At 47.7% G+C, this 288358-nt stretch overlaps 3 protein-coding genes across 3 annotated transcripts; 1 reads left to right on the top strand and 2 right to left on the bottom strand.

The window, feature by feature from the left end:
- Nucleotides 1-22595: 22595 nt before the first annotated feature.
- Nucleotides 22596-67935, bottom strand: LOC142571763 (endothelin-converting enzyme homolog). The gene is made up of 10 exons (XM_075680392.1): nt 67605-67935; nt 65614-65845; nt 55275-55367; nt 49516-49738; nt 43238-43453; nt 39326-39502; nt 31897-32202; nt 26922-27374; nt 24933-25166; nt 22596-22856 (listed from the first exon to the last, which is right to left on the bottom strand). The coding sequence occupies exons 1-10, from the start codon at nt 67933-67935 to the stop codon at nt 22596-22598; spliced, it is 2526 nt and encodes an 841-aa protein (XP_075536507.1).
- An 86747-nt stretch (nt 67936-154682) lies between these two features.
- On the top strand, nt 154683-269971 carry LOC142576462 (uncharacterized). The gene is made up of 6 exons (XM_075686606.1): nt 154683-155067; nt 246497-246715; nt 256789-257086; nt 263175-263526; nt 264346-264549; nt 265349-269971. The coding sequence occupies exons 2-6, from the start codon at nt 246551-246553 to the stop codon at nt 265887-265889; spliced, it is 1560 nt and encodes a 519-aa protein (XP_075542721.1). The 5' UTR covers nt 154683-155067; nt 246497-246550; the 3' UTR covers nt 265890-269971.
- On the bottom strand, nt 217070-222821 carry LOC142576455 (uncharacterized). Its single transcript, XM_075686596.1, has 4 exons — nt 222789-222821; nt 221757-221825; nt 220614-220694; nt 217070-218292 (listed from the first exon to the last, which is right to left on the bottom strand). Exon 4 carries the CDS (start codon nt 218189-218191, stop codon nt 217778-217780), a length of 414 nt encoding a protein of 137 aa, XP_075542711.1. The 5' UTR covers nt 218192-218292; nt 220614-220694; nt 221757-221825; nt 222789-222821; the 3' UTR covers nt 217070-217777.
- Nucleotides 269972-288358: the final 18387 nt, after the last annotated feature.

The following is a 288358-nucleotide window of genomic DNA, read 5'->3' as shown; positions in this document are numbered from 1 at the left end:
GGTTTTGATTCTTTCGCCAAAAGCTTTCAGTCCCTCCTTAGGGTCATTCAGTGCCGTCTGTATTTGGCCTACATTCATTGTTAACTGTGAGACACTGTCCATAAGCATCTGCATGTTCTTTTTGAAAGACGCCAGCGCTTGTTTGACTTCCTCCATCTGTGTTTCAGTGTTCTTGAGCTTACTTTCAACAGCCATGTCTCGGAGGTTTAAAACATCGTTCATGGCATTTATGCTATCTTGCAGATCGAGCTGTATGATATGAATACTTCAGATTGACAATGTGCACAGATCACCTGCATAAATACTTCAAGGAAGTAAGCAATGCACAGGGTAAGTAGAAATGGACTTAATGCATTTGTTCGAGCCATACAACGCGTTACCTCGGGCCCCTTATTTGCTCCTTCCTTCTGCGGCATTGAAATACTTACAGAATTCTGCGTCTTTATTCAGAGGCTGGTCAGAGATACCTAATTGAACAAGGCCGTGGAGCACATGCATGTGACTTGCTGTATCAAATGTTCGCCTAATATTCTGGGCCAGTATTCACACACAGATAAAAAAATGCCCCTGTAGGCTAGAATCGTTCATAAGAGGGAATGCCAGCCCCACATTATATGCTTATATATTACATATTATAAATATATTCTTACAAACGGTTACTGCAAGAAAATACGCATGAAGTGAGAGTGGAGAAAGAGGAGGATGAAGTTGCTCCTACGATTTCCACAGTTATTTCCACCTTGGTGATCATCATCATCATCATCATCATCATCATCATTAATGCAGCCCCTTAACCCTCTCCGGAGACCGTAACAGATTGGTGGAAGGTGCGGGGTAAGACGAAGATGAACCCAACGACAGAAGCTCTACTCCCTGGACTTCGCCGCAGCCGCCGTCTTGCCGGACATCCGCCTTCGCCGATCAAAATGATGTCACAAGTCCAGACCACTGATGTGGTGGGGTCAACTCCTACGGGTTCCTTGTCATACTATCGAATGCCGCCAAACTTCGGCGGGACCTCAGGAGAAGACGTCTATGAGTGGCTCAAGAACTACAAGCGGGTGAGCAGAAGCGACGGCTGGGACTCGGCAGCGCAGCTCAGTCATGTTGTGTTTTCGCTAACTGACACCACTCTCATGTGGTATGAAAACCACAAGGACATGTTCACAACTTAGGATCGTTTTGTTGAGGAAGTCCAGAAGTGTTTTGGCGATTCTAACGCGAAGAAAAAACGAGCGGAGCATACATTGGCTCAGAGTGCACAGCCTTCCAGGGTAGACATGTACAACATATATAGAATAAATCTTGAAGTTGTGCAAGATAGCGAATCCCAGGATGCCTGACGAGGACAAGGTTGTACACGTGCTTAAGAGGATAGCCGAAGACGTGTACAATTTCCTGATTGGCAAAGAGAACCTGAACACCGTGTCCGAAGTAATGCAGCACTGTCGCACATTTGAAACGCTGAAGATGCGACGGATAGCTCTGAAATTTGGCCGTCTGTCGAACGTCCCTACAGTGGCCAGTGTCGATACAATGCCGCCCACTGACCTCTTGTCGACAATACGGCAGATTGTAAGAGAAGAATTGCTTCGATGTCAGCAAATTTCTCACTGTCCCGATGGCTTTCAGGAAGGCTATGCAACAGAAACAGAACGCACGCGAAGGGCGGCCGCTCCGATCCCATGGCAGCCATCAGTTAATGCAGCAGATGTCCTCGATGAATACCAAGGAACACTGCGATCTGGGTACTCATATGAACCACCCTCCAATTACGAACGCCGTTTTCGCTCGTCGCGTTTCTCTCAGCGAACGTCGGCTGGCTATCGTCCCCATGAAGAGCGATACTGCTATTCAATTCCTTCTGAGAGGCCTGGTTACTCCGAGCTGCCGCAGCTGTCTCGACCCCTTCCGGTGTACTACAGCTTTGGCGTCCCGGGCCACATCTCGCGCTTTTGCAACTACCGACATTCAAACCAGCGAGAGCCCTTGCACATGTCTTCCCAGCCGTTCGACCGCCCGTTCTCTACGCCATGGCCACCACGCTCACCTCCCGGTTTACGCTACCCCTCGCCAGCCTCTGATAGAACCTTAACGCCGCCACGAGCTCCCCGTGCTCCATGATCCCCATCGCCGCGGCGACGTACGCAGTCACCGCCGCCGGAAAACTAGTCGGTGCGGCCAATGGGGGTGAGGCCGGAAGATACCACGCACTATGGACAGACATACCCCCGTCAGTGTTTATGCTCAAGAGCAAAGTTCATGTACTTGTTCATGACGAACTTGCCATGGCACTTGTGGATAGAGGCTCGACAATATGTGTGATGAGTGTCAATTTTAAGAGGCCTCTTGAACTGAAAGTGATGTTTTCTTTAAGCTGTGGTGCGACATTCCGCGCGAGTCTGTACTGCGGACGTGTCTTTGTAGGGCAAAGTGTTTCCCACAGAATTCGCGGTTATTTCACGATCCACACATGACATTATTTTGGGAATCCATTTTTTGCAGGGGTATGGGGCAATTGTTGACTGTGGAAGTGGGCACCTTTCCATCCGCGGTGGTTTCCCAGCTGCGCTCTTGGAGAATTCATCACGTGATGAATGCATCTTTGTCGTCTCCGAGGACACGGTCGTTCCTGTATTTTCTGCTATGTACGTTTCAGTAACCTCTTCTAGCAACGACCTTGCCATGTTCGAAGCCACGCTATAGGCGATTCAATTGGCTTGTGTGAAAAAAAAAATATTTTAGTTCCCCACTGCGTGGTGTCTATAGTCGAAGGACGCGCAAGTGTGTGGACCATTAACAGTGCAATGGAGCCTGTAGTGTTTCCTCGTAGCATGAAACTCGCTGTATTCAAACCCGGATCCTCTACAACGCTGGTTGCGCTCGTTGCTGCTACAGGTGAGAACAAACATCTAGATTCTCAAGGTCCAGAAGATAACAGCTTCTAGAAATGATCAGCATGTCATTTAGTCAAAGCGAGCGCCATATCCTCCTAGGCGTTCTCTCCAAGCACTCGAAAGTGTTCGAATTTTCGAAAAGCAGCAAAACGCCTCTAATTCCAACGTCTCGAATGCGTCATCGGATCAACACCACTTCGGCGCATCCCATACGGCAGAAACATTACAGAGTGGCACTGTCAGAGTACATCATCATCAACGAGCAAGTGGAAGAGATGCTAGTAAAGGGAGTAACTCAAAAATCGGCAAGTCCCTGGGCGACTCCCGTCTTTCTTGTGAAGAAGAAAGATGGAACGTGGATATTCTGCGTTTATTACCGCCGACTGAATGCTGTTACCAAGAAAGACGTCTGTCTGCTGCCCCGTATTGATGACGCCATTGACTGTCTGCACTCCGCTTCCTACTTTTCTTCCGTAGACCCGAGAGCAGGTTATTGACGAATTCCGATCCACCCAGCTTACAAGGAAAAGACGGCATTCGTTACGCCTGACGGATTGTACGAATTCAGCCTCATGCCGTTCGGATTGTGCAATGAGCCGGCGACATTCGAAAGATACGTGGTTACTATTCTGCGCGGTTTGAAATGATAGATTTGTATGTGCTACCTTGATGATGTCGTAATTTTTGGACGCACATTTGAGGAGCACAACACTAGTGTCGCTATTGTACTCGACTGTATCGAAAAGGCTGGTCTTGAGGTGAATTCCAGAAAATGCCATTTTAGTGAGCGCCAAACGGTGGTGTTAGGACATCTCGTCGATAAAGATGGCATTACGCCCGACCCACAGAAGACGGCAGCCGTTGAATCATTCGAGCAACCTAAATCTGTCAAACAGCTTCGTAGCTTCGTAGCGCTGCGCTCATATTTCCGGCGGTTCATACCCGGTTTCGGGGATGTCGCTCACCCTTTGACGAATTTTCTGCGTAAGAACACTCCGTTTCAGTGGACCCCTGAGTGTGAAGCCGCTTTTCGCCAGTTTAAATTTTTGCTAACTTCACAGCCAACACTTCGGCCCTTCGATCCTTCGTCACCAACATAGATTCACACAGACGCAAGTGGCGTCGGTATCGGTGCCGTCCTCGTGCAGTGCTCTAGGAACAACGAACATGTTGCGTATGCAAGCCATTCTTTAAGCAAGCCTGAACGGAACTACGCTGTGACGGAACAAGAATGCCTTGCAGTAGTATTTGCCGTGCAGCGGTTTCGCTCGTACGTCTATGGTCACCCATTCACCATCGTCACAGATCACCATTCTCTGTGCTGGCTAGTCAATCTTCATGAACCATCCGGTCGCCTCGCGCGATGGGCCCTTAGTCTACAGGAATGTGTGTTCACTATTTCGTACAAGAGTGGCCGTCGACACGCTGATGCGGATTGCCTTTCTAGGATGCCACTACGTACGACGGATTGTGAAGCCGACAGCTTAGACCACCTTACCGCTTCCGTTTCGCCCGACTTTCCCAGTGCCTTGACATTCGCCGCAGAGCAGCTGAAAGGCCGAAGCTTGAATGCTCTTTTGTTCTGCCACACAAGGGCCTATAACCACAGGTCGATATTGCGTCTGAGATGGTCTTCTTTACAAGAGGGACTTCTCAACGACGGGCGCCCGCTTTCTACTGGTCGTTCTGGAGTCTCTTTACACATCTGTTCTGCGCGTTACGCACGATGACCCGACCTCAGGTCACTTAGGGACCGTGCGAACATTTATTCGCACCAAAGAAAGACTCTACTGGCCTCAAATGCGCAAAACGATTGACACCTATGTGACCAATTGTATACAGTGTCAGAGCCACAAGCGACCTACCTCAGCTCCTGTCGGTAACCTGCAGCCAGTAAAACCTCCCGGTTCCCCTTTTGAAAAAGTCGGCATAGATCTGATCGGACCGTTTCCGCATTCTTCAAGAGGCAACTGGTGGAGCATTCTGTGTGCTGACTACCTGACGCGGTACTGTGAGATGGCAGCTCTATCCTCCGCCACTGCAGCCCAGGTTTCCCAGTTTTTGCTGCATTCGGTCATACTTTGACACGGGCCGCCTCGCGTGATAATAAGGGACCATGGTCGCCAATTAATTGCCGATATTGTGGAAGAATTACTGCGTTCGTGTGCCTCCACGTTCCGACACTCAACAGCTTATCATCCACAAACTAATGGGCCCACCGAGCGGACAAACAGAATATTGATAAACATGCTATCAATGTATACGTCGCTTCGGACCACAAGAACTGGAATGAAGTATTACCGTTCGTGGCGTATGCTTTCAACTCTGTGAAACGCGAAACAACCGGTTTCCGCCATTTCTTCCTTCTTTACGCGTGCCCGCCTCGTCATACGCTGGACACTATCTTTTCTTTTGTTCTCCATGACGATTTGTCTATCCCGGAGTCTTTGTGTCATGCAGAAGAGGCTCGTCGACTTGCTCGCTTGCGTACACTGGCCGCGCAAGGCCACTCTAAAACACCCTACGACAGTCACCTCCAACATGTTACCTATGTTCTCGGCGACCTCGTGTGGCTGTGGATTCGTTATCCCCGATCGTCTAAGCGAGGTGAATTACACGATTGCACTTCTCACTTCCAATTGGCGCTGTTCACGCAAGACTGAGGTGACGCATGCAGCCCGCCTGAAGCCGTTCACATCCACGAAGTAGGAGTGACTCGCCCGAGGGCTTCGTCTGGTAGAGGAGGAATGTTACAAATGGTCACAACGAGTAAAACACGTGGGAAGCGAGAGTGGAGAAAGAGGAGGACGACGTTGCTCCTACGATTTTCACGTTGTTTTGTGCATTGGTGATCATTAAAGCAGCCCCTTAAACCTCTCCGGAGACCGTATATAACAATACATTACAATTATATGCTTCACATATAATTAGAGAAGCCGGCCAGGCAAAGGCAAAAGCACTTACGAACGAAAAGGTTCGTAAAATCGGCCTTAAAAAACACAGCAACTGTAATTCTACATACGGGCCATGTTCATGAGTGCGGCTACTGTGCAACGACCTCTCTGGAACCCACCATGCCGTTGGCCAGCCTCAGAGTGTTTTCGACCCACCACTCAAGCCGGACATTGATCATTTTCATTCATTATTTTGCAGAGGAAGCTTGTAAAGCTACCAGGATGAAATGTATTCGCAGGAAATGGTGCCTTGTCGGTCTTCAACATGAAGTACTCTCGCTCTTTTGCAAATTGGCGGCAGGCGTTCTGATGTCCAGAGGTCGTTGAGTATGTCTCATGAAATATACTTTAAAATGGTCTGAACTTCAGCTTGTTGGTACGGCTTCATTAGGGGAAAATAGAGCGAAAAAAGAAACGATACACGGAAGAAAGACAGTACAGGCGCTGGACAGAGCTTGTCCTGTCTTTCTTCCTTGTCTCGTTTTTCTTTTTCGCGTGCTTTCTTCCCGCCATGAAATGCAGGAAATCACCCTCTTTCACCCCTTAAATATGACACCCCTATACGCGCTCACTGACAAATTCAAAGCTTCCCCCTAACATACGAAAATTAACACTTGATAATTTTGTTAAGGCAATCACTCGTTGATGCCCGTGATTTCTAGGATCATGTTTTATACACTATGTTTATATCCATATATGTATATATATATATATATATATATATATATATATATATATATATATATATATATATGGATATAAACATAGTGTATTGAGACCATTTTTTTCTTTTTCATCATATTTCTTACCCTAGTGCTTTGCTGTGTGCGTGGCACCTTTGGATTTGTGACCCACTCCTGCGATAGCCCTCTTAGGGTTGCAGTAAAAATAAATAAATAAATAAATAAATAAAATCCAAGGATCCAAGAAACCTTGGTGCCACAGTGATTCAGGTTTCCAATTTACTGTAGGCTATATCATCTATGGAGCGGTAATATCTACGCGCCTGGTAGTGTTTTGCCTACTAGGGCGCGACACGTTCCCAAACGCGGTACCGGACTCGCACACGCTCGTCGTTGCAACGCTGGAGAAGGTTTCTGAGGTCGAGAAAGAAACGCTCGTACCACGGCTGTGATTCTGCCTCGAGTAAAACCAACTCGTCAGCCGCACGCTTAGCAGCGCACCAGGCATCTAGGTGGCCGGTTTCGCATTGCGCGCGGCTGCATTGGGTAGCTTGAGCTATAGGCACCGCGCGAAGCGCCTGGCCGGGAGCTGCCTATGGAATTTTAGGCTAATCAAGTACAGTCGCTAAAGACGTTTCTTCCCCGATGTATTCCGGTGTCCCTCACTAAATGGGCGTTTCAGAAAACTGGTCCTGGTATCAGCTAAACTTTATCTAAGCACCGGCCATCAGCGTCCATTGTCGGTCTTTTTTCCTTTATTATACCTTTCGGGCGCTGTGTGCGCCATTGTGCACGTCGAAATGGTACATCAAAAGCAAAATCACCAATGAAAATACTGACATTTCAAACGTGTCGTAGACACTATAAAATATTTTTTTATTGCACCTGTGCTAGAAGTTTTAATGTTATGTACAACTTGTTATAGCAAAACCTGTTGGAATGTAGATGGCAGGGTTTTTGGGCCTCGGTGTCTGTATATCGTCATGTAGCGGGTTAACTTGTTTCATTGTTTTTCGCAATGGCATATTTCATCGTCGGGCATATTTTGCAAGTCATCCTATAGGGGCTCTCAGGTATGCTAGACATCGACCAAAGAGTTGATGCTCTAATTATCTGACGTTCCTTCGAATAGTTCTCGCACGGTGTCCACGCGGTATAAACTTTATAAAGCTTACAGAAGAATTCGAAATTCCTAATTCTGCAGCTGTACGTTTTTCGTGATTCTGAAGGTGAAAGAAATGTGGCGAAACTAAATTTTCAATGGACAGAATTTATTGGCCCGGCCTCAAGATGCTTACTGTCCACTGCATCGGGGTGTCTTGAGCACCGAGCAGAGCACAATAATACCAGTAACGAGAACGGAAACAAGAGGATGCACGCGGACGCCGTTCATCGTCCTCAAATCATTCTACTCTTCTTGGCGTCTTAGACGCCTCAAAGCTGTTGCACCAACCAGCGCAAATTTCAGTTCTTATCCAGTAAAAATGACGCTGGTCACATGGGCGAAAGAATAAAATTTTCGAGATTACATTACCGCCAGCGCGTCTCTGCATTGCCGAAGTGGTTAACGCGACAACTACAATGCATACGCCGATATCCGGCCTGCCGCATATAGCTATTTGTCATAGCTTTACAGCTGCATACTGCGCCAAACAGCAAGACAGTTTCTTATCTCTCGCATTGATGCGTCGTTATCGTGCACTACACTGCGCCACTACCCGCTTCCGGGCGGTACCGTTCTTCATGCACTTACAAGCCGCTTGAAACGGAACAGAGTTTCACAAAAATGGCGACCGAAACACCATGCTTCCGAGCCTGGGGCGCTTAATGTTGATCTAAATGAGATACATTTTCCCGTTTTCTTCACCTTTGTTTTGCGTTTTCCGATTCATTCGAAATAGTACAAATTGCTTCTAGCACTTTTTCGCGATTATGACATGAGTCCCTTTTGGGCATACCATTATGCATCCATGCAGCTGGCGAGTGGCGGCGGCGCGCATTGCTAGATATATGCGACAAAACCACGCACTTTCAAGGACTGTATGCACTTGGGATGTACACGTTGTATAGCCTAGCCAGAAAGTTTGGGCTACACTGCCTGTGCGTGGCGTGAGGTGTGCATTGCCACTGGGCGCACTCAAATCGCCGTTGCAATTTCCACGTTTCTCGAAGGTCTCGGGCTTCAGAAAAAGCCTACTTAGCTGTCCTGTGCTTCAGGATTGCTTGTGCAACGCGCACTACAATTTAGGCGACGGTTCCTGCCCCCATAGCGAAGTGGCTTCAAAACTTTTCAGGCAGAGTCGGTTCATAACGCCGGCGATTACACACACACACACACACACACACACACACACACACACACACACACACACACACACACACACACACACACACACACACACACACACACACACACACACACACACACACACACACACACACACACACACACACACACGCACGCACGCGCGCGCACACATACACACAAACGCACGCATGCGCGCACACAAACACACACACACACGCACACGCACACGCGCGCACGCACACACACACACACACACACACACACGCACGCACACACACACACAAACACACACGCACACACACGCACGCACGCACACACTCACACACACGCACGCACGCACGCACGCACACACACACAAAGAAATATAGCGCGAGAGATGCTGGCGGTTGGGCCAGGAGTGGCGTTATTGCAGATGTCAGAACCTTAAATCCGGCCCGTATGACGGCTTCCTACACTCATGCAGTTCCGCAGGAGGGCAGCGCGGGCAGGAAAGTCTGTCCTCGGCGCGACATGAGGGAATCACGCGACAGGAGCTTCGTCTCGCCATTGCTGCCAGCACTCGAGGGGCGCGGCAGCTAACATGTATTCATACCGCTGTCATCCGGGGATCAGCTGCTAATCCGGCTTTCCAAACCTCGGGATTACTTTACTCTCTTTCTTTTTCCCCACGCTCCCTCTCTTTCTCTCTCTCCAGGTTGCTCCCCGCCAGTTCTTCTTTTGATTCCCCGGGCCGTGGATTGTGGGATAATCCCTTGACGGGGATACTGGCCCCGCTTCCTTCTGGCGTTCCCTTTTTGCCGTTTCAATGTGGCGGCTCTCATGCCCATCGGGAAGCTTTTGCGCAATGCTTGCGCACTTAGCTGGAAGGCCACTCAACGCATGGGGTGAGGGGGGGGGGGGGGCTAGCTCTAATGAAAGACGCACCGTAGAGCGCGTGTAGGATGCACTGGCTCATGGCGAGTGTCGCTGCGCGTTGCCTTGTAAGGTGACAGAATACGTGTGCGCTTCGTTTGGTGGAATTGAGCAGCAGTAGATGACGATAATAATAATAATAATAATAATAATAATAATAATAATAATAATAATAATAATAATAATAATAATAATAATAATAATAATAATAATAATAATAATAATAATAATAATAATAATATTAACAACAATAATTATAATAATGATTACAGGGGATATGTCAAGGACTATAGTCGATAACAGTGAAATTACTATACAATGAAAAAAAGACAGCCATAGGTTTAGGCGCACATTCAAAAGCTTCATGACTTCAACGAGAGGGCAGAAAATTATACGTTTCTCGATTGCCTCTATAATGTTTTCTAACCACGGCTGGTCAATAATAAATTTAAAATTAAATGTGAAAAACGAAAAAAACACGAAATGCATTATTCATTACCAAAATATGTGTTGTTATTGTCACTGGCCCGTATTCACAAAAAAGAAAGGGGGAGGGGGGAGAAGTCGCACTTTTGTACTGTTCGTGAGAGCAGATTGCAGCCAGTTGTGATGTTGGAAATATTAGGTATTAGAGAAAGTGGCCAGCAAATAGCAAACTGCGCTTGCGAACGAAAACCTTTGTGAATTCGGTCCTGTGTCCTTCACGTAAACAAGCGTTGCACTAGTAGTCATGAAGATACCGAGCCGCAATTAACAGGTAATAAGCAATAATAATGGATGAAGGGAGGGTCTTCTCAACAGCATCGGCGAAACATCCTTCAGTGAATCACTTCACAAAGATTCGGGCGAGCATTGGTTATCACGGGAGGTGCGACAGCATCAAGTCGATGTCGGCACACGATCGGACTCTTACTGACTACGTAAAGAGAGACTGCGGTGAACCAAGCGATTGGCATCAGGTTACGTGAATCACGTCAAAGATTCATCACCTCGAACCTTCTGTTAAAGCTAAAAAGTGAACGAGCACGTTCTTCGTGGAATTTCAGCATTCAGCGTCAGCCATGCTCTCTGTGGCTCAGTCTTGGCACATTACCTTCCTTGGCGACAGAGTTTCGCCGAGGGAAGTGCCTTGGATCGGTAGACATCCGAAGAAGACTCTTTCCTCACACAGATCCGGACCAGCCTCCAAGTATGGGTTTTCGGTCCTAACCACGAGCCACTGCTCGCGTCCTCTCTTGCATACTAGGGCCTGGCCTAGATATCCCATTGTAGGAGCGGGAAGTTGGTCCTGGAGCCACTTTCGAGTGAAGATGTTCATATACAACGATCGAGTGATTGTGCGACAGGGGTTCGAAGCTGCGATCAGTGGAGTTCTCCAAAGCCCCAGTCCGAAGCTCCGAAATGGGACGGACACGACCCCAAAGCAGGGCCTGATGGTCGGTCTATCCGGTCTTTCCGTTACGCTGCCGTCGTCACCGTCGACTCCTTGTCAGGCCACCAACTCATCCTCGGCTTCTCACTCGTCGAGTGAGAGTGAAGTTTAATGACAATTCAATCAGATTCATTTTATTCTCCCGGGTACACAATGGTTAGTCATTGTGGGCTAAAGGCTACATAAGTAGCTTGATGTGTGTCCCAAAACACCGACGTGGCAGTAGCAGAGTAAACAGCGCATGTAGAAAGAAAAAAAAAACACTTTGCCCATCACTTGGAATAGAAGCCGTGCCCCTGCATATGGACGGAGTGTTCGAAGCCTGTCGTGCTAGAATCCTTGCGCTGTCGTGCAGCGACGAAGATTGGCGACTTGTGCGAGGTTTATAAGTGTGCTGCGTAGACTCTGAGAATGGCGGCGCCAGTGAATTTCACGATGCCCCTGCGAGGACGAGAAGAAATGCTCCAAACAATTTTTACCGTAGCGTGGCTAGTGAGAAGACACCAGTCAGTCATGTTAGCAAAACATGTTAATATAGGGTGATGGTCGGTAAATATGACAATGCGTACTTACAAACGAAATTCTTCTGGAATTCAGCTCCAGTTTCTTCTATAAACACCCGTCGTCGTCGAGCTTTCCTGCAGGTGCTCATTAGAGGAATTCGAAAAAGAAAACAAGAACAATAAAAAAAAGGAACGCATTAAGCGAGCATCGTTTGCTTCAGGTGGTGGTCACCCTCTCACCGCATTCAGTACATCTGTCGAGAAAGTCGCTGATGACAAGAGTCCACATTTAATTCTGGACAATTGGTAGCTTCTTAGACAAGTGCCCGCGCAATAGTGAGGCAAAGATGCCATTCCCGTCAGCCGAAACCTTTTAAAGAAACGTGTACACTCAAAAAATATAATGCCGTGGAAAGCAGCGACTCAGCTCATTAAGTGCCCTTACATGTCAGGAAGATGGGAGGCAGCTCGTCAACGAACGCATATTGGGGGCCGACTTATGCTCGCGCAGTCCCGGCATCGTCGCAACCTCTAGCTTATTTCGCCCTGAGTGGTTAGGTCCGACCCCCGTACGTAGCGCGCTGCAGTGAGTGAGTGATGGGGAGCGTCGTGTGCTTTATCTTTTCAAATTTAGTTTTTCCATCTTTAGAAACTTCAACTTCTGCTCCGCTCTAAGCAATTTTGCCGCGCCACGGACAATGAGGTCCGGGGGCTAATGCTGGCAGACAGACGTTGGAAATCCTCTCAGCTTCCGCACGGTCTCACCCTCGTGGCTCTGTCCAGGGGCCTTTACCGTACGTCCTTTGTTTTCAGCGCTTTCCACTCAACGGGCTCGCGAGCTTCGTGGCTCTGGTCTCTGCCACTCTCTCTCTCTCTCTCTCTCTCTCAGTCACGTTCCCTCGCTCACTCGCGCAACCTCTCCAGGCATGAAATCCACTTGGCGTCGTCGTCTCCCTTCTCCCCCTTCAGCGAAGAGTGGCCATCCCCTTCCCGTGTTCGCCGCTCCGTGAAATGGCGTCTCCGCACGGCCGCTCCCTTTCCTGTCGCCGAGGCGATGTCTCGCTTCTAGCGCGCTGTCCAGGCCACCCCCGTCCTCGATTCCCTCGACTGCTGCAACGACGCAGCGGGAGACGCTCCGGCTGAAAGAAAGCCTGGCGGGGATCGGGAGAGTTCGCCGCCATGGCGCCGTCGCCTGACTGCACATCCGCTCCGCGTCCACCGCGCGCTTCCTATACCGCTGGCCTGCTACCGCGTTTCCTTGGAGGAGGAGGGCACCCTATCACTGCTCAGAAAGCTGGGGCCACCGCGTGTTCCAAGTCGCGCTCCGCAAGAGCCTCGTGATGCACCCTTTAGCCTCGGCGAACAGAACTCCTCGGGCTCAAAGCCTGAAGCCGCGATGTGTTCGTAATCCCGCGCTTGGAGCATCTTGCGAGGCTTGCGTCGAGCGGCGACCCCAAACTCAGCGTGGTAACCTCGCTACGTATATATATATATATATATATATATATATATATATATATATATATATATATATATATATATATATATATATATAGGGTGATCATTTTAAACTTGTATGGCATATTTAAGAATCGCATGCGGTAGACAGCGTAATTCTTGTAATTCAGCTGGATTATTCGAAGAGGCAGATATTACTAGCACGAGAACTCGGAACGCATATTCGGCAAATTACCAAAATATTGCTAATTGAATTCTTAATTAATTGCGTTACGGCGCATATTGCAATTAACGAATAGTAGCCGGTGAGCTTGCATGACGCATCCACTTGAAGTTAACTTCCAGAATGACGCTAGTTTCGAGATATTATTTCCCAAAGTATGGAACAAAATAGATGGCCGTTCCAGTTACTTTTATGCTTCAATGCATAGTACAGCGTTTTGTTAAAAAAGTGTAAGTGGAACAACAGTGAATTTTTCCTGCAAGTTCGATAACGCATCTCTCCAAAGTGGTGTCATTCTGGTAATTCATTCCAAGTGGATACGCCTTGCAAACTCACCGGCTACTAGTGGCAAGCTGCAACATGTGCCGTAAAGTAAATAATTCAATGTATAATTACATAATTTTTCTTAATTAGTTGAATGTGTGTTTCCATTTCTCGTGCAGGTAATGTCCGCCTCTCTGAATAATTCAGCTCAAGGACAAGAATTGTGCTACGTGCAACAGGCTATCTTTAAATATTCCAGAAAACTTAAAATTGATCACCTGGAATATATATATATATATATATATATATATATATATATATATATATATATATAATCAGAAGCCAACAAACTCTGACATCAAGGACAGAGGACAACATAGGGGAACTTACTTGGCCTTAATAAATGAAATAAAGAAACGATAAACTATTGGAAATGAAAGTGGATGAAAAAACAACTTGCCGCAGGTGGGGAACGATCCCACAACCTTCGCATCATGCGAAGGTTGTGCCATTAATTTATCATTTTATTAATTCAATTAGTAAGTGAAAGTAATTTCACCTGTGCTTTCCTTGGTGTCTTTGTTTGTGGGGTCTCATAATATATATATATATATATATATATATATATATATATATATATATATATAACCAGTTTTTACCACGGTGGCTGCTCTGTGCTGTTCGCGTAAACAAGTTCACGCTGTACGCTGCTCATTTTCTATTGGCCCCAGAGAATTTCAGGACTTGGATTCACAAACTTCGCGCGAATTCTTCCAAAACGTCACAAATGTGTTCAACTATGTTTGCGATTGGTCCGTAAATTTCTGTAATATGTGCGCCAGGGTTGGCTGTAGCCCATGTGCTATAATTACGAAACTGCTTTGTGTATACATCGTTCTTGTTGTTGTTGTTGTTGACGTGGGGTAAATATGGGTTCCCCTCCTCTCCTATTCTCGTACTGCATGTCTTCTACGTAAAAGAAAACTTCCTCCAACAGAGGAGGCGTAGTTTGGCAGTTTCGCAGCAATCGACAATTTCTTCCGGTCACTCATCTACTTGAAAAAGTTGTTTGGCTAAACTTTATAATGTTTATTTATTTATTTATTTATTTATTTATTTATTTATTTATTTATTTATTTATTAGTTAGTATTTATTTCAGTTAGTTAGTTAGTATTACAAACTGCAGGGAGGCATTGAGTAAGATGGTTATTGTAAGTTTATATGAAAGTAAAACGAGCATCATTCAAGACACCGAAAAACAATCAATGCAACAAGAGAATTATTTGCATAACAAATCGAATCGATATTAAATTATTACTAGATATGAAAACACGCATATGCAATGAAAAGAGAGGGAAACAGGCTGGTTACTGCCATCGAAAGGGGCATTACGCCTGCGATCATATTAGGAAGGAAGGAATAAAAAAAACGAAGTTGCAGAGGGGAAAAAGAGAAGATGAAAGAACGCGATGGCAGGTCATAAAGACTAATGCAAATAGCAAAGGACATCAAAGCCGTAGGTACAAAAAATACAATTAAAAATAAATACCAAGGACAGGAAAAGATACTTGCGGGAAGATACTAGTAAATGTTGCACGAAGTTGATTGTACAGCACGATTGGTGTACACGCGTGACAACCGCCGCATCAATGGGTGAATCACCGCGAAACAAATAACAAAAAAAGAAAGACAGAGAAAGAAAAGCAGAACAGCCAACAATTAAACTCTGCTATATACGACAAGCTACAGATTCGCGACTGGTGAAAGCAGTGTAAGCCTGCGATATGTTTTTTTAGAAAAATAAACTAGCAAATATATCATAACGCAAGGACTAAATACTACAAACCAATGAAGGTGCTTGATAATGAAATGGAAAGGTACCGGAAACGCCAAAGGCACAAATGGACTAAGTGGTAAAGACGATAAATGTTCGACCAGTCAACTATGACATGCGTCATAGTTGGGCTGGGAAGCGAGGTTGTCCGGCACACTGTTCCAGAGGCGGATAGCACGAGCCAGAGCTAAACATTGGAAGTTGAAATTGACATAGGGACCTTAACATCCGTGAGGGCGGAACATAATCTTTAGAGGAACGCAATCAAGGTCATCATATATCGCCAATATCAGATAGGACTGGGCTTACCTCATTATTTTTCCTCTTCATTTATTTTCACTTCAAGTGTACATTTCTGCATCATCCCGACCTGTAAGTCTTGTTTTTTTTTTTTTTTTTGTACGTACTTGATACGAGATGCTTAATTCTCCCGCCCCTATAAGCACACATCTTTAAACCAGCATCCAGAAGTGCGCAGACGTCTGTAACGTGGCTCGTGCACTGTTTCTTAGCATTAAGCGTGTAAGCATTTGTTCCTTCTCAGAATGATATTTTTTTTATGCAATGTACCGCACAAAAGAGGCATGCAAGACGACAGGAAAGACAAAGGCACGGCGACGAAGGCATCACATAATGCGCAATATCGGCTGGCCGAACCAGTCTGTCTTTCACAATCCTTTGTTTCATTTGTTCAGGAATGGGGGAGGGGTAGAACGACGGTTTTCTACGTGCCGCAACTGACCATGGCTGTTGCAGAAGGCGCGGTGTAGGTTACACTCATCCCTCCTTCTTGCACCTGACTCCTCCGACGGTGTAACCAGCCTTGGACCCCTCCATACAAGCCACGTGGCGCGCGGATGGGGTTTCGCTTTCAGCTGCCGCCTTCCAGCCGCGCGTCCCATTCGGTGCCCACAACAACAGCCCGCAGGAGCCACAACGAAGCGGGGAATGGGAGGGGGGGGGGGGGGAAGGCTACAGTCGTCGCACCCACAGGTTTATGGAGAGCAAGGGACGCCAGCGGTGGCGCGCGGGACGACAAAGTTACCGCGCGCGACCGCTGACTCACTGCCCCGCTTGCTTCCCGCCCGCCCCATATGTTGCCGCTCGCTGCACCCCCCCTCCCCCCCTCCCGAACGTCGTGCGTGGCGAGCGCTCGTCTGCGTACTTTTAGCGCCCGCAGAGTCGGCGACTGTGCCTGCGCATTGCGCCTGCAAATTATAGGCACCGGAGCATACTCCGAGGTGCGCTGTAGCTTCGAACGCTTTAGGGTATCGGCGAGAGAGCTCCGGTTCTTTAGAACGGTTCCTTTTCAGATCAGCACAATTTGTAAATCCTGGAAACAACAACGGATACGCTAGTTCACGTGCTATGCGCAAGTATGGCACCTGAACATCTGCACCATGGCGCTTCTATTGGACAGTTCTACTGAGCGCACGGATGTAGCGATTCGGTACGGCGAGCAAAGCCTGGTGGGACGATGCGACAATACAATGTCATATCTTGGAGGCACGTGACCAGGGAAAAAAGTCGCGCAGCAGTGCTTACGCCACGACAAGATGCGTGTCAAGGAAAAGCCGGAGTGCCTTTTGGGGTCTGTTTCCCATTATTCACCGCGGGAAACACGCTGATGGCGGGAGGCCTTACCGCACGGTAATAGTTATGATGAGGCGCAACCTTCATATTAAAGAAACACCATATATCGCGAGCTATGGAAAGAAGAATGATGGGTGTAACGTTAAGGGATAAGAAAAGAGCAGATTGGGTGAGGGAACAAACACGAGTTAATGACATCTTAGTTGAAATCAAGAAAAAGAAATTGGGGGGGGCATGGGCAGGACATGTAATGAGGAGGGAAGATAACCGATGGTCATTAAGGATTACGGACTGGATTCCAAGGGAAGGGAAGCGTAGCAGGAGGCGGCAGAAAGTTAGCTGGGCGGATGAGATTAAGAAGTTTCCAGGGACGACATGGCCACAGTTAGTACATGACCGGGGTAGTTGGAGAAGTATGGGAGAGGCCTTTGCCCTGCAGTGGGCGTAACCAGGCTGATGATGATGATGATGATGATGATGATGGTGGTGGTGGTGGTGATGATATCTGGCGAGAGGTACAAAAATCTTGCGCGTTCACGAACAAGTTATGGTGATCGGATCATTATTTCGCAGGCACTAAACTTATGATATTATTTTGGAGGTGTTAAATATCGCAAATGCCATGTGTCAATGTACGAAAATTATGAAAAAATATTTTCTTGCGAGTGCACTGCAGATAGGTTGTAATACACCGTGGTAATACGCTGCTAGTATTAATAAACTATCTTCTCCTTTCGTTAGAGTGATTCAACGTTTGTCTTAACGTTTACGCTTTCTTTATGCAATATACAAGTTGGGTTTTTTTTTCTACGGTCTATAATTTTGATATTGTTTGATTGCTGTTAATAAAGCTATGTTTTTGGCTTATTTGTAAATATACATTAGAATTTTTCTTTGCATTTTTATGTGTGTGTTTTTCTTGCCTCTGCTCTACTGTGACGCTGTTTTAGGGGGGGGGGGGGGCATGACTTTTTCAGGCACAGCGTGCCATTTGCAATCTGACCCTCTTAAATAAAGAGGAAGATGAAGAAGATAAGAAAACAATCGCTGTAATTCGTTGACGATTGTGTTCACTAATGAGCTTGCTGTCACGTACTGTATACATTAAACAAAAGATCTCACTCTACTTCACCTCACAGCAACTACGCCGCGTCACACAAGCTGAATTCAGCGCCAGCTAATGAGGCACTGAATTAAAGTAAGCTGCTGGTGCTCAAACTCACGATTGGCTAGCTCCTTGGATAGATCCTATGCTTAACTCTCGCCCTTCACACTGAATGATCGCCACGAGAATCACGAAACATCGTTACTTGCAAACAACTCTGCGCACCCCTGCTGCCCTGTGCCAGCTGAGGTCGGTCTCTAGCTTTCGCAAAGCTGTGTGGTTTAGGCGACGGGAATGACGAGAAAGCGCCGTTTCGCGGTAAGCGCACGCGCTATCAGCGTAAAAAAAAAAACTTGAGCAAGAATGGGTAAAAGTCACCCATTTTTTTTTTTTCTTGTCAAAGTAGCGAGGCGCACTGAAAGTAGGAACGGAAATATTTAGCCTCCAACCATGACGTAAACAGGAAATTAGTATCTGTCTGTCAGAAGTTCCGCCTTACTTTTACATAACGCATTCTTTTTCTTTTTTTTCCCTATCTCTCTTCTTTTTCGCTCATTGTCACCCTTGCACCGATACACCGTGCATGAGCCTATATATGCATATAGCGATGCCCTGGAAACGATATCCCTCCTCGCGCGCTAAACACGTGGCGAGCGCAGTCTGGCTTCTCCGCATGACAATAACGCGACGCGGTCAGGTCCTCCCCTTCCCTAGCGGAGTTGCTCCCCTGCCCGGGATCCCCCTCCTCCTCCCCCGACTAGAAACCTCTGCTCATCAAGTGCCATGGACCTCGCGCTGAAAGGGAAGCAACTGGGGTCTCACTATACCAGATTGGAAGCGCCTGCAAGCTGGGCGTAGTAATCGACGAATATGAGGCCTATTGTTACCCGTGCAGGGGCCTTTCTTTTTTCTTTTTTCTCTCTGTCTGTTTTCTTTTCTTTTATTCGAACGTGAGAAGCACTCATAAACGTGGGGCCACGGAGACACAGTCGTTAAAATACTATTTCGGCATGCTGACTACCAAGAGACCCGACTTTTAATGGTTTTATAATGTCGCTGTTTTATCCTTTATTGTTTTGTTAATTATGTTTTGTGCGTCCCTGTTTCCATACTCAGGGGCCTGGCTACCAGCCGTGTAGTTCCCATTGCGACCTTAAAGGCCAAACGCACGAAAATGCTCGTTTCTGATAGCATAGATACCAAGTAGCCTATTTGCCAATTTTTATATGTTTGAAATGCGAGTGTGCACGCGAGATAAAAACGGTCCCAAGTGAAGGTCGCCGTTATTGTTACCGAAACTTCTCAAAACACCATCCTTACCGCTCGCCGGAAATGAGCCCCAACACTGTACGTTTGCGCACCAAGGCCCGCCCGCCTTCATTCTCAGGCGTGACAGCGAAGACAGCACGCCTGCGCAGTTCTGGGACCTGCGTCACGCCCACTTATCACGCACCAGCTGCGCGTGGTCTACTAAGGGGCTACTGAAAGAGAGTTCTATAAAAGAAAACGGGACGATTATCAACCCTGCGGCACTGCCAATATTGCTTCGATAGTATGTATATGCCAGTCATACAAAACTAATTTAATCTAAATGAAATTTTATTGCTGTTAGCCTTTAAAGGGACCCTGCAATAACTTTTTGTATCGCCACCATGTTCCCACTAGATATACTTGCTCTATGAGGAAGAAATAGGAGCAAAATAAATCACGATAATTACCCCATGCAAACGGAACTTATCGAAAACAAAAATCTCAAAAGACAGTAAAGGTAGGGTTACACGCCACTGAAATTTCTCATTCCCCTCTTCCAGTGACGTCACAGCGGGCGGCAGCGATCTCGACCGTTTTGTAGCAATACGTTAAAAAAAAACGCGTCAGTAATTATGTTGCTCCCGGTGAATTCTTCCAGTACAGCGCAGTTGTGACAGAAGGATGTCTTGTTCGTCCTCAGGAGGCCATCCTTAGTCACAAGAACCACTATGCAAATGAACACGACCCAACAATAAAAGGGCGTTACGAACGCGCGCTGTAGTAAATTAACCAATCCTAAATGACGGTTCGATCCGCACGTACGTAGTCGAAATGCGGTGTCCTTGCGCTGCTTGTACGTTTATACCATCGTTCGTCTCTCTTCGCGCTGTCGTTCTTGCGACTCGAGAACGGCAGTCCCTGATGCAAAGGTGAAATTTTATCGTGCGAACGCGTCATTTCTCACGCGTACGCCACCTTAGGAACAACTTAAACGTCAATGCGAAGCAAAGTAAAGCCAAACATTCGTGGTCTTGCGTACATGTTCGGAACTCGGCTGGCACGTTCGTGTCGGGACTCCGTATAGTGTGTGGCGCAACCTGTCCCCATCTTTCCACTGGGTCTAGGGAATATATGGGGACTTCATTTCCTTGCTTCTCTAACTGCGCTCTAGATTTTCTGGACCTTTCATAACACTTATTTTTCCAACATCTTTTCTAACTTTTATAACAATGATGTGAAAAGGAGTAGACGTCACTAGTGTAGGCGACTTAATCTTTCTTTTGTTTTCATTTCGATAAAAGCAAGACTAGGTGCGTATCTAACGAGCTACAAAATATATTGTATTGCTCTTACAGTCCTCGAGATCTGTCTTTTTCTTCTCTCCCCTCCCCACCCCACTCCTATTTTTTTTTTCTATTGGTTGTCACAAAATTGTGTTGCAACAGCCTTAAAAATATACGCATACGAGCCACAAGTCGTACGTTAATTTGATCAAACCATGTATGTGGCCTTCTTTTTTGTGGTCTTTCTATTTAAACTTCTTCAATAAAAGCAGTCATTCAAGGGCAAAGTGGAATATGCCGCATAAAAGCGAGCATCTCTTCACAGAAAAGTTGACGCGTGCAATGCATTTAATTGACCAACTATACAAAGCACAAAATTAATATGCGATGGCGATAATGCGAGTTTCTATTCTATACTGCGTGAACTTACTCGAAAAAAAATTTATCATCAATTTGTTTAAATATTATTAACAAATTGAAATATCAATGTTTGCGCACACGTGCCCTAATAATCATTGGCTAGTAGTGGGGCCGACAGGCTTATTAAATGAGAGTAGGTTTTCAAAACTTTATTGGCAATATTGGACGAACTAAAAGAGGAGTGTCGTTATATTATTCGGCCCTATTCTATATATATATATATATATATATATATATATATATATATATATATATATATATATATATATATATATATATATATATATGTTGTCGCGTATACCCTGCTGGGGTATACACGCTGAATGAAGATCCAGGCGGTTGCACTTTCAGAAAACGTAAGCGGCGACGCGCGATGCCGAGACGAACCTCGTTCTCCTCTTCTTCAGCCCCCTTGCTGTGCCACACCATGTGGCATTACCCCCTCTTCAAAAAAAAGAACAAGGAAAACATACATATAGGCTTGACGTGAGAGCGCCGAGATCGTCTAGGACGAACACATAGGCTATGTGTTATCGGCTATAGGCTATAGTGTATATCGCACACCACAATCACTGCGGTGTGCGATATAGTCACAAAGCACTGAGGGACGAGCAACAACAAAACCTAGCCGAAGCGGCTGAAAACGTCGAATATTAGGGGCTATAGTACGGTTTCAACCGCAGAACGTGCACAATCTCAGTTTGCGGTTGTCGACGTCGGGGCGGCTGGCTTCCGTCAGGAAGGGCTTCGTAATTCACGTCACTAATTCGCTGCAACACTCTGTAAGGTGCGAAGTAGCGACACACACAAACACACACACACACACACACACACACACACACACACACACACACACATATATATATATATATACATATATATATATATACATATATATATATATATATATATATATATGTGTGTGTGTGTGTGTGTGTGTGTGTGTGTGTGTGTGTGTGTGTGTGTGTGTGTAAAAGATTGGCTTCATTGTCTTGTAGATAATATGGAATGTTTATGCCCGTGCGAAATCGCAACAAACACTGAGCACTGATATATTTAGTGGCGAGTGTCAGTGTCGATTTCACCAGACTGGTTTCGGTTGAACTCTTGATTATTGTTATCTTTAACAATAACGCGCGACGTGAGTAGGTGACAAAGATGTCATTTCATTGTCGTTTTTAACCGCTTCATAAAGCGCCTTCGAAATGGCGCAATATAAAAAATTAATTACATATACACTTGAAGCATAGGCCCTTGCTGGCACGACGGTGCCTATAGCAACGTCAATCTGCAAGAAATGCACGGACAATGATCCAAAAGGCTGCACTCGCTCCGCACTAGCGTACAGAACAAGCTTCCGAAAGTCGGTTGCTGGCTGCGCGGTCAAGCGTCTTCCCCATCGCGAGCCACCCTACGCAAACGGTCAGCAACGTCGAGCTAAGAGAAGGCGCACGTATGCGTGGGTGGCGGCGACTCAGTCGAAGAAGGTGCACTTGTTCTCGGGGTTCATGCGCGCCCCGAGCGAGCAGTTGAACGCCTCGGCGAACGGGGCGAAGTTCTGGACGGCCTTGTTGCACTGTCCAGCGTGGAACTTGCCGTGCCAGTCGTGCGCGCACATGGCGTAGCAGGCGGTGATGAAGAAGAGCTGCGCCTCGCTCCACCGCCTGGACAGCCGAAGGTCTCGGGGCTCGCGCGAAGCGAGCCATGCCGCGTGGGCGACCTCGATGGCCGGAACCTGCGTCAAAGCACAAGAGGGGGGAGGGGGGTGCACGACGGAGGTTCGGGAGATGATAAAAAGACCATGCAATAAAGCTTCTCTTTCTTTTTTTTATTTTTTAGCGCTTGAAACATACCTCTACTTAGACGCAGACAATGCTGTCATGAACACATATAAGCTCATTGTTATTTATTACCGTGCACGCATAAGGGAACCCATAACTGCGCTCGAACCTGGCTGAATCCTTCAACTTTCCAAATTTTCAGCAACTTTAAGTCTATTTTTGTTACGCACTGTACGTGCATTCCAGTCCAGATTTCATTAGCTGTAGCGGCAAAGCAGTGCCTCCATATAATAGAGGTGACAGAGAGAGAAATCACGCGATGATGATCGCCATGCTCTTTGAATCAGAGTGGCGCCTCTGCGAGCTAATCACGTGCTCCTATACCGATCCTGGTTGTGACGTGGTCTCCATCATCGCACGCCCTCACGACGTGCCATCGCCAGCACCGAGTCGTACGAGGCCGCCAACGCGTAACAGGGGCAGCACTTTACTGCCGACGACTGCACTCATACAAGGCTCATTCAAAACTTCTTGCTGCAAAAAATGCCTTTTATTACTAAACCCATTGTGCGCGATCCAATAGGCGTTGATCTGAAAGGTTATGACGGTCTTAGGCGGCTTGAGTAGGCTGAATGTACGTTCAAGCCCAAATGCCCTTTTTTTATAACTTGGTGCAAGCGGAAGATTTGCTCCTCGTTCACGAGCATCGCGAACGCCCTCATGCGTACATGTGTTCTTATTGTTTAGCGCTAGAGGTGTGTGACGCAGCAATATCAGCAAGTAGTTGACAAATGTCAGGGGGACCATTAGGAAGAGCGAGTCCGTGCTAAACCAAGAAGTGTTCCAGTGGGGTTCTACCCTCTATAGCTATTTCATTTATTCAAAAAAAAATATAATCCTCTTGTCTGCATAATAACATATATTTGCACCGGTATGGGTATTACGCTGCATTTACTGGCAGGGCCGTTTAAGAGTTCCATACCAAACGCATGCAACTGCTTTTTTTTATTATAGCACGCGAAGAGTGTTCACGATTTAAAATGATACAAAATCGAATCGTTTATTTTTATTCTTTGTTTACAGCAAGAGGGAACAAAAAGAAAGCTGTCCCATTAGCTAGGCACGATAAAAAACGAGATTATGAAAGCATGTTAAAGCAGGTTTTCAAGATGGTCTGCATCAAGTGATGTCTTTACCTTGCGTAAAGATATGAATGCGCAGGGCTTGTCGTATTTCGCTATTATCTAAATACGGTCATTACCGAGTTCAGGAACTGGACTTGCAGTCATGTGCTGAGCCATGAAAAGCCCAGCCTGAAGACCAAAGCTGCAGTACTCGAAATGCCATAGAAATGCGAATGACTATTACCATAGGCACTAGTTTTGCTAACTAAACATTCCAGCTCCTCATGTATATAAGGCATCGAAGAAAACGCAAACGACTTTGACACTATAGGAAATCCTAAATACTGTATTTATTTATTTGTTTTTGCCGAGCTTTAGTGAGAGAGATAAAAAAAGACATCGCTGGGGTGCGAAACAGGCGTTTACAATACAATCTATTTTTTGTTTCGTTCGCAGGTGTTGCCATGTAAGATCAGAAAGGATAGACTAGTGACTTTTTCGTTTATCTATGAGCTGGCAACTCCATCAGCCTGGCTACCTCCGCACTTGTGACCTCCGTGACAACAGTGACAAAGAACTGCATTATCGCGAACAACTTGACCTGCGAGCAGCTGCTTGGAGGATGTGGTGCTTCGCCTATGATGCGATTGCTTAAATGTTGTGGCATTTAATAGTAAGCATGTCAGTTTTGATCGTAGTTGCCGGCTCATTGTGCAAGCAAAGAGCCTCGGATATCGTACACGCAAACATTGCCAATTGCGACGTTTTGGCCTTCTGCTCACAAAAGCAACCGAACGTTCGTTCTGTCTCGGTGTTCATAAGTGTCTTAAACACAAGGGTTTTACTTTCTCTCTTTGTCTTTTTTTCGCTCCATGCTTGAGTAGGTCCTAGTTGCTGCACACGCACCTCGGGAAATGGGCCGCTTTCCCTGTCGCTGAAAGTTCCATCGTTCTGGTCACGGCTGGCGACGTGTGCTCGGCATCGCACCCGCTCCTCGAACTCCCCGCTGGTCTCGGCCGAAAGCAAGGAGTGCACGCTGCTTCCGTTCACGTCCACCTTGATGCCGCTCGGATCCACCGCCTTGACCAGCTGGCGGGTGAACTGATATCCGAGGCCGCCGTAGAACATAGCCTTGGTACCCTTTGGAAGCACGGACACTTCTATACCATGTGTTCCAGCTAACGTGAACCAAACTGTCATAAGCAAAACAATTAACAAAAAGACATGGGGCAAGATACAGCTACAAAATCTACGGTGTTCGCCCGTCACAAGTCTGCTGACTGAACACCGTAGATATCAAAACCGGACGTTGCACGGTGTCTTTCTTTTCCTTCCTTCTTTACAGTGAAGCTGTATATGGCTAAGGTTCCGTGTAGCTTTCGTGAGCGTCAACAAGAACTATCATCATCAATGGCTTATACCTCCGTAAGCAAGCAAAAATGAAATGTCGCATAGCCTCGTAAGGCAGCGGCTACAAGCACTCAGCCAAGTGAAGTGAACAGTGCTGATATTCTTTATAATCACACATACAAAATAGAGAACAGGATGTCGAAAACTGTCATCAATAGCTCATACCCCTGGAAGCAATGACTCATGCCCCCGAAAGCAATGGTTCATGCCCCCCTTAAGCAAGCAAAAAATGCAATGGCTCATAGTCCCGAAGATTCATGGCTACAGAATTTATGTACATTTGTCCTCTTGACTAGCAATAGGACGATGCCAGTCTCTGTGGGGATGGATGTCTGTGCCGTACAAACGAAAGACAGAATTGTGATATCCACTGTACATATATTTCCAGGCGCATCCAAGTGTGATATCGAGAAGCTCATGACCACGCACATTGCATGGGTTATTCATGACGTGGACAATTCAAAACCACAGTTTCAATACCACAATTCTTAGACTTGAATGTGCACATTTCAAAACCAGACAAGAAATGTTGCACTCAGTTTGAGCTAGAAAAGTTTGGATCGAAGTGCCGCACCAATCCAAGCCCCTCAATTACTTAAAAACGGTCGTGTCTAGATTTAACTTTGACCAAGATTCTGCCTAACGTTGTAGCCGAACCAATTAGTGCATATCACAGTAATTACAAAGCTACCCTCACTGCCATTACCAAACGACGAATAAGTACATTCACCCTTGGCTAATCATGTGTGATGTGCTACAGCTTCACTGGGCATCCACCTTCACAGAGTGGAATGGCTCCTCAATTTTTTCGTATAACAGCTTGGCTAACGTTAGCAGGGACACACTATATAGTGACAACAAAGAACTTGCGGGACGTGGAACATTTGGGAAGTGCAAGACGGCTCTTGTATCATGACAGTTAAGTCCACTGGTCACTTCATTACGGTCACATTTGTGAAGTAAGTGCTCTGTATAGAAGTTGGTCGGTTCTACCTGGAGCTTCTGCTACCGCCACATCTTAGATGCAAAGAGATACAAAGGTCTTGCATACAGAAAGAAATTATTGCTTATGTTTTTTTAGAAAGACATAACCAGGCAAAGCTACTAATCGTACATTGCAAATAAACAGTTCTTCTTATGATTGAATATCATACAACGAGTTTTTCCTTTCCGCCCTTGAAGGGAACTCGACGCTAAACAGAATATATTAGCAAGAGTCAAACACCGAGTGTCCGTTCAATGAATTAATTAGGAGAATATTTCGTATCCCACGACCTTGCAAATGCGAACGTATGACTGCGAAACTGAATGCATGAAAAATTATGGGCCCTGCAAACGTCACCACAAAAATTGGCAGTAGTGCGCTCGTAAATTCCACCCCATTTGATCTTATCTGGGAGCACACATCTACACCGCAGCCATTTCTTTATGCTGATACGCGCGTTCAACGATCGGCTTGTCGTTCAATGTCACGGGAGTTCGCACCTTGGAGTAATAGAGGGGCTTCGCAAGCGCCGCCACAGAGACGAAGAGGGTGTTGAGCACGTGCTCGTAGCGCACGTGCGGCAGCACGTAGCCAACGGGCGTGGCGAAGTGGTCGTCGCCCTCGGGCGTGCCCAGCAAGCCCCACGCCGCACGGCGCGTCTGCACCCACAAGTCTACGAAGGAGTCCGCCCAGTCCGGGAAACGGGCGTACGCGCCGGCCAGGCCTTCGTCGGTGAGCAGCTCGGCGCGAGGCCACATCACCGTCTCGACGCTGTTCAGCTTGAGGGCAGCTGCGCGCCGGCTCTCCTCGTCGAACCAAGCGGTGGAGGAGGCCTTGTCGACGGCGACTCGCACGAGGCCACGCAGCCGCTCCGCGACGCTGTCTCGTTCGGCAGCCGAGAAACGCGACACGGCAAACATGGCGCTCACGAGGAGCCCGTAGACGGTCTCCACCTGGGAAGGTCGTCGACGGCGAGACACCTGACACTCAGTAATTTCTAAAAAAAAAAGTAAAAGAATAAAGTGCGGGTTTTCCAGCACTTGTCCTCATCCCTTCTTGTGTCCCCGTACTCGTCATCGATAGTGCAGTGCCAACATGCCAAAGTCGCCATTTTGTAGATTTAAGCTGCAGTTGGCAACCCGTGCTAAAGAATTAACGGCGCGAGCGAAAGACAATGGTGAGATAAAGCGCCGCTGCTGTCGCCTTTCACTGGCACCGTTGTTGATTTGTTGAAGGGATAGTCAAGGTAGCCCCGGTGACGAAAAAAAAAACAATTTGAAAAATACGCCATTGTGTTTAGTAGACGTTTCTTGGCAGCATCCGCTGCCAACTATTTCTCGTAACATGTACAGACGTCCGCAATTTCATCTCGCAATTCTGCACTAACGTGCCGTCATATTTACAGTAATTTCCCGTGAAAAATACATATGTCTGTGATTTCATTCCACAGCTCCGCAAAAAGACGCCATCACATTTACAGGAATCTACCGCAAAGAATACAGAAGTCTAATTTCATTCGATGGTACCGCAATAACAGGCTGTCATTTTTACAGCAATTCTAGCAGGTTTTCTCTAAATTACCGTGATTTTCAATAAAAAACAAACCTAACAAATTTATTATTCATCATTGCTAGGGTATCCTGTTTACTCGGAAAGTGTCCTTTATTAGCCTTGCGGCAGAGTCTCCCTGATTTACCAGGTACCAGTAAATTTACAGTTTACTACTTACACATTTCACCTGAAGCAAAACAAACTGAAAATACCCTGAAAAAGGTGGATGTCAATGAAACTAAAGCAACAGCTATCCCTGCAGCTTAAGAAAGAGGGGAAGCAGTGTAAACGAATAAACGAAGCAGATCGATCGAAAAAGAATCCAAAGAGACCTAAGCATTAATTATGAATTGTGAATACGAAAACATTAATGTCCAATTGAACACCGCCCTTCGAGGTATGCACTTCTCGCGGGCAAGTGAGTGCGTTGAGATGCTTGGCTAACACCTCCTAGACAGCACAAGGCCGGTACACTAGGCCGGCGACGCCATGCTACCTGGCCCGACTGACATAAAATCTAATGGGGACGCACCCGAGCAAGCCGCGGTTATTTTAACGCCACCGCTTTTGTCCCGCCAGGCTTGGCAATGTAAATTTCGGTCCAAGTAGCATGATGTCATACAGCAGAGTGCAAAGACCTAGAAGGCGCTGATTTAGCCCTGTGGTTATGACACTCGGCTTCTGAGCATGGGTCGTAGTTTCGAAGCGCACCGCCGTCAACGTTTTACAGCGCAGCTATCTATATATGGCTGGGATCCCGGCATTCCTTCGTGGCGTAACGTCGACAAACAACTATCATATACCCGCATGTGTCATACCCCCAAATACAATGGCTCATACCCCCGCTAGGCAGAGGCTATATATATATATAACTTATTAGAAAGGCAGATAGGTCGGCCTGAGCTACCATGCTCTGGCCTGCTACTCTGCACAGGGGAAAAAGGAAAGGGGACAAATAAGAGTGATAAAAGATTATGATGAGGACAGGAAGAAATGATGTATATACACACTAACACAGTAGTTTCGTTAAAGCTTTGCGTCTAGTCCGGTTGTCTTCAAATAGCTCAGAGTAGCCCTTGTAGCTATGGTTGCTACTGCACGGTCACACATTGCGAACAGAATAGTACTTTCAGACAATATTTGCCTTCCAATGTCTGCTAGAACTCGGCAAATCGAAGCGAACAGTGCATGCACTCTTTGTAATCACACATACAACACATATGTTTCGATAAAGATCAAGCTCAGAACAAGCACCCGAACCACATAATTGATGATAAGGCGCTCCTACGCCTACATGCAATGCGAAGCATGTAGTGTTCCCCGCATACGTTTCCCCGTAAAGATTACTGTTGCGCAAACCTTTACTGTAGGATACGAAGCAGGGAGTGGCGTAACTACACTTTCGTACGTAGAAGGAGAACCCACCTAGCAAATGATTTCTGTAGTGACAGTGCTATGGGAAGGACGCGTATAGTAAGGACTCCTGAAGAACAGTATGCATACCAGGCGTGTCGAATTTCTCTTCCATCTGGTCCACTCTTTGGAGGTGCACGAAGTAGCGGCGCAAGCGAAGTCGCAGACCGTCGAAACGTCTTGTGCTAATAATTAGGTAAAGTACATGTGAATGTCGTCCCGTGAATAATTTTAGCCTACGCCCCATTGGGCCCGGTACTTGTTCTAGTTGTCGTTTACAGCTTCGCTGTGTAACCACCAGCACAGCGTGGATTGGAGACCATTTTAAAGGGAAAGCTTCACTAACCGCCTGGAGCCGAGTTTCACCGTCGCCAATTCACCGCAGCTGAGCCGTAGCCTTGGCACGAGGGCAGACGCAAGGCCAGAGCAGCAGCCAACCTCAAACAGATCAAGCAACGAGACATTAGAGCAAGCTTCATCGACACCGCGGAGTACAGCGATGGGAAGACCTTTGCCATCGTTGTGGTCGACTCCAGCGGCAAGATTTCCAACTGCGCCTCCATTCGCACTTCAGACCCCGGTGTCGCCGAGCAAGCCGCCATCGCCATCGCCCTGCTCGACGGTCGTGGGTCCGAGATATATAGCGATTCCAAAACGGCAGTTAGGGCTTTTCAGAAGGGTTGCATCGCCAAGCAAGCTGCTCGTCTCCTTAGCAGCTCGAGTCGAGATGCTCTCACGCATCATTCAATCCACTGGTTTCCAGCTCACGTAGGGTCGGTCGAGGGTGCTCCCCCGAACCTCAATGAGTCTGCTCACGAGGCTGCGCGTGACCTCACCGACCGCGCTTCCTCTGCAAGAAGCACCGACTCCCCTCCTCCCTACGGACACAGGGACGCTCCCGCTGCTCACAAAGAGATTATTAAATTCTTCTACATGTCTAGAAGGGTCTTTCCACCCCCTCACCCCAAGTTGAATAGGGCGCAAGCCGTTTCGCTTAGGCTTCTGCAGACCAGTACGTATCCGTGTCTGTCCGTTCTCCACGAGGCTTACCCGGACGTGTATCGCGACGACGCCTGCCCCTCCTGCGGGCAGACATCCACTCCAGCGCACATGCTGTGGGAGTGTGGGTCGACATACCCCAAGTTCATCAAGGAGGAGTGGGACTCGCTTCTGCTTAGCCCCGCTCTAGAAAAGCAAATCCTGGCTGTCCGGCGTGCCCGCGACCGGGCCGGTGGGCTAGACCTGCCGGTCCCGACGTGGGACTAGCCGGGTGCGCGACGAGTTCGCGTCCTCGCCGGACCTACAATAAAAGTTTCTTCACTCACTCACTCATGACCGCGTGACTGACCGCGCCGAGCTCCGCCGCCGCCGCCGGTCTGGCGCATGCGCTCTCTGCAGCAGAGCGTTCCGCGGGAGCGCGGGAGCGGCGTCTGACCACCCCGCGGATATCGCTCGGCAAGCTGCTTCACTGGAGAGGGTCCCGAATGCAACAGGCGTCGCACCGTCGTGATCAATGTAGGGACCGCATTCGCGCCCTGTCCGTTTGTGCTTGGACGCTGCGCATGCTCGCGGCGTCTATTTGCATGTCTAGCACTTGCGCTTTCACTGTGGAACAACAGGCGTCGCACCGTCGAACGATGTGTGTCTACGCAAGTCTAATCACAGTCATGTCTAGCCACCGACCTAGGCACAGCCGTCATACCTGGTCTAACGATGATTGTATACCTGAGTATAATAATTACAGCTAAATCAAAGGCTAACCAAGTGAGACCAAGACTTGACCAGGCTAAACCAAGCTTTCACTTTGCATATCCAGTGTTAGCTGAGCTAAGCCGCAGCCAATTTTTTTCCTTTCGAATTTGTTGTTTTTATACATGAATTTATGTTTAACGTTTACTGAGGAGAAGTTAGAGCGCTGGCAAGAGCTTGCGCAGACAAGGGAGGCGCGGAGAACACAGGCTTGCGAGAGTGAGGGTTACTTGGCGTGGCGGCGATCATCTCTCCCCTCACGTAACACCTGACGCACCATCGCAGCCGCAGGTGTGCCATTTCGCCCGCTCTGCTACGTCGAGGCGCGCACGTGACATGGCGCGGTAGCCAATGATAAGTTAGGCGCCGTTTCCCTGCTACAGACGCCGACGTTTTCGCGCGATGGGCAATTTGGTGCTTTCGCATGAATAAGTTCAACTGTGCTACAGTGCACCAATAGATACCACTACCTCGGACTGGGAAACTATGTTCGAGTGTACATTTAGGACTCATTGTAACGGGCCTAGCAATACAGCGGAACCACGTAGTAAAATTTGTTTAGGCTTATCGCTCTTCCTTGGCCTTAATTTTACATTTCTTTTCTTTTTCCTGTCTTGTATTTTCTTTTCTTTTTTTTTGGCTGTGGTAGTGCAGCTCGTGAAGTGCTACAGGATGACAAAAAAAATAAAGATAAACGTTAGCGACCCGAACTTCAGTGCTGCGGCACTTGTTGAGCGAAAGAACGTCGATTTTAGAAAGCACCTCGGTAGCGCAGAAGCGCCCTCGTTCCGCGCTGCTGTCCCACTGGACCGAGTCGAGACGGCTACCGTTCGCGGTGGCCAGGAGGAGCTGCGGGTCAGCGACGGCAGCGTGCTCCAGCACGAACAGCCAGGCCAGGTGCGATAGCACGTCGAGCTCGCCATGGCGCTGCAGCACCGATCGCATGTCCTCCACGAAGGCAGAGTCGGTGAGCATGACGACGTCGTCGTCGGAAACGCCGGGGAACCCGCCGACGTACCTCTTGAGCTGCTCGGACAAAGGCTCGCCACCGATGATCGGTGAGCTTGCCTGCCCGGAAGTGATGGAGAGAGAGAGAGAGTAGAGTAGAACTGTGACAAAGGCTGCAGCCATCAAGACCACGATCTTGCTCTAATGCTAGCACCACCGAGTACCGGGGAAAAAAAATGAGGCTCTGCGAATCCGCGTAGCTCCGTCAATATGGAGCCCCGGCGAAAAGCCTGTCTCGGGTGGGAGAGCGCACACGCTCATTTTCTCCATATTGCGCAACTATGGCTGCCCAATATGCAGCAACAGTTGCAATAGCTGGCTTGCATTGACGTCATCCAGGCGCCTTATTGGAGAATCATCACGGTTAGAAGCTGCGTCCATGACGTCACGTGTAAGCTGTCTGTGCACACAATAGTTACAATATCCACAATACAGTTACAGTGCTCACAACGTACAGTACATATTGTACACGTTCTGGAATATGCACGAGCATTATGTACAGGTATTGTACACCCTTTGTTAGCAGAGGTGAAAAAAAAACTGAGGCAGGGCATGTAGATAAAATGGAGATGTTTTTGTTTTCGTCTAATCACTCTTCATAACGTGGGGGATGTCAGGGAATGTATAATACGGAAGAAATTGCGACACAAATTTTGTATATGCTTATTTTGTACGCGAAAGTAAGTTCGAAAAGTGCACCTGTGTTCCCCTGAAAATTTGCAGGAGATGTAAATGACAGCACTGATTGATTGAAAACATCCTTATTTGCTGAATATTCGTAGAACTCGTGGGTGGGGCTGCCTAGTCCGGTAGTACAGTGGTTATTGCTGCTGCGCTGGCCCTCCCCACCAGCCAGTGCTGACGGTCAGGACCATCGCTGAGCAGTATAGCCTCCCACTGCTCTTCTAAGGGATTTGAAACGGGGTCAACTATAGGATTAAATTGGCATGCCCACACCATGTGGTAGAGGTTAGCTATACCTCTCCACAGTGTGGGCATTGCGGAGAGTATAGTGTCGGGTACCACTGGTGTAACTTAGCTGGCGTTGGGTATGTATTGGTTTGTAGTCCCCTAAGGGTGTTCTCTTCTAACTTATTGAGGGATTTATGTGGTGTTGGGTACTCCTTCCTGGCTGTTCTGTATGGTGCGAGATTGTCAGCATACACTGCTAAAGCAGTTAGGTCGCAGCACCCTTCAAGGTCATCAGGGGGAGACGCCCGGTATAGAAGAGCTCGGGCATGCCTATGAGCGGCTTCGTTTCCTCCTGGTAGTTCCAGGTGACCGGGAAACCAGATGACTGAGGCTTGGGTGGGTGGATGCCTAATCAGCAATCGCAATCCTGACCTGTGAATTAATCCAGTATTGAAGTTGCGACAGGCGTTCTGCGAATCAGTGAGCACATCGGCGTTAGGGTTAGATGCTATAGCTAATGCAACAGCTGCTTCCTCTGCGTGAGTGAAGAACTAAGGCCGATTTCGCTGTCTTCTGTTCCCTGTGAACATTGCTTAACGAACCAGGGCAGAGCAGCATTGGGGCAAAACTAAAACTAGAATACGCCAATGAATATCCGCAGAAAGGAAGCGTGAGCTGAATTGGAAATGCCAGCTTAGATAGCTAGCCGCTTGTCACTTGACGGAACGCTCAAAAATAAACTTCAAGGCTCCTTGAAGGGTGCTATTTATTCTTCAGCGTGCAGTTGCATCACAAAAAAAAAAAAGAAGATGAATAATACTTTGCATTCACAAGCGTTGCAGCACAGGGTCGTATATGAGTACGGGCGATGAAAATAATTCAACGGTAGAGTTTTGAGCAGAATCGATATATAATAGGTTAGTATAAATCTCCACATGTCGAGAAAAGATTGTTCTAAACAGCTGAGCCCTCTTTCTTTTGTTCTGTTATATAAAACTTCAGGCACCGAGCAGGTTTTATGCCACAGCTCTTTGTGCTTAGATATCACCAGCGAATGTGCCAGGAAATATATAGAACATAGAAATAACAAAAAAAAAGGGGGGGGGAGGGGGTCAAGCGCCGCCTTTTTCCGTCGTCGCAGTTCTATTGCGACGCGTCGCAGCTGGTGCGCGCTGCTAATTGGCACAGGGCCGATGAAATCTAAACGACTATTTTATCGCTAATACCGCGTGTCCAAGGCTATATGAAATCCCCCCCCCCTCCGTGAAGGCCACCTACAAGACTCAGTTTTTGAGGCCATAACGAAAATTCTGAAAGTTCTAGCGAATCCATATTGAGACGAGCGGCTACCGCTTCTAAGGGCACAGAAGTGCTCGCGACCAGGAGTAAAATGAATAGTGTAGGCGGAATGCCACGTTTGAAAGCTTTAGGTCGCCGCACGCTTGAGGATCACTGCGATTTTACAAGGTGCTTGAGCAGGCTTTGGGTCGTTGCGCTCGAAAGGCTAGTGAATTGAACAAGTCTTATATTTTACCTCAATATTTCAAGTGAAACAAGATGCAAGCAAACTTTGGTCAGAAGTGGCTGGCGTAACTGGAGCGGACACTTCCACATGTGACGAATGGGCATAGACATTCTGCTGCCGCCACTAGTCGCATTCTCAGAGCGCTGCGTGAGAAGGACGCAGGATGTGAGGGAAGTTTGACCGATTGATAAGGAGCGGGGGAGACCCTATCAGCGGAGCAGAGAGGAACGTGTGAAGTGTCCGGGTCTTTCGTCTAGCGCTTTGCATCGGGCGCTTCCAACGCGCACACAGATCCCCCAAGCCGGAGCGGACGAAAACTGAGGGAACGACTCATCGAATGGAAATAACAACAGCTGACGGGCTCACTGCCGACGGTCGCTACGCGCCCTCACGTCTTGTCTCAGGTGGCAACACAGCAGACGGTCGCCAAACGTGCGACTGCTGAAATTCACTGGCCTCGACACCGATGCCGGAGAGTAAGCCAATCCAGCTCCTGTGTAGCAACGTGTAGCATGTCTCCGGAAGCCATGATGAGCGCGGAAACGATAAAGGATGACGCCACTGTACTGGCACCACCACGCGCGTCACGTACAACGTGGAGCTGGCGGATGAGAATCCTGGTGAAACGGCGGAATGCGAGACGCAGGTTCGCGCAGAAGTGAAGAGCGAGCTGCAACTCTTGCTCAACGGCTCCCGGCGGATTGCGAGCGCACTCCCGGCAAGCCATCGCCAGCGGCACGCCACAAGGGACAAGCTTCCGCTGACCTGCCGATTCGCATTCTCCGTGACATAGACGTTCCATGTTTGGTATAAGTCGCCGTGGGCAACATCTCATACGTGGAAGTGCTGAGCAATGATATCTTCCGGGAAAATATCGAGGACGGTACTTGACATTGTATTTTTTCAAATGTTTCTATTGGTGACGTACTGGATGCATCGTTTTCATTAAATACTGTTTTGACCCGCGAGATTTAGTAGAGGTTCAATCGCACGGCCATTATTCATGTCGCTGCTCGTTGGTTCGGAACCGCATTTCATCCTTGCCTTCGCGACCATGTGAATTGACTTTGGTGGGCCTGTGAGATTAATGTGTTACCTGGATGCAAGGAACGAATAAGGCTAAACCCCATGAGCGCGATTTTGTGCTCGACAGCGACGAGCGACGGATCGGGCCGTCGCTTGAACAGATCGCTCGGTCTTGTCGCGCGATCGCTCGGTTCTGCAAATCTAGAATTCGTCGCTCGTCGACCGGAAGTGCTATGAGCGACTAGTTAATAGTAGGCAGCCGGAACGGGATGTAAATTAGTGACGTACTACCGGTTTGCGCACGTGCGCACTTCTCAGTATACAAACGGAACGAGCGGAACGAGCAAACTACCAAATTTAGATATGTAAACAAAATAAACCCATTGCAAGACCTTCAGAAATACTTTATGCTGCTTTGTACAGCCAAACAAATCAACTTAAACAATTATAGAAAGTGCCACGCCAGGTTTGGCGCTAACTCGATCCCCTAATACCGGCAACACTGGAGAGCTGTCGCGCGAAGCGGTCGCTCGCTTGGAGTTTGACTTCTGGGCGACGAGCGAACGCGACAGCCATCTCCATCGCGTCGCTTGTCGCTGTCGCGCAAAAAATCGCTTGCATGGGGTTTATACTTAAAGGTTGTGAAAACGCAGAAGCAGGCGAAGTTACCGCTTGAGGCATGTGCTTGCTGTTTGGAAATTTGTGTCGAAATGCCGCTGGCGTATGAGTAACCGGAAGCGATGAACTGAGCAACTTTGTCTCGGTTGATTCGACGGTGTGAGGTAAACAAACTGAGTCTAGTTATATAGAGGACAAGCACTTTCAAGATGTACCGGCGCAACAAACAGACAAAGTCGAAAAAAAAGGGATAAACTCTGGTTTTTTTCCATCTGTGTCTGTTTGTAGCACTGACATATTATGAACATAATCCAAATCGCCGGGTTTTCTTCTCTTGTGAAGCGCTTTGTAGTTTAGATTTGACTGTGGTTGTGTGGGAATGCAGTTTTAAGTTGGACGGAGTTATCGTCACTTTACGTGGCGCAAGAAACCAACACTACGAGTGGGAGAATTTGTAAGGTTAATGAAATCTGGAGAGATGCAAACCCAAGTATTAGGACTGCATCGGCAATAACAGGTTCAGAGTTCTTATGACTGTAAATAGCTCTCCCATATTCAAGTTGATAGTGAAATGAAATAAGTACTGTTTTGGTATACTAAAGCACATATATCTATTTTTTTGCGCCACTTTTGTGTAAATTGACTGCGATGCTGAAGAATCTAAACATCACTGCAAGAATTGATAGATCAGTGAATTACACTGTCGCCTGCGAGAAGGCGGACAGTAAATGAGGGGAAGGTCATTAGCGTACATGACGAAAAGAAAGGCGTCTTGAACAATCTCTCGAGGTACTCCAGAACGAACGTAGGAGACGGCTGTCGAATGATAGTTAATTAGCATAATAATACCACTCCCGACTGTCCAAGAACCTATGAATGGGTTTTAGGATAGCGCGAAAGAGGTTGAGCCAGAAAACGTTATGCAGCAGACAAGCACGAGGTACGTTAGCAAAATGGCTTTCAAAATTTGGAAACAGGGCAGCTGCGAGAGGGTTACAGTAAAAGAATACATGCTAAACTTCAAGAGAATGAAAGCTATCTCTGTTGCGAAAAACCAGCACTGCGGAAACCGTGCAGGTCAGGTGAAATAAGCTATAATATGCCTCAAAACGAATCAGCGCTCTACAACCCCTCCCCCCGCTGACACGAATACTATTAAGAAATCGTGTAAATCTGTCACGATGTTTTGTATCCGCTGTCAAAGAGAACTGACTTGGTGCTTTCTTAGCCCATATATGCGGTGGGCGACTAGCGCCCACATCTCTTTAGACTGGGGACCGAATTCAAAAAAGGTTTTAATTCGCAAGAACTGTTTGCCATTCACACGCCGCCTTCGATATTATTAAGTTCAACATTACATTTTTCTAAGACGATGTTTACGCCTTGCACCGAAGCACACCAGACTACTAGCCTATACAACTTTTGTTCCCTCCATCTTAGAATAAGCTAACGTCATCTGGTTTCCGCACACATTAACTAACGCATCAAAACTAGAGAAGGTGCAAAGAAAAGCTGCGAGGTTCACCTTTAACAAATACAGGCCCTATGACTCCCCTACAAACCTCTTAGCTGATGCAGGTCTTAAAACACTATCTGTTAGGGCCAGACGAACCCGCTTAAAATTCATCTATCAACTAATGCACGGAAGTTATAAGATAGACCAAGCTTAGTACGTTACTTTGTCTACATCACGTCTATCGCGAAAAAAGCACCCATTTACGCTAAACCGGTACAGTGTTCGCAATGACACGTTCAAGTTTTCACTTTTCCCACGTGCGATCAAAGAATGGAATCTCCTCTACTCAGACATAGATTCCTCTCTGTCACTTTCATCGTTCATCAACCTATAGAAACATCAAACACAGAAAACGCCACTTAACACCCCCCCCCCCCACACACACACACATATATATATATATATCTTAACTGTAATACTTATTTCTGCGCTGTTATCTGTTAGCTGTATAACTTCTCTGATCTTACATGGGTCATTTATTTATTCGCTATCTTTATATAAATTCTAGTAATACTATATTTGTTACTGAGCGATATTGTTATATACCAACCAAAAGTATTGTATTTCACATCGTCATTGATGATTTCTGCAGCAGTCAAGGAAGCTTTTTCTCTTTTCTTTTTTGCTTTTACTGCATCATAAAACGTTACCTATTTGTTTCTTTTTGTAAAACTGTCTAATACAATGCCCACCTGCTTTGGTCTCACTGAGACTGGCAGTATCGCAAATAAAAGATAAAAAAATACGATTTGCTGGTACTTGTTCTTCCTAACTGTTCTGCCGTAAAAGATCTTTGTGAATACTGGCTCAGACATGGTTACTCTAGTAGACGCGCTGAGAGCAGCCGCACTTTATCTCAACCGCAGTCGCAATTTCTGTCGGCGCGCCCTTGCATGGACCACACGTTGCAAAAAAAAAAAAAGCTAAACAAAACAGAAAGTAACACTTATCAAACCTTGATGATAATTGGGCAGCTGACGACGAATTCGTGACGGCAGAACGCTGGCGACAAGCGTTCAAGAAAAACAGATGGAGCGCCTCTCTCGCACTACCTTTCCCCCAGTTTCCGGCGTCCCGACACCGCGGATCGTCGATAGGCAAAAGATGCCTGCCACTTGGAAGCGCTTCTAATTCCTGTCTACAAAAGCAAGGGTGTTTTACCGTGCAGTGATTGCCTGTGAAATTCAGAGTACGTGCAGACCTTGGCATTTTTCATACCGCTCCGTTGTTGACTGCTGAGTTACTGAGTTAGTTAATGAGCAGTTTGTGCCCGAACTACAAACATATGTAGTGTGTGTTAGCCTGACTGTGGGCTTTAGAAGAGTTTTTTTTTTTCAACCCTGGTGAGCTTTCTCCCATTTCGAGCGTGGCTGCAACAAGACTCGGTGGCACTGTACCTCGAGAAAGAAAAAAAAATCACCTAAAGTATGTTGGCGCGTGTGGTGCTGTTATGAAACTGCAGGTCGCTTTCTTATCAAGCCAGTTGGCTAATGCTCTGAAAGCGTTTCACTTGACGTGCGCCCAGGCTGACGACATAAAGTTCTCCGCTGCCAAGTTCGTAGCATGTGCATTGGCAGAAAAGGCACCTGCAGAATCGCCGGTGTCTTGTCCTTCTTGGTGGCATTGAACAGGGCGCCCAGGATTTCTCGATGCGTGGTGAAACTTTCCACGATGATCTTCTCGTTCAGCGACAGCGACACGTCGGATGCCAGCTGCTCGTAGAACTCTTTCCAGTAAGCCCGGTACTCCTCGTACGAGACGGCCTGCGCCATCGTCAGAGATATGAACTGCTACGAACTGCTACGGAATGCTTGATATTTTTTTCTCGTTTGGTTGTGAAAGTGTAATACATATGCCAACTAGAGTGACAGACATGTGCCATACTTTACTAGATGTGTGTTTTACAAGTTACAAAAAAGATGATGTGCAGGCAGGTGTACTAATAGCTAATATTAGTGACCACTTACCTATTTTTATGTTCTTTAAACCCTACCATACACCACAGAGTCTCTCCAAAACATGTGCACCCATTACATACAGAATCGTTAATGAAGCTAAGACCACAATATTTAGAAACTTAGTAGCAGAAACAAGCTGGGCAGATATTCTTCAACTATCTGACCCCGTCGCAGCATATGACGCCTTTATTAAAACAATTACTGAGCTGTACAATCAAGCCTTCCCTACCGTAGAAATGAAAAAGTGTAAAAAAGGCAGAAAGCCATGGATAAATGCCGACCTTCTAAAAAGAATTAGAGAACGTGACAGACTATTTGCCTCTTTTATCAGAACGAAAAATATGGACTGTTTGACTGAATACAAACAAATTCGTAATAAATTAAGCTCTGATATTAAAAAAGCCAGGACTAGTTATTACGAACATAAGTTTGCTGATATCTGCAACAACCCTAAACAAGTATGGAATACAGTAAACCAGCTAATGTCCAACAACAAAAGAGACGGCATCTCTGAACTCGTTATAAATGGAGTGCCTTACACAGGGGCGTCGCTTGCTGACAAACTTAATGAGCACTTTCTTATATCAGGGGCTTCAAGTAAACCTCAGGCAAGTAATTGTGATTTTACAACGTATATCACGTCCAACATCCAAAACTCAATCTTCATGTTTCCCACTACTGAATTAGAAATCTGTACAGTAATCAAAAACCTAAAAAATAACAGTGCATGTGGTGCTGATGATATTAAAGTTCAACCTATAAAATCCATCAGTCACATGATTAGTCAGCCACTTATGCATATATGCAACCTGATTCTGAGTACCGGAATATTTCCAGATAAATTAAAAATTGCAAAAATCTCTGTCATACACAAGGGAGGTGATAGAAATGACATAAATAATTATAGGCCAATTTCAGTCCTACCAATCCTCTCGAAAGTAGTTGAACAAGTTATAAACACCAGGCTACTAAACTTCTGCAAGCGAAACGATATCATCGCCGAGCAGCAATACGGATTCCAGAAAGAGAAATCTACTGAAATGGCGCTAGTAAAAATTAAGGATAAGATAATAGACAACATTGAGCAGAAAATATATACAATAGGTGTTTTCCTAGACTTTAAAAAGGCATTCGACTCCATTAAGCACCCTGTTTTACTGTACAAGTTATATAAATATGGCATTAGAGGAACGGCTCTCACATTAATAAAGAATTACCTCCTAAATCGTCACCAGTACACGAATATTACGAATGCAAAATCCAGCTTAGGTCAGATACATTATGGAGTTCCACAAGGATCAATTCTTGGGCCGCTGTTATTTCTGCTCTATATAAATGATATAATTAACGTGCCCTCTACACCAGAAATAATAATGTAAGCTGATGATACCAATGTATTCTTCTGCGGACAAGACCTAAAAGTCCTCCAAGTAGAAACCAATGTATGGCTGAAAAATTTGTCCACGTGGCTCTACGGTAATGAATTAGAGTTAAACACTAAAAAAACTAAGTACATTATATTCCGCGCTCGTAACAAGTGTATAAAACAAGAAATAGTTATCCAATTTCGAGATGAATTTATCGAACGTGTACCAACACATAAATTTCTTGGTGTCATCTTTCACGAGCATCTTGACTGGTCACCTCACATTGAAAAAGTTCGCACTGGTATATCTAGGTCCATTGGTATCATGCATAAAATAAAGAGCATTTTGCCTATCTGGCTAAAGAAACAACTATACTACACACTGGTACATTCGCGTTTCCACTATTGTCTTCTTGTCTGGGGCACAGCACCTAAAACAAGCATAGAAAACATATATTTATTACAAAAGAAATTTTTGCGCCTAATAGATAATGCACCATACCTTAGCCACACTGCCCCACTGTTTAGAAAACATCAACTGCTTACACTGTGGAATGTTATAAACAAAAAGATAGCGTTAGCTAGTTACCTACAAATGCATTCCGATCCTACGGCTTTTTTTCAACAATATCTAACGAAAGCACACACCTACAACACCCGGCACATATGTTACAATAAGGAAAAAATACGTACAAACTACGGCACCCAGAAACTTAGCTACAGAATTTCCAGTTTTTTAAACGATCACCATCCTGCTGTAAACATTATCCAAGAAAGTAAATCATTCAAAGCTTTAAAATATAGCATCACTATGTATCTATTGCCACTGCAGGCATAACCACTCCTTTTTGTTTTGTTTTTTTTTCTGTTGTCTCTTACAGCAATTTTCCCAATTGTACATACATATTCAATATGAAATAACTCTCGTCTCAATGTTACCAACCACTCTGTATTTCGATCTTGTTTAGTGTTTATTTTATGCGCTGAATGTCTTGTGCTCTCGAATGGGAGCAAGGGCACAGACTCCTTGTCAGGCAACCACTTGCCTTTTGGTCTGCGCCCTAGGCAACTGTACCACGTTGTCTGAATAAACTCTCTGAATTGAATTGAATAAGGGCGAGTGGTATATACGCTCTTAGCATGGTAACCTTTAAGTTAGCCCACAATGGAAAGTAACAGATAAAACATAGGTTCAGTAATTTATTTTGGCATTCTTGTTCATTGCCATTGCGCCTCGAGTTTGCAATGGCCGCATTACATTTAGCCAAACTTTAAAAATATGCGAATGCCACGTAGCTGGACAGAACCAAGGTACTGTTGTTTGCCATCGCTTGGAGATACTCAGATTATTTTTTGCATTCTACCTAATTACCCGCCGTGGTTGCTCAGTGGCTATGGTATTGGGCTGCTAAGCACGAGGTCGCGGGATCGAATCCCGGCGGCCGCATTTCGATGGGGGCGAAATGCGAAGACACCCGTGTACTTGGATTTAGGTGCACGTTAAAGTGCCTCACAATCAGAAAGTGGTTTTGGCATGTTAAACCCCATAATTTAACTTTTTTAAATTCTACCTATTTAAATAATTAGTCCTAATTAAGTATCTAACTTCTAGAATAGTATAATAAAATGAAAAGTGTCAGTGAGAAAATTATAGGGCAACATGAAAACTCGCGATGCAGCTTTCTGTTGCTCAATACGTGCTAGATAAAAGTGTTTTTCCGAGCGCGAAAGAAACCCGCCGATACATGCGAAGTGCCTCGAGCAGCCAGCGCGCTGCAATTCTGTGTGCATTCGCGCGCTTCTTTAATGCTCGGCAAAATACTGTTATGTAGCATCGGGAGTTTTTCATGTTGCTTTACAATTTTCTCATTGAACTATTTTCTCCTAAATACAATATTTGAGACGTTGATTATTTAATTAAGAGTCATTATGCAATTACGCGGTATGCAAACAATAATCTGAGTATCTCCAAGCGACGGCAAACAGCATTACCTTGGTTTTATCCAGCTACGTGCATTTTTGCATATTTTAAAATCTTGGTGCATGATAGCTGGGACACGCTGTATGTATAAGCACCGTAAATTTTGAATTTTTCTGGTTATTGGACGGGGAAGAAACCGTTGCTCGAATCGCGTGAATAATGTTCGAAAGGATGTGCACTTTCCCGGCCGTACCCGATTGTAGAGGGAGCCCCAGGTCGCCAGCCTGGAGTTGGGGCTGAACAGCAGGCTGCGCCGAGAGCGGCGTGAATTGTTGGGCAGCAGACGGACGGTGAACCAGAGGGGCGCCTGCCACTTTAGCGCCATTGCGACAAGCACGCCCACGACACTAGTCAGCACGGGCTTGTCCGGCCACCGCAGGCTCTGGTTCAGCATGAAGCTCCGCAGCACCTGGCCACGGAAGAACGAAGCATTGCGAGGGACGCACGTTTCAGTCAACCCAGCAACATCTACTGCTCAATGATCGGGCGCACTCGAACGAGCCAGCGTTTCAATTATATCTGCACGAGTTCTCGACGCGCTTCACCAGCTCCCCTAGAGGACTCTGAGTGATCAACTTATTACGTCGCCAGCCTTGGCTGATTTCTAATAAACGTGTGATATCAAACAGCTGTGGAGACATTATACGTATACACCTTCGGTAATGACGTCCTCGCTTTCTTCTTTTGTCTCTAAGAAGCCAAATCATAAAAAGATATAGCCCCGCCGGCCTCACCTTAACCATGCCTGCAACTGTATACGCTACGATACGTCTGCCGTCTTAAACAAAACGCCTGAAGATGCATAGCAGAGCGTGGCTTACTTCGTTCGCGTTCCACATATTTGTACTGCAGACAGCACGGTCATCTGCCATTTGCAGCGACGAACGCCCTGGTGAACCTGCGGACTGCATAACTGTCAACGTCATCCTCCTCGAACCTCCATGCCGCTATCACTGCGGGGGTCACGCTGCTTTGCAGCCAAGGTGGCCAATTGGGCTCGTTGGCTCGTTTATTCTTAAAGACAGGTATTGACCCTTTTCACGGAGCCGTTTGTTCTAGAGGAACGAGACGGCGCTTTCGGCGGCGCGCCGCGCGTCGCCTCAGCGCCAGCGCACGAACACGCAACCACTACCGCTTCCACCTTGCTTCTGTGCGATCAGCTGTCGGCAACGCAACTGAGTTTTCGCTAACGCACTGTGCTCCAATCATGCGGGATTGAATCGTTAGGATTGAAGACGTGTGCAGTAGTTGGCTGCTAAACTAGTGACTGGCATATCAAGGAATGCAATGATTCTGTGTGGGCAAGTTCGCGGACCGCTATTGCAACAGTCCGTACGCGTTCCCGGCACTTCCGAGATGCGCGGCTTTCCTCGAAGATGCAGAAATTTGCTCATCCGCCGACGTTGTATCGCTAACCTTCAAAAAATTTCTTCATCCCTGAAACGTCGGCAATAGTGAGCCCCGCTCGTTCAACCATGACAAAGGAAGTAGCGCCGCGCTTCCTGTCATAGTAAGCTTCGCGCACAGTATCAATACACATCTACCCCAACTGGCATACAAACTTACGCACGCTATATCGCCAGCGTGTCAATGAGTGAATGGGCGCACACTTGAATATATGTACACCATATACGCACAACAAATGACGGACTTCTTAATAGCGCACGAATGGTCGAAGGTGAATGTTTCGTGATGGTCCACAAGAGTAAGCGAGTTACTGTCTATGATACATCTTTGATATACAAGATATTGCAAGGTACAAAACAGCTACGTTTCAAGCCTTGCGCGCAGCAAGAACAAGTATATCGGAAGTAAGCACACCCGCGAGCGATTAGGCTAAAAATAATCAGATAGCGACCGCACCGAGGAAGTCAGAAACATGACAAGTCGCTGCTTCAATATATTTCCCAAATAAAGAACGAAGAGCAGAGCACACTAATCCTGATTCAATTCATGCGCGCAAAGGTTGATTAGCTTGGAATACATATTTGGTCCCGCTTATAGAACAAGCATAAACACGCTGCCCGCACCGTTTGTACATAGCTTAATCAGCTCCAAAAGCGCTTTTGCATGTTCTCTGAAGTTGTGGCTAAAGCTTCGTGTCGTCCACCCAGTCACCGTGTACGATATCACCCGAAACAGACGTTTGCTAAGCTGTATGCACCGGCGTCATACAAACCCATTCTAAACACGGAGGCAACGGAGGCAGTTGAGGCAAGCAATGGACGCGTCACCATGTGATCAAACATGGCAGCGTCCACGGCATCGCCGCGAAAAGGGTCAATATCAGCGCTAACAATAACGGACGAAGAAGACGACAGGCTGAGACAGACACCTGTCTTTAAAAGTGAATCACGGTGTTTTGTCTGCTGCAGCTGTAGCCATCCCCATATAGCACACCTAGGAGGTTATTCTGTAAGTGTCCACTTAATGGGCTGTTCACTTCGGCTGCTACTGAGGGTCTGATTGGCTGGGCTGGCGAACGGAGAGAACGAGACAGGTGCCACTAGCCCGTCTCCTTGTCGCGCGTACTGCTCCAGCCAATCAGCGGCGGCCCGCAATGGACGGTCCAATAGGTGGACACTTACGGTATCACCCGCTCCCTCCCTTCCCATCCTGTTGTTGTGAAGGGGAGATAGGAAGCAGAAGGCGGTGGGATTTGCGCGGTGGGAAGCAGGCGAGATTTGCGCTCGCATTAAATGTCAATCGTAACAAAGGTTTTCCTGTTTACGTCCCATACTGTTTCTATTCTAATCCCTTATCCTACATATCAATTCAGGGAGTGCTTAAACTTGATCCTCCTAAATTGGGAGCATTCTTCAGGACTTTTGCGCAGACGACTCAAAGAAAAAACAAATGTTGGAAGCCCAGCACAGACGCTTTTATGTTCACATGGTAGCCGCCTAATAAGACCTGCGTTTAATCCGTCATTTCTAAGTGGAGAATTTTCACGCATTGGACTTTGTATGATCTCGTGGCTCCTGCTGAAGGGACGTTTGATGCAGGAAACGAAGAAAACCATGTCTGCACACATTGTTAGCCTGCAAGGAGCTTAATGTGGTGCGCAACGCTAGTGTACAATAAGGTTCATTTGGCGAAAAAAAAAAAGAAAAGAGAAAAGCAGTTGGTGATGTGCTTTCAATAAATTGCTCGTCCCTTTTCATCGCCTGTGAAAAGCGTTACGCCCAAATAAAAACGCAACAAAGCGAGCGATTTCCACACCCGAACGCTAGCGTTTCATGAGTGAAATGTTTGCTGCTGTTCAAGTAATGCACGAAGAGATGTAATCAGCCGTACACCTAATGCGCTGTGTTATCGTGCTTACTGTCAGTTTCAGAACAACGCTCATGCACTGCGTCTACAGCCTCACAAAAATGGCAATAGAAATTTTGCGGGGTTTCTATTGAGATTATGTTTTCCTCTGTAAACTTTTTCTTTAGATACAACTAAATGTAACGTATAATTCATGTAAGGAAAACACAGCCAGCAGCTATTTTTGTAAAATTTTCCTGGGTGCAGTAATACTTATGTATGTCGTAAATCTCGTAGCGACAAAGGTTTTAAGCAGAATATTATCGATGTCTTCAGGACGAGGAGAGCCGTTCAATGTTTCCGGCATTGAATGGCGTAACTGCCGCAATAGCAGCGATATACATTTCACATGTAGGGGGAAAATGAAACTATGGTCATATTCTTCGCAAGAGTGCACTCACTTGTCACATCTCTTTCTTTTTTTTTTCATTGCTCTTGATGAAGAAGCTGGATGCCCAAATAAAAGCAACAAGAACACGATGCATTTTTTGAATAGCTGCTCGCGTCGCGCACAGCACATTCATGACATACCACAGCTTCGAACTCAGAGACAGTGCAGACAAAAGCACGGGAAAACATTGATAGCTGCCTGTTTTGCCACGCGACCGCTTTCTCTTTCATTCTCGAAGTTTCTTCTTTCCAGTACGAGCTGCGATCCCCATAACAATCGAGGTCCACTCCTGGATACCGTGTTGGCTAGTTAGACCATCGAAGCCGAGCAAAAGAACCCGGTGCTACGTCCCATTCACCATGTCAAAAAAGCGGAACTTATTCCCCAATTGATCTGATTTCTAGTCTGAACACAAAATTTTTCAACCCTCGTGACTTCACAGATGCTCGCTCGGTCTCCGCAAAACACCGCTATATCGTCAGCATACGCCAGTACTTTCATCATACCTTGCTGGTGAAGCAGCGCACTGACACGGACACAGTGAAGACACACAAGAAAAGACGACACTCGCTGCTAGTAACACAGTGTCTTCACTGTGTCCGTGTCAGTGCGCTGCTTCACCAGCAAGGTATGATGATTACTCACCAACTAGCCCAACTTTCCACTTTACAGCCAGTACTTTCCCACGGTATGACTGCAGCCTGGAAACTGAAATATGCTCAGAATTGATAATTGCCAGACAGAGCGGCTCTAAATAGAGAGAGAAAAGCAAGGGAGAAAGCGGGCATCCTTGTCTTACTCAAGAACGTACAGTGAGTCTGTCAGTGAGATCGTCATTAACTATAATGCGGGTGGTACAGTTCTTGTAGGCCCATCTTTACGCCCTCTACTATAACATACCCGCCATGGTTCCTCAGTGGCTATGGTGTTGGGCTGGTGAGCACGAGGTCGCGGGATCAAATCCCGGCCACGGCGGCCGCATTTCGATGGGGGCGAAAACACCCGTGTACTTAGATTTAGGTGCACGTTAAAGAACCCCAGGTGGTCGAAATTTCCGGAGTCCTCCACTACGGCGTGCCTCATAATCAGAAAGTGGTTTTGGCACGTAGAACCCCATAGTCTTTTTATACTGTAACCGAACCAAGGATAGAATGTTCCGGAATGGAAAAAAAGAATTTCGTGCGAGACACGGTGAAAGGTCTTCGCGAAGTCGAGCTGTATCATTGCTATCTGACCGCCAAGTGCATCAACACACTCTTAACGCTACGGGCGACATGCATATCTGTGGGAATGCTTCGGCCTTTAATGCCGCACGTCTGGTGTGACCCTACCAATTTCGTGGTTACAGACTGCAGTCTTTTTGCTGAAACCTTCATAAATATTTTGTAATCGATGTAGGGGAGGCTGATCGGTCGGTATCACCCCACCAACAGTCGTTCTCCCGGATGGTCAGTCTTGGGAATTAGAACGTGGGAGGTAAAGAAATACAGTGCAACCTGTTTGCGTTCATAAGCCTCAGAAAGCAGCATTCGCCCATCAGACTCAGGGGTTTTCCCAGATGGTAAGTCGTCTATTGCTTTATCTCCTGCAAAGTTATAGGCAGTTCAACACTTTCTTTAATTTCGTCATCTAGTGTTGGCGTCAGTCTTAAAAAGTCTACATGAAAGCAGTCAATGGTCTCGAGCTTATTGTTAAAAAGTTCTGCAACATGTTCGGCTGTAACGCTCTGAATATATTTAGCATGTTCCGTATTCCGGTCGTCATATCGAATGCTCCTAATTTCTTCCTGGCAAGCGTATCTTTTCTCTTTTGGTAGTGCTCGCTTTTTAGGCATTTCGCGGGCCAACAATTTTTCAGGCCTTGAGGGTATGACGGTGGCTCTGTACCCGTCTGCGTCGATTCTTTCGAGCTGACATTTCAAGTCCCGTATTTCTTTAGTGAAATTTCCCGGCTCGCTACTTTCCATGCTCAGCATCCATTCAAGTTGCCCATTCAGTTCTCTTTCCTTTTCTTTCTCTTTATGATGAGCCACGCTGCTTTTTTCTATTGCTTTTAGTTTGACCCACTCTTTCAGTCCTTCCGTCCTTCAGTCCTTTTGAGCCACTCTTTCAGATTAACAGATACATAAATCCCCTCAGGTCCAGCATGGCTCTCCCGCTGAAAGTGCGTGTATTCTGTGTGCGTGTATTTAGTGCGTCACTAAAATCCGCAGTGCGTCTCTTGTAATGCGCGTTTTTTTATTTCGCTTACAAAGTCATCAATCCAAGGTTAGTTCTGCTGGGATTTCGGTGTTGGCTGGCATCGTGAAGACTAACATTACAGTGTACCAACATGATGCTGGTGGTGATGCTCCCTCAACGGCAAAGTTTGTCCATGTCGTATTATAATGCCATAGCCCCGAAATGGCTACCAAAGCCTGAAAGCCGGCCCACGCCGCGTGACGCCAGCCGGCGCCGACACCCAAAATCCGTCGGAAGCTTGTTCCTTGCGGTTCGGGCTTATTGGCTTATGACGCTGGGATGAAGAGAAAGTGATTTAATTGAAGACTACCTATTTTTAAAGCATTTTCTGTATTTCTTCAGCATCAGCGTATGGTCACGTTCCAACGTTAGTCTACACAGGACAGCGCGGCATACTCCTAACGTGTTACCGATGTTTTGTTAGAGTTCGCTACAAAAGGGCTAAGCAAGCAAATGATGGGTGGTCAGAGCGTACGCGGGACGTGTCGATATTTTCCTGAACCATGCACAGCGGAAAACCTGACAAACCTTCAAGTGGGGCTGTGTCTGCATCAGGCAGCTGCGGAACATAGCGGCAGCCTTGCGTCCCACAGGAAGGTATAGCATGCCACGACTGATGAGCTTGCGCATGTCACTGAGCCAGGCGAGCAGCATGTCTGTCAGCGTGGACCGAGACGCGTTCATGAATTGTGGGTCGGGTCGCCAGCGATTGCACACGAAGGCCGAGAAGTCTTCACAGGGGTCCACGTTCCTGCGCGATGTTCATATACGCGTATTTTGAGCTTACTTTTGCAGCAGAAGCATTTCAGTTTGGTCTAGTTCGTGTTTACTGCATATCATATTGACCGCAATTAAAGACGGGGACAGCCAAATAGAACATGCGCAGAACGCAGCAACCAAGAACACTCATCAGCCTAGCGGGGCAAGCAATTATAAAAAAAAATCTTATCTCCGATGGAAACAACCTAATGGAAGTGTCATTAACACAGCCTTGGCCTTTCTTTTTGATGTGATATGCCGCCATCAGTTCGCGTGCAGTCTGGTCCTGGCTTTCCCCCCGAATCTTTATCTCCTTAAAACGTGGTGCACAGGCGCAGACATTGCAGTGCGCCAGGCAAGTGCGCCAATTCATATTTCGTTAACTTTTGGTCATGTTCCCGGGCTCTATCATTCTGGCACCGTCCTGTCTGCCCTATGTAGGACTTAATAAAACGAGAAGGAAGGGGATTAACCGAGGGACCCGATTTTTCTTTTTTCTTTTCTTTTTGGCTTCTTATACTGTGTAGGACTTGCCACAAATGATTTTGTGTATTGTTAGATATTCACCTCCTTGAGCCTCATTTTTTACGTCGCAAGTTTATTGTATGCAGTAATAAGGCTAGTTTAGCGCCTAATTGCTACCATTCGACAGATTTAGGACAAGAATACACAGGCAAATATAAATATAGATATTATTGGTGAGTGTTGCCGAATATCGTCTAGATTCTGCGACACTCATCCACAAAAGTGTCGTGATTTAATTTTACTCCGCGTAAGAAGCGATGAAGGTGATTAGTTGACAACGTAATAACATTAACCCGTCTGCACAAACGTTACAAGGCCATCCCAAAGCTCCTGTAAACCACAGAGGAAATGCATTCTGAACTAATACTTGCTTAATCAATTAAAGATCCGTATACTAAACAAGGGTTTCACAGGGCCGGAACTATTTTAACACCTGGTTTCTCTCTGGTAATCTAATTACAAAACTCAGTGTCTAATGTAATAGCAATCCGTGAATGATAATTATTAATGTATGTTTCACATAACTTGAACCAAGCTTTACAAAAAAATGTAGGACATATTAGGAAATTGAGATAAACGGCACTTACTCGTAATTTCCGGGAGTTGCTAAAAGTACTTTTTAAGCTCAATTAATTTGTTAATTGGCTCAGTTAAATTATGGAAAATTTTACGTGTTTGTTTTAGGGCATAAGTGTGATGTAAATGCTGTAGAGCGTCTTTGGAAACACCCAACGTTGTCAGCGCCGTGACATTACTTTTGCGTCGTTCTTTTTTCCAGGTTGTGAAGACAGCCTGCGATTTATTAAACAAAATCCGTTAACTGCACGCTTCGAGTGCCCTGCATGAAGCGTCCTTTACCGTGTTTACGCAGAACAAAGCCCACTTGCTTGTCGCGAAAGCATCCTACTAGTGTGCTTCGATCCATAGAGATTCCTACAATGACTACTAGAGGGAAATCTGGCGCTGCAATCGTTCAGCCACCATGGGAATGATTGGAAGTACATGGATTTCTCTCATCTTAGTGCTTGTGGATTCAGGCGCTCTTGTGGATTCGTTTGTTACGCTTTGTATGCCTTCATTGTCGTAAACTTTAGGGCAATTTATACTTTTCGATGTGCTGAAGGTGCTGCGAACACGCACAATTGCTACTAATTGCAAACAGTTCAGCTCGTCTGGGTGGCCAAATCGCTTGCGTGCATCGGACGCATGCATCGCTTGCCGATTCATGCGTCCGTGGTGTAATTTGTTTCAATATCAAGCTTCTGTCCTGTGTTCCTGTGTTCCAATCCTGCCGTCGGACAATTTTAATAATATTTGTTCAGTTGTTTACTACGCAGTACTTTCTTAAAAATGGCGTGTTTACGAAGTCGCTAAGCCGCCTGTCCCAGAAGAGCGAAGTTTAGGCAAATCAATGTACTACCCATGCTGGCAGAGCCACCCCCATTGCAGCTCCCGTACGTACGTAGACACCAGCGCCAGAGTTCCCTCTTGTGATTATTGTATGAAACTCTATGCTTCGATCCAATTGCAGCGTCGGAATATTGCGCAGCATTTTGGACCGCGCTGCCATGGCTACCTGGATGCTGGGACCTATCACTTCTTTTCAGGAGGGAGCTTGAAGCTTCCGTTCTTCGGAAGCATAAGTGAGAATGGTGAAAACAAGATTGGCAAACGCGCAGTGATGCATTTCTCTTTTTTCAATATTTCGCGGGCTTTCTTCAAAGCCTGGAACAAGAACGCGCAAAAGAAAACGTAGTAGGAACAACTCCATTGGATGCTACTAAACACGCTCTACTACTTTCACTTACATACTTATGCTCTAAAATTACGAGTTGAACATCTACATAAATGAACTTAGTTAATCGGGTAAGTAATAGCAAGATTAAAGATACGTTGAGTAACTCAAGATGACTATGAACAATATAATATTGGCCTCAATATCCTAACAGGCGCCACGTTAAAAAAAAACTTGGTTTAGGTTACTTGAAACACCCGCTACGTTCAAGGCAAGTTCTTAAAATCAATACTAAGAGTCTTTTAAATCAACGTAATTCTAATAAAAATACCTGCTCATGAAGTTCTGTTAACGCAACATTTATTCCCATGTCATATTATGAAGGCGGACGCGAATCGATGGAGCCATGATGTAACTGGTACAGTCTCTATATATGTATGTGTCACATCAGGTCCACAGCATTAAAGTTTTGCCTCCATTCGCCAGCTTACTGGGTATAGTGTGGAGCTAGCTCATGGCGAAATTGTTGATATTCCTACAAGCTAACCCCATAACATTGGGGAAATACTCCTTCTCATAAACGACGTCTTGCTGCTGAAACATCTCTTTTCCTACACTTGCGCTTGCTGGTAAAGACAGCGGTAGGAAGGAAAACCGAGATATTCGTATTTATACCACTTACAGCAGAACCGAAGAACCCCGTCGTATCTTATCTCCTTATCACTACTGACCCTGTCTAGTTACTACATTTTGTTGACTTGAACCAAAACACCCGAATAAGAAGCGCCACACAGAATAAGTCTAGGACGGCAGCGGCCAAACCCTCAGCCGAAACACCGGCTCCGGAATTTGAACTTCAATCAATGACGTTTCACGCCCTCTCCCTCTTCCTCCCTCGCCGGATGTCTCGTGACGACGTAAATACATCGAACCTACGCAGATGAATGCACGAACGAAGAGCCCTTTGAAACGAAGTTTCCTTCATGTATTGTCATATCACAGCTCTAAACTTCAGTGACGAATAAATTCGTGGGGTTTACCTACGAAAAAAAAAAAAAAGTCGCAGTTTCGCCCGAAAGGCTTCCGCGTATATATACGTATGTGTGTGTATATATATGTATAGACATACCGCGTATATATGTACGCATATTCGTTTTCGCGGGTTTCCGTTTGGACTCCTGTAGATCACGCGCATGTATTCGCAACAGCAAAATTGCATGTATTGCAAGTGCGGCGGCAAAGGAGACGTCAATAGGTTTCCCGCGCGAAGTGTACAATCTATGCCTAACTGATCGCAGACGATTACGCTGTAGCTTAAAGGAGGCGTCGTATAAGCTCTTTCCAACCATAGAGCATGGCCGCTTCCAATGTCGCCTATTTTACGTGCGGCTCAGAACTATTATTTGGCGGCCCCTCTCGCAGCTGAGGATTTGCCTGTGAGCGAAGGTCTCTGTGAATGCACCCTCCTCACATCCGACGTCATCAGCCTTGGGCGGCGCATCCTACGTGCCTGAAAACTTCTTACAAATGGAAACCCGCGAAAACGAATGTAAGTGCAAATGTAGAAGTAAATGGACGCAAACTACTACCTTTTCTTTTTTTTTCTTTTTTTTTTACTTGATGTTGATGAAAATCTGTATTTGAACTTTGCAGCGCTGTTATCCTCACGTTATTTTTCATTATTGTTCGCGTGATATTGCAAACCTTCTCATCACTTCTTTCTCTTCCTTCAGCGCTACAATCTTTTTTCTTGGGGGGAGGTGGGGGGTGGCCCTCACTAGAAAGTCAGCGCGAGGCATGTCGGTAGAGTAAGCTTAAGTCAATTTAGTATATCTCAAATGCCTGAAAAAATGCTTAAATTATTCGCGGTACACGGGTTTCGCTGATCGCAGCAGGTGGCATGGCATAGTATTTCTCAATGGTTCTAACGTCGTGGTTTCGGAGTCTCCCGTACCCAAGCGGCCGTGAACGCGGCTAGATGCACGATATATTTTCAGCGAATTTTAATAGCACTTCAAAGTACTGTGGAAAAAAAAGACAGTAGGAAAATGAAAAAAAAAAACTATCAGCGCTTACCGTGAATTCACTAGTCGCGTATGGAGGGAGGTACACCAAACAGTTCACGGTCTCGGCTGCCCTTCTCATGAATCGGAGAAGTCTTTCCGAACGAGACGGAACTGGCACTATCTGAATATCGGTAACTGGTACTATCTAAATCCATGTAAAAGGAGAATTCGTTTTTCTCGGCAACCACTACACCAAACTGGACGAGGTTTGTGGCACTTAAAAGAAAAACATAAATTCTAGTGACTGTTGCTTTCGAATTTTTTATTTAGGTCGTCAATTTGTTGCTAAAAATTGTCAAAGTCACAAATTTTCAGAAAACGAAACTATCAATTTAACAACTCCGTTACTCATCAAAAATTATATCACAATTGCGATAATTGCGGCTCATAGCACATCTAAAGCGGACCAAATTGATATGTTACACATGAATCTAAAGAAAATTACTAACGTGTAAATACAGCTTTCGCAAAACCCTTGTACCCAACGGAACAAATGCACGTAACATATAAATTGACATATAAAATTTGTCCACGGCGGCCGCATTTCGATGGGGGCGAAATGCGAAGACACCTGTGTGCTTAGATTTAGGTGCACGTTAAAGAACCCCAGGTGGTCAAAATTTCCGGAGTCCTCCACTACGGCGTGCCTCATAATCAGAAAGTGGTTTTGGCACGTAAAACCCCAAATATTATTATTATTATTATATAAAATTTGTCCGCTTTGAATGATCTAATGGGTGCAGTTTACAGAACCGCGATATCTGTTCTCGACGGAGAGCTATTAATTTGTAAACTTCGTGCTTCTCTCTTTTTTTTAACTTTCGAATTTTTGAAAATTTCTTCAATAACATTCACGCCCTCAATGGAAATTACGCTTGCAACAATCACTAGAATTTAACTTTCTTTCTCAAATGTAGCAAATTTCATTACAATCGTTCCAGCGGTTATCTCAGAAAAAGCGTTTTTGCTTTCTACATGTTTTTGAATAGGCCGCATCGGAGTTGGGCCCGAGCTAAAGCTCCTAACACAAGTTCGCAGGTTCACTACCTGGCGTAACTCGTATATGGAGTGAACGTACCGTAAAAAGCTTAAATGTAAAGTAAAAGGTTGAGCCTGACTAACAAGACTACCGATATGGCGAACGCTGCGCTCGGTCCCCAGCAGTTTCGTACAAACAGTGACCTTCGAAATGTACACTCCACCTGTCCAGCTGGTCGCGGAGCATGCGGCGGTGCTGGATGCAGTCCCTGCTCTTGCAGAACATGCCGCCCTCGACGTCCGCGCTGGTCAGCGATCTTTGCATGAACACCATGAAAGAGACCAGGGCGCCACTCACGAGCAGCGTGCAGCACATGGCTGCCGGCCACGACGAAGGCGCGGTCGGTGGTCGGGTCACCATCGAACGCCGGCGCTGCGCCAGGTTTTGCCGGGCTTGCGCCGCCTGCACAGACCGCTAGTTTCCTCGAGACTGCAACAACTATAGCCTCATTATACGTGTATCGGTGGTTCAGTGGCTAGAGAGTTGTGCCGTACTGCAAACTAGTACGAGGAATCGATTCTCGCCAACGGCGGTCACTTTCCGATGGGGGCGAATTGGAAAGATGCACGCATGTGGAGATTTGATGCGCGTCAAATGATTACGAATGGTCGATATCGTTAATGCGAACGCATTATCTGTCCCATGAGGCAGAAAAGACTGCGTTATACGTGACGAGTGGTAACAAAAAAAAAACGTCATCATCAGTGGCGTCATCAGCGTCTTGTATGACGTCAGTAGCACTACAAGTTGGAGTAAGGTGACTTAAGGTGGAGTGTAGTGGGAAAGTGTGAATTAAAGTGACCCGCCGTGGATGCTTAGTGGCTATGGTGTTGGGCTACTAAGCACGAGGTCGCGGGATCGTATCCCGGCCACGGCGGCCGCATTTCGATGGAAGCGAAAACAACCGTGTACTTAGATTAAGGGGCACGTTAAAGAACCCCAGGTGGTACAAATTTCCGGAGTCTCCCCCTACAGAATGCCTCATAATCAGATCGTTGCTTTCGCACCTAAAACCCTGCAATTAAGTGAATTAAAGTGGATTAATGTGGGTTAAGCAGGTAAAGGTGGATTAAGGTTGGTACAAACTAGAGCAACGTGGATTAAGATGGATTCAATTGGATCAAGATGGACTATAGCGGGCTAAGTAGATTAAGGTGCATTAAGGTTGGTGCAAATTAGAGCAAGGTGGATTAAAGTGGATAAAGATAAATTAGTGAAGGGCAGGTGATAATGTATGACGTCGCGTATCGTGGACGCAACCGATTCGAGAATTCATTATGCTTTCGTATCCAAATCACGTAAGGTTACTTAAGTGACTGTCAATTTTTCGAAAGCTCTCTAATACGGCGTTGTGCATAGCCAGCCACTCTGGGAGGCTAAGCCTCATCATCCAACCAACTGTTCCTCGCTTCTATAGCGTAAGCAGTCGCTCCACTTCTTAAGTATAAACAGCAACAAAAAACATTTAGGGCTACTTTCAGTTTTGAACCAAACTAGATGGTCGCGGATTCCGCGGCTGGTGAGCCGGTGATTATACAAGCAATAAGAGTAATTACAAGGGGGTGCTTGAAACCTGAGGAAAGTCCCTAGAAATATGCAAGTGATTCGTTAATAAGCGAAACGTAATTGCAGTAACACACGAGGAGGTGCCATAGAACGAAAAAATACCCTAAAGCACACAAGGGAAAAACATAACAATGTTTTTTTTTTGTTTTTTTCGTTCGCTCATAAGACGATCGTGTCGTCTTGACTACTTGCTCGAACCAAACCTTGCCTAACGCTGTGGATCGCTGCGCAGACAAGGCGAAGGCCGGCGTTGCGGCCCGAATGGAAGGCACGGCGAGGCGACACGAGCGCGACATCCTTCTTGCCATGGCTTTGCCCGCTGCCACAAGGTTCGTCCGGGACGCGGCAAGAGGGATGCCCGCAACGGCAGGCGCTGAAGCGGGCCGCCCACCAGCTGCCTCACTCTCTAGCGGCTTCGCAAGAACTGGTGGTGATGCAGTCGCCGTGGAATGGCCCTCCTTTGACGTCCCAGTCGTTCCCACAGTAGCCGTGACTGCGGTCGAGCACGCAGGATAGAGTAATTGGTTCGGCCTCACCTGTCCAATAACTGAAAGAACGAAAACTGCGGCCGAATTTACGAAGCTTTTGTTGAGTGTGTGTTCTTTGCCATAGGCCGGCCGTCTTTGCCATATGTCCTACATCAAGATTTGATGGTTTTTGTTCTTGCGAACTGTTCACGCGTAAGAAATATTTGCGAATACGGGACCTGCAGTAGGCGTATGCATGCACAACGTCAAGAACAGCGTCGACTGCTGCCACATGACCCGCGTGCTTACCCAAGAATCTTTAAACATATTAAATTACTGACGGGCTTCAGCATAGCATAAACACTCTCTGAGGGGCTCACTGTTAGCTGCACTGTGTCTATTCACTGTTCCTAAGGTTGCACCACAATACCTCTCCGAAACCAGCATTACCGAAGTTCATTGCAACTCTGTTGTTTGATTGCGGGCTTCAGTGATTCCCCAGGCACACTTTAAGGAACTTCTCAGTATCTAAGACGCACTCGCGGTGTCTGCAAAGTTTCAGTGGTTACCCTATTTTCATGCCTGTGCGGTTTCCTTGAATATTGCCCCTATACGCATTGGCTGACTTCGTAAAGTGTGTATGAGCGTTTAACAAGTGGCGCTGTCAACAAGTAACGAGTGGCTACGTAAGTTCACTTAGCAAAAGTATGCCACTAGTCACGTGAGCTCACCGGCATTATGCTGGTATGCATGCGCAAGGGCGCAGGTCACGTTACCGGCTGATATCGCTGCATTCAATGAGAAATTATTGTGGAAATCTTAGTACACTTAAAAATTATGTGAAGTTACTGTCTACTATCTACAAAAATACCTACTACAGACACAATTCTTCCAAATACAGCTTTCATAATACCACACAATGTTTCATAGGCTAGCGTACTTGATGCACTTCCCGCGGGCTATCTATCTAACCGTTTTACCGCCGACCAAGGTCGCTGGGTACTGCGTGGTCGAACGGTTAGCGCATTGGGCATGCTGTGCTGAGGTCCGATGACTTACAAACCAGCCATCAGACTAACATGGGTCACTGAGTATGTGCCAATGTGTACATACGTTCCGCTCTTCAACGAACCTCTTTCACGCCGATATGGGTCACTGTAGACCCTGTAGGCACCGCTGTAGGCACCGTAGTCACTGTAGCACCGCTGTTCGATTAAACTCTGTGACGGCGATTTGGATCACTGGGTATGTGCCAGTAGGTAGTAGGTGGTAGGTAGTAGGTAGTAGTAGGTGCCAGTAGGCTCTTCACTACCAGTCAAACCATTTCCTTTCCTCCATCGCCACCATAATCAACGCTGACAACTTCAAGAAGTGTGCCTACAAGTTTATATGACCATATTCTCTGCAATACCCTCGGACCTTAAAAGTAAATAAATAAATAAATAAATAAATAAATAAATAAATAAATAAATGTACTCCTTTGACCCCAACTTGGATAACTAGACACGTGCCACTGGGAATTTGCCGCGCTGCAATGACCAAGAAGATCTCTTAAATTTCTCCGATGCTCAGCGGAATCGGACCCACGTCACAACGGTTCCTCAAGGACAGAAACCCGACGCATTAGCGGGCTGTGATACAGATGGACTGGGCATGTGTCGTTATTCAATGAGCCTCTCGTTAACTGGGGTCACTGAGTATGTCCCACCGAGGGATTGGAAAGTGAGGGAACAATTCTCAGCGTTCACAGGAACTAGCGCACCGCACTCCTCGTCTCGGAAGCCACGCGTCGACTTCTCGGCAGTGTCACTAGATGGCGCAGCGTGTCAGGAAAGAAGCGCAAGAGAGCAGCTCTGTTGCTGCAAGACGCGTTTGTTAGCATTCGCACAGCCCCGGCGCTCCATGCATTTAGGTTACACACACGCTTCGCGGCAGCGACGCTGGATAGCGCTGAGTGTTCTTAGGGAAGCGTAAAAGAGGAGTCCCGCTGCGGTAAATGCCTCATAGATAACTCGCTTCGACGGTGGCAATACGTTGTGTCACTACATTGATTGATGGTATTAGATGGTATTAGAAAAAATGTGATGGTATTAGAAAAAAAAAGTTATTAAAAATTCATTATATTATGGGATTTTAAATGCCAAAACACTGATCTGATTACGAACCACGCCGTAGTGAGGGACTCCGGAATAATTTAGACCACCAGGGGTTCTTTAAATTGCACCTAAATCTACGCACACGGCTGTTTTCCCATTTCGCCCCCATCGAAATGCGGCCGCCGTGGCCGGGATCTGATCCCGCGACCTCGTGCTTAGCAGCCCAACACCATTGCCACTAAGCAACCACGGCGGGTTAAAATGCAAAATCTCGTACGTATTTCTAACATAAGGGAGTTCGAGTAAAAAAACTTATTTGTAAAGCCCTTCAAGTCTTACTGTACAGCTTTGGTACACCGTCTGTTCGTTTCAAGCCAACTATAGGTCATTGCAAAACGCCAGCGATGAGCCGTTTCCGAAAGTCTCGAAGGGATCAAGTCAACCTGCCCATTTAACTTGATACAGATGAATTGGGGTAGTCGGATGAAACCACATTTCCCATTCTATTCTCATAAAGCCTGCTGTAATAAACCCAGTGTGAGCGAGTCGTGGCACAAGTCGAGCTGGCAGAGTTCAACCTTACAACGTTTACGCGAATTTGCTTGTAGTGGGCCTAGAAGGAGCTTCAAGGCTAGACAGACAGTGCAGAACGAGAGCTTCCAGCTTGTTGATTGCTCTACATCACCGACCCCATACGACAATGTTTGCGTGCATCTTGATTGCGGGTCGGGTCGAGTCATCCTCATCTGCGCGGGATAGTTGACTTAGTCTTATATTGCGCTTGCTCAGCTTGTCCTGCGGACGTTTTATGACGAAATTTAACCAACAAACGGTCTTGGAGTACTTTTTTGGGGCATTATGCAAATGTTCATAAACAGCCCTGGTCACACAGGAGAGGGAAAAAAAACATGATTCGGCATCGGAAATCATGTCCTACAGACCCATTTAATAAAATGATGGAATGCCGGCTATACTAAGAATTGACTAAAATGCAAGTACGCTGAAGTAGCCTGTGCATCTGATACGCAAAAGCGAGCTGAAATAAAAAGTGGCAGAACTGGTATCACGATGGCTGTCGACGGTAATGCGTTTAGCATTGAATTAATATAGCCTCACAACGTATTGCCGCCGTCGAAACAAGTTAGGCATGAGGTGTGTACTGCAGCTGTACTCCACCTTGGACGCTTCCCTAAGATAAGTCGGCGCCATCTAGCGCCCCCGCCGCGAAGCTTGTGCGCGGCCTCCAAATTCTACAGAGCACCGGTGCGTGCCAGCGCTGAGAAACGTGTCATGCGGCAACCGGGCTCATCTCTCGAACTTTTCTTCTGGACGCGCTTCGCCGTATTGTGGCGCTATACCGAGAAGTGCACGTGTGGCCTCCGAGAAGCGTGCCACGGCGGTGCGTGCGAACGCCCTGAGAATTGTTCCCTAGAGCACTCCCCAATCACTCAGTGCTACATACTCAGTGACCCAGCTTGGAGAAAGGTTCGCTGCATTCATACACCACTGCATTCATAATTTACCAAAGCGTTGGCGTGAAAGACGTCAAATGCGAAAGCGGTAAATATAAGCAGTGCATTTGTGGCGCAGTCTGCTAATGGGTCGGGTTGTTGTCCTTGAGGAACCCTTGTGACGTGGATTCGATTGCGCTCAGCATCGGCGAAATTTAAGGGATATTTTTTTTCTCGTCGTGGTAGAGCGGCACATACCTAGTTATCCAAGTTGGCGTCAAAGACATTCATTGAAGAGCGGCACACACGTACTAGCACACGCCTATAGTGACCCGAGTTGGCACCAAAGATGTTCACCGAAGACCAGCGCAGACAGAGTGGCCCATACCCAGTGCTCCAAGTGGGCATCAAAGAGTTCCTCCGAACAGCCGTACCCGCCCAGTCCCGCGTCTATGGTGACCCATGTCAGCGTGAAAGAGGTTCGTTACTTATGTACACATTACCACGTACTCAGTGATACAAGCTGGTCCGACGGTCGGTTCCGCACCCTGCTCTCTCAGTACAGCAGCCCGAAGCGCTGCCATTCGACGATGCACTACCCAGTGACCTAAATAGGTGGGAAACCAGTTAGATACAAGCATGCATAAATTGATAGATAGCTTGCTACTGGAAAGTGCGTGAAGTACCCTAAGAATGCGAACGCATTAACACTGACTCTACCTGCATACTACTACTTGAATGGCAGCGCCCGAGGCGCTGCCATTCGACGATGCACTACCCAGTGACCTAAATAGGTGGGAAATCAGTTAGATACAAGCACGCATAAATTGATAGATAGCTTGCTACTGGAAAGTGCGTGAAGTACCCTAAGAATCCGAACGCATTAACACTGACTCTACCTGCATACTACTTGCTTAGAGGCACTTAGAGAGTTGTCAGCTGTTTGTCTGTAAACGAAAAGCGGTGATCGAACGTTCAGGTCGCACGTGAGGAGCATGTAGGAAAGATCACTTAAAGAGAAGCCAAGGACGTCCTGCTATAATATGCGGATGGCCTCCTAAAGGCGAAGCTTAAGCGTCCTCCAAATTTCTTTATTTTTTTTTGCATTCCGCCTAATTACATAATTAGTGTTGAGTAATAACCTTCTCAAATATTATAACTGCATGAAAAGCTTCAATGAGAAAATTGTAGAGCAACATGAGAAACTCCCAATACAGATTTATGTTGCTCAATACACGCTACATAAAAGTGTTTTTCAGAGCGCGAAAGGAGCCTGCGGGCTTCTTTCACGCTCGAAAATGTTTTTATGTTACACGTATTGAGCAATAGAAAGCTGTAGCGGAGGTTTTATATGGGGTGTTTCATAGCCTATAGTTTTTTTTTTTTCTGGTACCGATAACAAAACTAAAAAGTAATATTTAGTGAAAAGGCAGTTTAAAATAAAGTTATATATCACATCTTATAAGGTTAATATTATATATTTTGCCATTCGTTTTTATGGCTACGCATAAGAAAGTTTTGACGACATTACAGTGTTAAATACGGCAATACAATCTCGGCATACCCCAGCACGCAATGTCAGCAGCAAACTTCAGAAAGCCTGCTCAGTTTCGTACTCATAATTATTCGTGGATGGACGCAAACAGCGGCCAGTTGCGCAGCCATTTTGCGTGTATTCGCGGGCTTACTCCACGCTCGGAAAAACACTTTCATGTAGCACGTATTGAACCAGAGAAATCTCTATCAGGAGTTTTCATGTTGCTCTACAATTTCCTCATTGACACTTTCATCTAACTGTAATATTTGAGAAGTTGGTTAATCAACTGAAACTAATTATGTTATTTGGCGCTATGCAAAAAAATTTTATGGGTATCTCCAAGCGACGGGAATCAACATTACCTTGGTTCTGTCCAGCTATGCGGCATTTGCATAATTTAAAATCTTGGCGCATGATAGTGGGGACACCCTGTATACGTCTTGCTTGCTGATATGCCTCTGTTCTAACAGTTAGCGCATGCAATCTGGCTCAAGAAAACGTCCCAGTGGTACTTCAGGCAGCCTTTTTAACGCAAGTTATGCGGATAGATATGATAGAATACTCACCAGGTACCTGGCGAGCATTCTGTGATCGCAATGCAAAGTACCTTTTTTTTTTACCTGGCGAGTATTTTGTTGGAGTGATGCAAAACCCGCTCCTTTTATATTTACATACATAATTTATGTGAAGTAACCACCAGCATTACACCCGGTCAACATCACGTGACCATAAGTCCGCAATGTGTTGCTAGTAGAGCGGTTAGATTAAAGGCAAAAAAATTACTTATTCCGAGTCCGTCCAAACGCAGACATGGCCACAAAATTTTGGTGAACAATCACCATAGATATTTTCACTAATCATTTTCATTAGGCCAGCAGCATATGGCCAATAATTTTGGCAGCCGAAGGCGGAACGCAGTAATGTCAGCGTGCGGATCGCGTATGTCGCGATAATGCTTTAATAACTCCTAACTTTCAGACGTCCGGTTCTCTGAAATGACCAAAGCTACAGAGTGGAACAAACATCATCCGGTCACCTTTCAAACACCGCAGACTCCTTCCAAACCATTTACTGCAGCTTCATCCACAGAAGAAAAAAAAGGAGGGCATCAATTCCCTCCTCACCGCAGTGTGCAGGGATTCTAGAAACATGGTTCGTCAGACCAGAGGTAAAGGAGGCAGATGATACTATAATATCCCGCGTATAACATGCTCTTTTTAGAGATGGCGTTATGACGAGATGGCAGTAATCGTGGCGAGTCGCAATTGAAGCGCCTGTAACCCCCCCCCCCCCCCCCCCGCCTAGCTAAAGTAAAGATTAATAGGGTACTTTCATCCGTACATTCATTTATCGAGTCTCTCAACAAGCGCACCTCCCCTTATCAGACCTTTATCCCAGTGAACGTTCTCGACCTCTGCACCAGATGTTTCAGCGGTAACACCGTCGAGCCTATTCCTGACGCACTTTCGACGTACCGTCGTCCTGAGTAACAGCGTCCATTTGAGACGGCTGGATAACGACTTTGCTCACGTAGCCGACCGAGGTGTGTACCGTAGGTTTGTCCCGTATACGACGAAAGTAGCCAAATAGAACCGATCTAGGCTGAGAGAACAGCGTTGTGATGGCTCAAGAGAATATTCTACTTCGGGCACTCCTATCTAAATGCATGAGAACCGAGAAATTGTTTTTCTAGGCACCTGCTGCGGCGAATTTCACGCAGGTTCTTGCCTCCAAAAAGAAAAAAAAAAGAATACTAAATTGTACTGATCGTAGGGAGCAACTCTTGATTTAGGCTATGATTCTTTTACCAAAACTGGCAAACATCAAATAAAAAATAACTAAGGCACCAAGTTGACGACTTTATACTGAGCATTAAAATTTAAAAAAAGATAGATATTGCTATTCTGACAACTGCACATATCGAGACATCTAAACGCACAAAATTTGTACATTACACATATGCCAATAGTTTGCGAATAGTAATTCTGCTAACGTGACCTAAACAAAGTAAAAATTTCGCGTTAGCTGTAATACATTGTCATACCTATCTCCTTTAAACGAACTAACAAAATGATGCAAAATCGTGATATCTGCCCTTGGTGCGCAGCTATGCAGCTGTAAACTTCCAGCTTCGTCTTTCTTTTTTTCTAAACTAACTGACTGGCGGGTATTTCTGAAAGAAAATGAAGGCTGAAATCAACATTCTACATCTTTTAATAAGTAGTAAACATATTTTATTCAATCTGGTTTGGCAATAACAAAATGAGAGCAGTTCTGCGCCTAACCGCTTTTTAATGAGGAAATTGGAGTTGACTCCGAGCTAAAACTTTTAAAGTTAAAACGGACCCGGCGACATCAGACGTCGCTAGCCAAATACGTTCAGCGTGACTGACACTCTTAAAACTTTACCTTCTAGGAATTATTCATGGTTGTCGTAATCCGTGATTTAAACTATCGACATTTTTATCAACGTTTCTGAATCCGCCACGGTTTCCATGAAACTCAATTTCAACCATAATCAACGCTGGGCCTGCGTACGCTGGCACACAAATGGGCGAGAAACCAGCATACAGTGTACAACAGCCCTGATGGCTCAGTCGGCCCAGCACCAAACTTGACGCATGCACTGCGCCAGTCTGTCCCAAGGCAAGCATTTCTTTCTCAATTCTCTCACACTTCTAAATGAGAATTTGGTACTTTGCACACATGCAACTAAGCACCCGCGGGCGAAAAAACTAAGCGTCAGCTTCGAGCCCACGTTTTGACAAAGGAACTTAACTTGCCTTCGTCAGGGTTACAACGGCTCACCTCGGCAGCGTCTCACTCACCCCCAGATTAAGGGACCATAAGCGGCCAGCATGCAACCTCTCTCGTATCCGCTTACGCTTTTCCCAACCTTGTGTAAACGCTACCAAGGAAGGCAGTTGCAGCGCTGACGAAGGCGTCTGCTTCTCGAAACATTGACTCCAACCTGAGACATCGCTTATTCGCCCATCGTTGATCCCTTCGAGGCTCTGCGTTCCTGCGACCGCTCTGTGCTGTTTGCATTTAAACACTTCTGGTGTTTTCCGCGGAGCCCATAACTGGCGGTATTCTTTCGTTCGTACATTTAACGATGCCACAGTGGCAGCGATATGTCTGTCAGTAGAGATTTACGTGTCTATCGCGCCGCCGATCTTTTTTCCTAACGTGCCTGGTTATTCTCTCGCATCTATTCTAGTCGTTCCGCCATTTATAGCCAGTCTGTCGCGGGTTAATCATCTCACTTTGATCTACTACACCTTCCCATCGCAAAAATTTTCACCTCGCGATTTGAACACAAATCAGCTGGCCATTTTTTTTTTTCCTCGCGTGACTCGGCTAGCATACATGCTCAAATGCATACTCACGCCCCAACGTCGGTGGCGCTGGTTCGGCTTGCGCCGCTGCAACATTCGTGGAAACTGCACCCGAGGTCGCGCTGACGTCCTTCTTGACATCCGACGCGGTCGAGCGGCTGGACGAAGACGACCCCTTACTGCTGCTGTTGCTGCCTCCAGTCGCAGTGGCTGGCGCGCCCTCATGTGATTTGCCGCTTCCCTTGGCATAGGCTCGGGACATGTGGCGTCCTTGGTTTGCTACCGTAGAGAAGACATCAAAGTAATTAACGTCTTGCCATAAACTGAACGCCGCTGAAAGGTCAAGGAAGTGGGCAGAAAGATATATGCCGTTCACACTGACCTTATAAGACTGTGTAAACGCTTCGTGATTTTGCTTTTTTCTTTTTTTGGTCGAAAGCGGCTTTCGGAGTGCCGGAGCCGCCTTGCGCGAAACAGTTGGTGCGAAACAGTGGCAGCGACATGGCTGTCAGTAGAGATTTACGTGTCTATCGTGCCGTCGATATTTGACTTAACCTCCCTGGTTGTTCTCTCGCAGCTGTCCTGTGTAGCATTTGTGTAGCCACTGTGTAGCATTTGCGTTTTCCGGTTGCCGTCTTCAAGTGCACATTGACCAGCAGCGCGAGAATCCTACGATGTCGTGTACTGTATAGAACGAACTGCTCGGTGTAAAGTCCCATGCACACGAAGTAGAGAAAAAAAAAACGTTTTAGAGTAAAATTTGTGGTGGTTCGTTAAGCCATAGCAATGAGGTACGAGTTGTTTGGGACGTGTGAGAATGCAACGTCCGTTAAACTGCGAAAGGCGATGGAATCAGCAGATGAGTCCTCGGCCGAGGAAAATAAGAAGGAACAGCAGCGTGAAATAATAGCTGCGCTTTAAGAAAGATACATAATGTAACCAAAATGTACAAAAAGTACCAAAAGCCATGTCAGAAAGTGTTCAAATGTATTGCAGCGCAACATACATGCATGATCTATACCTGGTACTCCAGTAACACATTGGGGGATCTTAAAGAACAGTGCAAACAGCGTCGCGTGACGGGCCACTCGAGGCACTTTCGCGTGCAATCGTGGGCTCCTTATATGCTCGGAAAAACGCTTTTATGTAGCCCGCGTTGAGCAACAGAGAGCTGTATTGGGAGTTTTTCATGCCGCTCTACAGTTTTCTCATCTACACGTTTCATATAATTGCACTAATTTAGAAGTTGATTAATTGAGTAGGACTAATCATGTAATTCGGTAGAACGAAAAAAAAATCATTTGAGTATCTCCGAGAGACGGCAAACAACAATATCTTGGTTCTGTTCAGCTATACGTGGCATTCGCATAAAGCTGCGTGGGACACGCTGTATAAATAATATGATGCTCTATAATAACAATATAATTAAAAAATAATATAGCCTTAAAACTTATATTAATGATTAGTATTCATTTAATATCATTCTTAAATTACAAAATTCTATTTAGGTATCTTTCCCTTTTTATCTACTGCCACCCGATTCACGGCTGATTCCCCTTAGTATGTTGAGCATATCCGCAGGCACCAAGCCGAACGAAACCAGGGTCGCCGGAAGTGTATATTGAGTAGAGGGGAAAGAGGCCGGAGCTGATTTCCACCACCGAGAAACTTACGTTTAATTTGCTATATTAGAGTATTAGGGAGGAGGCCAGCTATCAGTACTAAAGTGAAAGGGGGGAGATGTATACTGCCCCCCCTCCCACGCCTGTAATGGAACTTGTCCCCACTGCCCCCCGGCACTTACGCTTTCGGAAACTCTGGTTATGTGTCTAAAAGCAGCACTGACAGTTCTGCCACGTTTGCGTAAGTCCTTGCAACGCACACAATCTTTCAAGGTGATCCCACCAAATGTAAGTATGTAGGTCAACGTCAAGCCGTTCTGAGCTTTCGTAGAGTCACCCGCCACATGCGACAACACCGAGGCCGGCCGGGCCTATCGTTACTCACGGAGTGGTTGCGTAGGTTGAATAAGATTCACCTTCAACCGCCGAGGCCGTGGGAGGGGCAGCGACAACAGCACTGGCGCTTATCCCGGACACTTTGGCCAGCAAACGCTTGGACTTCAGCCAGCCGGAGCCGCCGCTGCTACCTCCTCCGGCCACGGGGATAGCTTTGTGTCCCTTGCCCTCCTCGCTTGGGTTTTCGTTGGGATGCCCGATCGCGCTTCGCTGGTCCGCTGCTGCGCCCGACGTTTCGGCACCTGAAGTTGGTGGAACGAGAGCGGAAGAGATCGGACGGACGGCAGTCTCCCTCCCGGGACCTTGTTCTTTCTCGCCGTCCGCTCCCGCCGGTACAAGCTCCGAGGACATGGTCTTTGCGTTTGCTCTTGAAGTTACAATGATGGTTCCATGCATTGGCACGTACCCACAACAGGCCAAGAAGCAGGTGATAGAAGGAGAAAGAGAGAGAGGACGACTTACGATAATAATAATAATAATAATAATAATAATAATAATAATAATAATAATAATAATAATAATAATAATAATAATAATAATAATAATAATAATAATAATAAGTATTATTATTATTATTATTATTATTATTATTATTATTATTATTATTATTATTATTATTATTATTATTATTATTATTATTATTATTATTATTATTATTATTATTACAAGCTCCAGAACTTAGGAGCTGCGGGAATATTTACTTAATCGAAGCATAACAAGTGCCCCTCTTTCAGACAGCACTTGTCCATAGCGGCACTTACCCACTACAGGGTATACCACAGAAGAAGCAGGCAGTGAGAAAACAGGAGAAAATTTTGAAAAATGAAATAACACTTAAATAAGAATAATAGGCATTCCGGCCGAAACTACCTCAGGATGGCGGTCGACGTTAATGCGATCCGCATTGAAGGAATGGAGAGACGCGCTGCATTGCCGCCACCGACGCGCGTCTCGTGTGAGGCGCGTGCAGCCAGGCTCCTCCCTCGCGCTTCCCTCTGGACGCGCTGCGCCCTCCTGTGGCGGCGCCGCGAAATCTGCGCGTGGGGCGCGTCTGAACGTACGTGAGGCGGGTTCCATTTCCGCCCAGCACCAGAGAAGAGGAACTCTACGGTGCCCTGTGCATGTGACTTCGTCGCCACGCAACTCGAAGATGCCCCTTATGCTGCTGGGCCACAACCGCACGTGTATACTTCTGTCACGCCAACGCCAACTAGCTCCTCGAGATGATCGCCGAGTGCGTCGCACGGCGTAGCACGCGGCAGCGTAAGCGCGCACGAGTTTCCATAACGCCAAAGACGCAGAAATGAAACGGGCAAGCTTATAGCACTTTGTTAACCCCTTCACGAAAGCTTCGTTTCACATAGATTCCAAGGTGTGTGTTAGATCTGCAAAATCTTTATTATTATTATTATTATTATTATTATTATTATTATTATTATTATTATTATTATTATTATTATTATTATTATTATTATTATTATTATTATTATTATTGTTTCAACCATCTTCCATCTCACACCCCTCACCCTTCCCAGACTGTCGAATGCGCAAAAGATTTAATCACCTTAATTTGCTACCCTCCGTGTCGTCCTGCAAATAACCAGATCCTCATCCCGCTATTAGTGTGCCAATAAGGCAGGCAAATAAATGAATCACACATAGCGAAGTTTGCTGCTAAGCACGAGGTCGCGGGATCGAATCCCGGCCACGGCGGCCGCATTTCGATGGGGGCGTAATGCGAACACACCCGTGTACTTAGATTTAGGTGCACGTTAAAGAACCCCAGGTGGTCGAAATTTCCAGAGTCCCTCACTACGGCGTGCCTCATAATCAGAAAGTGGCTTTGGCACGTAAAACCCCATGCTTCAATTTTTAATAGCGAAGTTTCAATGAACCCAGTCAACGACGAGAACATCTAGTAGTCTCCTATGGGACGTTGAGCAGGCGATATGCAAACCCTTACACCCGCAAACGAAGCAACAATAAATTTCCCAAAGTGAGAGATCGAAGCCACGGCAGCCCGCTATATGACAGCATTGTCAAAAGTCACCGAAGAGTGAACAAGCGAACAAAAGAAACGTCGCTGATTGTGAGAATTTACTGCCATTTTTCTTCCCGCACCACGTTCGAGATCTACGCACGGTGTTAGAATCACATGCATGCGATGGAATAGAGACTGAGCCTTCCGATTTTTTCTTTCTTTTTGGCCTCCAACTCAAGCTTATAATAACATTCCTTCTCAAATTGTACATGTGGTGTTTGTAAGGAATTCTGTCCGGTAAAGTTCATGCACGCGTTCAGAAGTAGCACGCGTTCTGTCGGCCGCACACTGGGAAGAAATCGACGCCCTCTGTGATGGTGAGGTTAGTGCACTCAGCCTGTGCACTACGAGCGTAGGGCGTTTAATGTTTTGTCAGCGCTGTTCACACAACCGCTCGCAGATACTACACGCAGCCCTTGAGCCCCATCCTTGCGTCCGAATACGAGACACGTCTCGCGGAAGCACTAATTTTTTTAAACAATATTTGTTGATAATTATTCCTTCGTTCACACAAAACTGGACACAGCCAACGGAAATCTATGCATTTCAGGGTTGTGCTACTACGCTTGATGGCAAGACAGCTACAAGTGAACAATTTTGGGGCTAATATACTTGCGTATAATAGCCGTGATGCCACCTTGCATAAACAAAAAAGAAAGAATAGAAAAGAAAGCACCGTGGTGGATCGGGCAAGCCAGTGTTACCTCGTGAATGGCGGTCCTCGCCATATACTAGATTAAATCCACATATTCGGTACAATGCATGTCACGGAGAGCACATGGTGTGTGGGCTACAAGAGACGAACCAACGTACGCCGGCACTTCTCCGGTGCCCCGGAGTCAGAGAGAAGAGCGCGTGAGGAAGCAGTCTTTGAACTTTTCTTTTTTGCCCCTACTGTACGCTTGCGTGGATGGCCTCCATTTGTCCTCCGCAAGCGGACTTCCGGCGAGCACACGCGCGGACGCGCAAGAAGCCCGGAACACACAAAGACGCAAAACGGGGCACACAGATGCGCACGCTCATGCGTATAGAGCCGAAAGGAGTGCCTTGCGCTCCGCAAAGACACTGAGAGATGGAGAGAGAGACGCGCACGGTCGCCGAAGCAATCAGCGAGCAGGCAACGGGGGCTTTCCGCGCTCTCTACATAAGCCTGGATTGCTTGCGTCAGCCTCCTTCCCGTTCGCCACCTGGGCAAAGAACGAAGCAGGGGTTCTTCCGGTGATCCCTTCTCGAGAAAAGTGCGCACTCCCCCTCCCCGTTCTTTCACCGCCCACGTACGGCCTTTTTTGCGACGTATTTCTTTCGTCTGTCTCACGTTTTATTTTTCCCTTCAACACTACCCCTCCCCCCCCCCCATCTACACTGAAAGGCCATATATAGCTTGCGTCGCGCTAAAGCCCTCGAATGGCGAAGTCGGCAGCGGATACCAAACGGGACTTGCGGATTTGGCGCGCACGGCCCAAGATTGCGTAGTAGACACAGTGCCAGACGGACTCGCATTAGACGAGAGAGATAGCGAGAGTGAGAACGTTGTGAGTGGCGGTGCGTTGCTTCCACGGCGTGATGCGTGGCGCCTGCCTGCTCAGCCATCTTCGTCATACGAGGCAAAGTGGACGACCGAATGGGCGCGACGTGTGTTTACATTAGCCTCGATTTGGCTTACCAAAGTAGAACTAAATTAGGGCTGTAGCCATGTGCGAGCATGAACAAACCAGTAGGAAATGTCGCTGCGAGAAGTGCGTGTTTAACTGCTGCGGTAATTCCGCTGCCCCACTCCGTTCTGCCAAACGATCGAGCGCCAGGGCCCCAAGTGTACCTCGGCTGAATGAATCGCGAGCCGCTCAAATGTGCCTCAGTTTTTGCTAACGCTTGCGACGTCTGTCGCCGCGGTATGTCATCATCGTGTTTCCTGGGGTGTAAACCGCGAGCATTAAAAAATAATGAAGGGAGTAAAAAAAAAGCCCCATCCTAGATTCGGTGCCGTGTGGGTGATGTGTGATCGCTACCGCCGTAATCGTCGTACGAGCTACCGCTGCTGCGGACCGAGCTCAATGCTTTTCCACTAATGGCCCTCCACAAATTTTGTATTTCAACTGCAACAGCAGTTAAGAGCTTGGAATTGGGTTTGCTCTATTCGTCCGTTTAGTGATGAGAGGAGGCGTGAGGCCATCGTCATGCTGCCGCCTTCGTGGTCGTGTCTTGTCGTCCTGAGCTTCACCTGAATTCTCACCGTGTGACGAATGAAATTTCCGCGCTCTGCAGTTTGTGCGGCGTTTATACGCCTTGCTCTACGCAGAGAGTGACAGTATCCGTGCCTTTATGTGAGAGGACACAGCAGGCAAAACTATGCTCACTGTATGGTAGAAGCGTGTGATTGTTGGTGCACGACCTATGTACTGAGTACCGCAGGATTAACGCCGGCGTAGTGACATATAGGACAGCACAAGTGCATTGTGTTGTATATCCTTCTTTGCCTGCGTTCTCCCTGCGCTACTTGACATAAAGAGGAATGAAAGAAAAAAAAGGCTATGCTCACGCAGTGCAGCTGCTGCATGGTGCCGCAGTTGTTCTCAGTGCAGCTCTCAGTGCAGCACCCAGTCATAGAGCACTGCCCGGGCCCGCGCACGGCCCAGCCCACGGGCTTGGCTCGGGTCGGGTAAGCTATCTCTATTGCGGGCTCGGGCCAAGGAGCTTCGGGCTGGGGTCGGGCCCGGGCCTCGGTCAGGCCCGTAATAGGCCCGGGTCTCCATCAGGCCGTAATAGGCCGGGTATGCTATTGGCGACTTTTGAAAACTGCCTACTGTAGGTAAGAAAAACTTTACTTCGTCAGCGTTAGGTGGGGTGATTAGGAGTGGTTTCTTCAAGCGGGGCAAATGGCCGTCAATCGTTGTGTGATGGCGACCTCTTCAGCTCGTTCTACGGCCTGGAGTTGGATTTCCATGCTAGAACTGCGCAGCATCACCTCACATGCTTCAGGTGATCGGAGAGGCCATCAGGTTAGGAGGAGACTTGTCCTCCTAGCAGCCCCACACTATGTGATTCAGTGTTCCTACTTACCCGCAGCATCTACATAGTGGGCTCAGCCACGTGGATAGCGATGCACAGCCTGTGCTACGGTCGAGGAGAAACGCCCTTACCTATTCCTTCCTCCCCCTAGCGCGCGCTCACTTTTCCCCTTTCCCACTCTAGCTATCGTTTGATCGCTTGACCTCCGACATCGGGCACGAAGGAGCATGGCGCTACTATTTGGCAAATTTAGCGCAGGCTTTCATATCGCACGTTAACGCATGAACATATTTGGTTGAATATATATTCTTTATTTCCATTTTACTTGTTCATTCATCAGCAACAATGCCAGGTCAAGTTCTGACCCAGTCAAAACTATCTCTAGAAAATGTCCTGTGCCGCGGATGGTATCTTCCCAATTACCGAGAATTGTACAATGTTTCGCTTACGCTCCAGGGCCGACAGTACGAACGGGGTCGGGTCGGGCTGGGCCCAAATCTTTCGTGCCCAGGCCAGGTACGGGTCAGGTTTGAATCTACCTAGTCGGGCTCGGCCGGGCCGCCGCATCGCGCTGTTGGGTTCGGGCCGGACCCGGCTCTGAAAAAAACGGCCCGTGCAGTGCTCTACTCAGTCTCAACGTTTCTCTTGCCAAGACGACTGCTCGCATGCGCTACAGATTTCAAATACGAAATGTCGTTGTCGTCATCATGTCGTTGCATATACAATAGTTCGTACGGGACTGCGGCTGCATTATTGCTAATGCAGTCTGGGGAATAAATAAGTGAAAGATTTCAACGTTCAACGAGTTCAACGTTCCGAAATGGGACAGTGGGTGTGAGGCATGCAGTATTGCAGCACACAGATTTATTTTGACAAACTCTGATTTTTTTTCATTAACGAGCATTAAAATCGAAACGTGCACATCTGAATTTCGCCCCGAACGAAACGCCGCCGCCACGGCCGCAAGTCGAACCCGCAACCTCGTGCTGAGCAGCGAAGCGCCGTAGCCACTTAGCTACATCGGGGTGAGCCTGGGGAATAACTGTGGTCACAATAAGTTCAAGCCAAGAAGAATAGCAAAAGCCTGTTTCTTTGTTTTTCCCCAATTTCCGTCATTCGTGGTAGTCTGAGTAGCGTTGATATTCTCTCTCGGGCAATTTTCATCTTCAAAAAAGCTTTATTAGGAAATTAAGCTCAAGTATTTAACTGAAATACGTATTCAAGGAAGTGTTTTGTTCTAATAACTGTCCAAGGATAAACTATTCTCATAGTCGTTAAGGCAACGCAGAAACTTGATCCTGCATGGACACTGGTTATCGGTACCGGCCAGTTTACTACCCTATGGATAGGTACGCATGAGACAACGACATCTGTATTCGTTCTTGGCTCGGCATATGCGAGCAACCGCACATTTAATTAACGCCGCAGCAAGCTTTGCGGATGGTGAATCGGGAAGGCCCAATAAACAACGGGTTTACATGCACTTGTTCTCTGATACGAGCCTCTCTCCACAGTGTACTCGGGCGAAAGGAAACGCGCTCGACCGACAGGATGCGGGATTTTCATATATCACAAGCAAGTTGTATGAAGCGGCTTAGCTATACTCGCACGTTAGCCTAATACCGCAACGTCCCACATCATAACTGCGTAACGTCTTGGACACGAAAAGCGAGTGCCGGGGCGGTGCCCACATTTCTCACTTCCATGCGCAGCCTGCTGTTAACACGATCATCGCTGATATGTCAACAACGACATTTTCGTTTGCTGCGGTTGCATTAATGAATACTAATATGGAGCCTAGCATCATAAAGCAATACCCTTTGTGGCGCTACAGACTCGTACTTGCCGTGTTCAAAAACTTTCGCGCACTGACCTGCATATACTAAAGTGATAGGGGTTTGCAACGCCGCCTGCAATGCTGCGTTCCCTGTGCGGGTTCGAGTGTTTGGTGAATTTTTTGGATTTATTTGTTGCGTTGTATTTGAACCGCCCCAATGAAGGGGGAGGGGGGGAAGCTACCACCATGCGACCAAATCGGCTGCAATAATATCTATAAGATGAAATTAATGAAAGGAGCGAACAGAGAGCTATATAATTAGAGTCACCTTAAAACTAGGATCAGTTCATGAATTGAAGGGTAAACCAATCTCAACGCATCGTTCAGTCTTGATTTCACTCACTCGATCAATCAATCGGTTCACTCTAATGGGCGCCCAGTAATATAGCTAAGAGACCCCGACCGCTTAGTCCAAACAGTCCATTTCTCCGCGAAGGATAAGAAAAGGAAACGTTTTTTTTTTTTTCATTCACGTTTTGCCGGAGACAATCCGCTGAAGTAGAAGGAAGCAGGGAAAGTTTTGCTCGTGAAGGAAACAAGAGGCGCCAGTGAGGAAAGGGATGGGGTGGGAGAGGAGGCTGAGCTCGAAGTAGGGCAAGGCTGTCCGTTATATCCACCTAGGGACGGCGTGGAAGGGCGACGGGGAAAGGAGAGCAAGAAGCCAGAGGGAAGTAAACGCGCCCACAAAGGAGCACCGCGGAATCAATCTCGCTTTCCAATCAATCACGCGGCTTTCGCTCGATCTGTGCGTGAGCAGCGCGACAGAGGGCCACGCTTCCCACCAAACGGATTCTCGACTGACTTCGAGGAAAGAGGTCTACAAAGAGGGCGCCGCGATGGAGATTGGGTTTTTTGCGCACGCCCGGGCATCGCCTTGGCCCAGGAGGTGTACAGACACACCAGACGCACGAATGTCTTCAATTTGCTGTAGAATCCTCGCCCGCACCTTTTCCCTCTTTTCGCTCCATTCTATTGGCTGCCCAACAGATCCCGTCTTTTATTCTCCTTCTGCTGTCCATCTCGTCTTCTTATCTTCCTTTTATCCGTTGCCGAGAAGACATTCTTTCTTTCTTTTTCGCGACTCAAACGACCTTATATAAGGCATCTCGCTTGATGGAGGCCAGCGAGGACGGTATATACGTATACTCTAAGCGAACAAAAGGAAGACTTGCTTCACTATTTGTTTTTCTTTTTCATTGTGTGTGCATCACTTTCAGCCCATTCTGATGCCATTTTTTGACATCCAAAGCATTAATTAGAGATGATCAAACGGGCTGCAGAACATTCCTTTTCGGTCCTTATTAACGCCAATTAAACAATCCTGAAGTTTCGCCGTGAGCCCCGCCTTGTGTGTTGCAATCTTCAGTCGCTTGTCTTGCGCCAAGGAGCGTTCTCTTGCAAGCCTCACTGGAGGTGAACTCCACAAATGGCTGGCTTCCGTGCACGGGAGAACAGAACACTAACACATGCCCATCGTTAATTTTAATTTACTATAAAGGTTACGATATGTCAACTTGAATTCTCAAAAGGAGACCATCAGCAAATTCCAAAGGCTTACCTGGGCTGATACGAACTCGTAGGTGCAAGCAACTTGCACGACTCAAACACAACGACATCGACTCAAATCATGTTTCTTCTTTTCTTGAAGTACAACGAGGGGCGAGTTGCGAGAAGCTGCACCAAGCAGCACAGCTTCACCAGGCAGTTGCCGCAATGGTAAGCAGCAGCACGGAGAAAATAGCGGTGGACAAACTTTGAACCCTTTAACTGGCAAGATAAGAAAGACCTGACCTAGAATGTTTTTATTGTTTTATTTCTTCTTGATGTTGTTCAAATACATACCAAATGAAATATGAAAGGGTTTCTCTGAAAACTAAGTGAGAAATAGCGGGTCGAAAATATTGTTGACCAGATAGAGGCAAATGTATGGTCGAAAACTTATGCTTGGTACTTGCTTTGACAAGGTAAGTGTGGCTTCTTGAGATGCAACTCAATGAAGAAAAAAAAATATTAGCTTGCTTAAACAAAAGAAAAAATCTTCGCATTAGCAATAATATGACCACCACGTCTGCTAAGACGATACTGATGAAGTCTTCAGGTTTCGTCACCAAAGCACCTGCTGCTGCTCACGGTCGACATTTTTCTGACTACCACTGCTGTACAGGTACATAAATTAAACTAAATTGAAAGGCACAGACTAATATTTGCGTTTTGTATATTGTTTGCAGATATTTTTGCAAGGTCAACAATATTGTTAAAATATTTAGGAGTTTTAGTGCCAAAACCACTTTCTGATTATGAGGCACACCGTAGGGGGGGCGGGGGGACTCCGGAAATTTGGACCACCTGGGGTTCTTTAACGTGCACCTAAATCTAAGTAAACGGGTGTTTTTGCATTTCGCTCCCATGGAAACGTGTCCGCCGTGGCCGAACAATATTGTTTAGCTGCCAGTTGAAGGGTTAACGGAAGATTAATTTTTGTGACAAACAGAATCATACCGCGGGACCATTTTTAAGTTTTACGGAATACTCAAAAATCGCCTATGACAGATCGCATAACTCCGGTCCTTTAGCTAGATTGTTCGAGGAGACGGACATTACTAGCGTGAGAAATCGGAACACATATTCATCTAGTTAACCAAAATTCGGCAATTGCCATCTTGATTAATTAATTTACGCCACATATTGAAGTATGCGAATTGTGGCCCGTGAGCTTGCAAGACGTATCCACTTCAATGAAATGAATCTCCAGAATGACACGAGTTTCGAGAAAGTACTTCCCAAATTGTGGAATAAACACATGGACGTTACAGTTACTTTTGCTTCAATGCATAAAAGAGCGTTTCGTTGAAAAATTAAGTGCAACAGTGCATTTTTATGGCGTCATTCTGGAAATTCATTCCAAGTGGATACGCCCTGTAGGCCCGCCGGCTAGAATTCAAACATTGCAATATGTGCAGTAAAGTAATTATTTAGGGGTAAATTAGTAACTTTTTAGTTAGTTGAAGATGTAGTTTGATTTCTCGCGCATGTAACATCCACCTCTCTGAATAATCCAGCTCAAGGACAGGGAATATGTTATCTGCAGCAGGCAATATTTAAATATTCCGGAAAACTTAAGAATGATCACTCCTATATATGCGCCAATTCATGCCACAATACACATATCATTGAACGCAGATAACTAACTAAAGGCATATTCAGTTTCGCACTATAAAAAGCAGTACATACAAAAACTCATTGCGTGTTCGTGAGATAGAAGAGTCGTTGAAATAGCAGCGATGCCCAGGATATAAGAAAGTACAAAAATTACTAATGGATTTTGTCTAAAAGATAAAAGAAAAACGTCCTGTGTGCTCTTTCGCGGAAGGCGCGTCCACTATCATATCGTAAAACTATCAAACTATCAAATCTATTTAATAAGTGCGGTAGAGTATATGTTACTGACTGTAAGGCATAATTATTTAGTAGGATTTGTGTATGTATCATTGAAAGCGTGCTGGAAAGCGTTGAAAGCTTGCGTTGCGAGTGGAAAGAAGAGTTCCTTGCAAGTTCTTCATATATTTCTAAACGAAACTTATCTTTTTTTTAAGTTTATAGCATGAGCAATAATAACGTGAACGACAACAACAAAAATCCCCGCCCAAGCACTCCGTACTAGATGGATAACCAGCAAAGCTGAAACGTGCGGCGCCAGTGTTTATCACTGGGTTAATCTCGACTGTTCATTAAACAACGGCTTGGTAGGCTGCCGGATCCTCGGTACGTGACTGCTGCTTGCGCTCGACTGCACGATCCTGTTCTTGTGCCCGGGCTGCAGCATCGGCATTTCGTAGACCAGCTTGTTCCCGGTTATGCTAGTGGCATTGCTGATCGAAAGCTACCTGCTCCTCAGGAGTACGCATGAAGCGTGGCCTACCCATTTCGAAGCCAGAGAGAAACGGCTGCGCGCGCGCTCGGCTGCGACGGAGAGCAACGGCATCACTACTGGCGCAACCAATCGCGCGATTCTTTCTTTCTCTCTCTCTCTTTCCGCGCATGCACATGGGGTTGAGCCGGAGGAGTTTTCGGCGTACAAGCGACAGACGGACGGACGAATTGGCTAGCCATATACATCTTCGCTGTAAAATTGACCAGCCACGGGGCCACCCGGCAGCCTCGTGGCTATGGCGTTGCGCTGCTAAGCTCAATATCGGGGGTTCTATCCCAGCCGTGGCTTCCGCATTTCCATGGGGGCGAAATGCGAAAATTGGTGAAATTTATCCGGAATCGCCCACGCGACATGCCTCATAATCATATTCGGCACCGGAAAAACCTCAGAATTTCATGTTTTTTTTTTTTTTTTTTATCGACTAGCCGCGAGCATCGCACTCGTTACAATGCTCCCGAATGGCACAGCGCCGAATGTACTACATGTTAAAGGCACGGCGGATTCGATCTGAGCCCCATACCTTTCACTATACTTTCGCAGTGATCAAGGTACGCAACAAGAAATCAGGAACGAAACTTCGCCGAGAAGTGGATCAGGGAGCGGTTGGAAGTAAAATATTTCGTGCGCCAACTTCCATTGCCGAACTAAGAAACTAACCCAAGCGATAGGAGGCTGTGCAAACACCACCTGGATAGTACAAGGCCTGTTCACTCCGATCCATGACGTCACGTTATCTGGCCCGAAATTTCCATTGCCAAGGCTGGCGTGACGATAGCGGTGACGTCAAAATCACCGCGGCTTACTCAGGAGCATCCCCATTAGATTATATGGCCGTCGCGTCAGGTAGCATGACGTCATGGATCGGAGTGAGCAGGCCTTGTGCTATCTAGGTGGTGTTGGCTGCGCACGGCTGTTATGACCCGCTGCTGTATACTCATTGGTGGCCTTCGCAAAGAGCGCACACAACAACAGAGACAAGTGGAGAGAAACCCTCAAGCGGAGGCTATATTTCGATGGGAGTGGAATGTAGAAAGAAAAAAAAACGCTTCTGTACAGTTACTTGGATGTTTGTTAAAGAGCATGGCTATTTTACGCCGACATATGTCGGAGGCGACCCGTTTAACTTTAAGCGGAACGCATCGCCGCTTTTCGTGTATCTGTCGCTTCGGCGTGCAAACAATTTGACAGTCGACGCGTACGCTAAACCATGGAATCTTGTGAATATATATTGTTTCACTCTTTGAATCCTTTGCTTGGTTCTTCTAGCTTCGTTGATCTTTATTCTTTTGAGAAGCGGCAGATGGCATGTGCTGCGTTAGAGGGGATGCGTGAGTATCCTCGGCAGCTCCTCACAAATGAGAACATTCGAGCTGATTTCGTCCAGTCGTGTATTCTGTTTGTGTGCTTGCTCTTGCGCACGCTCCTCGCAAAGGCAACCAATGGGCAACCGCATCGCTCTGTGGTGGGTGGTTCTGTTGTGTGTGTGTCGTCCAAATATTGCGCAATCGAACCTCTGACAACCAATGGGAACAGCTGATCAGCCTATTTTGTCACGTCCGCCGACTGCGATAGGTCGACCGCCATTCTCAAAGAAAATACACTATATATGGAGCCATCAAAACATCAGACGGCAACGATGGGGCTTCAATACGGCTATAATATTACTTGTGGGTCTTATAATCACGGGCACGGTGCTCAGCTTAAAGTCCTGAAATAAGTAAATATGCTAAACGCGTTGACTGCAGGCGCAGCAAAGCACAAGAAAATATGTCACTATTAACGTGCCAAGTTCCCCGTCATGCAAGCGTCCTGCCTGGTCCACCGTTCGCTAATACTCAGTAACAATACCCGTAGACATTACACGCTTGCCGCTGAAGTATGCCTCCAATGATGCTTTATGTCTGAAGGATACGCTTCCACTGATATACTTCAATGATAGCACGCCTGATATACTATCTTTCGACGTTCCCAAGCACGCCTGCAATTGCTGATTAGCTCAGCTGGGATTTTCTGTCATCGTTAGCGCTCGTGGAATTCAAATGCTATAGAGAGATATATGTGACAAATTCCCGTCCATCACATTGTCGTGTAATCGCCGAGAGGTATGCTGAACATCATTACACGGCAAGAAAGCCCGTGTACGGTCACGCGCGAGTAGTGGCCTTTGAAATTTGACACAGATAGTCTTTGCCTAAGCGCCATCTAACGTTGTCCGTGGTTAGAAATACAAGAACATCGTTTCGTGCGTTGTCTTCGCATTCGGGCATGCCTCCTTCACTTTACGATTCATACGCGAACATTGCAATTGTCTAAGAGGTTCATCTAGCTATCACTTATCAAGTCACTGTCGCTCAATGTGTTCTGCTCACCACATTTCAGTAACACTTCCATACTTATGAGGCACATAGATCAGGGCACCCGTGAAATTGCCGAAGCTTTCGTCGAGACTGCGCAGTCTTTTGTGAGCCAGCCGCGTATCACTCTAAAAGCAGGATTTTGATTTTCTACATCACTTCATAACTGCACCTCGCCCATGGGACCACTGATTTGGTCACCCCGCTTTCAACAATATCATCTCGGTAATTGTGACCTTAATTGCGTATTTAATGGCTGTGGCTAAAGGTATACGACCGACGCCTGCCTCGAACTTTCTTTACAAGTATAGGGATTCCGGGGGGGGGGGGGGGGGGGGGTAGGTGGCAGTGTCTTTATGGCAATACGTCCGACATTTCTCATTCGTTCTGCAACGTTTCACGTTTGTATTCGTCGGGCACAAGCACGCCGAACCACAAATACATGTTTCCCTCTTGTCAGCGCTTACTCTGCGTGTGTTGTGGTGCAGTGTGCCTGTTGCGGCGCACCCCGCGCCGATCAGAGGGCTCATCATGGCTGCAGTAACCGCCACCTCTGCTTCTATATCGTCGATGCGCGCTTTCACAGCAAGAAAGATGCATTCTGTGTGGCACCCTTTGACGCGATTACTAAGAATAAATAAATTCTGGGGTTTTACGTGCCAAAACCACGACACGATTATGAGGCACGCCATAGTGAGAGACTGCGGATTGATTTAGAACACGTAGAGTTCTTTAACTTGCACCCATTGCACGGTTCACGGACGTTATTTTGCATTTCACCACCATCGCAATGCGACCTCCGTGGGCTGGATTTGATTCGGCGACCTCGTGCTTAGCACCGCAACGCCAAAGCCGCTAAGCAACCACGGCAGGTACGCGACACTATGACAGTGTGCGCAAGGCTGCAATGCTGCAATTACGCTTGTCTACCGATCCTCTAAGTGATTGGTGCCAATCCGCTCGTGTTAAACAAAGCATATCACAATTACGAAGACGTCGAAGTCGAAGCTGGACTGCCTAAATTAAAGGTGCCGTAAACTATTGCGAAAGCAGAGAAGCGTAGCTCTTCTCGGTATACAGTTAGCTCCGCTGACGGTTCTTGAAGGCACCCGCGTGAACACGTGCGAGTGAGCCTTGTCGTTCGCTTCGTTGCACTAAGCAGTTCTTTCTCGACGTGTCTTCGGGAGACTGCTTTAATCGCAACTCTAGCCAAACCACATTTAATGAAAACCTGAAAATCGGCAGCGCTAGTTGCGGCGTCGTATATGACGTCGTCGTACTGCATGCGTTCAAAAGCACTTTCGGACGTGCCAGCAGAATATGCAAACTTGTACTTTATTCCTGCTTCGTCTACTTTAAATAGTAAACGCTGTACACATGGTGGTTCACGTAATTTGAGCCGAACTTAATGTTGAACCGAGTTAATGTTGTCTGCTGGCGCTAGGAGACACTCAGATTATTTTTTGCAGTCCGCCTAATTATATAATTAGTACTAGTTAACTAATCAACTTCCCCATTATTATAATTAGATGAAAAGTGTCAAAGAGAAAACTGTAGAACAACATGAAAAATTCCCGATACAGCTTTCTGTTGCTAAATGCGTGCTACACAGAAGTATTTCCGAGCGTGAAAGAAGTCCGGGAATACATGGAAATTTCCCGCGCGACTGGCCGCTCGAGGCAGTTTTTTGCGAGGGTTATCATGGTTAAAACTGCTGCTATTAGAAAGACGGCTATTAATAGCGACAGAGCTCCGGAAACATGATGATGATTATGATGATGATGATGATGATGACTTACTGACATCCCCTTTGAAACGGGGTGGTGGTAAATAGTCACGTAGCCTTCTTGAGTTATTCAGGTATGCTATTCATGCTTTTTCATTCTAGCATTTTTGTATACATCTCCTTCATCTTTTTTCTCTTCAGAACTTCTCTATCTACCTCATACCGCAAGCTATGCGTGCCACGAATCCGGTCGTATCAATCTCTTGCCCGCTTTCTTTTCCACCGATACTCTTAACGTGTCTTGCTATCTCGACTACTCACCGGTTGTTGCTTTCGTCCACTTTAAACCGCAGCGCTTCTGGGAGGTGAACCTTACCTACGTTTCGCCTCTCGGTGAATAAATTCGCATTCCATTAAAGTGTGCCGAGTGGTACGTATCCGGATTTTTGCTGCTCCATACGCATGCCTCACCTACTTGTTTCTTGATGCGCCACCTATATGTCTTCTCTTTTTTTTATGGCGATTCCCTTTGGTATATATGCTGTTTGACAGAAGTTCTCCGTCGGAACTATGCACTGTTCTTCACTTACACTTACATAAAGCCGTGTTGCGATGTATCTTCTAATCGGTGTAATGTAATGACAACTTGATCACCTGCTAACACGGTCGCCGTGTGTATCCAGTGCCAGCGGGACATTGTCTTGTCGCCTCTAACCGCGCATGGTTTTTTTTTTTACATTATTTCCTACCCTTTGTTTTTCGTTCGTTCCTCTGCCGCCGTGGAACACATGGTGGAACACCATAATGATTGTTTGTAGCGCCTGCATAGCGGTGCCTGCCATGACACGACATCGCGCGCCTTTTGAGAGAGCCTTTCGTGCGTTATAACCTGCAAGCTCACAACCTCAAGCACTACCCTAGGCTCCTACGCTCTGGTTTCTCAGAACAGAGCAAGCATGCATAATGCTAAATATTCGTCAAACGGGGCTTTCAATTCTTTCGTTAGTTAAATGATTCTTTTTTTTTTGCCTACTGCTTCCACAGTTTCGCGTCAGTCGGTTGGTAGATCGGTGCGTATCTCGCCCGATAAGACATGGAAAACCGGTTAATACGTAGCACGGAATGAACCCACGAAAGGTATGCAATTCTTATACGTACGTACATACATATGTGTCGTACTTTGTCCATGCGCATATCATCACCATTCTTCCATCGGAAGCTTCATACATCGCCTTCGTTTTCGTGAGGCCGCTGAGCGATTGTTCGCACAGTATGCATCCACTTGATTCGGTGTTTGCACTTCATCATAGAGAGCGAAAGGCGTAGTGCATAAACATAAAAAAAAATTACACGAAATTAAAGTCGTGACCGGTGCAGTACGTGAACATAAGCATTGCTTGATGTTACGCGTTGCATCGGATGAAAGCAAGCACAAGTGTACGCGTCGCAGTGAGGGACGTAAGATGTAATTAACCGCTTCACTGAAGCTTTCCTTCACGGATGTTCCACATGTACGTTGGATCTGCATTTCCTTTCTTTTCTTTGATCCCAGGGTGCTCCGGTGCACTTGCCCCGGAGCGCAGCCTTCTGGCGCGCGGCAGTCGATTTCGATACTAATAGAGCGACACACCTTCATGAACTGTCGCGATAATAGATAGTAACGATACGCGACGATATAGTGACGATAATAAACACCTTACTGGAGATTGATGAAAATGATGGGTTCATTCATTCAGTCGATTAATTCAATTTTTCATTGACAAATCTCAAGAGACGGCAACAACTATCTGGACTGATAACCCGGAAAACCTGGATCGTTTGGATAACCAAACGATCCCCTTTGCTGTTCGACATTGGCTAGCGGACGGTCCAGAGAAGAATACGTCGAACAGGTCAACAGTGCAAATATTTATTTATTTATTTATTTATTCATTTATTTATTTATTTATTTATTTATTTCAACCTACTGTTAACCCTTTGACAGGATTATTGCAAGAGTGGGGCACAGAAACAAGCAGTAATAACAGTAATTGTCAGGGGCAGATATGCTAACAAGTACAAATAAAAAGAAAAAGTACACGTACAACAGTAAGTATGAATACGAGTTTTGGCAAGCATGCCAATGGAAAAGACAAATAATCATATGGAGAATGCAAATAAATGACATCACGCTGATGAGCACGTACTGAGTGAGTTATGTAACATCTCAAGGAAATCATCAATTATTTGCTGTTCGACTACCAGTCGGACAAGAGTAGTCCATCTGAATGCATCTAGGGAGAAAAGAATAATACAATCTATTGTATTGTATTGTACTGTATACATATATATATATATATATATATATATATATATATATATATATATATATATATATATATATATATATATATATATATATATATATATATATATATAATAAAGTCTGATAAAGAAATATAACAAGGCATGTCCATAATCCCATCATTACAAAATATAACGGGTAAAATCAGTAGAATACACTGGCGACAGCAAATAAAAGGTACTGTTTACACATCTTCATATTGCAAACAAAATATTTTCGAACTATATTTAAACTTTCGTGCTAGTTTAATTTCCAGGGGTAGTCGATTCCAAATTTTTCTTGTGCCATGAAACTCAGTTAATTGTTTTTCATGTAAATTAAAGCATGCAGCCAAATTACTATTGCCCGTTTGATGCGTGTCTATATAGTGTTACGCGATGTAAGGTTTGAACCACGATTAAACTTTATCATGACATTCTATTCTGTTTTTTTTTTTCTTTTGTACCACCTGTCGTCGGTGCCACCCGCACGAGGTCCTAAGAGGGACGAAATCACTTGCCCGTGTCATTTTTTTTGTTTCTATTGCAAGTGACTTCATAACGTGCCAGCACACGTAAGCACATTAGGAAACAGCTTGTGTTGGTGTTGCATAGACAGTCCGTAAGTCAAGTTGCCTTCAGTGCGATTTGCTGCATTAGTTATGCTAGCCGGCTCAATGCGTTTAAGTTACACTGTTCATAGAGCAATTATCACGTTTTGTTTAGGCGGCAGCACTCCGAATTCCGCTATAGCAAACGCTAGCATAGTAAACATTGCGTAGAAGCGTTAGACGCGCAACAATAGTAACTACGCACTACCGTTGTGCTTCTTACGCTTCTAGGGCAATGTTTCTTGTGATAGTTCCTAGCACACTGATTACGTGACTACGCAGCAGTCCCCCGTATAAAAACAAGGAGAAAAAAAATATGCGCCGTGCAATATAACTTGCGAATGGTTATCATTGCTCACTCCGCTACTATTTACCAGTTTCCTATACTAAAATTACTAGAGGAAATTCTGGCATTGTGATTGTTCAGTTAGCAAGGGAATGATGGTTGGTTACATGCATTTGTCTGATCTACGTACTTTTGGCTTCAGGCGCTCTTGCCGTTTTATTTACTGCGCTTTGTCCGCCTTTAGTGGCCCTAAATTGCGAAGTGATCTCCTATTTACAAGCACAGAAGGCAATAACAATGTGCGCTTTCGCAGGGACAGTGCAAATAGTTGCAGTTATAATGCAGCCATATTGTTGAAAACGACCAATTTCTAAAGTCACAATGTTGTATTGAAGTTTAGGCAAATCCATGCAATGACCATCATTCCCATGCTGGTTGAAAGGCCAGGCTTGTAAGGCCAAGCGAGACAGTAATGTCACAGTTCTGTTTAGTAATTACCCGCCGCGCTCATACTTAATGGCTGTGGTGTTGGGCTGCTAAGCACGAGGTCGCGGGATCGAATCCCTCTTACAGCGGCCGATTTCGATGGGAGTGAAATCCGAAAACACCCGTGCACTCAGATTTAGGTGCACGATAAAGAATCCCAGGCGGTCAAAATTTCAAGGGTCCCCCACTACGGCCTTGCCTCATAATTAGATCGTGGTTTTGGCACGTAAAACCTACCCGTAATTTAATTTTCAATTTTTTTCTCTCTGCTAATTTTTGTAAGGAGCTTTATGATATTTACCCTTTACCTTCGTCTCCTTGCACGTTGTCATATTTGCTTAGGATGAAAAAGCGTCGTCTGCTGCCATTCCCATTGGTAAGCCGCTCTTTCGCTAAAGCTACTAAATGGCGGAACGGGCAGCCTGTGTCACCACAAAGCGTGAATGGTAACTTGTTCAGCTTTGGACAATCGCGATACTGCGGGGCGCCGGTGAAATGCAGATATTGTCACCGGTAAAAAAAAAGGGGCTGTTGATAAATTTTGAGTCTGTGGCGTCTTTAATAATATTTGGGGTTTTACGTGCCAAAACCACTTTCTGATTATGAGGCACGCCGTAGTGGAGGACTCCGGAAATTTTGACCACCTGGGGTTCTTTAACGTGCACCTAAATCTAAGCACACGGGTGTTTTCGCATTTCGCCCCCATCGAAATGCGGCCGCCGTGGCCGGGATTCGATCCCGCGACCTCGTGCTCAGCAGCCCAACACCATAGCCACTGAGCAACCACGGCGGGTTGTGGCGTCTTTAACTTCCATGTTTGTGTACCTCTTACGGGCGCCCTGCATGATCAGACGGAGGATAGTGGTTTCTGGGTGCGGCACGATGACAGTTGGTCGCGCGGCATGGCGCAGAGGGAGAAACTGGAGCAAACAAGGGGGCGAGTAGCAACGCGACGGAGTGCGCCCAAACGAGCAGACATGCTGCGAACCTCGCAGAGCGCGTTTTCGCTAGCTTGAGAGTTGGAGAGGAGAAGAAAGTTTGGGTAAAGCAAAGCTGGAGGCGTTCCAGACTGCGTCACGCCATCTTTCTTTTTTTTTTGGCAGCTCTAGAATTTTCTTTTCCTTTTTTATCGCGCCCTTAAGTCAAGGAACACGTACGTGCACGTGTTCCTAAATTGCGTCGCCATCGTGATGCGACCGCCCGAGGTCCAGCACTGCAATGACGCATCCCCCAAAACCACCGATATACAAGTGCGGCCCGAAAGCTTCCGCGTCAACAGCCGCATCGCTGCGTCGTCGAGGCGATCTAATTAAATCCTCGCGCAGCCCGAAGGCGTCGTGTTCGTCGTTCGGTCGGCACACGACCGTCGCGTTACAAGCCCTGTTGTTATCGGGGCCCGAAATATAGATTCTTCTGCACGCGGGGCGCATACGCGCAAGCGCGGCGAGTCGCATTGCCTCATTTTCTCGCAGGAACAGCCATCTCATCTATACAGATTGTACGCGCAGTTCACCCCACGCCTCGCTTCTTCGACGGTCCCGTTGCGTCAAGCGGTTCGCGCGAGCACGTCTTTCTTTATTCTTCCCGTACACTGCGCGCTACCTCCGAAGGGGCGAGTAGCGAATGCGCTCCGAGCGTCTCGCGCAATGTTCTTTCCGACCACAGAATAGTCCCTCTATGTAGACTCTGCGCTCTCCGTTTCTCTCCACTGCATGCGCCCTCCCCCCCCCCCCTCCCACGCAAAGAGAGCGTCCCTACCCGTCCCCAAAGACGAGATGGGCAAAGGGAAGAGTGGACGAGGGGAGGGGGAAGCACGCGTTCGCTGGAGCACGCGGGCCGCCGTGCATGAATGTGCGCGAGAGAAGTCATGCGTGCTCGCGAGCGAGCGAGCGCGCGCGCGAAAGCCCGATATATGCAGAAAGCACGCGCGCGTCCCGCGCTATACAGCGTCGAACGCGATGAATCCAGTTCCGACGAATTTGCATCATCGCGCGCGGGAGCTGCGCCCACGCGTGCCCGCTCGGAGTATGGGCGCCATGCGCGCCGGGCACGTGTGCTCCTCCCGGTGGACGAGGAGACAAGAATAAACGGCGGAATTAAGCAACACTGACTACGCCGCTGCCGCCCGTGTTCCTGCCGCTCTGGGTATACATAGGCTGGAATAGCAAACGAAAGGAGAACCACCGTGGAGACAGAGGAAGGGAGCTGCACATTTCCTGAAAAAGGAAAAAGAAAAGTGTAACGTCCTTTCTATTCCGGCCCCTCTCGGCTGCTCGTGCAAATTTAGTCCGTGACAGAATCGGGCAGCGACACATTTTCTCAACTTTAAGTGAGATTCCCAGATTTGCTTTTCCTCATTCTCTCTGTCTGTCTGTCTGCCTGCCTCTGCGCGCGCGCGTGTGTGCGTGTGCGTGCGCGTGCGCGTGTGCGTGTGCGCGTGTGTGTGTGTGTGTGTGTGTGTGTGTGTGTGTGTGTGTGTGTGTGTGTGTGTGTGTGTGTGTGTGTGTGTGTGTGTGTGTGTGTGTGTGTGTGTGTGTGTGTGTGTGTGTGTGTGTGCGTGCGTGTGTGTGTGTGTGTGTGTGTGTGTGTGTGTGTGTGTGTGTGTGTGTGTGTGTGTGTGTGTGTGTGTGTACGTGTGTACGTGTGTACGCGCGCATGATGAACAGTCGGCGCCAAACGGTATAGGTAGTGTAACGGTTGTGCTAAAATGCTGTAATAAAATGGAGCTGATGAGATGCCAAGGACTGCGATCTTTGTTTCTTTCCAAAGCTCTGTTCTCAGGTATTATCTTTTTTTTTTTTTGCTGTTTGAAAGCTATTTCGTTCACAAATTACTTTTCCGCCACATATAATCTCTTTCCTTTGTACACGAACCTATTTACGTTTCTTACTTCCGCCCGTATGTGCCATCGGTGTGTTTGTTCCATTTTGCCGGCTAAAAAGCACGCGCTTTGTACTGCGACAGTCTGCAGTAACAACAACGACAACAATAACAGCAATAATAATCGTGATCATGGCGACTGCATTTATTTTTCTCTCAGAAAGAAAGAAGACTGGCTCCCACCGCCGAACAAGCTCGCACTCGACTGTTTCTATCTCGGCACGTTCTACGGGGCAAAAAAAAAAAAAAAAAACACGTATCCCGAGGTCTTCTGCAAAAGAAACAAATTCCCCGCCTCTTATGCATATCTTTGCACTTCGCGCGGCCAAACGAAAAAAAAAAGAAAGAAGAGAGAAGGAAGACAAGAGAGGGGATGGATGTGCGCCGCGAGAACCGCATCCGTTTCTGGCGTTAGCGCGAGAGATGGCAGCTGAAAGTCCGTGGGGTGAAATGCGGAGACACGCCGAGAGAGCATCAGAGTCGGCCGGAGCAACGACATGAAACTCAAGACATAGATTCTCAGCGTATACCGCGATAAACAAAATATAGGTAAATAAGAACAAAAAAGAAAGAACAGGGAAGAGAGGTGATACATAAATGGAAAAAATGCTAGAGTAGAGCGCCGTGAGAAAAAAAGAAATGCGAAACAAGAGAAGGAAAGGCGTTCCCGACGCGAGTAGAATTGCTCGTGGATGTGCGCGCGCGTGGCAACGATGTGTTATGTTTCCAAGCCACTGCGGCGGGAAAGTGGAGGGATGGTTAAAAAAAGAAACAATAAGAAAAGAGAAGGATCCGCGTGAAGCGTGACGAACGCGCACGGAGAAAGATAGGAGACAGAGTGGTGCGCGAAGGGAAAGCCGGCAGAACCAACTCGCTTTTGCCTGCGCACTCGCGCGCTCAGCTGCGCATCATCGGGCTCACGAAGAGACACCCCGTCTCCCGCCATTCCGATCTTCCAGTGTTTACCCGGGTTCTGCCGTGCTTGCATACTGTTGCCGCGGTCCCTGTCTCTTGCATTTGCATCGATTCCGCTTTCTCCGTTCTTTCGCAGGGTTTCTTTCTTTTCGTATTTATTCTTTCTCGCGCGCGAGCGAGCCGGTTCTTGTTCGCTCGTCGGATCCCTGGGCGACTCCGTGGAAGCGGTTGAGCCCGAGTCTCCGAATTTCCGTTCGCCAATGATGAATGGATGCGGTGAAGGAAAAAAAAAATGAACAGCACTGGAATGAAAAAAAAAACGTTCTTTCGCCCTTAAACCACCTCCCCGCCTCTTCCTCCTCTACATTCCTCGCGCGTATGTGAAAAAAAAAAGGGGGGGGGGGGCGAGGGCGAGAAAGGCGATACAAAGGTTGTCTCATTCGCACCCTGGGAAGTAGACGAGACGAGGAACCAGTCGCGTGTATATGGCAGGGTGAGAGAAAGAAAGAAAAAAACAAACATTGCTATAACCTGTAGGTTCAAACGGATTCTCATTACAGAACTGCAGGGAATGCCGAACCCATTCCTTTTATTTTGTTTCGTTTCCTACTTTTGCCGTACTTTCTTTTCTTTTTCTTTTTCAAAGGTGAAGCAGATCAGTTGTTCGACACCTATGCCTCTGAACATTACTGAAACTTAAAAAAAAATCGTGTGGTATAACGTCCCGAAACTTCCCAGTCGGTTAGGACGAAACTCGGTACTAGGGGTCTCTTGATTAATGTGCAACGCCTGGGGCTCTTTACCGCACACCTAAATTGAAGCTACACTAACGTTTCTTTGCATCTCACCACCGTTAAAGTTCGGCCGGTGCTACTGCGAATTGGGTGCACGACCTCGTGCACATCAGCACGACGCCGTAGCCATTGAGCGGATATGCTTAAATTTCTGCGGTACGCAGGGCAGAAAGCACTTGCGCTTTATCTAATGAACATTGCTATGTAGCTTTCGAACAGTTTTCCTAGAATTAAGAAAAAAAGAAAATTGTCAGAGAGAAAGAGACAGCTCTTATCCTGTCAAGAGCCCTAAGCGTCACGCTGCATGAACGGCCTACTCATGCATATTAGGCGTTTGGTTATGCCAAGCACTTCTTTAAGTGCAAAATTTGTACGCAGCAACGCTGATCAAGTTATTCCACCGATCAGTCGTCGAGACTATCGCCAGCGACGGCCTCTTGCATGTCGTCGGGCAAGAGTTGCGCGTGAAGCTGCAGCTGCTGGTTGACCTGGGAACCAAACTGTCAAAGTCAACTGGTTGTCAGTCAATGGGCAGCGATTGACAGTACATTTTTTGTTACACTGACGGGTATCAGCCGGTCGAACCCGTGACCACTGTCTCCCGCGTGACGGGTTCTGTATAAGCCTACTATGCCACCAACTCACCGAGTGACTCCTTGACCGCAAAGGGACGTTTATGAGCTCACGAGCTATTTCGATTAAATGATAGCCGAGTGCCCGGACGTCAGCGACCCCAACGCCCTTTGAAAGGACACCCTCAAACAAAGGCGACGCGATGCGCACTGTGAGGACGTTGAGAAAGCCAGTAGGAATATACTCCACCATTACTGTCAAGCAGTTGCGGAAGAGCCTTCACTATATAACTTTGCCGAGACGAGTGCTAACTTTCAGCATGCTAAATTTTCCGCACTATACATACACGACCATCTTCGCGCGCCTAAGCTTCTTGCACCTAAAATGGCTGGGCTAATCATGAAAACTGGCTGATTACGCATGTCTATTCGTAAAGTAAAACATGCGCGATAACATTACTCTAGCTGTCATAGTCTTGTTAACGCCCAATTCATTTATAACATTCTTCAAACGAAAGTAAATACAGAGCCTACCAACTTTCTAGTAACATGCGTTAATAGGAAGTGAAAGTATGTAGAATGGTAATAAAGTTGATGGAAAGTTGGTAAGAATTCTAAAGAAAGTAAGGATGCATTTTTTTTATGGGAAAAGCCAGAAAACGAAAAAGTAAAAAAAAACAGGGCAGGATATATTTTTGCAGGTAAATTGATGCTTCCTTCAAATGAGTGCATGCAGTACAGATGTGGTACAGTGAATAACCTATCAAAAAAAAACTATACAACCAGTATAATGAAATGAAAAATCCGGGGACACCTGAGCACTTCTTATGAGTTGTGAATGTGAAACCTTAATGTCCGATCGAACACCGCTAAGCGCTCCTTCGAGTCTTGCGCTTGTAGCAATATCTTGGAGTTTTGCATCGGGGTATATGTTATCGAACTTTGCGTATAAATGGGTGCGGGTCATTATTCTTTTAATAGTTTCTACGTTCGCACCGTGCTGCGTGGTCGAGCGCGTTAAGCGCATAGAATTCCAACACAGAGCCCGTGCACATGCGCACGTTCTGCTATGACCGAATGCGCATCCTGGTGAAGAAATCGGCGCGCAAACGCAAACCTGGCCGGAGCAGAGGGGGCAAAGCGGAACACCTGCTTTCTCAGAAGCTCGCCAGGTGTTGCACGAGGGGAGAGGGCATCGCCGCGACGTGCCTCTGCCTTTTCGCTCGTTTCGCTGCGTTGTACTGTTGTACTGGCATGGACAGCCACGTTTCGCTATTGCAGAGGTTTCGCTATTCCGGATGTGGGTGCTTCGAACTCCACAGCGGTACGTGCTACTTGAGCCAGCAGACAGCAGCAGCGTGCGAAGCCAACGCCGCATGCCACGGGAGTCGTGCGCTAAGAGACCGAGGAAGCAAGCAGCGGCCACCAAGGCATGCGGGCGCGCGAAGCAGCTAAGCCCCATTGGGGGTGAGAGACATGCAAGTCGCGGTGATGCGCTCTTCCCTCATGCAACACCTGGCGCGCTATGGCGGCAGCAGGTGTTCCGTTTCGCCCGTTCTGCTCCGTCGAGGTGCGCTCGTGACATGGCGTCGCAGCCAACGGAGATTTAGGTGCCGTTTCGCTGCTACAGACGCCCGCTTTTTCACTCGATGGGCCATTTGATGCTTTCGCGTCAATAGCTGCTTCCGGATATTTCTTTTCTTATTGTGAGTGCATGCTAACGTGTGCTTGCTCGTCTCTCATCTTCCCTTACATTTTTTTTTATTGTAAGGGCAGGTTTTCTTAGCCTGCTGAACAGAGCCCATCACTTTTGTTCAGTGCTCGTGGCTGGACACGAGCGCATTTGCATTTCGCGCCTGTAAAACCGTTGTAGACACGGCAGGGAGTCGAACGTGTCTCCTCGGGCTCAGCAAAATGGCACGACATTGTGAACGATGACAGGCACGCCGCTGTATCAACTTTTGTGAGAGACCGACGGGTCCAGCCAAGACATGTCTACGGCGGTGCGTGTTGCCAGAAGTGCATGCGCTCCTGCGTTCCAGCGGGCTGGTGCTTAACCAGACTCGAAAACGTGTGCCTCAAGATGGGCGGTGAATTTGGCGATGCAAAATCGTAGCGCGCGCTACCGTAAACTGCGCCCACCACTCGATCGCTAGGCTGTGTGTTAGGGCGCTGCAGTCGGAGTGCGAAATTTCAGGGCTGGTTGACCATAGCGCCTCACGAAGTCCGCCTTCATTATTATTTTTTTTTACTTCTTTTTCGTTTTCATGAAAGATTACCGCAAACGCTGCATGCGGTCGCGTCACCATAAAAGCGCCATTCCGTCCATCGTTGAAGGAATATTTCGATGAACTTCGAAATAAATTGATTTGCAGTTTGGTCTTCCATTCGCGGTGACACATGCCTTTCGATAACAACACGAGGCACCGGGTGTTGCCTGTCCGCCACGAATTAAAGCTCTCGCATTATTACAGCCCTTTGAGTCAACAATTAAGATGGACCGGCAACGAATTTGTGAAAATTACTTAAGTTTTCTCTGAGGTGCTCTTCACTCCAATGCAAAATAATAGTGATAATAATAAAATTATTTCTCCATTTCTGACGGAGCACAGCACGCCGAACATCGCGTAATAGGTTAGATTGCATTTGTCGAAGTGGTCGCGTGCCGCAATATCTACACTTGAACGAAATGCAGCACATTCGGTGCGCAGCAGGTTCAATTTACTCACATCTCAATGTCCGTAGCTCTTTGCGTTTTTTTTTCCTTGGCATTACTGGTGAGTACTGGCAAAGAACAAATCAGGTACACATATGTAGTTAACTGGATAGAGTGAAGCTATTTAAGGAAGTTCAGGGTTTCACAGAAGCCCGTCTGGTCGGGATGGAACATGGTGAAAAGGTAGACAAAAACCCGGGGCACTACGCCGACCACAGTAAAATTTAAAGGAAAAGAACACATTTCGGCTACCACACGGGAGCCTTGTTCACAGGTAAAATAAACACAGGTGATCGAGCAGCTCATTTTGAACACGTGACGCAGGCAGCGCGCATACACTGACGGCAGATTGCCATCGCTCCTGTTCAGTGTGTGTGGCGTAGTCTGAATAATGAGCGACTCAAGATAAAGGCATTGATGTAGCCATTTTTTTCCCTGGCACGGACATGTACCTTCCCCCAGTCGTTTGCGTGGCCGCTTGAAGCGGGATGCTCAACCAAAGCACTGGATTTCACATTCTCTTTTCTCACGTCGTAATTGTGCTGTTTAAGACGCCTCTCAATGTCACCAGTTTCGCCAATATACACGTAGCCAAATTCGAGCATGGGACAGCGTACACAACACCTGGGAATTCCTCTTTTGGTAATTTGTCCTTAACATTGACGAGCGATTCTCGTAATTTCTGGTTTGGAATGTGTGCCACTTGAACATTGTAAGAACGCAGAACACGGCTTAGAGATTCACTTGTGGACGGATATATGGCATTCCGGCGCGCTTTTGACCAGAGGCAGCACAGGGTAACTGTGTAAGCGCCATTTGTCTTTTAACGGAATTCGAGAAAGAACACGGGTAACCACAGGCTGATAGTTTCTGCCGTGCCACGCTTACGACGATTACGCCGTCTTTCTGTCTTGTGCCGAATTTCTCCGCACGTGGTAGAAGAGTGCAAACCACTGCCCTTTTGTGAGAAGCAGGTTGCGTAGAGCCGAAATGCAAGCAGCGTTCTGTGTGAGTTGGCTTTCTGAAAACTCCGAACGACAAAGTAGACCCCTTTCTTTCAATCAGCAAATCAAGGAACGGCAGCTTGCCGTCGACTTCTTCTTCCACCGTGAACTGGATGGCTGCTTCGATGCTGTTCAGGTGCGAAGTGAACGACTGAATTGCTTCTTTGGGAATGATGCAAAAACAGTCGTCCACGTGGGAAAAAAATGCCTTCGGAGCAGGGCTAAACGAAGAAAGCGCTCGACTTTCAAGTGATTCCATTGTAAAATTAGCGGCGATTACCAATATAGAAGCTCCCATAGCCGTTCTGTGGACCTGTTTGTAGAAACTCTTTCGGAACGTAAAGTACGCATTTAGCAAACAAAACTGCAACAGCCGAACCAGGTCTGGTGCAGCGACAGGCGATCTTTCGGGTACAGTTTCACCCGACTCCATAGCAGTTTTGCATACATCCACGGCGAGTTCCGTCGGCACACAAGTGAAAAGCCATTTCACGTCAAAAGAGACAAAGATATCGTTTTTATCCAGTACAAGGTCACGGTCTTTGTCCATCAAGTCATGGGAGTTGCGGATGTGAGTGGTACGTTGTCCGACAAGGGGCGAAATGCACAATGTAAAAATCCTGATAGCTTGTGGAGGGGGAAGCTCGTAAAACCTACAATTGCACGTATGGGGACGCCTGGCTTGTGAACCTTGGGGAGGCCATAAAGAACTGGTGCTGGACCATTATGACAATCGGGCGTCAATTTTGAGGACAAATTACCAAAAGAAGAAATGCCCAGGTGTTGTGTACGTTGTCCCATGCTCGGATCGTGACTACGCGTATATTGGCGAAACTGGTGACCTTGAAAGACATCTTAAAAGGCCCAATTACGACGTGAGAAAATAAAATGCGAAACCCAGTGCTTTGGCTCAGCATGCCGCTTCAAGCGGCCACGCAATCGACTTGGGGAAGGCCCGTGCCCTTGCCAGGGAAAAAGGGCTATCTCGACGCCTTTATATTGAGTCGCTCACGATTCAGACTGCGCCACACACTCTGAACAGAAGCGATGGCAATCTGCCGTCAGTGTATGCGCGCTGCCTGCGTCACGTGTTCAAGACTATTTAAACACCTCGAACACCTGTGGATATTTTACCTGTGAACAAGGCTCCCGTGTGGGACCGAGACGTCTTGTTTTCTTTAAAATTTTACCTTGGTCGGCGTAGTGCCCCGGATTTTTGTCTACCGTTTCCGCAGTCAAGCTATATACAAATCGACGTGGTTGCGCGACCACGTGTGTTGCAAAAAAAAAAAACGAGCAAAATGACCTCAGCTCCTAAGTCAACGTCATCACCATACGGGAAAAAAAGAAAGGAAACGCTCAAAGAAAGAAATACGCTTTAAAAAATAATAAAAGGACGCGTGGCACAAAGAAGCAGCGTTTGAGGGCGTCCAGTACACGGCTCCGAAAAGCGGCCGCAAAGCGTCCCTCTCTCGCGCATAAGCTTGAAGAATGGGCGCCGGACATCGGCTGCCGAGCAAACAGTAAGTGCCGCGATATTCTCACCGAGCCCGCGCCAAACGCGGCGCACACATTTCATCTTCGCCAAAGAAGAACGCTCTTCGGTTCATGCCCCACATCTTTCGGCCGGAAAAACGGCTACTGCGCGGACACACGCCGCGGTCAATCCAAAACACGTGGCCAACGAGCCTATATATATATATATATACCACGCCATATAGGCTTCTCGGAACGCCCGCGTGGTGTTTCCTTGTGTGTGTATATATATGTATATGCAGAGTCTCGACAACTTCACGACTCGGCTTCCGTATAGCGAAGGGCACCGACGCCGCTCTCGCATTGCTTATCGCAGCACGATCGTTTTGGGGCCCGCATGTGGAGTGGCGTTCTTCTGATTTATGCGGAACGTTCTTAAATTTCGGCGATCTGATCCCTCTCGTGCGGCGTTTTCTTTCTTTTTTTCATTCGAGCTCCCGTCTTTCTCTTATTCTTTTTTTGCGTTTTGTTGCGTGCGCACACCAGAGTTTCAATTTTTTTGTGAGCGAGCTCAGAACGTATACATTCAACAACAACGAAAAAAAAAGACCATAAAAGAGAGAGAGAGAGATGGATAAGAAGAAGAAGAAGAAAACATTCCCGTTTTACGGGAAAATTTACTCTGGCGAGAAAATAGGAGCCGGTGTTTTTGCTGCGTCCTCGGAGCGGCAGTGACACAAATTTTACGAAGTGGCCGTCTGTTAGAGGCAGGTGGCCGCGTCCACCGGTAAAACGCATCCGACAGCTGGCTTGCGTTGTCACGTGGGTCAGATATGCGCTCCAGCGTTCTGTCTAACGATAAATGCATCTTTGCAGGGTCTATTAACAAAAAAAGAAAGAACAGTGCTGCGCTCTTTCAATTTTGCATGGAATTTCCTAGCACGACGATTGCATTGCTGTCAGAAGCCTAAACGATGCACGAAGCTCGTTCAAGAAATGTCGCAAGAGCCATCAGTTGATCGAGAACGTATTATGACGCCTCATCCTACAAAGGGCCGGCAGGGTAATTTGATCAGACAACCACCCATCATGCTTTCAATTTAAAACCGCATTAATAAATTAATTGTGAGGTAATGCAAAAGAGGAAATGCAAAAGCGACCACGTCCCGTGCATTGGGGGCACGGTAAAGAACCCCCTGATTGTCAAAATTAATCTGGAGTCCCCCCCCCCCCTATACGGCGTGTCTCATAATCAGATCGGGGTTTTGGCACGTAAAATCCTCAGATTTCAATTCAAAGTCTCTTAGAACGCAATGTAGTCTATGCATACAACAACACACAAAAAAAATTTACCTGGCCCCAGCAGACGCCGTGAAAGTATGTGACGTCACGGTGTCTGTGACGTCATGGTGTCTGTGACGTCACGGTGTCACGGGATGGTGCCATCACTTCACTGTGATGGCACCATCCGCGTTTCGTCTTTTGCATCTTTGCTAGCAGGTACAGCTGTCTCTCATACTAAGAGTGATTTTCTTGACATTATAGAAGGTTAATTTTACGAATACAGCTCAACTTGCGTTCCCTCTGGTGTAAGGGGAAAAAAAACTCACCCGATCGTTGTGAACGACTGCGACTGTTAAACCAACCGACAATATCAATACGCTCTTTAGCAAACGCTCGAAAGGTTCAGTAACGCATGTTTCCGACAACGGCAACTTTGCGAGATAGCCCCGAAGGTGAACAAGTGTGACCAGTGTCGAAAGAGACTTGGCGGAGCGAAAACGTACACTTGACGCAACCTCGTACCTATATCGGCCACAAATAGAAAAATATATAAAATTTCTTGATCGCGACGCAGTGGATTGCCCGTTATCTCAACTTTTGAAAACAGTTGAAAAGCTTGCTAAGTTCAAGCTATGCCTTGGAATATATTTAGCACGTATACTTCGCTGCATGTACCTAGAGCATAATTGTAGAATAGCAACAGATGGGGAAAAAGGGTTTTACCTGTTCGCACACAAAATTACGAAATATCTAAATTATGAATAGCAGTTCTTTGTATGTATGTATGTATGTATGTATGTATGTATGTATGTATGTATGTATGTATGTATGTATGTATGTATGTATGTATGTATGTATGTATGTATGTATGTATGTATGTATGTATGTATGTATGTATGTATGTTACGACCACGAAGCATTCCGTAAAGTATACCTCTCGTTTCGTCCTCGCCCTATGGCCACTCAAAAAGTTTCATCAAATAGTCTCGAAGAACGACCTAGTGTAACCGTTTCCTGTGCACAGTTTATGCTCAAAGACAAAATTTCCGTAAATCATGCCCATAAAACTAGCCATGAGGGAAACCGCTCCTAAATTTTCATATTCCTAGTCGTTCAAACTTTTCGGCCTCTTGCGTGAAGACAGGAACAAACTGCAATAATGTTCGATGACGACACTGTGCTTGATGAAGATGATGATGACGATGCTACTTTCAAGAAGGGGGCCGCATACTTGCAAGATCAGAAACACCCTATTTTTCAAAATCTGAAGAGATTCTTTGCTATCAAGAGAAGAAAGTAATATGACCTGAAACACGTGTAAACGCCTGCTGCCTGCAGAAGAACGATTAATGAGAGGGAAAATTGAAAAGAAAGAACAGGAGAACTCGTATCACTAAATACCGTAAATAGTCGATAACTTTAGCGGAAAAAAAAAGAAATCGTTAAGGACACGCACACCCGCCGGCGCACACACGCATTTACATGGTACGCGAGTCGGAAATTTCAAACAAAGCGGGCTGCTTCAAAAATCAATCTAAGCGTGCTCGCTCAGGTTTAATTTGATTTGTAATATATTAAATTAAAGAAAAAGAGGACGGGGGCGTAGAAGAGAAAAAGCCCCGATTGGCCTTAAGCATTAAAAGCGTGCGTTGATGCACCGCCATACGGTTGCCTTGGTTGTTTGCGCGCACGCCTAGAGCAGCGTGGAAGTGTGAAAGGGTCCGCTCCCACTGCCTGCGAAAAGAGAGTTCTTCCTGGACACGTCATCTGAAACAAACAAAGAAACGAACAAACAAACAATATGTGAATTGCGATGCATTGAGACGGCCTGCGCTCTCGCGGAGAATGAATAAGCCTCTTCAGTGGCCCTTTTCATTCGTCACAGTCCCTCCGGAAGCACCCAATGAAATGATTGGTGCTTTCTTTACGGGGTCGCTTCCGGGTTCTCGCACTGGCTCTCTGAAGGAGAGAGATATGAAAACTGGCGCAGACGCTTCGACGCGTAACCAGCATCCGCATTAAGTTTCGTCGTGAACGGAGGATGACTCGAAAGGCGAGTTCTCGGCAAGTGTCGTTTTCTTTCCTGTGCATTCGCACCAATGCAATTTCTTTTTCTATTGCACGAATATAAAGCCGATGACGACGCCTTCCTGCGGGCGCCGTTTACTCCTTATGCCGTAACATCAACTCGACACCAACGACTACACTCGCGCAGCAACTCCAGCATTCAGTATGTTAAAGGCCAACAGCAACGACATTTTGGACAAAGTAAAGAAAGCCTAGTTCACGATAGCCTAGAAATATAGGAGCCTCCGAGCAACATCTTACGTTCGAAATACGAGTGGCAGCGCCATGAAAAGCTCCCCAACAATACCAGTTTTTGATAATGAAACTCAGAAAAACTTCGCCATTATCGCTCGCTGGAAGTTACGCGTGACCTAGAACGCGCGGCTTCTCAGAATGACCTCCGAGATGAGACGTCGCCCGTGCCTGACCTCGGTGCGACAAAAAAATCTCAGCGGCGGCGTGCTGCGACTTACGTCACAGCGACAACCACCAGGCGCACGCATCGTGGGCTTAGGCGCCGTATATGAAAACCGCTGACAAGGAAACTACTCCATTGCCAGCCCTACGCTTTGCCAAGATTGCGTCGGTGGTATGCACTACTCTTATATAACAAATTTAGAGAAAGTGAAATTTTGTTGCAGTTGGCTGTTTAAAATCTACCTTTAAAAATGGGAAGAATTTTGAGCAGAGTAAAACGCACACTCAAAGAGATCCAGTATCGCGTGCACATACAGTAAAGAAAAGCAGGTGAAGCGAACAACAGCAACAGCAAAGAAAACAGGCCTTGTGAGAAGGCACAATCAGAAGTCGCAGAAAAGTGGACATCACTACAACTGCTCTCAATATGTATATGTTAGCCACCAACTCATAAAAGTACCGTACAATGCCACTAGCTTCTCAGAAAAAACCCAGTAGCCCTTCATTATACATCAGCGACGATTACTAGATGTTCATCATCATCATCATCATCATCAGCCTAGTTACGCCCACTGCAGGGCAAAGGCCTCTCCCATACTTCTACAACTACCCCGATCATGTACTAATTGTGGCCATGTTGTCCCTGCAAACGTCTTAATGGCATCCGCCCACCTAACTTTCTGCCGCCCCCTGCTACGCTTCCCTTCCCTTGGAATCCAGTCCGTAACCCTTAATGACCATCGGTTATCTTCCCTCCTCATTACATGTCCGGCCCATGCCCATTTCTTTTTCTTGATTTCAACTAAGATGTCATTTACCCGCATTTGTTGTCTCACCAAATCTGCTCTTTTCTTATCCCTTAACGTTACACCCATCATTCTTCTTTCCATAGCTCGTTGCGTCGTCCTCAATTTCAGCAGAACCCTTTTCGTAAGCCTCCAGGTTTCTGCCCCATATGTGAGTACTGGTAACACACAGCTGTTATACACTTTCCTTTTGAGGGATAGTGGCAACCTGCTGTTCATGATTTGAGAATGCCTGCCAAACGCACCCCAGCCCATTCTTATTCTTCTGGTTATTTCAGTCTCATGATCCGTGGTCACTACCTGCCCTAAGTAGATGTATTCCCTTACCACTTCCAGTGCCTCGCTACCTATCGTAAACTGCTGTTCTCTTCCGAGACAGTTAAACATTACTTTAGTTTTCTGCAGATTAATTTTCAGACCCACCCTTCTGCTTTGCCTCTCCAGGTCAGTGAGCATGCATTGCAATTGGTCTCCTGAGTTACTAAGTAAGGCAATAACATCAGCGAATCGCAAGTTGCTAAGGTATTCTCCATCAACTTTTATCCCCAATTCTTCCCACTCCAGGTCTCTGAATACCTCCTGTAAACATGCTGTGAATAGCATTGGAGAGATCGTATCTCCCTGTCTGACGCCTTTCTTTATTGGGATTTTGTTGCTTTCTTTGTGGAGGACTACGGTGGCTGTGGAGCCGCTATAGATATCTTCCAGTATTTTTACATATGGCTCATCTGCACCCTGATTCCGTAATGCCTCCATGACTGCTGAGGTTTCGACTGAATCAAACGCTTTCTCGTAATCAATGAAAGCTATATATAAGGGTTGGTTATATTCTGCACATTTCTCTATAACTTGATTGATAGTGTGAATATGGTCTATTGTTGAGTAGCCTTTACGGAATCCTGCCTGGTCCTTTGGTTGACAGAACTCTAAGGTGTTCCTGATTCTATTTGCGATTACCTTAGTAAATACTTTGTAGGCAACGGACAGTAAGCTGATCGGTCTATAATTTTTCAAGTCTTTGGCGTCCCCTTTCTTAAGGATTAGGATTATGTTAGCATTCTTCCAAGATTCCGGTACGCTCGAGGTTATGAGGCATTGCGTATACAGGGTGGCCAGTTTCTCTAGAACAATCTGACCACCATCCTTCAACAAATCTGCTGTTACCTGATCCTCCCCAGCTGCCTTCCCCCTTTGCATAGCTCCTAAGGCTTTCTTTACTTCTTCTGGCGTTACCTGTGGGATTTCGAATTCCTCTAGGCTCTCTTCCACTATCGTCGTGGGTGCCACTGGTACTGTATAAATCTCTATAGAACTCCTCAGCCACTTGAACTATCTCATCCATATTAGTAACGAGCTTGAAGAGAGAAAGCCGGCAATATCGTTACTAGTTGTTAATGACCAGTAAAACGGGCTCTTTCATCCTTGCCTACGAATATTTATCTTAAACGTTGGAGCCTGCAGCAAAGACATGCGTTCACGCGTAAAAATCTGTGCACTTTTGCTTTCGAGTCGCCAGATGCCTGAAATAATTGGCTGCTCTTAGAGTAAACGCTCTGATGTGCGCGCGATCATTGCGACAATTTTCGCAGGCGGTGGTGCAGAGATTGAGGTTATTCTCCTCTTAGATTCACAGTTGTTATGGGGAGTTCCGTTTGGAGCATGTTAACCATGGTCCTTTTTTTGCATGACAGCCCAGTCTGGCGGAGGTATTTGCTCGTTTCGGAAGCCACATTAAATAGCCAGACTCCGCCATCAATCTGCTCTCTCTCTCTCGGCTTGCAGATTACAAGTGTACAATGAGTTCTAATGGATTTCTAATAATCCGCCTACACTCTTACCTAAATATAAGTGGTGCCCGTCTAATTTTTTTTTTGTCAGCCAAGGCAACTGCCTGCAGAAAACATGTAGTTTCGTGCGATTCCAGCGAATCGGGGAACTAAATTTGTTCCACATTTCTGAATTCTTGAGCAAGCCGTCAGCCAGCGCATCGCAAGGAAATGCAAATAAAAAAGAATGCAAACTCGCATTTACTGCAGGCGTTCACGTGTGTGCGTGTGTGCGTGTGCGTGTGTGTGTGTGTGTGTGTGTGTGTGTGTGTGTGTGTGTGTGTGTGTGTGTGTGTGTGTGTGTGTGTGTGTGTGTGTGTGTGTGTGTGTGTGTGTGTGTGTGTGTGTTTGTGTGTGTGTGCGTGCGTGTGTGTGTCTGTGTGTGTGTGGCGTTTACGCGCGGCTACGTGCGCCTCATGCGACGCACCGAGTCACCAGACTGTGCAATGTGAAAGAGACTATAGGTCACGTGCTGTGTGACTGCTCTCAGTACGTGGAAGAGCGCCAAAAGTTGAATAACGTCCTTACGCCCCTCGTCAGCCCACCTCTGTCGGAGGACGTTACTTTAGGTCCTTGGTCGGACGTTAAATAGAGTTATAAGGCTATCCAGGCCTTACTTGATTTTTTTTTTAAACACAAGGCCTGGACTGTAGGCTTTAAGTTGTCCAAACAGCTTATTATATGCTTTACATCTTTCCTCATCACCGTCACCCATCATGCTTCTTTTTCTTCCCTCTTTCTTTCCCTCTTTCCTTTCCTCCATCGCAGAGTAGCTGGCTAGAGAAATGTAGCTCATGCCAACCTCTCGGCATTTCATATCATTAAACCTTTCTCTCTCTCTGTAGCCGTCGTCAGGGGGAAGTCATCACACAGCGATATCCGAGAAGGAATATGGATATCCGACATCCGATATCCATGTAGCTTTTCGTTGGCCTCAAATGCGGCTCTCAGAGACGAAAAAGACAAAGTTAAATTTTGCGCGCGAACTGCTAATCATTAGCGAATAGGATGGATATAGAGGAACAAATTGTGCGGATATTCGTTTCGTGGACGCTGCTATTCTTTTCCAAGCCGTCACGATATGGACAGTCTCGGGTGCACGACAATCGAACATAACACGGACAGTGACTACGCAGTCGTTCTGCGTGACTTCCGTAATGCAGTTACAGTAAGCCTTGTCAGCGAAATTATCGACGAGCTCACTGCGCCACGACGGAGGTCCGGCTCCACGTTCGTCACCCGAACGATCGAAAATATCGTTTAAGCAGCCTCGGTGGCCGCCGGTGAAAGCTCGCCGCATACAAGGCTGCCCCTCCGGCGGTGCACTTGGCTCCGATCGGCCTTCATATGCCTTCGCCTCTCGCAGTCCTTATCCCTCCTCGTTTCCCCGTTCCGGCTTTCAGACTTGGATAGGCTCGCGCCAAGGCTCAGTACGGCACTTCTAGCAGCTATAGCTTTCGCGATGCGGTAGCGGCGGGTCAAGAAGCTGTGCCCATCGTTTATCGGCGCCCACTGGCTCTTGATTTATGCGCTACGGGGGCCGCGACGGCCGGCGCCTATATATGCTTCGCCACCCACACGGCCCAGCGCCGTACCGAGGCGGCACAGGGCGGGAGAGAAAAAGGCAGGAAGGGAAGACAGTCTGCGGCTGCGTGCGTACGCGGCGTCCTGCCTCCCGTAATCCGCGGTCAGCCGTGCCACGCGGCGCTCGTTTTCCGCCTCGGCTGTGACGTCGCGATAGCGCGCGCCCTCTCCCCCCCTCCCCCTCCCCCGATGCTCGCAGCGTGCGATGGTCAAGGGCTGCCGCCGTCGCGGCCGCTCCGCTTTCGCCGCCCACCGTCGCGCAAGCACCAGAAACAGACGTGCCGCGTGGGCCACAAATCTCGCCAGACCGAGGAATAATAAACCGCACCGGAGAGAGCGCTCGCAGATATGCGGCATTCAGGCACGCAGCCTTCATTCTCATCCCCCCTACCCTACACCTCCCCTCTCCTTGGCGCTCTCGCCGAAACTTCCCTGATATTCGGCAGAATAACAGAAAAAGAATAAAAAGAAAACAAGAACTCTAGGGAGCATGAGAGAACGAGCGTATAGTCATCGTTCGCCTGCTTCTTTCTCTATAGCGATATTCCTTCTTTTTTTCTTTTTTTCACCGTTGCTTCTTTCGTGTTTGGCGCTCTATCGACGCTTATGTTAACGCATAAGCGTCCAGGCTCCATGGACACCGGACATTCGGGATGGGTAGCGCGCTAAATCACGCGTTTTCGTTTCCATGCGGTGCTGGCTGGCGTAACGACGCTCCTTGGAGCTTTTTATCGCCTCGATAAGCGGAAAGGTGGCTTCCTGTCATCTAATTCTTTTACGCTATTGCGCTTCCTTTCCTCATTTCCTCTTTCCAGCTTAAGGTTTCGAGAGACAGACTTTTTTTTTCTTCTTCTTCTTCCTCCCAGGCTTCGAACGCAATAAATTACTTATGGATTACATTGGCTACTCGGGAGGAGGAAGAGCCCGTTTGATGTTCCATGAAGTAAAGTTGTGGGGTCGCGATAAGGCAGTTCAAACGGGTCGATCGTTGCACTAATGGATCTATATAAAAGTGCGCTCTCATCAACGAGCGTCCACTGTTAGGAGATGCGCAAACACCGATTTTTTAAATCTGCACCTCATACTAATCAGATAGTCAAGGTACTGAATGGAACACGAAAACGTATTCCAACATTGTTGGAGTAGTTTTCGAATAGTGCTCAAATAGCTTGTGAATAGTTCTTTGCAAAGTAAAATGGGACCTTTCAAATAATTCCCCACAAACTTAGTAGTTCGCTTTTTTTTTTCTAATCAAGGATGTGCGCTAAGGTGTACTCACAGACGTGACTACGTTCGTGAACTTCACATATGCGAGAACACTGCTTAAAACGCCCACTAGCACCTCAAAGATACTTCGACCTACGTTCCCAGTATAAGAGTCAACGTCATTTCATTCTAAATGTGAATGAACTGCTCTTAACAATGCACGAACCTCCGCCGCGGGCAACGGAACTATACACATTCCTCTTTTGTTTTTTTTCCATTGGTCGTCCAAATGCCGGTGGAATTGAGCATATATTTCACACTTATTGGCGTTGGATGATGTCTTTACGTGGTACACAAATTTTTGCAGAACAAAATGTTGCACTTCATTTGCACCTCTTCATGACCTTCTAATTGCCACACAAGGAAAAAAAAAAGAAGCTGCTCAACGTTTCCAGCAGATAACAATTATTCATTATAAGTTTACCAACCGCCTATGACTTGCCATTGGTGCTTCAGGTACTTTTCCCAATATGTCAGCCATATGTTAGAGAATGGGGAGGAAGGGAGGGGGAGGGAGGACAGCCCACGCGTCGCATCGCTGGCGATTGCGAACATACCGGTTTTTTTTTTTTTAATACGTCACGTAGTATTCGGCTTCATGTTTCAGTCATCATGCCTAGCTTTTAATAGCATTCCATATGGATGGTTCGTTCAGAGCCTTCCGTTCCTTAGCCTCTACCGCATGTGCTGTGCTAGAAAGCCAAAGTTTAAACCACTGTTTATTTTAATATACCTGCGTAACATATCCGCAAACAAACAAAAAAAGAGATCTGTGGTATTCAATGCTGCATGTTTGCGTTAAACAGCCGCGCGATTGTCACGATATTAGATTCGCTGCCAAGAAAATTCGTATCTTTCCACGCCCCTAACCGGCAAACTGTTGTAATCTAACTTTCCCGCAGTAATGGTATTCTCACAGAAAAGCATGATTTACAGGATGCACGTGGAGCAGCAGTTTTTCTTGCGCGCCTGCAGCGGGACGAATGCGTGCTCCTCAAGACCACCGCAGCAAAGATGCGCCACCCCCAGCTTGCACCATACTACGGTTCCTCCTGTGATATTCCCTGTCTAGTTCGAGAATCCGCTTTTTGCTTCTCCATATCTTGTCATATCAGGACTTGTCCGGATGCGTTGCAATGTGCCGTGGACATACTGTTCGACATCCATTAATTAGATTGCGCTCAAACAGTGCAGCCAGAAGTACCGCTGAAAGTAAAAAACAAAAAAAAACTCCTGATAATTCAAACATGCAAAAATTCGAACAAGCTTCGCATGTTGCGTTCAGGGGCAGCAATAGGTGAAATGGAGTGTTCTTGAAGTTTGAAGATGCGTATGCGTGCTACGGCAGCTACCTCTGTAGTATGCCAAGCAAGAAAAAAGAAAGATCGGTTGACAGTTTTATTACAATATGTCGGCAAGAAGTCATCGAAGTTGAGCCCAGCAACGTGTTTCCTTTCAGGTTCTCCTGCGTGGTTGACTTCGTTGATGACCTCTTTCTCCTTATACACGGGTGTTCTTTTTTTTCGTTAACAATACAGATTTTTTATAAAATGGCTTTAAGGGCAGCGAACGCAACGGTTCAGTAGAGGGGTTCCTAAGTAAAGTGGGCATAATTTGCCGCTAATAACGGGAGTTTCAGAAGACCAATGAGCAAAAATTAATTAATAACCCTTTTCAATAGTTTGTGCCTTAGGGGCATTGTTTCAGTGGCGAATTTTAATGGAGTCAAATCTTAAAGCAAGCTCATCTTTGTGTACAAATCTCGAAAGTCACATCTAATTCGATATATATATATATATATATATATATATATTGGCACGCACTAGTTACGCTAGAGGTCGAGGAAGAAGAAATGTGCGTGGTAGCTGCTGCAAACACGAACTGTAAACGGCTGTTCGCTTAGAACTGACTGACTGGCTTTTCCTCTCGTGACAAACTGGTGGAGGTGTGGGGTACGCATCCATCGTATGCCTACGGGTCCTGAACCAGAAGCTACCGACGCCAGTACCTCGGGGACGGCAGAAATCTATCGAAGCAGCCGTCGCCTCCAAGGTCTTCCACCGCAATACAGTCCCCTGGCAAGCTCCGTGAGGAAGATGTCAACAACTACCGCAAGCCAAACCGAGGTGATCGCAAATGCTCCCGTACCATGCATTCTCAACGCGCCTCGCACGCCTAACCCGTTCCATGGCGACGCCTTTGAGGACGTTGAAGACTGGTTGGACCATTTCGACCGGGTCGCCGCCTTTAACGACTGGGACGATCGCCGTAAGTTGAAGAACGTCTACTTTTCCCTTTTAGACGCGGCGAGAGTATGGTACGAGAACCACGAAGCCTCATTTACCAGCTGGCAGGAGTTTTACCGACTGCTATGCGAAGCCTTCTGCACTCCCGAAAGGAAAGAAAGAGCCGAACAGGCACTGTCTTCGAGGTTCCAAATGCCAAACGAAACCGTCGCCATGTTCGTCGAAGACATGACGCGATTGTTCCGTCGGGCCGACCCACTAATGCCAGAAGACAAGAAAGTGCGTCTGTTAATGCGAGGCGTAAAGGAACAGCTTTTCGCGGGCCTCGTGCGTAATCCTCCTGCAACAGTCTCTCAGTTCGTTCGTGAGGCAACAGTCATGGAACGTCTGCTTCGGCAGCGGCTCTCGCAGTATGAACGCCAGACCACCATGACTGCTGCATGCTCTCTCGTACCTGCAAATGATGACAGGGAGTCACTTACCGAGCTAATACGACAAATTGTTCGAGAAGAACTGCAAAAGTCCTATGCATCGGCTTCGACACCTCCTAGTGCCGCGGTTCTTACGGATGTCATTCGAGAAGAAATCGGCAAAGTGGTTCATCCCTCGCCACCTACACGACCCGAACCTCCCACGTTCTCGTACGCGGATGCTCTTCGGGCTTGCGCGCCGTCGACGGGCCGTTTTTCGCAGCCGCCTGCTGGGATTTCTCGACGCTCCCAAAGTCCAATCCACCGCACGAATCCGCCAGCACCCTTTCATCCTGGTCCGCGCAAATCTACAGTATGGCGTGCCCCCGACAACAGTCCGTTGTGCTATCACTGCGGGGAGGCTGGTCACATGTATCGCGATTGCCAGTACCGACGGATTGGTCTGCGGGGATACCATCCGGACGCCCGTTGCCCGCGCTATGGCGAACGCCCGCACGAAATCGAGAAATACTTAGAAAGTAACCGGCTTCCTCCTGCCCAACAGCGAAGACAGTCACGGTCGCCTTCACCTCGTCGGTACGCGTCACCGAACCGTGCTCGACCCGCCTTTGATTCCGCTGGAGTCAACGGTGGAAGCCCGCGCCGGGGAAACTGAAAACGGCGACCTCCGGGGGTGAGGCCGCTGTCATGGGAACCGTCAAATATCCTCCGCCGACACCATCCCCTCGCGACGTACCACTGACGCCTTCATTCGCAACTGCAAAAAAAACTTCTGCTGCTATTACTGCTTCAATCGACGGTTATCCAGTAACTGCACTTGTAGATACGGGAGCTGACTACTCGGTTATGAGTGCCTCACTGGCGACTCGGCTACGCAAGGTGCTGACAGCGTGGGACGGCCCACATCTGATTACGGCCGGAGGACACCTCGTGTCACCCATTGGACGATGCACCGCCAGACTTGCAATTTCTACTTCGACTTTCGTAGCGTCTTTCCTTGTGCTGCCCAAGTGTTCTCGGCTAGTTATACTGGGCATGGATTTTCTCCAGGAATATGGGGCGATCATTAACCTTCGTGACTTGTTCGTGACTTTTTCTAACTATGTTTCTTCGGATTCGAATGTGGCGGATGAACATCACCGCGCGGCTTTACGCGTGGTCGATGACTGCGTGACGTTACCACCTCGAAGTAGCATCTTCGTCCTCGTTGAATGCCCTCAAGAACAACTAGGAATAGGCATCGCCGAAGGTAACCTCACCATATTGCTGGATCGCGACGTCGGCGTCGCACGAGGTCTCGTAGAGCTCCAACATAGGCAAACCACGATTCTAGTTACGAACTTCAGTGGCGAATACAAACACTTTGCGAGGCATACCACCATGGCCTACTTTGAAACGGTGGCCGAGTCCAACGCCTGTGCTTCGGTAACGACAATCTCGATTCCGGAACCCAGCGATGTGGACTTGACCAGTCACATCAACGTCAACCCACAGCTCGACCAAAACGAGAAGGAGAGGCTCCTTACTCTGCTATCGTCATTTAGCGACTGTTTCGCCACCACGTCGAAGGTCAAACAGACTTCTTTAATCAAACACAGAATCATCACTGAACCGACCGTCCAACCTGTTCGCCAACACGCTTATCGCGTGTCGCAAAGAGAACAGGATGCTATTCGTCATCAAGTGAAACAAATGCTCGACGATGATGTCATTCAACCATCGACAAGTCCTTGGGCTTCACCTGTTGTATTAGTTAAAAAGAAAGACGGTTCACTAAGATTCTGTGTCGATTATCGCAAATTGAACAAGGTCACGAAAAAAGACGTTTACCCACTTCCTCGAATTGACGACTCCTTGGATCGCCTGCGACATGCCCGTTACTTTTCTTCAATGGATCTACGTAGTGGGTACTGGCAAATTGAAGTTGACGAACGGGACCAGGAAAAAACGGCGTTTATAACACCCGACGGTCTCTATCAATTTAAGGTCCTCCCTTTTGGATTGTGTTCCGCTCCGGCCACATTTCAACGCATGATGGACACAGTTTTATCTGACCTCAAGTGGAACTCGTGTTTAGTCTACTTAGACGATGTAGTTGTTTTTTCCACCACGTTTGAACAACACATCCAGCGGCTTGAGGCGGTTCTTCAAGCTATCCGCACCGCCGGCCTCTCCCTGAAGCCCGAAAAATGTCACTTTGGCTACGAGGAGCTCAAATTTCTAGGTCATATTGTCAGCAGCACCGGTGTGCGCCCTGACCCTGACAAAGCCCTGGCAGTTGCTCTGTTCCCGATACCGACGACAAAACACGATGTCCGCCGATTTTTAGGGCTTTGCGCGTATTACCGCCGTTTTGTACCCAATTTTTGTGAAATTGCCGAACCTTTGCAACGACTCATCAAGAACGACGTCACATTTGTTTGGGGCCCAGCACAATCCGACGCCTTCCACGACCTTCAGCGACGTCTACAGACACCACCGATCCTTGGTCACTTTGACACCGAGGCTGACACAGAAGTGCATACTGATGCTAGTAACGTTGGTATCGGAGCGACACTCGTACAGTTTCAAGCTGGTGTTGAGCGCGTTATTGCGTATGCCAGCCGAACCTTGTCCGTTGCTGAAAAAAACTACTCAGCAACTGAAAAAGAATGTCTGGCAGTCATATGGGCTATCCAGAAGTTCCGCCCATACCTGTACGGACGCCCCTTCCGTGTCGTCAGCGACCACCACTCTCTCTGCTGGCTGGCGAATCTCAAAGATCCTTCAGGCCGTCTCGCAAGATGGAGCCTTCGGTTACAGGAATTTGATGTGACCATCGTCTATAAGTCTGGCCAGAAACACACTGACGCCGACTGTCTCTCCCGCGCCCCCGTCGAACCCGCACCACTAGATACTGACGACGATTCTGGTTTTCTTTGCACTCTTCCGTCTTTAAACCCTGCTCAACAGCAACGCCAAGATTCCGAGCTCCAGCCCTTGATTGAATACCTTGAAGGACGCCGCCCACAACCCCCACGGCTGTTCGCGCGCCACTTGTCCTCTTTCTGCCTACGTGGCGACATCCTATACAAGCGGAACTTTCACCCTACGGCAGCCGTTTTCCTGCTCGTTGTTCCCACTACTCTCCGCGACGACGTTCTACGTGCATGCCATGACGAACCAACGTCCGGGCATCTTGGTTTCACGCGTACTCTCGCGAGGATCAAGCAGAAGTACTATTGGCGAAAACTCACAAAAACCGTGAAGCAGTACGTCAGAAGTTGTCGAGATTGCCAGCGCCGCAAAGTTCCACCACTAAAACCAGCCGGTCTGCTTCAGCCTGTCCGACCTCCTTGCTCACCTTTTGAACAAGTCGGGATGGATTTACTTGGCCCATTTCCCAAGTCTTCGGCTGATAACCGCTGGATCGTCGTCGCCACCGATTACCTCACTCGATACTGCGAAACACAAGCCGTTCAGCGAGCTACTGCTTCAGATGTTGCTAACTTCTTTATCAAAAATATCGTCCTTCGACATGGTGCTCCCGCTGTCGTCATCACAGACCGTGGTACGGCCTTCACTGCCCAGTTGGTCCGAGACATTCTGCAGCTGAGCGGAACAACGCACCGTACGGCAACTGCGTATCACCCGCAGACTAACGGTTTAACAGAGCGTCTCAACAAAACGATTGCGGATATGCTTTCCATGTATGTTGCCACGGATCATAAAAATTGGGACGAACTGCTCCCGTATGTGACATTCGCGTACAACACTGCCTTACAAGAAACCACCGGGTTTCCTCCTTTTCGTCTGGTCTACGGACGCGACGTCACCACTATGCTCGACGTGATGCTCCTACCAACTTCGTCTCAACCTACCACAACCTATACAGACGCCTTTGTTCAGCGTGCCGAAGCGGCGCGGCACCTTGCGCGGCAACGAATTCTATCCCGACAAAGTCAAGATGCTCGTCGATACAACATATGCCATCGAGACGTCACATACAACCCGGGAGATCTTGTATGGGTTTGGGCCCCTATACGTCAACGAGGCCGGTCAGAAAAATTATTGCGGCGATACTTTGGACCCTACCTAGTTTTGCGTCGTCTAAGTCCTGTCAACTACGAAGTTATTCCAGCCGACACTTCGCACCACTCCCGTAGACCACGTTCCTCTGACATTGTTCATGTTACCAGGATGAAGCCTTACCTTTCGCGCTGACTCTCATCCACAAACTTTGTGATGCGGCCCCTGTCGTCTCGTCCGTTGTCTTTCTCATTTCTTTTATTTTTCCTTGTGGCATTTAACATCTCCCCAACTTTATTTATTTATTTCTTCTTTTTTTTTTTTGGAGGGAGGGGTAATGGCACGCACTAGTTACGCTAGAGGTCGAGGAAGAAGAAGTGTGCGTGGTAGCTGCTGCAAACACGAACTGTAAACGGCTGTTCGCTTAGAACTGACTGACTGGCTTTTCCTCTCGTGACAATATATATATATATATATATATATATATATATATATATATATATATATATATATATATATATATATATATATATCACCGAAATTCAAATCAATTCAAAGCGAGCATCGAGGGAGCACAGAAAAGGCGACCCCGCCATCATGTCAGACCGAAACGTCCCGTGACGACAAGCTCTAGGAAGTTCGAAACCGATTTTCTCGGCCGGTCGCGGCAGCTACTGATACGACACGCTTTCCCTGGCAAGAGTGTGCCGCTGTGTGTCGGGTCAGCATCTGCCGCGGCATGCTATCACTCACACTTCGCGCCACACTTCTTTACGAAGCGTTGCCGTCTGACGCGCAGCTGAACGCGCTAGGTGACGATATTGCCTAGACTTGGCCTTCGATATCCATTGTGAATGTCTCAAATTATGCGCGATCTTTTGGATTTCTAAAAAATGGCCATGTCATAAATTGGGACGCCCTACAAGATTTCCAAGTAAACAATTGCCTGCAAGTTAGTAATAAAAGGTTAAATAACAAATTTTTGTTAACCAGTCTTTTCAGATTAACATAAGCAGTGGTAAAGTATGTCCTCCTCACCGTAGAGCCCGTATGCGAAGACGACAGGTGTCTCAGGGTCATGGCCTTTCTATAAAAATCTGTATTGTCTAAAAAAAAAACACCCTGTACATATATTTCAATATACCTTGGTACGTAACATGTTAATCGCGCTTGAAGTACGTACGGTTATGCGCGCAGCGCCAGTAGACAAACGCCACCACCATTCATAGTGCCATTTCTCTGAAGACGAGCCTCTTTCAACGTGCCAATGTTCGTAGTCCTAATCACATTTCGTTACTTGACTACCAGTTTTGACAAACACAACCGTGTGCACTTGCGCCGTTGCTTCAATGCTGGGCAGTACGATTATCCCTCATTTGTGACACCACTTTTCACATCGCTATCGGGAACTTGCATGATCGGAAACTTTCGAAGGGTTTCGAATGAATGACAATAAATGGGCAGCTGTACTGCTCAAGTATCTGTACCTCTAAAAGCGCGGACAAGGATTGGATGCAGTGGTCAAGAAAGCTAGAGACCATGCACACAGAAACGAGAGTCATCAAAAGAAAGTGACAGAAAAATGGACGCTAAACAGGATGCGAAAGATGGAAACAAAAGGGTCCGCGGAGCTTTGCAAGGCTAGTAAAAAATTGGAAAAGAACTTCTTCAACAACACAAAGTATGGCTTTCTGCTTTCTTAGATCCGAGCTGGCTACTTGAGGGCAATGTGATAAAGGAGCAAACGCTCGAAAGAATGCGAGACCTGTGTAGGCTGAAGAAGAAACTAGGAGACTGTTCATCACATTGGGATGGATATTCATCCAACCAGAACCACATGGAAGGTGCACCTTCCAGGTGCAGTTGATTTCAAGAGGTAGAGAGAGTAGAATTGAATGAGGAAACGCAGAGAGGTAATATCCTCTAGCCGGCTACTCTGCTCAGAGGGAAGGGCTTGAGTTCGAAGTTTATGGGAACGTTAACTGGTCAATGGTGGAGATAGCCAGAGACAGTTGGAGTCGTGAAGAAAAAAGGGAAGCAGGGAAAACAGATTGAAACAGGGCCGTCACAGTCATAGATGACTCTACATGAAGCAATAGAGATAGGCATAATTCTAGATTACAAGAAATATAGTTAAATTTATTTGTCCCACGGCTGTTTCATTCGCGTGTGCAACGAACAGAGTGCACATCTGGGTTGTCAAGAAACAAATGAACTCTTTTATTCTGCATCGTTATTTATAGTCGAAGGTGGAAAGGGTTAGAAATAGCGAGGGCCAGCTACATGCATGCGGCAATCGTGCATTTAGATAGCGCATGCGCTTTCAACAGATATGATACATCCTCCTTCCAAACAGTAATTAGATGACGAAATTACATGCACTATCTACATGCACGATTGCCACGTGTATGTAGCTGCCCCTCACTGTAACTAACCCTTTCCACCTTCGACTCTAAATAACAACGCAGAATAAAGGAGTTGGTGATTTGTTTCTTGACAACCCAGCTGTCCGGTCTGTTCGTTGCACACTCGGATGAATGTCAGAAGGGGATACAAGGCTACCAGCTCAAGCGAATGGTACCTGGGATAATTGAAGGTGAGAAGCAACGACATGGAGCACCTGAGGCAACCTGAACCGCTACGTCTGACAGCGGATGGCGGAAGGAACTGGAAGCGGTTTCGTAAGCAGTTCGAGTTTTTTCTGCAAGCGACGGTATGCAAAGCCAATCCAAGGTCGGAAGCGGCGAAGACGGCCCTGCTCCTCAGAGTGGCGGGGGAGGAAGCCTTGGACGTTTTTAACAATTTTGTGTTCAGCGGAGAAGAGAACAAGGAAGACTACAACACCATGATTGCCAAATTCGAAGAATACTGCACGGAGTAACAGAATGAAATCCACGAGCGATACGTTTACCGTTCTCGTAGTCAAGGTGAGGCGGAGCCTTCTGAGCAGTTTCTACGCGAGTTGAAAAAACAAGCGCAGCACTGCAACTTTGAGACCATGGCAGACGACATGGTACGAGACCGAATTGTCTTTGGAACAAACTCGCCAAGGCTTCGAGAAAAGATGCTCAGGGACAAAAACCTGAACTTGGAAAAGGTTGCCATCCTATGCAAGGCGGCTGAAACAACTCGTCAAAATGAATTCTGGCAGAAAACAAAGGAAGAACTCGATATGAATGCTGTAACAGCCAGCAAGAGCACTCCTAGAGGGTCCAGGCACGACCTAAAATGCAACCACTGCAACCGAAGGCATGCCGTGAGACGGTGCCCAGCTTACGGCAAAGTCTGTTACTCGTGTAATGGGCGAAACCACTTCGCGTTTTGTTGCAGCCAGAAAGAGCGCTTATACGAAGTGCAACATCAGAACGATGACTTCGAAGTACTGAATGTCGCCACCGGCAGCTCAAGCAGAGAACGAGACTGGCGTGTCAACGCATGCATTGACGGCAAGTACGTCACCTATAAGGTGGACATAGGATCGCAGCCAAACGTTTTGCCACTTTCAATATTTCTCAAGCTCAAGATGACCAGTCTGATGCCCAGTTGCGCCGTTCTGGGATCCTACGGGGGCAACATGATCAAGCATGGCGGGAAGTTTTCAACGCCCGTCAACATTGGCGACCGCGAGGCGTGCGCAAGTTTTTTTTTTTTTTTTGTGGTAAAGAAGGACCACAGCGGTATCTTAGCCTTGGAAACCAGCGAGAAGCTAGGAATCGTGCAGCGCGCTGTTGACTGCGTGACGACGAGCCACATTGATGCAATTGTGAAGGAGTTCCCACGTCTTTTCCATAGAACAGGGCGCGCCCCGCGGGAATACAAGATTACGCTGCACAAGGATGCCATGACAGACGTCCAGCCAGCTAGAAGAGTACCCCTGTCCCTGCGAGAGCCTCTCCGTACTGAACTAGACCGAATGGAAAAGGAAGGCATCATTAGGTCAGCAGCCCCACAGATTGGGTAAGCCCCCTTGTTATTGTACTAAAAAAAGACGGCAAATTGCGAGTCTGCATGGACCCAAGACGCATCAACTCAAGAGGGAGCACTACCAAATGCCGCGCAGAGAGGAGTTTGAGGCAGACCTAGCAGGTGCGAAGTATTTTTCGCGTCTCGACGCAAATGCGGGATTTCATCGAATAGCATAGACGAACAATCATCGAAGATATGCCCATTCGCGACGCCCTTCGGCCGCTATCGCTTTCTTCGACTACCGTTCGGTATAGCTTCGGCTAGCGAAGTGTTTCAAAAAGCCCTTAACGAGGTTTTTGATGGCCTGCCTGGTGTACGTAGACGATGTGTTAATCTGGGGAGGGACCAGGGCCGAACACGATGAGAGGCTGCGCAGATAATTAGAAGCAGCTGAAAAAGCAGGCCTTACCTTCAATGCATCCAAGTGTCGCTTTGGCCTGCAAGAAGTTCTGTTCCTGGGTGACATCATTAGCGACAAGGGCATTAGGCCGAATCCTGATCTCGTTGACGGTCATTTAAATATGCCAAAACCTCAGGACAAATTGGCGGTACAAAGACTACTGGGAGTAGTTAACTACTTCAGCAAGTACCTACCATCCCTCTCGCAGCGTACGTTTACTTTACGTTCCCTCATGAAACAAGGCGTCATCTTTGATTGGACACCAACCCACGAAAAGGAATGGCAGGCTATATGTCGGGATTTGTGTAATGCACTATTGCTTGCTATATTTGATCCGAGTCTGGAGACAAAAGTAACTGCAGATGCCTCTCAGAGCGGTGTTGGTGCGGCGCTCCTGCAACGTCATGGGGACTGCCGGAAGCCGGTCGCCTACGCGTCAAGAGCTTTGACAGAATCGGAGCAAAGATATTCGCAGATTGAAAAATAGGCGTTGGCTTTAGCTTTCGGTTGCGAAAAGTTCAATCATTTTGTTTGTGGCCGCCCCCTCATCCTCGAGAGTGACCAGTTCACTGATAATCAAAGAAAGGCATAAGTGATATGCCAGCCAGAGTGCAATTATTTTTCGTGAGATTGATGAAGTACGATTACACGCTAACATTTATTCCTGGCAAACAAATGGCCCTTGCTGATATGCTGACCCGATCACCTGTTCCAGGACTCAAGGCAGCCGCAGACACGAGTGACATAGAGATCCATGCCGTCACGGTCGTATCAGCACTCGTAAGTGAAACGACAGCTGGAAAACTTGCACAGGAAATGGCTCTCGATCCGCAGTTTGGCACTGGGTTCAGAAAGCTTGCGAAGGGGGAACCTGTCGACGGCCCCCTGAAATCAGTGGCTGCCGAGCTGTCTGTAGTAAACGGTATATTATTGAAAGGGACGAAAGTAGTCATACCGACAAGCATGCGCGGCGACATGTTGAAACAAATCACCAACTCCTTTATTCTGCGTCGTTATCTATAGTCGAAGGTGGAAATGGTTAGTAACAGTGAGGGGCAGCTACATGCACATGGAAATCGTGCATGAAGATAGCGCATGCGCTTTCATCAGATATGATACAACGGCGGGCTACGCGAATATTTGTTGCCGCCGCGTATCCACGTCATTAGAGTTCATAGGGAACGCCATTAACGATCATCATCTATATGACCCCATTTGTTACCGACGGTAGTCGCTTAGGCTCCGACTAATATTATCCGGCGCTCTAAACGACAAAAATGTGTCTGTGTTTTATCTCAGCTGAGATTCGTGCGCCAATCCTGGACCAGTTCACGACCACGCTGATATCCACAGCTCCCGTTTCCACGTCGAAGCACTTCCGTGATTGGTCATGTGAGAGAACTGCATGATCTATTTGGCCAAGGCCGAAAAAAAAATTAAGCCCACTTTCCGCGCTACCGTTCATCTTGCAACGCAATTGAACCTTGATATGAACTGCGACGGGTTGCTTTCGCGTAGGTGCAACGTACCGTACTACGAGTTTCCGCCTCCGCTCGTTAGTTAGGCTGACGTTACGCACAGCCAGAGAAGTTTCGGAGTGGTTTTCATGATGGCCAGCAGGAAGCGTGGTAGGGCTCCCTGCGTGACTTCGAAGCAACCTGCCGCCGCTTGCCTCGAGGCGGAAAGCGTTCAGCAATGGACTAATTGAGACTAAATGAAACGGCGTGGTACCAAAGGACTAATCACGACCATATAAAGCCAGCGGGCAATGAAGGCAAGAAAAAACACAGGGGTGATTACGAGGAGTTGAAACAGAAATGTAGAAAAGATTGAAGAGAAGCGGTAATGAAAGTGGACGAAAACATAACTGCTAGCCGATGGGAACGGAACCTACATCCCTTCGAATTACGCGTGCGATGCACTACCGATTGTGTTACAGCGGCGGGTTATCAATCCGTCCGCTAACTTGGGAATGTATGTGTCCTAGACCTAGCTCTCGGAGTGTTATAGCCAGTGACACTCAGAGCCATGGCGGAGGGATGTGGAGCGCCCTTTTTTGTTGTCCAATGGCGTCACGTAACACGTGAACTTAGGAGCGCAGGCACGTGGCTAATCAACCTTAAACTACCTAATGGCATCAAGGCTGCCAGATGCGAGACCCTCGCTGCGAATGAACGAGGAGAAGGGCTTTATATGGCCATGATTAACAAAAATCGAGCCCCTTTAATTCCTTTCATCAAGGAACTAAGTGAGACAGTGAGGTGCCAAGGGATTAGCTGAGACACAGGAAAACAAAAACTACGCAAAACGCGAAATGAGCCGCAATGGTTGAAGTCGTGAGGGCGCAGAAGCCAGTTCCCGAAACTGAACGCAAAATGTTGCAGTATTTGCACACGCCTGCAGATCTGAGTTCAAGCCCGATGCATTCGGCGCGTATATTCACGCCGCGCGCAAGATCAGGAGACGTCGAATATAGAGTTCGGTATTTACAGGAATCAAGGAGGTGTACCACCACTGAATCGGGACTGTTGGTAATTTCTCAAACTACACCCTCCTCACGCTTGCGGAAAACGGTTGGTGGAGGTGGTGTCGCCGGCATTTAGACAGAAGGGGAATGTTGCAAAATTTTGTTGTGAGCCCACCGTTCACGACGAGAAAGCACTTTCTCTCACGTTCATGACAAAAACTTGCCACAGAAACTGAATGCGCTAGGACGAAACGAACTTTTGTGTGGACGACACGCTTATATGGTACTGTGTGCCGGCAAGAAAAACAAAGTTAGAATTGGATAAGAGAGGGAAGGTTCAGACCAGTTCTGCATTTGTGTTTCAAGCTGTACACTACTTTCTCGCGACACACGACGCGCAATAAGAGAAGTGCTACAAAACATTTGCAGCTTCTCAAACACGCTCCAGGACCCTTTATTGAGAGCCGTCGGGGTCTCGGCTACGGCAACGCACTATTAATCATTATTAGTAAGGAGTATTTCACGATATCGAAATCGATTATATTGAGTTAAGCAGCTGGAAGGTACGGATTGACGTTTCCTGAGAAAGTCGTCAGAGCAGCTTCCAAAATACGGCGCTCGACTGCGGTGCGGCTCTTTTGACGGTCTTTATCCTCTGCACGCCTTTCGAACATGTCGGAACCACCGGTTGTCCACCAAAACATGTGTGGCAATATTTCACGACAGGCTCTCGCAGATAAGGAGACGCAGAGTATACGGCCACGGCTCCCGTATCGCTCGGCGCCATCGCGCAGAGCTCTTCGGTTTGAAGACCGGACAAGATGGAGCGGAATAAATTTCTTACCCAGTTCGGGCTTCCGGATCATTTTAAGACGGTTCTGCTGTCTTGTCGCGCACTTTGCCATTTGTTCCTACTGTAATTTCTTTCTTTATTTTTTTATGCTTTCTGTTTCTTCGTTTCCTGCAATATGTAGAGCCATAAATCTTTTTTCTGGCTTGTTCTTTCTTCTAGGGGGGGGGGGGGGGGCGTATGGCAGAGCAAGAGGGTGGAGAATCCGAAGCCTCGTTTGAAACAAGCTCCTTGAAGCAGCTCGCTGTTCTAAGCGTTTACTCGAGTTCAGCGTCCAATGTTTCGGTTATCTGATTTCCCTTTATACCTCTTTGCCGTCCCTTCTTTCTCGTGGCCACGATACAGTGCAGGTGTCTGAGCCCTGTAATAAAATCCGAGGTACGGAATGGCCGTTCGTAACTGCTGAGCAGTATGCGTGAGTTGGCTTCTGCTGCGGTCTCTTCGAGTTACCGATGCGACTGCGCCCTTTATACGAGTGTGCAGTGAGAAAAACAGAAAGGAAAATAAAACTGCGTGGTCAGGTAGCAGCGAGGGTCGATCCATTTGACTAGAAAAATCTGCCTCGGTTAGCAAACAAACGAACAAAAATTGTTTAAAAATAACAACCAGCGCCGATTAAGCGGTAACCACACTACACGTTTTAAAGCGCAGCTTTTAGGAGCCCGTTCCTGCGGCGAGCGTCGACATAACCGAGCGACCAAGCAGAGCGAAAGATGAAAGCGAACGCGGAGCGCAGCGGGAGGTGTAATCCGCGAGGAGGAAAGCGGAGAGGAGGGTGCAGTGGAACTATGAGGCGGAAAGTGGAGCAGGGTATGGCGAAAGCGTGAGAAGAAAAGCGTAGTGCGGCGAAGATGGCTACGAGATGGCGCCAGAGTAGCGCGCGTCGTCTGGGAGGTTTGTCGGCGGCGGCTGCCGTGAATCGGCGCCCACCCGTCACCCACGCGCTGGCTCTCGCGATCTCCAAGTTAGCGAGGCCATCGCTCCACACTTCGCTCCATTTGCAACGTGCCGCACTAGACGGATTGTCCGCGCCAGCCAATATATCGCCAAATGAAAACACGTATAGAACTGCGCTTAAATTTTGCATTGTTCAGTATCGTAATAATCGGCAATTTTTTTGCACTTGGCCACTTCTATTGCTAAGGCACTAAAAAATATGCGCGTACATTTCCAGGGACACGGTAAAAGATTTAGCAGAGTCAAGGCGCCGCATATTGCAGCTGCAATAACGACGATGATTTGTGTAGTTATACGACCTAGAGCTACCCCCTTTTTTTTATGATGGACGTTGAAGCGAAGGATCCGGATCAGCATTTGCCACCTGCAGCACTTTGGTCCACCGAAACGTTAAAGCTTAGAATGTAAAGCTATTTGAAGATTTAAATGTACCAGAAAGTTTCACCGAACGAGACATGTGGCATGTGTCACTACCCAGTTTCGAAGCGGATGCTCACATCATCATCAACCGCGCCATCATTGTCATCATGATCATGATCACCACGGCCACATCATCATCATTACCACCACCTAAGCACACTGGTGTTTGTGCGTTCTTTCAACATAATGCCCGCCGTGCGAAGTAGACGCCCTGTACATAACATTTCAATCAGTTCCCAGACCCTGCGCTATATGAGACTTCCGATGCAGGGACAACATTGGCCCTCCGCAATTCTGCTTAATTTCAGTCCTCTTTTCGACGACAGATGTTAACACTATGATACAGTGCAACGTCATACGCGCGGCTACAGAAAGTGATTGGACTCGGAGTTTAGTTCTTCCCGCGCTTTGATTCAAGATACCACGCAAGTGTTTAATGAAGTCGTTTAATCCCTCACATCCAAAGAAACCAGGCAAACCTTCTACATACACTGAGATATGGCGTGGCTTTTACTAAACACTATCGTCACTATTCAAGCGAAGCTTCATTTGCCTACTCTTCCGGGTTCAGCATGGCTGTCTGCTGGGTCGCTCAGTATCCTGGATATATTTGTGGATATACGTATATGCACGAAGTTGCTGTACGATTCACTGGTATCGCACATATTGCAAACCGGCACCAGATGTAGTGCAAACCGAGGAGACCCGAGGCGGCAGGTGATGCACGTCAAGCATGGGCATGAGCTCCGACACAAGCACACCGTCGGCCCGTCGCCATCATGCGGTTATTGTCATTTCATCGCCTACATTCCGTTGTGATCATTCCTTCGTTTTGTGCTGCCGTCATCCCTCCGCCGTCTAACTCGGTCGTCGTCACTGCGTTGTCATGTCGTCGTCGTCATCCCGCCTCTGTCGTCGTGCCGTCGCCATCATTCTGTCGTTGTTATCGCGTCGCCGTTATCCCATCGACGTCATTCCATCATCGACATACAGTCGTTATCACGCAGCCGTGATGATGCCGTCGTCATCGTGCTATGGTTCATCATCGAGTCGTCGTCATACAGTTGTCGTCTTGCATTCGTAGTCGTGCAGCCGTCGTAATGCCGTCGTGGTCATTCGAGCTTCGTCATCGCCCCTCCCCCCCCAGCCCATAGTGTGGGAACTGCAGCGTGCCGTAGACACCGACCTCGTGCTTTGTGCGTGCCTGCCGTAGTGCTTGCCAGAGAGACAATCAGTGACTGCATCTTTGGCACGGATTCACAACCGGCCACTTTCGGGATGTATACTCTACGTATAAGGCCATGAACACCATAGTGGATTTTGTGAGGGACAGTGAAATGTGTATGAAATTGTAATAGGTTTTTTTTGTTTTTTTTATTATTCGTGGGCATGTAAATATGTCCTTATCATTATAACTTTCACATTTTTCATCTAATTTTGGTCTCCTTCCCCCTTACCTCAATTGACGCTGAGTAACTGGCTAGAATATCGTAGTTCTGGCCAACATATCAGCTTTTCTATGATAATAAATTTCTCTCTCCTCCACAATGCGGCCGCAATTCACTGCTCATGCTACAATTTCACGAACACAGCTTCGAAAAGACCTTGATCTACAGAAGATACTTTTTCTTTTTTTTCAGTGGAGTTGCCGCAAAGCATACGTACTTTTTTAAATTGTAATTGTTCGTCTATTCGTCTTCGTTTTTGTTGTTGTTATTATTATTATTATTATTATTATTATTATTATTATTATTATTATTATTATTATTATTATTATTATTATTATTATTATTATTATTATTATTATTATTTACATGTAGAAACATCCGAAGGTAGACATCAGAGCCGGCTATCCTTATGGTTTGGTGCCTATATACTAGCATCGCTCAACCGAATACAGGAGATATGCCATGTATCAAGCGGCAGTAGGTAAAAAGGGAAGAAAACTTAAAGGTAATTTCCCAAATTAAGAATTAGATATTAATTTCATACTAATAGTTTATATAAATTTTAGGGCTGTATTATAGAATAGATGTTATTAATCACTACTTTGTCATTGTTCTACTCGTTGTCGTTGTTGTTGTTCTATGCAAGATATTTACCGCGAGGCTCCGGCTATTGTCCTTCCGCTTCTATGTGTGTGTTATAGGGTATGGCGGCTGGTGTAAAACATGGTTTCAACAGCAGGCGTAGCGAAGTACATGAATATAGGACCACACAACTGACCAATAAACCCTCCCACGCTACCTCGAAGCAACAGTAATTTAACTCTCTCATCGCGAATTTCACCATCATTCATATTAACTTCAACTTTTTCATTAAAAACGGAAGCAGCTATATTCTTTTCTTTTTTTTATTTCCATGCTTCGTTGTCTGTTCACTTCATATTGTTGTTAATAAAAATTGAGCCCCGCGGCTACCCTAATTCTTCTCGCTCATATTATTCGATGAGTTCCTTCAAACACAACAAAATTATCGGTAATTGATTGGTAATTTAATAAAGAACCGCATGTCGGCGTTTACCATGCTTTTATTTAGTGAGAAAAAAAAGACATATCTCCATTTCTACACAAAAATAAAATAAAAGAGGCATATAATTTCGCGACTATAACGAAATCACTTATTTTGCATACACATCAAGGTCAGTTTCTAAATGTTCCGTTCGGTTAAATGGTAGCAAGGGATTAAACTCATCTGGTCGTGAGAAGTTCACATCCGCCTGTTTTTTTCTGCTTTGCAACAAAAAAAAATAGTTGTGCCGCGGCCACAACCGCATTCATTGCACGCCCAACAGTAAAGTCCTACAGCCACTCTTCCAAGGAGTTGTCGGCCTTTATTTATTGGGAAGGGAGGCCAGGCTGTCGCTACAGGCAGGGTGGGTTCTCTTGCAATCCTACAACACGTGAGCACTCCCTGGAAATCCGCCACATGCATCACCAGGTGGGTCTTCCCAGCATCCCTTGTATGTAATGTGTATATATTGTAATGCTTACAAAGAGGGCGCCTGCGGCCATCAGTACAGGAGGACCACCCCCTTCCTTGTATTGCTCTTCTCTGGGGGTGGGGTAGAGCATGGTGTTCAATCCTAGCACCTCTAGTCTCTTTCTCTCTGCTGTATGCAGTCGACACACAGACAGACAGACAGACAGACAGACAGACAGACAGACAGACAGACAGACAGACAGACAGACAGACAGACAGACAGACAGACAGACAGACAGACAGACAGACAGACAGACAGACAGACAGACACATATACGTCATCGACAGATAGATAGATAGATAGATAGATAGATAGATAGATAGATAGATAGATAGATAGATAGATAGATAGATAGATAGATAGATAGATAGATAGATAGATAGATAGATAGATAGATAGATAGATAGATAGATAGATAGATAGATAGATAGATAGATAGACAGACAGACAGACTCTTCGCAGTCCACTGGCGCCCACCAGTAGAGGGAGTGGGATGGGAGTGCGTACGGGTGATGGGGTATACCATCTCACACTTCCTAATACGTGTTTGGCCAGTTATCCATTGCACCTTGATTTTACTACCCGGTTGTGTTTTGAAACTCTCAGCAAGTAAGTGATGCATGTCCGGCGGGAGGTGATTGGTGGCTATGGATCTCTACAGCCACCTGGCCGTCGGTTCTTATGAAATAGACAGGAATGTCTGCGTAGCCCTAGAAACCCGCATGGAAACGACAACTCACTGGGAATAGGCTAAAGTTAATAGGAACAGTAACGTTTGTGTAGTATACGGAATCAACACCACAAGTGAACACTTTAAAAAAGAAATTTGAAGTACGTTCCCGATGCTGAGATCGAACGTCGGCCTCCCAGCAGAACAGCCCCGATGCCCTAACCATTATTTTTTATTTTATTTTTATTTAAAGATACCTTACAGGCCCCTGGAGGCATTGTGTAAGGGGGGGAGAGCATACTCAAATATTATACAATAATTAGAACGCATATGTGAATACATATACAAAAAATACAGTGTAAGAAATGCGCTAACATGCTGTAATGTGGTGTTAAAAATTGTACAAAGGACAAACCGAATGCTTTTGAACGCGAGAGGTCAGTGAACAAGAATTTGTCGCAAAGTAGAATATAACCAATAGAATTAGGCCACAACCACTTTTCGTTATTACCGGTACTTTGACGCAGCAAACACAGAGGGTATGACTGTTGTTTTTTCCACGCAAAAGCAATATATAAAAATGTGCATATATACGCACTTTCAAGCTTGCATGCGTACATATTTTGCGGTCATCCACATAGTGGCTGGACATGTTACGTTTAAATTATTTTAATGTTACGAGGGGCTCAATCCTCGTCAGCGAATACGAAGGGAATTCTTAACCCTTTAAGTACTTCAAAGAACTTCAATTTAAAAAAAAGACGGCCATTCGAGCCCGCCATAAACAATGGAGGTCCATTAGCATAATATGGGACGTTCTTGAAAAAACACTACAGAAAGAATTGCCCTGAAATGCATTCGGTGTTTGATTTGCAGTTGTAGAAGACAAGGACGGACTGCCTTTCAATTGGCTTTTCTTTATCGCCTGTACAATGACGCATATACTTATATCGTGCCAACACCGACTAGCTCTTTGAAGTGGTCACCGCGTGTTGATTACGATGATAATTTTTGTACAATTGCACATGCCCACAATAGGATATTGACCAAGAAGCAGGTGGTAAATTGACGTAGTAGTTCTGCGGAAACCCGCAAGGTGGAGAGAAGTAATGAATAAAGGGAAAATCAGACATCCACCAGTTCGTAGCGATTGCTACAAAGGAAACCCATACGGGTTCCTCGAAAGAAAAGCCTCATAGTTGAAGAAAAATTCGTCCTGGTCCGGGACTCGAACCCGGGACCACCGCCTTTCCGGCGCAGCCGCTCTACCATCTGAGCTAACCAGGCAATTAGGTGGTAAATTCAAAATAAATAAGAATAAATGAAAAAGAAAGACAAGCCAATATAACAGTTATCAAATTTCGCACACGGGTGAGCGAGAGCACATTCGTGCGCGCCAGTTTCCTTAACGCCTAACACGCAGGAATGAAATGGGCAAATTTACAGGACTTCACTAACCGCGTCACGAAAGCTTCACATCGCATAGACTCCAAAATGCGCGTTCGATCTGCATAATTTCATCAATGGACACTTTTGCCGAGGGCCTTAGGTCCTTCGCCATGGCTCACAGTTGGCTCTTATGCGCCTTGGCAGCTGTAGAGTTTCCGTCTCCCACAGGTGGCGTCAAAAAAAAAAAAAAGAAGCAGTCAGAGGTGCTGGCCATGGCCGACATCTTCCCGTGACGCGAAACAACCGTTACGATTTGCGTGGCATCATAACATTGACTTTCTTTACCGCCGGTGCCATACGCGCACGCGCGCATGCATGGAGGCAAACATATAACAACGCGCACACGACAAACACGCGCAGGCGCCAATCATGTAGACAAACACACGCACGCGCACAAACACATACACTAAATATGGCAAATCAGTTCCGCCGAATCCCGCAAGGTGGAGAAAGATTTCTGAAAGCGGAAATAGTCATCCACCCTGACTGTGGCACGAATCTACAGAGGAAACCCACACGGTTTTCTCAGAAAGAAAGCTTCACAGTTTAGGAAAAATTCGTCTTGGTCCCGGATTCGAACCCGCGAACAATGCATTTCAGGAACGGTGCATATATATACACATATACACACACGCACACGAGCCCAAATATACATAGACGTGTGCGCCGACACACACGGACATGAAGCAAAAAAAAAAGAGAGAATCGGCCCATTTCAGCGGCTCGCCCGAGCATGAGCTCATTTACAGCGAAAGCAGCAGGCTGTCGCTGCTAACACTGCCATTGCCGCCAAAATTAATCTTTTGAAGCGAAAGCATCAAATGGCCCATTGAAGGAAAAAGCCGATGTCTGTAGCAGCGGAACGGCACTTAAATTCCCATTGGCTGCGACGCCGCGTCACGAGACCGCCTAGAGGGAGCAGATACGGCGACGCGACGCAGCGGGCCGAAGGAGATTCTTAAGCGCAAGATATAGTCGCTTAACCGTCGCTTAACCGCGCCGCGCGGCCACGCGCGGCGCGGTTAAGCGACGTCGGTGAAAAGCGCGCACTCTACAGTCCGGCGTCACGGCGTAGCCGGCGTGCCCAGGCGCGCTTGGCGAGCACAACGCCGCCGGCGCGGACATAGAGCGTGTTCTATTTCACGCGGCTGCCGCTAGACCAGAATGCACTGCGCGCTGCAGCGAGCAGAAGGCAGAATGGCGGCCTGCGGTGCGCGTACTGACAGTGCGGCTGTGGTTTTTTCAACATCCGTGCGGGATGACAGCGCGAGTGAGGACGCCTGCTTGAAGCGATTTGCAACCTTCCATGTGTATACGATGTGAAACGCATGGGCTACCGCGACACAGAGCGCAAGAACAACGCGTGGGAAGCAATACGAAAGCAGTGTGGTCTCGCCACAGGTAAGCTGCATTTCGCAGCTCCTGTACTAGCTGGTGGTAGTCGCCGAGTTGAGGGCGCTTGTCGAATAGCTTTCGCATGTACATGCATGGTCCGCTTCCGTTTTTGACGTAGCCGAAATACTAGCAATATGAGTGCGATGTTCTGGCTGTCAGGCACGGCGGCCGAATTTCGATGGGGGCGAAATGCGAAAAACACCCGTGTGCTTAGATTTAGGTACACGTTAAAGAACCCCAGGTCGGAAAGAAAGTGGTTTTCGCACGTAAAACCTTATGTTGTTTTTTTCTGGCTGTCAGGACAAGTTAACGCCATCCCGCAAAAGTTTTCATTTTAGCGCACTAACAGCGCGCGGAACGAGAAGCGCGCGCGCTACCCGAACGGCGAGGGTATATGCAAGACGCGCATGCGCCATGTAAACAGCTGTTCGCCGCGGCGGTGAAGTTGCGCTCCCGGACGCACAGATGGCGCCAGCCTCGAGCTGCGCGCGCACGCCGAACTCTAGAGGAAGCAAATTTCTTGCACCCCTGGCGTCGCTAGCGCAGCGTATCCGACTTCGCCTGCCGCGGCCTGGCGCGCCGAGAACGCCGGACTATATCTTGGCCTTTAATGGAGACGGCGCGCGGTCCGTGTCTCTCCCTCTCTCACCCCCGATTGGGCTTAGCTGCTGCGCGCGCCTGCCGGCCTTGGTGGCCGCCGCTGGTTCCTCGGTCTCCCGTCGCGCAGGGCGTCGGTGGCATGCGGCGTTGGCACCGCACGCTGCTGATGCTGCTTGCTTTGAAGGACCGCTCAGGGGCGTTCAAATGGACGTTAACCTTTCCGCATTCACAACTCATAAGAAGTGCATAGGTGTCCCCAGATTTCTTTTTTGGCATGCACGGAGCGTCCACAAACAGTATTGCCTGTGATATCCTACGAGATAGAACGTGCTCAGACGCCAACAATTGGTCTGCGTGGCGCGCAAGTTACCTGGCTCCGAAGCTGCGTGTTACCTCAGTGGTCCGAGTCTCCGACTCTCAAGTGCGCATCGTAACAGGGGCACGAGTTCGATCCTCCCCGGTGAAGCGAAAACCGTTATATTTTTCCGCCAAACGCGAAGCTGAGCAGGTGGCCTGACGATGTGATGACGATGACGACAGCGTAACGGAAGTAGTGCGGTCAGACCAATACAGCAAACCCCGTGCGTTGCGAGCTATGTTTAACTGCTGTCGCTGTAAAAATCAGAACGAAACGACAGCCGAAAGCAACTGATGCCGAGGCATAAACATTTCGCGACGGAGCTATGCATGTTTACCTTAGCCGGATACGCTATAGCTGTGCGCAGTCACTATGGGGGGGGGGGGGGGGGCGACCCTCTAAAAGTCAGCGAAAGTGGCGTTATTGTTGGAAGGAAACATTATTCATAGTTTCGACTCGTCACGCCACCGGTAAACGACGCAACAATTCTGGTTATCTCGTATTCTCGCAAGTGTCAGCCAAACACTTTGTAACAATATAATGTAATCACCATAGAGAGAAAGACAATGCTTACCTACGACAAGCGAGCGGCAAGAAGCTATGTATCGTTCATTGCTAAGCGCACGCCTGTCTTTATGTACAGGCGTTCCAGCGGTTGCATTAGCGCTGTGCTCTATACTTGTCGCACGTTGCGCACATACTATCATCGTTAGTAAAGGGGAATCGCGAGCACGACAGGGCACGCATCGCGGCTTTGTGACCGCCGGTGTGAGAGCTGAGTCTTTCGTAATAGCGCAGAATTCTTAGCGCAGAAAAAAAAAAAAGAGACGCGCTGCCTCGTTGCCTCCTTCGCTGTCTCTCTGTCTTTTAGCTGCCTTTATTTCGCTCTCTACCGCTTTCATTTTCGTGGTCCTTATCGCTGCCTCGTTGTCATTTTTTTTTTCCACGCTAAAACATTCTCGCTGTTATAGATTACCAAGTCGCCCGAAGACACCTCCCCCGAGTGATTTTCTTTCTTTCTTCACTCGTGCGAAAAGTCAACCGGCAGCGGAAGCGGGCGCGGTTGGGCCGAGATTAACAGATGTCGGGAATGTTTCGAGGCTCCGATCAAATAAAATCGCAACGTCGGGACCGGCACGTACACGGACAGCGCGTTCCGGCGAAAGACATAAATACAAAAACAAAAAGAAGTCCGCCGTAAATAAATAAAAGAGAGAGAAATTCCGCGAAACGCTTAAATCCCAATAAGGGAATAAAGATAAAATGGTTTCGAGGAGGGCAGAAACGTGGAAACGCATCGACGACGGCTCAAGTATGAAGCGAAACGCATTTTCGCGAGAGGAAGAAGGAGCGAGGAGCGCGTTTTATTCTTTTTATTCCACGCGCGCAAAGAGCGGCCGAGGAGGCGGAATATAACAGATACGCGGCTCAGAGAGGCGACGGAAATCGCTCACGGAGAGTAATGAGACGTGATGAAATCCGAGGAACCGGAGCCGCCGCAGCGCCGCGCCCCAGTCGGGCTTACGCAGTGCTTCCTTCACGCTTTTTTTTTTTTTTCTTCGCTTCGCTGTATCTGCGCCGGACGCTGTAAAGTTCGCCGCGCGCACGGTCTCTATTATTTCGTCTCCGCGTTAACCTTTCTTTCTTTTTTTTTTTTTTTGTTCAGCCCTTGCTCTGACACGGTCTTTTTTGTTTTGTTTTTTTCTCGTACTTTCGCCGCCCGCCTGCCTTAACCCCCCCTAGCGCACGTATTTGCAGTGTGTTACGCGTTTGAACGTGTGTTATTCGGTTAGCTACGCCCTCGTGGCCCTCGCTTGACGCGCCGAGTTTCAACTTGTTCGTCCAAAGCGACGCTGCTTCGCTGATTCCGTTCTTTCTATTATTCTTTTTCCAAACGCCGCCCTTAGGAAGAGGAGGAGATTCGTAGCTTTCGTTCCGAGTCACTTTTATTGTATTCTTATTTTTTTTTGTTTGCCAGCTTACTTTTCTTCCTTTCTTTTTTCTTTTCTTTCTTTAGGCGGAAGGGGGGAACTTTGGCGGAGATCTTAGAGATGAAAAATTGATGATGAAACGACGTGTCCCGATACACAGAGCTGAGAGCGAGAGGGAGAGTAACTGGAGAAAATTATATTATGGCATGACGCGCTCTGTGTTCGCCGCATAAGAGATGGTGGTGAACCTTTTGAAGAAAGTGTGTGTGGCGAGGGGGTGGGGGGGTGGCGTTTCAAAGAACAAAATCGGGAGTCGGAGCGTTTTCTTTAGAAAGCCTGCTTGAGTCGCGGAGAGCAGTCGTGTGAGCGAGTGGGTCGGCGGATGAGTGAGTTGGCGACATAGTGCGTGACTAAGCGAATGAGTGGCGAGCGATTTAGTGCGCGGGCAGGGGAAGGAAAATTATGAAAAAACAAGGACAGAAGCCTGACACCGAGCTTGCATGTGGCGTTTACGAGAGCCCTGAATCCCGCACTTTATTATACTTTTATAGGGTTCCTCACTCTCATAATACAAGAGGAGAAAATGAAAGTGTTCACAATATGCGTATCATATAATTAGTTTCTGCACTTCTAAACAGGCTATAGCCTGTGAGAGGGCGAAAGAGGAAAAGAGGGAAAACTTCTGTTCAACGTGAAGACTGACGCGCAGAGGCGTACAGTAGCGGTCATCAGTAACGAGAACGCGGAATTGTTTTGTTGCCTAAGCAAGGCAACACGAAAGAATTCTGACCCCCTTTTATGTGTGTACAAACACACGAGTACGCTGTGCACTGGTCATTCTCGCGCTGCGCACCACCACCTGTAGGCGGCTAAGCTATCAGCTCATCGCAGTGGCTATGGCGTTGTGCTGCTGAGCACGATGTCGCGGGTTCGATTTCCAGCCGCGACAGCCACATTTCGATGGAGACGAAACGCCAGAAAAAAAAAAAAAAAAAACGCGGCGTGTACTTTAGATTTGGATGCACGTTAAAGAACCCCAGGTGGTCAAAATTAATTCAGAGCCCTCAACTACGGCGTAGGTCATAGCCCCAGTGTTGCTTTAAGACGTATTAAACCCAACAAATAAATAAATCAGTAAATAAATAAATAACTCAGTCAACTAATCGATAAACCAACTCTTCCCGACTTCCGAAGCCCATAAACACTTGTGTGCGACTGTGCCGTCGTTTCCAAAAGCGTGCGAGACAAGTCGTGAGCCTCAGAAAGAACAAACGAGTATATGATTAAAAAAGTTAGACGTAACTGTAAGAATATATTGTGAGAAGCGCCAATAAGCCATTCCAGTATAAATGCGGTTATAGCCGCAGCAATCTGACTTACACAGAAACTTAACCCTAATAAAAAGTACATTAGGATCGCGAAGCGAATATTATCTTATAGCATGCCCACAACTTATAGCATGCCCAAAAGCAAGAGCACCGCTTTAGCGATCTTCATAGATTTATCGGCCATAGTAATACTACAGTGCTTTTCGTTGCGTGCCCCAGTATGCTGATCAGCAGGCGCCGACGTGAGCCTACACTTCAGCACTGGGAAGCGTCCGCTTCCGCAATAAGTAAACAGCCACGATGAAAAGAAGCCCCACACGCTGCTGCGTTAGTTCCTAAAGGCTTACAGCCCAATCGTATTCATGGTCTCCCCTGCGTTTCATCGCTGCATATACTCTGGTCCTGAATTACTGTCTCGCTATGGCACCGAAGACGGCCGGTCGCCGTGAGCAGGTTAAGCGCACGCCCCGTAAACAATACGCGCGCTCGTCGGCCGCGCCAACGTCTGCTGCACCACACCGCAGACAATCTGTAAATTTGACGCACCCCGACGACTCCTGCCGCATTTTCCCTGCTGGCTATACAACTCCCGCCGACAGAGCCCGCACCTCATCGGTCCATTTGCTAGATTGCATGTCCCTCCCCTCCCCCCCCCCCCCCCTCGATCCCCCTCTTTTTGCTTTACGCAACCTCAACCCCTGTGCCCCCGCGGACCGACGCGGTTATCGAATATAATACCGCCATATTTCGCCCTCGCAAAACGCGGAAGAAGAGAGAACAAGCCGAGCGCATATATACTATATACAGCGACGCTCGGGGAACTGTGCCGCCGCTTATAAGATGACTCAGCGACGCACCAGCCCCCCCCCCCCCTCATGCATGCACTCGAAACTCGCGGCGGTTCCGCAGTTCTTCGCCTCAGTTGCAATAAGCACGGGAGAAACAGCATATTTGTATATAACTCTCTGCCCGTCAACCCGTGCAGAGTGTGCACGCTATACCCTTCCTTGCCCCACATCCCCGGCATGCCCTCCTCTCCACTCGTCGACGTCATTCAATTAGGCAGCTAGAAGCGCGTGCCCACCGCGCCTCCTATTAATTTAGCGCTCGCGCGCTAGAGAGATTTACGACTCGAGAGCAGTTTCGCGTGGTGTGTGCGACCGCCTTCTGTCTTCTTCCTTAACCCCGCCGCTCTCTTGCCGGAGAGCGACCCGCGGTTCCTCCTCCTCCTCTTCTTTCTTTATTTTTTTTTTTTTTTTTTGCGATGCGTCTTTCGCCCTCCTTGCAGCAGCGTGCCTCTCTTGCTCTGGGCAAACACGGCTTATCCCGCGTCAAAAGAGTGTCTCGTCGCGTATCCATAATGCATGCCATGCGGATCCCTGGTATATATATATACCGTCGGCACAGCAGTGGCCCGTTTCTCCATGCATTTATGTGTGCACTGCGCCCTCCCGCGCCGCAGCTCCCCCTGAAGCCGTTGACTCGAACGACGCGTGCTCAAACTGCCGCCTCTTCCAACCCAAATATCCCCTGCCGGAGGCCCGCAACGCTGCATACGATCTGCGCGCAAAGAGCATAGTCACTCGACAAAAGGAAGAGCAATAAAGAAAGAAAGGATCCACTTGCTTCCGCGACTTGTTTCCATTGTCGCGAGTTAAACATTTCCGACGCGAACAAGCAGATCCAAGCTTGGAGCGAAAATCAGCTTTGTCAAACAGACAATATGGGGACCGAAATATTGCTAGAAGCGGATGCGAATAATTTGTACTAGAAGAAGGAGCATTTCATTCACATCTAATTACACGGGCAGCAAAATGTAAATCACTCCAGGAAGAAGATCCACGACATTGTTCCCTGTGCCAGATCTTTCTTTCTTCCCCCTCTCTCTCTCTGTCTTTCTCTATATTACACGCATGCAAAGCTTGAGGTTGCGGGAAGTCTATGTAAAATGCAAAATTTTAGAGGATGTATTGAGAACAGCAGACAGCTAGTTGAGAAGAAACTACTGCGCCAATTGAAATTTATTGTCATTCGGGTGCAGCTGGGGCAAGAAAAATAGTTACAGTGACGTTTCACTTAGTGAACGCGGGTTACGCGCAAGCGCATGGGTGCTGTTCCCTTTTTATGCATTAAGCGTACAATGTTTGAAAAATGCTTTGCTTGCGTGTAAATGTGGCGTTTTCTTTTCAAGGCTCATTTTTCTATTTCGATGTTTTATGTCCTTTTTTTCCATTTTTATAAAGTGTAAAGCGCCATTACGAAAGATGGCAAGACACTGTAAGGAAATGTAGAGTTTCAAGCAATTTGTTAACGTACTATTCACACCATTCATTTACCCCTTCTCCTTTCTTCTCTTCTGGAGTCTCCCGGGCGTGCCAGGCCCGCGCGCCTTTTGCCCGATTTGTTCAGCTCCGGCGCTCGGAGACGACTTCGGGGTCGGTCGACTAGCGCTAGGCCCGACGCCGCTTGCGTCGCTGTTCCGCCCTTTTTGGCTCGGCGCTCAGCCTCTCGATCCCGAGGCGAACCCGGTGCGTCCATAGCGCACACAGAACCCGTAGCAACTGCCAGAGGAGCTCAACCCAGCGCGCCTCCACCTGCCCTCCTCCTCCTCGACCCTTCACCCCCTCTTTATCGTTCCCCGCTTCGCTCAACGCCACCTAGACCTTACTCTCGGTGGCGTTGCTTTGCCACGCACTCGGCGCGCTCCTCCATAGTTTCCTTGGCATGCAGTTCTCCACCTCCAGGAGCCTTCTTACTCTGACGCTCGCTTCCCTCGCGGCGACGCCCAATCTCGTCGATTTCACAGACGGGGCCCCATGCACACTTGTGCGTAAACAGGCCAAAGCTAGAGACATAGTCAGCGCCAACCTCCGATCGCTTTTCTTTATTTTAGTATTGTTAATATCACAAAATATTATTATTATTATTATTATTATTATTATTATTATTATTATTATTATTATTATTATTATTATTTCCACGTCTAAGGTTTCTGAGCTTGCTCTTCACAACAGTTTTTACTGTGAAGAGCTCATTCATTCCGAATCAGCATGGATTACTCGCCAGCCACTCCACTGTCCTAAATCTCGAAAGCTTCATGGCACTTACCTCCGCAGCGGTACTTCAAATGGGACAAGTTCACGCCATTTATGTGTCCTCAGCAAAGCTTTTGATGTAGGCAGCCACTCACTGCTTGTGATAAAGCTTACGCCCTTTGGTGTTGACTCGTCAATTGTCAATCTCTTACGCAGTTATCTTCTCAATAAATGATGTTATGTTAACGTCAATGGCCAAACGTCTTCTTTTTACATGGCGGCTAGCGGCGTTCCTCAAGGATCAGTATTAGGCCCGCTCGACTTCTTTTTCATTTTTATTACTGACGTTCTTTCCGCTATTCTGAATTCTTCGTTCCTTCTATAAGCCAATGACACGAGATTTTTAAGAAAATTCATACTCTTGGTGACTGTCGCCTCATGCAGCCTAACCTGCGTTCTTTTTAACCTCACCTTGAATGCTGCTCAGCCCAAAGTCATGACTTTCACATGAAAAACAGCAAGCATTTCTTTTTCTTATTCTGTAGATGCTGTAGCATCGTGCAAGGTCTGTGATATGAATGTTGACGGGGTACTTCTTGATACAGCCTGACACTTTTTTGCTCACACTAAATGCGTTGCAATGCGGGGTATGCGCTCTCTTCGCTCTGTTTGCAGGCTATCGATAGAATTCGATTCTCCTACACCGTTCCGCAAGTTGTAAACAACAATCTGTCTTTCTTAACTTGAATACGCGTCGGTTGTCTGGAATGGCATTTTTAGATCCCACAGTGACATTACAGGTCGGGTTTCTAAGCTTATATCATCACCGGTTTGCAAACACTGACATTGGACCTTGTCCTAGCACTGTCAAATTACTGTCATTGCCCTTCCTTCGCTGCCGATATAATCGCGCTGACCTTCTGCTCTTTTTTTTTATTATTTTTATTCGTATGCCGTAAAGGCCCTTCCGGGCATTACATGTGAGGGGGGGGGGGGTTACATTTAACATATAGGGGTTGCGGTGAAACAGGTTAACAGTTATTAACGGCAGCATCAATGAAACAGGCAATAAGTGACACTCGCGTAAACAAAAAAAAAATATTGCAATGTTGTAGACATAGGGATTAAGGCAAAAATATTCATCTATTCTAAGCGAACTATTCAGCATATGTAAAAATGTATCGTGCTTTATTATAGGCACGACACCGTGTGACAGAGCATCCCAATGACGCATGGCAAGAAATACTGACGAATTATTTAAGAGATTTGTGCGTGCATGCTGAATTATAACTTTGAAAGGGTGATCTAGGCGCGGAAAAATGCGATGGGCAGGCTGTATGTATGTGGCCGCAAGTGACTATTGATTATGATAAAGCTTCTTTTCTCTAATGATGGAAGGTCTAGTGACGCTTTGATATTAGTGATGCTGGAATGACGTAGGTAATTTCTTATTGCGAATCGCCCATCTTTATTCTGGACAGGCTCTAGTTTATTAAGTAAGTATACTTGATGTGGGTTCCCAATCAATGAGGCATATTCTAATTTATAGCGAACCAGAGAGGGGTATGCCATAAGATTTGTCGTCGGGTTAGCTTGATGTAAGCGACGTCCGATAAATCCGAGTGTTTTGGATGCTTTAGAAGTTATTGCGTCAATGTGAGTATTTCATGTTAAGTCGGCAGACAGGTGCACGCTTCAGTACTTTAATAAAGAAACATGTTGAATAGGCACTGCGTTAATCCCCTAGGTATTCTGTGGGGGGTTAGTTGCAGTCGTAAAGGTTGTAACTTTGGTTTTAAAGCGTTAATTTTCATTTGCCAGGGGTCACACTAAGTGTAAATGCTGTCAAGGTCTTTTTGTAAGGAAGTGCTGTTGTCGCGGTTAGTAATCTGTCTAGAAATCACGCAGACGTCTGCAGATAAACGCGCAGTAGATGTCAGGCTGCTAGTAATATCGCTAATAGATGAAAACGAGTACCGGCCCAAGTACTGAGCCATATGGTGCCCCGGATTTAAATCGAATCAATGAAGCCGAGCAATCATTCACACTAACGAATTGACAACGGGAGCATAAAAAAACTAGTTATCCAGTTGGTATGATGTTTCTGCTTATAGTAGGACAGTTGAGTTTCATTATCAGAGGACTGTGTGGGAACTTGTCAAATGCTTTAGCAAAGTCGATAAATAAGGAATCAGTACGTTTATTTTTCTTATGTATACGTAACTCTAGTCTGTCAACCATCATGCATGCTTTAGGGCTGAAAAACTGTTCAGATAAATTTATTAACAGATTATCACTTCAACTGATTAATCTTTGGTGTTATCTTTATCAAGTGAAATCAAATCTAGCTGAACACAGCAAAACGGGACACCTCACATGCCACATGAGTTCAGCCCAGTCAAAGTGTCTGCTATAATGAATTACGCGCTGTGCTGAAGTAACAGCAAGCTCGCAATCCTTCAAATGTGGACTCAACACAGTTTCAGCACCTCAGTGACCGTGAACCGGCAGTTGGAACAACAAATATAGAGCGGCTGTAAAGGCTCTGCTATGATATTTTCTAGTAGAGAGTAAACTGGGAAATTCATTTGGAACGGTAGTTAAAATGCGAAAGCGGTTTTTTTTTTTTTCTCCGTTCTCAACAGACTTGCTCTGTTAGTGTTTTGCCATTTGTTGTAGCCTTCTAATGGTGCTCTGCATTTTAAAAATATTTGTTTGTTTGTTTGTTTGTTTGTTTGTTTGTTTGTTTGTTTGTTTGTTTGTTTGTTTGTTTGTTTGTTTGTTTGTTTGTTTGTTTGTTTGTTTGTTTGTTTGCTTTCTATACCTATTATTTTGTGATGTCCAGCCCTCCTTGCGGTTAAACTTTCCATTTTTGAATTTTGAAGTTTATTTTATTTCCGACAGGTTGGAAGTGGCAGGGAAACAAGCTGCAAATGCAGCTTGAAAAACAACCTGCCCCTTACGGTTCTAAGACATGGCAGCGCAGTTTCTAGGAAAATACAAAAAGATACATAAATTTTCAGAATGCGAGATAAGGACAACACAATTCAAGGCTAAAAACAATGATTACAAAATTTTACGGCTTCAAGTAATTTCACATATTACAGAGCTAAACGCGGGATAAAAAAAAATTACGTGTTATAACAAAAAGCGGTTTGTTCGAGAAAGAAACAAGAAATGTACGCATGAATATTCAAAGCAGTAAGCTAAACTGATGCACATTGATTAATTAAGGAAACCATGATAATCAAGCTATTTATTTTCTTGCCCTAGATGTCCTCAAGCAACTTTTTGTAGCTTTTTTGTCTGGGGTCTATTCCCTAATTGAATGGGATGAATAATGCACTTCATTCATTCAAGTAAGCATGTCGTTTTTGATGACGTAAATGTCAAAATTCAATTTTTCCCTGCACCATGCTGCAGGTATGTAATTGCAACTCGGCACAGGCAACCACCCTTCGCCTGTTACAGACGAATACATACCCCTCCCTCACACGCTATCACACTATATACCCCGACATCTACCCGAGCTAGACGTGCAAGGTCTGTAAAACTGAATCAGCAACACTCCCCCACATGCTATGGGAGTGCAAACGTCAATACCCAGGCCTTAATCCCGTGACCCTCTCGTCGAGATGGCACGCCGCCCTGCGCAGCTCCCATCTCGACGACCAACTCTGGGCGACTCAGCAGGCCTACGAAGCGGCGAAGAGGCAAGACCTCGACGTCCCATCGTGGGAGGCCTAGGCCCAGCCGACTGAACTGCTGGTGCTCATTAAAGTTCACTCTCTCTCTCTCCGGGTTATGTGCTGAGAAGAACCAAATGCAAGACAACGTTTAACGCGTCCCCACCCCTTGCAAGGATACGATCAATTGTCCCTCGTAATTGAAACGTTCGTAAATGTACTTCAGGGTTTGACTAGACGAGGGGACTCGACACTTTTTGGTCAGAGAACCAAATTGACGGCCAGTGGCGGTTTTGAGGGCCGGACCAAAATAATTACGCAAATATTAGTGAAGATTAACTTGTAAACATGACTAACGGTACTCCGCCTAGACTAAAAACTTTATTTCAAACATACGGGACGCTTTCTCGAAATAGTTCCTTATTTAAATTTCTTTAAAGATATTTCTGGGGTATTAAGGGCCGATAAGCCGCTATATCATTATATCGCGCGCCGTAGTGGAGGGCTCCAGAACAATTTTCACCACCTGGGGTTTCCACCACTTGGCCCGCGGACCGTAGTTTGGAGACCCCTTACTCGACTTTACTAACACCATTTTTGTGAGGAATAAATCGGCCGCAGTGTGGCAGCCAGTCCGTCTTCTTGGACAAACTCCTGCACCGCCAACGGCGCACTAGTTCTTCGTGCTTTTCCTCTGCGCACTTTATCTGTGCGAGCGGCCACCGCAGAGTCTGCTCGGCGATACACCGACGCCGAACACGGGGTAAGAGACAAACGGGCTAAGTCCACATCCCGCACCTGAGCGAGTACAATGCGATAGCGTTATCCGACTATAGGTTCACCCGCACCATTATTTGCATTGCCTGCAGGACTGGCCCGCGTTAGAAACTACAATAATAACTCTTGCGATGGCCCATATTGTCCATACATGTCAGGATCGGCCCATCAAGTCGCCACTTTCGATTACGCCAACTCCTGGATCAGCCCCGTCTACTATTACACTGTCTCCGCGGATTGGCTCACTTTACTCGGCCTTACGACAACGATGACACCCCAAACCATGGAGAACTAGGGGGAAAAAAAGCTCTGCCTAAAAAAAAAAAAAACAGAAAAAGGCAAAATAGAAACCTAAGGAGCCAGATATATAAACCAGGGATCCAACCAACAATCATGTGCGTTTCTGCGTTTCCGAGAGCCAAGCGTTCTAACTACTACGGCGCGGCCGCTGTGAACAAGAAAACACGTAAACACTTGCATTGCCAGCTTACGAACACCGACGTAGACGGCGACGGCTTTCCGTCGGCCTCGCCTTGTGCACCATGACACAGTGTTGGTAAATACGCAGTGCGTATGACGCTGCACGTTACGCTGCGGTGCGCTCATATCCTTCGCTCCGCCAGCGTTCATGTTGCGCTGAACGCGCTGTATGAGAAATTCCCCGGTTCGTAAAGCAGATACGCAAATATAGAAGAAGACAAGGAACAAGAAACCGCGTAAGAAGGTAAATCGAGCTCAGCAATAACCCAATGTGGCCAATCCCCCCCCCCCCCCCCCCCCTGTGGCTACGAGCCATGTTTTGAGGTCGCGACTACAACAACGGCAACTTCGCTTGGGGGCCGCTAACCAAGGGGTGCCATTCTGGACACTGTCAAGTCCCGCATTCATAATTGCCAGATTTCGGCAAATTGGTGTTTTCAGCCAATCATATAGAGCGTGTATAGTCACCTTGTAAGCCAATCAGATATGACAAAATGCTTAATTTATCAGTATGGCGGAATCCGACGGGCCCCGGAAAAGCATTCTCAGTGCGTCTTCGTGCAATGCTCGCCCATGGACGAAGCTGCAGACAGCGTGCGATTGCTGGTACCTTCCAGCGGCATGTTTACGGGTGATCCCCTTAACGTTGTCCAGGACTTTCGGTAAGTTATTTAAGCTGAACAGGGGAGTGGAACACGTTGGAATAGGAACGGAACAGGCTGTCGAATTTCGTTGTTACGTTTTCAAGCCTTTACGCCTCAAGTAAGCGTTGGATAATGTCCGTGGCGTGTTGTTCTCGGACGTTGTTTATAGTGACAGTACACCTACGCTTTTTTCTTTACTTCCTTTTTTTACGTGTCTTGTATCGCGAGATAAAGCGGTCTGTCTTTTCCCTGCTGCGGAAGTGATTATGCATCCAAACTCGAGCTGCCCAAACTGCCAATTGAAATCAGCTCGCGGAAAGAGGAAAGTGGGACAGCGGCTTCATGTTACGTTACTCATCTACATCACACAGGGGTTAACTGGACCGACAGTGGCGCGCTTCGCGGTGCCGCATCCGTAATGAGTTAAATTAGACGGATAATTTGACGACACTTCCTTCGATCTCTCTATATATATAAATATATATATGGCCATATCGAAATGTAGAAACGTGTAACTAGACTTATAAGAAAATTTCTTTGAGCTTTCCAATGTAAACATACGACGTAAAGATTACAACTATGAAGTTAATTATAGTAATTCGTATATTGAAATAATCTGTTGCTTTGGTTTTTCTCGTAAATGATGTCTGCCTGAGTAGATAATCTGTGGTGATGTCGTTCGAGCCAAGTTTGCATTTTTTTTTACAGCGAAGTTGTATACGGCTAACCGATTCGTCCGTCCGTCCGTGTGTCACCTGTGCGCCCAAAACTCCTCCGGCGCAATCCCATGCGCACGCGCGAAAAGAAAAGAGAGAGAGGCGCGATTGACAGCGCGAGTAGTGACGTCGTTGCTCTCCATCGCAGCTCTGGCCGTGCGCAGCAGTTTCACTTTCGCTCGGAAATGGGTAGGCCATGCGTCATATGTACTGCTGAGGAGCAGGCAGCTTTCGATCAGCAGTGCCGCGAGCAGAACTGGGAACGAGCTCGTCTACGCCGTGCCGATGCTACAGCCCGGGCACACGAACAGGCTCGTGCAGCCGAGTGCAAGCAGCGACTGCGTACCGAGAATCCAGTACCTTACGAAGCCGTCGTTTAATGAACTATCGGACATTAACACGGACATTAACTGGTTAACCATCTGTACGAAGTGCTTGGCTGGTGACTTTTTTTATAACCTCCTTTGCTCCGGCCACGCCACCAGATTTTCCACTTCATAAGCCGTATAATGCTGTCGCATTAAAATTCGCTTGAGTGACCATAATATTAATATTTCTAAGTGTTTTAAATGAAAAAGAAAACACTATATCAGATTAATAAGGGGAGGTACACATTTCTAAGAAATGGTGGCAGCGAAAAAGCATGCCCGAGCGGCAACATGCATTCATCACGCGAGGGCGAATATATGATTTCCTTTTTTTTTTCTCTTCTTCAGTAGCTATCCCTTCTTGTGTAAGTGTACCTCTGCAAGCTTGCTCTGCGTAGAAAAGGCAGTGCATGGCATCCCGCTGCCAGCGTGTAGAAACGTGTGTAGTTGACGGCAGTGGTCGAACAAGAGTCGCCCCAGTTGCCAAGAGTTCAACAAGGGGACTTTTCTTCGCCAGTGCAAAGTCGTATACGGACGTAGTCAAAAAACTTTCTAATACAAAAAGCCAAATATTTAAGAAACTTGCTATGTGGACGTAGCCAAGAAACTTCTTGATGTGAAAAGGTTGCCCTGACGACAAGTCTCCTTGTGGAAACGTTGGCTCCATCTTCCTGAGACCATGCCTTGTCAAAATGTCTGTAAAGCACGCGGGACGTTTGTCTGAGCGACGGGCTCCGTGAAGATGAGTAAAATGTTTATGACGTAGGGCTGTTCGAATAGGATTTTTTTCTTAACAAATCGAATCGGAATATTTGGTGAAAACGAATATTGAATCGAATATTTCCAATTTTTGAACAAAAAAAAGTTATATGATATGCTCCGGGGATCCTGTTTGGCAACAAAAGGCTTGTTACATAGTTTGATACATGTGGTGCCATTGACTGCTTAATGTCAGGTCGATTGAGAAGCCTGTAAACTGCAAAGAGATGAAAGTACAGCCATATCTGGTGCGCGATGATGATGACAGCAATGAAAAACAAACCCGCCGTGGTTGCTCAGTGGCTATGGTGTTGGGCTGCTGAGCACGAGGTCGCGGGATCGCATCCCGGCCACGGCGGCCGCATTTCGATGGGGGCGAAATGCGAAAACACCCGTGTACTTAGATTTAGGTGCACGTTAAAGAACCCCAGGTGGTCAAAATTTCCCGAGTCCCCCACTACGGCGTGCCTCATAATCAAGTCGTGGTTTTGGCACGTAAAACCTCACAATTTTTTTTAATGAAAAACAAAAAGAAAAGAAACAAGACGGCCTATATGCATGTCGTGCCTGTTATAGTTAGTGCTTGTTGAAGGAGCTGAGCGTGAAGTACTTTGCGGCTCTGTTAATCATTTTGCAGGAATTCATGTATGATGAGATTGGTCAAATAATAAGTTCATTTGTGTAAATAGAGACAAAGAATTGGTGGACTGCCTAAGGTGGGACATGCTTGCTCAACGGCTGGTAACAAGTGGGCGTAAGTGACCTCCTCCACGTGTTTGTTCGGGAACTGGATCGTCTGCTCAATAACCGCGATGATGCGACGATCCTGCACCAGAATAATTCAGACGAGTTTTTATTTGCTTAAGTATTTCTCCCTGTGGACTGCAAGAACTGTTGTTGAGATAGCCAGGAGACACTCCCGCCCCAGTTACATTCCCTTAACCAAAAAAATGCCGTCGCGTGGCGACAGCTGCACATTCATTCATTCCATCGTCTCTTTTTACTTTCACCTCTTCCATCCCACACAACATCCCTCATACTGTCCCTACTGTAGAGCAGAGCCCGCAGTATATCACTGCACCTGGGAATTATCGCACCCTCCGTGCTGCTCCCCTATTCCTTCACCTTCCTCCTGGGAGATTGCGTGCCAGCTTAGACTGCAAGAGCAGCGATGGCTGATCAGCGGGCAAGTTCAGCCTTAGTTCAGAGCCAACGGGGTTCTGAACTAAGGGTTCCACCCTTGCGAGGAAGCCACCCCACCTCATTAGAAATAAATCTTTCCTATCTATCTATCTATCTATCTATCTATCTATCTATCTATCTATCTATCTATCTATCTATCTATCTATCTATCTATCTATCTATCTATCTATCTATCTATCTATCTATCTATCTATCTATCTATCTATCTATCTATCTGTTGTTGACCGTTACAGTATTGGAAGGAAGTAAATATTCGACGACGTCGAAAAGTGAATTATCGAATTGAATAGCAAGGACTATTTAATAAGTATTCAAATATTCACAGCACCCCTGCTATAAACCTATCCAATGCCACCTCGGAATCCATTGCAGAAACTGCGGTTGTCATCCCATTTTGTCGTTCTTCGCTAAGCACCGTAATCAGATGATCATAGAGATTATGGAAGCAGCAGGAATGCATCCCTCTCCATCCGCGGAAACATTGCGTGAGCGCCGAGTCTGTATCGCTTTTACAAAAAAGAGAATGATTGTCTGCCGTAGAAGTAAAAATTACAGAACAACTAGACGAGGACAAAGAAACAGAGCAGAGGCGGTTGTCACGTCTGTTACCTTGAAGAAGAGCTAATAACGTTACGTCTTGCTATCCACATTCGACATCAATTCAGCGGTTACTTCCTTTTCCAGCGAAGCTGTTTATGGCTAGGGCTCCGTGCGTTTTTCGTGTCCGTCAACAAATCTACGTGTGCAAAAACTCAGCTCTTGAATTTGATGCAACATCGCTTCATTCTATTCTAAAGCTTGTACGTCTCACTGCTTGGATATGCATTTTCAGTAGATTAGTTATCAATAGGCGCCATTTTCAAGATCAATAGACTCTCAGGTCGATAATTCCTTTTTTTTTTTTGCTTGCTTACGGGGGTATGAACGATTGCTTACGTGACGGACAAGTTTCTCTTTGGGCAGGCATAGAAATGTGTACGCATTTAATAACAGAGGTGATACGAGAATGTGTGTGAGTGCCTATTGTCACGATGACCACCGATAAGGACTATAAATGCGTTCGTACCTTTGTTCAAAATTCTGTGTCACCTCGGTGTCGTGTGCTAAACATCTTCACTGGCCATACACCTTGCAGAGTGGAATGGCTCATGATTTTCGTTTTTCCTTCTTTTTGCACGCTTTCGATTTCTCGCGAAAAACTCCGAACATTCTTCTTAAGAATTTGAAGGCACGCGTGTCGTTTCTCTATTTCCGGACTGCCGATCACGTGCTTGGCGTTGAAAGATGATGCGCTATACTGCGCGTAAAAATGGGCGTGCTAAAACAAAGCACCCGCATTCCTGTTGCCAAAAAAATGGGGAAGAAACTCCGGTCGCAATAGGAAACCGAAGCACACAACGCACACCTGCACGCCCATAAACACGCACGCACGCGGAAAGATGATCGCGTTCACTGTGACCCTCCCCTATTCCTGCGAGTCACGCTCAGACGAGGCAAAATACAGGGCACGTATCCACCCGCAACTGTATAGGCAGACGTGGCGGCCCACTCAATGCGGCTGCCATCGGAACTACGGCGCGAGCATATGGGCAAACAGGGGCACGTTCTGTACACACATGCTCTTTCTCTCTCTCTCTCTCTCTCTCTCTGCTGTTTCTAGACTGCGCCCTGGGACGCCTTGGGATGGTGGAAAAGGAGGAGGGGAGGGGGAGGCGGATAGAGTGGCGCTTGGAAATACGACTGCGAGAGGTGAGCCAGCCCCGGAAATCGAACTAGCTGCACCCTACCCCGCGTGCCTCATCTCAGGAAGTTAAACAGGAAACAAAGAGAGCCCGCACGCACGCGCGAGCCAGCAGGCCGGGAGTGCGGGGTTCGGTTAGGTTGTACGCCGTCGCATCGTGGCGTTCGAACGTATGGGGGGCCGCCGCTGCGGGAAAGGGCGCAGGGAGAAGCGGGGACCGATCTGCAAACAGAACCCCTCCCACCGATAAAGAGATTGAATGAGCCACGCGCCCGCGCTCGCATGCACTTGCCGAGGCGCAGTTAAAGCGTAGTTTGCATTGTGCGCCCGACGGCCGCCGCCACATTCGCAAGGGGACGCGCCGGGAGAGAGGGTAGACTCCGGCTCGGAGCAGATGGCTGGTTAGGCTTAGCGGGAGATCGGCGACTGCTGTCGTCTGTTATATCGCTGTCGTCTGGCTTGCTTTCCGCCACGGCTGTGAGGAACATGGCATGGAGGGGAAGCGGGTTGTTTTGAGAACTGTACGGCGAGCCGTACGAAAGCCCCCTGTTGGGGTTGGAACGCACCCCCGTGCTGTGGTCGCCTGACTCGGTGCGACCGAGATAGCGGATGAGGGGCGGGGATAAAGCTTTCGACAGGCGTCCGGGGACGCGTTAAGCGACCCCTTCGCAACTGTGGCGCTTGTGTGTGCCGCGTGGTCCGCAGACCGAGGGAAAGGGGGAGCAACCGTTTCTGTGTGCCATCGTGCCTGGCAGCAGCACCTTGTTGCCGTCGCAGATCAGATGGCGGCAGGTCGCGTGTCCGCGGGTTCCGATCGCGCGGCTGCCGATTCAGTTCCGGGATGACGGCAGCGACAGAGAAGAGGGCGGGAGGAGGGAGTGACGGGCGTTTTGGTTCACGCCTAATTTGTCGCTCCTGCATGCACAACGCGAGCAAGTCTCGACAAAGAAAGAGATACGGAAGACGTGCAGGTGCGCAATCACCACACTCTTGCGCTCAGTTCCGAGAAGGTTTCCAAAGAAGGTTCGAAAGAAAATTCCGAAAGAAGGTTTTAAACCTCGAATGTACCTGTGATGCCGTTGATATGACCTATCGGTGCAAAGATCGGTAACGTTGAAAGCCACATGAGGAATCTCTCTTCGTAGGTAAAGGGCGGCACTTCCTGCGGGAAATGACCTTATGCTGCAATTCTTGTGCGCGACATATCCAGTCAAAGATCTCCCCCTTGGTAGGCCAGCCTCCGAGAGGGCCAATACTGGAACACAAGTTTCTTTCAAAAATAATTTCAGTTCTGCTAATCAACTTATAATCCAGCGCAGTTCCATTGCATAATAAACGGCACTTTTCGGTGATTTTTAGTTGCACGAGGTTGAAGAAAACTAGCCATATTATAAGGTAAAGTTCGCTGCGAAGGCGGTAATCATGGACTCAAAGGAAAGAACGAGCTGTAGAAAGTTCTTCAGGGTACCAGTCTGCATTGCTTGAACATATGAACGGAGGACTTGAAAAAAAACTCGCAGAAAGTCGGACAGATCCCGATTTTTGAGCTCCTTATTTTGCTGGACGCACTGCCTCACAACTTCAACAAAAGATGGGGACTGGGACCCACTCTTGGCCACTGCAGCTGGTTTCTTCATCTCTTTTGAGGCAAGGGACTGTCCTCCTTGTCCCCGAGTCTCGCTTTGATCTGGTCGCTGAGCAACTTGGACACTTTTGGCTGAAGCAGATCGAACAATCAACTCACTCACCGGGGATTTTGCCGTCTTGCTAGGGTCAGGTCGCTCACTGACGTTGCTTGTTACCACGCCACGAACTTCCAACTCTAACGCAGGGAACTCGTCACTTCCAGGTATCGGCTTCTCCGTAGGTTGTGGTTTGGGACCACTAATGAAGAACACTCGACGGTGTAAGGCGCTTACACGGAAGGGGCAGCCACCGAAACTTGCTGGTTGGTCACCCCCACAATTAGCGCAAGCAAAATATGCCTTGCAGGCTTTGTAATTGTAGGCGCCACCACATCGTTTGCAACGTTGATCTTTGATGCAAACTTTGGCCACATGCGCAAAGCGTTGGCACTTAAAGCATCGGGCAGGACTTTCAACGAATTCTTTGACTGCATGCTTGGTAAAACCGAGGTCAATTTTTTCTGGGCGCTCGGTGTTGGGAGCAAACGTTAGCGCAACAGAGTTAGTAGGTTTCTCTGCCCAGTCTTTTTCTTGAGTCTCCACCCGGCGCATCATACGTTTCACGTGCAGAACACCTTGCGGTTTCAAGTATCAAGACGGTCGCTTTCCGAATACCACACTGGTACTCCCCTAATAACACATGTGTTAGTCATGTAGGAGTGGGGCAACCGGGCTTTAGCTCTTATGTAACCAATCTGAGAGCACCGGAGAAGAATGTCAACTTGCTCTTCCGTTCCGATATCTAGATGAAGGGCACCTTGCGTTGCGAAGCGACTGCGAATGGGAGCAGATCCCAGCAGTACTTTAATGGCTTCGAAGCGCCTGATAGGGTTCCGCTCTCTCTAATCAACAAACACCTTTCTCTGTTGGCAAAACTACCACTGGGATTCCGACCGTTCTTTGCTTCCGATGACTCACCACCTTGAAGCTGTCGCTGTCCACTTCTGCCATATCAGCCAATCCCTCGTCAGGGTCGACGATAGTTGAGTCGTCCCCACTGAGCGATGACGACGCACTGTACTGTTGATCGTCCCTGATGACTGGCGGCTCCACGCCTTGCGAGGCCATGGCCGCATCCGCCACGCTGGCTTCCTTCGGATGGCGCTGTCCCTTTAAAGATGCCGGCGCCGGAGCAGCCGTAGTCTTCCCATAGGGACAGTACCGCCTTAAAGATGCGGCCGTCTTCCAAGGATATAAATAACTCACTTAATGGATAGCAAAACCTATGCAAAATTACAGAGCTGAGATACTCAAAGCCACCTGCAACGCAAAATATTACAAAATGTTTTCACACAACATCTACGCTGGACATTATAACGGAGAATAAGGAGATAGTATTGAGGTAGCGGCTGTGAGGATACGGCGCGGCTTCCGAACTCTTTCTGTTGCATCCGTATGCGTGTCTCCGCGGAAGGAGGTAGCAATGGATTTGTTTCTCCAGCATTATGCATTATGCATTATGGGGAAGTGTTCAAACGTACACTCAGGTTCTCCTTTATTTTTCCTCCAACGGTAACCGTTTTCTTTCGTACTCAAAGCCACCTGCAACGCAAAATATTACAAAATGTTTTCACACATCTACGCTGGACATTCTAACGAATAATAAGGAGAGCCCAAAGGTTGGACAGCGCGAATTGCTAAAATGATGATTTAGTAACGCCTGCTGTCGGGCTAATTGGTACATGGCTTTTAGAAATGGTTTTAGGCATAAGAAATAAGGCACGGACAAGAGAATAAAAGACATGGACAGGCGGTGCATGTTGTGCGCCTGTCCGTGTCTTTTATTCCGTTGTCCGTGTCTTATTTCTTATGCCTAAAACCATTGCTAAAATGAAGTAGCTGTATGGCGATGTTCCATACTTGACGTGCTCACCGCTGAAAGCCAAACTAAAGAGAAAATGTAAGGAAAAAGGCAGAAAGGAAGCGAATATGAAGAAAATATGTTTACCCTTCAGGGGTTGCAGTGCATGGTTTTGTCGAATTCCGAAATAGGCAATGTTTCTAGCAGAGACAATATGAGCGATGTTTGTTGTTCACCCTTGTTCGAGGACGCTGGTTCGATCGCGGCTGAGGCGGTATCATTCTGATGGAGCCGAAAAAAAAAAAAACAACACACAAGCAAAGAAAAACACTCATGTACTTAAGATTTAAGTGCACCTAATATAACTCTACGTGCCTCATAATCAGAGGGTGGCTTTCAAATTCAACTTTAATTTTGCTCTTCGCCGTTGAGTTACATGAGTCTACTATTTTTTTCAAGCGGAATGGGATAAGCAACGGGGAGGTACGGTCATTGAGGTAGGAGCCGATAGGTTAGCGCGTATCTGAACTAAGGCATCGACCGCTAAGCCGAGCTTATCTCTGAGCGGGGTGCTTATCAAGTTTGCAGCGAAGTCATGCTAAATACTGGGCGCAGGGATGACCAATGTTCAGCCTCTCTGGCTCAGCGTCTGAGCGCTGACTACAGCGTCGTTAGAGAATTTTATCCCTGCGTCTGCGGTCCGCTCAGACCGGTGTACGCTAGTAATTTGGCGCACAATCCCTCAGCGGAAGGCAGGAAGCTTCCCTCGCTCCGACATGAAGCCGACTGAGAGGAGCGTGAGGACGCTTGACTTCTTACTGGCTTTGCAGCCATGCTGACAGCTCGTCGCTCTCATATCTGGGGAGACGCGCTTACCAAAAAAAAAAAAAAAGAAAGAGAGAGAGGTAGTGGACTCGGATGTATTGCTGTAAACACCGTCATATCTTACTTTAGAGGACCGTATACAAGCTATTTGGAACTGGCTTGTAGATGTTTTTTAATGCTGGTTTTGTCCAATACGCATTGACAACTGCTTCCTTATCAACCACGGCGGTTCAATGTCTACTGCATTCTGCGTGAGCAAAAGGTTGCGGGTTCGATTCCCGACCGAAGTGGCCGCATTTAAATGGGGGCGGAATCCCAAAAGACCCGTATTTCCGTACTTGGAGCGCACGTCAAAAAAAAAAAAAGAAAACAGCTGGTCCAAATTAAGTCGTGGCTCTCCCCTACGGCGTCCATCATAGCCCACTCTGCAGCTTCGCGAAGTCAAACCCCACGTGGGCCCTTGTCGCCTTTTTCTTTTTTTTTCTTCGCAATTTTTTCCGGCGTTTATACTATCCATGCTAAACATATCGGTTTGTCATGGCCCGCTCTTGTTTACCACTGCGTCATTGATGCCTTTCAGTCTTTGTTTAACACACACACACGCACGCATACAGGCACGCATGTACAAACACACACACACACACACACACACACACACACACACACGCGCGCGCGCGCGCGCACACACACACACACACACACACACACACACACACACACACACACACACACACACACACACACACACGCACGCACGCACGCACGCACGCATGCAAAGAAGGAGAAAGAATGACAAAATTGAGATCTCCGGTATTTACTTCCGTTTGAGACCGGCCGTCAAAAAAATGCGGGCACGTGCATGAACTTCGCGCATTCACAAGTCCGACCTCAACAGAAGTCCAGCTCTCAATATATTTTGCTAGTAAGAGGTCCTTGCCGTTCATTTTTCCATGAATATTTCACTATGACTACTGGGCTGCTCTTGAGTTGACGAGCAGATTTCTAGATCCGCACCCAGACTTTCTTCTGCGTTTCGCGGCTTCATTCGGGGAGATCCCTCAACGAGCTAACTAACTAAACGAACTGCTCAGCTAGCCGCCGGCCAGAAAATTTGCCCGCCAGACTTTCTTTACGAAGAAACGATTTCTACTTTGACCCCCCCTGCATCAATAAGACATTCAAGAATGCAACTATGAACAGCAACAAAAAAAAAAGAATAAAACGTAGAGATAAAAATTGATAATAAGATCTGCAAAAATAGTATCGTTTCGTGCGCAAACCAAGAAACAGACCAAGGCGGTTCAGTACCGGTTTGCGATTTCTCACTTACTAGAGAAAATGAGAGGCTGAACAGACATTTACACGCAGCCCTGAGCTACCAAAAGACAAGAAAAAAATAAGCACGCGGACGTTGACTTCCACGTTGCACCAAAACGACCCTGCCAGGGTGGCGCCATTTGGCAAAGCGAAAGGCCATGCGGCCCTCTAATATAGCACTGCGCCTGAATGGTATCTGCGCCAGTCTCGTAAATTGTCTAATCACACGAGAGCAGCAGAGCAAATAGGTTCTCACTTCAAAGTACACATCCGCCACCGTCGCCTCTCCACAAACGCGACCAAGCGCGCGCGCACTAGCACCCTGTTGTCGAGGTCGCAGTCTCCATTCCGAGCGGTTGTATTTCCCTGCCGGCACCGCCTCCTGTTTCCCGTTTACCGCGCGGAAGCAACTCGCCCATAGCGTGTCACAGTGCGACACACAGACGCGCCGCAGGACGACCTCGCACGTGTTTGCCTCGGTTGGGCTGTTGCGCACGCGAGCGACTAGCGTGAAAGAAGACGGAGCACAAAACGGCCCTCCAGCCACTATACCGCGCCCAGTGCTCCCAGCGCCTTCTTCTGCCAGCGAAGGCCTTTTCTACTTCCTCCTCTGCCGTCACTCACCCGGCGAACAAATAGGAGCGGAACGAAACCGACAGCCCCGACGGGGAAGCGAAGGCACGCGCCACGCACTCGTCCTTCCCCGCAGTCACCTCGTTCCACGTTAGCCCGGCTTGCTCCTTCTCCTCCGCACGTCGCTCGCTCTCGCGTTGCAAGATGCGCGGCGGTGAAGTGGGGGGCAAAGCAGAAGGGTGAGGCACACTGGCTTCGCCGTTCCTCCCCAGCCTCTCCGCCTGTCTTCGTCCTCCCGTCCATTCTTCTCGCTCCTTCTGTCAACACAGCCCGAGCACGCGGCACCGAGAAAAGGCGACAGCGCCATCTTCACTCCACACACAGCGCGGTGATGAATCCGCGGCGAGCCGACGTGCGCGTACGGCGCTCGCGAGAAGCCCCAGGCGGCGGGAGACAGGGCCAGCGAGGGAGAAGCTGTACTCCTTCAACAATGTGCCGAGCGAGGCGGAGGAAGAGGCGCGTGCAACGCCGCGCTCCTTTTCGCGACGTATTCCTTGTGCTTGTTCTTTTCTTTTTCGTCTTTAGAGATTTACTTTCACAATCTCATCCTCCCATGCAATCCGCGCCCTCGTGAACCCTGTTCTTCATCGCCTCCGCCCGTACACCCGCCCTCTTTTTACCCACCGACGCTCGGAGACCTCATCGCTTTCTGCGGCGTCTCCCTGTTTCCTGGGGCTCTCCCTTTCGGTCTCTGAGAGGCGCCTCAATCTGACAGCCCTCTCGAGAGACGACAACGCAAGAGGGATGAAAGAAAAAAAACCGCGTGCCACCCCGACCGCCACTGCTCGACCGCCGTACACTGCCGGTCGCCGCAGAGCCTTCACTGCTCCTTCACTTAGAACCCTATAATGCTCCCTCAATCCCAGCATCAGAGCGACCCCTCCCCCCTTCATCCTGGCGGCCCCCTATGTGCACCCTTCACCTTGTCCGTGGACTTCTCTTTTTGTCTCGGCTTAAGAAAGAACGCCTTCTTATTTTTATCTCCCTCTCTTCTCGGGCGCTCGGAGACCACCCCGAAATCAAAACAAACAAAGCTGCGGGGACGAACGGTAGAGCCGGGAGGCTTCTGTACGCTCCCGTATAAAACCCTCTTTCCCGACAGAGTCTCACGTACGCCCCCTCTCGAGCCTTTCTTTTCGTCTTAGACGAAACACACACACACACACGTGGAGAGAGAGAGAGAGAGAGAGAAGGAGTGCCCGGTAGAGGCTCACGGTTCGGTCAACTTTGCCCGAAACCGACACAGTAGTACATAAAGAGGCAATCCCCACGCACCATTTTCTCGCGCCTTCTCGATCTCGAAGCCCAGCGGTGCCCGACAACGAAGGGACCCGATGTCGCGGCCCTCCCTCCTCAACGGAGAAGCAAGAGTACGCGAGCGTGCCTTCATCGGGAAACTGAGGCAGGCACACGCTGCTCGCAACCTGCTCTCCAGCCGAGGGGAAACCGCCCACGCTACTATATAGAGCCCGACTTAGCTACCGTGGCAGGGAGCCCCGCCGGTGTACCTCTTCTCCCTACGTTCCAACTTACAGTGGGGAAAACAAAAACACGTTCTTTTCCCCAAGCAGCCGCGATCCATTCCTGCTGCCTTGTAGGGAAAGAGAGAGAAAAAAGAAAGGAGCTACAAAAAAGGGAAAGCAAGAATAAAGGAGGCCAGGGCCTCGACCACTCTTCCTCGTGACGCTTCGCAAGCGCGAGAAAGCGAAACGGAAAAGAAGCGAAAGGGAAGACGCAACAGAGAAGGCGCCTCCTGCAATCTGAAACTCGACTCCAGAGCTTCTCTCTCGCGCGCTTCATCCGCCAGGAAATGGGGAGCATTGGAAAGAAAAAGAAAAAAACTAAAGAAGGAAAGCCCCCGCATAGAAGGACCGCGAGAACAAAAAGAAAGCCAGACCACCGCCTTTCTCGCCGACTCGAGCGCCGTCTTCTACGTCCCTTTTTTTTCCTTTTCGCTTCCCTTTGAACCTTGTGTCTGCCCTTCTCTCCTCCTCATCTCGATACACCCTTCACATTCACATAACACTATATGCGACGTTTCCCAGACGCCTCTTATGCGGCGTCGCCGCTTATAAGGCATCTGCTTTCGCAATATCGCTGCTTCTCCCCGCAAAGCTTACGGGTTCCCGCCATACCTCATTTCCGCAGTTTTTGTTCCCTTTATTCCTCCTCAATCCACTTTCAACCGCTCTTTTTTTTTCGATCTCGGCGTTTGCCGAGACATTGTTCGCGTTTCCAAAGTACACTGTGCGACATTTCGCGGTCGCTTTCTAAGCGGAGCAGCCGCTTATAGTGATACTTCCTCGGGTTGTCCCTTCGTTTATTTTTATGCCATTCCCTTTCTCTTCCTCTAAGCACACTTGCTGTAACCTTTCTCGGGCCATCTCTCCACCACGCCTCTCTTTTCCTCGTGCCTCTCCCGTCCGGCCACTTTTCGTATTTTTTTTCCTTCGCCGGCATTTGCTTCCCTCCTTCGTCTTTTGTATTTGCGCTTCCCTCAGTGACCGCGGCGCTTTCCCGCACACCGACCGACCAATGAGGGCGCTTCGGTGGCGCGCCCGGCTGCTACCGCGCGTGTCACACTCCGCGTGATGGTAGGCTGGGCGCGGCGGTAGAAAGTGGGGAGGTGTGCGAGAACAGCTTTGCTTCTTTCTGTCTCGCGCACGCGTGCGAGCGCTCGCTCACGGCGTGGAGGGAGGGAGAGAAAGAGGCCCGAGCGCTAGGTTTGTCGGTGGCGCGAAGCGAAAGCGGCGAGTCGACGTGTTCCTCTCGTCGCGGTTGCGCTGCCGCCTGTGACGACTCGGCTCAACTGCTGATCGACAGCGGGATCGTCGTCGCGGCCGCCCGCTACACGCTCCTTCGCTCCGCCACTGTGGGAACAGCACGAGGGAGCGCGGCGGCGCCGCTGTCGTTCCGTGCTCTCAGGGGCGCGTGTGCGCGTTGTGCTGGCGAGGTCCTAGCTTGCTCCTTCCCCTCAAGCTGCTGGCTTCCTCGCCTGGTCTGCCGCACTCCCCGCTCGCTCTTCTGCCGGCGGCTGCTGCTGCTGTTTCTGGACCAGAGTCAGCTTCGGTCGCTACGGTGGATCTTTCCTCGACATCGTCCTCGTCGTCGGCGGTCACAGGGCGAGACTCGCCGTCCTCGTCAAAGGTGAGCCCCGGTCGACGGACGCCCGTCGCCGTAGTCAGTGTGTTCGTGCGTGTGCCAGCGGAGGAAAAAGATTGCCGCGGCGATCTTTTTCTTCCTCTCGTTTGTCCGCGCGCTCTTCTAGGACGTTTCCCGCTTCTGATACGTGTTTCGCCGTGATCTACGATAGTTAAGCGCTTCTTTTCTGTTTCTATTTTTTCTTGCTTTCATTCCTATGCAACTGCTTTTCTTTTTCTACTTGATCAATGACGTACTCGCTGCTGGATCTTTTTCAAGGCAGGAAGAAAAAAATTGCATCCCTCGTTTCACTATTTCTCTTTTTTTCGTTTGTGTGTTTGTGTGCGTGTGTCATCTCCAGCATATTTTACTTGAGATAACACTAAGTCCTATCTGCCAGGCTAGATCCGCGTGCTCCTTTAACACTGCCGATCTTGCACCAGCCACTTCGTTTTCCTTTCGCTTTGTATTCATTCATTTATTTATTTTCTTTTTTTGCTGCAAGTGACTCATTGGAACTCAACTGAATGTGGATGCTTTAGGAGAAACAATACACGTTGCCATAAAATATCTGCGAAATGTTCGCGTTGATATTTCCCCTGCACGATGAGACGCCTTGTAGAGAACGCAACATAAATGGACGGACAAGTCACTACGCGATTCTGTACTTCATTTCGTCGGCTGCCTAAGAGGCGCAGATTCGTTCGTGGTTAAACTCGCCTGTGTTTGCTAGAGCGACAAGCTTTGACAGCACATAGTGAACTACTATAAGATATTATGCTTCAAAGGGAAGAACTCATTTCGCTTCCGTTTGTGCTTTTTGATGCACAGGATACCGCTTACTCCTGTTTCTTTCTTCTGCTTATCGCAACCATATATAAAAGTGCCATGAAGTGGATTACGGTAGCGGGCGAAGTACAATTCATTAATCACGACCACATCAGCGTCATTGGAGCGGGTAATGTGTTCACGCTTCATTTACGGCATGTACAAATGAACGTCTGTCACCAGAATAGAGAATACAGAGAGGAAAAATGGTGAGGTTAATGAAAGAAAGGTCTGGCTAGTTGCAATAACGTAATTAGATTTGGTATAGTTCTTTTTTCATGTAAATTGTTTGCGCAGAATAGCCCACTAATCACGCCTCAGTACCTTAATATCGCTTTTTATTCATATAGCGTTTTCCTCTACATTGTTGTTGCTCCGTAGCCCGACAAATATTTTCCATTAAATACCAAGCAGCCTAAGCATCTCCTTTGCAATGCATGCATTCTTTTATATGTGTGAATGTTCCCCGATTTTATAAAAGCAGAGCTGTACGCGTGTCTTTTATGGGTAATACGCAGACGGTCATAACTTTTCGATGTCAATTACTATTGCAGACGCCCCTTGAAAGCTGGCTTATTTACAATAAGACCTTTTATGGGGCGAAGCCCATTTTTGTAAATATTTTTTTTTAGTGGGTAACATATACATTCTACCATATGCCACCATTGCAGCGGCAAGGGTTGCTTAGAGAAAATGAAGGCATGTCACCCGGCACCTAACCTGCATGGTCTCTATTCTAATAAACTTGCTATTCTCCACATTTTAATGTAATGCGCAGAAAGGACAACATTTCAAATATGTTTATCTGCACTCCATTCCGTTACACCCAGTCCAATTACTCAATCATAATCCGTTAGCCCACCACGACAAGGTGTTCAGCTTTCGTCAGACAACAGGTTGTCTAAACACAATTTGAACGCACATATACCTAAGAATACTGAAAAGTACCTGGTGACCACATCCGTATCACTTGTCATGATACAGTATACGACCTCACCCGCTGTTATGCCAATAAATTTACATCTTCTCAGACTTCACGGTTAAACTGTGGCACGTGCATTACAGGGAATGTGCGAATGTGGACAAAGTTTCGAAAATGCAAGTTGCAAGTTGTCTCTTTTGCAGCAAGAATTGTTATGGGGAGAAGCCAGTTTCTGCAAATTATATATATGTTGCAGGTTACACGCGCTGTGATACAAGTAAACAAGTGCCCTCCACCCGGAAACCACCTTGGACGGTCTTTATTATAATGGCGACATTAAGCATGCTGCATTTCCGGTATATCGGTATCTGCTGTCCAAAGGTGCATATAACGGCACGCGCGTCACATGCTGACCGCTGGTGTCAATCACAGCGTTGAGTAACGTCGCAGACGTCAGATAAACTAGGGTGTACCGTCTTAGGAAGTGTAAAGGAGAACTTCAGGCATAGCGAAAGCAAACGAAAGGTTTCTGTAGTCGAGAGAATACATGTTGAAGACGATTAGAGTTTACAAATGCATTCGAAAGAAACGCGAATGATATGAGTTTAATATTACCCATCTCCGTGTGGCGCGAACACTTTCTTCTTAAGTTCTTTTCTTTTGGGGGGGGGGGGGGTGAGTCCAGACTGAGATGCACATTTTATTTTAGCTTTTATATCGGCTTTATACTAGAAGAGTGGAAGGGCTGATTCCTTCTCTTCTCCTTTGTTTTACTTAATCTTCAACCAGCAGAGCTACTTTTCTTCTCGCGTAGTTGAAACCAGTTTGCGTAGGGAACACATGGACGTGTCGTTCAATGGTTCGTGAAGTGGTCGAGTGCTGGGTCTTTTTTGGCACGCCGTGTTGCCCGGCAGTCACGGACGAAGACGAAGTGACTGCGAGTAAGAACGCTATTTTTCTAGCTCAACTATATTAACCTTATTTCTCTGTATATCCCGGAGGAGCCTCCATGGGTTGTGGCACGGATGCTACTTGACGTCCCTACGCCTCTGCTGAGGATGGCAGCTTCAATGGTGACTGCGTCTCGGAAGTGGACTGGCCTCCAAAGCGACACCGACCGCGACGCTACCATTGTCTACTCGCTCAGCAGTGAGGACTTTTCCGATGACGACTTTCAGCTTGTGAGGAGCCGCACGGCGAAGCGAAGAATCACCAGGGCCCGCCTGTCTTCAAGCACGTCGACTGTAGGACCAACTCGGAATACTTCAGTCATTACGATTCTATTTGTACCGGAACTCGCTACCGACAACCTGAGGTGACTGAACCGACAGTCTTTCTCGGTGCTCCTTGAAGCAGTGACGCCAAATCAAGTCACAGACGCCAGAGTCAGTATACGAAAAAATGCCTTGGCTATTGTCGTTGTACACTATACTGCGCTGCGAAATTTGAGCAAACTTATGGAACTTGGCGGCATGAAGGTCCGCCCACATATTCCTCTGGACAGTGACGCCACTACTGGTGTAATCTACGACGTGGATGTCTCCATCTCCAGCGCTGACTTGCCTACACTAGTGAAGCCAGCCGTTGATGGCTTTGCCATAACTGACGTGTCTCGAATCGGTGCATCGCGCTGTGTGAAGGTAACTTTCAAGGGTGACTCTCTTCCCTCACACGTCAAGGTGGGTCACTTTAGACACCCCGTACGACCATTTATCCGAAGGCCACTCCAATGCCGCAATTGCATGAGGCTGGGGCCCGTAAGCGCTTTGTGCGAGAACACGAGAGTTTGCTCGAGCTGCGCAGAGTCCCGCGCTGCAGATTCCTGTGTAGCCACGGTTCTAAAATGCCCCAATTGCATTGGGTGCGATGATGCTACCTCAAAAGACTGTCCCAAAATGAAGACGGAAAGGGAGGTCTTGAAGCAGATGGCGAGAGACCGTTCGTCTCATCGGAAAGCTGTTGCGGCCTTTAGAAAGCGACGTTCCCGACGACGTCGCATTTCAAAGAACGCTGATGCCGCCGTGAAGAGCGCGCTACATCCAAAAACTCTTCCTCCTCTGCCCCCTAGGCCTGGCGGAGTCGAGTCTAAGGTCGTGCTGCACAACGCCAATACTGAAGCTTGGCCCGCGCTACCAAAGCGACAGCCCCCACCACAGCTGAAGCCACAGCTGAAGCAACCGCAGGCGCCACAGCCGATGGCACAGCTCAAGCCACACTTGAAGCCACAGCTGATGGCACAGGCGAAGCCGGAGCCACGACCGATGCCACAGCCGATGCCACAGCCGATGCCACAGCCGGAGCCACAGCTGGAGCCACAGTCACATCAAAGGATACAGCGCACCGCAGTAGAGTCCACAGCGCCGACTCCCGATAAATTTTCCCAAGAACATCAAGTGGTTGTGATGTTCAGTTCCTCATAAACCTCCTTCATGTACTTTTCAGCAAGTTGCATACTCCGTCAGCGCAAAGTGAAGTGAAAGTGCTGGATGCTCTTAATCCGGTGCTTGCAAGTATCGAGTAACCCCCCATAGCTCACCCGCAGCCTCCTATTCGCGCTACGACCACTGGCTCTTTGGTCGTCCCAGATGTGGTCAACGCAGACCACCAGCCATGGAATTTTGGTGTCGCAGTGCTTCCCTGCACACACAGTCATCACTTCCTTCATCTTTCCTTCTTTCTATTCCCCATTTCCCTCACCGCCAGTATAGGGTAGCAAACCGGATGCTCGTCGGGTTGACCTTCCCGCCTTTCCTCACTTGCTATCTCTCTCTCTCCCGATAGTCACGGAGATTTGACGACTGGCCGGACCATATCTGTAACTTTCCTGCCCTGTATAGCCATGAACTGGGGCTGAGTGTTCATAAGGCCTTTCCGTGGCCGTAAAACCGCACAAACAAATTGGCGAGACGCAAGAATTTCTCAGAAACATGAGCCTCTCACGGAGGAACTCGTTTTTTTTTTCTTTTACAGCGAAGCTGTATACCTCCACCGTCCAAGGAAATTTTCATGTCGTTGGCGTGGTAAGCAAAAAACTCCCCATACGTGGCCCTATCCCGAAGATAGTACATTGCCAGCCCGACCCGCGGCAGAGGTGAAGCAGGTGTTAAGCACTCCCCATACCTGGGCCGATCCCGAATCATTATGCAAGAAAAGGTGAGGCGTGCAGACAGGACACAAGAGAAGAGAAGTGGACAACACGAACGCCGACTATCAACTGAATGGAGCACTGAGGCGAAAAAAAGAAAGAAAACACAAAACTCATCTGCGCAAGCTCTGGAATGGTATCACCACGGGTCCATCGGGTACATGTCCCGGTCTACGTGAGAGATAACTGTTAAGGCACTTAATCCCTTCCTTATGTAAAGTAATCGAAGGCTGACTCACGCACGCACTTCCACCATTATAGATGTACCATGCCTCTACCATAAGACGCGTATCTTCATTCTTGTGCCTGTACAATATCGCGCATTCATCTAACTTAGGCGTGCAGTTACAATCCTGGCAATGTGCCAAGATTGGCAATGCCGGGCCGACCCGCGTTAGAGATGAAGCAGGCGTTAAGCACTCCCCATACGTGGGCCGATACCGAAGATAGTGCAATGCTGGGCCGACCCGCGGCGGAGGTGCAGTTCGCCATTAAGGGGCCCACATACACAACTTCGCTGGACATCCTTCTTGACAGAGTGGAAGGGCCCTGACATTTTTTTCTTCTGCGTTTGACCTCAGTGTTTAATATCACTGACCCATCTCTGTCGCGTGAATTGCGAACGGATTGTCGTGATGTGAATGAAGGAATGAACCTTTTATTGAATGAAGATGGCATATAGATCTTCACCATTCCATATAAGATTCAATAATTCGCCTCAGGAGGACGAATTCTCAACCGGGGAGAGAAAAATGGTCACTTACTAGTCTTCCTCGTTCTAAAACATAAGAAAGGCCTTATGGAAATGTTCGAGCAACAAACTTCAAAGCGCTCATGCCTTTACACTAGGCAGTCTTTATCAGCTTTATTCAAGGTATGTGACGTACTTTTTATTGGCCCATTTGAGGGTTTTTCATTCGAGTGCTATATGTGAAGAGTTAGAGCTCACAGCAGTTACTCTTTACAAACATAATGTTGTTACGTTCATAACGACAGTTTGTTGTTGTTGTTGTTTTTCGCGCGTAAAGACGATGTGCATCCGAGGGTGTGAGGCTAATATCAACACCTTCAGTTTCTCTAGGCGGCACTCGGAGATTATTCTACCACCAACAGCGTTATTTATAAAAAAATAACTTTCCCCACTGGATGCCTGATAATTAGACTTCTCGAAAGCCACACCACTAAGAAGCACTTGTCTATAAAATGTACTTGCCAGCATTTTATTTTGCGCCACATTGGTTATATAACCAACAGTGAATATCCACATATGCCGCCAAGATTCCCGAAAATGTTCTGTACGCACACCTTATGTCTCTCGCAGCGTATTAACAATATCAAGATCCCGTAAGGTCCACGCATTACCTGAATTCAGCACCAAAGAAGCAATTTCACCTGTTAACTTGAGGTCCTGTCGGGGGTAAGCTATGATATGCGCCGTATACAAAGGTCTACCATTGACGCGATGTTCTTCGCTAGGGACGCTTAGAATTTCATTGGGTGCACGATACAACCAAGACAGCCCCATATGTTTTACGACCCTATCGTTCCGAATAATTCTTGTACAGGGCATCAGAAGTGAACGCTGTGCTTTAATATCTTGCTGAAAGCTTTAGGGGCAGTTTTGTCTGACCACCAATTTTTAATGGTTGTGCATGCTTTGCTATTCTTAACTGCAAATATCCACTTCATTTAAAGCACAGTGCGCCAACGTTAACCTTAAAGAAACTACAAATAGATTTGACTTCGCTGTAAGAATTGTGTCAGTCGTACTAACACACACATTCAAGTAGAACAAGCAAATCACTGTGATATTAGTTTCTTCGTACGTCAATCCATTAAGTGATCTATCCATTCATTGTCACCCACCGCAACGTATCTTCACAAGCGAAGTTAGTTGTATAAAAAGGTAAAAAAAAGACTTTTATCCATAGAAACCACGAGACATTAAAGAATATGTGACGCTTTCACAACAAATGTGCCCTACTAATAGAGGTCCACTTTTTTTCTTATCTGCATGTGCGGCAACCAGGTCAGAAGGCAAATCGCAAGCGTTTAATCACACCGAGGAAAGCCACATGCAAAAGTTCAAGAACTGCTAGCCGCATCGTATGTAAGCCGTTTTGTCGAAAAGGCGCAACGATGCGGAGGTGCCGTTCGCAACAGCCATTTCCATTTCTGACACGATCGATGAAGTAGCTGCCAAAGAGTCCTAGAGTCACGTATCCAAAGTATTGACTTTGTTATGTTCATGCGGATCTGCTTGGCTTCATCCAAATGCATTCACCACTGCTGCTCCACGGACTCTAAAGGTCATTGTGAAACACTGCGCTCTCCCTATGCGCTAGCCTCGCTTCCAAGAATCGTTCGAGCGGCTTTTACTGATCCGTTCATGTGGATCGACCGCGAGTACTGCATTTCTGTAAGCCCGCTAAGCGGGGAGACGGTTCTTGCGTAAGTTATTCAAGGAATGCGCACAAAACTTTTTTTTTTCGTGAATTGTAAGATCAGGCTCAAGCACCGTCATAAATGTGTACCATATCGTTATGCTGCAGCTGGAATGCTTTCGTACTAGTACCCTTAGTGCGAGCAGCTATGTCGTAGCCACATTGCACGCGCACTGCCAGTCCGCAAAACTATAATACTTTCTCCTCGATGAAGACGTGGGCGTAGTGATAAAGCCGATGAGTACGGGCGCACAAGAATTTTTAATAATTCTTTTGCGGCGTAGCTGGGCGAACGCTCTCATCAGATGATGTGCCTCGAATGTTATATTGTGGTTGGTATGCCGTGTTCAGCACGCATCATGAAGCACAGATGCAGTGGTGTAAGCTATAGGAATCACTTTGTGAACTTCGAAACTATTCGAGAGCCGCCGCCAGTTCAGCATCTCCAGTGAAGACGCTCCAATATTGGCCATCCACCTGGCTAAAGGCCACGTGTCCGCAATTTACTAAGCTTCCGTGACGACGACGATGCAGGGAGTGGCGTTCAGTTGCTCCGCAAATTGCGATCACGATCCATGTCTGCGAGTTTTTGTGATGTCAACTTTGAGATGCATGTGAACTTGCGTTTGTACATTGTCATCACATACCGTAATACGTTCAACAGTTCTTTGACTGACGACAGCTGACTTGAGTTTATTGGTGAAGTAATATGGCCTGTGTTTTCAGACAGATTGCTCTCATCATATACGAATCATATACGATTCGCGCTTGACTCCGCGCTAAGTTTTTTCGCATTTCTTTGGCAATACATCAAAAGGGCGTCTTCAGCCACGCCTTCGTTTACTCTTCCAGGCGCAACCCTGAGGCCAGCGTTTGATCCTACTGTCGAACCGCGGGCATATGAGCTCAAGGCACAACAATGAATTCCTATACATATAACATATATAACGAAAGGAATATATATATATACATATATATATAAAACGAAACGAAGAGGAAGTTGGCGCACTTCAGAAGAAGAATTTTTTAGGAGACTAAAATTTCGTGAATATCGGAAATGCTTGCGCATTCTTGCAGGCACCCCTGGCTCCAAAGAAAACTAAATAAAAATAAATAAAAAAGAACAGTGCTGCAAAAAAGTGCGGTTGCTCCCCCCTGAACCGTTCTCTATCTTTATTTCACTATACATGCTATGTCTTTCTTTCTTTTCTTTTCCTTCACCCCGACGCTCGAGACAGCACAAATCGTGGATATTGCAAGGCGCGCATTTTTGTCTCTGCAGCACCGCTCTCAGGTGACGCGAATGAACAACGGAAGCGTACGCCAAATTCCGACCCGCTTTGCTGCGTCCAACGTGCCAACGCTGTGATGTCGTCGTCGTCGTCCTCTGAAGCGGCCCGAAAAACACTTGCACCGGCGTCTCTGCTTTGCCAGCAGAGACACCAACAATCTTCGTCAGAAGTAGTCACCCATGTCGTGAACATCAGCGTTATCTACCCCCGTTTCCTTCTATGTTTCTTTTTTCTTTCTTTCCCCGCTATACTCGCATTTCTCCAACACTCAAGCCACGTGCCATTCGAAAAACGAAAATATATTACGTATAGTCGCTGACCGCCTGCCATAAGGGCCTTCGCAATACCAGAAAGTTGATTTGATTTATATGAGAATTGCGCGCTGGTGCCGCGTGACTAGATAGCGGTGGATTTGAGAATAACAGCGGCCGACAGCGCCGTTGACCCGATGCTGCCAACAGCTCCGCTTTGAGCCGGATGTTGTTGCCGCGGTCGACAGCTGTACCATATTGAAGTCGTCCATTGGCTAACAGCTTGGCAGAGTGGAATTACAGCCGCAAGGCACCAGAAACGACCAGGGCACACAAGACTGAGATGTCGATGGTTCACGTGCCTTTGTTAAGCTTTATTGAATATGAAAGAAGACTTACTTATTGAGCTGCAGTCTTACGCAAGATTTATACATCATCATTTTTGTTTCTTTTTTTGTTTCTTCCGTATTCTGAAATACATAACTAGGGAAAGGGTTTACGATGAAACGCCCTTTCGTTCGTCAATATTTTTATTTTCTTGAAGCATTGTCGCCATCCGCTCTGTTGAAGCAACGTACGATGCAGATAATTTGTCTTGGCACAAACCATATTCACTAAAGGCTTCTTGTGCAAGGTAGGAAAGGCCAACATCGCTGTGTTAACACGTGGAGAGGTTAACGAAGGCATAGATTTTTTTTTTGTTTTGCCCTACAACAAATATAATACTCACAGTAACTGTTACACTGCGTGAAGCGTATTGGTGCAATCTCCTGAATAATCAGGAATATCTGAAAGTTGCTAAATCTGAGCCTTGATATCAATCGTCACTTATAGCGCATACATAGACGAGGGACAAAGAAGGACGACGAAGCAGCGCTTGTCTTCGTCGTCCTTTTTTGTCCCTCGTCCATGTATGCGCTGTAAGTGACGACTGATACCATGGAATATGGAATACCAACTAGCCCGTACCCAAACCTTGCTGAGTCTTGAACCTTTAACATCAATCAAGCCTTGCATTTGGGCACTCACGTCTTTTCGTCTGGAATCTCTTGTATATTTGTTTATGTGGCTCCTGTGTACGTGCTCTCGCGAGCGCGGTGTCTTGAGTCAAGCACTTCTGCATAAAACCTTATTTAAGTTAACAAGGGCACCGGTCATGTTTGCGTGTCTGCCTGTGCGTGCGTATTCCCAGCTTTTTCTGTATCCTGAGAGCGCCGCGGTACGGCAGCCATTTTTGTCGTGCACATTATGGAGCCCACAATGCAACCTAATTTAGCGTCCTCGCATTGTGCATGTTTAATATTTATTTACTTTTGTTTGTTCGTTAGTTTATTTTCTTTGGTACATTCGGCTCAATTCAATTTCTTCACCTGTGCCACCGGCGCCTCGTGCAAAAATAAATCGTGCGCTTCGTCGTGGAGTTCGTAGTGAATCGAGGTTGTAGTAGAGGGCTCCGGAGCGATTTTGACCACCTCTTTAGCGTACATCCAACACACGGTGCACGAGCAATACTTTCACGTCACCCCCATGAAATGCGGCCGCCGCGGCCTGGCATGAACCCGCCAACCTCGAGCTAGGCAGCGCAGCGCCGTATCCACTGAGCTACCGCACATCAAGCGCCCATGTAAGCTGTGCACACCCCGGAGGGAGACAAAAGAACGCGTTCACTTTCAGCGGAGCGAAAGGGTGAGCAGCTACAGCGACGCAGTGGTACCGAAGTCGTCAGCCCCTTCGCGACAGGAAGAGGAGGGAGGGGGGAGGCCTGGCGTGCAATGGCAGGAAAGATCGCCGCGGAGTCCCAATCAAGCTGCCGTCACGAGGGCGGCCCTGAGTCTCGGGCTGCTCGCTTCCTTCCTGCGCCCGTGTCAGGGAGGGCGACAGCCCGAATCAGAGCCGCCATTCGTCGCCGAGACCCGGCGGACCGTTGCACGCCGTGGTCGCCCCGGCCGTGGACACCGCCGCTGTGCGAGTGAGCGGGCGCCGCCGCGCAAGAAAGTCGTCCGGTGCGCAAAGCGTGAGAATCCTCGCAGGAATCGGGGTGGGAAGGGCGGTGGGAGGAGGTTTCTTCATTCGTTTTCCGCTCGTACGACGCGCAGTGTCGCACGAATGAGTGACGCGGCAGAGGCCAAGGGCGTCGCGACTCCTTTTCATTTTTTTTTCTTTTGCTCGTATTCGCGCGGGCCGCATGTGGCAATCTGATCGCGTTGAATGAACGACGTGCTTGAAACGGCAGGCTTGTGCTTTCTGCGCGCACTGGCGTGGTCTTCCCGGCTGGGCTAACTTTGCATGTAGTTTTCACTTGTTGATTCATCCTATCAAGGTATCCCCCCCCCCTTCACACCACATCAAGAAATAAAAAAAAAACGTCTACGTGAAGCTAAGCGGTTATTTAGATGCATTACAACTAACCGCGAAGCGTAAAGTATCGTTTACTATCATCCTATGCGATGTGTAATTTCATGCAATGTTTATGTTTATCCACCACAAAGGTTACGACTTTTCTTTTTCTCGTGAAATTTTTTATCTTTATGCACTACGCCGCGCACAAGCTAGGCCGAAAGGCAAACTCTAAATCAGGCAGATGCACAGTGCGAGGCGTCTACGAAGCCATGCCACGAGGACTAACGCGGTGTATGAGCGTTGTCGATGGAAAAATAGCGATGACAGGTGTGTATGCATGGAAAGGTACGACACGTGTCAAGCAACATTTAAGGATACTGTATCGCTTGCGTCACAGTGGGACATATTCATTCTGGAAAACTGGCCAAGAACGAGCACACCCAATGGGAAATACCGAATGGCTAAATCAAAGAAATAAGGTAAATCAAAATATAATCCACTACAACTTTAGCAGGTTGGTGAGTTGTAGAGGCACTTGTGAGCCGACATTGTGTTGGGAGTTTATGCGGATTTCCTTGTTCTTCCTTTTTTCTTCTTTTTTTCTTTTTTCTCACGCACTACATAAGTGTGCCTAATTTCACTACATTGTCGATCAGCGTATAAGCCCGTTCGCTGGTACTTTTATTCGGGGTGCTTATGACATTCGTATGTCTTTCGTATAACATTTGTGAACGGTCAAAGCTGATAAACAAGAAGAAACTAGGTGAAACTCTAAATTATAACGTCGCAAAGGTTCAGGAATCAGTGAAAAATAGAAGCAGCATTGAATCACTGAGAAAGAAAGTTGGGTTATTACAGGGTAAGATGGATGCAGTGAACGATAACCAGGGCAACATCATCGGCAATTTTGATGTTATATTAAAGGCAGCAGATCACTTCTATACTTACCTGTACACTACCCAGAGCCACCACGCAATCTTCATTGGAAGTACTGACGAACATGATACAGAGGCTCCTTATGTAACTGTCAATGAAGTTAGAAGGGGTTTGCAAGACATGTCCCGAGGAAAAGTTGCAGGATAAAATGAAATAACCGTTGATTTTATCAAAGATGGAGCGGATACTATAGTTGAAAACCTTGCGACCCTTTATACGCAATGCCTCGCGACTTCAGGTATACCAGAGAGCTAGAAGAATGCCATCATTACACTAATCGATAAGAAGGGAGGTGTTAAAGAATTGATGATTATAGACCTATAGCTTGCTTTCATTATTTTATAAAATATTCACCAAGGTAATTTCCAATAGAATTAGGGTGACAGTTGCGTTCAATGAACCAATATAACTGGCTTCCTTCAAGAAGAGATATTTTACAGTGGATCACATCCATATCATCTTTCAGGTAATTGAAAAATCTGTGGAGAGGCACCCAACCTCTATATATGGCTTTTAGAGATAATGAAAATGCACCTGATTCAGTTGAGATACCAGCAGTCATGGATGATCAAGGTGTACAGGAACCATACGTAAATGCCTTGGCAAATATCTTCAAAGACTTTACAGCTACCTGATTTTTTCACAACAAAAGTGAAAAAATACCTGTCAACAAAGAGGTCAGGTAAGGAGCCACGATCTCTCCAATGCTATCCACTGCATGCTTAGAAGTATGCGGCCTATCAAACTAAGAAGTCTTAGGAGTGAGGATCAAGGGCGATATCTCCGCAACCTCCGGTTTGCAAATGACATTGTCCTGTTCAGCAACACTGGGGACGAATTAAAACAAATGATTGAGGACCTTAACCTAGAAAGTGTGCTAGTTGGGTCGAAGAATAATATGCAGCAGACAAAGGTGATGTTCAATAGCTTCGCGAGAGAACAACAATTCGAGATATGCAGTCAGCCTCGGGAATCTGTGTGAGAATACGTTTGTCAAAGTCAATTACTCACACGGGATCCTGGTCCGCAAAAGAATAAAAACGAGTTGTCGCGGATACGGCAGGCATTACCACATCACAGCCGAGAGCTTACCACTATCGTTGAAAAGTACAGAATCACTGCATTCTACCGGTACTAACAGATGGGAAGAAAACTTGGAGGTTAACAAAGAAGCTTGAGAACAAGTTAAGAACCGCGAAACGAGCTACGGAACGAAAAATGTTAGGTGCAACTTAAAGAGTCAGGAAAAGTGCTGTCTGGATCAGAGAGCAAGCGGGGCTAACCGATATTCTAGTCGACATTAATAAGAAAAAGTAGAGCGGTGAAGGTCATGCCATGAGCTGAGCAGAGAACCGGTGATCCATAAGAATTAAATAATTGGTTCCAAGGAAAGCGAGGTACCCCAAGTCGAGGATGACAGAAAATTAGGTGCGGTGACGGAATTAGGAAATTTGCAGGCACAATATGGATACAGCTAGCGCGAGACCAGGATAGAGATAATTGGAGATTGCTTGGAGAGGCCTTCCTCCTGAAGTGGACGTGAAAATAGGATAATGTATCCACAAATATATCCGCCAAGATACTGATCGACTCAGCAGACAGCAACCCCGCCAAGCCTGGGAGAGTATAAGCAAGCAAAAAAAAAAATGAGCTTCACTTTAAAACAGGGGCCAATATATGATCGTTCATTGCTGGGTCAACTAGTGTGGAAGCACGGTGAAAAATGTATCGGCGATACACCGGTGGCAACAGAAAAAACGCAGTGACCAAGCGTTTACTTTCGTCTACTGAAATGGAAAATCGTCATCCACCAGACTGTAGCAGAAGCTATAGCAAAGGAAACCCATAGATGGTCTTTCAGAAGGAAAGATTCCCGGTTGAAAATGTTGTCCTTGTCGGATCGAACTGCAGATCAATGTCTTTCCAGGACGGTTTCTCTACCATATGAGCAAGCAGGAGCCTAGCGGTTTGCACAAGGAGGCCGAATAAACAACAGCTCGAAGGTGGGGGACGCTGACAAAACAGTTCTGTGGAAACCCGCAAAGGGAAAGATTCGTGAAAGGTGACACTGTAATTTACCTGCCAGTAGCAGAAGCTACACAGGAAACACAACGGGATTCTCAGAAAACTACTGATGTAATGCCGCAGTGATATACCTGCTTCAGTGCTATAGGAAATGTTCTTCTGCGGCACTGAATAATTAGCTGCGATTAAATGCTTAGTGTATTCGTGCCTCTAAAGTTGTGTCTTTGCAATACAGGACCCGCTCAGCGCACCCTAAATATCTTACTGTTATAAATATTATTGGATCCAGTTTCGGTTCCGTTTCCTAGACTTTGTACGCGTTGTGACGTCATAATACAGAAGGTCGTCATGTGGCAGCAGGGCGTTTGCAACATGTGGCTACTAGCTTGGTCTTCTGCTATGCGATTACATTGGTCCATGCAATGAGCGGCAGCATGTCAGACCACCGAGTAAGCCGGCGCGAGTTCAAAAATGTCGCGATGTCCTCCTCGGTCCTGAATGTTTAACGACGTCGCAAAACATGCAATGCCTAGGAATCGAAACCAACACGTGTTCGCATAAAAGCATTTACAGTGAATTATTCGTGGCACTTTGAGGCTTGTCAATATTTTTGCTTGGGTTTCCAGGTCCATTACCTTCATTTGACTCAAAAAATTAAGAAGTCTAAAATGTCATATCAGCACTCTTTTAACAGTTCTGAGATCAGAACTGTTTCACTTGTATTCCCTTGTTCGTGCTTCCATGTCATCATCAACTTACTGGAACCTTTCTCTTTCTTTCTTTTCTTTTTTTTGGCACCGTTATTTTAATCAGTCAATCAATGAGTGCACGCGTGATTTTTGAAATCTAGTCACCGACAAATTAAAGTATCGAATCAAATAGCATTTCGAATAATCTTGAAATGGTTTTCCAGTTTATGAATAGCCAGCTTTTTATACAGGGTCTGTCCTGAAAGTAATGTCAGTAATGCCATTAAAAATCATTTTTTGAATTTATTGTTACAAGTGTTTAAATATCTTCAAAATACTCTCTTTTTGCGTCGATACATCGGCTCCAGCGAGACTTCCAGCTCTCGAATGCGTTGCGGTAGTCCTCCTACGGAATGGCATTTAATGCTGCGGCGCAAGCTGCTCTGATCCCGTCCACTGTCCCAAAATGCTTGTCTTTCAGGAGTGTTTTGAGGCGTGAAAACAGAAAAAAGCCGGGGGGAGCCAAGTCCGGGCTGTACAGGAGCTGGGGGATCGTTGACAACCCTGCTTTAACCAGGTAGTCGATGACGATGAAAGCACCGGGGGCCGGCGCATTATCGTGGTGCAACTTCCTGTTGTCTGCGATGTCCAGCGTTGAACCCTGCGTTCCAGTCTTTTGAGGACTTCCACATAAAATTTGGAGTTCGCAGTGGTTCCAGGTTCTACAAACTCGTGATGAACCAATCCGTGGATGTCAAAAAAAAAAAAAAAGACGACGAGCATGACCTTGATCTTTAATTTGCTCATCCTGGCTTTCTTCTGGCGAGGGGACGAGTACGTGTGTCACTCCGAAGATTGCTTATTGGTCTCGGGGTCATATTCAAATACCCCAGTCTCGTCAGCTGTAATGATGTTGCCCAGAAATTTTGATCGCGTCTGCACATGCCGACGTTTTCTTGGCACGTTTCAACGCGGCGTGACTTTTGCTCGTCAGTGAGCACTTTTGGAACCATTTTTGCGCACACCTTCCGCATGCCGATATTGTTTTGTAACGATTTCATGAATTAGAGTTTTCGGAATGTTTAACATGTCGGTCATTAAACGAACACTTAATCGTCGGTCTCAGTTCAACAGTTCCCTCACTCGCGTCACATTGTGAGTCGTGCTGGTCGTGGATGGCCATCCGGCGTGGTCCTCGTCGTCGACCTCTTCCCGGCCTTCCAAAAAGGCCTTGTGCCGTCGGAACACTTGCCGACCTGACAGGGCATGTTCTTTGTAAGCAGTCCTGAGCATAGTAACAGTTTCCGCAGCGGTCTTGCCAAGTTTCACGCGAAACTTGATCGCAAATCTTTGTTCTGATGAGGACTGCATTATCATTTGCACAAGAATAGAACACAACTCTCACAGACAGGCCCGTCCTACACTCTCCGATGCTCGGGGCACACTGAGCGACGGAGCGCTGCTTAGCTGGGTTCCCCCGCTACCAATTTCAACCGGTTAGACCGCGCTTCGACGTACCGTCGCGCCACAATAAATTCACTGACATTACTTTCAGAACAGACCCTGTATGTGTGGTTTTCAAACAAGATGGCCCTAAAGCACGTTGTTCAAAACTGGTCGCGTCATAGGTGCTTATCATGAAGGGATTACGTTGCTGGCCTTGCGGCCCACCAGAGAATAAAGTAAGTTAACTAAATAAGTGCTCATAAGCGCTATTGACAATGTTAAAATTCGTCCCACAAGCAAAGCCCACCTCTGTACATAATCCTACTGGAGCAGCGGAACGGCGCTGCATACCGCAGGCAATTTTTTTAAAGGGCCCCTTACCAGGCCACATATAAAATCTTAGTTATACGCTGGAAATTGTTACGTGCCCTCTAGGGAGCGTTCCGCCGCAAGAATTTTTCATATTGGTTCATTAATAGCCGAGATAGAAGTATTTCAATGCCGTGAACCCATAATTTCAGGAGGCAAGCGCCATTGCCAAGAGAGACACTTTCTTCACATGCCCCGTCCAACCTCCGCAAGCAAAGTTCCTTCCCTGCGTTCTCCCATATCTCACGCTCGAGGATCCTTCCCTGCGTTCTCCGTGTGCGTCACGCTCGAGGATCGCGTGACGCACACGTCACGGGCCCCACCTTCATTTTTTTTTCTCCTCGCTTTTTTGCGGCGCCGCGCACTTCCGCTGACGGCGTCGCGGGCGAGCTGTTGTGATTGTCTCGTTTCGCGCAGCACAAGATTTTGCGCGCTGTGCACGACAACACCTGGCTAGCAGTATAACTCAGTGCTACACGAATACTGATACAGACGCAAGCAGATCACAGAGCATGATCCCGCGCTACGACACGCCAGAAAAAAACATAGTTTCGTTGTCCGCGCACGCGACTGCACGACGTGGGAACAAGCAGACGAAACGTAAGTACATCTCTCTTCTTGCGGTGCGACGTAAAAGAAAAACACCCAGATATGCGGTTTATGTGTCTCATTATTTCTATAAACTTTAATTCATCTACTGAAGCAACAGATTACACGAATAACAGATGTTGCCTCGAATTAATCTTCCAGATCACTTGCCAGTATGAGGAATGTCACAGAACTGTCGTGTAATGTACGTAGGCGCACTTGTGTGATATGCATCGACTGTCCGGCTGGGAGCGCGGCGCCCGCGAGGGGAAGGGCGAACGGTGTTCGGTTTGAAATTTCAGTTCTTTCCGCGGCGCGTAGAGATGTAATACTTGCAGACACGATCGTTAGCGCGCATTGCATGTACGGCGCTTGTCAGCTCAAAATGGCCAGACCCGGCGAGGGGCTCTTCAAGAATATATATTTAAGACGCGGTTTGCTGGAGTTACATAAGAAAGTAACCCGCCGGCTGCGACTCCGCGGCTAGGGCGCGCTGCTGATGAGCACGACGCCGGGAGTTCGTTTCCCGGCTGCGAAACAGATTTCTGTGGGCGTGAAATGCAAGAACGCTTCTGCGCAGTGCCAAGGGGGCACATTAAAGAACCCCAGCTTATTGTGAAGCTACCAGCTGCGGCCCGCTATGTAGCTTCCGCATGTTAAAGCCCGTAATTTAGACACTCTCAATATATTGCGAAGTAGTCGATAAATTGAAATTCACCCCGTTCGTTCTAAGCATAGAATAGAGTACCGCGGCATTCTTGTTATCCGAAAGATCCAGATAAGCGCTGTACCACAAATTCATTCTTTCAGTCGTGAGACTACTTTATCATAGCGTTGCTTATGCTATACTCCGCTCACATTTGGAGTACTGGGGCATCGCGTTGCGCTGCAAAGGCACCAGCGGCGCGCCCTCGGCGTCGCTGTGAAACGACAAAGTACTTGGGGGAGAGTATGCACCGACGCGTGCTGCTCACAGCCGGCTCTGTAGGATAGCGAGGGCAGCGTTCTGCTTTTGAGCTTCCAGCCTGAGCGTGGTGCGCTGCTGCGCACGGGATACGCGCATCCGAGTGGTGCGGAATACAAACGCTGATATAAAGCTGTCTTGTTACCGCACGGGGCTGGAAGTTCTTTCATTTGTTAACGCACGCTCGCTCGCCGAGGTGTAGGAACAACCTGCACTCCCCTCCGAGCCAAAGCATCGCGCCTTCTGCGGCAGTGAAGCTCCCGGCGGTGCCCGGAAGAAGCAAGATTCCCCGCCATCTCTCTCTCTCTCTCTCTCTCTCTCCTTGCCCTCCCGTTCCGTTGTCTCTCCATCAGCCACCGTTCGCTCTCTTCGAGTTAGCGGTGTTGGAAGAGAAGGTGGGGCAAGTGTACAAGCGGCGGTGCCGTTCTTCCGTCTCCCCGGAGACGATCTGCGGTGCCGAGGAAACTGCAGCTGCGCCCAGCTGCCGGAAAATGAGATCGGCCGCCACCGGCGAGGCCGCCCCAACACGCGCTCGCCGGAGCGAAACCGAACGCGTGCGATGCCGCATGGGACCACCGACCGCCGGCGGTCGACGAGACGCCAACTCGCGCGACGGGGTTCTCCCGGACGGAGCTGCCTGCTCGCCTTTCTTTCTCCTTCCAAGCGCCACACATATACGAGATTTAGGGAAGAAATTGAGGAAGTGTGTACTTGTGTTTGTTTTTTCAATAGATTCGCAGCTTGAAGAAAGAAACATTCACTACAGAAATCAGCAAGCCGTAGGTTGGCTTATAGTCGCTTGCTTCGGCCTCGGAGAGGTCCGGGAAGACAGTGACGAAGTACAAGGTCTTCCCAGTCGACTGGTCATGCACAGTCAGCGTTTTCTGTCGCATTTTGCGTCCCTGTTCGATTGACGCGCTGGTCACTGGGATCTTCGATGTCGTTGACAGGTTGAAGAATTTACAGTGACTGACTGGGGCACTTCTACTGCTGGATCTAGTACGCATACACAAATACCTAAAGATGTGTACGGGAGGATGGCCGCCGTGGCAGCTTAATGGTCCAACACCACGCACGTAATGCAGAAAATGTGGGTTCGGCTCCAACCGGCTGCAATTTCTCTTTCCGTCCACTTTCATTTCCGTCTTCTGTATTATTTTTACCTACCTTCCTGTACAAAAAAAAAAAAGAAGATGAATTTGTTCCATGCTTTCTCCAGCTTCATTGTTTGTTTGCTTCATGTGGTTGTAACCAGCAAAAGAAAATATAGCCTCTCGGTTCTCTTTATTTTTCTCGCCTAACGACTGGAATCACTCTGAAATGTACTCATATTGCGCCAGTAACAGTTTCGAAAATTAGGCTGCCCACAAGAGTACACCAAACGATGAGAGAGTAGCTCACGCTCTTTGGTCTGAATAGTAAGGCAGGCGATATGGAAAGTAAAGCTTTATTTCGTCACTTCGCAAGTGCGCGCAGAACGTTAAGATGAGCTGACGTAACTGTATTAAACTGGGGACAGGTGGAGAGCACGTATCCTGATTGAGAAGTAGAGGAGGTACATAGATGAAGTGCGTGTTCTTTTTTCTGTGATCCACGTAAGTAGTCCACGGAAACTTGAGCCAGTACATGAATTACCTATACGCCGACTGTAACCAGAGCTATCTAGTGTAGGCGAAGGTGGTCACGGACGAGAAAGCAAGATCATTCGCGAAGGTAAAATAGTAAATGAGCTCGAACAGGCACGTGGCCAGCGCCACGCAGTCAGATGTTGTCACACAATATCCACTAGCCTTCACAAATCAGAGAAATCGTGTCTTAGATTTCTCCGCCGATGACGGCTGAGGTCACGAAAATTTTTTTCAATGAAGTATAGTGACAAGACTGCGCCACGTTGCTTGTCATGTGTCAATTCACCTGCGTTCCCCTTTAGCAGTTCATATGCCCGGAAAAGAAGGGGGAAAAATGCTGAGACGCCAGCTTCGAATATGCGTTGCACGCCCACTGGGACTTCAATTGTACCTCTGAGAATTTACTTGGGATTTTTTTTCACTTATGCACACCCCGAAGTACGTAGGTTAAAGGTTTTCTTTCAAATAGTAAAATCATTTTGGAAGTAGTTTTTTTTTTTTTTTTACCAGACGCTTGTTTTTACCATTCATCCTTTCACGACAGTGTTGGTTCTCCTCATAGCGCATCTATATGTAACAAAGCACGCTTTACAGGTGAAATAAAAAGAGGTGGATGGTTCGCTCAAGTTCTGCTTGTTAGGCTTGTGACGAGATGTACGTTTTGTGGGGTAAACGGGACCAGCACATGAAGGCACGAATAATGCACCTAGTATTCAAAAAAAATAATGAAGAGGTACGAGGGTTGCTTCCAGATCGACGCGTAGGCTAGAAATTCGTGGCGCTGAGTTTGTGATGGAATCCGCGAACTCTTCCAGCCAGTCATGGCTCGTTGCACTAAACTTTTCTCTTTCAGGCGAGCAGATTTTACACCCTCTCCTGCCCTTTCACTTTCACGGAATGCAAGAAAGCGGAATTCATTCTCCAGCAAAATATATAATATATGCTGGTAGCTGCTGCTGTTGGTTCCGCTAGCGGGTGGAATTACCTATTTTTTTCCATGGTACCGATGCCGCCGTTGATACTGTGATACGTGACGCCTTGTGGACTGGCGACAACGTCGAAATAGCGGACAATGCTTTATTGACCATCACTTCCCAGTTATATAGCTATTGCTCAATGACGGGTGGGTTGGTTAGTGGACCACAGAGGCATAATATCTGCGTTATAGGGACAAGGCACTGAACGTGAAGATCGTGGAACGCATTAGCACCTCTAAAAGGATTAGGACATTGAACACAAAGTACCCGTATATTGCCTTCAGTGCTCCGTTTTTTAGCGCTCCTAATATGCTCCACAATTCCACTAAGACTGTACCAGTAATGTACAGCCAGTAACGTCTAAAGGTGAACTGACGCATACGTACTACACGTGTTGGAACATACATACATACATACATACATACATACATACATACATACATACATACATACATACATACATACATACATACATACATACATACATACATACATACATACATACATACATACATACATACATACATACATACATACATATTCAGCGCACACGCCGGAGGAGATAGTGTGTCTAGAGGCAAGAAAGCAAACCAAGACAGAGGCGTCGAGATTTCGCCGACACCATAATGAATTAATCCCCGAGGCATAGGCGAGAGCCGCGCGAATCTGCGAGCGCGGCTGCTTCCTCGTTGGCGACAGGTGTTCCGCGAGCCGCGAGAAACGGAAGACAAAGCGAGCAGCTGCGCTCCGCCACAGTGCACCGCCGCCCGTGTGCGTCCGTCTGAGAGCACAAAGGCGCGCACAGCGGAGACAAAAGAGATATGCCGGATTTGGAGAGACGGCAAAGCAGGACGGCGGGTTCGCGTTCCCTCTCCCCTGGGGCGGATCATCATCATCGGTCCTCCGCGCTTCGGCCGTCTATGTAGAGATCGTTCCACGGATAGAAAGGAGAGGAGAAAGAAAAGGTCGCGAGATGGCGGCGGGGTCGAGCAGAAAGCGTCTTCTCTAATCGGATTACCGTAATATTGGTTCCCGACAAAACGGGAGCGGAGAGAATATAGGGAGGGTTCGCTTTCCTCGCGCATCGTCATTTTCTTTCTTTTTGTTCGCTTCCGATTTTCCTGCTGCTTATTTCTTGGTTTCATCATCCGCGACGATCCGCCCGTCCGTGAAAAGATGCTTTGTCTGCACCACACTGCTAAGACGAGGCCGGTATAAGAGGGTGGAGAACGGGATGGGGGACTTGGGGAGGGGGGGGCGGGTGACCAGGAACATTTTCCTATCCAACAAGTTCATCTGGCACGCGAGCATGCCTGGATAGCAAGCATACTTGCGCTGTTGACTTGATAAAACACACCACGCGCTGCATTCGGATCGAGTCGCCTTGGTACGCTTGTTGTGAAGAAAAAACAAAAAAAAGTTAATTGCTTCGAACATGCGCGAGAGCAGAAGTCTCTTCGACGTATTTACGGAGAATGAAAGTGTGGAATAAAGTAAAGGATGGAAGAGAGGGAGAAAGAAAGCGAGCGTTGGCCTGGTAAAGACTGAAAAGTGATGTCAGCTCACAGCCATTAACGTGCCACAACAGCCAATCATACCTAACTACTGCCTTAGATAGTCGACGTTAATCACTGAGCATTCTTGGGCACAATTAAGAACATGTGTACAACGTGTTTGTTTTTTTTCTTTCACCTTCGTTTCTTTCTTATTTTTTTTTATTTGCCAAAAAATACTGACTGGCACTATACAGCAAACTTTGCCGCGTTTAATCCGATCTGGACCGGTATGATGTAATCGTCATAGTCGAATTCTTTTCCTTCGCGCACTTGGTTAGTGGACTGAGGCGCGTTCCGCCTGCGTTATCACCATGATCGACCGGTCATGAGCGGTGGATGATAAGAAAGCCACAAATTTGAGTGACAGAAAGCGCTGCATTATACCGTCCCCGAAGGGGTTCCGAGCGTACAAGTGACCTTTGTTAAAATTTCAAAGCTGAAAAAGAGGTTTTAGATATCTGCAGCGAATGAAAGAAATGTGCGTCGAAGAAAATAGTTTGTAGACCAACTTTTTTTTTTCGTTATCCCACAGCCACAGTTAAAGCTAGCGTGCTTAAGGTGCATTCGATTGGTTCCTACCGCGCTACGACACGGTAAGCGCCGATGCGGTAGGCCTCCCGACGTTGGAGCCAGAAAAAAAGCATGCTCCCAAGCCGAACGTTCAGCTGCTCCCAGAGCAATCGGAGGAGCCACATGAACAGAATTCCGTCGAACGTCGCTCGTTCTCGCCGCTCGAAAGTGAGAGCGCCTCCGAGCTGGTGCGTGACGCTCCAAACAAACTAGGGAGAACGTGTTCCGAGCGCTTCATTTTGACCAGCCGAATGTAAACCGCCACGCAAGAGCACTCTGGAGTGCTCGAAAGCGACGATACAAATGTACCGCTATTCTCAAAGACAAGTCAGCATTCGTCCGTGTGGCCCGCGCATGGACTGCGGGTTTCCATGAAGGATGTAGCCGACGACAAAGAAAAGACGAGCGAGCACTGACATATGTGAGTAGTGGAAACAGCTCAGTACTAACTGCAAGGCTACTGGTCCCGCCAGTTCCCGCTGTCCCCGGCAAAGGACGGTGACCGCCTATCGAGCGCAGCAAATCTATAGCGCGCTTCGGTACTTAAATATTCAAGTTATTATCAGTGACCGAATCAGTGGCTCAGTGTAGAATTGGCGGGATCACAAGCATGACACGCGACTGGGCAAGCGCTCGTCACTCTTGACAGCAGGAGGAGTAGAAGAGGAGGAGAATACACGAAACGGTAGCACTGCAGGAAGGTACTCGAATTCTCCAGTACACCGTTGTGATGACACGATTTTCTGAAAGAGCAATGCATCATCTTGTGAGGCGTTAGAAGAAAGTCTGCGTTTGTTTACTGCTGTAAGGTTCTCGAACGGGAAGTAGCTAACCTGTGAGGAGGCGTCATGTCGAAAGTAAGACCGCAATATTGTACCTTGATTTCAGTAAAAAAGAACAAATAATAAATTACGTATATACCAGGGTGCAGCTAGCGCCAGCCTCATATGGCCATATATCAGCCCTAGCATGTCGCGTGTGCAATGCAGGCTTCCTAATTCTCCGATCAAGCGCAGAATTTGCAAAACATTCGTCTGCTTTATGTTCAGAGGCAACTAGCAGTCAACATGCTGCGCGTGAGCTCATGTATGTATGTATGTATGTACGCGTGTATGCATGACCGCACACTTCCCGCATTCAGAGAAGAAAAAAAAAACTTCGTAGCGGTGCCCTTCCACTTCCACGAACCGTAACTCTCTAAAGGATACCCCACACAAAAGAACGGGCGCAGATCCAGCGATGACGAAAGCGCGCTATGAACAACCTTGTTTTCGTCCCTCGGTCTTGCCTCGCAACCACTCCCATTTTTTTTTCTTCTCCTTTTGGTAAGCAGACGCAGCGACACGAGATTTACGACGTCGTCCTATTAGCCGGACAGGCGTCACACTTCAATCGCTCAACGAGATGGCCACACGCCTCGCTTCAGTTTTCCCGAGTAAACAGCAGCACACCCGAGACGACGACAGGAAAGAGGGGGGGGGGGGGAGGCAAAGAATAAGAGGCGGTCCCGCATTCATAAGCACCACTCTGTTGCAAGCGCAGTGGACCCCGGCCATACATATCTCGGTGGCTCAGACGACGCAGCTGCTGACCCACGGCAGATCGCCAAGCGCGGGAACCCAAAGCAAACAAGCCGGGGACGAATGATGCCGCGGCGCTGACGGCTCGGCCCAACGCGACAAACACGTCGTCCGCTGCAGCGTGCGGCTGCTACAGCAGAAATGGATGATGCGCGTCGGCGAGCCGCACGTCAGTTCGCCTCGACCCAGCCTGTCCGGGCACTTATGGCCGCTCGTTTGTACAGCTCGTTCCACGTCGTCGCGTGGAGGAGGAGAAGAAGAAGAAAATACGCGAGTCGGGGACGGGCTTCCCTAACGCAATAAGCGCATCCACACCACCGTCGTCGTTGACGTCGCAGCGGTTTTTTTTTGTGCAGACGCGGTCGGCCAATCGGCGGTTGCAGAAGACGACACAAAGACGGCACACTGCGGACGACCGCCAATGCCATGCATACAAAAAAATGAAACAAAGGGGGGTGGGGGGAGCGGGAGGTGCAGAGGCGCAAGGTGGGGGAGAATACGCGCGCACGCCAACCGCGTTTCTGCGAGGCGTGTAGGACGGTCGCTCGCGCCGGACGGATAATCAAGTTAAACGGCGGCCGGGACAGTCATCATCGCTTGTGGCGCGTCTCCGGCACAAAAGACGTCGACGGCAGCACGCCACGTTGTCGCTCGTACACGCGCCAGCGGAAAACTGATGCGCCCTTTCCGCGGACGTTTCTTTGCACCACCCCCTCTTTGGCACATCATCCGTCGCAACGAGCCTCGTGGAATATATATATATATATATATATATATATATATATATATATATATATATATATATATATATATATATATATATATATATATATATATGTGTGTGTGTGTGTGTGTGTGTGTGTGTGTGTGTGTGTGTGTGTGTGTGTGTGTGTGTGTGTGTGTGTGTGTGTGTGTGTGCACCCACCGGCGTGCAGAGGTTATAAGCAGATTTCTCCGACGTGAGTCCGTCGCTTTAATCTTCATTTGGAGGGGGTCCCGAGCTTCCGCTCTCTCCGGCAGTAGGGGCCTAAAAAGAAACGTATAGCCGGGGAACCAGAGCGAAAACTAAAGGCCCGCCCGAACAAACAAACAAAAAAGGAAAAGAAAATATGGAGAAAAGTTTAAAAAAAAGGAAGTAAGCAAGGAATATGGGGAGAAAACACGTCCAGTTGTGGGTAATTACAAAGCCTGCCACAGCGTGTCCGGGTGAGCGCGCACCGCAGGGGGCTTTCTTTAGCGCCGTCTCGCAATCCGACTTGGCGGCTGGGGCCCCGGCGAGTTAGGCTTAGTACGCGCGAGGGAAGAGAGCGAGGCGCGATAACTCATGCTTGCAAATGACGACGCCCGACCGCCGGCGCGAGCAGACACGAGGGATGAGAAGGAGAAGAAGAAAAGAAAATGGCGGACGCGCATGGAAGTTGTGATCTCGAGGACCACCGACCGAGAAAATCAAATTGCTCCAGGGTGCCTCCGCCCCGCTGGTAATATGGACGGACGACGAAAGAAAGAAGCGAGCAAGAAACGGATGTGAAGGAGGATGCCCCCGGAAGATGGAAAGCGAGTCCGCGAAGGAAGAGAGAGAGGGGAAAGGGCAATGTTGCGCACAGAGGGCGCTTCGGCTGTGTTCATGGCGCTCAGAAGTAGCCAGGCCTTGTCAGTGCAATTGAGGCCCTGCGAGAAAAAAAAAAGAAAGAAAGAAACGAAAGATAAAGAGCGCGATTGCGACTAAAAGACACGGTATACACTGCCGTCTTTTAATTTGGGAAAGAGTCTCCGCAAGCTACTGGCCCGAGACGAGCAACGAGTAAAAAGAAAGCCCACTTCCTGTTGATAATAATAATAAAAAAAAGGAAGACAATAAGAGCGGGAGCGGGGGAATCTCAGCGGGTGGGACCGACCGCAACTCAATCTCTTTGCTCTCCTCTTTATCGTCTCGCCTTTACTCAACACCCTTCTCAAGTCACCCATCCCTGCTTTCCTCGCGCAGATGGGGTCGAGTTTCTGTATTATCGATGCAGGAGTCAATTTCCTGCCTCCCATCCGTTGGCCTCTGACACTCTTCCTTTTTTTTTTTTTTTTAGTCTGCATACTGGGGAACACTCCGCATGCTCTATTCGCCTTACGAGAACCTATTCGACGTCATCTCGTTGTTGTGCCAAAGCGAAGAAGATTCCTGTTTGCTCTCTGTCGCTCTCTTTTTACTATATTCCCAACTTCCAGCTCGAATATGGACCCGTCCGAGCAGCAACACTAGCGACCTCAGTCGTTTCGGCCAGCCGCAGTACGCGTTGTGCGCGTGTGTATGCTTTCTCCGCAGCGGACTGCGTCTCGTACCGCGACCACTAGAAGTCAATGTTCAGTGGGACCTTGGGCGCAATGACGTCCGTCTTCGCCAGCTACAGGCCGGGTGCGCCCGTGGTTACTTCGGTCGGAGCGTAATCCGGTTATGGCCCGCTCGGATCTCGGCGTTCGCGGCGAGAACAAGCAGTGAACTGTGACAGCGTCGACCGGGCATACACTGGGAAGTGTCGATCCATCTCCTGTCACTCTAACGAATGTCGGTGGCTAAAAATGGCACAGCTAAGAGAGGGGAAAAAGAAACACCGCACGCGTATACTTCTGGAAGCGCTAGGCGTAAGGGTCGTAAGTGTCGCTAGGCGTAAAAGGGGGAGGGGGATTAATCGTAATTACGTTACGCGAGTAGCGCGCGACCATCGGTGCGTGCTGCAGTCACGTGACACCACAAACTCTATTCCCTCGATCCATTTGACTGTTTAACAAAAAGTTTATCTAAATGGCAGCCGATTCCTATCCCATTCTCGATGGTTCGTTTGAGCATGGCCCATTAGTTTTCTAGCGGCGACTGACCGTAAGGGAAAGGGGCTGGAGTCCGAAACGTCAACCTCGGGCATTTGCGTCCACAGCTTCTGGCGGCATGCGTATACGTGCGATATAAAACTGTGCTTTAAAAGATAGAAAATGAAAGAAACCGAAAACGAAACGCAAATAAATGTATATTCAGCAGGGCGATTCACGAGAGCGCGAAGTGTTGCACGATGCTCACCCTGCGTAGGCTTCCTTAGCGCATAAGCTTTCGCCGCTGTTGTCGGATTCAACAATCACCAGGACGGCGTCGACCACAAAAAAGGAGTAGACGAACATTGGGACGGGGACGCAGAGTTCCAGCCTATGTGAGCGTGAGACAGTAATCAGGGAGTTTTACGACTGTTGCTAGGCTTTCTTCGAGACAAGAAGTTGATCAACGTTTGGCGACACATACTTGCTAACAACGCATGATATGCACACGCGGAGCAATCCTTGGCCAAGCGTGTCTGGTTAACCTCGCCTGCTGCAACACCGCCACTACTACGTGAGTGATGGTGGTGTCGAGCCACGCGTAAACAGTTGCCAGGAATACCGAATGCCACTACAGGCAACCTTTGCATCGCTGAATGCGATCTGGACCGGAATAATGTTAATGATCATATTCCAATTATTTTCCTCTTCGCGCTTCGTTAGCTGTCCCAGGTGCGCTCCACCTGCGTTACCAGTACGACTGGCCGGTCGTGAGTGGCCGCCCGATCGTAGAGGGCTTAGTAAAGCCCACTTAGTAAAGACTAAGCGGGCTCTAACTCACTTATCGTCCCGCTCAGAGCGAGATGATATGGTCTCAGTAACGTGCCTCGCACATCGTGCTGTATCGCCAAGTGGCCTGAGCCACGATCTCCCGGGGCATCAGGATTCAAACCCAGTACCTCCCGCGTACGAGGCAAACACTCTCCGATTTCCCCACCCCTGCGGTATATGTATCCGGGGTGGGGGTATCATGCTGCCAACTTCGCATGTCAGACTAACCTCGCCTGCCGCAACACCACCACCACCACTACGTGAGTGAGTGAGTGAGTGAGTGTTACGGAGGTGAAACATGACAACAGTCTAGCAGAAAGCGCAATATCTTTCCATGCTTACTAGGAGCAAGCAAGAAAAAATAAGACGGCCTCCACTTGACCCCCCCCCTTTCTTTTTAATTTTACGTTCTTGTAAAACGAATGCAGTTGTTTGAATGCTCTGGATAGCTCCAAGCACCCACAGCTTCGCGCAGGATATATACCATTCAAATATTGCCGATGGGAAGGGCGGAAAGACGTGTACTTTTGCGAGAGGCAAACAAAAATGTGCCGCATTGTCCTATTCGCTTCAGGTTAGAAGGCTGCGAGTGGCCAGATCCCGAGAAGATACGGAAAGCACTTCTGTTTCTCCCCTATTTTCCCGTTCCTTTCTCTCTCATTCTTTTTCTTTTTGTTGTTGTTCGCCGCCCGAGCGTCTGTCTCCGTGTGGCGCACGATAAACACCGAGCGGCGGAAAACGAAAGCGCTCGCCTGAGCCACGATCTCCCGGAAATGGGAGACGGGGCGCAAAACAGGAAGCCATCAACACCGCCGTGCGCGCTCGCACAGTGGTGCGTCCCGTCGTCAAGCGTGATACGCACAGACGCCGCCGGCCGCGCGGAGGCCGCCAGTTTCCGGCGCGAGCAAGAGACGCGGGTAACGCGAGCGGGAAACAATCACGGACAAGCAGGACGTGTAAAGAAGCAACCGACCCTATGGAGGGACGGGCGAGCGGCGCCAACAGCCGATATACAGTTCCCGTTTCTCTTGACTCTTCTCCCGGCCGTTCTCCTCATACTCCCGCTCTTTGTTCAGTCGTTCTTCCTTCTATTACTTCGGCTTTTTTTTTTCTTCTCATCGCTGATGCTTACATAAAACCGCATGGGCCACCTCCTTCTTCCCTCGGCCGAGCCGGACCCTCTGTCTGTATACGACCGCTGCAGTTTGCCTGATGGAGCGCGAAGCGGCCATCTGATGCTCGGGAACGAGGACTATAGACCGTCCGCTGGCCAAAGCGAGCCAATCGTTGTCCCCCAGTGGCAAGCCGGCATCTTGCTCCTTGCTTTTTCTTTTTTCTCGGAACGAAATCGAAGACGCGCTCCTCGGTTTGCTCCATCAAGGCGATTGCATCCCGACGGCAGGGAGGAGGCCGCGGGATGCTGCTGTCCATTCCGTGCCCCCGTCACTGTATAGCCGCCTATTTTTGGTCCCTCCATGGCGACACAAGGCGCTCGAAGTACGTGCACAAGCGATGCTTTGTCGATGTGGCTGGGCTGTGGATCGCGCTATTGGGCCGATATAGTGGCGAAACGGCAACGCTAGAGCTAGGAGAGAAATGTCCGTTCGCAGCCTTACGCAACCGATCTTGACTTACCTGCTTCGAATGAGCCGAACTGGGTGGCTTTATAGCTCACTTTACGTCCCGCTGGGAGCGAGATGAAAGGGTCTCAGTAGTGCACACTGCAGGGGGCGTATAACGTAAAACTATTCCAATATGTTTTTATTCCAATCTCCTGACGTCAAATTTGCGTAACCGCTGACGCAAGCATCGGGCAGTCACCCGAAGGGTTGTCTGAACAAACCAATCAAATGCTCCCCTCGTTCATAGGAGGTCACTTTTGTTTGCTTGAAAAACAAATAACATTGTTTGCGCTCAGCAGCTTGTCTTATCTAATTGGCTCACAAGAGGCGAGGAGCAAGCTCAAGTTGAGAGGGATTCGATGGGTCCGAGCCACTGCACTGAATATCAATAACCTGATAAAGAGGCTGGTGCCGGCACCTGCGATTGGTCCGCTTTCTCTTACTTACCTTGCGGTGGCTCGTCGAGAATCGCGGCGGCATGCAACGGAAGCTTAAGACTGACGCTAAAACGGATCCTTACCAAAGAAGAGTTGGCAGAACGCGGTCGTAAACGTGCCGAAAGTTCTCGAAAACATTACACGGCCACGCAAGAAGTCTTCTTACACGCAAATAAACGGATGCTCTCCGGCAGGTGCCAGTAGCCAGTGCCGGAGCGATCGGCGGTAGCCATCTTTTATTCCTTTCGGAACGGGGCGGCCTGTGGCTATTCAGAAGAAAATTCAGTTTTGTTCGGCATATTAATGCATCTTTATTGCGTACGCGTCACTTTGACGCGGTAAGTTTTTGCGGTTTTGTGACGCCGCGTGACAGGCAGGTGAAGTGGGTGCAGCCTGAAAACTTTTGACCGATAGCCGAGGGCTAATGGCAAAAAGGCGTCGAATCAGACATAACTATTTTTGTTTTGTTCGGTCACACTATGCTTAATCAGTGTGTACACGTCTTATCAGATGGGGAGCTACCGCGGTTTTTGTGATGCCGCGTGACAGGCAGGTGAAGTGGGGGTGGTCCAAAAAAGTTTTTGACCAATGGCGGTGAGCTGATTGCAGAATTGGAATAGAAAAGTTTGGAATAGGTTTACGTTATAGCGCCCCAGCTGTCTACTTCTATCACGAACATATACTGTTTCTTTTTTCTTCTTTTCTTTTCTGCGACTTAAATGAAGCTTCCAAATGCTCGTACTGTACACTAGCCGACCAATGCGGCGAGCCGCTCGCATGTCGCGAACTTCACAGCGAGCACAGCGAAGGCTTACGCTGCTAGACTGTTTCGCTGGTTCAACGCGGAACCTGGCCCAGGAGGCGTTTCTGTGTGCATTACTCAATAATGAGAGAGAGGCTTTTGAATGAAAACTTGGGAGGTGTGCCTGGCGGCATGCCTAGCACATTGGCCATGCCCGTCTCTTTATTTGCTTTAGAGCATGCGGAAAACTGCCGGCGTATCAGAAAGTACAGCTGCACGTCCGAGGGGCGAAATGCGGGGACATTTTAATTGCCCGTCTTCTTATGAACAATTAATGTACCATCGCGCGCCGAGATCTATAGAAAGAACATATATATCATATCGCGCTGCCTCACCAACTGGGCCGTCCTGGCTGCCGCCGAATGCGTTGTTGTTGACCCGAGTGGCTGTGGCGCATTACGCCCATTGGGGGATTGGCCATGAATGGAGTGGTTAGGTTAAGCGGATAAAAAACAGAGAGGGAATTAAAAACTTGGATCTTGGAACTTAGAAAGCAATTTCTTGTGAGAAGAAAAAAAAAGCAATGCCGCGCATATCGCCATGCTATTTCTTTCTCTCCACGTCATTTTTGCTCCGTTCGACTTCCTGCATATGGCATCTGCCTATAGTTGTCGAGCTGCAGCATGGTGCCTGCGCGGACACCTGCACTCTTAACGCGGTAAGTTCTGTAAATGCCAACACTTTAGCACTTTTATAGATAACCAGCACTGTCTTTTCGTAAGCAATGGCAATACGTTCTGAATATCGATCATTTGCCTTAAATACTAATACGGTGCATCAAGTAATGTAAGGCATACATGGACATTAAAGAGAAGCACTAACTCAGCTTAGATCGATAACGTATTCTTTCCAAAGTCTATCATTCCATTATTTCACCGTAATAAGTAAGGTGGTGGCAGAGAAAAGGGACAAGAAAAAAAATTAAGGTCAAAGTTCCATTTATCATTTTTTTTTCTAATTTCGCGGCGATACCCTGGTGTCAACACGGATTTCCAAGCATTTTCTCCTATTTGGGTAGTTAGTCGAGCAGTAAACGTTCTCAAAATTTGCTAAGCTGCTAAGTTCTTTCAGAATTCAATGCGGCCCATCTTTAGCGATAACAGATTAACTAGGCCAGAGTACACACCATCGAAATATATGACGTCACTGCTAACTGGTGCGGGTATGTTTAATTCTAGGAGGCGTCGGGCCATTAGTCTTTATCGTGCCTTCTCTCTGAGTAAGAGCGCGTATCTTTTTGGTGGCGTAATAGAATGACTCAACAACATAGCTCAAATAATTTTTCTCCGTATTGTCCCCTTTAAAGTTTACATCTATCGGAGTAAAATTTGCAGGAACCAACAACACCCAAATGCACGCGCTTCCGGATAGTCACGTTACTGTGAATCTGACTTGACGTCTGGCGCTTAAAGCGTACATTATATTGTCCATATAAATATTAATACAGCTCTGCTATCCTAAAACGTAATGAAGGATAACCAGCGCATTCAATTCACCGCGGCTTTCGCCATTATTTACGGTAAAAGAAAAATGCCGCTTAGCATTTAAGTATGAACCTTTGTAAAGGTTACTATGTCGTGGCACGCATATAGTGAACCCCGTCTTTGCTTTCACATGTTTCATCATTTGCAACTAAGTGTTGTCATTGTTGTTGTTGTTGTCGTCGTCGTCCTGAATGATTCTGGCGCACACCGACAGCAGGAAACTGGCCATGAACTAAATGCTCCTGCCGTTTCTTCTTCCTCATCATCATTAAAACACGCCCACCAACGGCTCCCAGTTCACCATTTGTGGTCAGAAGCAGCTACCTTTGCACGTGTCTACATACGCGCACTACACACACTGTTAGGTGGTGTCCCGCGCGCCGCACTGCAGAGATTGTGACTTATAGGCCAAACCGCGCGTCCTTCGCTCGACCGCATCTGAAGTGCCGACGGTGCTTTGGGTCCCAACACCGGGCAGCTGCTGTCATCGCAAATAACGCTGCATCGCTTTCTTCCGAGCAGCCTCCCTGTATGCGCTGAAGGCGAGGGATGCTCTTTTTCCAGGCAACGAAACGACCAGGCGCGAATATGGAAACGAATGCGTGCAACACCGCCGCCGCCGCCGCCGTGGGGAGCAGGCGAATAACGAATGGCGGAGAGCTCGGAAATGGAAGGAAGGGTGCGCAAAGTGCGCGCTGGGCGACGAGGCTCTTTGGCAGCCCGCAGCAAGAGCAGGTCGTAGAAACAGCGACGAAGAAGAAAAAAGAGCGGAACATCTAAAGGTACGTGCCAGATGCGCGAAAGAACGGCAAAGACACAAGAGCAATCTGACGTGAGCAAACAGGGGAGTATAATAAGAAGCGCTTCGGTTTCCTTTACGTTGTTTGTTTGTTTACTTGCTTGTTTCTTTGCTTAAGAACAAGAGGAACGACGGGACGCTGTGGGGAAGAAAAGCGCAAAGCGATCGAGACGACGAGAATGGAAAAGCAAGGAAACGAACAAGCAAAAAAGTACAGATCACAGATCGGGACAGAAGCAAAGTGCAGAGCAAATAAGTAAACGTTGAAGAGAACGGTAAATAAACGCCTGTGGGGAGACGGCGGTTGATCATCTGCTGTTTCTTTTTCGTTTGTTTGTTTGTTTGTTCGCTCTCTTCTCGAGCTCGTTTCGGCACCGAGAAAAGAAAGAGATACTGGACAAGCAATATACAAGGAAGCTGCGGCAGCCGTGAAAAACTGAGCGAAGTGAGCAAGGGACAAATGCACGATAGCAAGCAAACAAGGAAGCACGCAAAGAGTTGAAGAACAGCGGTTTCCTCAAGCGCTTTACTGCACGCGAGTCTTAGGAAGCAACGCAACGAGGGAAATAAAAAAAAAACAAAAGAGAAAAGGCTGAGGCGGTAGGTCGTAGACGGGCGGCGGGCGTATATTTAAGGCGACAATAATTCGACGAAACGAAACTGCAGCATGAAAGGACGCATAGTGTGATGCCGCAAGCGGGCAGAGAATAAACAAGCCGGAGGATAAGAGGCGAGAAACTTGAAGGGGGGGAAAAAAAAATGTGGAGAAATCTGCGCTGTGAGTAAAATATTCCGTTCGCGGAGCTAGTGGGCAACAAAAGCGCGCTCGCGCGCGTGCGCAAACAACAAAGAGCGCAGAATAGACGTTTTTCTTTTAGCACTTTTTATTGTGTTTTTTTCTTCACCGGGGAAGAGAAATGCTTCGTGGCATATCCGCGCGATGGGCCTCGGAGAGACGGGAAACAAGCCGTGGTCGAAAGGGACGAGCGACGACAAGAAGTGGAGAGAGAAATAGAAGGAACGAAAAAAAAAAAAAAAACATCCCGAGAAAAATTAAGAAGCAACGGAAAGCGGTCTTGTATTATTAGGAAGACGGAAGGAATCTTTTCGAGCGCTCACAATGAGTATGCGTGTGTATTTCGCGTGCATAGGAAAATATAAAGACAAGAAAAAAAAAAGTGGAGAATTTTACGAGCGTCAGCGCACATTCGAAGAGCGGTAAGAACGAAACAGTGAATCTACAAAAAGAAAATGCGACCGGCGTACGACACCAATACGAATGGAGCCGGCGCCCCCTTTTTAAGTAAAAAAAAATGAAATAAACAAGAAAGCGAAGTAGGGTAGAGAGAAATAGAAGTACTCTTGCGGGAGGATCAAATCTTCGGAAGCCGCGTCCATTGTGACGACGCTTCGCTCGCGCGCTGCGGAAGACCCGCTTGAAACTCGACGCCGTATAGTGTGGCTGAGACAACATATGGAACGCAGAGAGAGAGAGAGAGACAGAAAGGAGCGCCAGCCCTTTCGAATGAATTTAAAGCAGCGAGTGCCGCGGTGCAAAACACTCGTGAACCGAGGAGTAAACAAGAAGAGGACCTGTATATATACAAAATATAAGGAGCGTCTTCGGCGGCGAAAAGACCGTGGGCGATTTTTGAAAGTTTACGCGGAAGGGGGAAAAAATCGTGATACAAAACTTCCCAGGAAAGAAGTTCCGTCGACACTGCAAGATAAAGCGGAGCGTAAGAAGAGTAACGAATAAGATTTTAAAAAATAAAAAGAATGAAGCAACTGTCCTAAAGGTTTAACGCCAATATGGAAAGCACACGACACGGGAGCACGCGGACGGACGTATAAACAAGAGGACACGCTCAGAGCAGGCGCAGCAACGAAACAAAAAAATGCGAGCGGCAGCGGACGAACAAATAATGAGCGACACGAGACAAGGGACTGCGGCGGCGCGATTCGCTGCCCGTCTTTCGGGGGGCATACAGTAAATAACGCGAGTCATTTCGTTTCTTCGCGAAACACTGCCGCAAACAAACCTGGAATAAAAGAAGCAATTCAGAGCGAAAAAAGAGGGGCGACTGCTCCCGTTCATTCGGCGCTGTTCAGATTTCCTTCCGTTGTTCGGGTCGTTTTTCGTTTTTATACGAGCGGTTTGTCGCTGTTTCCTGCAAAGTTCCGGGATATAGGCTCGTATATACGCCCGCGCTGGGCAACTGCAGAGACGCCAAAAAAAGCGAGAACCGCGGGCGGGGCCCGCAAGACGGTGCAAGTGGACAAGTCGCCTCGGGGAGGGGGGGAGGGGGGTGAATGCCAGGGAGGAAATGGCAAGGGTGCAAGAAAGGGGAGGACAGGGGTTGGCGTGGGGGGGGGGGGGGGAGGAGTGTCTTCAATGTTAGGCTGTTTCTCTTTTTGCGCTTTTTTTCCCTCCCTCTCCTTCCTACCGATGTCGCCCGATGAGAATTTCTGTATTTGTTTCTTCCGTGGCTTTTTTCTTGGCGCAACATACCTGTGAGCGCGCCTATATGAGCGTGCGTAGTGTTTCTGCTTTGCGTGCGTGCGTGTGTTTGTGTGTGTGTGTGTGTGTGTGTGTGTGTGTGTGTGTGTGTGTGTGTGTGTGTGTGTGTGTGTGTGTGTGTGTGTGTGTGTGTGTGTGTGCGTGCGTGCGTGCGTGCGTGCGTGCGTGCGTGTGTGTGTGTGCGTATGTGCGTATGTGCGTGCGTGCGTGCGTGCGTGCGTGCGTGTGTGTGTGTGTGTGTGTGTGTGTGTGTGTGTGTGTGTGTGTGTGTGTGTGTGTGTGTGTGTGTGTGTGTGTGTGTGTGTGTGTGTGTGTGTGTGTGTGTGTGTGTGTGTGTGTGTGTGTGTGTGTGTGTGTCCAGTATACACGCGCCCATGAAATAATGCCGAGGATGTTGCCGCAGTCCGGGCCGGCTGTGAGCCCGAGGCAGCTGCCAAGATGAACGAAACTACGCGACGAAGATGCGCCAGGAAGAAAAAGAAGAAAGAGAAAGAATGAAACAACGAAGAATCATGGGTTTTGGGATATGAGATTGCACGCCGAACGAGATTTGAGGTGTGTGTTTGTGTGTTCAGAGAGAGAGAGAGGGACAGGGAGAAACGTTTCATTACGAAAGAGTTAGGAACCAGGAAAACATAAGAAAAAGTTAGAAGAGAAATAATGAAAATACCGAAAAGACGTGCTGAGGTTATATAAAGCCACAATTTATCTGGGTGGAATCGGCCGCCTTAGACGTTATTGCTCGCTCCGTTCGTGTGGTCGTTGCCTTTTAGAACGTCTTCTAAATATACCGTAGCCCCGGCAGAATGTCAGTCATGGAAGATCGGACAGCATAGGAAACGTGAGAACGAAAACACGCCCGCGCGCGCAGACACATGTTTGTACAGTATATGTGCGTATAAAAACGACGAAGTGGGATTGATTGGTGCAACGGAGCGTCAACAGAGCAATGTATGTCGCCTCAGAGCCGGCGCTAGATAGTGGGAACCTCGTGTGCAACTGCGCAGGAAGTAAGTGGAGTATAGTGGTGGTCGCAGGTTGAATGCTGTGAAGAGCTCGGGGGTGAGTGGGTCCGAAAGGTGCGCACTCCGCAGAGCACAGCAGCCCTCGCTAGAAATTTCTTGCGCGGAAAAAAAAAACTTGGGTTATCGCAACGCCTGCGAATCCTGCAATTAGGATGGACGGCCAAATAATAATTATTTTTTTTAATTCCACCCATATCAAGTTGGTTGGAGGCTTGCGCTGCCAGGCTCACTATTTTCACCTTGCTGCTGCGTTTATTTTGAAGCTGAAGATACCATCAAATAGAGCAAACAGCGCCTCTAGGGGCCGCGAGCTGAAACAAGTGCAATTTTTGTGGGAGAGTGCCCTTTTTTTTCCATCTAGCGAATAACTGAACACACAGATACGAAGGAACAACCCTCAGTAACGCCCGCAAAAAATAGATTCTACGTGTCGAGCTGTACATCTTGTACAAGTGATAATCTGCACTTCATTGCCCTAAGTCCTTCAGTATGAATTCGCGAAAGTAAGCGTGTACCTTGTTTGTTGTCTGGAAAAGGAAAGACGTGACCAGGTACTTATGTGGATCAAGGCTGCATAAGACCCTATCAACTAAACGTTATAGGGTGATTTTTGCTCATTCTCCTACTGCAGGCTTACGAATGCACTGGTTGTTCGATTGGTTCATTTGAACATGTGTGCGGAATTTCCGTCGCGTTTGGTGTGCCGCTGTTGCCAGGTAACAAACGTCGAACGACTCCCTCTGGTAAGCTTCCTGTAGCCGTACGCTCAGCCAAAACTTCGCACGAACGAAACCAGGAGTGAGCGAGACAATAAAGCTTGGCGCTCCCTTGGGCCTAATGCAGAACTTTCGAGACAAAAATTCGCGAGACAGGACGCGCCTGCAAACGAAGAAAAGAGCGTGGAGTTGCCGCAGCGGTATCAAAAAATATAGAAAGAAAGAAAGAAAGAAAGAAAGAAAGAAAGAAAGAAAGAAAGAAAGAAAGAAAGAAACTACATAAAAAATTCGAACAGGATGCTCGGTCGGCGGTCACAAAGACGTTGCGTAGACCAAGCAAAAGTGTCCAGAAAGACATGAAGCACAAATTGGAAAGGAGCGGGAAAAGACGAGCGAGGGGGCATATTGGCGTAAGCAAACGGCTAGCGCGAGACCAAACTACAGAGTATGCCCAAGAAGGCTAGCTCGAACGCGTAAAATGAATGAAAAAGGAAGAGAAGGATGCTGAAAGATTGCCTGCGTGAACACTAGGGAGAGGAAAAATAAAAATAAGGAAGATCAGCAAGGAGAAGTGACTAACAAAAACGAGCCAAGAATCAGAGGCTGCCCAGGGGGAATATATGCGCGCGAAAGTGGGCGCGCGCGGGGCTGTAGTTGCGAGAAGACGAGGGAAAGACGGGAGAAGACAGGCCAAGATGGACGCCAAAGGCGTAACAGACGCGCCCCGAATTGCCTCATGTGAATTTCAAATGCACTGCTCCGCGTTTCCCTCTCCTCCTTCCTCCCTTGGTGCGACCCGGCCTCAGGCCCATCTTGCCTTCCTTCTTCCCCGCAAACGCGCCGCAGCTTCCCCTTTCTATGCGTCGTCGGGGGCGAGCAGTGGCGGAAACGACGAGAACTCACTCGCGCGTGGGACGGGAATGGGGAGGGGGAAGGGAGTTGAAGGGAGCAGCAACGACAACAACGGCTAGAAACCACAGGGAAAGAAGCGGCATAGTGGGCTAGCCGAGACTGCAGCAGCGGTCGCCAGGGCAGCAGCAGCGAGCGAAAGGGCGCGCTGGGATGACGCCAAGGGAAACCGGGTTGCGAGAGAGACGTGCGCGGGAGGGGAGGAGCATGGTTGTATAGTGTACAGTCGGGAGGGGGTGCGCGCTGGCTGCGCGAAACGCTGCTGATCTGGATCTTTCTTGCGCGCGTCTGTGTGTGTACTTGCGGACTCGCCCGTGTACAGAAAAGCAAGGAACGCTCTGCCATCCAGAGACTCACCGCCGCGGGGCAGTTTGTCCGCCGGGGCGGCCGATTCGACGTGTCGTCTGTGCGTGTGTGGGCAAGCGGGGGGCGTGCTTGCGCGAGAAAGCGCTCTTCGCGTCGGCCCCGGAAAGATGGAGCGACGCTGCAATCGCGAAGGACAGCTTGTTTTCCTCTTGCTCTTCCATCTGTCTTTATTTGTGTTGCGTCGGTTTCCTCTTTCGTCCGGTGGGCGCCGCTCCCCTGTTATTCGCGTGGAACGAGGCGCGTCGCGCCCGGCCTAGTCAAGCTCGCTCGTCTATATATATATATATATATATAGCAGAGAATCGTTTTTCGAGATGAAACCAGTTTTAAGCTGGTTTGAGCGACATTCACACAGTGCGTGTTATCAGTCCAACATATTCGTATCACAGCATTTCATATGAAGCTGCCGCTGCGAAAATTTCATTTATTATGGCCCGTGTTTCCAGGCCCTTCAGCTCGAGGACCTTTTGCGTGAGAAAGTAGTGCTAAACGTAAACTAACACCACTGCTACATATTAAACTGTCATATTACTCTGTAGCATGCCTTTTGCACTCGTAACACACCTCACTACAACTACTGTCATGCTTACAATGCGTATATATGTTACGCACTTAATACAACGACTGATTTAGGACCTCTTTTACACCATGTTACGTCTGCCCAACCTTGTTCGTTGGGCATTGAAAAGTGATCACCACTTGCATTTGGCACTCATTGGCCAGAAAACATATATATATATATACTCATTCGCTCTCGCATCCGCTCACTCTCTCTGCAACCAAATGCGTAGCGGCGACCGCGTACAGGGGCGCGAGCACTCCAACCTGCCAGCACCAGGAGTCCGCGAGGAGGCATTCGTGAGGCCGCGCGCGAATCGGGGACGTGTTCGCGCCCGCCTCCGCAGTTATACGTATATGGGACAAAAACGCGTGGGACACACCGACCGCGGCGTAACCACCGTCGCGGGGCTACACAGGCTAAATCCCCGGTGCGGATTGTTTCGAAAGCCCCGAGCGACGGCTTTGCGCGGTGCTCGAAACGAGCTGCCGCGGAGTTTTAATTCGTCCGCGCGACAAGGCACACTGGGCGCGACGCGGCGAAAAGGGATCAGGGAGAGCTAGAGCGGCGGAATGGTGAGGAGCGGGATGCAGGGATTTCGCGTCGTATGTGTACTACGTTCAACACCCTACCCCCCCCCCCTCCCACACACACACACACACAAACGCACACACAGTCACCCAGTGGTCCTGGCGGCAGCGTCCACGAAACGGCATTTCGGTCTTCCCATCTCCTGCGGCTCGTCTATCTGCGTCTGTCCATTTCTCTCGCTTTGCTTAAATCCCCTTCCGAGGAAACCTCTGCCTGATCTCCCTCTCTCTCTATCCCCTGCCCGTTGCTCAACTTCCCTCGCCACCACAACGGTCGCGCGAGAGAGACTCCGACTGATCCCTCCTTCCGCGCGCGAAAGCCCTCGGAAATACGTGTAACTCAAGCAGACAGAGGAGCGAGAGTAGGAGGGGGGCTGTCGTATTCGAATTCGCTATGCCGATAGGATTAGAGACTAGGCCGGGCGCGGGCGCGCGCGAAGAGCGCATTTCAACTGCGCGCGGAATCTTCGTTCCGTGCATGCGTACGTCGTCCTGGCGCCGTACGGAAAGAAGGGGGAAAAAATAAAAGACGATATATAAGGGAGGAATAGCTAGCGCGACTGCGCGCAGTTACTTTTGGTGCGTTAGAAGGCGGTGGGTAAAAGAAGCAGCAGCCCGGGGCTTGCGTCTCGTCCGGGTAAGTTTTATATATGCGGGCGCGTAGGTTGACTAGCTGCTGCCCATCGCCCGGGCACGACGACCGAGGCGGCACGCGTGCACGTAAAAGGACGGCGAATGGAGCGGCGCCGGATTAGGGTATGGCGAAGATGTTCTTCTCGGCGGTCCCGCTTTTGTGCCGACGTATATGCTATGCCTCGTGCCACTCCGTTTATTTTGCCTTTGCTTTTTTTCGGTCCGCGATCCCCGCAAAGCCCCTTACTGCGAGCACCGAGGATGCCGACGACGAGAACGGATTGAAGTCGCCGTGCCTGTAAGCGCGATCAAGTGGAACGAGAGAGAATTACTTAAAGGAGTACTATACTGACAAAATATTCCGCACTATGTTATTTTTGCGTTAAAGGTGGGTCCTTACTCCTCAACCACGGGGGGGGGGGGGGGGGGGGGAATACTCGCGAGCCTCAGAGCACCTTATTATTCTCATATAGTAGCTTTTCTACAACTACTTTCGGTTTCCTTCCACAGGAAGTTACTGTGTCGTGATGCGGAAAGTGGCCGTGTGGGAGCAGGACCTTGGCGACGTTTTGACACCTCTTGTGGCTCGCTCGGTCGCCTCCTATGCCGCTACTCGTTGTTAGGGCCGAAGTATAACAGCGTAGCAGACGACCGTGTGAACCGGAGCGAGTGTCGAAACGTCGCGATGTCCAGCTCCCACATGACTATCCTGTAGTTAATTATCGTTGCCGTCGTTTCTGTTTTTGTTGTTACAAGCATATACGGAGATTTCATTGTCTACTGACACCCGACGTAGCAACCGCTGTGTTATGCATCTCCTTTCAATCATTTCGGCGAACGAAATAAAGAAAGAAAGGGGCAGGAGGGTGGCGTGCAGCTCTAAGAAAAGTCATCTCGGCCGTTCAGTTCTATGGAAAACTTCGGAGTAACGCGCTCTGAAACCCGCTGCTGCCAAATACGTGTCCACTGTCCTGGAGAGGTTTCAATTAAACAGGCGCCACCACATAGGCAAGCCTTACCACGCTTGCCACGGTGCGGCGGAAACGATCGGTGCGGTGATCGCAGGGACATCGGAAGTGCTCGCGGTAAACGATGGGAAGCGGTGGGGGGTTGGGAATGGAGCTAAACGTTGAGTAGCCCATCACCGGAGCATCCGGCAAGAGACCAACGTTCTCCAGAGAGGTAGGAGAGAGGGATAAGCTCGGCCTACCCGCCATCCCCACCCCCACATTTCCGCCGGCGCAGGACTGGCGACAGGGCCCGCGTGTGACGATAAGCGGCCGCACCTTTGCTTCGGGGCATGGTGAGGGATGAGGTAGCCGAGGATCCTTCGACGTTGGGCGCAGCCGTCGATAAGGTAGAGCCGCGTATTAACGGCGCTGCTTGCGAGATGCTATGGTAGGCACAACAGGCAGCGCTAACTCCCACGAACCATCACAGTTTGTCGTACACGGCGTGAAGCGTGCCTTTACTGCGCGCATAGCTGTTCGCAGTTCTAACTATGAGTTTCGCCGCTGCGTGCCCGACATCGTCACCGCCTAATTAGTGTATTTTCCACGAGCCACAAAGTGGTGTGTCATCGGCTGTCTGAGTGGCGCGCGTTCCGAGACAATAATAATAAGCGGTGCATGCTGATTGCACCGGCCCCTGCTAACACTGGCGGATATCGGAAGCCCCACATTTGAGAAACCGAGACATCACTCGTTCAGAGAGTATAGCTGTTAAGGACTGTTAATACACCCCATATATATTTATCTACCATGGCTCGATTAATCACGCAGGACCAAATTATACCGAAGAGCCTGCTCCTAAGAAAATCTAGAGAAAAGGATCAAGCGCAGTGCCTACGACGAGATCAGCGCTCGCTGTCACAGATGAAGGAGGCGTTAATTAATGAAGCGAGCAATCGCAACGCCAAAGGTGCGAAGCGAGTCACACCTGCCCGAGTCGAAGGCGGCAGCTCGTACACACGACGGACCAAGTCTGCGGGCCGATCGGTCACGTGATGCGACGTCACAGCCCGCCGCGGTCCGGTCCGGCGCAGAACACATCCACACGGCGCACTGCCATAACAGACGGCAGAGCAGACCAACCAGCTACACTCTCGGCCACAGTGTTATCATTGTAATCATTCCGGGTCGAGTCCCACGAAGCCGGGAACTGCTCAACGAGGGATACAAAAGAAAAAACCTCCTCGTCACTGCAAGAGGACATGGTGTTTAAAAAATGTATCTGCTGCACGCACGTATAGGCGGAACGGCGGACATGAAACGACTGGCTTTTGCTGAGCCGAAAACTCGATTGAATTTGGCTGAAGACACTCTGTTGCCGGACAACATTCGTTGGCTACGCCAAAATCGCTGCGGTTTGCATGCGGTCCGCCGCCAAAACTGAAGCGGGAAAAGCCTCGGCGATTTGTTGGACCTCGAGGGCAGCGGTCTTGCGCGGGCCAACGGCGGTCCGCACGAACTGGTGAGGTCCTATATCCCGTGATGAGCGGACCGCGGTCCAAAAGAGCGATTTGGTCCGTCATGTGGATCGGCCTTAAGGGGTGCACTGCTAGAGAAGAGTGCATAGGCAAATACGGGGGGGGGGGGGCGAAGACGAGAGAACAACCGAGGAACTCGTAAAATCAGCGAGGGCGCGCTATCAAATGTTCTGAGTGCAAGATGCTGGAAAACCAGCGCAATATTAGGACACGGATGCGAGACGATACTCAAGGGCACTGTAGAGGATTACAACGCGAAACAAGTAGCGTCGTGGTGATAAGATACAATGACAGGTGGATTGGAGGTTCTGGACAATCCTCGTTGTAGCCGTGCGATGTGCCTGAACATTTGAGGTACAAATGCGGCTCGAAGCAGACATCGAAGATAAGTTTGGAACTGTTTTTTTTTTTTTTACGACGCGTTCTCTTCGCGAGAACAGAGCTCGATTCGAGCTTGCGCAACGTGCACGTCGACAGCCACCACATACGTATCGCAATGCAACGACTATTTTGTCTGTCGCGTACGGATACAAGCTACTATGTACTCACCAAAGCTGGAGCATGCGCCTCGCCTCGATCAAATGAGTGAACGTCTCCTGATAAGGGAGCAGCGCTTAATGTATGAAGGCTTTATGTTTAACGTAAAAGTGTAAGGAAAACGTTGCAAAATTAACAGAAATAAAGGACGCGTCGTTGCCTAACACCTATTCACTTTGTGGCGGTGCTGCAGCTTTCGCAGGATTGCGCATGACTGTCGTAATTGTGTTTCTTGTGGCTCTTTGAGCCACGATTAGTGACATTTGCTGCCTTCAAGGTATAATAAGGCTCTGCCAACAGAATCAGCCATGCGGATAAAGCTCATCACGTATTTTCACATTTGTTTGCTGACGAGGACCGGGACAAAAAAGCGCGATGATCGAACGAAGTGATATCGAAGCTGCTCCCGGACCAATGAGAAGCGCTTTTTACGAATTAGAGAAAAAAAGTGTATCTTCAGCTGAGTCAACATTCACACGCATCTACCTGCATTACGTCACACGACGGAGATATTGTAAATAAAGTTTGATGTGTATCTACAGCCCGATGGCGGCGAAATAAACGTAGTAAATAATCAGGCGTGACATAAAGAACGAATTTTATTAATTGAATTGAATTCTGAGGTTTTACGTGCCACAAAGACGATTTTATTATGAGGCCAGCCTTAGTGCTGAACTCCGGATTAATTTTTGGCCACCAGGGAAGCTTTAACGTGCCCCCAGTGTACGGGACACGGGCGTACTTACGCTTCGCCCCCATCGAAATGCGGCCACCACGGCCAGGATTCGATCCCGCGACCTCGTGCATATAGCAGCGCAATGCCATAGCCGCTAAGCCACCGTGGCGGGTTGCTTATACAACGAGAAACAAATTCTGCTCAACGTCGAGTGATATGTCGAATTAAGAGTCTGAAAATATCTATACAATGTCTACAACAAACACGAACGGAGTAAGAAAGAAAAAAAAAAGACGAAAACCGGGAAAACGACCGAAAGACAGGAACGGCCACCGAATAAACCGACTGAGCAAAAGGCAAACAAAAACCCCCTTCCTCCATACAAAATAGGAAAGCATATATAGGCACATGGGAAGAGAACGGTGAACAAAAGGACAGTGCTGTTTTTCGAAGCTGTCGCTTCCAGAGAACACGCTCTCTTTCTTTTTTTTTTTTCTTCTTTCGGGAGCTCAGGCAGCGGTGAGCTCCTGTTTTTCCCAACGCGAAACCATCTCCCCGCCTCAAGCGTCGGTATGCAAACAACGGAGACGACGCTGCAGCGACGTATCCGCAGTGAGCGACCGGCGCCATTCGCGAGAAAGTGAATACATTTCTGGGGGGGCCCCGGCGTCGACGCAACGCGGTAGATGGCGAGAAAGAAGAGAGGCAGCCTCTGCTATATTTCCCTGCGGCCGCTTCTTCTTTCCTCGTTTGTTTGTTTGTTTGTTTTTTCGCAGAAATAGAAGAACGAAATCCGGGCGCACGCCACGACTGCATAGCGTTTCCGTCTTGAGTGATTGCGTCCTCACGCGTCGAGAGTGCGTGCGCGCGCCGGAAAGAGAGGCAGATGCGATATATGGAGGGCATCGAAAAACGAGCAAGAATAAAGCATTGGGGAACACCCGTACGCTCAGATCGCATTTTGCATCGTCGAGTCGAATCGAACCGGGGCTCCTCCCCATTCCCCCTCCCCAGAGGGCATCGCCGCTGGCGGCGGGTGCGTATAGGACGATAAGACCTCTTGTGCGCAATGCTATAGGGGCGCCTGAAATAAAAAAAAAGAAAAAGAAAAGGACAGACGGGGGAAACAAGGAATAATGAAAGTAAAGGAAACTAGTAGACGTCGCCGATGCAGGAGAGCATAACAAGCATAGAGAGAGGCGAAAGAAAAAGACGCCGCCGGCAAAAAAAAAAAAAAAAATCAACATGAACAAAGAAACACAGAGCAAGCACAGTCATCTAAAAGACGCAGTCAAGCTCAGACGACAGCCACCCAGCGACGAAGGAGAGTGTATAGCGGCAGGGCACAAGTGGAAGTGAAAACACGTCTGGCCGGAAGCGTCCGGCAGACCGTAGCCGGATGAAAAGCAAGCAGAGAGAGAGAGAGCAAAAAAGAAAGAGGCAGAAAGAACGGATGCCATGCCGACGCAGTTAGAGAGGGGGGGGGGGGGAGGGACAGGAGTTGCAGGGCCAGATTCTGAAGTATGCGCGAGCAGGACTCGAGCTGATCAAAGAGAGAAAGAGAGAAAGAAAACAAGAAACAAACGTGCCCCCGGAATAGAGTCGCAGAAGAGAAGAGTAAACGACATACAGGAACTGATGGAAGAGACGACGAGTGCTTGCGTGCGAGCGTGTATGTAACGAGCTAAGAGGAACCCGGAGGAGGAGAAGGAGGCTAACGGCCATAGCAGCAAGAAAAGAAAGAAAGAACCAAAGAAAAGGGGAATCGCTGAAATAACGGAAGCAGGGGTCGTCGGGGAGCGCAGAAGGGAGTAAGTGGAAGAGAAAAAATAAGCTGGCGTGGGACGACAAACGTGCCGGCGGTGGGCGTATGTGTAACTGACGAAGGAAGGGAAGGAAGCGGAAAAGGAAGCAGAAAGAAGATGGGCAAGGAAGGCTGGCGAAAACCGCTAGCAGACGACGATTACGCAGACGACGACGATGCGGAGCGCCTTCGTCGGGCGACGCAGCTATATACTGTGCGTGCGTGTGCGTGCGTGTGTGTGTGCAGGGGAGATGGAAGTGGACTCCCCCTTGCGGCAGGAACCGGGAGCAGCTGCGGCTTGAATTGGAACTGGCGGCGCAGGCGACACACGCGTACAAATACTGACACACGCACGCACTCGCTCGTGCGGGCTTGCTTCTCATTCCCGATATTTTTTTTTTTTTTATGCGACGAGCTGCCGAGTAGAAGACGAGGGTGGTAGATGCCCGTCATAAAAGTATAGAAGGTCCGCGCCGGTTGGAATGCTCTGGCTGTGGACAGGAAGGCAGAAAGGGGGAAAAAATGAAAGGGAAGTTTGGAGAAGAGCTCATGTTTGATGCTTCTGCGGAGGTAAAGGAGCAAGATGGGATTTGGGGACCCGCCGTCGCTCGAAACGAAAAAAAAAACGAGCAAACAAGCGAACGTGAAGTGGGAGAGACAGGGGGCGACATGACAGCGACGCTTCGCAGACGAACGCACGCCAGCTCGCACACTGCCGCGGGAGACGGCGACGAAATGAAATCGCGGGAGAAGAGGGGGGCGAGCACATATCTCGTCGCTACACCGCGCGGGCATTTTGAGTGATGCAGGACTGTTGTGTTTTTTTTTCTCGGGCTGTCGCTTGTTGGCGGTGTTTGCAGAGAGAAAATCGCGTAGAATCTTGATTTTTCTTCTGCTTCTTCAGTCTTCGGACAGCACCCTGCGCCGCTCGCTTTCCCCACCATCTCGTTTCATGCTGCCGTCTTCGCTTTGACGGCCTGCACGTTTGCCGGACGGAGAACTCTCCCCCATTTCACTTCTCCGCGGAAGTATTTGTGTGTGCGCGTGTTCTTCGAAATCGGGTAAAAGCTGCGAAGCAATATGCCGAGAACGCGTGGGAAAAGCGTCGACACGACTTTGTTTATTTGTAATCCTTGTAATTTGGGTGGGTCGGTCATGGCAATATCGGTTCTGAGACTCTTTTTCCCAGATATTCTGACTTGTCCTCAATGTTTTCCCGGCAAGTTACAATTTATGAAACACCGTTTCTGTCGATGCCTCTGCGTGAGACGCGAATGTATACACACGAGTGAACGCACTCTTATACAAATGTATACAAAACACACACACACACACACACACACACACACACACACACACACACACACACACACACACACATATATATATATATATATATATATATATATATATATATATATATATATATATATATATATATATATATATTTCAAGGGTAGTTCCTCTGAGCTGTACTTCTTTTTCTTTCTTTGGCAGAACCGTGAATGTATACTTGAGAGGAGCAAATACAATGGTTTTCGGCATTCAGACGTGGCTAAAACGAGATTCAGGAACGTCATGCCTAATGATCAAAAACTTTTATAAGGTTATACCTGTAGAAAATATATGGCAAGCAATGTTACCGCCCATCTTTATGAAGCATTTGCATCAACATTGTGGATCGACACCATTATTTTTCCTTTAGGGAAATTACCTTTTCATTCAGGATTTTATGCAAAACTCGTGCGCATAGCTATGTAATTTCAGAAAATTATTTTCTTCTGGTTGTTTTTATTCTTCAGATGTTCCTTATATATCAGCATTTCACCGAAGGTATTCGTCTCATTGAGCCTCAGTTACATCGCCTAAAGTAGGATACTTTACTCCTAAAGTCAGCTTACTTTTTATCAATATTATTAATCTTCGCTTTTATCGTTTGCTTCACATTCTTTAAAGGGGCCATGAAACACTTTTTCAACATAGTGAAAAAATGTTGACAACCTGTAGAAGAGGAGGCTCCTGTAAACATGTGAGCCAAATATTATGCACTGCACGCGGCATGGAATTTACAATCTCCAATCAAAAAACAGCCATAAATTGCTTGCTCTCTCCCTTGTAATGTCGTCGTGCGAGCTACATAGAAACGGGGAGCAAGCGGCCGAACAGTATTGATGGATTCGTGATCGCAAGAACATTCTCAGTAGCGCTAATATTGAAAACTTTTGAGCTAAAATACAGATCGCACGTCTGCGACCCCAAAAAGCGCGAATAGGTACTTCATCTTTGCTCTTGCGGTCTCCATCGACGGTCGTTAATGTCGTGTTTTCTCCCCCGATCAAGTGAGGCGGCACCCAGCGTTCTACCTGCGCGACCTTTCAAACACTACGTGCCTCGGTCGGTCACTTGCCTGAGCCCGCTACGACAGCACTCGCCAGTGCGCATCGGCGTCTCCCAGACCACAGTTACGCTGGCCTGCGCGCGCAGGCTCGTTTCTACGCGCCTTGCGACTGCCGCACCTCGTCAGAGGACGGGTGCGCTCACTCCTAAGCTGGACGCCTTGGCAGACGCACAGCTTCACGCTGAGCTACCGACAGTGCGTCGAAATGCGCAATCTGAAATCGGCTACTAAGCGTCGGTCAAGCTCGCGCAAGCCAAAGCCGATCCTCGCCGCATAGCACGGCCAGACTGGACGGGCGCGCACTTCGGCCCCAGCCGTTCACATCGCAAACGCTGCGCGCGCGACGCTTGCGCGTAGCTGCGTCGACTGCGCAGCGTAGGTGCCGAGGCCTGCCACGGGGTGCCGCCATGATCGCTATCTCAGGCGAAACGCCCTGACAACCAGGTACTCTAATTGTTCTCTGTGTAGCAGAGATGAGTAGCTGGAGCGTCCATCTCGTGTCGAGAGAGCGATGCGCATGCCTGAACAAGAAGTAGCGTCTCGAACGAAAAACGAAAGAAAGAAAATGCCCGAATTTTCCGGGGCTTTGGATTAACTTGGATCTCCTGGTGTTCTTTACCGTACACCTAAATCCAAGTGGATGAGAATTGGGAGTATTGATTGATTGATTGATTGATTGATTGATTGATTGATTGAAAGCTCTACACATCGTAGGTCTCCCATACTCGTCGGTATACGTATGCTGTGAAGCGACCAGCACTCCAGCAGGTCACCCACAATTTGAATTGCCCCTCCCCCCGCCCCAGCTATAGGAACAACACAAAACTTCGCGGTTTGCTTGAAATTCGTGGTTTGCTCGCCAATCCTTCACGCTCACTTGCGGTAGGCGACACCCATGATTAGCGGAGCAATTTGAAAACGGATTGGGAAACATACAGGGCGTAGTCGGACATGTACTACACCTTATACCGGATATCCCAGTTCAGTTGAAACAAGATTTAAAAAAAAAACTCAAAAGCTTTAGAGAAATCGTACTGACTGCATAGTAGCGGCAGTCGTGTGAACTTGCAGCCAGTATTTTTTTTCATCACGAATATTATTATTTAATTACTTTTAATTAGTGAACTTTTTAATTATTGGTTGAATTGCAAGGATGTCAATTACAAAGATGTAGGGCACCTTAAATAACCTCCGAATCAAGCATTTATTTCGTGCTGAAGTGTGCCTGGTAGTTTTTTATCCAAAAAAACATAAAAGCCTTCGAAATACGCGTAATATGAAATAGATGCGCCCTCGCGCGGCGCTACTCAATCGCCTCCAAGCAACCTTTCAAACATATATGGCTGCATTAATTTATCGCCGCATCGTATAAGGCTTCGTCACGTAGAATGGCTCGAGAGGTTTCGCGACCTAACTGGCGTGGTACAATAAGCGTCAGCACCCGCGGACGCAGCAATGTCGTGCTCGATGTTGAGGCACTCGGAATAGCCTTAACCTTCGCGTATCATGAAACAAAGCTACAAAAGAAATTCAACCAATGTAAAAAAATATATCATTGCACAAAAGAGCACGAAAAAGAAAGGCAGCTCTCGGAAAAACATAAAAGAGCTATTTAGGGATTTATTTCAATAAAATATAAACGAAAAGCACGTAAGGTGTCTCAGCCGCCCACAAGGAAACATCCAAAGGTGCAACTGGTTTAGCCATTTACCCTTTCTGTCTCTTGAACTCCGGAAAAGAGGCAAAACAAAGCTATTCCTATCTTTGTCGCAAGCTTTTTTTATGTAAGCATAGGTGCGTTCTCTGTCACGTTTGTCAAATATGTCAAATATGTCCTGAAGGTGCGTTAAACAGCCACGTTTTACACCATTTTTGAGCGGTTATGTTTCACTGCCACTTATAGCACGTGCTCAAACAGGCCCCCGTCTGAAGCCAATACAGTAGTTGCTTCCTTCCAACACTTGCGCTGTTGCAGCTTTGGCCAACGACGTTGGAATCGCGTGGCAGACTCTCCTCATTTTTGCCTTTAGGACGTCCGATGTGCTATTTTCGCTGCTATACACGCGATTTTTCATGTGACCCCACAAGAGGTCCAGTAGTGTAATGTCCTGCGACCTTGCAGGCCAGGGTACAGGTCCGTGCCGGCCAATCCACTGTCCAGGATAAAGCGTGTCGAGCCACGCTTTAGACTGACTACTACTATGCGCAGGAGCACCATCTTGTTGAAACCAGATGTTCCGAAGGCGTACAAGTGGAACATTGCAACAGACGTCCTCCACAATGCCACATCCGGAATAGCTTGGCTGCCTTCCTATTGTCGCCGTGCGCCGCCCTCAGAGCCAGGATCATTTTAGCCTTCTGATCATTCGTGAAGGGCATGACTGTCTTCTTGAAGAGCAGGTCACTGGCGTGGTACCGTTGAGATCTCCTGTTTTTATCTACGCACTGACGCGTGAAGCAAACATGATTTACATAATCGACAACGGCATATGCTGCCCGTACATACCCTGCAAAACGCATTAGAGGGACATAGATGGGCAAACGACAACATGGAAAAGAAAGAAAGAACATGCAGTCAGTACTCTGTGATATCTTATCGCTGAAATATTGCATAAAATCCCACAGGCAATTTTTGTGGAAATGTACTTCTACTTTATTAGATCAGCCACTGCTTCTTGAGAAAGGCGAAGAAATGTTCCCGTTATATTGGTTTTATTAGTGGTTTGCGGCTCCCACCAACTGCGGACTGTAATGTACAAATAAGTGATACGTGACCGACTTGGTAACAAGCGCGCACCAAAAGCTATCGCTGAATTTTTCTTCCAAAGAGGCGCGTGGACGCAGGCAGTTTCCGTCGGGCTTTTGATCTTTAATAGTTGCAGGGTTACAGTTTTACAAACTCGATCTGGGGCAACAGGGGGGAAATGCGCACAATTCGGGTACCCTGCGTTTTGGTTTCCACATCAGCTGATGTGGAAACGAGAGATATTGTGAAAAGAAAGATAACACTACTGCTAGTAAAAACGCATCTATGTCATGAAAAAAAAAAAATATGGGGCTTTATGAGCCAAAATCACGATCTGATTATGAGGCACGACGTAGTGGGGAACACAGAAAATTTTGACCACCTGGGTCTGAATTAAGGAACCTGCGGTTATTTAATGTGCATCAAAATCTAAGTACGCGGGTGTTTACGCATTCCACCCCCATCGATATGCGGCCGCCGTGGCGGGGATTCGATCTCCCGACCTCTCGCTTAGCAGCCCAACGACTTAGCCACTAAGAGAGAGAGAGAGAGAGAAGGGAAGACGGAAAGGCAGGGAGGTTAACCAGACTGAGTCCAGTTTGCTACCCTACACTTGGGGAGGGGAATGGGGAGTGAAAGAGGGAGAGAGAGAACTTAGGTGTAGGATGTCTAAAGTCGGGCACTCAAGTCTGTCGCCCTCAGGTAGCGAAAAAGCGCTCGAACTGCTTTCTGGGCCAATGAGCTGTGAGGCCAGGCTCCCAAGATCTTCGTTTCCGTAAATGGCCTGTCATCCAGTCTATTCAAGGCACACTGGAGAGTCGCACGTTGATTATCGAAGCGAGAACAGTGGCACAGAAGGCGACTGATGGTCTCTTCACACTTGCACTTAGCGCACATTGGTGAATCCGCCATTCCAATACGATAGCTGTAGGAGTTGGTGAATGCTACTCCTACCCACAGCCGACACAGCAGTGTTGCGTCACGTCGTGGAAGGTTCGCTGGTAATGTAAGTTTCAGTGATGGGTCGAGGCTGTGTAAACGACACTTAGAGTTCTGTGGTGTATGCCAGCAACCTAACGTGATTGCACGAGCGAGACTGCGAAGCTCTCTTGCAGCGTCGACTCTGGATAAAGGTATAAGGAGTGTCGGTGAGCCAGCCTGGGCACGTCGGGCGGCGTCATCGGCGAGGTGATTACCAACGATGCCACAAAGTCCCGGCAGCCACTGAAATATGATATCATGTCCTCTTTCAGATGCACAATGGCAGATTTCGTTGATTTGTGACACCAGCTGTTCATAATTGCCACGTCGTCAACTTCGCAAGCTCTGGAGGGCTGCTTTCGAGTCACAAAATATTGCCCATTTGTTGGGCGGTTCTTTTTCAATGTATTCGACAGCAGCGCGAAGGGCGGCCAGTTCAGAACCTGTAGATGTCGTTACATGTGAAGTCTTAAACTTGATGACGACCGATTGAGATGGTAGAACAACGGCGCCTGTAGAATTTTCCGAGACGGAACCATCCGTGTAAACATGAATTCGGTTAGCGTATGAACAATGCAGAAGTTCCAATGTGATCTGCTTGAGAGCCGCGGTGGTCAGGCTAGCTTTCTTCACTATTCCTGGAACAGCAAGGTACACTGGAGTATAAGAATATTAACTCTCTCCTTTCGGAGGAGTGTTTGCGTAATTTTCAAGCCACGCACGTATCGGCCCCGTACAATGAACCTGTCCCAGCACGGCGAGACTTGAATTGTGGTCGCACCTTCCCTGAATCGGAAGTGTGCGGAGCCTTCCTTCATTGAAGCGGCCACACCCATCGTCTTTCATTTTTTTTTTACTATTTGTATCGTTATTTTAACCACAGCTTTAAACAAACAGCTGAATAATATGTATTCAGCGTTAGTAAAGGGAAGTGAATGTAAATGAAACAGCAGCTGCGATGCATCGGACAACAATTTGTGTCTTTATTATATCAACTAATCGACCAGAATGAGTGAATGCTTTTTATTCGTCCCAGTACATTAGGGAATGCTTTCTTCCTCGTTCCTTCCCTCTCTTTCCTTCCTTCTTTCTTTTCTTTATTTCTTCCTTCATTTTTTTTCTTTCTTTTTGCGGATTACGAGTGTCGCTGACGACGCGTTCGCGCAAAAACGGCATTCTCTGCCACCCTGGAAACGAGGTTCGTAGCGTCAGCGACAAAGCCCGTAGTGACATCAAATTTGGATACGGTGAACCAGAATAAAAAAGGGGGGGGGGATAAGAGATTAAGAAAGCGGGGAGGGGTTGTGGATGAGGCATAATACAAAAAAGAAAAAAAGCAAGGCAACGTCAATCTCGATTAAGGTGTTCGAAGACGACGGCGGTCGAGACAGTTTGCGACGTGTCCGCCAGCACGCGGACGACACCGCACCGGTGTAGCGAAACAACAAACAAAAGGCAACACTAGCACTAACGACAACAACCGTCCCCCTCCCTCTCAGCATCTCTGACGCACTGAGCGCGAAGAAAGTCGATGAAAAAAATATAAGACAGCAAGCAAGCGAGACTGAGACGAAGCATAACGGCCGCCGCGCAGTTTGGCGCCACTGTATACTACGCCGAGCGCAGCGAGCGTACGCCGCCAGAAATGGGGAAGAGGAACGTCAATCCGCGCCTGTCACCGTTGCAAACCGTTAGAAACGCGGAGAGACTGTAAAAAAAAAGTAAAAAAAAAAGCAGTACAGACGAGAAGGATCCAACGCTGTCAGCGAGCGGGATGGCGTCTGAGAAGAGGAGGCGCGAGAATAGGTCGAGCGGAGAAAGTTCCATTGAAGAGCAGACTCTAACCCTCGATGGGAGGAGAGCCTCTCTTGTCGCGCTCGGACGGGAAATCTTTTTCACATCTACGCTGGGCGCTGCTGTACGAGTAACTCCGGAGCGGAAGAAACAGAGTTGATAGGTGGAAAGCTAGAGGGGGAGGCGGTTCAGGAAGGAAGGGTGTAGCATAAAAACGATACCAATGAACGAAGTACAGAAGCCGAAAGAGAGAGAAGGGAAGGAGGGACGATGGGGGTGCTGGGGATGGAAGCTCGGGCGAGCAGGTTTTGCGTCGTCATTTCAAGTTGACGCCTTCTATATAATACAGGCTAAGGCACGACGAGGATAGGCCCAACGAGAATCTGAGGGGGAGGGAAGCGGGGGGCGAGAAAGTCGGCTCGCTTCGACTTGTTTTCTCGGAGCTGGCGGTCGAATCCGCCTTTCGCGGGAACATTCTGGAGTACCATCATTCTCCCGCCCACCGACTCCCTATTTTGTTTCCTCTTTTTTCTCGCCTCTCTATTTGCCTTCTACTTTTCTTTCGTTTTTTTTTCCCTGCGCTCGTTTCTTTCTCACGGACGAAAGCTCCGATGACTGCTCTTCCCTTATAACGCGCGACTGCTCTGAAGAGGCTGTTGCATGTGTCATGCTCACCATATAGAAAGAAAAAAAAATATTTAAAGGAAGTGAGAACAGCGTCTTAGTTTTTATTGGGATTTCAAGAGGTCTATTTCGAGTGATGTGGGATCTTACTGCTCCCTTCAACCGCTCTTTTCTTTCTTTCTTTTTTTTTCTCTTTCTTACCCGTCCAATCGACCGGCGTTTCGATCTGTAGACACTATGTTGTTGTCACTACTGACGAGGATGCTGCTTCTGTCAGCCGGATGCTTTTCTCACGTCTGAGAAGAAAAATAATAATAGTAATAAATGAGAAAAAAAAACCTACTACGCGTTACTTCTTTCTGTATACTTTCTTCCTCCTACCCTCGCGGCTTTTCTGTGTGTCCACTGTTTTTATACTGTTCTTTTTCTAGCCACTCGTGCATTGCGAACTCGCTTTCACTATAGGGTCGTAAAGTTTATGCCTTTCCCTGCGTCGCAGCTTCACCGAATTAGTTTTCTTTCTTTTCTCTCTGTCTCTCTCATCTCTTTCCGTGTTTTTTTTTTTTCATTGTTGCCGGCTACGCAATTGCTGGGGAGGAGCGATGCGCGCTGTCTCGCGCGAGCTGGTGCTTGCGGGATTCGCGGAGCGTCTCCGCAGTCGATGCGACAGGAGAAACGAATGGTATTTGCGCGCGCGACAGAGTTCACACGTGCGTACATAGTATACGTGCATAGCAAACGCAGCAAACGTGTAAGCCCGTTCCGCAGAGACACGAAATGTCGCTTTCCTAAGTCAAGAAAGAAAGCGATCGACCGGTAAGTTGTTCCCACTGCAGGACCCGCGAACTCGGAGTTCAGGCACCAGGGGCCGGGTGGGGGTGGTGCATTTCCTCTGAAACCTTCGCGCAAGCTCAGTGCCACAAAGCCGATGCTGGCAAGTAAGCAGCATGAAAAAAAAAAAGAAAAATCACTGTCCTTTACAGCTCTCCAGCGGCGCGCAGCTCGCGCTCATCTTTCGTGACAACATAGAAATAAGTGTTTATCCATCATAGCGCGAATAGATTAGGCAACGTTTCGACAAAAGGACTTCGACAAACGACATGGTCATGTCCTTTCGTGTCTCTCATTCGTCTTTGTCGATTGCCCTGTAGTAATTATGAAAGGGGCTTGCCGTCGCCCTTGACGATGACTGGGTCCCCTTTCGGAAACCCTTTTTCGCGTAAAAAGCTTCTTTTTTTTTTCGACCACTATATTAGTCACTTCACGTATTTATCTTTCTGCGAACCTCTTTCTAGTTTGAAAACACAGTTCTAAAGACACATCCAGCCCTGGCCCCAAAATGCTGAACTGCCCATTGCCCAAAGAAAGAAAGCCGACTGGTTTGCGTAGAAGCGTATCGGTTCGTTCGCCGACACTGACGAGTCACTTCCACAGGGACCATCGAATGAGAACTTACGTTGCTTTAAGAAAGCACTGGAATGTCACCATCTCGGAAGCTCAACCCGAAGGGTGCCTGTCACGATGGGAACTCGGCTACCGTTTTGCACAAGAAAAAAAAAAGAATCAAACAAAAATGCACCATTGCTTGAGCAGTTTAGCGAAGTTCGATGAAGAATCTCCGTACAGTACTGTTGAAGCAATAACTTTGCGAATACACGGTCGAAACTGTTGAGAGCGAACCGGCGATGCGGTCAACGCACATGTCTTTGATCGACTACGCAAATAACTGACGCCAATGGCTTCAAGCTACTGCCGCCTCCGTTTACATTATACAGGGCGCGCGGACACGTTTTATTATTTTTTTCTTCATTGTGCAGTTTTTTTTTGTTCTTTGCGGTAGACAGGCACACTTACAGACTTAATGTTTTATGCAAGCGGTAATCAGTAAAGCCGACGAACTTTTACGCCAATGTTTTAGGAGCCGCATGCTGCTTATATTACGACTTGCCATCCTCTACCACACTATAAGCAGCCATATTGCAATATTTTCCGTGAGATCACTACTAATTAATCACTGCAAGATCTCCGCGACTGATATACTTGTCTTACAATTGTTTCGAATGTCGAATCAACTGTGATTGAAAGGTGCCCGTCCTTTTGGCTTTGCCACCCTGTTAGTGCACGCTTCACTGTCCGCCATCCACTTCCTATGCCAAAAGCCGCTTCATTTATCTTTTTACATTGCACTCCAAAGACAAGCATTAGGTCAAGCTATAGTGATACCTTGGGTTTCCGAAATTTTCTAAGCATCACTTTTCTCGAGAACAGGACGTTCGCATGCAACGGGAAGGAAAAAAAAATCAAGAAAATTGAGCGGCAGGATTGGCTTCACGACAGAGAGGTTACAGAGCCAGCTCTTGATGGCGACTTATCTACCTCGTTTACAATGAGCACATAGTAATGAACAAATGGTAATAAAATGATAACGATTCGAATGTTTAAGATTTAGTTTAGCATCTGTTTTGTTCATCTTTGTGTGTGTAAGGCAACTTTTTCTTTTCCATCGACTATGTGTGGGTCTTACATACTTTCGAAAAAACACACCTTGTGCATTTAGGGAAGCGTCTGCTTATTCTGTAGGTTTGCCATCTAGCACTGCTTCACGTGGCGCTACGTAATCTGTATCACCTAATGTTGTCCCTGCTGGTGCATGGAGCCAGTGATTCCACAAGCCGCCCTGTGCGGTCTTTCACTTGGTTCTTTTTTCCTTGTATGGGGGAAATAAATAAACTTAACTAATCATACTGCATTCGAACAGAACAAAGATTCAGGCGCCTATTTTATTTTCTGCGCAAAAGCACTCGGTGACGCGAAATATTCGCTGTGCAATGTCTTGCATGTTTTTCGATTGTGTAAGTCACGGAGGCCGTAGCAATTGGCAGAACATGGAGGTTTGGCACGATACCAGAAATCGCTAGCGCCGCGCGGAATTCTTGTGCAGCTTCGACCAGTGAATGAGGTATCTACGTTGGCATTCCCAGGTCAACCCTCTGTCGCCGAGAAACTTCTTCAGTTGCGGTTTTCTCAGCTACACTCTAAAAACAAAGGGAGTGCCGGGCACTCTCTTTGAGGGAGTAGCGGCTTGTCCCATATTTCACTCTCTTTTCGAGAGTAGATGGACCCTCTTTGAGAGAGAGTAGGTCAACTCCTGTTGACAGAGTTTTGTTACTCCACCGCCAGGGATTGCTAGTACTCTTCCGCAGAGTGATAATACTCTTCCCACAGGGAGTGCTAGTACTCTTCCGCAGAGTGCTAATACTCTCACCGCAGGGGTAATGGCACTCCACCAGACCGAGTACTTCTACTCCCCCAAACAGAGTGCTAGTACTCTTCCCAATACCCTCTTAGCGAAGTCCTGGCCACGCATGCAGGCAGGAAATCAGATCAAATTAGGGTCGCTGATATACCGTTGCCTAGGCGGCTCCTCAGAGTCAGTAGCCCAATTCCAAGCGGCCTACAGAATAGGCGTGAGCAAAGTTATGCAGGATTTTAAAGTCATTTTTCCTGGCTATTTGCTGCCTGCCTACCATGAGGCGTGACTGCTCGGAACCGGCCTATGCGTATGCGTCGCGAACGCCACTGCGGAGAAAAAAAAGCTAATTAGCATTTAATCCGCAATTATCTTCGCACATTTCACAATCAGGAGACAATTAATCTAATTAGAACACGATAGTCGAGGGAATCACATAGTTATGGAGAACCACATTGCTCTATACATCACGTGGATTCGAACCCGCGTACACTCGCATCTATACAATTCAAAGCACACATCCTAACCATTACACCACAAAGCCACCACGCTCAGTCGTGTTGTTTTAGAGGTTATATATATAACAAATGTATTTGAGGAATCTGCTGCGGTGGGTGGAGTTTCTCTGCAGTGTGCTGTGCTGTTGTGTACTGGAATACGTTTGCGTTTGCATCATTTCCATTCCTTGCTACGACTAACGAAGGAATACAACGTAGACGACGACGTGAGAACTATTCACGGCTTGTCGTCACCCCAGGAAAATAATAAATGTGCCGTTCAGCTCACGATCGAGTGCTTTTCCAGTCCATGCATTATATGTTCTCCGAAAATACGCGGATACAAAGTATCGTGCCAACCATCCACGTATGTGAATTTAAGTCGCGCGTATACTGGTGAGCATGTCTGTTTATTTTTTCCGCCAGTTCCATTCGTATGTGGTTAACTGCGACGCCAGTACCAAGCATTTCGACGTGCCTCACGCTGCCGTGTAGGCGTTCTTTTCAAGTGCATTAGTTTAGAGTTCGGTTCAGTCCGCTGTTGTCCTGCATTAGCAGCGGATCGTTAGCGTTTTGAAGAGCATGCATTCCAGCATTTGGAGACTGCTTATGCCGATAGCCGCGTCACATGCATTGGCACGCATGTTTAAATGACTAATGTGTCCACTTGTTACGCGTGCACTGCTCGTATCCTGTGGCAGTGCTCGTTCTAAAAGCTTCGAAGACCATCTACATTCATACGTGTGTTCAATATATATCCACAGGATGGACTTGTCGGCTAGTTGGTTGAGCATTTTAGAAGAAACAGCACAACGCAAGGACGACACAAAAACATGGACCACACCAAGAAGCACTGGTGTGGTTGATGCTTTTTTTCGTCCTGGTGTTTGCGCTGTTCCTTCTTGCACGATACACGCACACCACAGGTAGGCAAAAGTTTAGGAGCATAGGGTGTTAACTTTGTTTTCCCGTTTCCTCTCAGTGTCAATGGCACAATGCGTTGCCCGGAATTGCGCACGCTTACCCTCATATTCAGAAATGCATCATAGCTTGAAGCCCATGCTTGACTTGATCTAAATGACCCAAGCCGTGAACGCACCAAAAGAAAGGCAGTGAGCGTCTAGGGGACGTGCGCACCAGGCGTCGTTTATACAAAGTCAAGCATGAGCTTTGTATTAAGATACATTGCTGAATATGGGCGTTAGTCATCTACTTCTCACAGAAAATGTCGAAGAAACGCCCACCAAAACCAGGCACATTCGTAAACTTAACTAGGCAATACGAAGCTCCATAGAAAAAGAGTGGTATTAAAAGCTTTTAGTATTTTGCTTTACTCCAAAATGGTTGCGCTCTCGTGGCTTCAATGTACAGAGATAGTGCAGCGTTAGCTAAAAAGCATGAATTTCCAAACTCCGCGCCAAAATAAGCTTGTAAAATTATTTAGGTGCTAGAATCCAGGGTTTGTAGCGATCCTTGAAAACCCTTTATTTCTAAAATGCCATTTTCAAGGCATTGAAAACCCTGGAATTTTTAGAAGTACTGGAAAGTCCTTAAATTTGTACACTTGGCTAGACTTAGCAGACATTGCCAAGCGTTTTTTTTTCCCTTCTGTGACACTCTTCGCATGTCACAGAGAATTGTCTGTGGAGGTAATAGAAAGAAAGCGACATCCTTAAAGTTGAAATTACAAAGGAGCTGCAGATACCAGTTTTAGGCACACGGAACCGGCGACAAATGTACTTGGAGGAGCAGAAGCAGGAAGCTCAACAGTTGAGGCAAAGAAAAGCAGTGATGAGTAAATCGAGAGCTACAGACACAATAAAAGGAAATTACAAACGACTTGCTTATTTGGTGGTGAAAAGCTGAGGCAACAGATGACATCACATACACTGTCAAACCAGACAGTATTCAAAAACTGCAAATGTTGCAGGTCCAAGTAGTTAATTGTGCTATTGCAGAAAAACTTTGAGCGCTTTTTTGAAATGCTTCCTTGTGTGCGTTTAGTGTGAAATGCAAATTAGCAGTTTTTCAAATGTTTGAAATCAGTGAAATGCGGTTTGTTTTGTTTTCTTTTGTTTGCATTAAAGTTAACGATGTTGTTGAACAGGTTATTGCCTGTCCAAACTACTAAAAAAATCGCACGAGGTCCTTGAAGTTACTGTGTCGGGGCCTCGAAAGTTCTTGAAAACCATTGCATTTTTTTCTTAAATATTGCTACGAACCCAGTAGAACAACTGTCATGGAGTAAAAACCTTGACTGAACAGGGGCTTATACGAAGAGCACAGAAAGACTAGAAATGCAGTAGTAGGCATGGAGGGCCCTGAAAAAAATGTGCCACATCTGCTCGTCTGCCTTATGTTTCTGCATTTACTGTCCCATTTTTAATAGAAGTGCACTTACTGTTCTACTCCAATAAACGCAACATTACCAACTCCAGTGTGGGGCAGTCCTTCAGCCAGTGCAGAACACTTTCTGTACATCCCTGTCAGCTCTGTCATTTTTCCAGCATTGTAGTACAAGATTTGTTAAACTGGTTTCGCAGAATTTGAGCAGTATACTCTTAAATTAGCTGTTTATTTGTATGCACAAGTTCAGGTCCTCAGTTTGGTTGCATGACAAATTGCCATACCTCAATAGATACAAGAAAAAATGTTATCAGAGTTTAATAAAATCCAAACAGTAATAATCACAACAATATAATGACATACATTTCTTTTGGTACCTATACAGCCCATGTCTTGGCACTGTATAAATTCAACTATACATCGCAAGTACTGTGTCCTGACCACTATTATTCACATGTGTAAAACCATCACAGCAATTCTTCAACAAATATCACAGTGATTAGTGACATACACTTTGTAACTGCTTTACATGAGCATACTGTATACAAATGGTCCCTGTGTACCTACACATGACTAGTGCCACCCGAGTACTATTACTCACAGGTGTAAAACCAACAAAGCAGTTCTTTAAAAATATCACAGCGCTTAGTGACGTACATGCTGTAACTCCCTTGTAAAAGCCTAATACAAACACGTGAGCGCACAGAAAGCTAGCAGTGCGCCTACATGGAAATACCACTGCCTCAATACTAATTCACAAGTGTACAACCAACCAAGCAGTTCTTTAAAGAATATCACAATGCTTAGCGACATACAATTTGTAACTAGCTTATATAAGATTTATACAAACATGAGAACATACCCAAAGCTATCGGTGCACCTACATGGAAGTGCGGCCATCTGAACACTATTATTTGCAAGTGTAAGCTCAACAGAAAAGTTCGTTATAGTGACGCCCATTTTGTAACTGTCTTATACAAGCTTAGTGCAAGCACAAGAATGCGGAAAAAATAAGTTAAAAACTTGCTCTATGAATACACAAACAGATCAACACAAATGGTAAACACCGCTTTGAAGACACGTGACCGTGACAAAGCGCAGTGCTGTGCCGGTTGAAACTGCCATCCACAAAAGTATTGAGCAATGCTTAAAACAACTAGCAATAAAGTGCTGAAAGACTGCATTTGTAACGTACCTATTTTAATTCAAATTTTTTGAATGTAGGGCTCTCTTGCAGATAAGGCATCTGATCCAACTGACCTGATTTTACACCTGCTAAATGCATACAATGCACTCAGATATAACTGGTAATAATAATTATAAAAGGCATTTAAAAACTTGACAGTATGATGAAGATGCATGAATAGAAAAGTTCTGTCCCCCTCGTACTTGTTAAAAAGGTGTAAGTACGACACGTGTTCTTTTTTTCCGCAATTTTTGCATTAATGGACACCCGGGAACCTCGAACCCACAAAAAAAGAAGATACTGCTGTGTTAATAGTGTCGTGAATAATTTTTTGTGAAAGCTTTTTACAGACAAGTTGCAGTCTCGTTTCTGGAGGTTGAGCTGTATCATGCAAAATAACAAATAACATGGAAAGTGGTCACATGGGAGCATGACACTATGCCATAATGTTCGTTTCAGTTGACTCTCTTGCCCTACAAGTCAGTGCTCACTGTGACCAGTGCTGGAACAGCAGTGTCTGTGTGATTTTCATTACACTTCTGTCCTATGCCATCTTTACCAGAGTTGGCGGCACATAGGTACCCAAATTTCGATAGTGTTGCTTTCTCAGGTGGTTGTTTTTGATTTGCTCAATATCAGTTGGCACTTCAGCTTCATCAAACTTCTTTTTTACCTCTTCAACAACAACATAAACAACAATCTTATGACACCTGTGTTGTCCTTCTGGTTGCCTACAAAGACCAGTTAATCTAGCAACAACACTGACAGTCTTTACTATCTTCTAATGGGGAAGAGGTGTGTCCCACCATGTGTTCCACGTTGTTGTCGCTATGTGGGCTGGCTGGGGAGGCAACAACTGTAATATGTTTGCATATTTTAAAGTGATGCTTGTACTGTGTTATAACACCTAACTTAGTCTTGCACTTGCTGCACAAGAACACTGGCTCACAGTCGTGGTGAAAAGCTTTTGTATGTTGAGCAAATGAGTTGTATGCACTACAAAAAAAGTCACAGTGATAGCACACATGTTGCTCTACTAGGCCTGGTGCGGTTCCTTCTGACACTGCTGCTGACGCTGACACACTGCTGCTTGCCTCGTACACTGTTGCAGCTGCAGTAGACATGGCCGTCTCTGTATCTATTGCTGCCGTGCCACCTGTCATGGTAACTTCAGGTGGTATCGGGCTCACTTCTGCAACAGAGATGTCGTTTGCCCCTTGAGGGCTCTCGTCATCAGGGCCAATAATTTCGTAGGCATTGTCTCCTGCATTGAAGAACCAATAAGAACAGCCTGAATTAATAAACATAGCTCTAAAAAGTACGGACATCAAAACTTAACCACAAGCTTTGCACATCAGTGACCAGGCTTAAGGAATAATACTTGCAGGAGGAGTTACACAATTGTGTGCGTACATTACAGTTAAGCCTCATTAGAAGAGATACTCAAGAGGCACGGGAAACATGTCTCTCGAAACCAAAAATTTTAAAACACTGAGGAGCCAGACTAGATCACCTTATTATGCATCATCACTAAAGTATGTTTAGATATATCTGACGAAATAATTGCTCAGGGTGGCTTAAAGGGCCCCTAAACCACTTCTTGACATTTTTTGAACATTTCAAGTAAACATGCGCATCAAAATCAGAATGCCGTCACAATTGACGACGCCAAACGCCACAGTGCGTAGCACTGTGGGAGCACCACAATATGACGAAAACGACCCCCTGCGCCTCTCTGGACCTATCCTGCACCCCGCAGTTTGTCCTGACATCACCAGGCTGTCTCTGATGATGTCACCAGTTTCCGATTGGTCGAACGAAAGTGTGCGACTGCCGGCAAGGCCTGCAAGCAAATACACACTCCTTCTTCCTCGTCGCGTTGCTCGCGATGCCATTGTGGGCAGCCAATGGGGGCAAAGAACAGAAACGCCAACAGAAGGGTCTCCCTATGAGGCTGTTTAACTAGAGTCACCATACAGTTCCATTGTATTGGCAAGGTCATTAGCGCCACCCCTCGCCGGATGACGGGCCTGCGCGGCAGCAACAGAGCTCGTTGGTGATGGCCTGTCCCGTAACATTTGGAGGTGTACTAGGCGAGGAAAAGACGATACTGTCCAGATGGCGTGTACCAGATGAAAGAGTAAAATGAGCGGGGACTACTTTTAGATAATCAAACACGTAGCTCCACAATTACTGGACCGTTTTGAAAAATTCTCGTGGCTACGTGTTCGTTGCCTTAACATGTACAACTGCAACACCGCAACTAAATTTCAACCTCGGTGGTTTAGGGGCCCTTTAAAGAAGACATTCACAGCTTTTTAGTGACTGTAGATTGTGTTAGCTTCCTCCCTAACTTCTGGAAGTTAAACACTTCACTTTGCAAGCCTTGTTGCTCGCAGTGCCTTTGAGGTGCTCTTAGACGCTCGTCAGCTTCAACTGTCGACACTTTCTGCCCTGCACTGTCCTCGTTGCCCTCCTTTTCTAGTTCATGCTAAAGAGACATGCGCACTTGACCTGTGTGAGGATTGCGTGATCTTTACACCCTTCGGAGCACACAAGGTGCATGAAGTGAATGTGTCTGGGTTGTGTCCCTTCGAAGTAGTGAATACTTAAAAAGTCGTTAGTAACAAAGGTGACTCTTGTGTACAGTGTTGTTAATGTGGCAAACCAACCAAACCATTTTCAGATGTCTCTTACAACCAAGTGTATCTTGTAATGAGATTCTACTGTACTGAATATTTTTCATCTATGGATCATCTGCATGTACATATAGTCACAAAGGCATGCTGTGTGGAATGGCGAATTAGGAAAAAGCTCGTACTCTTACTTTTTGTCCCTAATATAAGCAGCTGATAATAATATGATAAAAAGCAGGTAATGAGGCAAGCATGGAACATAATCCTTCAGCTCTAAACAGTTTTTTGTGCCCGCATCATTCCCTCATGACATAAGGAAACAACTTGATTGCAGTAATGGCTGCATGTGATCTGAGTTGATTGAAACAAACAATACGTAAGGTTGCCCTGTATGTAATTTTATCAGTGCTTTTTAGATGTCCTGCTGGCGATCCTGGCTGCACAATGTTTCTCATGCTTTTTGGCACGATTCCTTTATTTTCCACTCCACTCTTTTTTCTGGTTTTATCCCCTTTCCCTTCCCCCTTGCATAAAATAGCACACCTGAAGTATCAAATCTGTTGAATTATTGTGTGTATCATACCTGTTAACATGCGGGCTTCTCTGTGGTCTGTGTTGTATTTTTGCGCTGTACAAGTCAATTCAAAATGAAAGATGGAATGTCCCTGCCTATTGTGTGTGTGTGTGTGTGTGTGTATATATATATATATATATATATATATATATGTCTCTCTCATGTTTTGAAATATATGTACATTCAGGAGTGCCTGCATGCTCTTCTCCCCTGCTCCAGTGACGAAAAGGAGAGCCTTTTTGTGTAGCATAGTAAAACATTCACATGTTTTTGCTGTGCCCATTACATCACTTATCATATGGATCTGTCACAATACAGAGTAGCAGTGGTCTATAATACTAACTCATCCCAACAAAACTATAGATTAGCACATACCGACATGCTGTGAAACAGCTGTTGCAAAGCCGCTGGTGCTGGCAATTTCCGCAGCACTGCAGTGGTACAGCAGAGTGCCACCTGTATAGTGACAAATGCATATGCATGTTAGCAACTCACTAGTTGCTGATGGTTTCATAAGCTTTACACTACACAATAAAGTAATCTAGACAACTTTGTTGGAACAAATACACATAATTAGGACACCACTTAAAGACTAACACGATTAATTGCCCCCAATCTCTCACTCACTAAGGGATAATACTACTGAAACATTGGTGGAGAGCTCAGATTAACACATTCCATAAAGGACAAGCTTTCTTTGAGGAAAACAGCTATAACAGCGGTTAGTTTTCTTGATCATCTTATGTGCTAGCTTTGATTTAAATGTCATGCAGTACTATAAAATATGAAGTGCCGCATTTCTAGCAGCAGAAGGCGTCATCAGCCTCATGGTACAACTGATTTTTACACTGTTTGTGTCAGTGAGCCGACACATACAAAGAAAACCGAATTCACACATACATATACAGTGCCAAGTGCACTCCTCCTTCTGAAAACGCAGCCGCCAGTTCCAATGCTGCTGAAAGGAAAGGTTATATAGAGTGCGAGACTGCATGGAACTACCACTTATGACAGTAAGTGTATGATCTGCTGATTGGAGAGGTAGTCACATGCTATTTCTAGTCTTTTTTAGAAGCATTACTAAAGGATGAATTAAAATCTATTCATAAGTCATGAATTTCACGCATCCACGGTTCGGTTAAATAACTTGTGAGAAAAAGACATGTTTACCTGGAAGAGCAATCTTTTTCCTGCTGCAAAATTTTCCTTCGAATTAATGAAATAACTTTACAGCGTCATAATATATTGTGTTTCTCGCAACTACTTCCCAGCAGTGGCGAGTTACAGTGTTTATATCTGACTCATTGGGCAACAATACTGCCAAACACAAATGCTTCACGAACACGAGAACACGTCCCTCGCAGAGAATAGCAACCACATATGCCTCTGTGAGACATGATCGCACCTTTGTTGTCAAAATGTACATTAGAACGACACCACCATCTGATTAAAAAAAAAGCCTCAGTACGAGGCAGCAGCCAACTGCATAATGTGAAATTGCAACTGATGTCTACTTACTGGTGGCCTGTGTTCGAGTCACTTCTGGCAGTTGACTGGGTGCTGAGAAATGCACGTCCTGGGTTGTCCCTACAAAACATACAGGGTTATGTCATATGTTGAAAATATATATACACCGGCATTTCATAAGTTGCAAAACAAATGAGTAAACTAATAAACAACTGTAATGTAAACAGAGTACACATAAGATAGGCTGTCAACTGGTAATGCATTACGCAAAAAACCTAATGCATAGGAAAGACTATATGTATACACACGAAGCTGACACAATTCAATTTGCTCTAGGTTTTTCCGTGCAGTATATTCAAATTATTATGTCTTGTGGTTAGAGCAAAATTAGTGTAAATTACGCACTAAATTATGTACCCTGGAAAACTTTTCTTCAGTATGCACCTGTGCGCGCTTCGAATGAGTAGCGTTGTAACATTTACGTACATGGCATTTAACATGGTTGCTGAACACGGATTTCCTTTGCCCTGTGTCGTGTACAGTGAGCTACATATATCTGCCCCCCCCCCCTTTTTTTGTACTACCCATACTGCGTGCAATTGCACTTATACGCACGTCAATAAACCTTACGACACAGAAATAAAAAAAAGCGCCAATCACCCATGCCTGCATGTTGTAGTGGGCCTAACCTAACCAAGCATGGGCTGTTGCTTTTTATAGTAAACACAGGCACCGTGCTCATTGCAAGTATGTATCATGTCACTAAGCAAATATGCAATTTCATTGTACCACTATTTTTTTATCACATGGATGTATCTGTTGAGAGGCAAGACAAAAAGCAGTCACTTCTCAGAACTAATCAGCTTTTTTAAAACACATTTCTAACTTTTCGATGACACTTGCTGCTATGTGTTTGTCTCCAGAGAACATACTTGATTTGACTTTCCAATCGGAGACATTACATAAATATACCACGTTAAGATGACTGCCTGGAGCACGTGAGAATTTTCATCTTGGTGTAACATACTGTATCTTGATTTTGGTTACATTTGGTCAAATGGCACACCCAATATACCCACATACTAGGTTTCTTGTCCAAATTGCATGGCAATGTATTTTGATTTTTCGGCATTGGCTCTTCTGCACTACGTGAAGTCGCGCTGCACTGGCTCTTTCACATCCTCGTGTCCTTGCAGCTGCTTTCTTGAGTTATATAAAGCGGGTGCCTGAAAAATATCATATGCAAAAGTCAACACAAGGGCATGGCGCAAAACAACATCAAGACAGTCAAGGCCATGGCAATAAAAGAAAGTCTTAGCTCTTAGTCTTTTTAGTGAAATGCATGCAAAACATCCAAATGACTGCAACAGTCAACTGCTAAATTAACTTCAATTTTAGATTTACACAAAAAAGAAATAACGGACAGTTCATCCTCGTTCGGCACGAATGTTAGAATACTCCTGCTAATGAATAGAATATTGGTCATTTTCAAACATCATAGGTCTGTCATGAGCCTGGTGTATTGCAAACACCATTTGTGACACATCCTAAGCACGTGCCCAGTGTGCCCCCCGCACCATCCCTGGTTGTGCCACTGCTGAAGCCATAATTTGAGGATTATAGCTGCAAACATGATGCTCAGTAGGGATGAAAATATTGTCCTTCAGTTCAATGGATATATGGATGTGCCTATAAAAAAGGGCAACGAGGCTTGTTATGGCAAGCTTACCCACATTTCAATACTAACAAGAAAGTTCACTGCGGCCTGCATCTAAGTTTACTAAAAGACATGAACTTATTTTCATGTATGAGGTGCACAATGGAGTTCATTTTTGACAGACCCGACTACTGCTGCACTTTGAAATCTAGCATTTTAGATTCTTGAAGACATGTAAATGTTGCAGTTAAACCGCAGTTATTGGTTTATTACACCAACCTATTGTTCTGTGTACGACAGACTGGTAACACGGAATTAAAGCAACATTTTGTTTTGATATTTTATTTCTCTACTAAAAATATTCAAGCGATAAACACATTTTGATCTGCCATGCAATAGCAAAATGCACACATTACGCTTGTAACCCCCAAAGGAGGGCTGATTTAGCTATTCATATGACATAACCCTGACACGCCAACTCATATTAGCAAATGCACAGGCATGTCCACAACAATAAGCGTATGCAAAGCGCCCTTGCAATTGTAATTCCACACAGCAGCCGTTATATTCGATGCCGATGCATAACTAGCTGCTCGACAATTCACCGAGTTCGTAGGCATAAGCATCCTTTCAGTTTCGCACCATGCACGAAAACCGCAACAGGAGACAAAACCAGACCTACCTATAATCACACCATTTCAATACATGAGCAAAAACAGTTCAGTCTTAGGGATAAACACTGTGAGAGCGATTTAGTGCGCGACGGCGACGAGCGACAAAACGGGCCGTCGCTTGAACAGATGGCTCGGTTCTGGAAATCTAGAAATCATCGCTATGAGCGAAAGTGCTATGAAAGTGCTATGAGCGACTAGCCAATAGCACGAAGCCGGAACTAGATGTACATCGCTCAAATACTACCGATTGTAGCGCGGAACGAGCAAATGATTCAATTTTTATACGTGCAAGGATAAGAACCAACGGCAAGACCTCCGGAAATATTTTATGCTACTTTTTTAGTAAAATACATCAACGTAAATTACTAAAGCACGCGTCACGCGTCATTGCAGCCCTCATGCCGGCAACACCGGGGAGGCGTCGCTCAATATCGTCGCTCGCACGGAGTACGACTTGTAGGCGACGAGCGAAAGCGACAGCCATCTCCATCGCGTCGCTTGTAGCTGCCGCGCGCAAGATCGCTTATATGGGGTTCATACTCTTTTCAGCATAAAACATGGATTCCTCATGCGTTTCCAGTAAGTTCAAGATAACGCGCCCAACTGACCTCTTGCAGCATGCAGCTGAATGCCTGCGGCAAAGTTTCTAACTAGCACTGGTGCTGCACGTAACTTCAGTGGTCGCAGATTCCCCCTGCGCGAGACACCGTCAAGCGCGCGGTTTATTTATAAAAAAAGCATGCTGCCAGCAAAATGACGCCTTCTGTTATGCGATTCCTTAGTTCAACAGCGTTCCGTACACAGTAGACTGCTAAACTGAATAAATTCAAACACACAAAACGCACGCTAATCACGCTCCGCATAGGCTCGGAATCACGGGATGGTGAACGAACCATTTTAAGCGTCCTCTCGCCTGGCGTCTTATTGAACATACCATAGTTCTGGCAGCGTTTGCGATCTTTAAAGCTCTTACGGACAACGGCAACGTGATAAAATCACACGCAGTTATCGCGACGACTGGCTTTTTCGATTGACAGGGAGAGACACAGCGCGTATGCCTAGTCCTTTGTCAATCGCGTCGGCTAAGCGCAGCGACGACTTCCTGGCGATAGCATGACATATACGGAGAATGTGCACCTAAGTTAGAATTCACTTACCGTGGAGGATTTGCTGTTATATCCAAGGCATGACGAACGACTGTCGTGTTTTCGTAGCGACGCGAGATGGCTGACATACGATCTCCGTTGGCTGGCCTTCGCGGCGGCGGTGCAGCTCGCTGTACGGATCACCTTTCTCCGGTGCTGTGTTGTTCCGCGATCTTGAGCGCGCGCGCGCGGTGGAGCAAATCCGAGTGAACAAGTAGAGCGCTCGCTACGCGTTCCTTTGAACTGCGGCGGCCTGTTCTCTTAGAAGCAACTGCATGTAATAAAGCACAATGTCCTATTCTGCCGTCTAAGAATAGGACACACTTTTGGCACACATAACTTCTTACACACGGGAAACGAGCCTCCAACCTGTGGTAGATGCGGGGAGAGGCTGACCGTCCTCCACGTCCTGCTGGAGTGTCGGGAAGCCGAATCCGAAAGAAAAAAACATTTTCTCTTAGCATACCGGCACCACATCCCCCTTCATCCTGTTATGTTACTTGGCCCAGAACCACTCTTTGACACCAACGCCGTCCTAGGTTTTTGAAAGATGTTGTGTTGCATATTATTAGCCCCACACGTTCGTAGCGCTTCCTCTCTTCAGAGGATGCCGCTGCGATAATTATTTTGAATAGCACATGCCTCTAGGCCCTTGTGGTTCAAGGGCTCTGGCGAGGCAGTAGTGCTGTAAGCAATTTAACATCTCGCATATTTTAAACAATGCATCATTCCTTTACGATGGATTTTAATGTTCATAGTAGTCGTCATTAGTCATCGCCATAATTTTATAGCACGTAGATTTTACGCACTTTACAGCGACTATTTTTAGGCCACTTTACAGCCAAGTCACATCTTCCATAATACATCGTTAACATTACCACTTGTCATGGCGCTCTTTGGCCAAACCTCGCCCTTGCGCCACAAAACACCACACAGCATCATCATCATAAAAGCAAAACGATGTGTTCTTTGCTCAGCGTGCATGAATGATACATTGCCATGTTCGGGGCCAGCCACCTACAGTTGAAGCAGAAGATTACGCTACGTTTTGTTCTCTATTGCCGCAAGAGTAGTTCTACTCTCTCTCTCTGAAGAGGAGAGTAAAAAGCACATTTCACTCTCTCCTTGGTGACAGAGTGAACAATGCATTTCACTCTCCTCGACATTTTGCGAGAGTAAAACGACGCTTTGAAGAGTGAACCGGCCGCTTCACTCCTGCGATACCCTTCCTAGTTTTTAGAGTGTACTAGACAATGGCTTGTCGCCGAGGAAGAGCTGAGAAACTTTACGCTATCCTAAAGATCACTTTGGCTATTTGCTGATAGCATATTCACTTCTAGAGTTATCTGAACTATTTCGCTAAATCAGTTAGTAGTGGACGGAAGAAACGGCATAAACTCAGTACCTCTACGTCATAACTAACCAAAGGGATAGGGTTGAAGGGGGGGGGGGGGGGGGGTGCGCTCAACTTGGAGGACAACAATAAAACTTGTGAATGAACTAAATACCTCGCATTGAGCGATAATGCAGAAAATGGCAGGTGTATGGTTAAGAGAAGTGGGAAAGAAAGAAGTGGGAGTTTGGCTTGAGTCAACCGACACAAGACGGGGAATTAAATTGGAAGTCGCGGGGAAGAGCCTCCATCCTGCAATATAACATAAAAAATAATTATGATGATAATGATTATTACTTCGATGCTGACGCGGATTGTGCGTTTCCTTCTTTTTTCTTCGTTTTTTTGTGTACTGTACACTTCAAAAGAACGTGCACGCGGGCGTACTTCAATAAAAAGTGTTGCCAATGCTCGCTTCCCCACAATATAACCCTTAGTACGGAGAAACCTGATTTCGCATTACCCAGAGTTATGCAGGTAGCTCTACTATATTAAAGGTACGCCCGTGTAACGGCTGCCGAAAGTGCTACTGTGGTAATAGTGTGTGCCATGAGATGTGAAATTGCGGCATTCTCAAAGCTGATGACCATTTCAGCGTCTCTTAGCTAGGCGTTGAGCATTGAAGCATTGAAACATCGAAGCTGGAGCGAACGTAAGGGCGCGAGGATATGGAACGTATGAAGCACCTTCTCAGACATGGTGAAAGCCCTTCGCAAGATGCCAAAGATAAGCCGAAGGCAGTCTGATATGCGTAGAAGATTATGTAAGTCGTCAGAAGGCAACGCTGACGTACAGCGTGCGTAGTTTCTGAAAGCTGTCGACTAAACTCGTCCATTCTAGCCCACAACAGTCCGAATATCCACAGAACAAAAGTGCAGATTTCTTTGGTTCTCGCACATTTTTTCATGTATCATTAATGGTGCATTTTCGAATCGGAAGTCCGTTGGACGTTACTCTGGCCATTGTTTCAGCTTAACAAGAGCAAGTGAAAATGGCATTACATGGTGGCAGGACTACATATAAAGCAATATACACATTTACGTCGTTACGCGCCTTCCTCGCAAAACTAGATCTTATACGTCAAACAAGGAAGAATCGGCTTTACAAGAGTAACGCTGAGAATCGTTGCTGAACCAGCTATGCTGCGTGCGCTTATTACCTGCCGTAGCCTCCGAAAAACATCCGCAGATGCCGTCTCGCTCCCAGTCTGCATGGCGCAGGTTGCTAACATCGCACTAAACTGTCGCGTGCTGACTGTGCGATAGTCGAGCGGTGAGCGAGTTCAGCTTCCAATTGCTGATTGTGGCTTGAGTGTGATCTCCTGTGGTGGCAGAGAGTAAAATGGTAAACTTTTTTTTCCTGTTTTCGCTGTATAGCGAAATTAACGCTGCAGATTACAGCGTCCTCGCTTTCGTTCGATGTTCCGGAGTAGTACTTTGTCAGCCGCAAGCACCAATGATAAAAGGACTTGCCACAACGGAATGATGTTTATTTAGTAAGCATTGAAATATGATAAATTTGAAACTTTCGTTTATTTAGGTTGGCAATCGCTCAAACGCATATGGCAGCTAGCCTGCACCTCGTCACGGCGCATGAACTTGCTACGATGGCCCGCCGCAGTGCAAGCCATTACAGCCGCTGCAATGTGATCCAACGCTGCGCATACGCAATCGCTAATCCGATCATATGACGAGGGTTTCGCCGGAATGCATCAAACCATTGCGCAAAGAGCTGCATCAAAATCAGGTTGGTACATGCAGTCTATTACAGGCTATCCCCGATCACGACAAGGTGGGCAGGTGGTGAGGTGGTAGCATGTTGACGGTACGACGACGAAGGCGTGACTACAGTGACATAACGAAGCGGGCGGACAGATCAAACCCAGTTTCGAGTTCTTAACTGCTCCCAAAGTTGAAAGGCGTGGATATATGTCCATACAATTCAATCCTGCGAAGGCATTCAAACGAGACAGAAAACTCGTGTTTAGATCAAGACACGAGTCTGCTGGTATTTCTTACACCGATTCAGGAGCCGAATTCACAAACATTTTCATTCGTAAGTGTTCTTGCCACTGGCCCATCGTCTTGCAGGATTGGCTGGAATTTTCTCGTACGAACGCTTCTAGCGAAAAAGAGCTCTTGCTAATACGGGTGCTGAGCCATAACGCCGAAAGCTGAACCTTCAGCATGACCGCAGCCATCATATCCCCGAAACCGGGGAGGAAAGACACCGAGCAATCTTGTAATGATGTGCCGTACACCGGGTCGTCATCCCGAACCTTTACGATCCGTGTCAAAAGACCGAAGGGGGAAAACGACAGCACAGAAACGTTCGTTATGGCCAGGAAAACTGGGCGGCTAATGCGATCGTTAAAAGCACCATAGCAGTTCCGTCGTTTATGGCGGCAAGTGCACGAAGGAACACCGCAAGCGCGGACAAACCAATCGACAAGTCGGAAAGACGAATGAAGAAAGCGAAGGGTTTCGCGGCATGAGAACCGCAGCGCCGTAAACGTCAGCCTCGCATCTACCGCCGCGGACACAACCAACGACACTACGACATTCATCACACGTTAGCTGCACGCACGCACGCACGCGCACTCAAAGGCTGGCAGCACAGCGGCCCCCCTGCAGAGGCGCCTGTGTAGACGCGTCAACCAGGCACGGGTCGCCGACGACGGCCGTTATTGTAGCGATACACGCGCGTGTGCCCGTAGTGACAGGCACGAGAAGCGAAGGGCCAGACCACCCTCGGATCTCCACCCGCCGGGAGACGGGCGAACGAGTGGCCGACGGGGCTGCACAGGCTTCTCACGAGTAGCGGGTGTTGATTGCGAGATGGAGCAGTCGTTCGCCCCCCCCCCCTCCCCCCTCGCGCCTATCGAAGGAAAAGCGTCCGACGTCGGTTGGCCAACGTGGACGGGTGACTTTTACAAGAGGCTCGTCTGCGATCCGCGATAAGCCGATAGTTTTCGGCTAAGGAGAGAGAGAAAGAGTTGGGGCCGCATCACTCCCCGATCTCGCGCGCTAGTATATGTCTTTATATGGGGTGGAGCAGGACATGCAGTCGGGGCCAAGAAAGCGTAACGAGATTAAGGAGAATGGCGAAGCCTAGTCGAGTTATGCTCGCCGACCGTGCGTGCACCGTGAGTGCAGTCGGCGAGAGAGACGCCGACGCGAAAGACCGGGCGAGAGTTTCCTCGATTAGCGATATTGACGCTGCCCGAAAGCTCAGAGGGTTCTATATATACAAGCGGCACGAAGTTAGTGCGTTACTGAGTAGAGCTATAGTACTTCGAGATATAAGCGCGCGGCGTATCTCGAGGCGGAACGACAGTTTTACTCTCGTATACTAATGTATATAGGAGCGCCAGAACGCTGGACTTTCCTCGAAATCTGGGGGTCAAAGGAAAGAGATGGGGGCATCTGAAGCGGTGAGGCGTCACCTATGCGCCAACACACGAGTCAAGTAGTGCCACAATGCGGACTTGTTGGCATGTCATCTTGAATACTATAGGTGTAGGCGCAAGAAGCGAACACGGAAAAGAACATGAATACAGAGACACGTCGCTGGATTCCAACAACGTTGAAAGTCGGCGCCGTGTTTGTGTGTTTCGGTTCTCTTCTGTGTCATCTTCTTGCTCGCGGTGCACTAGTATTCAAACACGCGAGACAAAGAACTCGACAAAGACAAAGAACCGAAGCTCAAAGAACTGAATATCATCGCAAAAGAAGTAAAGGAAGCTTCGCATTAAAAGCAAAAAAAATGAAAAGATACGAAGGGAACTCTTATGGGACCATCTTGCGCGCTGCCTAACTAAATTTATTATCTAACTATTGAACAGGTATACGAGCCAACTGTCATACATGGTGTTGCGTTTCGCCTGCGACACGTGGTTTTGCCGGCGCGACGGCGGCGGGGCGGCGGACATTTTGGCCCGATCGTCGTCACCGCAACACTCATCGCCAGGTGTTTCCAGGCGCGTCTGCGGCGATGCGACCGCCTAGGGATCTCGTTCCAGTCATTGTGCCCGAAACAGGCGATGCCAAAGCAGGGACCATCTTCTCGTTACAGTCATTGTGTCCGACCGGCAGCGCCACGACAGTGTGCTGCGCAGCGCCACGACAGTGTGCTGCGCAGCGCCACGACCAGGTGCTACGAGATCGTGCGCAGCGCCACGACATGGTGCTACGGCATCGCTACGACAGTGTGCGTCACCATTAGCCCATTGTACATTCACGTGCTCGTCTTTTGAGGGGTTCCTTCTTGCCCTCAACTGCGAGAGTATAAAAACAGCTGCCCCCGGACGCCAGAGGAGGGCTCCGATTTCTTCTGTTGAGTGAAGTGCTCTCCCGTCTCTCTACTTCGGTCAACCTGACCGCCAACTCTTTGCGATGTTAAAATAAACAAGTTGTTTCGTTGTTACCAGTCGACTCATGCTTTGCCGGGACCTTCGGATGCTTCCAGTTGTACCCCAGGCCGCCAGGCCAACGCTACCCTTGGGGCTTGCGACCCAGGTACAACCACGGGCGTCAGCGCCGAGTTCCCAACAGATCGTACCAGCAGTCGGATTCAAACATCTGGTTGCCAGCGGTGAGATCGCCTACGACTTCAAACAACTGTCTGCCAGCGGCGAGATCACGACAACGGAGGCCAACAGCAAAGAGATGCAGTTGACAGTATGCTGAGCAGCTCAACGACGATCCGGGAGCAGTGCAACGAGCCCTGTGTGACGACTGGTTGCCTGCAGCGGAACGACTGCGCGGAATTCCTGCCTGCGAGGTTTGGTGAGTGCGGGACTTTCTTCTTCTGAGCGTTGCCAGGCTTTTTGTTAGTGTCAGAAACAGAGCTGGTAATTGTGGTTGTCGTTGCTGCCGGGTTAGTTTGCGGCAAGACAATAGTAAGCAGTAGAGAAAGCAGCATTCAGAGCAGCCATGGATTTGAAGTCGTTGCGCAAACCGAAATTGTTGGAGCTTGCAAGAGAGTTGGGTCTGGATGTCTCAGACAAACTCAGAAAACCAGAACTGATAAAGGCTATTCTTGAGTTAGAGGCTGAGGATGACGAGCTGTCGGAATGCCTTGAGACTATTGAAGAGAGGGAGACTGCAAAAAGAGAAGAGCGCGAACGTAAAGAACAGAAAGAGCGAGAGCAACAAGAGAAAAAAGAAGAGCGTGACCGTCAACACGCTTTGGAAATGAAGCGTCTCGAGATAGAGATGGAACGCGCTCGTAATGGAAGTCAGGCACACGGTGCAGGAGAACGCGTATTGTTCAAAATGACTGACCTGATGCGGCCGTTTAAGCTTGGAGAGGACATTGGTTTGTTCCTGGTTAACTTTGAGCGAACGTGCGAGAAGCAGGGGTTCTCTCGGGAAACGTGGCCACAGCGCTTGCTCACTTTGTTACCCGGCGAGGCGGCCGACGTAGTCGCTCGCTTGGATAGAGAGGAAGCAGAGGATTTCGACAAAGTAAAATCGAGTCTGCTAAAAAAGTACCGGCTGTCTGCGGAAGCGTTCCGTCGGAAGTTTCGGGAAAATGAGAAAGGCAAAAGTGAGTCATATACAGAGTTTGCGTATAGGCTTATGTCGAACATGCAGGAGTGGCTCAAAGAAGAGAAAGCGTTTGGTGACCACGATAAAGTTCTGCAGTGTTTCGGGCTAGAACAGTTTTATAGTCGGTTACCGGAGAACGTGCGATACTGGGTCTTGGATAGGCCAGACGTGAGTACGGTGGCTAGAGCCGCTGAGCTAGCCGAGGAGTTTGTGACGCGTCGAGCTCGCGGAGCTAAGGACGGTCAAAAGGGTGAATTTGGCTCCAAGTCTGAGAGGCCAAGGTTCACGCCCATGAGATTTAAGGGGGACACGCGTAGTGAGGATGCGAGTGAAAGCAATCCGACCAAACGTAAAGAGACGGCAGCCGAAGCCGAACGCAGAAAGCGGTTCGAGATGAGGCGAGCGGGCGTTTGTTATACGTGCCAGAAGCCGGGTCACTTTTCGGCGCAGTGTCCGGAAACAACACCAAAAGTTGTGTTTTTTTCAATAGGCAGCACTGACGAGAACATGAAGCTTCTTGAGCCTTACATGCGAGACCTCCTCGTAAACGGGAAAGAGTGCCGAGTGCTTCGCGATTCCGCAGCTACGATGGATGTAGTTCACCCGTCTTACGTAGAACCCCATATGTTCACGGGCGAGTGCGCGTGGATCAAGCAAGCCGTGGAAGCTCATAGCGTGTGTCTGCCGGTAGCAAAAGTGCTTATTGAAGGACCTTTCGGAGCGCTTGAGACGGAGGCGGCAGTGTCATCTATGCTGCCACCCCAGTACCCGTACCTATTTTCAAACAGGTCCGATCACCTCCTGCGCGAGAAGGGGCTTTTGTTTGGTGAAGCTAGTGTTCAGGCCTTAACCAGATCGAAGGTTCGGGAGCTCGCTGCAAAGGCGGTAGTTGCGGGGCCGACGTTATCAAACAACGAAAAAGGGTCAGAGGCGCAGCAAGCTGATATTCAGAGCACGCCCGAACAGAATAAAATTGAGTCTGTAGCGTTGAAGGCGCCAGATACTGGAGAGGAAAATCCCGACGCGGGAAAGTTAGAAGAGCTATCTACTGATTTGCTCATCGCGCCTACGTCAGACGGACTTGATAGGTTGCTAAAAGTCAGCCGGACGGCTTTGATAGCCGAGCAAAAAAAGGATGGCAGCCTGGAAAACGTGCGCTGCAATGTCAAAGAAGGTATCGCCAGGAAAACTGCGCGTTTTGTGGAAAGAGGTGGAGTCCTGTACCGGAAGTATCTAGACCGCCGAGGAGTGGAGTTCGATCAGCTGGTCGTGCCTCAATGCTATCGTCAGGATCTGTTGCGCTTGTCACATGGGGGTTCGTGGTCCGGACACCTAGGAGTTAAGAAAACTAAGGACCGTCTCTTGCAAGAGTACTATTGGCCAGGGTGTTTTCGGGACGCAGACCATTTCGTGAGGACATGTGACACTTGTCAGCGGGTGGGCAAACCAGGGGACAAATCGAGGGCGCCGTTGAAATTGGTACCTATCATTACGGAGCCTTTTAGACGGCTCGTTATTGATACAGTGGGACCTCTGCCGGTAACAGCCACGGGGTACAGACACATTTTGACTGTGATCTGCCCAGCGACAAAGTTCCCTGAAGCAGTGCCGCTTAAAGAACTCAGCTCAGTTGAGATAGTTAATGCACTACTGTCCATATTTGCGCGAGTTGGTTTTCCTGCAGAAATTCAATCAGATCAGGGCACAGTGTTTACTAGCGCTTTGACGACAACTTTTCTCGAAAGGTGTGGGGTAAAGCTGCTACACAGCTCAGTGTACCACCCACAGTCGAATTCCGTTGAGAAGCTCCACTCCGTCATGAAGCGCGTGTTGAGAGCCTTGTGTTTTGAACATCAAACTGACTGGGAGCTGTGTCTGCCTGGGGTGATGTTTGCTTTAAGGACCGCGCCGCATGCGGCTACGGGGTTTTCGCCAGCTGAACTGGTGTACGGTCGCTCGCTTCGATCTCCGCTTCGCATGCTTCGAGAATCATGGGAAGGTAGGGGCGACGACCCAGTCGTGGTGGAGTACGTACTTAAGCTCCTCGAACGCTTAAGAAGGGCACAGGAATTGTCAGGTGAAGCAATGACAAAGGCCCAGCAGAGGGCCAAGGTTTATTATGATCGGACAGCCAGGGCCCGTCGTTTTGAGGTTGGCGATGAGGTCATGATATTGCGCACATCGCTAAACAACAAACTAGACGTGCAGTGGGAGGGCCCAGCACGAATTGTTCAGAAACTGTCGGACGTTAACTACGTGGTAAGTCTGCCAGGAAAGCGGAAAGCACAGCAAGTTTACCACTGTAATCTGCTCAAACCTTATAGACAAAGGGAAGCAGTGGTGTGCATGATGGTAAACGTTCCTGAAGAGCTTCCGGTCGAGCTTCCGGGACTAGGCTCAGTAACGAACAGGGAAGACACCGGTCAAGTCATTAGTGACCTTATCAGTAAAGCACCGCTGTCGCCTGAGCAGAAAACCGAACTACACCAGCTATTACAAGAGTTTCAAGGTCTGTTCTCTGAGAGGCCTGGTAGGACTTCTGTACTTACTCATGATATAGAACTTACCTCCACAGAGCCAGTACGATCCAAGGCGTATCGGGTGTCACCCCGCCAGAGCGATATTATGGAGGCTGAGGTAAAGAAAATGCTACAGCTCGGTGTTATTGAGGCAGGTGAGAGTGATTATACCTCCCCTTTGATTTTAGTTGAGGTACCGGGCAAGGAACCTCGTCCTTGCGTCGACTACCGCAGGCTTAATTCCATCACTAAGGATCAAATTTATCCGATCCCTAACATCGAGGAGCGCCTTGAGAAAGTTAGTAGCGCTCAGTTTATTTCCACCCTAGATCTTGTCAGGGGTTATTGGCAGGTTCCACTTACAGAAGAGGCTAGTAGGTATGCGGCGTTCATTTCACCAATGGGAACATTCCGTCCTAAAGTGTTGAGTTTTGGTTTGAAGAACGCGCCATACTGTTTTTCAAGCCTCATGGATAAAGTGTTGCGGGGACAGCAAGAATTCGCTTTACCGTATCTAGACGACGTAGCGATATTCTCCGCATCCTGGTCTGAGCATATGGCACACTTGCGGGCAGTGCTAACCCGCCTGCGCGAAGCGGGCTTGACAGTCAAGGCTCCTAAGTGCCAGATAGCACAGGCCGAGGTTGTCTACCTCGGTCACGTGATTGGTCAGGGTCGTCGCCGCCCCTCTGAAATAAAAGTGGCCGCTGTGCGAGACTTTCCGCAACCGCGCACCAAGACCGATGTTCGGTCGTTCTTGGGTGTCGCCGGCTACTATCAGAGGTACATCCCTAGGTACTCTGATATCGCGGCTCCCCTGACGGATGCTCTAAGAAAGACAGAGCCTCAAACAGTCGTCTGGGACGAGACAAAGGAAAGAGCTTTTAGCGCCCTAAAGAGTGCCCTAACAAGCCAGCCTGTGCTACGATCGCCAGACTATACAAAAGGGTTCATTGTTCAGTGCGATGCTAGTGAGCGAGGCATGGGCGTTGTACTGTGCCAACGGGAAAATGGAGAAGTAGAACACCCCGTCCTGTATGCTAGTCGTAAGCTGACCAGTCGTGAGCAGGCGTATAGCGCCACCGAGAAAGAGTGTGCATGTCTCGTGTGGGCCGTTCAGAAATTGTCATGCTATCTAGCCGGCTCGAGGTTTATCATTGAGACAGATCACTGCCCTCTCCAATGGCTGCAGACCATCTCTCCCAAAAATGGCCGCCTCCTGCGCTGGAGCCTCGCTTTACAACAATATTCCTTTGAGGTGCGTTACAAAAAGGGGAGTCTCAACGGTAACGCCGATGGCTTAAGTCGAAGCCCCTAACGTAGGAATCAGCCTCAAAATTGTTTGTTACTGATGTTTTTCTTCCTGAGGCAGGATTTTTTTTAACATATTGCTTTTGTTTAGTGTTTCAAAGTGATGATATGCTTTCTAGTGCAATTTTTCAATTTGTGGACGCGTTCTGAGTGATGCTAGACTACTGTAAGGAACTAGGCAGTGGTATAAAAAGGGGAAAGAGCCTGGCAGGGCTTAGTGAGGGTTGCGCCGTGCTTGCTGACTGAGCGGTTGAGTTTTCAGCGTAGTTCTAACGCTTGCCGGGAACGAGAACAAAAATGTGAACTCTCCCGAAGTCACTTTGCAGTGTCCCGTGCGAACCTGAACGAGAGAACGAGGCCTTCTCTGTGCGCTGCGCTCAAGAAACGTCAAGGGACGCCCGACTTCGGTTATGAGCATCATCGAGCGACATCCCTCCGGACAGCGGATGCAGTCCCCTGTCCATCGGGATCTCCTTTCCCCGGCGGGGCGGTCTGTTGCGTTTCGCCTGCGACACGTGGTTTTGCCGGCGCGACGGCGGCGGGGCGGCGGACATTTTGGCCCGATCGTCGTCACCGCAACACTCATCGCCAGGTGTTTCCAGGCGCGTCTGCGGCGATGCGACCGCCTAGGGATCTCGTTCCAGTCATTGTGCCCGAAACAGGCGATGCCAAAGCAGGGACCATCTTCTCGTTACAGTCATTGTGTCCGACCGGCAGCGCCACGACAGTGTGCTGCGCAGCGCCACGACAGTGTGCTGCGCAGCGCCACGACCAGGTGCTACGAGATCGTGCGCAGCGCCACGACATGGTGCTACGGCATCGCTACGACAGTGTGCGTCACCATTAGCCCATTGTACATTCACGTGCTCGTCTTTTGAGGGGTTCCTTCTTGCCCTCAACTGCGAGAGTATAAAAACAGCTGCCCCCGGACGCCAGAGGAGGGCTCCGATTTCTTCTGTTGAGTGAAGTGCTCTCCCGTCTCTCTACTTCGGTCAACCTGACCGCCAACTCTTTGCGATGTTAAAATAAACAAGTTGTTTCGTTGTTACCAGTCGACTCATGCTTTGCCGGGACCTTCGGATGCTTCCAGTTGTACCCCAGGCCGCCAGGCCAACGCTACCCTTGGGGCTTGCGACCCAGGTACAACCACGGGCGTCAGCGCCGAGTTCCCAACAGATCGTACCAGCAGTCGGATTCAAACAATGGTCTTTTCGCTCGCCGCGAATCTCTATCGAACGATCCACTTGTAAAGGAGCAAAACCAGACACGGTCCGATCAATGGGGCTTGCTGTTGATAACACTGAATACGATTAATATTTGCATTGCCTTTCTGCTCTTTGGTGGCTGTTCTCACCGATGTTATTTACAGTCACCGAGGAGACGGGCGGAAGCTGAAATTTCAGCAGAGTTCAATATATGCTCGCTGTTCATACCCGCGGAGGTGGCGAACACTTCCGTGGTAGACGGGAGTAGCTGAAAAGGCGGGTAACGACGCATTGCCAGCGTCCGGGAGTGTTTATCGAAGCCCAAAAAGAGCACACGCGGAACTTTCAGTGCATGTTTTCAGCGCCGGCGATCGTGAGAGGTTCGACGCCGCAACCATTATTCGGCAGTTGAAACACATTCGCCTCGGTTTCCATAGCGACAGCTGCACCGTGACGCAAAGTCTAACGAGTAAAATGAAGAAGTCGTTTCCGGCATCGCCCCCTGTGGTTTCGTGACAGCACCTGCCCTAATTTCTCGTGAAGCATCGATGTCCACCTAACCAATATAGAGACACTTCAATGGTAAGTCCCTGCCCCATGAGCTGCCACTCAAGGTAACGCAGAACGGATACACGAGACACAACAGTGGTACCTCGCAGTATCTATACACAGATACTCCATGGCGAGGCAGTTCTTTCTGTTAATGAAAAATATTGCCCGTCTCGATCACTCTTACATAGGAACGTGCTACTGGTGGGCAAAAGTGCGACATCCCAGAGAAGAGATAAATACTCCCGGAAACAAAAGACGTAGCGTATAAAGCCAAAGAGCCGTGCATCCATAATCACACAGCCGCGCTCGTTTGATAGTTTTCTTAAATCCCCCTTTGATAGAGGGAATAGCTGCGGCGATTACCTATGTCGAATGATGGTTTAGGGGGACAGTTGGTGATCAGTTGAAACGGAAACTAATGCAACGAAGTATACAAGGACGGATACGGAGGAACATGAAAGCTGTACTTTCTACTGAGTTTATCGAATTATCTGTTTATTGAGTATATTTAAGAGCTTTCTAGTGCTGGTCTTTCGGTACATTATGCGTACGTTATTCCTCTATAGCACTTGATGGTAACGGCAATGCAAAAAGTGAGACCGAGGTATAGCGACCAAGTAGAGTAATAGAAGGTTCTTACGAACATCCCAATCCTGAGGATAATGCCCAAGTATTTCCTTCTCGTTGCAGAAAGCGGCGTGAATTTCTTGCATCGCCCTTTTTAGAGCGCTGCTGCGGCGAGCATCGGCCTTGGCGTAACCGAGCGAACTATAGCACCATAGAGTAATATGGGTAAACGTAGAGATTGGACACTCCCGTAGGTACCTGCGACCAACTTTGGCTCTCAGCGCACCTAGCGGAATCGGCGAAACGAACCAGCTTCAAAGACGGTCGCCGCACGCCGCTAAATCTCGAAGGCCATGATTTCATTTTCGTTTCCTTCATTTTTTTTTACCAATAACGTTGCATAAATCGAATGATTTCAAGTAGGCCCTTGTGCCGCTCTTTATAGATTGCGACGACGAACGCACGAAGGTGCTTCACTTTATGCTAGCTTTTTTAAATTCATATTCGTTATGTTTCAAGCTGTGACTTAGCCCCACAATCAGGCCAAGTGTTAGTGAGGAAGTAGAATTTTATCGTTAAGTAACTCACGCCAAAAGGAGTATCGTAAATAAACATGTCATGTTCCTTCAATATCATTCAGCTTGCTGGACAGCCAAGAACACGAAAATAGCAGACAACAATTTATTGGAACAAGATTGTGAGAAAAGTGGCAGACACATGAAAACGGGAAGATACTGCGAAATGCAAGTAATCGAGAATAGTAAGAAATTAATTGCGTGATGGCAATAACTTTACACAAGCATAATAACACACACAAGACGTGTTGCAACTATCCAGAGAATGAAAAAAAATCTACACAGACACGCCAGCAATTAATTTATTCAAAATGGGATTGTTTGAGAATAAATATGACGCTTTTTCTTGTACTTCTACGAAGGAGGGTGAATTATGGTAGCAAATTTATGTTAATGGTTTCTTGCCAAAATGAAATGGCTACAAAAAATAGTTGGGAACGACCAATATACTCATCTCTTATATGTAATCCAGTGCGTTCCTCATTAAACAGCTGCAAGATATCGGCATCTCAGTCAATTAAGCACTTCGACTGTATCGGGGGTCTTCACCTGCTGTCTTCGAAGCCTTGCAATCGTCTTCTGATACTTGGAAATTTGCCGTTGAATATGCATGATGTCCTTTGGCTGTAGAGTGTATATTGAGGAAGGAATAGTGGAGGTTCCTGCAATACGTAGAATGATAGGCAGAAGGTAAGCAATACTGGAGCCTTCAAAGCTTTCGAATGGAGATGCTACATTCCATCGTGCAATGCATATTTTTCTGATCTAAGGTCAAGGAAACACTGTTATAAATGCTGAGAAACAAGAAACTTTCTACGGTAAGTACTCCATACACAATTAAAACATGAAAACACGTATCTTCAGCCCAATGCAAAACAGGTTACAACGCTTGAGCGCACATAGCCTGCTACAGAGGTTTTGAGAGCGGGCATTATTTATTTATTTATTTATTTATTTATTTATTTATTTATTTATTTATTTATTTATTTCACAATACTGCAGGCCAGTGTGGCCCAAGCAGGAGTGGAATTACAATGAAATGGGAAAAGAACAGCACATAAATAATTTGCAACAGTACTTGCACCAGAAATAATAACAGTTTGGCTAGGTTGATATTTTAGACAAGTGTAGTTCAAGGGCTTCGTCAAAATGTTCAGCCTCACAAACAAACTCAGGTAGACTGTTACAATCCGAAACTGTGCGTGGAAAAAAACTCTGCTTAAAAGCCTCTGTTTTGGCAAAAATTGGTTGTAGAGAGTGTTTGTGAATGTTACGTGTTGGTCTTCTTGCGATGGACTTTAAATATGAGGGTACCGATATATTTATTTTTCCAGACAAAATGCTATGCAAGAATTTTAGTCGACTGATTTTTCTGCGTGAAGCTAGTGTGGGAATGTTATGCGCAATCATGAGCTTAGTTAGAGAATCCAGCCTTTTATATTTATTAAATATAAATCTGATTGCTTTCGTTTGCAGGCGTTCTAAGCAGTGTATATCTTTTTGTGTGTGGGGGGGGGGGGAAGGGGGATCCCGTAGAATGGATGAATACTCCAATTTAGGTCTGACGAGGGCATTGTATGCTTGAAGTTTAACATTCAATGTTGCCTTTGTAAGCTTCCTTTCGCCATACTGCATATTGCCATACTGCAAATATTACAAGTGTACCGCTTCAGAAATAGCTACATTTATTTTGCAAACCCGGCGCACCATACTTTTTTCAGAAGCCACTGCGCGTAACATAAAGCTCTCTGCCCCGAACTGCATGGGCCCCATAGGCCGCATTTCTTAACGAACCCTTTTACTTTATTTTCTAACTTCGTCACTGTTTCGAACGTGCCTCGCAGCTCCGATGCTGCCGCGTCGCTGGTATCGCTATCATCACCACTCATTGCTGCGCATGATAAAAAAAAAGAATGCAAAATAAAATCCAGCGTTGCAAATGGGCAGCAGCTGTTTATGGCTCCAAGGCGCCATGACTCGTTCCGTGACTCATTCATGCGGCTGGCGGTGGCATAACAACGTCTTTAACAACGTGCAAATGAACTTCCTGTGGCCTTACCATAAAACGGCGATGAAGCAGTAGTAACAGGCGCTGGCAGAAGAACCCAGCAAGGATCATCGGGTGCATTTAACAAAACAACGACGCCGCGAGCCCGGCAGGTCGCGGGATCGAATCCCGGCCACGGCGGCCGCATTTCGATGGGGGCGAAATGCGAAAACACCCGTGTGCTTAGATTTAGGTGAACGTTAAAGAACCCCAGGTGGTCGAAATTTCCGGAGTCCTCCACTACGACGTGCCTCATAATCAGAAAGTGGTTTTGGCACGTAAAACCTCTTCATTTAAAAAAAAAAAAAACGACGCCGCGAGCCCGGCGACGGGGCCTGATTGGGCTTCGCACGTGTTGGATCGAGCCGCCCGTCAAGCTGCTAGCCACGGCCGCAACCACATTTTTCTTGATGTGCTCTGCCACCTAGCAGAATCGGTGAAGCTCCGTCGCTCGGCTGCGAAACGGCTGGAGTACAGAGGCTAGAAGGTTATATAGCTGGAGTGTCCCTTCTTGTCGTTTACTATGTTACTCCATGCTAGCACAGCGAAAGATGAAATCGAACGCCGAGCTCAGCGGGGGGGGGGAGGGGGTAGAAAGACGTGAGGAGGAAAGCGGAGAGGAAGGTGCAGCGCAGCCAGGAGGCGGAAAGCGGAGGAGGGTATGGCAAAAATGGCGAGGGGAAGCAAAGTGCTGGCACGACCAGGCATGCGGCCAGCGTGGAAACAGCGCTCTCGTGGGCTCCGGACCCACTGCGCATGCGCTAGATCGCCTGTGGCGCCACCACCGCTAGAGAATGAACTTCGCGCGAGCCACGCGTTGTCGTGTTCACGCTTTCCTTAGAAAATTAAATTATGGGATTCTACGTGCCAAAAACACTTTCTGATTATGGGGCACGCCGTAGTGGGAGATTCCGGAAATTGGACCACCTGGGGTTCTTTAACGCGCGCCTTAATCTAAGTATACGGGTGTTTTCGCCCCCATCGAAATGCGGCCACCACGGCCGGGATCCACGCTTTCTTTCTGAACAGTGAGCGACGCAACCGGTGGAAAGGCTTCGTCTGTCGCTGCTGCTAAACGAGCTGCCCGAGCAGATGCTCAGAGCCGCCGCCGAGAGCACCTTGTGCTTCAGAATCAAATTCTTTGGCCTATTATATCGCGAATTCAAAACACCTAAACAGCTGCGCTCGAAATTTGCATTAGGTACGTAGTATCGTAATCGTTGAATTTTTTCCCCACTGCGATCCGTACTCTCACATACGCACCGACGACGTACAGCAGACACAAGCTCCAAGCTTGCAGTCCTTTGTGGCCACACATTTCTAAGGTGTCGCGCTGATACTGTGACGTAGCACTTTCCCCCTCTTAATGCTTGCTTCTCATCCAAGTGCGGACGCTTTTTTTCCCCCTCGCCATTCTTCCTTGCTTTACTTTCGCGTTTTTTTTTTTTTTCGCGAAGAATCCGTATTCTCAAAATCTCAAACCCCGCTTTTTTCCTAATACTTTAGGTTGTCCTTATGAGCGACAACAAAAAAGAAAAAAAAAATACTGAGCACACCGCTAAGCTTTCTAAAGGTGTCCTACGACGCGATCTATTTCGACGGAGGAACTGGCGACGATGTACCCTCGCACAGCTTACTCATCAGTTTTTTTTTTTTCCTTTTTTCCCCGCCCTTTGTTCGCGTGTCAGCGTCCTTTCTTTTTCTTTTATTGGTCCCTTTTATTTCACCATTTCGCTTTGTCGATATCGACCTCTGATAAAGCAGCAGAGTATGGCCCGAGATGAGACCTGTCCAGTCATGTGTCCCCGTTCACCGCTCAACCACGAGGGTTAGAAAAGAAAAGAGAAAAAGAAAATCGCTCCCGCACAGGGCCAGGAATCGTGACTTACCTGATATACGGAACGATGATCGTCTATTCTGAGAACCGTCGTGTTCTTTTATTATTTTTTTATTTATTCCCTCTTAACTGGACGGTTTCGCTCTCTCCTATTCTCCTGTATGTATGTGTGCGTGTCTTTCGTATGTTACCGTTGTCCTTTTTCTCCGGACAGCAGAGAAATTAGCACGTTTTTCATATCCTCAGAAATGCAGCACTCGGCTCATTTTGCGCAACGCTCCCGCACTCTGTCCTTTTCACTTTGTCGACGAAGAAAAAAAAAAAGTGGGGGAGCTGGCGGAGAGACGGGTTTCGAATATCGAGATTAACCAATGAAAACAGAAGAGAGCACAGAAAAAGAAGTTGAGCATTTAGTCTACGAAGTTATGTACTCGTCCTGATCGCGAAGAAAAGAAAGAGGCGCGGGGAAGGTAGGAATTTTCGCGGCGATAGATAAAAAAAAAGCGCGCTCCGAGCAGTGGCGAGGCGGTGCGCGTTGAAAGTGAACCGAGTGATGATAAATACGTCTCCTTTGTCGTTTCGCTGTGCACGCCGGGAGTCTATCAGGAGCAGAACACGCCACGAAACGCAAAAAAATAATAATAATAAAAGGAATGGAAATAAAGGAACTCATCGACAGGAACTATACACCAATGGTCCGACTTATCAACGGAAAAAAAAAAAAAATCCGCGAGAATGAGAGGTCGTCATTGTGAGACCTACTCCCGTTAATTTTTCCCTTTCTGGGCTTCCCGGGGTCATTTCGTTAATTGTTGTCCTCTTCTTTTTTCTTTCTTCATTTTTTAAATGTAATCGACGGCATAGGCAGCGGCCAAAAAAAAAAGAAAAAGATGGGCAGGCCAACCGGCTTTCGCAGATCACGATCCATAAGCGAAAATGGCGCTTTCCCGTCTTCTTGGTCGTCGCGCTTCTATTTGCGTATGCCTTCGTCACCCCCGCTCCCCTCTCCTCGTGCTTTCTCGCCCCATCGGCATTGCGATGCCTTTTTCATTGTCCGCCTACCCGCGTACGTGCGGGCGTGCGTGCATACTATATGAGCACGCTGGCTTCTTCCCTCTGTATTAGCGTGTCACATCTCCCCGATCGTGGATTCTGGATGGCCAGCACTTCTTTTCTTGGTTCGTGGACGCCCTCCTCTACATTTGCCTTTCTTTATCTTGCTTCGGGGGTTGTGCTCTTACTTATCTTGCCCGCGCCCACTTGGCGATTGTGACTATGCAGTGCCGTAACCTCCCCCTCCCCCCCCCTCCTCCTCCCGCTGCCCCTCGTTCTCTCGTGTAGCGATGGCGTGCGACCCCGCCGTTATCTACAGCCTCGCTCTCCTATCGATTACATTTGTTCTGCACGTGGAAAGAGAAAGGTAAAGTATCGTAAGAAAATGTGGCCGGGCATATACGAGTGCTGCGGAAAAAAAAAAAGCACCTTCCGCTGGTGAAACACCTTGCGGTGTGTAAAAGCTGCGCATGGCGCTCATCGAACGTGAACAGTGTTTCCTCTTTTTTGTTTTCCTGTTTTTGTCTGTTCTTTCTTTTTTGCTTTCTCCTTCTCTCCGTTTTATTGGACCAACTTTGGCGCGGCCGACGGTCCTTTGTGTGCAGCAAAGAGCGCCGGAAAAAAAAAAATGCAGCTGCGAGCTGCGAGGCAATCGCTCAAAATTATAACGCCTGTCTTTTGATCTCAAGTCTGCCGAAGAGCCTCGAGAGTCGCGAGCAAAGCGAAAAGTATTTTTCGTTTTCGATTTTTACGTGTTTCGAAGCAAACTTGTAACGCGAGTTAGTTTTCGCTAAGATAGGACTTCTGTCATTGCATATTGAACGTTGTCGATCTCCGACGCAAATTCGGAGGGCATGACATAACACTTTTGTTTGCGAAAGAGTTCCTGCACGAAGGAAAAGGATGCCATGCACGTTGACCAGTTACGTGATCGACGCCTCTTGTTCTCTGCAGCAAGTCTGTTAGCTGCCGCTGGCCTCTGCGGATTCAAGTTGCTCAAGTAACTTGAATTAGCATACCCGCAGAGCGATGTGTGGCCACAGCCTTTGTAACTAGAAACACTAAACCCAACTTTTCTGGAGGGTGGCATTCCTACACGTGCCTTCGAAGAACGAGGCTACAGAATTTCCTGCCGAGATGCGCGTGGCAATTACTTATGCGACTGGGCGGCTCCACAAAGCGCAAGCGCGCAAGCAAGCAAGCAAGCAAGCAAGCAAGCGCGCACGCAAAAAAAAAAAAAAGAGAGAGAGAACTTTTCACAATGCGTTTTTCTGTTTTAACGTAAATGCACACATTCACACCGATGCGTCCCACCCAGGACGCATCGGTGAGTTGTCACATTGTAGGGACCGTGAAGAGTCAAACACTGCCAAAACTGTGAGTTAAAGGTCTAACTTTTTGGCGAACTTGTGCTCAAAAAACAAGCGATGCTCGAATCTAATGACAGCGGCGAGAAGAGTCGTGGATTGTCGGATCTGAATATCACGGGCCAAGTCCAACCGCTATATATACGTGTATCAGCATATATTCCAGAGTAATCCCGCTTGCTCCCATACATTCGCAGTCTGATTAGACACGACACTTTCGCTATCGGATCGGCGACAACATTAAAACATTCTGAATGCAATAGACGTACGCGTTATGCATCGCCGAGTGATAGCATCACAGCGGGCATTATTCGGTGGAAAAGGGTCAACGGCAAAAAAAAATAATAATAAATAAACTGTGTGCGCGCGGCAATATTACCGGCCAATTACGTTCGCTATGTCTCGCTTGGAAAATTAAAGTGCTCGTCTCCAGGAAAAGCCAAAGCGTTGTCTGAGGATTTGTTAGCAGGCAGAGTTTCTTACTCTTTTTCTTGCTTTCTCATCTTGTGGGCCGGCTTTATTTACGTACAAGCTACGTATTTACGTACGTAGAAGACGCGCGATCCGTGTCTTCGGCTTATGTGCACCATATTGACTATGTTTCTTTTTAGTAAAAGTTTGTTTCCGTATACATTGATCATTTGCACCGGCCAAGATGAAAAATCGCGGACGAGGCTATAACAAGAATCAAAATTTAGCATCAACGCGTAAGTCCGTTACGTTCGACGGCAGCTACAGCCAGAAGTTGCATTTTGTGCCCAGCGTTGTCCTGTCCGTTCATTTTTACTTGTGCTCGCGTCCGTACTTGCTGGAACCCCTTATAGGTTCACCTTTTGTGTATTCACCACCGTGAGGTGAAAAAAAAAAAATACGCATTAACGCTCCATGTACGTATGGTGCACAAGACGTGCGGCGATCACCTCCTTGCCACTGCCGAAAGTATTAAGATGAGGGTTCATCATACGACGGCCCTATAACAGAGCCTCTGCAGCAGTCGGCAGCGGTCGTGCCAGCGTTCGCGCGTGACCCCGCGGCGTATACCTCAGTCCGTTGAACGTGTACAGCGGTTCCGCCGTCGGTCGTACCTCGTCACAACCACTGAAGTTATATGTGGCGTCAGTTCGCGGGCGAGGAGTTTCGTTCTGTTATTCTCTGTCTTAGTTTTTCGGCAAAAAAATAAAAAAAGAAAGTCGTCTTCCGCTGATCTCAACTCGTCGCCCGCCGCGGGATGGAGGAATGGCACGCACACCGTTGGCAGCTCAGCCCCCCCCCCCCTCCTCCACCCCTCTACACGGTGGAGCGGCCCACACATGACAGCGCCTCGTCGGCGTGCGCAGGCCGTCCGCGACCAGCGGGTGGGCGCCGTGGGAGGCGGCAGGCGCGTGCCGGCCATGGCCGCCGACCGCCGCCTGTCGCTGGTGGCTGCCGAGCCGCTCAGCCCCGGAGACTCCCTGGGACCCGTGCCGCCCCTGGGCCTGGCAGGGGTGGACCCGCTGGCGGCGCTCGCGTGGCGCTGCCTCGACGAAGCGCCTGCGCCGGCCAACGCCGCCGTCAAGGTACGTGGTGTGTATGTGTGCATACGACCTGAAAGCAGGCTGTAGGGGATATTGAATCGCGGTGAACGTTTTGCGACGCAAAATTTCAAAAAATATAATAATAAAAATGAGGAATACGAGCGGCGACTTCGACACGGTGCACGTGTGTGTTGCCTTCTCGCCTAATTTGACTAACAAACAAGAAAAGAACATCGAGCCCTTCGGATTCCCCTCATTCTTATCACTCATTGCATAGCGAGGGTCTCTACTTTTTGCAGCCTTGCTGCCTTGAGGTAGCAAAACGAAGATTTATTGGCCAGTTGCCTGCTCCTATAAGTTCACATACTACGAGCCGTCTGCGGTTGAAAGGACGTTCTACATGGGCCGGCCGTGGCCGTCAGTGGTGCTGTTACCAGTATACCGTGGTACTGATACCCGGGAAACTGGACGAAAGGAAGGCAGTAACGGTAGCTGACTGTAAAGCGTCGTACGCGTAATGTCGGAGATGTGGGCTCGGCTCCTATCGCCGGCAAGTTGTCTTTTCGTCCACTTTCATCTCTCTTTTTTCCTTACTCTGTCCACACTTCAATTTCTAAAGAAATCTACTTGGGCACGCCCGCTGTGGCTCGTGAGCGTACTCGCATGAGTAATCGAATACAGGTTTATAGACGATTTAATTTCTTTTGGCCTATGGGCTGTTCTACGCGCAATTCCTCTCTTTTTGTATTCGGTGAAGTCAAGTTAACATCATACTGGTACACAGAACGCGCCTATGTATGCGCAAGCATTTTCATTATACATATGTATTGATCGTATAATTATGCATTGGTTCCTCTTATAGTTACGAAATGGCTGCGTTAGCAGACCATGATGCAGGCCGCTCGGACGCTTCTTTACAAAAAAATAAAAAAAACTCCTCTATTTGTGCAGAGATGCTGTTCCCAATTATCGCTGTTAAAAGCGTGTCAGAGTGGAGCGCGTGGGAAAGCAAAACTAAAGCGATGTTTTTCTTTTTTTCGCGTTGCTTGTGCATCGGTTTGGTTTGAGAGCCTATACTATCTGCGCTGAATCGGTGGCTCTGGCACTGAACTTGAGGGTTCGACTGCCTGCCTTGGCTGCCGCGTTCCGGTGCACGCTAATGAAGCCCAGATGACCGAAATTAAACCCGAGCCGCACACTGTACAGCGTCCCTCATAACCAGATCATGGTTTTGGTACGTAAAACTCCAGCATTTAATTAATTTCATTTAAATATAAATTAAACACGTGCCACGTGGAGGCTATGGGTGGTGCTCCCACATTAAACTTAGCGTAAACTTAGCCCCTCGTCTCTAATCACCTAGGTACCTTTCCCTGTGCTTTTCTAGGCTTCCGTTGTCTGTTGGCATGATTGTGGTTGTCACTAAAAAAAAACGAACCCCTCTTTTTCTCTTGTTTTTTTAACGCATGGTATACGAATCTAATGATTTGGTACAACTGGTGCCGCTCCCTAAAGAGTTTTAGCCTATTCGTATACACGCGCTACCGTAGCGGCATTACTTCTATGACGCCAGTGCTTTCGTATATCTATACGTATTTTCCTTCGACGAGAACACCCTTTCAGACGTGTTGTGGTTCAAGAAAGTGTTTCCAGATCTTGTTCCCTGCGCCGCTGCTTCCGTTTGTCTTCAAGGGACCCTGAAACGATTTTGACGATTGTCTACAAACGTACTGAGTCGTTAGAGTAGGTCCTTCTGATCATTGACACATCTAAGTGATCCGCGTAATGCGTGTAATTTATTATAAGGTTTTAAAAATGCACATCGCTGCCGATCGCAGCACACTGCTCGGCGGAATTTTAAGCCGCCCCTACCCATATGACCGAAATCACCCATGTGACGTCAGTGGGGCGAGCTATCCGATTGGCTGACCAGGGCGCGTGATCGATAATTTTTCCAACTTTATGACGAACAAATGATGTTCGTAATAGTTGGAATGTTAGTTAATTTGTTTTTATAAAAAGAAAGTAACATAAAGAGAATGCACAAGAAAAAAATTTTCAGTACACTTAAGCACTTCCGGCACACAGCAAGTGTCGTCGGCCTGTCTTACAACGTGCTCCATCTTTGACGAGAGCTCCGCCGTCAGTGTCGGTTTGTCTTTTCGCGAGCGCTATGATTCGACTTTATTGCGTTGTGGACTGCAAACGTAGCGACTGGCAATATGTCAAACTGCGACATCGTGTCCCTCTGCAAGTCAGTAGACGAGCGGACTGACTGCAGCGCATCGGACTGCAGCTATCCAATCGGCGCCAGGATTTGTGCGATTGCGGCCGTCACTTTACACCGGAAGATTACTAACGCAACAGCGTTTCGCGAGTCCGGTAATTAGGGTAAACGCAAGCACAAGGGGACAGGGCCTGGCCGTGTCCCCTTGCGTGTCGTTTTAGGGGATGAACAGAAGCGCAAATGTGAATGGTCTGCACGGTGCAGCCACCTGGTGGCATAGAGCTCAACCACGCACAGTAGCAGTAACAAAATGTATTCTTCTTTGCTGCTGGTGTAAATTTTTCACAGGAGTGTAATCGCTAACACGTTGTTTTTGTAAATGTTTAAAATGTTTTACGCTTGGTTAGAGCAATATTAGCAGTTTCTTTGGCTGGTTAAGCTCTGCGCCAACGGGTAGCTGGACCGTGGAGACCGATCAGGCAGCTCACGTACGTCTACGCTAATGTTCCTTCATCAGCTTGAGTTTATGTATTCACCGTTCCGTCGAAATGTTTAGCTAGTGTGTGATTACCGGAATACCAGACATGTTCGGCGCTACGACAGAATGCTCGCAACGCACGCTGCTTCGATAGCTCTCGCTTGGGTTCGACGGCCAAGCGGCTAGCGGAGAGGTTTCTCGCGGGCGGGGGCGGGCTCCAAAACAACCGGAAGTGGACGATGTGACGTCGCATCGTGACGCAGAGCCAGTGAACGCGGAGCTTAGCCCCGATCGCTCGGCGAACGAGTTGAGGAGGAAAAGCATGGCTAGGGAGGAGGGTAACTTGTAATCGCGTGTAGCACCATTAATACGTAAGGCTTCACTTAAATTGTGGTGCTAATGTTCTACTTAAGCTGTACCCTTCGCGTGTACAAAATTTGTCCGAACCGTTTAAGGGGCCCTTTCAGTGTCCCGGCAATACGTCATACGGACAAGTTAAAGCCCCAAATTCAGTGGCCACGTTTGTCACTGGAACAATAAAAGCGCCTACTTCAAGCTTGAAATTAACGTCGAGAAAGTGCCTCTCAGAATTTTTTTTGTGCTTTAACTTGCCTTTTTTTTAGTGCTACAGGCCCAAAAAGTCCAGCACGTACACAGGGTGTTCTTACGAATACTTTAGGTAATACTTAAAAGTAGATATTTTGAAATAAAAGGACGGTTTCCTTCGGAGACATGCTATCGGTGATGGCGACCATGATGTGACGGGTGTTACAAGGTAATTATTCGCTAATTAACAGAAATTCATATTAACCTTTAAGCTTGCAGTTCCTGCGGGCTCATCGTAATTGGGAAATTGAAGCCAGCTCTCCGTACAAGCCATATCAACTTTTGGTTCTAAAAAAAAAAACGGCGTTAGCTGCGGAATTGTGGCACGACAAAATTCGGCTGTCAGAGCGCGCGCACCCGCAACTGGGGGGAGTCTGCAGCGAATGCAAAGCCACGCCCCTCGAGGCGACGTTCTGCTTATGTCACCCAGCAGCGGGCAGCCAGCGCGCTGGGCTCCGTGCTCCTCGCTGCCACCAGTGCACATGATTGTGCTGTAGGTCGCCGTTTGTTTGAGAACGGAATATCTTTGCTGGGACTTACGATTGTGGTGACATTATGTGACGTTTCTTCCGCAGCCAAATATTCGTGTGCGTCATTACGTGCTCGTTTTATAATTCCTTGCCAAAATGCATAGTTATTACTAATCGTACGACAAAAGCACAGTGTAGGCATGAAGGTAGCGGAAATTGGACGCGCGAACCGTAACGATTAATTTTTGTTCGCTCAATTGTGGGATTCTCACCCGTGCTCTTGGGACAAAGGAACGACAAGACGGTAGTGCAAACAATCACAAGGACATTTATTGCACCTTTCAATGCCTGCTAGCCGAGTTGCTATCCACAAAACATGCTGATGGGCGCGCGACAAATCGCGGAAGTCCGACTCACCGCCGACCGGATAACGAGCGAATATGTTCGCCCCACGCTGGACACCAACGCCTGGTCGTTCGCGTGGTCACGGGAACGATGGCGCGTTCGAACGATCGTGTTCGTCCATTCCGGGGTAGGCCTCGCGAGACGGTCTCGCAGAAGCATGGATCGGCGCACGCGCAGAACGTCCGCGCCTCTTGCCGAACCCGAGCCAAAGAGGAAGAGCCTTCTCCTTTTTTGCGCCCAAGTAACCACGCCGTTAGGTGGCGTTAGCAGAGCAACACTCGCGCCATCTCTCGTACTACCCTGCAAGCATATCGACCGCCGCAGTAAAGCCACACGGCGAAGCCAGATTACAAGAGACGGGAGCTATGCGAGAAAACAACATATCAGAGGACGCGTGAGAGTCGTCCGTCCCCACACAATTAGTAAGCATGTTGCTTGCTACGTGCAGTCAACCACAAAAGTTTGCGGACTACGGGATCTCAGAAAACGTTCAATTTCCGAGCAGCCTGTAACAGTAGTCATTAAAACCGAACATCACGCTGTTGTTCGCATGTACTGGTAGATACTGCAAATGCAGATAATATAGGCTGCGTTGTGAGTCTGCGCAGATATTCAGCTTTTTCTCACATGTCGCGTTCCGTAAAATTTTGTGGTCGACTGTACGCCGTCGAGAAAAACGAAAAGACATTTACCTTCGAATTCCATTTCGTAAAATATGCCCTAGGCCGCTATCTTGTACACGTTCGAAAAGCCGACGTTCGATTTCGCCCCGCGCGATTGTCCAGGCTGCGCCGATATCGCGGCCTAGGCCAATCTAGTCCAATCGCGTGGGGTGAAACCGAACGTCGGCTTTTCGAACGTGTACAAGATAGCGGCCCTAAAATGATTTTAGACCTAATATGAATGAACGAGTATGCGAAGAAAGCAAGGAGGCAGGGAGGTTAGTCATGACGCACGTCCGGTTTTCCACCCTGCGCAAAGGAAGGAGGGCAAAGAGCACTGGTTGCGACGCGCACCTTGACGCGCACATCGCGATTATAAACGGTTGCATAGACCCGCCAAATTGAGAAACTGCAGCTTGGTTTACGTGAACTCGACGCGTTTGGGTCGAGTGAGAAGGCGAGATGACTCCCACCGACTCAGGCGACGTCGTTGTATCTTGTCAGATGGGTTGGGCGAGTCAACCCAACCCTTGCAGGCCAGTTCACAGAACTCGCATCGACGTTTACTCGGCCCGACGCGCTAGCATTTAGCGAAACCCGACGGCCGATTTTTGGCCCAACAAGCCGACTTAACCGGACCATATTGGGTTCATGTAAACGTAGCCTGCGACAACGCTCTCGTTCACAATAACCTTCATGGGCTGTGCCAATTTAACACTGTTCAGACACAGCAGGTTGCTGGACGGCGTAACGGGACGAAACAGCATAGGCGGTGTTAAACGATCTCGAACACCCGCGAAAATATTTTCCCTGCAGACTATCCCACGTGTAAGTCTACGTATTCCTCATGTATTCCAGCACGTAAGACTATTGCCGTCATAAGTGGCCCGGCCTCTGAGTTATTATTTCGCCACCATACATTTTAATCCGCAAGCGTGTCATAACAGAGTACCCTGCCAACGTACTATCGAAATAGGACACGGTGCTTACGTCACCGCCCGAACGCGCGTTTGAATCGGTGTGCTCTCTTGGCTGCGCATGATTTACCTGCTGAAAGAGTTGTAAGCACTAATTAAAGTAGACATCAGCACGGCTACGTAAAAACTTTGTTACACAACGGGCGGTAATTGAGGTGATAATATAAGAGAACAAAAATACAATAAAAATAAATAATATTTAAATGCGGTATTCGGCCAATGCTAATGATGCGGTGACTACCAAATAATTACACTGCGCTTCCGTTATTGGTGTCCGTGGCGACATTTCCTGCGTGGTTGCAACTCGGGTTATCTTCCTTTCTCCTAATCCCCATTTCTTTAGTGACAGTGTATTTGAAATTCTGAGATAGCCGGCCCTAAAGAAGCCTACCGTCTTATTTCTATTAATTTAAAGTTAACAAAAAAGCAAATAAAACACATTTATACAAATTGAGAACGTCTACATCTCTTGCAAATGAGAAAAGTTGGCCTGATCATTAAAGATAAGTTCACCGATATAATAATAATAATAATAATAATAATAATAATAATAATAATAATAATAATAATAATAATAATAATAATAATAATAATAATAATAATAACAGAGGCGATTTGGGCCCTTACTCTATTGGGGAGAAACCTTGGAAATGGCTTCTAGAAAAAAAAACTCACGCTGCATATTCGTTTAACAAATAGCACCACCTTAGTTGTCGCTGCTGCTCGGAATCGCACGACATAAAAGGTCAAATGTCATCACATGCCACAAGACAACAAAGCACGCAGCCTGCACGAGTGGACATGCGGTCAGAAAAAAAGAGAAAAGAAGGAAAGAGCAAAAACAAAAACGCCCTCATCTTTATCACAGCTACAGAGCAGCCGGTTTATGTATCGCTACCAGGCCACAGCGCCGCTTCCGTTTCATTCGTCTGTTTTCGTGTTTGTGCTTTTTGTTTTCATCACCACTAATAAGTACTTCGCCTGCCGCCACTTCGCAGTGTCCGCCCATACCTCGCATTCACATTTGTTTTTTTGTTTTCTTTCCCTACGATGCCTTATCAAAGTTCGCGCAAAATGCCCGTCGTCCTCCCATCAAGCGGCTCCGGACAAAGAAGGCGTCTGAAGCGCGCAAAGAGAGATATAGAAAAAGTAAAACTAAAATACAGTACACATTATGCAGGCGTGACGGCGCGGGGCAGCCAAGTGCTCGCGCTTCAAACGATGTCCCGAATCACCCATGCGCGCTAAGCGCTGGAACAAAACGGCCAGAGAGAGAGAGAGAGAGAGAGAGAGAGAGAGAGAGAGAGAGAGAGAGAGAGAGAGAGAGAGACTGTATAAAGTAACGGTGGCGCCGGCATCGCGGTTCGGAGGCTAATTAAACGACGAGCTGTTTAGCGACATATGTAAACAAACAAGGCCCTCTGTCAAGGGACCGGTAATTAAGAGGTTTTTCTATCCTCCCTTTGCTCTTCACTATCTCTGTCTCTCTCTCTCTCTAGTGGATTTTGCCGCCGCTTCCTCATTGTTTCACATACGTATACACGCTTTGCCGAAGGCGACTCAGCAGGAGCGTCGATTTCAGTCGATCAAGGCTCACTCTCCACCGCTTTTATTTTTCACTCTCTCTTTATTGTATACGCCCCCCACTTTGTCTTCTCAGCCAGGCATGGCGCGGTTACTTAAGCGCCAAAGATGAACGGGCTATCTATACTCTTGTTCGATCTCTTGCTTTGTAAAGGCTGCTCTGCGTTACCTCGAGCATATTCCGTGTGCTCTGCCCCATGCGAAAACAAGACCATACGGGACTTCGCATTGATCGCTGTTTACTACAAAGTGCGTCTTCTTTCTCCCTGGATGTTCATTTAACTTTTAAAGCTAGATATAGGCGCGGAATCGATCTGCGTGCGTCGTATACTTCGCGCTGAATCACGTCCGTGTTTTCTCGGTCATTTTTCTTTTGTTTTCTTTTTGAGTCTCGAGCTTGTGTCTCTTACAATTATCGACGTAAGGAGAGCCGATTGTGAAGAGCCCCGTAAGAGGGTCATCGGTCATGCAGCGCCCGCCACGCTGTCGCGCTGCGCCCGACCGTTTCGAAGATGACCGAAGACGAGCTGCGAGCGGCGCGTTTTCGTTTTGTCTTTGTATTGTTCTCTTGTGACGTTTGTTGGATTGTTCGAACAGCAGTGATCTCGGCGATCACCGGTGCGCAGGGGACTGTGCATTCTGTCATTCCGAACAGCGCGCCACAATGCGAGGGAGTGTCTTTGTATAACGGACATATTTTAGCTTTTCTTGCGACGTCATCGAAGCGTTGACCTGCAAGGGACACCCGAGAGCACCCGAGTCTGGGCAGGCGTTTGAACTGTGAATGAAAGCTTGCTCCGCCAGGCCAACGTATACGCTTCCGTCGTCTGCTAGTCTAGTTAGCTGTAACCCCGTTTCGTTCCCACCGACAATTTGCTAGGTATTGGGATCGCGAGCAGTGGCGTAGCAACAGGGGGGGCCGGGGGGCCGTGGGCCCCGGGTGCAAGGGGCCAGTAGGGTGGGGTGGGGGGGGTGTCATATCGTCTGAAGACACCCCTCTTTCCACCGGCTACACCCGGGGGGGGGGTGACAGAAGACCTATGGGCCCCGGGTGCCAGACGACCTAGCTACGCCACTGATCGCGAGCATCTTTACTGTAAATTGCCGTTTAAGTTATTTCCCTTCGCAGACGGAGGAAATGCGAAACAAAACGAGTCGAAGGCCTATATATCCTGCTTTCGCAATATCAATATATCTGTGTAGTGTGTGTGTGTGTGTGTTATTCATTCAGTGAAGTTCAGCTCGTTTTTTACATACTACATACAATCATGCACCCAGCTTCCTTCACTCTTGCATCGTAATCTGCAAGAATAAGTTTTGGGTGTTTACCAATTCAGAAGGAACAAGGTGTTTCGGTGTCCAAACGGCTTCTGTGATCTCACCCGCTATTCAAGAATCGCCGTATTCCAACTGTGAACCTAAACGTTGGCACGCATGGGCCGTTTTTCACGGGAATCGAACGCGTCGATGCGAGTCCGGCTACGCCGACGCGTATAAGCGAGGCGTCAGCAACTGAAAACAATGGCCAGTGTGTTCGCATCGGAACTAACTCTTTTGGCTTTATTTGAGCGCTAACGCTGCCTCGGGTGAAATATAGCGACATATTAAAAACATTGACTCGCCATCCCGCCCCTGCGAAAGTGGATGCACAGCGAAGTTGTTGAAAACAACCGCTACAACGGCTGAGCGTTGTATGCGATGTTTTATTGCTTTAGAGTAATGATAGTAATGGTAATGTAGAGTAATGGTAGTAATGGGGTAATAGTAATTTTGACAGCACGCCGCTGCCCATGGCGGTGATGCAACAACATTGAAATCAGTTGCTAGACTGGTTATTTTATTTACGAAAGGCTGGGAACTCACGTCACTGACACGTCACTGATGTTGAGCAAGCTGCCGTCGCCGCGGCAGCTTGCTCAACAGTAATCTTTAACGCGAAAGGTATACAGGCTTCTCTACGTGCTTCGCTTTGTAATCAGGAGCACCTTATCATCAACTATGTGGTTCGGATTATTGTTTTGAGCTTGTTCTTTATTGAAGCATATACTGTTCTGTATATTGTATGCGTGATTAGAAAGAATCTAGGCACTGTTCGCTTCGCTTTGCTGAGTGCTTGTAGCTTCTGCCTTACGGGGGTATGAGCCATTGCAGATGATAATCACATCTGCTAACGGACGGACCCGAAAGATGCCGACCACCGAGAGGCTAACAGCTTCGCTGAAATATGCTGGCTCCTATTGAGAAAACAACCGATGATTGGAAAACTATATCGCCGTACTCGGGATTACGACAGAGTGATAGCGCAAGAGCGAGACACGTACGAAGGAAGCGAGACACCCAAGCGCTTAGTCAAGCGGGATTAGTCCCGTCACTGCGGCACCTCATCGCCCCCTCCCTCCCCTTACCCCTTTGTCTTAGGACTTGTTTTGGCATCGTGTGGCGGCAAAACAACCGATGACCCCTTTTACAACATGTCCGCGCGGAATAGGTAATCGCTTTCGACACTATACGGTGCTTTGCTTTGGCTGATATTAGTTATGTGGCGTGCGCCGAACGTTACGGCTGCTGCCGTCGGCTCACGCCACGTCGCCGTGCACTGCACGCGCGCAATCGCCCGCGGCGCCGAGGAGCACGCGTGAGTTTGCGCGCAGGCGCCCTTCAGAGCAGCCGCCCTCGTACCCAGGCCAACGTGTTCCCCAAACGCAGGCGGTGTCGGCCTGGCGCGGCCGCCCGTCCGAGTGCCCGGAGTCGGCGACGGACGACGAGCAGCGGCGGCAGCACGAGGAGGAAGAGGAGGAAGAGCGCCTCCGGTGGCTGTCCCAGCTGCCGGCGGCGCGCCACCCGCACGAGCAGAACCTCGAGGTGACGCTCGCGTCGCAGCAGCTGCAGCTGCGCGTGTGCCGGCCCGTGCAGAGGGGCGAGCCGCTGCTCGCCTGGTTCTCCCGCGAGCTGGCCGACTTGCTCAGGCTGCCCGCGGCGCCGAGGAACACCACCAACGCCCACGGTGCGTGCACAGCGCGAGCGCACGCGCGTCAGAAGGCGTGCAGTAACTGCACGAGCAGCGAATTTTGGGATGAATTCCCGAAATTTCTTTTTTTTTTTCCGTTCTTAAGAGCTGTTTGCCATCGGCATGCCACTTTCAATAAAATGTGTCAGGCGTTACGACTGGCTGGCGCGTGCTCTGAAGAACCAATTCTAGCATAACATTTCTTTTTCATGAGGATGCGGGCCCTGGTAGATTTCACCTAGACACGCAGAAGAGCCGCCACAAAATGTAAGAAGTTCGAAACCTGTAGGGGTTTCCCACTCGTGAACGTTGTGTTTAGTTTGGGTGCGAAACCTACAGCGTGATTCGATCACGTCTAAAGTTGTGAGTAATATCTGCAGTGCTGCGTTTTCGACGTCTATTTATGAGCGGCACCAACGGATGTTTCGGGGAATTCGTTGTCTTACAGTCAGCAGAATTTCAGAACTTGTTCCGCTGTATACAGCTTCTGTTTTCCAGCTTTTGAATGGTTTTCTCGAATATAGTGCTTATGTGTATGGCGAAAATGACAGGCACATATAGCCACGAAGAGCTTTGTTTTGTAGTCGCCGTTCAAAGCCGGGCAGCGATATTTGTGTGTGTGTGAAGTGATTTTTGGAAGGGAAACGGAAGAGATGAGTGCAGCGCCGTAACTGTCTCTCACAGGAGGACACCTCAACAGCACTGCACGGGGAAGGGGGAATGGGAAGAAAAGGATGAAGGAGAGAAAGACTGGACGAACGTGGGAAGGGGGAAAAAAAGAATGTGAGTGCGGGGCTCACAGCCGCGCTCTCAAGTGCGTCTCATTGCAGTAGTCTAGCAGTGCCGAGAGAGCATGCTTCACGATGGACGAGTGGGCTGCAGGGAATAGCAGCGCGGTCGCCGTATCGTAAGTCAGTCCCAGTCGCCGATAGACTGTACACAAGTCCGTGCGCTCCACATCGAAGGCAGGGCAGCGAAGTAGCAAGTGGTCGAGCGTCTCCGTATCGGCGCAGTTGCTGCACGCGGGGTCGCCAATTCCCTGCAGCCTGTGCGTTCTAGCAGCCGTCCTGTAGCAGCCGACGCGCAGGCGAAGCAGGAAAGAGCGATCCGCCCTGGAGAAGCCCACGCCTAAACTACTATAATTGCACAGTGCGGTATCCTATTTGCAGGCATTACTGCCTGTAAAGTATTGCCTGTAGGTGCGTCATTGCAGTTAGTGCTAGCGAAATGTTAAACGTGCTTTTGCTGGGCTTACAGAGAATACAGAAAAAAAGGCAGCGATGCGGATTGTTCGGCTCAAAATAATCAGTCAGAGTTCATCATGCATGCTTCACAACATTAGTTTTTATCTCTTTTGTATCTTTTTCAACATCACGCGTACTATCGCGCTCAATATGAGTTGCAACACGAGAGTCCGTTGTGTGTGCGCGTGTGTGCGTGCGTGTGCGTGTGTGTATTTGTAAAAAAAATTGCTGAATGCCGTTCCTATTACTGGTAGCACCATATCTACAAGAAAAATGGCACTTGTCATTTTTATTATTGAGAGAAGTAGCCAGTGTATGCCGTTTTCGAACTCACATTGAGCGCGATAGTCCAGCAGGAATCCGTGGTGAGCACTGCAAGGACCTGGGCTGGCCCGAAAACCTGGATTAGGCCCGCACATGCTATTTGCTACTCCACAAAACTGAAGACTATAAAAACTGCAGCCCTACGGAAATTTTAGCTCAGTGGTGTCTGTCGGTTTATGGAAAAGTCGAGGGAGGCAGGCCACGACGCAGCAACTGTACGCTGCACAGATTAGTGTACATAGCGGCGTATCTATCTATCTATCTATCTATCTATCTATCTATCTATCTATCTATCTATCTATCTATCTATCTATCTATCTATCTATCTATCTATCTATCTATCTATCTATCTATCTATCTATCTATCTATCTATCTATCTAACGCCATGTGACCCAATTCTTTACTAACTTGAGCCACTATGTACGTATGTCCTTGGGGTCATGGTAGTTCCATCGTGCCATACATACATAGTCATCTCGTTCTAGCCATGTAGTTCTCGTGACCGTGTCGTACCATCGTCATCATTTCAGAAACGTCATGAAATTGTCGCCATACCCTCCTTGTTATGCCGCCTTCGCAGTTCCATCGACGACATTCCATCATACTCATGCTGTCGTCATTCAATCGTGAGTATGTCGTGGTTGTCATGTCATCGTTGTCATTGCGTCGTCTGCATACGGTCATCGTCATACATTTGTTGTCATACCGTGGTCGCGATACCGTTGTCATCGCTCCATCGTCATTCCAGCTTCGTCATCTGATTCTCGCCGTACAGTTGTCGTCACGCTATCATCGTCGCACACTGTCGTCATTATTGTCGCCAGGCCACCGTCGTCTCGCTGTTGTCGCACCGTCGCCATCATTTCAGAAATGCCATCCAATTGCCGTCGTGCCGTCGTCGTCATGCCGCCTTCGTCGTTCCATCAACTTAATCTTTCCATTCCGTTATAATCGTGTTATTGTCAATCAATGGGTATTCTGCCACCGTTGTAGTTACATTGTAATAGCATCGTGTTTATTTATCGTAATCACTTCAGAATCGTGCCATCGGCGTCATGCCATCGTCATGCCGTCGTCCTCGTAATGCTTTCGTCGTTATATCGACGTCATCCCTTCTTCGTAATTCTATCGTAGTATACTGAATGCACCGTCGGCGTACGGTCCTCGTCGTATACCGTCGTGGGATAACCCTGGCGAGCGATGAACATAACACACATAACAAGGCGGGCCAATTAGGGAGCCCATTTTTGTCGCATGTAGCCCAAGCACTTGGCATCTCAGGAGGACCACTACAGATTCTAAATAAAGGTGTCTTAATCAATACGGCGTGTCGCTACGTGGTCGCTACATTGCGTGAATGCTGCTGATCGCATTAACTTCGATAGTCATCTTAAGATGGGTTCTGCCGGAACTCTTTCGTCTTTGCGACACTAAAAAACTCTGGTCAACGTTGTTCCCAGGTTACTGATACCTCGAATCCCTAGACGAGATTGTGCTCAGGCTTGTAACGGACGACCCGACGTTCGACGGAGGTAGCGCTGCGAGTTTCACAGTGGCGCCGCCCAAGAACAGAACGAGGGGTAGCGCATTGATTTGCTTGGGAGTGGCGGCTAAGCAAACATTAAGAGTTGCTAGACATAACAGAGTTGAATCAAAATGACAAAGAATCACGCTAAAGACATTGGAAACTATTTGATTGGCGCGAGACTCGCCGCAAAAAAATTCACTAGACTCTCTTCAAGTATCCAAACTATCCTTCGTATAGCACCAATGACAGGAGTTTCGGTACAGCTGGTTGTCTTTTCCAAGAGCAGAAGACGTGCCTGAGGCAGAGTCGTCTGCATTATAGTTTGTTGCTGCACAAGAATATGTAGGTTTTCGACAGCGGTCACTCATGTGCCGCTTTGCATTACCTGTACGGGATCGTTTTAACGGAAAAGCAAAAATTAAGTAAATTTTTGCTTTTTGCTTAAAGTAAATTAAAGTAAATTCATTCACATTTTTTTTTGTTAAGGCATAGTGCAAATCGCTATCGGTTTCCATTATCTTTCTTCATTATTTCTTCAAGCGAATTGAATATTCTGCCTCATTTTATAGCACAATTTGTCCAACTAATTAAATTCCCTTTTTAAGTGTCCATTGTTATTAATATAAACGCTTTAGGCCTACACGGATGCTGCTAAATTTCTCAACATTGGTGAGGGGGATGTGATAAAAAGAAAACAGAACGCAGAAAACTATATTGTCTCAGCGAATTTTTCTTTTGAATGTTATTTTCACGCGTTAAGTGGTAGCTCAATTCTCGTCTTCGCAGCCTTGTATATTTTTCAAGCACTAGTTGGGCTCCCTGCGAATTTACGTGAACAAACAAGCAGATCACATTCACGTTGCCTGCGTTGTACATGCACTGCACTGAAATAAAAGTAGACAGAGTCCAAATTTGCACATATTGCGAAACAAAGATGCCTAAACTGTCGACTGGAAAAACGGACGCCATTATAATGAAGCCGAATAAAGCCATAAAAACAGCATGTTCGATGTGATAGTATCATCGCACATGTGCGTTAGCCTTGTGGGTCACCAGTTTCCGTTTAATAAAAAAAATCTTCTAGTGGCCATGTATTATGGTATTGCTCAAAGCTAATAGACCAGCGTATTTAAATTGACATTCGCGCTAAATTTATTGGCTCGAGTTCCATCACTCTACATCCCAATGATTAAATGACATTCAAAAATGAAATTAAATGGCTGGCGGTGTGTACGGGAGTGTTCACCTACTCCTTCGCTATACCACACTGACGCACAACTGTTTAGAAAATGTAATGTGGCCATTCGTATCCCACCTTAAAGCACGAGCAAGATGATCAACGAATCTGCTTTTCCATATCTTCCTCCCCAAACGTAAGCAGGCGTTGTGTCGCTCCCGATGGCTGTTGCCAGCCTGATCCCTCCCTATTTTCCTAACAGTTTATTGCATATGTGTGTTTTCATACCGAATACTCGAATAATAATCTGTGCTTGTTCGGCTAGCAGTGAAATGGAATGAAATGTTTATTTCTCTCGCAATCAAAGTAGCCAGCAAGAGAGGATGCAGGGCAAGAAGCTGCTCTGATGCAGCTTGAAGAACGTCAGGCGCCCGTTGATCGCATGACAGTATCTCCGCAAGAACTGAGAACTCGACCTAGCTTCGTATAGGCTCAAGGGCTAATGGGTCGAACAGAACTGGGCCGGGCCTGAATCTCTTGGTCCCGGGCCGGGCACGGGCCAGGTTGAAAAACAACGGGCCAGGCTCGGGTGGCCCAACAAATGGTGCTTTCGGGCTCGGGCCGCGCCCGGGCCTGAAAAACTGGCCCGTGCAGTGCTGCAGTGACCACCATAGATCCACCGATGGTCATCGGGGGGGAGTCGGGAGTTCGGTGCGGTGATATGATAGCACGTTTCTTTTTTCTTGAAACGCGTGGTCACTCTTCACTTGATAAAGCATTAAAATAGGCGGCATCTCCAAAGAGCCTCAAAATCAATATCGAAAAAGAAATCTGCATTTCATTGAAGTCTCCTACGATTGGCACAAACGTATGAATGGAACGGATTACTTTCCCGCTATGATCTTTGCACCGGCCGATAACCATGGTGTAAACGCACGGGCCTATATGCGAGCTTTCGGAGTCGTTGTGCAAGCTTCACAACGTACGCCTTAGTCGCGTCCCCAAAGAGAAGCAGGAATGTGAGCAGCACGCGTGAAGGAGAAAACTTGAGCGAAAAGCGGCGTCTATCGCTTTGGCTCGATGACTTAGACTCAGATCTGAAATAATTCACAATCTTTAAGCCAAAAATCACAATGCGCTGTCGTACACAAGGAGGCATTTTTCGACCTTGTATAGTTAGTTAACCAGTGAGGAACAGTGAGCGAATTCTCACCTACAATCACCCGCTGCACACAACGTCTTCGCATGCTCGACGCTAGAGAGAGTCGAACTGCAGAAGTCAGCCTGAGATAACACGAACGACAGCGTTTGCACGAACTAGTTGTTTGGGGGGCGGGCCGAGATTTGAGCGGATGCCTGCGTTGATACAAGAAAACAGCGGGCGCCAATCGATTTTCTGGCGGCTCCGAACCGCTGACACAGCCCGTTGTTCTTTACAGGCATGTTTTTTTCAGATTGTCTATGGGCTAAGTCAACTGAGACCTTAAATATATTTCTCAACGGGAAAGAGAAATACATAGTTGCAAGAAGCAAAAGAAAAAAAAAAGCAAGACAACAGGACTCTTCCATTGTCTTTTGGTCTTCTTTTGGACTCTTCCGTGGCAGGTCGGGCCAAAATTTGCCTATTGGGTACAAACCCGACAGGCAAATTTAGGCCCGACCTGCCAACCCGGCCCGCTTTTGCCAGATTCATTTAAACGAAAATGGACGAACAATTCACCGCGTTTGCGGAGAAGACACGCGAGCGAGCTTGCTTCGTCCTGTTCACGTCGCAGCTGCTCTGACGCGCGTATACCACTGCTCGACTGCAGGTGGCGAGAAGCCGTACCGGTGTCCCCTGTGCAGCGACTCGTTCGCGAACCCGTACCCGGTGGTGTCGCACCTCATGTACCGCTGCCCCGCGAGGCACCACGCCGCGTCGGCCGAGGTGCCGCCTCCGCCACCTCCGCCCACGGTGCCACGGCGGACGAGTGAGAGCGCGCCAGAGCCGGTCTCCGGCTTGGACGCCAAGCCGAGGACGCCGCTGGCCGCGACTTCGCTGCCGGCGGCCAGGAAGGTCAAGGGCTTCGACATCGCCTCGCTCACCGACTGCTGCAGCGGTGGAGGAACGGAGAGCAAGCACCAGGCAGCGAGCACAAAAGACGCTAAATTGACGCTGGACAGGTATATGCACACCTGTTCTGCTCGTTCTGGTGTACCTCCCCTCTCCATAAATGAAGGAAGAAAGGAGGGGGGGGGGGTGTGTTGCTGTAGTTACGGGCTAAGACAAAACTTGCAATAGCTCAGCCCAAGAACGTCAAGGTGCCTCCTCAGAACGGAGCTGCTGCCTTCTTAGATGCAACCAAATTAACTCAACCGACGGTCAAGTGTACAGATCCCTCGCTTATGCTTATATGCACAGTCTAAGCGTGTGAGGTCCGCGGAATCACCTTCTGTGCATCTGTCTAATGGACGTACAGCGCATATTCCTTGCCTTAGGAGGCTACGTGTTCGCTCTGTCTGCTACCATGGTTAAATCTCCCCACCGCTACTGGTAGCTTACAGAATGTGTCATTCCTGAGAGTGTGTCAGCCTGGCGCTAGTTGTTCTTTTTCCTGGGGCCATCCCCACAGGCACTATTTAAAGAGTGCTTAGTTATTTAACGCAGTGTCTGAAGTGCTGCCAATGCTACGGTATCCAATTTGGCGACTAAATCATATTGCTGAAACTAATCGTCACCTATGTCACAGAACTTAAACTTCTATGGGTCGAAGGCGAAGCCTACAAAACTACATTGCAGTTTTGCGAGGCCCCTCACGCATGTTTCTCGTGGTCTGTGAAGAAAATGAAGGGTTCTTCGCGTGTAACTCGTGAAACAGTGGCGAATTTCGTTGCTTCGCGCTAAGTAAGTGTTAACATGCCGATTACGTATGCGAGCGAGAAAAAAAAAAGAACGTTGAACTGATGGCACTGCCCTCTCGTGTGCCGTTTCCTCGTGGACAGGTTGACGACTACGCGAGGTGAAGCCGCGACGGCGTTACCACAGGCGCATTCGCCGGCGGCGGCATCCGAGTATGGTGCGGCGGCCTGCGTGCCCGATGACCTGTCTTTCAAGCGGCCTTCCAAGAAGCGCGCCAGGGCGGACGACGACGCTGCTGCGACGGCGCCGCCTTCCAGCGCCTTCAAGAAGGTCGACAAAACGGACAGGTAAGCGGCGGTTCCACGACACGCGGCGCACTGCACGGCACACCATGCAAAACGTGCATACAGCTATAGCATGCCTCTGTCTCGAAGTAAGTGGCCGCAAAAAGTAAAGGACACACACGGCACGGTACGGTATACCGCTTGTGACTCGACCCACTACCTGTCGTACCAACAGCCGCATCCACCGAGTTCCCATCAGATACTCGGGTTCCCGCATCCGAAGCACCCTTCCTCCTTATAATGACGTGCCACGCCGTCGTGTCGTATGCGTCTTCTGACTAGCACTCGTTCTTTAATTTAAGGTGCACCTTGCGCTGGCAAAAGGTAACCACGTAGCGCCGAATGTGACTACAGCATGTGAAGCAGTTGAGACGCGCCGTAACTTTAGGGAACAGAGGGAGAAAAAAAAAGCCTCAGTGACCCATAACCTGAATGCCATGGATGAGTGTGCCGGTGGCGCCGTCTAACTAGGACATTTCTCGTTACGGCACAGCTCGGCCTGTATTTACAAAAAGCTCTTATACTAGAATTGTTCGTAAGAGTGAATCCCAGCCAATACTGATGCTGGGCACACTATTAGTGAAGGTGGCTAGCCAATGGCAAAGAGCATTCGGGAAAGAAAAGCCTTTTTGAAATTCGGCCCCATCCTGATTTACTGTTGGTTTGTTTTCCTTCTAGTGCCGCTTTGCATAACGTCGGTTAAGTGTCCGTTATCGGAATCCTCTATCCGAGCAACTACAAAACACAGCCACGTTCTCAGCATTTCACATTTCCTGTTTTAACTATAGTCTCCTCCGCGCAGGTCTCCGCCCGGATTGTCCCCTGTTGCCGGCGGCTTCCCATTCGCTTTTCCGTATGGCCTGCCGCCATCCAGCCCCCTCTGCGCCCAGTTTCCGCTGCTGCCCGTGTTCGGGCCACTCCTGGACCCCAAGGTCGAAGACGACGGTGTCTACGACAAGAACGCTTCGCCCACCGGCAACAACTCATCGGCGGCCGCAGCAGCCGCAGCAGCCGCCGCTGCCGCAGCCGCGCGACGGTTCCTTCCGGCTGCCGCCGCAGCAGCCGCCGCAGCGGCCGCAGCGGCGCAGTACCCAGCTGCCGCCGTACTGCCCTACCTCCCACCCTCGCTGGCAGCGCTGTCTCTGCCGTCTCAGAACTGGTGCGCCAAGTGCCAGACGAGTTTCCGCATGACCAGCGACCTGGTGTACCACATGCGCTCACACCACAAGCGAGAGCCGGACCCGGCCAAGAAACGGCGAGAGGACAAGCTGCGCTGCCACATTTGCCACGAGAGCTTCCGCGAGCGGCATCATCTCACCCGACACATGACGTCTCACCAGTGACGTGGTGATGAAGCGTCCCTCGCTACTGTAGCTGCACGGACGGTTGCCGCCGGGATGCCACGCGCCAGCATCGGTGTCCTCGAGGCTTCCTCGAAGGTTGTAAAAGAGAACGCGGCTGGTCCTGTGTCGTGCGCTACGTAGTTTCCTTGTTGGCAGCGTGCGACGTCTTCATTATCACGCGGTCGTCAGCGCTCGACATCATCGGTGGCACAGGTCTTCATTGACGGGGCACTTTGGACTGAGCCGCGTTGTGCGCCTGACGCACTTGCCGCTAAAAATATTGTGGTTTTGCCAAGTCCCGACCGTCGTCTATTTGGAGGTGGCTATCGACGTCTCAGCATCAGAGCCTGAAAGAAAGTGTGCGGTTAGGAAGTCGGCAGTCGTTCGAGCTGCCTTTTTCATCGCCGTTATCGACGTTATCCGAACGCCTGCACGGCACCTTGTCAGAGGCCGGCGCGAACCATCTGGTGGCTTGTTCCTATTGGTCTTCGTGATGTTGCCCCTGGTGACGCCCCTACTGTAGGCGCCAAAGAAGCCGTGCTTGTCTTGCTTCCTGGGCGCTCTCAAGCGAACTCCTGACTCTCTGTGCGGGCAATGGGGAAGTCTAGTCATCTCATCGTTGTCTTGTGTGTTATTCTTGTGGTGCGAAAGGTGGATAAGAATTACTTGCCGGTGGACATGGCCGTGACCTTAGGAAAGCGAATCAACTTGTGTTTGTTTTTTGTTATTTTGCTGAATTCGCCAAACAGGTTGAGCGGCTGGCCCGTCGACATAACAGCAGATAATAATAATAATAATATATGGAGTTTTACGTGCCAAAACCTCTTTCTGATTATGAGGCACGCCGTAGTGGGGGACTCCGGAAATTTTGACCACCTGGGGTTCTTTAACGTGCACCTAAATGTAAGTACACGGGTGTTTTCGCATTTCGCCCCCATCGAAATGCGGCCGCCGTGGCCGGGATTCGATCCCGCGACCTCGTGCTCAGCAGCCTAACACCACAGCCACTGAGCAACCACGGCGGGTGCAAACAGCAGATACGGCGCTGGAGGTGTGCTATTGTGTTCCTTAAGACTTGCTATTAAGAAGCAATGGTGTGAAGTCTGTGAAGTCTCCTATTTACAGTTAACTTAAGTGGGCATTTCTTGAAAAAATAAGATGCAGATGGTGTGCTTAGGTTATCTAAACGCATCAGACAGCAGCCTAGTCACTGTTTATCTTCTTTTTTTTCCACTGAGGGAAACTGCGACGTAATGTCATGGCTCCTGAACAATATTCTAGAGGCGTGGTAACACAAAGCGATTCCACACATTACAGTGAACCAGGCACATGTTCAAAAGGAAAACTTTACAATGTTTTTAGAGAGGGAGGATGTTCTTAGATTCTTTTAGCACACTTCGGCTGGAGTTCGTTGCTAATCCTGAGGTTGCACCATAGGTCGCCCGATATATTTATTCTCCAATAAGGGTGCTGAAAAAATGTTCGTGCGTTTTCGCAAAAAAAAACGTAAGTTCGGAAGGCGTGACCTCTATTATTATTATTATTATTATTATTATTATTATTATTATTATTATTATTATTATTATTATTATTATTATTATTATTATTGTCGTTCCTAGGCACGCTAAGTAAATTTTGACGAACTTATTGATTGATTGATTGATTGATTGATTGATTGATTGGTTTATTAATCGATTGATTGATTGAGCCGAAGCGAAATTACGAATTTTTATTCCGTGAACCAGCTGCGTTTGTTTTACCTGTCGGAACTACGCGGCACTAAGGGTAATATCGTATAAGATCAAACACTTACAAATAAACAGCTTCGTTCAGATGTCATTTTTTTTTATTCAGCGATAACATTCAGCGATATCATGCTTTCTTGTCGGACATTTGGTCTTCGTGGAGCTCAAGACAACTAGGATGGGCACTCGTACGTCATGGATATAGCAGGACGCTATGACAACAGCAACATGTGGTATATAATGTGTTCAGGGGAACACTGAAAGAAAAAACTAAAATTTTCCACTATAATGTTTCTTACACGTGCAGGTACGTAACATACCCCGCTCGTAGCAGTTTCGTAAGCAGTCGCAAGTTTGTGTGCAATTACGCCAGAGAAGCAGTGGAACGAAACATTGCAGTATTCTTTTCATTGCTTGTAAGAGTTTCCGCGTTAATTGCGTTACGTGTTTGCTAGAACCGTTATGCCAGCATTAGTATGGCGGGGGAGGGGGGGGGGCGGCTTTCACGGTCCGTACTGACAGCGAAATATGGCACTACAGCACCGCACTGCAGAAGGGTCACTTCTAAAGGGGAATAAATTCTTTGCAATCTCTTTGTAAAAGGCCCTTGCAGTTCGCTGGTTCAGGTCTACGCCCGAAAAATTCGTCTCGTCGTTATGAGCGAAACAATTGTCGGTGACACTGCGCCCCATCAAAAAAGTACCCCCGTCATTGTTCGACCCTCCTCGCAACTTTCTTGCCTTTACGATTTCATCCGAAATGTTTACGTGCAATTCACTATCTTTTCCTGCGAAAGGGTAATCTTTACGTCTCACGTATGAAAAAAATATGAAATGCATCTGGTGTACGTGTTGTTGATTTTGTTTGTTCTACCATCAATTTCGTTACCTACTTTCGGCGCAAAGCTACTTCGAATTTGAATTGTCTAGTCATTTTTCTCATGAACCGACGAAACCTTTTTTTTTTCCTCCATTAGGCAAATCACCCTGAATAAGCAGCTTCAGCAAAACACATGCCACGAACTACCTAACAGGCAAAACACCTGTTAAGATACGTATCTCAAGTGTACAGGGCGAGCACCGAAATTTTGAGGATATAGTTCGCAACATGCGTTCTTGAAGGTAAACAAAAGGTACAGGCCTTCTTGGCGATGTGTACTGTCGTCTTGCTCGAGCCATATCTCTTGCTCTTAATACGGGGTGTCCACTGTCTCATTGCAGGGCGCTATCCCCCACAGTATAGGACATCTTTCGTGTCAGCACGGTACGGAAAATAAAAGAGATAAGAGCCACCGTCAGTATAGAAGAGCCTCGCGTACAAAACAGGTGCCGAAATGGACACCGCAAAAGAGACGCAGAACGATGCTCGCCAAAGTGTTGTTCCCGCCAGTTCTGGCCCCAAGGAGTAGCCTTCGTTTAAGAGATGCGACGTTCCTTGCCGTGTCCTCTTTCTCGGTTTCTTTTTTGAACACCCGTAGGAAACTCCACAGGCACGAGAGTGTAGTTGAAATCGACGTCGTGGTTCATGGATTAGAATACCAATAAATGACCGTAATTAATCTCACAGCTTTATTGGGGCAAATTTAGTGAATGCTAGTCACGGATGGGAGAGGAAATGAATGCAGACGATAGGGGTTGAGGCTAACCTTATCTGAGAGACTCGCGATTGGGGCCACATGCGTGAGCATGCGAAGAAATAAGAATGGATGCTCGAGAAAATTAACGTATACATTCACTCACGTGTTACCACTACTAATTGCGCAATCGCCCGCAGCAGAAATCGGCAGACAAATTGCCCAGTGGAAGTTGTAAGTACTGTAGACTGGGAGCCCATGTGCATGGGCGGAAAACTGTAAAAAAAGGAAGAAAGAAAAAAGGAAAACGGAAGTGTTTCTGCATTACCATTAGCGCTACGAACTGATTTACAGGTCAACCAGTACACGTGCGAGGCTCCTGGCTACATATGAGCTGAGTGACAGCGTATGTTGATTGACGAACAGTGTATTAATGCCTGTATGAGACTCGTCTAAAGCCGAGTAATATTACTTACTGTCCCTTGGGCCACCAGAGGAAGCTGAGATAATACACGTGGACTCAGCGCCGGGAGTTACCCAGCGGGTTCAGTGCCAAACCAGAAAAAAAAAGTGCGAGTGTTTCGGAGAGCGTTGCAATATTGTACACATCACATCTACATGTATACATATAAGAAGATATAGATATTGTGTTTCAACGTGTCACGTGCACAAACTCGGTGTCAGACGAGAGAGGAGACGGCGCGACTTGTGTACGACGACGACCATGTCACGGTTTTGAAGGAATAAATATCTCTGTTGTTGGAATACAAACCGGCTTGGTGTAATAGTGTCGTTTCTTTCTTTTCTTTTTTTCAAGTGATAAGCAAATCAGTCCCCAAGGTGGACGAAGTCATGAAACGAAACGTCGTTCTCGACCTGATTGCTGCAATATGCTTCAGATGGAGAGCGTATCGTTTGGAAGCTGTAAGGCTTACTGGCCAGCATCCTCACGCGGTCATATTCCACTCTTCAAGTTACAGAGACTGTCCTTGTCAGTAGATTGTTCCGGGTTCAATTTTCAGACGAAGTTATTGGTATATTGAACTACGAAGTTATTCATTGAGGAAACCATCTGGCATGCATTTGGTATCTGGTCTACCGCAACGTTACCTTTGATGTCTTACAAATCATATTATCCTTGAAGACAGCTTGCGGGCAGTGCTTGGGATAAAGACGAGCCCATTCTTCGGAATGTGCGGCAGGGGAACTCCGTCGCGGCTGTCTCTTAGTGGTGATCGTCACGCAATGACAGCGCAATTAATTTGCCGACACATTGGTACAAACAGTTGCAATGTATTCACCAGATTTCAGAACACGCAGCATTAAAATTAAGCTTCGAGTATAATCAGAAAAAAATGACTCGCCATCTCGGCCTTGCGAAAGTGGATGTCCAGCGAAGCTGTTGAAAACCACCACTACAACTGCTGAGGGTGGTTAATGCTTTATTGCTTTAGAGTAATTGTAGTAATCATAATTTAGAGTAATGGGAGTAATGGTAATTTTGACAGCACGCCGCCGCCTATAGCGGCGCTGCAAGAACATTGAAATCAGTGGCTAGGCCGGTTATTTTATATACGAAAGGCTAGAGACGTCACTCCCCACATCGCAAGCTGCCGTCGCTGCAGCAGCTAGAGAGAGAGAGAGAAAATGAAGGTAAGGATGTTAACCAGTCAAGAGTCTGGTTGGCTACGCTGGGGGAAGAGAGAGAAGGGAGAGAGAGAGAGGGTACAGAGACATGCAAAGACAGTCATTGAGTCAAAGTCGCTCGTGCAAACCAGACGTTCTCAGAAAGCACAAAAGTGTCTTCACTGCCTTCTGAGCCGATGTTTGGTGGGGACGGTGTTCTATTACTGTCTGTTCACTCAGAGGACGATCATCTAGTTTCCTCAATGTGTTGCACAAAGATTGGCTTTGTGCTTGAAATTGAGGACAGTAGCACAATAAGTGGTCAATGTTCTCCTCGCATCCGAAAACATCACATGCAGGACTATCAGCCACTCCAATTAATGCTGAGTAAGCTTTCGTGAAGGCAACTCCCAGCCACAACCGACCCAGAAGAGACGCTTCGCGTCGGTGCAGTCCGGCCGGAGGTCTGAGTTGCAGTGAAGGGTTCAGTCTGTGCAGTCCGGTGCGCCTTGTATGTGCGGTATTCCACTCTGCTATGGAGATCACGTGGGATATAATGCGAAGTTGTCTCCCAACGTCGGTTATTGAGAGAAGAATTGGGACACAGCAGTCTTCTTTGTTTAACGCCCGAGATGCCTTATCTGTGTCATCATTTCCAATGATACCGCAATGACCTGGTACGCGTTGAAATAAGATATCATGGCCTTTTTCTCTCAAGTGTTGGACAACTTCCACGATTTCGCACGTGAGCTGATCGTGAGTTCCATGTCGGAGAAACGACTGCGCACATTGCAAGGCCGGCCTTGAATCGCAGAAGACTGCCAACTTTCGAGGACTTTCAGCTAGCGCGACAGTAATCTTTACCGGGAAACGTATGCGGGGAGCTCTACGTGCTTCGCATTGTTATCAGGAGCACCTTATTATCAATGATGCTGTTTGAGTGATTGTTTTGTGCTTGTTCTTCATTAAAACGTATGCTGTTCTATACGTTGTATGCGTGCTTCCAAAGAACGTATGCACTGTTCACTTCAATTTGCTCACTGTTTGAAGCATCTGCCTTACGTGGGTACGAGCCACTGCTCCTGGCCCTGCACAGCCACCGGGATCGGCCCACATTTTCGCTGACGAACACGGACACGAAAAATACCGACCAACCAGAGGCTAACAGCATCGCTGTAGAACACGCAGCTTGGTCGCACAAAAGTCCGGTGAAAGTGAAAGTAAGCGCCTTGTTATATAATAGACTTATCTTCAACAACCTTCTCCGACTGCCTTTGTAGGAATACGTGGGTGTCAGTAACAATAATGTGTGTTACAGCAATATTACTGTTTACGCTTCATCACCACAACAAGGTCTAGAGCCGAACGGATGCGTAGTGGCGCAGAGTGATGAAGACAAGCCAGCAATAGCTGAATATCTGGTCTTAAGAATACCACAAGCTACGATGACAATCCTTGCAATGACTCGGGAGCAGAGTTGCGGATTGGAGTTGAGTTGTTGAGTTGAGTGGTTGTAGGCTACTGGTGGGATTAGCCTTGCAGTTGCTGCCGGCAATTGCTCCACCGTAGCGACGCTTAAAATACATAAATCATATAAATCAGACACAGACCTCACAACTACACATAGTCACTCCTAAGGTCGCCATGTGGAGGCCAAATCCGTGTCCTGCAGGTAATTTAAAAGAAGGCGAGAAACTTCCTTCCTACCTGACTGGTTCCCGCGCGGGAAAACAATGTCCTGAAGAGAACTGTGAGGAATTCCTGCCTTCTTGAGGGACCCGAATAACACACTCATTTCCGCGTTATACACAGTACAGCACATAAGGTAATGGTCTATATCACCGCACACACCACACGTTGAACATAATGGAGACAACGCCAGGCCAGTCTTATACATCCACGCAGGGGTACGAGCACAGCCCGTGCGAATGCGGAGCAGTAAAGTGGCTTGGTTTCTTCAACAACACCAACAACTCAACTTGCGGATTGGAGCCCTTTCTTTCATTCCCACTCAATTCCGGAGAGTGGAGTTGTCCGTAGTTCCCCTCCTTTTAACTCCTCCGAATGGTTAGCGTTGAACCATTCCCACTCCTTGAGTGGCTGAGCTGGTCCATTTCATTCCTCCAATTCCATTAAATTAAACCTTTTCTCCGTAATTGTTTGCTACTTGCGCTTGCGTGCCTAGTGACAACAATAACTTTTTTGAAAGTCTTAACAACGTGACAAATAATGTTGCGTAATATTTTGTTCTATTACTTTTAATGTTACTTGCATACTGTTTTTCTTTTTTGCACCTCTTATCTCTTCATTGCGTTGGTGCCAGTAATCTACATAATATCAATTGAGTAAATTGCAAAGTAATCTTTCACCGCGTCCTTCGTAGAAAGTGAGGGAAATTATTTTAGAAAAGAAAGCAGGCAAACGACTTACGAAGTCAGTCCTTACTACAAAGCAGAATGCTGCTGTCGCAGTAAATGAGTTCAGAGCCGAAGAAAACGCGCAGTGTCCTATTAGTGGCACGAGCATCGAGTGACACTATTGTTTCTTGTGAAGCACTCCCGGTTCACCTCCTGAGACGACCGGGGACGAAATTCAGCATAAACCAGACAAAAATAGAAAAACAATAGTACAGCACAAAATTTAAGGGTTTCTTTATAGATATGATATCAGAGCATACGGTTAGTTACAATTTGAGTTACTGGAGTGTCTGGAATAATTGGAATTAAATAGAAATCACTGAGACGACCTGGGACGAAATTCAAGATAAATCAGAAAAAGAAATAGAAAAGCGATAGTATAGTACAAAATTCATGGGTTTCATTATAGATGTAATTTTAGAGCATGAGTTTAGTTACAACATGACTTACTGAAGTGTCTAGAAAAATTGAAATTAATTATAAATCACTGATTACCGCACGCCAAAGCACAGAATCGTAGACTTTAGAGACCTGCCACGTGAGCACGACTTTGTCGAAATTCCTGGAAACCCGGAAGTAGAAAGCCGAAGTAATGAAGTTAACGATGACCTTAATAATGACGTCACGCCGAAGAAGGTGGCCTGATATTTAACCGGCTAATCAATGGAAAACAGTTGCCTCCGAGTTCGGTTCGTGCGCTACGTTCGCCCAAAGAACACCAACGCCGAGGTGCGAGTGCCACTAAGAGACACCTAAGTCAAAGATTAGGGTCGCCTACCACTGTTTTATTTCTTTCATTTCGCATTCACTGGCATGTTAACAGGCACTACATTGACGCGAAGGCGTCAAATGGACCACTGAGGGGAAGAGCCGGCGGCGTCCGTAGCAGCGAAACGGCGCCTAAGTTTCCAATGGCTGCGACGCCACGTCACGAGCACGTGAGGCACGCTCGTGGCGCTGACTCGCACTTGCTGGCTCGAGCGGTTTAGAAATTAATGCTGGAGTGGCAGCCCTCGCTGCTTCTTACCTGCACAAGACAGAGTTTGCCTATACTCCGACTCCACAGCTGAAATCCGCTCGCAGTACACTTGCTTGTGGTAACTTATTACAAATGCCAGGCCAATTGAAAAACAAAAGCGCGCAGTGTCTGGCTAAAATATTGCATTGGGCTGCGTATTATAGCGCCACGATGTGCCGTATACAATTTGAGAAGAGAGTTTATGCTTCCTTTTCAAACCAGTAACCGAAAGAAAGACGCCGGACAATATCTGTATGGCAAAATTAGCCATCTCAGATAGCACGGGTTGGAAGAAAGCACTTTGTACATTCTCCACCATTCGCTAACGCTGCCTCATGCCTGTGGCAAGATGGCGGCGGTCTGGCTTCCCTTCGCAGACGTGATCTAGACTTCAGCAGTTTTCTTTTTTTTTTCCACCTCATTGGGCAGCAGGTACCTCTATATGCAGTCTGAAGTATCTACAAGGTCGGCGGCCGCAACCTCGGTAGTAGCGAAACGTTGCCGTCCACGCCAGTACGCTGCAGACGAAGTAAGGGAGCTGAAGAACGCAGCAAAACGAGCGAAAAGGCAGGCAGCGACATCCAATATATCGTCGTCACCTCTGTCATTACACGGTGGTCGGAACGAGCATTAACGCAAACATTACCAAACGCTTTAGGCGCAGCCATACGAAGACGGTGAAGAACACGCGAACGCTAACTTGCAGCAATTCATTGAGAATCGCAAGGCTGAATATAAAGGCGTGTTGTGGCCCCGCATCACGCAAGCGCAGACGGCAGAAGTATCAGCGACGACGCAAGTACCGTAATTCGTTCGAAGATAAAGCAATCGAAGGCTTGGACACGCAATTCTCCCTTAAACAATCAATCATCGCTGCTTCGATGATCTCTCGCGTGAGTTGACAGCTGCTTCTCGTTACAATGGTGCATTTTTTGGCACGCAGCTCAGTTTGACATAGTGGGTTTTACCGTACTCGTCCGGTTGCGCTTAAAGCTTTTAGTCGCGTCTCACCAACATGCCCAAACAGCCACATTAGTAAATACTACTCGCACCCGCCGTGGTTGCTCAGTGGCTATGGTGTTAGGCTGCTGAGCCCGAGGTCGCGGAATCGAATCCCTGCCATGGCGGCCGCATTGCGATGGAGGCGAAAACACCCGTGTACTTAGATTTAGGTGCACGTTAAAGATCCCCAGGTGGTCGAAATTTCCGGAGTCCTCCACTACGGCGTGCCTCATAATCAGAAAGTGGTTTTGGCACGTAAAGCCCCATAATTTAATTTTAAATACTACTCGCAGCGCAAAACTCCGAGGACCGCTCAGCGGCGTTCAATTGAACATTAATGCTTTCGTATTCACAACTCATCAGAAGTACTTAGGTGTCTTCGGATTTCCGCAACCCATCTTTCTTACAGTGTGTTGACGCGCCATCTGGATATTCGACAGTGCGTAAAAAAAACAGAAAACATGGCGCATTTTCTGCATCACTGTATCACGGCCGCTGGATAAAAAAAAAAAGTACGGCCTGCCGCGTCAGGCGTGCTGCTATGGGAGCGAACGTGACAGCCGTAGTTGCACTCTCGGCCGCTTGGCTGGGCCGAACGACGCTAGCTCTCGGGTACTGGACGCGCCGGTTTCCATGGGCGACGGCGTTCGAAGCGCGTTCCTCACGCACTTTCTATGCCGACCCTAGACAACAGTCCTCGACTGGCAGCGCCGCGGCGGATGACATCGTTTTCGATGCACGTGGCAGACCGCACTTTTTTTTTTAATCCAGTGGCCATGACTGTATATTCGAGCACTGTGCAATCGTTTGCGAAGGCGCACTTTCCGGCCTGCTCCCTTTATTGTAAATGAAGCTTGCCCTTGCTAAATAAATACTTTGTGACAGCTTAACGGTTTACTTAAACGTTAATGAGTTATCTAAAGCTAAGGAGTTAACTAATTTAACTTAAAATGCACTTTAACATTATAATGAACAAAGGTTTCCGATCATCAGAAGTATCGAACGTGTAAGATGCCGGGTTGTTTATAGTTTCCATGGCTGAGGTAGTCACCTGTAGGTACACATTGAAAGATCCATATTGAGTGAAAATTGAGAAATGTAATAAATTGGCTAATATAGTCTAATCGGCAAATTTACCTGTGTTACAGTCTTGCCTAAAGTCAACATTTAGAACTCCGAGACAATGCGCGCATTCCATTCCGGATGATTGAAAATGTCGAATGATTCCGGAATCATTCCAAATCCAAAGTTACCACTCCGTAACTATGCTCTAGAGGTAAGTGACCCTGAACACGGAACGGTAACTGAACTTACGCTTTCCGGAGCGATTGCAGCGCCGAAAGGGGGGGGGGGGCATTCTGTAAGTGTCCACCTAGAGGAGGTTTCCACTTCATCTGCTGCTGAAGTTCTAATTGGCTGGGGGGCACCCGTCTCCTTCTCACGCGTACCTCAGCTAAGCAAATCAGCACTTCAGCAGCAGCACACGAAATGGACATGTCCAAGGTGGACACTTACTGAACAAACACTCCCCGTCCCCGTACCCCGGCCAAGTTTAAGGCTGGCTCACCAGTGACGCTCTATGCAGCGAAAGAGAAAAAAAAAAAAACGTGTCAATCTCCGAAAAATCACCCGCAGACGAGGCTGTAAACTAAGTGAGCGTGAAATCTCCGAAGCAAGTACCGTATCATCCGCGCTATAGATCGAATCCGGTCTGAAGTTCACAGGGGCAAATTTGGGCTTAAATAAAATGTTGCTTCTTAGGTAGTCCACACCCTCTTTATAGTCCGCTTGGGCATATTTCGGTAGCGAATGAGCTTTTCTTTAACATCGTGTGCAAGTCGGTAAACAAGAACGTTATCGTAAAACAGTACCACCCTGGTTCCTTTACTAAGTCGTATGTAATTATTCTTGGTCAGTGATGTCTCTACCGCCTACTTTCGGAATACTTGCACTTGCGCGAAAAATCGCAATAAACACCGACTAATTAACGTTTCGTTCTTCGCTTTAAGGCACATGCTACTAGGGCGAAATTAAAGCCGGGCTGTCGTCAAAGATTGTCTGGTTAGCTGAAGTCCTAAGATCAGAACCAATTTATAGATATCCGTAGTAAAATTATGCCATGAAATACATCAGTATTTCAGTTATAATTTTTTCAAGAACGTCGCCCTCTGCAAGAAGAAATTATAATTGAAACGTCTATGCAATGTCTAGAGTAAATTTTAGTTACGGTATACTATCAAAACTGCGTCTAGTCCCAGGTTTTCTTCATGTTAATGACTCCATTACCAACCGGCGTCATATCGGTAATTGTGATATTCGCCCTAAAGTAAGTATAGCTAGAAAATTTATGCACATAACAATGTTACTATGCTAATTGAACTTAGCAAGATATTCATGCAAATGAGTTCTCTAACAGATTTTGTGAAGAAAAAAAATTGCGGCAGATAGCACCCTTCCGCCTTTTCCAGTGATCCACCAGCACCAAACTTCAAAAATTCTGTTGGAAACAATATATTAAAATAAAATATGCGGACCCAATACACATCTTGGAAATCTGTGTGTGGTGTTGGGCTGCTAAGCACGAGGTCGCCGGATGGAATCCCGGCCACAGCGGTAGCATTTCGATGGGGGCGAAATGCGAAAACATCCGTGTACTTAGATTTAGGTGCACGTTAAAGAACTCCAGGTGGAAGAGGCGTAGCCAGGGGGGCTTATAGGGCTTCAGCCCCCCCCCCCCCCGAAATTTTTTCGTGCTGCCATGCACCGCCGACCAAAACAACATCGGCACCTAAAATCATTGTGGATTTTCTCTAGAATGTCTTTTTCACACTCGAAAACACATTTCAACGCGAACATTGCGAACTCGGACTGAATTTTGTGGCAACACCCATGCACATGGAGTCACATAATGCAAGGAGCCCCATCCAAGCACAAAGATTCAAGGGCGTTTTGATGGCGAGCGGGCTCGTCGCGGCATCTCGTGGAGGCCGCGGAATCTACGGGGCGCATGGATTTCAATTCCGAAACTTTATGGGCATAACGTTCTCATCAGGGCTGCTAGATGGCTCCAACAAAAAAATAGCCAAATGATGTCAATATGTAGCCCAAAAATAGCCATGTACAAATATTTCGCGAGCGAAATGTATCCGAAAACATACCCAAAACGTTTGATGATGTTCTGCAGGTGCTTTATAAATGGCGTAGATTATGTTTTTACGGCTCCAGAATTCCGCCGCCTGCCACCAGCACAACACTGGCCTCAAGATCTGTGTAAAGAATTCTAGCAAGACGTGTCACTCAGACGTGGATTTAAACGCCGCTTATTGTGAGAATGAGTCGAAGGACTTCTTTTTCAATTTACGCATGACGTTGTTGCTACTTCGTGAGCCACGTTCTGAGCTAACTTTAGTTGACGCCTCGCTTTACCCGAGGAATTTTTCAGTAAGAGTCGAGAAAATATTGCCAGCTCCTACATCGAGAATCAGCTTCGGCTGGTCACGATCGAGTGGCCAAGAAGCAGCCCGAGCTCAAGGCATTTTGGAAGAAGGATGTCTTTCCTAAGCTTGATTCATAAAATAAATATGTTATTTCTCTTCTTCTCTCTCTAACTTTTTTATGTTTTACTTGAAAGCAGCTCGATGTTGAGTTAGCAAATGCCACCGCTTGGACTCTGGAAAAAGCTTGAAACCTTCTCTCATGTTCTTCATGCAAAGAAGTGGCAGTTGTGGCTGCAATTCACCTTTGACTGGGAACAAACAGAACGACCTGCTGGCCCATAACAGAAGAGGTGAATTAAAGTTTATAGCTTTAATTGCCAACGGCGCTGGCAATAATTCAGGTGGTATTAGTACTGAAGAGATTTGAACAGCACAATATTAACGCGATAGCGGTAAGGGCGCCGTGTCGCAGGAATTCCGGCGTCGGTGACCGGCGTCCAGCATCGGACGTCGCATGGGCAAAAATGATCTCGGATTACGCAAACTCAACCCCGCAGCCCCTCCATGTGCCGCAAGGAAATTACTGAACTAATTGAATTTCTCAAGGCAAAATACCTAGAAAAATCGTAAAGTACGACTTACACACAACCCATAGACATGACAGCGTCGGATTGTAATTTGAAGATACGAGAAACCATAATTCTGTTACGCGGAAACAAGATAGCGTTTTCCAGCTGATGTTTGAGGAGGTCTGTTTTAGGAGGAACGGCGCGAACCGCTCGGTTCCTTGCACACCATTAAAAAAAGAACCCCAAAGCTGCCTTCGTGCATAGCATTCGCCGCCAGCGTTTCCGTTTTCACATAAGCTGCAGTTACCGCGAAGCGTGAGAAGCACTCAGGGATCACTGAGTGCTATCGCGTTCCACTCTTATAGGCGAAGCTTAAGTGTCATCCAAAATTTTTAAACAGAGATTCGCTGGCAGAATTCGTGCAATTTGAAAACGTGTACATAAGTCTCTATGAATACAGGTACGAATGTGTGTGTTGACAAATTTCCGAGGGGGGCTGTGTACCTTTACTTTCAGTGCGACTTGAAAAAAAAATATGTAATTCCACTAGGGAACACACAAAATCGATTTTATGTGTCGCGCACGGCTGTCGCGAAGTACAAAGTAAACCCCTGCCTCTAAATTCAAGCATAACACATCAGAATAGGAAGTCAGTAGAACACTATACGAGAGACGTTCCGAAAGTAAGTTTTATCATTTGTTTTCACCCGGAAACTTTATTGCCAAAAAAAAAAAACACCTTGGCATCATGAATCATACAACTTATACTATCTTTCCACATAGCCGCCACCGACATTCAAACATTGGTCGTAGCGTGCAATCAGTTTGAAAAAAGCGACTCTGGTAAAATTCGATGCCCTGCGATGCAAGGACTTGTCGCACAGCCTGCTCCACCTCAGCCTTGTTTTGGAAGTAACATCCCGAGAGTGACTCTTTCAATGCAGGGTACAGGTGCTTCATTCATGCCGGATAACAACACGCACTTCTGCTGGAGACCATGCTGTCAACACGTGTCTGTCTGCCATCGTGATTTGTACTCGAATAACCTCGGGCACGCCGGTCTGCCGCTACTCACTCTTCTTCGGCGCTCTGCGCATGTGTCATTAGACCTCCTCTGACGCTCCCTCCGTCGTTAAACCAGCAACGACCGTGGATTCCTATGGCAACAGTTTCACCTGCTGTGCCATCTACTCTTTAAAAAAATGACGAAAATTACTTTTGGAACGTCTCTCGTATGTACCTTTGCAGACTGGCATGAACTCTTTCCCAACCACCACTGTGCAATGTGTGCAAAAGTAATAAAATATATTCGTGACAGTACCACAAGCACCTAGTATATATATTGAATGTAGCTTATTTTTTCTCACCACAGCTTGAAAATATGCCAAAGGGAAGAGAACTTGGTGCTGGAATGACGTTTAAACATGGCAGCCATGACTTGACGCCATCCTCCCAGAACCGACACTGCCTAAAAACACAGCGTTCGGTATTGCCTACATATCTTTGTTGTAGCAGCAATTCCCGAATTCCCGAATTTTGTCAGTCTTGACGTGGTCCTCAGGACTCGGAAGTCCTAAAGGCAAAAATATCCCAAATATAGCCATGTAGCCAACTTGCCATTTTCGACGTCAGCCAGCATAAAAATTAGCCCAACTTGGCTATTAACAGCCCCATCTGGTAAACCCCGGTCCTCATAAACTTTTGATGCGAAAGGTGTATTGGCATTTCCAAAATAGTGCTTTAGATTTTCAATTCCAGGACTTTGTGTGTTTAATGTTCTTATAAACATTTGACGCCAAAGTTGCATTCACTTTTCTAAAGTCGTACATCAGACCATACAACGAGACAAGCCAAATCAACTCACTATCAGATAAGTTGACAAAGCACTCAGCGAGGTGCGATGAGACGAAGAGTTGTGGTGGTTAATGTGTGCCGTCTTGTGACAGAATGGATTTTTTTTCACCTTCCCAAAGCATCCATGTTAAGACACTAAAGCCACCAAAGGTAACTACGTTCTTATTTATTTTTTCTACTTTGACTTTTATTCGCGAGGACCCCCACATTGAGCCTCTTCAATTTTCTTGCTATCGCTACCCGCGGGCTGTCAGAGCCAACCAGAGCGCATGCGTTTTTCTCGTGTTGCCTCGACCACCACGCGGTGCACCTTGCTGCACGTTCGTTTTCCCCTGGCGGAGTGGATTTTGGCCTGATAGTTTTGGACGCACTCTGGCCAGCAGAGGACAAAAAGAAACAATGGTCGCTCGCCGCCATCCCTGTGGGGAGTCGACAAATTGCAACACGTTCACTTGGGGGCATCACCTTCATTTCGATGTTATTGTAACTTCTCCGGAAAGTCTTTTGTCCCGCCGGTGTAGGATACCGTGCAGTATACATATGGCTCTCTGTGGACCAAGCGTCTCACATTTTCTTCGACATTCCTTCGATAGCCACATTGGGTGCCCAAAGTAGGCTTTCGATTGTAGCCAACATGCTTTCTTCTGCGTTTCTTTTTTTCATTTCGGTGCCCCCGCACCACAAAAGAAAAAGACATTGTTGCGACGCAGCGAATTATTGCGTGGTGAAAGTTCGATTTTGTTACTTCTTTTGCGGGAAGTAATGAGCCAGGGAACTCTCAGTTTGCCGGATGCTCTTATATTATTGCGACAGCAATTATATGGACCCTCCAGGTGCGTTCCAGCCGTCGCCGTCACGTTCCGTATAAATTCCAGGGGCGATAACATCGTCACCGCGCGCCACATGCTGTATGTGCGAGGGAAAGCGTAGGGGGGAAGGGTGAGCCGATGATGGTGGCTCAGTCTTGCGTGGTCAAGGGTGAAAAACGCGCGCTTTGCGTCGCGCGCGGTGCATCGGTTAGAGTGGAGGGCCTTAGGATTCTGTGATCTGTGAATCTGTGATTGCGCAACATGTTTATTTACCTGGTTTGACGCATTACTACAGCGACTTTTGCTTAGATACGTATATTTATTGGATACTTATACGTATATTTAATTATCTTGTTGGGAGCTTTTGTGTATACATGCAGTGAACTTTGTTTCCAGTGACACTTGTTTTACCCTTTATCAAGCTGTAGCTTCGCATTTGTATATTCCATTGCATCTTCGAGTTTCCAATGTATATTTTGCAAAACTCCCGCTTTTTAATGTGCTCTCTGTTGCGACTATAATTTTGTTGCAATTACTCACAATGCGCGACCGCTGACAGCTGCTCCTGCGCAATACATTGGAACAAAGGACAGCGTCATTAGGATTTTTCCTGGCCATTGAATATGCACAAAAATGTAAACAAGGTTCTTGAATGACAAAGGTTAATTAAAATATTTATCCCCAACTTGTTCATTTCATGGCCTTCATATTTTTCATATCAGCGGCATGCAGTACGTGCTTTGCTGGTTTCGAACTGATATAGCTCTAAAGTTCGTGTGATATTTTATTTACTTATTAAATAGACAAAGAAGGTGGAAGCATTGAGATCATTTACATCTGGTACAATTTTTGGGACATACAACTATATACTTTTATGAAAAAATACATATTTTACATGTCTTGGCAGTGCATAGCATTCAAGAATTCGTTTGCATTATCTTTGGCATAGGCAATGCAATTATTATTCATGTATTCGATCCCCCGACAAATTCTATAAGAAGCAGGCCGAGATGAAACGTGAGCCCCCCCCCCCCCTAGAAATATTTCTGGCTACGCCACTGCCAGGTGGTCCCAATATCCGGAGTCCCCCACTACGGCGTGCCTCATAATCAGATCGTGGTTTTGGCACGTAAAACCCCATAATTTAATTTGTTTAAATTTGTGTGAAGCGGTTGATCAAACACTATAAATTTCCCTATTTGATTGCTGCGTCTTTGGCGCAAATAAAACTGGCATGTGCGCAATGTACTCTCGTGCACCCGTGTTACGTAATGCAACACACGCATGAATAATCTAAAGGAGCTAGTTGGTGTTGGCACGATAGAAGTACGGGCACGATCATGGACCTGGGAGCTCGGTTTGGCGGAGGCAAGGAACACACGTTGTGACAGCTTGAGAACGGAGAGTCGACTGGCTTTATTCAAAAGTAAAAGCAGGTTTGCCGATTGGCTTTGGTGACGCGCCAGTCGGGCAGCCACCTCGATCCCAAGAAAGAGCAGGGGCAATGACCGCCAGGGCGAGGCACGGCGAGGTAAACTGGATTTCCGGAGCAACTGGCAAAGTTGATTTCCGAGAAGCAAGGACGACAAAGTGACAGATGGTCGCTACAGACTAACCGTTCAGCGTCGGGCTGCTGTGCTGGAGAACTAAGGTTCGATACCACCATCAGACGCATGGTTTCATTTTACTTTTAAGTGTGAGCTATTCGGTTAGACAGCATGCCCCACCCGTATGCCACAGTAAGAAAGTCCGGGAGAATTCGCAAAGTAAGCTGCGCTTTAGAACGTCAGAGGTCCTCGTGCTACATGTACCGGAGCTATACTTCATTGCGATAGCATTATTATGACCCACCTAGATATAATCACGGGAGTCTACGGGATCTGCCCGCGTTACAGTCAGCAGTGAAACCTCCGTGAGGGCACACATCATATGTGAATTCACTTATCCAGCCTTTTGATTACGCGGTCTCCGTGATCGATCCGCTTTATTTTGCGCCGACACCAACGACTAAAGCCGGTGAGTGTCCTGTACAATGACATCGCAATAAAAAGCAAGCGGTAGACATTTCTTTTGAAGCGTTACACCTTTTCTTCGCTACTTCCTGAGTTTCGCCCGGCGCCGCGCGCAGCGCGGACCTTGGCAGCAGCGCATCTGAAGGCGCTTGCACTGGTGAAGGCGTAGGCAGTGCCGCATGCGCTATACCACCAATGAGAAAGGAGCGTTCTGTCTTCTGCGGAGAGACAGTTACTGCCCTGCACTTAATCCCATATTTCCATCTCCTTCTTCAGAATCTCTTTAGGGTAGCGTGACGCAAAGCTCGGTTTTCTGCAACACCACGAAATGGCGTTCCACTTCGCGCAACAGGGGCGGCGCACACCACCCATTCTGCCCGCAGTGTCGTAGAAGGTATTGCCGCAGCGCGGTCCCGCCTCCCCTGGCCACTCGCGAGTCGACCGCGGCGCAGGCGTTTGCCGCCGCGTCGCGTTGACCGAATGCATGTTTACGGGAGCGTCGGCACACGCCCGATTGCGCCAGTGTATGCTTATAAAGCCGGCGAGCACTCGAGCGCAAGAAAAAAGCGCAGTATAGTTCAAAGGAGAACTATACTACGCCGAATTTTCCGTCGAAGAGGTACGCCGGGCTCTCCACAAATTAAACGACCGTTCCGCCCGGGGCCCCGATGGCATAACCAACAAGCTCCTGCGAAACTTAGACGATCCCTCGGTCGTGTACCTCACGGGCGCCATCAATGACGTGTGGGGGCGGCGCGAGTTACCTGATGCCTGGAAACTCGCCCAGACGATCCTCATTCCAAAACCGGACAAGGCGCCTGGAGTCGATAACTTTCGCCCCATCTCGCTCACGTCGTGCGTGGGTAAGGTGGCCGATCATGCCGTACTCAATAGAGTCGGCCGGTATCTCGAAGACCAGGACTGTTTCACACACCACATGATCGGCTTCCGACCCGGCCTCTCGACGCAGGATACGATGCTTCTCCTTAAACACCAGATCATAGACGCCGGGGCCACTTGGGGCACCCACGCCATACTCGACCTGGAGAAGGCGTTCGACAACATCGAACACTCGGCAATACCTAAGGCGATCGCGGACCTAGATATCGGGCTCCGGTTCTACGAGTTCGTCCGCTCCTTCGTAACCCACCGCAAGGCCGTGCTCCGTGCCGGAGACCTCATGTCGGAAGAAGTCGAGCTCGGACAGCGTGGCACTCTCCAGGTCTCCGTCCTCTCGCCGACGCTGTTCAACCTGGTGATGATTGGGCTCTCCGAACGCCTCTCGAAGATACAAGGCCTCAACCATACGGTATACGCGGACGACATCACCATCTGGTGCTCCGCGGGGTCGAATTGCTTTATCGAATCCGCTCTGCAGGAGGCAGTCGAAACCGCCGAGTCCTATCTCGACCACACGGGCCTCAAATGCTCCTCCGCCAAATCGGAGCTGTTGTTGTACTGGCCAAAACGACAAGGCAAAATGCCTAAGGGATGGAAACCACTCACCGAGAACATCATCACCGTCCGCACCAGAGACGGTCGCCCAATCCCCAGTGTCGACTCCATCCGAGTACGGGGAATGATTATCGAGGTGGGCGGATCAAACATCCAAACAGTCCACAAGCTGACGACAAGGATGGACAACGCAATACGATTCCTACGCAGAGTGGCCAACCGTAACCACGGCCTCAAAGAAGACAATTGGTTGCGTCTCGTACACGCGTTCGCCCTATGTCACTTTACCTACGTCGCAGCAATGCACAAGTGGAAACAAGCGGAGCGTGACAAGCTCAATACACTCATCCAAAAGGTAGTGAAGCGGGCCCTTGGGCTCCCGATCACCACGCCGACGTATCGACTCCTCGAGTTCGGGGTGCACAATACCCTCGAAGAGATTGCTGAGGCTCAGGAGAGAGCGCAGATGATACGACTGATGATGACCAAGACCGGCCGTCACATCTTCCGCGAGCTCGGCTACTTCCCACCGAACACCCAGGATCCACCGGAGTTTACGCCGGTTCCCCGCGAGCTCCGCGACCTAATCACGATCGCACCCATTCCGCGAAACGTACATCCGGAACACAATCGAGGCAGGCGCCTAGTTCGGGCCACCGCATTCCTCAAACGCATAAACAAGAAAGCGGACGACTTCGCTTTCGTGGACGCCGCCGCCTACCGATGCAACCGAGCCTTCGCCGCGGTTCGCAACGCGAAGTCGCAACGGACTTTAAACGCCGCCACGGTACGCACACGCGACCCCGAGGTGGCGGAGCAAGTGGCCATAGCCCTGGCAATGCTCGACGATAAGCGAAAGACAATATTCAGTAACTCGAGACCGGCCGAGACGGAAGCACGCAAAAGCGAAAATGAGGTGAAAGAATGGTGAAACAAAATATTTACAATTAGTCTGCTTGCGAAGTTTTACTTGCATGGTGTAACGCTCGGTGTAAACAACACAGATTCGCTGTTCGACCATCTTCACGGACTGGAAGGGGCGGTGATTTTTTTAAAATAACGAACACCTACACGACTCTGGTGGACACGTAGCATCTAGCATGGCACTGTCCAGAGCTCGCAGCAGCTCGATCCGCGCAGCTGTCGAGGCTGCCCCTCACCTCCAGACCATCCAGCATATAATGATATGCTGATTAAATAGATACGCTTTACAGAGGTAGCAATAGAGTTCAGTAAGTACTGGATTTTTGTGCTTACATATGACATCAAGGCCTTCACAACGCTTAGGGAATCTGTATATATAACTGCTTTTTGGAGTTTTGATTTTCTTATATGCTTCACAGCCGACAATAGCGCGCAGGCCTCGGCCGTAAAGATGCTGGTTTCCGGATGCAGTACATCGGATTCCGAGGAGGATGGACCGACACCTGCATAGGACACCCCGGCATGTGGCTTAGAAGCGTCTGTGTAGAGCTCTGTGCACGAGTGCTTGTACTGAAGTTCTAGGAAATGCATTCGAATTTCGACCTATGGAGCGTGCTTTGTAACTTCTAGAAAGGATATGTCACATTCTACCACCTGCCACTCCCAAGGAGGTAACAGCTTGGTTGGATGCATTAGGCGATGCTTGAAGAGTGGGCGTGCATGCACTAAGCTCGCTCACGCGCAGCGAGAAAGGCTGTCTTGAAGAGGGACGACTGCGGAAAAGTCTAGCACAAGTCACATCGGTAACGATACCAAAACATGAATGTTCATGATTGGAGGGTATTTTGAGAAAATATGTGAGGCTGATATATGTTTTCTGCAAGTGCATTGGCCACTCATTTGAGTATGCGTACAAGATTTCAGTCGAGCTTGTCCTGAAAGCGCCCGTGGCTGAGCGGATACCTAGATGGTGGGCAGCATCTAGCCTCTTTAGCGCATTCGGGCGGCAGAGTTATATACGACGGCACCATAGTCCAGTCGTGACCGGATAAGGCTGTTGTAAAAATTCAATAAACACTGCCTGTCATTGCCCCATGTAGTGTGGGATAGAAGTTTCAGTAAGTTCATTGTTTTTAGGCATTTTTCTTTAAAATATTTAATGTGTGGAACGAATGTGAGCCTGGAGTCAAGTATAATACCTAGAAATTTATGCTCTTTGTTGACAGGTTTCTCTTGTTCCCACACTTTTACGCAAGCATCTGGAACCAGACCTCTATTTCTCGTGAAAAGAACACAAGAACTTTTGTGAGGGTTGATTTTAAATCCATTTTTGTCTGCCCACTTGGACAATTTGTTCAAGTCATGCTGTACCTGTCTCTCGCACACTGCGAGGTTACAGGATTTGAAACCTATTTGAACGTCGTTCACGTAGACGGAATGAAAAATGGCTGGGGGTAATGAAGCACGAAGTGTGTTCAGCTTCACGATAAAGAGCGTGCAGCTAAGCACGCCTCCCTGGGGTACACCAGTTCGGTCGCGACAATACGTTGCAGATTTTCACGTGGAAGATACGATTCAACAAATAGCTTTCGGTTATGTTCAGCATGTTTCCACGGATACCCATTCCCGACAGGTCTCGCAAAATCCCGTAATGTCACGTTGTGTCATACGCCTTCTCCCATATCGAGGAAGATTGATAAGAAAAACTGTGTGTACAAATGCGTCATGGTTATTTCCTTCAATGCGCACAAGATGATCGGTTGTGGACCGCCCTTCTCTGAAGCCACACTGATAGGGATCAAGCATTCTGTTCAGTTCAAGGAAATGGATGAGTCACCGATTAATCATTCTTTTTCAAATAGCTTACAAAAGTAACTTGTGAGAGCTTTCGGGCGGTAACTTGCCACAGAAGAAGGGCATTTGCCCTGTTTCAAAACAGGGATCACAATGGCTTCTTTCCATGTAAATGGAAGGTATCCGGCAGCCCAAATAATGTTGAAAAGTGCGAGTACTGTAACTTGTGTGTCA

The sequence above is a fragment of the Dermacentor variabilis genome, chromosome 1 (assembly GCF_050947875.1).
Source record: "Dermacentor variabilis isolate Ectoservices chromosome 1, ASM5094787v1, whole genome shotgun sequence".
NCBI lineage: Eukaryota > Metazoa > Arthropoda > Arachnida > Ixodida > Ixodidae > Dermacentor > Dermacentor variabilis.
The sequence above is the reverse complement of the archived record's forward strand: the minus strand, read 5'-3'. Positions and strand labels throughout refer to the sequence as shown.

Bases quoted from the DNA above. Each gene is read 5' to 3' on its own strand.
- LOC142576455 (XM_075686596.1), bottom strand. From the start codon at position 218,191: ATGACAGGTGGCACGGCAGCAATAGATACAGAGACGGCCATGTCTACT.
- LOC142576462 (XM_075686606.1), top strand. From the start codon at position 246,551: ATGGCCGCCGACCGCCGCCTGTCGCTGGTGGCTGCCGAGCCGCTCAGC. The intron at 246,716-256,788 runs GTACGTGGTGTG...CCCCAAACGCAG, and splicing joins CGGCCAACGCCGCCGTCAAG to GCGGTGTCGGCCTGGCGCGG. The intron at 257,087-263,174 runs GTGCGTGCACAG...GCTCGACTGCAG, and splicing joins GAACACCACCAACGCCCACG to GTGGCGAGAAGCCGTACCGG.
- LOC142571763 (XM_075680392.1), bottom strand. From the start codon at position 67,935: ATGTCCTCGGAGCTTGTACCGGCGGGAGCGGACGGCGAGAAAGAACAA. The intron at 25,167-26,921 runs GTGCGAACTCCC...GTGCTTCCAAAG, and splicing joins AGCCCCTCTATTACTCCAAG to GGTACCAAGGCTATGTTCTA. The intron at 22,857-24,932 runs GTGCGTGTGCAG...GCTTTGACGCAG, and splicing joins AAAGCGGCCCATTTCCCGAG to GTTCCGGCCATCGAGGTCGC.